The sequence below is a fragment of the Leptopilina boulardi genome, unplaced genomic scaffold (assembly GCF_019393585.1).
Source record: "Leptopilina boulardi isolate dan_hultmark-lab unplaced genomic scaffold, ZJU_Lbou_2.1 LbouV2_305, whole genome shotgun sequence".
NCBI lineage: Eukaryota > Metazoa > Arthropoda > Insecta > Hymenoptera > Figitidae > Leptopilina > Leptopilina boulardi.
This window is the reverse complement of record NW_026137869.1, coordinates 2,377,056-2,581,552: the sequence shown is the minus strand read 5'-3', so window position 1 is coordinate 2,581,552 and position 204,497 is coordinate 2,377,056. Positions and strand designations below refer to the sequence as shown.

Genomic DNA, 204,497 nt, shown 5'->3' with positions numbered 1-204,497 from the left:
GGGTGTCAATTTTTTTCTACACTTTTCGGTGTATTTTGTGCAAGAAAATGCAATAAAATCGTCTGCCTAAGAAAAATTGAATTTTTTTGGAGTGTTTTTTATGGTTTTGGATGCGTTTTTGGTCATAAAAATGGTCTTCCTCTACTCGGATCTGGGTGTCAATTTTTTTCTACACTTTTCGGTGTATTTTGTGCAAGAAAATGCAATAAAATCGTCTGCCTAAGAAAAATTGAATTTTTTTGGAGTGTTTTTTATGGTTTTGGATGCGTTTTTGGTCATAAAAATGGTCTTCCTCTACTCGGATCTGGGTGTCAATTTTTTTCTACACTTTTCGGTGTATTTTGTGCAAGAAAATGCAATAAAATCGTCTGCCTAAGAAAAATTGAATTTTTTTGGAGTGTTTTTTATGGTTTTGGATGCGTTTTTGGTCATAAAAATGGTCTTCCTCTACTCGGATCTGGGTGTCAATTTTTTTCTACACTTTTCGGTGTATTTTGTGCAAGAAAATGCAATAAAATCGTCTGCCTAAGAAAAATTGAATTTTTTTGGAGTGTTTTTTATGGTTTTGGATGCGTTTTTGGTCATAAAAATGGTCTTCCTCTACTCGGATCTGGGTGTCAATTTTTTTCTACACTTTTCGGTGTATTTTGTGCAAGAAAATGCAATAAAATCGTCTGCCTAAGAAAAATTGAATTTTTTTGGAGTGTTTTTTATGGTTTTGGATGCGTTTTTGGTCATAAAAATGGTCTTCCTCTACTCGGATCTGGGTGTCAATTTTTTTCTACACTTTTCGGTGTATTTTGTGCAAGAAAATGCAATAAAATCGTCTGCCTAAGAAAAATTGAATTTTTTTGGAGTGTTTTTTATGGTTTTGGATGCGTTTTTGGTCATAAAAATGGTCTTCCTCTACTCGGATCTGGGTGTCAATTTTTTTCTACACTTTTCGGTGTATTTTGTGCAAGAAAATGCAATAAAATCGTCTGCCTAAGAAAAATTGAATTTTTTTGGAGTGTTTTTTATGGTTTTGGATGCGTTTTTGGTCATAAAAATGGTCTTCCTCTACTCGGATCTGGGTGTCAATTTTTTTCTACACTTTTCGGTGTATTTTGTGCAAGAAAATGCAATAAAATCGTCTGCCTAAGAAAAATTGAATTTTTTTGGAGTGTTTTTTATGGTTTTGGATGCGTTTTTGGTCATAAAAATGGTCTTCCTCTACTCGGATCTGGGTGTCAATTTTTTTCTACACTTTTCGGTGTATTTTGTGCAAGAAAATGCAATAAAATCGTCTGCCTAAGAAAAATTGAATTTTTTTGGAGTGTTTTTTATGGTTTTGGATGCGTTTTTGGTCATAAAAATGGTCTTCCTCTACTCGGATCTGGGTGTCAATTTTTTTCTACACTTTTCGGTGTATTTTGTGCAAGAAAATGCAATAAAATCGTCTGCCTAAGAAAAATTGAATTTTTTTGGAGTGTTTTTTATGGTTTTGGATGCGTTTTTGGTCATAAAAATGGTCTTCCTCTACTCGGATCTGGGTGTCAATTTTTTTCTACACTTTTCGGTGTATTTTGTGCAAGAAAATGCAATAAAATCGTCTGCCTAAGAAAAATTGAATTTTTTTGGAGTGTTTTTTATGGTTTTGGATGCGTTTTTGGTCATAAAAATGGTCTTCCTCTACTCGGATCTGGGTGTCAATTTTTTTCTACACTTTTCGGTGTATTTTGTGCAAGAAAATGCAATAAAATCGTCTGCCTAAGAAAAATTGAATTTTTTTGGAGTGTTTTTTATGGTTTTGGATGCGTTTTTGGTCATAAAAATGGTCTTCCTCTACTCGGATCTGGGTGTCAATTTTTTTCTACACTTTTCGGTGTATTTTGTGCAAGAAAATGCAATAAAATCGTCTGCCTAAGAAAAATTGAATTTTTTTGGAGTGTTTTTTATGGTTTTGGATGCGTTTTTGGTCATAAAAATGGTCTTCCTCTACTCGGATCTGGGTGTCAATTTTTTTCTACACTTTTCGGTGTATTTTGTGCAAGAAAATGCAATAAAATCGTCTGCCTAAGAAAAATTGAATTTTTTTGGAGTGTTTTTTATGGTTTTGGATGCGTTTTTGGTCATAAAAATGGTCTTCCTCTACTCGGATCTGGGTGTCAATTTTTTTCTACACTTTTCGGTGTATTTTGTGCAAGAAAATGCAATAAAATCGTCTGCCTAAGAAAAATTGAATTTTTTTGGAGTGTTTTTTATGGTTTTGGATGCGTTTTTGGTCATAAAAATGGTCTTCCTCTACTCGGATCTGGGTGTCAATTTTTTTCTACACTTTTCGGTGTATTTTGTGCAAGAAAATGCAATAAAATCGTCTGCCTAAGAAAAATTGAATTTTTTTGGAGTGTTTTTTATGGTTTTGGATGCGTTTTTGGTCATAAAAATGGTCTTCCTCTACTCGGATCTGGGTGTCAATTTTTTTCTACACTTTTCGGTGTATTTTGTGCAAGAAAATGCAATAAAATCGTCTGCCTAAGAAAAATTGAATTTTTTTGGAGTGTTTTTTATGGTTTTGGATGCGTTTTTGGTCATAAAAATGGTCTTCCTCTACTCGGATCTGGGTGTCAATTTTTTTCTACACTTTTCGGTGTATTTTGTGCAAGAAAATGCAATAAAATCGTCTGCCTAAGAAAAATTGAATTTTTTTGGAGTGTTTTTTATGGTTTTGGATGCGTTTTTGGTCATAAAAATGGTCTTCCTCTACTCGGATCTGGGTGTCAATTTTTTTCTACACTTTTCGGTGTATTTTGTGCAAGAAAATGCAATAAAATCGTCTGCCTAAGAAAAATTGAATTTTTTTGGATGTTTTTTATGGTTTTGGATGCGTTTTTGGTCATAAAAATGGTCTTCCTCTACTCGGATCTGGGTGTCAATTTTTTTCTACACTTTTCGGTGTATTTTGTGCAAGAAAATGCAATAAAATCGTCTGCCTAAGAAAAATTGAATTTTTTTGGAGTGTTTTTTATGGTTTTGGATGCGTTTTTGGTCATAAAAATGGTCTTCCTCTACTCGGATCTGGGTGTCAATTTTTTTCTACACTTTTCGGTGTATTTTGTGCAAGAAAATGCAATAAAATCGTCTGCCTAAGAAAAATTGAATTTTTTTGGAGTGTTTTTTATGGTTTTGGATGCGTTTTTGGTCATAAAAATGGTCTTCCTCTACTCGGATCTGGGTGTCAATTTTTTTCTACACTTTTCGGTGTATTTTGTGCAAGAAAATGCAATAAAATCGTCTGCCTAAGAAAAATTGAATTTTTTTGGAGTGTTTTTTATGGTTTTGGATGCGTTTTTGGTCATAAAAATGGTCTTCCTCTACTCGGATCTGGGTGTCAATTTTTTTCTACACTTTTCGGTGTATTTTGTGCAAGAAAATGCAATAAAATCGTCTGCCTAAGAAAAATTGAATTTTTTTGGAGTGTTTTTTATGGTTTTGGATGCGTTTTTGGTCATAAAAATGGTCTTCCTCTACTCGGATCTGGGTGTCAATTTTTTTCTACACTTTTCGGTGTATTTTGTGCAAGAAAATGCAATAAAATCGTCTGCCTAAGAAAAATTGAATTTTTTTGGAGTGTTTTTTATGGTTTTGGATGCGTTTTTGGTCATAAAAATGGTCTTCCTCTACTCGGATCTGGGTGTCAATTTTTTTCTACACTTTTCGGTGTATTTTGTGCAAGAAAATGCAATAAAATCGTCTGCCTAAGAAAAATTGAATTTTTTTGGAGTGTTTTTTATGGTTTTGGATGCGTTTTTGGTCATAAAAATGGTCTTCCTCTACTCGGATCTGGGTGTCAATTTTTTTCTACACTTTTCGGTGTATTTTGTGCAAGAAAATGCAATAAAATCGTCTGCCTAAGAAAAATTGAATTTTTTTGGAGTGTTTTTTATGGTTTTGGATGCGTTTTTGGTCATAAAAATGGTCTTCCTCTACTCGGATCTGGGTGTCAATTTTTTTCTACACTTTTCGGTGTATTTTGTGCAAGAAAATGCAATAAAATCGTCTGCCTAAGAAAAATTGAATTTTTTTGGAGTGTTTTTTATGGTTTTGGATGCGTTTTTGGTCATAAAAATGGTCTTCCTCTACTCGGATCTGGGTGTCAATTTTTTTCTACACTTTTCGGTGTATTTTGTGCAAGAAAATGCAATAAAATCGTCTGCCTAAGAAAAATTGAATTTTTTTGGAGTGTTTTTTATGGTTTTGGATGCGTTTTTGGTCATAAAAATGGTCTTCCTCTACTCGGATCTGGGTGTCAATTTTTTTCTACACTTTTCGGTGTATTTTGTGCAAGAAAATGCAATAAAATCGTCTGCCTAAGAAAAATTGAATTTTTTTGGAGTGTTTTTTATGGTTTTGGATGCGTTTTTGGTCATAAAAATGGTCTTCCTCTACTCGGATCTGGGTGTCAATTTTTTTCTACACTTTTCGGTGTATTTTGTGCAAGAAAATGCAATAAAATCGTCTGCCTAAGAAAAATTGAATTTTTTTGGAGTGTTTTTTATGGTTTTGGATGCGTTTTTGGTCATAAAAATGGTCTTCCTCTACTCGGATCTGGGTGTCAATTTTTTTCTACACTTTTCGGTGTATTTTGTGCAAGAAAATGCAATAAAATCGTCTGCCTAAGAAAAATTGAATTTTTTTGGAGTGTTTTTTATGGTTTTGGATGCGTTTTTGGTCATAAAAATGGTCTTCCTCTACTCGGATCTGGGTGTCAATTTTTTTCTACACTTTTCGGTGTATTTTGTGCAAGAAAATGCAATAAAATCGTCTGCCTAAGAAAAATTGAATTTTTTTGGAGTGTTTTTTATGGTTTTGGATGCGTTTTTGGTCATAAAAATGGTCTTCCTCTACTCGGATCTGGGTGTCAATTTTTTTCTACACTTTTCGGTGTATTTTGTGCAAGAAAATGCAATAAAATCGTCTGCCTAAGAAAAATTGAATTTTTTTGGAGTGTTTTTTATGGTTTTGGATGCGTTTTTGGTCATAAAAATGGTCTTCCTCTACTCGGATCTGGGTGTCAATTTTTTTCTACACTTTTCGGTGTATTTTGTGCAAGAAAATGCAATAAAATCGTCTGCCTAAGAAAAATTGAATTTTTTTGGAGTGTTTTTTATGGTTTTGGATGCGTTTTTGGTCATAAAAATGGTCTTCCTCTACTCGGATCTGGGTGTCAATTTTTTTCTACACTTTTCGGTGTATTTTGTGCAAGAAAATGCAATAAAATCGTCTGCCTAAGAAAAATTGAATTTTTTTGGAGTGTTTTTTATGGTTTTGGATGCGTTTTTGGTCATAAAAATGGTCTTCCTCTACTCGGATCTGGGTGTCAATTTTTTTCTACACTTTTCGGTGTATTTTGTGCAAGAAAATGCAATAAAATCGTCTGCCTAAGAAAAATTGAATTTTTTTGGAGTGTTTTTTATGGTTTTGGATGCGTTTTTGGTCATAAAAATGGTCTTCCTCTACTCGGATCTGGGTGTCAATTTTTTTCTACACTTTTCGGTGTATTTTGTGCAAGAAAATGCAATAAAATCGTCTGCCTAAGAAAAATTGAATTTTTTTGGAGTGTTTTTTATGGTTTTGGATGCGTTTTTGGTCATAAAAATGGTCTTCCTCTACTCGGATCTGGGTGTCAATTTTTTTCTACACTTTTCGGTGTATTTTGTGCAAGAAAATGCAATAAAATCGTCTGCCTAAGAAAAATTGAATTTTTTTGGAGTGTTTTTTATGGTTTTGGATGCGTTTTTGGTCATAAAAATGGTCTTCCTCTACTCGGATCTGGGTGTCAATTTTTTTCTACACTTTTCGGTGTATTTTGTGCAAGAAAATGCAATAAAATCGTCTGCCTAAGAAAAATTGAATTTTTTTGGAGTGTTTTTTATGGTTTTGGATGCGTTTTTGGTCATAAAAATGGTCTTCCTCTACTCGGATCTGGGTGTCAATTTTTTTCTACACTTTTCGGTGTATTTTGTGCAAGAAAATGCAATAAAATCGTCTGCCTAAGAAAAATTGAATTTTTTTGGAGTGTTTTTTATGGTTTTGGATGCGTTTTTGGTCATAAAAATGGTCTTCCTCTACTCGGATCTGGGTGTCAATTTTTTTCTACACTTTTCGGTGTATTTTGTGCAAGAAAATGCAATAAAATCGTCAGCCTAAGAAAAATTGAATTTTTTTGGAGTGTTTTTTATGGTTTTGGATGCGTTTTTGGTCATAAAAATGGTCTTCCTCTACTCGGATCTGGGTGTCAATTTTTTTCTACACTTTTCGGTGTATTTTGTGCAAGAAAATGCAATAAAATCGTCTGCCTAAGAAAAATTGAATTTTTTTGGAGTGTTTTTTATGGTTTTGGATGCGTTTTTGGTCATAAAAATGGTCTTCCTCTACTCGGATCTGGGTGTCAATTTTTTTCTACACTTTTCGGTGTATTTTGTGCAAGAAAATGCAATAAAATCGTCAGCCTAAGAAAAATTGAATTTTTTTGGAGTGTTTTTTATGGTTTTGGATGCGTTTTTGGTCATAAAAATGGTCTTCCTCTACTCGGATCTGGGTGTCAATTTTTTTCTACACTTTTCGGTGTATTTTGTGCAAGAAAATGCAATAAAATCGTCTGCCTAAGAAAAATTGAATTTTTTTGGAGTGTTTTTTATGGTTTTGGATGCGTTTTTGGTCATAAAAATGGTCTTCCTCTACTCGGATCTGGGTGTCAATTTTTTTCTACACTTTTCGGTGTATTTTGTGCAAGAAAATGCAATAAAATCGTCAGCCTAAGAAAAATTGAATTTTTTTGGAGTGTTTTTTATGGTTTTGGATGCGTTTTTGGTCATAAAAATGGTCTTCCTCTACTCGGATCTGGGTGTCAATTTTTTTCTACACTTTTCGGTGTATTTTGTGCAAGAAAATGCAATAAAATCGTCAGCCTAAGAAAAATTGAATTTTTTTGGAGTGTTTTTTATGGTTTTGGATGCGTTTTTGGTCATAAAAATGGTCTTCCTCTACTCGGATCTGGGTGTCAATTTTTTTCTACACTTTTCGGTGTATTTTGTGCAAGAAAATGCAATAAAATCGTCTTGCTAAGAAAAATTGAATTTTTTTGGAGTGTTTTTTATGGTTTTGGATGCGTTTTTGGTCATAAAAATGGTCTTCCTCTACTCGGATCTGGGTGTCAATTTTTTTCTATAATTTTCGGTGTAATTTGTGCAAGAAAATGCAATAAAATCGTCTGCCTAAGAAAAATTGAATTTTTTTGGAGTGTTTTTTATGGTTTTGGATGCGTTTTTGGTCATAAAAATGGTCTTCCTCTACTCGGATCTGGGTGTCAATTTTTTTCTACACTTTTCGGTGTATTTTGTGCAAGAAAATGCAATAAAATCGTCAGCCTAAGAAAAATGGAATTTTTTTGGAGTGTTTTTTATGGTTTTGGATGCGTTTTTGGTCATAAAAATGGTCTTCCTCTACTCGGATCTGGGTGTCAATTTTTTTCTACACTTTTCGGTGTATTTTGTGCAAGAAAATGCAATAAAATCGTCTGCCTAAGAAAAATTGAATTTTTTTGGAGTGTTTTTTATGGTTTTGGATGCGTTTTTGGTCATAAAAATGGTCTTCCTCTACTCGGATCTGGGTGTCAATTTTTTTCTACACTTTTCGGTGTATTTTGTGCAAGAAAATGCAATAAAATCGTCAGCCTAAGAAAAATTGAATTTTTTTGGAGTGTTTTTTATGGTTTTGGATGCGTTTTTGGTCATAAAAATGGTCTTCCTCTACTCGGATCTGGGTGTCAATTTTTTTCTACACTTTTCGGTGTATTTTGTGCAAGAAAATGCAATAAAATCGTCTGCCTAAGAAAAATTGAATTTTTTTGGAGTGTTTTTTATGGTTTTGGATGCGTTTTTGGTCATAAAAATGGTCTTCCTCTACTCGGATCTGGGTGTCAATTTTTTTCTACACTTTTCGGTGTATTTTGTGCAAGAAAATGCAATAAAATCGTCAGCCTAAGAAAAATTGAATTTTTTTGGAGTGTTTTTTATGGTTTTGGATGCGTTTTTGGTCATAAAAATGGTCTTCCTCTACTCGGATCTGGGTGTCAATTTTTTTCTACACTTTTCGGTGTATTTTGTGCAAGAAAATGCAATAAAATCGTCTGCCTAAGAAAAATTGAATTTTTTTGGAGTGTTTTTTATGGTTTTGGATGCGTTTTTGGTCATAAAAATGGTCTTCCTCTACTCGGATCTGGGTGTCAATTTTTTTCTACACTTTTCGGTGTATTTTGTGCAAGAAAATGCAATAAAATCGTCTGCCTAAGAAAAATTGAATTTTTTTTGGATGTTTTTTACGCTTTTGGATGCGTTTTTGGTCATAAAAATAGTCTTCCTCTACTCGGATCTGGGTGTCAATTTTTTTCTACACTTTTCGGTGTATTTTGTGCAAGAAAATGCAATAAAATCGTCTGCCTAAGAAAAATTGAATTTTTTTGGAGTGTTTTTTATGGTTTTGGATGCGTTTTTGGTCATAAAAATGGTCTTCCTCTACTCGGATCTGGGTGTCAATTTTTTTCTACACTTTTCGGTGTATTTTGTGCAAGAAAATGCAATAAAATCGTCTGCCTAAGAAAAATTGAATTTTTTTTGGATGTTTTTTACGCTTTTGGATGCGTTTTTGGTCATAAAAATAGTCTTCCTCTACTCGGATCTGGGTGTCAATTTTTTTCTACACTTTTCGGTGTATTTTGTGCAAGAATATGCAATAAAATCTTCTGCCTAAGAAAAATTGTATTTTTTTGGGAACTGTTTTATGATTTTGGATGGCTTTTTGTTGGTAATAGGGGTCTTCCTCTACTCGGATCTGGGTGTCAATTTTTTTCTACACTTTTAGGTGTATTTTCTGCAAAAAATTGCATTGAAATCGTCTGCCTAAGAAAAATTGAATTTTTTTGGGGACTTTTTTATGGTGGGGGTTATTATTATTAATATTGTTATTTATGTTATTTCTATTGTTATCATTATTATTATTATTATTATCATTATTATTATCGTCATTATTATAATTATCATAATTGTTATGAGTATTATTAGTATCGTTATTCTCATAATTCTCATTATTATTATTATCATTATTGTAGATATCATTAATATAGATATTGGGTTGAGACAAACTGTTTATTATCATAATAAACAATTCTGACGACGAAAAGGAAACTTTTTTAAGTAGTGAAAATCATTTAAGTCCGACTGAATTATTTTTTCTATAAAAAAAATATGTTTAGTTAGAATAAAATCTTTTTGAAGTAGTAAAAACAAGTTTAGTCAGCTAAATATTGTCTATTACTATGAAAAGAGATCGTGGAATTAATAAAAAAATACGCTAAGTAGTAGGAGGATGGAATAGTCAGACGCATGCATTTCTTACAATAAAATTGATTTGGTTTGTAAAAAACTGTTTTAAGTAATAGAAAAACATTGAAATCAGGCAGCATTATTTTCATAACGAATTTTCTTCATGTAGAATAAAACCTTTTTTAATTAGTATAAATTAATTTAGTCAGGCAAGGAATTTTTTTTTAATATAGTGAAAATGAAAAAGTTCATTGTTCATTCATATTGCTTGACAATAATTTGAATTTAATTATAATAGTATAAGTGTATAACGTGTCAGGAATGCGTTTTTCATTTCAAAACGATTCACAGGCTATAAGTCACGTACAAAAGGCTCATTAGTTGTTGGCACTTAGTCGACTGACTGTTGGTGTTAAGCTCTTGAGTGCATGGATTATCTCTCACTCTCTCTCGCTCTCTTTCTCACTCACTCAATCTCTCACTCTCCCTCTCTCGAACATACATATTGTTTCGTCAAATCCATACATGGGCATTCTGCCACGATAAATCCATCATTTTCGTAACTCGACAACAGTTAACCCAAATTTGTCATCTCTATATTAAGTAATATTATCTATATCATTTATTTTGAATTTTTTTTTAATAAATATATATTTAAATTTCCCCGGAATTATGATATTAAACTTTGTGTCAAACTTTCAAAAAAAAAAAATATATATATATATATATATATATATATATACATTAAAGTCGGATGATTTTTATTTCTTTTTTTTCACACAATTCCAAAGTGACGTTTTATATATCCACCCCGTTAACTCGCTTGACAGTTAGTTACTTTTAATTTTGACCAAAGAATAGAGTGGATGTATTATTTATAAACGTGTATAAAAAAAGCTGAGTTTCATCACCACACACACACACATACAAAGGGTAAAAAGTGGAAAATAACAATTTGAAAGTCGAGCTTTTTTTCGCGCTACGTATTTTCTCTATAGAAAAAAAACCAAAGAGAAAATCCAAATATTTGTCAGTTTTGCAAACATAATTTTTTATCTAAAAAAAAAATTGCCTTTAATTACAACTGTTACTGCGGTGTACAGACATTTTTTTTATATGTGTATGTGTGTGTGTTGAAAAATCAAAAAAAAATTTTATTCGTTTAATATATACGTTCAAATTAGTTCAAATATTGTGTTTTATGGATATGAAAAGAATAACTAATAATTACAGCCTAGGCTTTACAAAGCTTTTTTTAAATTCTCATTATTATCCTTCTATTGCGTATATATGTCTAAAGTTCATTAAATTTTAATTTTAGCCAATTTTAATAGGAGAAAATTTACAAAGAAACTAATTTTCAATGTATTTTTATTTTTTGGGGGGCAAGAAATTATGCGAAACAATGAAAATGACTTTTCTAAATGTTTTTGCAAATATATATATATATATATATATAAACTAAAAAATATAATTAAATTATAAGAAATATAAACAAATTAAAAATATATAAAATTACCGACAAAGAAATCTACCTTACCGACTGATGATAAAACAGTGGTTTTTTGAAAAATGATAATATAAAAAATTACCAACACAGGAATCTTCCTTGCCGACTGATGGTAAAACGGTTTTTTTTTGAAAAATGAAAATGTAAAAAATTACCGACACAGAAGTCTATCTTACCGACTGATGATAAAGCAGTTTTTAAAATGCAAGCCTAAAATTGTACCGACACAGGAATTTACCTTACCATCAGTCGATAAAGTAGATTCCTGTGCCGGTAAATTTTTATGCTTGTATTTAAAAAACTGCTTTATCATCAGTCGGTAAGGTAGATTGCTGTGAAAATAAAGTAGAAAAATATAAACAAATTGAAAAAATATTTAATAAACTAAAAAAAATATAAATAAAATAATAAATACAAATAAACTAATAAATAAAAATATATACCTATATATATATATATATTTTTTTTTTATTTATGAAAATCAGAAAAACTTTTTCAAATAGTGAATAGAAAAAGCGAATCAATCACAACTAAAAGTTTGAAATTCGTTTTTCGTGTTTCTTCAATTTTTTAATACGAGAGAAATTCTCTTTCTCTTTCTCCTCGCACTAATTCAATAAAATCAATGTCTCTCTCCATCACAATGAAAGCAGATCCATTTTATTTTTCTTTCATTGCATTTAATAGTTTTTGACTAATTCAGAGAATAGAAAAAAGAGTAAAAAAAAAAAAAAAAAAATGTGTAAAAAAAAATGGAGAGTGGGTATCGCTACTCTATTCAATCACTCTCTGAGACACACTGTCACTAAAACCAAAAAACGAAAAAGTAAGGGGGTTCAAATTGAAAATCTAATCTGATATATATATAGAAAAAAAGACGTACTGCCTTCTGTATATATATATATATGTGTGTGAGAAGAAAAATAGCCTTCACTCCCATTCTCGTTAATTGTCTCGAGGAAATTAGCGAAGGGCTTTAAAAAAATTAGGAAACCCACCCCTATATATATATATATATATATATAGAGAGAGATAGATAGCTATAACAATAAGATGCGGTGTCGAGATAATCTCCCACGTCTAGTCGGGTGCTGTCTTATCTGAAACCGGCCCTGATTAAAAGTACACGAGAGTGGAAAGGGCGCACGCGAGGCGACGAAGGGGTAGACGCTATTTTCTCTTTTGTAGAAGAGGATAGGGAGGGGGGGGGAAATATTGGAAATGTATAGTATGAAGAGAAAGAGAGAGAGAGAGAGAGAGAGAAAATATTTTGTGCGCACGATCGAGAATCATGCGCAGCACGTGGTGTAGTCGTCTATGACATGAGGGGAAGAACCCAAAGGCATGCCATCAACCCCCCTGCACTTTGTGACGTAACATGAAGGGGGGTAAAATTCAGCCACTACATGCAAGAAGGGTGAATGTTAAAGCGCAGGACCGTCTACAATCTTTCTTTCGCCTCGGGCAATTTTCCCTTATACAATGCTCTCCTCTCTCAACCTATTCCCATTATTCAAAACTTTCTCACTCTCTCACACATATACATTGGAAAATTTCTCTTCCTTTCTCTTCCTACATTCACTTACTGATTCTCTCTCTCTTTCTCTTTTATCTCCCTCTTTCTCTCACTCTCTGTATCTTCTACAAAAATTCTTTCATCAAGCTCCAGTTGTAATTTCATCTCTTCCAAGATTCTCTTGAGCAGAATCCTTCATCATCAATTGTAGATAGAATCTTCTCTTGCATGTAGAATCTTTCATCGTCAATTGTATAGAAAATCCTTTCCATGCATCTTGAATTCTTTCTTACACGTATCCTATGGTGGAGAAAATTTTTTTTTTTCCTTCTATTTTTTATGATTATACTTGCTTTATATATTTTTCTACTAATGGAATTTAAATGGTTAAATTCTTTGAAGATATTTTTGTTTATTGAAACTTATTTTTTTTTTTTTTAAATTTAATTTTCTTGTTTGATAAGGAAAATAAAATTTTTAGGGATAAAAATCAAATCCAAAAGGGAGTTAATATTTAAATTAACTCCTTAAAACTGACTCCGTAGGGATAAAATTAACTTTTGAATCATTAACCCCCTTCGCTTCAACTCCAAAAGGGTGGGACTTTTATAGAATCCCTCAGGGTGTTAAAATTCAACTCCTTTTTTTTACAGTGTAGCGTCAACTCTCTTTGCTTTAACTCCAAGAGGGTGCGATTTTTATAGAATCCCATAGGGAGTTGAAATCTAACTACCCTTTTTACCCTTTTTTTTAAAGTCTTACTAATTCAAATTTAGAGAGTATAAAAGTCACATCCTTTTTGAATTAAAGCAAACGGGGATGATGCCAAGAGAGTCAATCTCAGATTAACTCACTCTTGGAGTGAATTTTTAACTTTCTTTTGGAGTTGATTTTCAGTTTTAAATTATTCCCAACTTCTGTGGCTCGAATTTTTTTCACACCCTTTTCGGAATTAAAGCAAAAGGGACTTGATACCAAGGGAGTTAATTTAAAATTTACTCACTCCTGGAGTACATTTTTAACTCTTTTGGACTTTTTAACTCACTTTTGGATTTGATTTCCAGCTTCTAAAATTTTATTCCCAACTTCTGTTGCTTCAATTTTTTCACATCCTTTCGAAATTAAAGTAAGAGGGACTTGATGCCAAGGGAGTTAATCTAAGATTAACTCACTTTCAGAGTGGATTTTTTAACTCCCGTTTGGAGTTGATTCTTAGCATCAAATTATGTCCAACTGTTGTTGCTCGAATTTTTTTTCACATCCTTTTTGGAATTAAAGCAAACGGGGATGATGCCAAGGGAGTCAATCTAAAATTAACTCACTCCTGGAGTGAATTTTTAACTTCCTTTTGGAGTTGATTTTCAGTTTTAAATTATTTCCAACTTCTGTGGCTCGAATTTTTTTCACATCCTTTTTGGAATTAAAGCAAAAGGGACTTGATGCCAAGGGAGTTAATTTAAAATTTACTCACTCTTGGAGTACATTTTTAACTCTTTTGGACTTTTTAACTCACTTGTAGATTTGATTTCCAGCTTCAAAAATTTAATTCCCATCTTCTGTTTTGCTCCAATTTTTTCACATCCTTTCGAAATTAAAGCAAGAGGGACTTGATGCCAAGGGAGTTAATCTAAGATTAACTCACTTTCAGAGTGGATTTTTAACTCTCGTTTGGAGTTAATTCTTAGCATCAAATTATGTTCAACTTTGGTTGCTCGAATTTTTTTTCACATCCTTTTTGGAATTAAAGCAAAAGGAACTTGATGCCAAGGGAGTTAATTCAAAATTAACTCACACTTAGAGTGAATTTTTAACTCCCAATTGGAGTTGATTTTCAGTTTCAACCTATTTCCAATGCTTTTTTTTCGCTTAAATAAGAAACAATCCTATTTTACCTTTTCGAGGAAAAAAAAAGAGAAATCATAATTTTTCATGGTTATAACGGACAATTTATGTATGTGGCTATTACCGACGAGTAATTGTGCAATGAATAATATGTGTAGAGAGGGGTGCCTCAAGTAGCCCTTAAATCCGTGCCTGAGCAAGACGAGGGTGAATGGCAAGCGGCCATCACACATCAAAACTATTCCCCACTAAAATTTTCCATGTCCAAGTATAAGTGTATATAGGTATATACAAATATTAGAACATATATACTATATACATTTAATATATATATATATATATATATATATATATATATATATACACTTATACATAGTTGTGACGTTCCTTGTTGGCCATGCGCTGGCACAAGGGTTTTTGCGCCGATTTCATATATACCAGTCGAAAGAGAGAGAGAAAGAGAGAGAGAAAGAGAGAGAGAGAGCACAAACTTGTGTTATCCGCATGCGGGCAGGTGGACTCGGGGAATCCCCGAGCATTGATGCCAGTCTGAATGGCTTGAGCATATCTCGCCACGCTGCTGGTGACGGCCGTGACGGCATTGGTGGAGATAGGAACGATCGGTGGGCGTTGCGTTTACGGGGGTTGTCGAGATACACTTTGCGGGAGATTTCTTCTCAGTTGTGCAGTGGCAGCCGTTCAAAACACAAGGGTATTTCTTACCCTTTCACTCTCACTAATTCTCTCTGTCTATCACTCTCTCTTTTTCAATCTATATCCTTCTTATTTCAAATTGCATTCAATTTTCCAAAAAAGAATTTTTTCTATATTCCTCTCCCCCCCCCAAAAAAAAAAACATACATTTATAATGAGGTGAAAAGAAACACTTTTTTTCGGCGAGTGTTTCCGGTAATTAAGTGCCGGTAAAGGGTGCCCGGTGTGTGTGTGTGTGTGTGATAAAGGGTTAATTATAAATCCTTTGATGTAGACATCAATGACGGGGGGTTCTTTGTGAACCTCGATTAAAGTGAAAATTCACATCAAGAAAAAAAAGAAAAAAATGACAATTTGGGAAAAATCCCACGTGACAATATCAGAATTTAAAATGATTTTTCAAAAATATTATCCTTTTCTTTTTGTTAAAAGAATAATGAAAAAAATTTTCAAGGGAGAAAATATGTGAGAATTATTACAAAAATGAGAGAACTTCATTTGATGGTGGTGTGTATTTTTTTCTTTTTACACTTACGTCACGCGTTCACCATATCATCGAGCAGTACGCCTTCAACGAAACTCCAACTTCCGGAATACTGTGCTTGGATACCGCGTATCGAGGGTGCAATAAATTGCATTTTCCATTCCCCAAGGAACCATTCCTTGAGAATGAACTTCACGCAAATCGCAAGCGACTACGTGACTTCGTTGAACATTGCCTGTGAGAAGGCGACGGACGATGAGGAGGAGGTTGAGGCAAAAGAGGAAACGGATGTCGACGAGTTTCTTCGACTTTGGAAATTACGAGCCCTAAGGATAACCGCATGTGACTTTAGTCTATGGTCGAAAAAGGCACTTATACGTTATCGTGATCTTCGAAATTTGACAATTATTAATTCATTTTATCATCAATTAGATAAAAATGCATTTAAAGCATTAACACAAATTGAAATGATTGACATTTCATTAAATCAATTAAAATTAATATCAAACGAAACATTTTGTTCGCTATCAAATCTTGTTTCTTTAAATATTTCATACAATATTCTTCAAACAATAAACGATTCATTTAATGAATGTTCACTTGATATTAAAACATTGGACATTTCAAATAATTACATTAAACAATTGACCCCATACGCCTTTTCCAAGTTGAAACGTTTGAATGTACTCGATTTATCGGAAAATGAGATAAACACAATTGTGGATAAAGCCTTCCATGGTCTTAGGTCCTTAAGGACTCTTGATCTTTCCAACAATAGAATAAGTACCCTACCCGCTCAACTGTTCAAAGAGGCTGTGAATTCATTGAAAGAATTGAAACTCAGAAATAATTCCATTATTCACATTGAAATGGAATTATTATCAAATATGAATCAACTTGTTGTACTTGATTTATCAAATAATTTATTAACAAATCAAGGTTTAGAAACAGAGGCATTCACTGGTTTAATACGTTTGGTTCTACTTGATTTATCAAATAATAAAATTTCTAAACTTGATCCAACATTATTTCGCGATCTTTATACACTTCAAATTCTTAATTTACGTTATAATGACATTGCAACAATATCAGCCGACACATTTTCACCAATGAGCAATCTACATAGTCTCGAAATCTCCCACAATCGTCTCGAGTACCTTGATGCGCATTCACTGAGTGGCTTGTTTGCATTGTCCCTCTTGAATATGGATTTCAACCTGTTGGAGGACATTCATCCAGAAGCGTTTCGCAATTGCTCAAGTATACAAGATCTTCATTTGTCGGGTAACAATTTTCCCGTTATACCAATTGCATTAAAAGACATGCGTCTTTTGCGTACACTTGATTTAGGTGAAAATTGTTTACAAACATTGGAAAAATTTGAAGGCATGTCAAATCTTTATGGTCTACGTTTAATGGGCAATGAAATAATAAACATAACACAAGACGCACTCATTGAATTACCAGCGTTACAAATTCTTAATTTGGCAAAAAATAAAATACAATATATCGATGACAATGCATTTACAACAAATCCATCATTACAGGCAATACGTCTTGATTCAAATTTATTGCAAGATATAACAAAATCCTTTGTCAATGCAACTAGTTTACTTTGGCTCAATGTTTCTGATAATTTAATCGATGTATTCGATTATAATTTTCTACCTGAGAAATTACAATGGCTTGATCTTCATAAAAATTCAATAAAACAACTTGGTTTAGCCCCAAAATTATCACGTCTACAAACATTGGATGTATCATTTAATAAATTAAAAAAAATACATGGTAATAATTTACCAAATTCATTGGAATTAATATTTTTAAATGACAATCTTATTACATTAGTTGAGCCACAAACATTTTTTGATAAGGAAAATTTAACACGCGTTGATCTTTATTCAAATCAAATTGTACGTATGGAATTATCGGCATTTCAATTGTCACAAGTAAAGGAAACGCCACCTGAATTTTACATTGGTGGTAATCCATTTATTTGCGATTGTACCACCGAATGGTTACAGAGAATAAATCAATTTAATTTACGACAACATCCAAAGGTAATGGATCTTGAATTAGTTTATTGTAAATTACCATACGATCGTCGACGTTCATTTATATCTCTATTAGAAGCAAAATCATCACAATTTTTATGTAGCTACAATACACATTGTTTTGCATTGTGTCATTGTTGTGATTTTGATGCATGCGATTGTGAAATGACATGCCCTTTGAATTGTAGTTGTTATCATGATGAATCATGGTCGGCAAATGTTGTCGATTGTTCAAATTCAGCTTATGAAATAATACCAGGACGTGTACCAATGGATGCAACTGAAGTTTATTTAGATGGTAATAATTTTGGTGAACTTAATTCACATTCTTTTATTGGAAGAAAAAATCTTGAGATATTGTATGCAAATAATAGTAATATTGAAATGATTAGTAATAATACATTTAGTGGATTAAAACGACTTGTCACTTTACATTTGGAGCATAATTGTATAAGTGCATTTTATGGAGCGATACTTGTGCCAATTGAAAATTTAAAGGAATTATATTTGCAATATAATTTATTGGAATATTTGGATGATGGAACATTTCAAACATTGAGATATTTGGAGGTGTTGCATTTAAATAATAATCGTTTGAAAAATTTTGCATTATGGCAATTGGGTAGAAATCCATATTTAGTGGATGTTATGCTATCGGGTAATTTGTGGAATTGTGATTGTTCTTATGTTGATAAGGCAGGTGGATGGATGTTTCAAAATAAAGAGAAGATTAGCGATTGGAGACAAATTACATGCTCATTGGGTATACCAATGATTACACTTGTTAATGGTTCGGTTGTCTATTGTGCCGCGTTAACTAACACATCATCAACAATCAAAGTACGTCCCTTTGGTGCGTATCTACCATTAATATTGGTGATTTGTGTACTTGCATTGATTATTATTGCCCTCATTTGTGGTGTGATGAGGCATAATCGTGTATTACGTGCGTGGAGCGCTAGTCGTTATCGATTTCGTACATGTTATAAAACGGCGGCATTTGAAGATCGACAAAAACCATTTGACGCTTGTATTTCATATTCGGCAATTGATGAGGCATTTGTGTCGGGTGTATTGGTGCCGGGTTTAGAACAATCTTATAGATTGTGTTTACATTATCGTGATTTATCAGAGGGCAATGGAATGATGAATGCAATTGCCGAAGCCGCTGAATCATCACGTCGTACAATATTAGTGTTGTCGGACAATTTTTTGCAAAGTGAATGGATCACTTGTGAATTTAAATTAGCATTGAGAGAGGCACTTAAACGTAAAGATCGTTCGGTTATTCTCCTACTTGTTGGTGAGGCATGCCCAAGGGATTTGGATAGGGATTTGAAAAAAATTATTTCAACACACACTGTTCTTGTGTGGGGTGAAAAATTATTCTGGCGTAAATTGAGGTTCGCAATGCCTGATGTCTTGACAATTCCAGCGCTTGAGAGGCCACCGTTGCTGCCAACACCGCCACCACCGCCTCAAATTCGTTGGGCATAGGGGAAAAAAGAAAGAAAAACATTTTTTCTGCAGGTAATTTTCACTTTACATGACTACATTTCTACTTGAGAGAGAGAGAAAGAGGATGAAAGAGTGAATATGCTAGCTCCCCTTTTTTAACGATGCATATTTCTGGGTTAACAAGTTTAAAAAAAAAAAAAAAACACGCAAGGCCTTTTTTCCAGACTCTTTTACTAAATTCAAATCTTGAGAATTTTCCACACGAGAAATAAGCGACGAGAATTTTTTTTTTTTAGACAAAATTTCGTTTGCAAATTAATTTTTATATTCTCTTGGGAAAATGCCATTTTCTGACAAAAATTAACATTTTTCTATAAATAAAGAGAAGAAAGAAAAAAAAATTGATGAAAATTTGTCTTCTCTCTTTTTTTTTTTTTGATTTTGTATATGAGAGATTATTTAAATTCTGTTCAGAGGTGAAAAACTACGCGGATTTGCTTCTTAAATTGCCTTTCTTGTGGAAAAAGCCAAATCCGTAAGCGGGAGTTCAAAACCCTCCCCTTTGTCCCATAAATCTTTGATGAATTTCAACGAATAACCTGGAGTATATAAACTCGTCGTTGACATGTTCAAATATTTATTTTCTTGAAACCACCAAAAATTCACACACACACACATATATACACTGAGAGAAAGAAGTCGATTTTTGTGTTCAATATCAAGTATTCAACATTGCCGCAGTAGAGAAAGAGGGAAATAACATTATCCATTTTAAATTCTGTCAAAATTATTTATTTTCACCCATTCTTATAATTCTTTATTTATTTTATTTTCTATCTTGTTAAAAAAAAAATTCATAATATTTATTTCTTAATTTATTTTTATCTCCAAAAAAAAGGAATTTAAAATTTTTAATAGTAATCAAGGGTTTATTCTTGTTTATTAAAAAAAAAAAAAAATTATCTTTTTAATTTTTAATGAATATTTTTGTTGAAAAATTTAAGTAGAATCGCTTTTCCCCAGTTAATTCTTTCAATCTTCATTTTGCCCGTAATAAATTATTCTAAGACACCGTTCTCTTGAGAGCTTGCTGAGTGACTATTTTATCAAGAAAACTTTCACAGTTAAACTTTTCAAAAACTTTTCAGCCAAAAAATTCTCATTTTATAAATAATAATTTAATAATAAATTTATAATCTTTAAAAGCTATTAATATTTGTTCCCACTTTCTCTACGTATTTATACGTGAATAAATACTAAATTCGTAAAAAAAAAAAAAAAAAAAAAATTATAAATTTCGAAAAAAATACAATAGAATATTTTGCCATTGAATATAATCGAAAATTGTTTTTAATAAGGGTCTATCAATTATTTTAAGGGTTCAAATTTTCATCAAAATAGAGATATCTTTTTTCAAATACGTTTATTTATACGAGATTTCGATATAATCCGCTTAATCAAATTCAATCAACTTCTCATTGAAATCATACGAGTTATATAATATTAGCAGTTATATATATATATATATGGAGAGATATCCGGTAAAATTTTTATGGTGAGAAAAAGTTAAATTATTCGATTAATTTATTTTATTTTAAATGAAACAAAAAGAGTTTATATTATATTTCTGTAAATTACTTGTGAAAGTATTTTTAAGAAGTTTTAAATATGGAAATAATCGGTATCGACAGTTGTACATATATATATATAATTATATACACTCATGTTTTTAATTACATTTTTTTTATGAATTTTCCAACGTTTTTATAGCTAAGGAAATTGATTTCATTTTCATTTCCCTCATTTTATTAATTTATTATTAGTTTAATATTTTTTTTACTATTTTTTATTATTTTATTATTATTATTATTATTATTATTATTATTATTATTATTATTATTATTATTATTATTATTATTATTATTATTATAAATAAATATAATAACAAAGAAAATCAAGGAAAACTTATCTTTAAAAATTTTGCAACTAAAAATAAGATTTTCTTCTTCTTTTTCACTGCATAATGATTATTATTTTAATGCGGTATACTTTAATGAATAAACGAAATTTCCGGAATGAAATTGAATTAAATACAACGATATATATATATATCATATACCTATATCTATATATATATATATATGTATATATTTAGGATATCTTTGTCAACATCAATTGTTCTATATATGGCTGTTGGGCTTAAAAGATTGAAAACGGATATTGAAGATAAAATATTTGCACAAAATGGAAATCAAATTTCTATATGTTTCGATATCTATATTTAATGTATACATTTCCTGTATAAAATCTATTTTCTAATATAACAAAAGAATATAAATAATATAGCATATATGCGCGACATTAAATATTTGATATAAATACCTATATATACTTGATATTTTTTTTCCTTGTACAAGAGAAAAAAAATTCTTTTAATAATCAAAATTTTTTTTTTAATAAATAAAATAATAATAATAATAATAATAATAATAATAAATGAAAATATAAATTAATTAAAAATTAAATAAAATTATAAATTAAATAAAAAGAAAATTAAAATGTTAAATAAAGAAATAAAATAACAAAAAAAAAACTCCCTTGAATATAAAGATTTTTCATTCGTAAAATTCACTTTTTCTGTTTTTTTTCGGGGGGGGGGAGAAAAATGGTAAAATTTTAGTAATCAATTTTCCCCCGGAGTAATAATAATTAATCCAAGCCAAACAAGAAATTGCAAAATCAACAGAAAAAAAATTTTTTTTTTTTTCCACCCCCCTATTTTTTTCCCTGAACGGATGTTATAACATCGCTTTTTCGTCTGTGGGCGCGCAATTTTTTTCACTCCGCCGACACACTGTGTGTGTTTTTTTCCCTATGAAAAGCATCGACTAAAAAAAAAAAAAGAAAAAAAAAAGTAGTGTAAATACAAGTGAGAGAATTTTCATCTGCAATAGAGTCGGCATTTTCTTTATTTTCTTTTTTGCCACTGGTAAACGCGCGGAATCTGCATTCACGATTATATACTCGGAAATAATTCGAACTTGGAACCTTGTGACCGACGCATTAATTAATGATTTTTTTTTTTTTTTTTTTTTTTAATAATATATTCTTCACGTAGCGTATAATTTCTTGATGAAAACAAAATTTTTTTTTTTATTTTTTTTTTGAAATAGATTGAAAATCGTTGATCGTCATAGTGAAGCCTTTTAATTAGAACTGAATTATTTCATGAAAAATCGAAATTAAACTTTGTTATACTTTAGCAAAAATTGTTTGGTTAAGCAATTTTGGTTCTTCTACACTAAGAAAAAAAAATTCGTTTGAAGCAACCAAATTTTGGTTAAATCAACAAAATAAATGCATTGATATACAGTTAATACCAAACATTTGGTTGCACAAACCAAACGTTTATTTAGCTCAATCAAATTTTTTCTTTCTTCAAAAAAATTTATTAAAATAAACCAAACAGTTATTTAGATTAAATAAATATTTATTTGAATTAAACAAATTTTGTTTGAACTAACCAAAAAATTGGGTAAATATAAAAAAATGGTACATTTGGTTGAAACATATCTTTTTTCTGAGTGTAGCCAAATTTTGGTTGGCTGAAACAAAGTCGTAGGGTTATCTCAACCAAACATTTGGTTAGGCCAACAAAATTATTTGGTTGAACATTTTTAAATTCCAACCAAAATTTGGTTTCGACAACAAAATAATTTGGGTAACACAACAAAATTGTTTAATCTAAAAAACCAAATGATGGTTTGTTGTCCTAACCAAAATTTGGTTGCGACAACCAAATAATTTGATTCGCTCTCAGCTCACAGCTTAAGAGAACAGTTAGTTTAAATCTTTCACAAGAATGGGTAGTCCAGTGGTTAGAGCTCCCGATTTTCAGTTTTAAAACAGAGGTTCGATCCCAGGCGGAGATGAGATTTTTCAAAGTCCTCAAAAAATTTCAATTGGATAAATATAAATTCAATGTTAAATTGATAATAAATAAATAATGAAATAAATAAAAAAGATAAAAAGAAAGGAGAAAAGGTAGAAAAATATTTTTAATTTTACAAAAAAAACCTGTTTGATCAACCAAACATTTTTGTTGACCTAACAAAAAAAAAATTTGATTGGGCTAACCAAATATTTTTGTTATGCCAACAAAAAACACTCAACCAAATTTTTTAGTTGACTCAACCAAATAGTTTGATTGCTTAAATACCAACAAAAAATTTTTTGTTGGCCCAACCAAATTTTGGTTGCTCTGACTAAACATTTTTCTCAGTGTGGTAAAAAAATTCCTTTCCTAATTGATTTTTCTGTTTTTATACTTTTTTATAAGCAATCACAAAATCGTCATGGTGAAGCCTTTATATATTTGATAATAAATTAAATAAATATTAAAATTTTCTATTAAATAAAATGTAGTTGTATTAATTTGGCATAAATTCCGTAAATACGAATCAGATCACGGTGCGCCATAAGGAGGTTTAAATAAAAATGAGTTGACACTTAAAAATTCTTTTAGATTTTGGTTCTTAAATAAATAAAAACCATTTTTCAATAGGTTTTAAAATCAACTTACGTGCCAAATTTTAAAAAAAAATTGAGTTTTAAATATATAAAAATAGTGTTTTATGAGGAACCAGAATTTATTTAATGTATACTTATATATAGATAATTTTTTTTTTGATTTGGGGTCATATAAATTTATTAAACATTGAAGTTATTTTCTTGTTTTGTTTTTATATTTATGCATTAAGAGTGTCGAACGGTATCTGAAATTCTTTAGCAAGAAGAGAGTTTTAATTATCGCTCTCAACGTGAAATAGTATTGATTTTAAAATACTTTTTTCTCGAAACACGAACAATTTTAACAAAATCAGCCAAAATCCAAAAATTTCCTAAATCCAAAAAACGGTACGAATCCATAGAAAAACATTAGTTGCAAAACAAAAAGTAGAAAAGTAATCTAATAACAGCTGCGATTTTGTGCGCCCTGCATGCTGCTGCCATCTGACGGCGGCAGGAGGTAATGAACCCCTCATTATATTATTTTTCGTTTTGCAATCGTGTTTTTGTATGGCTTCGCATAATCTTTCGGATTTAGGAAATTTATATAAGATAAGAATCTCTAGCTGCTTTTGTAAAAAAGTGTCCGTCTTTCAAGAAGAAAGTATTTTAAAATTAATGTTTATCATTTTCACCTTTAGTGCCGTTTTTATAGAGCCACATCGCCTTTTTCATTAAAACCCGTATAGGAATATGAATATTTTATCCCTCTCACCACGGATATTTATAACTTTAAAGATTATAATTTGAATTTTGTTAATTTAGAAAAAAAAAACAATAATTAAATTCTACGCTACGTGGAGAATCACCCATACAGAAGCAAAGAAGAAAGATAGAAAGAGAATGCGTGGGACCTTTTGTGTAAAGCAGGAAATTATAGTTTGGAGAAAAATCAAGAATCGCCCGACTAGATAGAAACTGGAGAGTTTTGGTCCCTGAAAGTCTCGTTCCAAAGAACTGTCTGCTATATATATATATATATATATATATGACGGGGGAAGCCGCGCGCGCGGCCGCTTTGTACTATCAAAGAACGTCCCCTGAATGTCCCTGGAATTCATCCAAAGAGATGTCTGGGGGACATTTACGGGCGCTTTGTGCTATCAGGGCATTCATCCGATGTTCGGTCGTTTCGCAATATCGATCCCTACATAGCCATTGAATGTTGCATTGGCAACATATGGCATTCATGCACGCCGATCTGGAATTCTTTTTTTTTTTTTTTTTTAAATATAATATATATATTTATTTATTTGCTTCGCCAAAAGGGTGTGTATTTTATACCATCAAATATTATTTTAAACTCCAAAAACTCCTTCTCGAGTACAAGTTGCGATAGTCAGTCACGTGTCCAATTAAAGTGTGCGACTTGTCCGATTATTTCGTAATCCCTTATTTAAACATTTACGTAACTCTCGACAACGAGATTATCTTCCTCTCTTGTTTTGTCTTTTTCAGTTCTCTCCTTCTTTTTTTTTTTTTTTCTTTTCTTTCTCTATTCGTGGTCCATTATGTGTCCGACAATGTCCGCCACTTAAAGTTAATACGCACATGTCTTTTGTAATTATCCCCCGCGCGCATATGTTATACCAAAAAAAAAAAAAAACTGAGTGTGAGAAAAAAATTATTTTTATATTAGTTCTTTGATATTTTATTATTTTTATCATTATTTTGGGTCAGATAAATTCCTCTATAATAATTTATTAATTATTAATTATTATAATTTTTAATTTATAATTTTCTGTTTTAATAGTTCATTTGTGCATTTGGAAATATTTAGAAATATTTAATTTAAAGTTCTTTTTTACTTTCAATTTCAATTCATTAATTTATTATGCTAAATAAATTAATATGTACTAAGAGAATATATATTTCTGTTTCAATGTTTTAATTTGATTTTAATGAGGAATTTAATCAAGCTATAATATATACGCGTATAAATAAAATACATAATGTGACATAATAGAAAATAAATATGTATCAAATTGACAATATATTATTTAAATTAATAAAATTATGTTCGCAAATTTAATAAACAACAAATTATAATAAAAAAACAGTTAAATAATATTGTTTAAACAATTAAAATATTATTATTAAATTATTATTATTACTTAATAATTAATAATAATTATTATTATTAATTATTAGGATTATTAATAAATATGAGCATTATAAAAAAATATATTCTTAAATTTAGAATATAATTTTTTCTATACTTTTTATTTTCAATATTTTTTTATTATTTATAGCTTCGCGGAAATATTTACAACATAATAGTTTTATAAAAAAAAAAAAAACCAAAAGAATGAGCTTTTATTGTTCCCCTTTCTTCTTTTTTTTTTATGGTTTATTTCCTTCTTTTAAAAGGCATTTTCAAAAAAAAACAAAAAAAAAAAATTGTTGCTTTCAAAACAGAGAAAACATGAAGTGTATATAGTTAAAGCGCACAAAACATTTGTGTCATGTTGATGGTAAAATCAAATGTGATAAAGTTTATTGACATTGGCGTTATATCAACAATGAAAGGTGAAAGGTTTTGTTTTGTCACCATGACAATAGAGCTATTTTTAATGACAAAAAGTTGTCGACGCAAATTATTTATTTATGTGTATGCTTTTTACAAAAGAGAGCCAAAGGGAAACGACCGTATATCACAATATTATTGTGAGTACATTTCTATTACTGTTTTTTTTTTTTTTTTGCTTGCTTACTTTATTTTTTAGGTTCGTCTATCGAAAAATTGACAATATTTTTCTTTTTTGCCTGAAAACATATTTTTATTATGTTTTTATTTTTTTATTTATTTTTTTTTTATATTTTATATTTATGTTCATTTATTTATTTATATACATTACATTGTTTAAAAAAATATTTATATTTCTATTTTCTATTTTTATTTTACGTTTATATTTTTATTAACATTAATATCAACAAAAATCAATTTAAATTTTGCGACAAAAATAAATTTGCAATACAAATTTTAATTCAATTAAAAATATTCACAAATTATTTGAAAATATTTAAATAATTTATATTGTGATAAATTTTGTACTTTTACTTTTTAGATTAAAATTTGTATTTTTTTTTTTTTAATATTTATTTACATTAGTTATTAAACAACTTTAATGTTGTTCCAACTATTACAAGTTTGCATATTTGTTCACTGGATGAAAATTAATTATTGAGGTTCTCCTAAATGCATATATACATTTCATGCATTATCAACAAAGAAGTCAATAAAAATTATTTTTCACCCCCCGGGTAAATATTTTTATAAAATTTGTAAACAAAAGCACATAAATTAAAATGAATAAATAAATAATAATCTCTTTTATTAATTTTGTAAAATAAATGTTAAAAATAAAAAAAAATTATATTTAAAAAATTTACGAATTTAATAAATATTTGAAATAAAGAAACAAAATTAAGAGAAATTAATTTTTCTTTTTGTTTAAATAAATGTAAATAAATATAAATAAATATATAAATAAATATAAATAAACAAAATAAATAAATATAAATAAAATAAATAAAGATAAATAAAAGTAAATAAATATAAATAAAATAAGTAAATAAATATAAATAAACAAAATAAATAAATATATATTTAAAAAATTTGCGAAATGAATAAATATTTGAAAAAGAAACAAATTAAGAGAAATTAATTTGTCTTTTTGTTTAAATAAATGAAATAAATATAAAAAAATATATAAATAAATATAAATAAATGTAAATAAATGTAAATAAATGTAAATAAATATAAATAAACAAAATAAATATATATAAATAAATATAAATAAATATAAATAAATGTAAATAAATATAAATGAACAAAATAAATAAATATATATTTAAAAAATTTGCGAAATTAATAAATATTTGAAAAAGAAACAAATTAAGAGAAATTAATTTGTCTTTTTGTTTAAATAAATGAAATAAATATAAATAAATGTAAATAAATATAAATAAACAAAATAAATATATATAAATAAATATAAATAAATGTAAATAAATATAAATGAACAAAATAAATATAAATATAAATAAAAATAAATAAATATTAACAAAATAAATATATATGTAAAAAATTTACGAATTTAATAAATATTTGAAAAAAGAAACAAATTAAAAGAAATTAATTTGTCTTTTTGTTTAAATAAATTAAATAAATATAAATAAATATAAATAAATATATAAATAAATATAAATAAATGTAAATAAATGTAAATAAATATAAATAAATGTAAATAAATGTAAATAAATGTAAATAAATATAAATAAACAAAATATATAACAAAATAAATAAATATAAATAAATATAAATAAAATAAACAAAATAAATAAATACATATTTAAAAAAAGAAACAAATTAAGAGAAATTTATTTCTCTTCTTGTTTAAATAATTGAAATAAATATAAATAAACAAAATAAATAAATAAATGTAAATAGATATAAATAAAATAAATATAAATAAAAATAAATAAATAAATGTGTATAAATAAATATAAATAAAAAAAATAAATTAATATAAATAAACAAAATAAATAAATATAAATAAATAAACAAAATAAATGAATTTCTAAATAAATGAATAAGCTAAAAAATAAAAAAAAGAAGAATAAAACAACAAGAATAAAAAAATATGAAAGGAAAAACGAAAAAAGAAGAAAAGGGACAAAATAATTATTATGGAAACTGAATTTTCAGTTAAAAATAAGAGGGGTTATACGTCAATAAATTAAAATAGTAAAACGAGAGTCTACATATATATATATAAAATGATATATGCGCAATTGGCCAAAAATTTAATGTACATATCTCTGGTTTCATATAATTTATCGAAATTTGATTAAATCGTTGTCGATTTACGATGATTTTATTCAACGCAATAGAACTGGTGTTGGTAGTTGCCCATATTTCTAATCGATTCTTTGTGATTTGCTCATTTTATCAGAAAAGTATCATTCTCCCCCAACACTCGATTCAGTGAATTACATTTACACTTGTGATTGAATGAGTTTGTGTGTGACTCATCTCTCTCACACTCTCTCTCTCTCTTTCTCTCTTTAGGAGAAAGTAATGGGTGCGTGAAATGCTGTGCAGGCAACATGGGCAATCGAGTAAAAGGGCAGATTTGAGGGTTGTGCCATGTTAAATTACAGGGACGAAACCACTGCAGCCCTTATTTACTTGTCGCAAAAATTATATCAAAAAAAAAGAGAAAAAAAAAAAAAAAAAAAGAGAGAGAGAGAAAGCCCCCAACAATGTTCTTTTCAACAGTGCTTGGCGCGCGCGCTAATTACTTAATTAGCATACACAGTGTAGAGAACCAGGATTTCAAACTAAGACTACAAATTACTTGATGATATTTTTAGTTGGCAGAACAACTTTTCTTTTCTGGCTTCATATAATCAACTTTACGAGTTTATAATTCTTTTTTATACACAAAAAAAAAATATTCTCTGACGATATGCAAATATTTCTTTTTTTTTTTTTTTTTAATTAGAAAAATTCTCCACACGAGAGATTTTTTTTTTAGCAAATAATTATTTAACCTAATTTTCATTTAATCGAATTTTCATTACAAAAAATATTTAGTGAAAAAAAAATTTATTTTTTGAAACTGTCAATCAACAATTTATAATATCAAAAATTAAAATTATAATTATAATGCATATTAATAAATAATAACTTGGAGTCGATCTGTATAATGATAAAAAAAAAAAAACCACACTGTAACGTCTCAAATCACTGAACTATAGAAAACGTGATTTAAATGTAAAATGAAGTTTAAAATGGAAATGTTAAACGACACGCGGGAGGTTGACGTATGAAATCTGAATATTCACGTCGAGTCGAAACCAATTTGAAAATAAAATTTATCAGAACGCGAGATTTTTTATATATATATATATATATATAGGGGGGGGGGGGAAACAAGTCACATCAAAAGCGCGACTGTGGTGTTTTGCTTTTAGTGTACTACACAGAAATGCATTCGACAGTGTTATACTATATATATATAATAACAATGTTGAAAAATTGTACCGACTCGTGTGTATTCCTCTGTTTTAAGCCCCGCTGGCTACAAGGAAAATCTCTAAAAGAACAAGTAATCTCGAAAAAATCTGGTCTCTATATCTACTTTCTTCGCGAAATGTCAAGAGAAAAAAAAAGGAGAGAAAAAAACAAATGCGTTTTAATAAAAAAAAAAAGAATTTTCAATAAATTTAATTTTTAAAAAGTAAATTTTAATTTTAATAAAAAAATACAAAAAAAAAAATTAAATTGTCATGAAAAAATTCGAATTTTTATGTTATGCTAAAAAAAATTTCTGTATACAAATTCATATTTATAAAATAAAAAAAAAATTTATGTTAAAATTTTTTAATTTACTTTATTTATATAAAAAAATTATTTTCAACTTTTTGAAATCATTAATTTTAATCGGACCAAAAAAAAAAAAATCTATCCGCAAAATATAAGAAGCCATGCTTTTTAGTTTTAAAATGAAAAAACTTTTAAATCGGATCAAGAATATATAACAAAATTACCCTTTATATATACATACACAAAAATAGGTTTTCAGCTCTACTAAAGTTTTATATATAGTTGTTTATGGCATAAAATCAACACTCTTTTTTTTGCTGCACCCAACAAAAAAATGAGGTTAATATTTTTGTTATTTATTTTCTATTTTTATTTAACAATAAGTCAATTATATAAAATTGTCTTTAAAATTCAATTAAAACATCGAATAATAATAACAATAATAAAAAAAAATTACAAAACAAACTAATTTGTAAATTTAAATTATTTTTCAAATATAATAAAATACAAAAAAAAAAAAATAAATTTACTATTATTTACAAGAAAAATCACAAATAAAAGAAAAAACAATTCAACTTTAAAACAAAAAACAATTACTAAAAAAAAAAATTACCGAATGATAAATTCCAATTTTATAAATGATAGTACAAATAATAATAAAAATAATAATAATAATAATAATTATTATTATTATTATTATTATTTTTATTATTATTATTATTAATTATAAAAAATAAAATACCGAATATGTGATAAAATAACAAAACAATAAAAAAATAAAATAAAGAAAAAACAATTCAACTTTAAAACAAAAAACAATTATTAAAAAAAAAAATTACCGAATGATAAATTTCAATTTTATAAATGATAGTACAAATAATAATAATAATTATTATTATTATTATTGTTATTATAACTATTATTATTATTATTACTATTATTATTATTATTACTATTATTATTATTATTTTTATTATTATTATTATTAATTATAAAAAATAAAATACCGAATATGTGATAAAATAACAAAACAATAAAAAAATAAAATAACGAAAAAATGTTATAAAATACTAAACAGGTGATAAAACAATAAAATATCAAACACATAAAAATAACGAAATGAAATATATATATAAAACAAATGGTAATAAAATATATAATAAAAAAAAAAACAAGTGACAGGTTAAAATTATTGTGTAAATGAGATGAGTATACGGGATGAAACAAAAAAAAAAAAAAAAAAAGAAAATAATAGAAAATTGCGAAAGAGGAAAAAAATATAATTTGCCCCGAGGTGCTTTAGAACTTTTCTCTTTCATTCTTCGTTGAAATATCATTCGTAATTCGTAATGTTTCTACAGTATAGTATAGTAGTATTCTGTTTCAATATTCTAACCGTATCCTGGACTAGAAGTTCCTTCTCTTTTTCTCTCTCTCTCGCTCTCTCTCTCTGATGTTGGAAGTAAATTCCTATGAGGAACTCATTCCAAATTCATACATAAATTCCATATCCACCATCTTTTGTGAAAATGTAAAAGAATGTGTGTAGGGATTTTAAATGAGTTCACAAAGGAAGTAGTACTTTCAACTCATATATGAAGAAAATTAAAACATATATTATTTATTCTGCCTACTTAAATGGCGCTTCACTTTTTTTCCCCTCCCCTTCTTCTTTTTTTAATACATATTTTTTCTCACTTTTAATTTTTTTTCCTTTCTCTATCTATTTAAACACTTGTTTTTTTTTATTATTAAAAAATACAACTTAAAAATTTTATATATTTCAAAAGAAATATTTTTATAAAAATTGTTTAGATACTATTTAGAAAAAAAAAGTAGAATTTCAAATCAATTTTTGCATCGCGAATTTCCAAATTCCTTTTTACTAATGAAAAAAAAATTCTCGCTTTTTCAAAAAAGAGGGGGAATAGGTATTCAGAGAATTTTTATTTGAAATGTTTCCGTGTGTCGACAAAATATAAAAAAAAAAATTCTCGTCGGGGCATTGAAAACTTTTCACAAGTGGACGGGAATATTCATTAAAAAATAATATATATATATATATAAATATAACTTCTATATTTTCGCGTGGCTGCGGGAAAAAAAAATTTTTTTTAACGTGATAATCCCAATAAGTCATCATTAAAATCTCGCCCTAAGTATTTTGTTCAATAGAAGAGCTTTTAATGCGATCGTATTACCAAGAAGGCTTTATTTGGGAAGATGAATGCCTTTTCTAAGTAATAAAGGGGCAAAAATAAAAAAAAAAAAGGAGGAGAAGGAGAATGGTTCAGTTTAGCGAACCACCTTTTATATACAATAAGCGAGTAATTTTTACTAAAAATAATTATATATTTTTCCCTTCTTTTTTCACACATTTATAAGAAAAGAAAAAAAAATTTCTTCATTCATTATTTTGTTTTAAACTTTAATTATTTATAAAACTTTAATTATTATTAACTTTAATTTAATTCAATTATTATAATTGAATATCGCGAGAGTAAAATATTATATTGATAATATTAATAAATTAGATAAATAATACCATTTTTGTGGAATATTATTGAAAAATTAAAATTTACAACACAATAATTAAATAATTAAATAATTAATTGGTTCTTGAATTTTTAATTGAAATTAAATTATTAAATTCCAAAGAATTGAATTAATTGCAAATTTTTTAATTTGGAAAATATTAATATTTTAGGAATAATTTAGCCGAGCGCGTTAAGGCATAGCTTTATTTTTATAGAGCGTTTGGCGTTCGAGTCCCGGGAAGGGTGAAAATTTTTTTCAACTATTTTTAAATGAGTTATTTATTATTATTATTATTATTATTATTTGCCTCGTAAAAAAATTAGGTATTATTATTTTTTTTTAACTAATATTATTAGTTTTCTATATTTATGTATACAATTTCGCGGAGAAAAGTTAAGAATTGTTTCTTGTGCAATTTATATAACTTTAATTTAATTCAATTATTATGATTGAATATCGCGAGAGTAAAATATTATATTAATAATATTAATAAATGATATAAATTATACCATTTTTGTGGAATATTTTTGAAAAATTAAAATTTACAACACCATAATTAAATAATTAATTGGTTGTTGAATTTTTAATTGAAATTAAATTATTAAAATCCAAAGAGTTGAATTAATTGCAAATTTTTTAATTTGGAAAATATTAATATTTTAGGAATACTTTAGCCGAGCGCGTTAAGGCATAGCTTTATTTTTATAGAGCGTTTGGCGTTCGAGTCCCGGGAAGGGTGGAAATTTTTTTCAACTATTTTTAAATGAGTTATTTATTATTATTATTATTATTATTTGCCTCGTAAAAAAATTAGGTATTATTATTTTTTTTTAACTAATATTATTAGTTTTCTATATTTATGTATACAATTCCGCGGTGGAAAGTTGAGAATTGTTCCTTGTGCAATTTTCAAGTCTCGCCACAAAGCACGTTAGCAACACTTGTGTATTAAGAAATATTATTGTCATCGTATTTTCATACGAGATAAAAGTTTTTGAAACATGAACCCCCAACAAAGTTTAAATATTCACATGCACTGCAGGTACGCGACGCTTGAAAACACGTGAGAGGCGTTCCCTTGCGGGAAGTAACAAATCTGTGCGTCAAAGAACTCAAGAACGATGATACTCCATTAAACTTTACGGGGTTATGAAAGGACAATACGGGTCGGCTAGGAGAGAAAAAAAAATAAAAAAAAAAAAAATTCTTCACCACGCAAGGCCGACAATTTATGGTACGTTTCGTCGTCGTCGTCGTCGTTTTTTTTTTTTTTATTATTCGCCAAGTGAGGAACCGAGGACACTTTTTAATATGTTCTCAAGTTTTCTAATTTTTAATCAAAAGTGAGTTTTCGATGCGACTTCTCTCTCTCTCACACACAGCTCTTTATGAACGTTATCACAATTTTATTTTCCTATTTAAAAACTTATATTTGAAAAAAAAACTTAATCTAACTCTTTTTGCGGGTAAAAAAATAAATAAAAAAAAAAAAATTTTCACATTAAACTTTTTTCTTTTAAATTAATGGTTAATTATTTCAAGAATTATAAAACGACACACTCTGATTGCTAAAATTTTCACTAATTTGCATTAGTGACGGACTTCTCGCTTTGAATTTAGTAGACTTTTAACGAATTCACGGTAAATTTGCCTTTCAGTGAAAATGTACACTTTGAAAATTTAATTATTTCATCCAAAATGACTAATTAGGGGGGATTATTTATATATATATATATTTTATTAATTTCTGTAATTGTCATTGGAAAAAAAAATTTTTTGATTCAAATAATCGATAAATAATTATTAATTCAAGTAAATAAAAAAAATTAGTTAATATTTATTTGATAAGTAACGGATTTGAATCAAATATTTTTTTTTTAGTAAAGACAATAATAAAATATATTTTACGTGTAAAAAAAAATCTTTACCTAGATCAGTGATACGTTTCACTAATGATGCGCCAGAAGGTGGTTTAAATAAAAATGAATTTGCACTTAAAAATTCTTTTTGATTATGATTCTTAGATGAATAACAAACATTTTTCAATAGTTTTTAAAATCAGTTTACGTGCACGATTTAAAAAAAAATTAGTTTTTATATAAAAAACAGTAATTTTATGGGGAATCAGAATTTATTTAATCTAATAAATACTGTAATAAATGATAAAATAATTACTTATTTTCAATTTTAATAAATTTTTTATTTTATTTTTAAATTTTATAAATAATTATATTGGTGTAGTGTTTGTGTCCGATTTTAAAAAATTAAATTATAATGTTAAAAGAACGATTTTAAGAGTGACAAAATTTATTTAAAAGAGTCGAATGATCTCTGAAATATTTTGGCAAGAAGAGACCTTTAATTATCGCTCTATAAAAACGGCACTAAACGTGAAAATGATAAACATTGATTTTAAAATACTTTCTTCTTGAAAGACGGACACTTTTTTACAAAAGCAGCTAGAGATTCTTATCTTATATAAATTTCCTAAATCCGAAAGATTATGCGAATCCATACAAAAACATGATTGCGAAACGAAAAGTAAATATAATGAGGGGTTCATTACCTCCTGCCGCCGTCAGATGGCAGCAGCATGCAGGGCGCACAAAATCGCAGCTGTTATTAGATTACTTTTCTACTTTTTGTTTTGCAACCAATGTTTTTCTATGGATTCGTACAATCTTTTGGATTTAGGAAATTTATAAGATGATGATTTTGGCTGATTTTGTTAAAAGTGTTCGTGTTTCGAGAATCTATTATCTATTATCTATACGCATATAAGTATACATTAAATAAATTCTGGTTCCTCATAAAATACTATTTTTAAATATTTAAAACTCAATTTGTTTTAAATTGGTCACGTAAGCTGATTTTAAAACCTACTGAGAAAAGTTTTTTATTCATCTTAGAACCATAATCAAAAAAGAATTTTTAAGTACCAATTCATTTTTATTTAAACCACCTTCTGGTGCACCGTGATAGCGAAATTTTTCGCTATTCTAGAGAAATATATCGCTGTTCCAAAGAAACTTATCGCTGTTCCAGATGAAGATTTTTTCTTTTTTTGCGTGTAATATGAATTTAATATGAAAAATAATAATTGAAATTTTTTTTTTGTTTCAGACGCTGTATCGTAAATCACTGCCTTCTTCCGGACAGAATCGACTCTTGAACGAATGTATAGGAATTGTTCTTTGACTCGCGAATCAAGGAAAAAGAAAAAAAAAAATTTTAAAACGGAGTTGTTGTTATACAGATATAAATATATATATATTAAAAAAAAAAAAAAAATAAATAAATAGCACTCCGTAATATTTTTGAATAAAAATACTAACGAAACGTTTTTACATTAAAAACTTTTTTGCTACTAGTATTGATCACGAATTTTCAACATTCAAGCTTTTGTCAACATTTTTACAAATTATTGTATAACAAAAAAAAAAAAAAAAAAAAACAAAGATCTTACTAATGTTTCATATGGAGTATAACTTCGAGGAAAAAAAAAATATAAATATAAATGCTCGCATTTGATAAGCAGTTTGAAATTACTGGTGTTTTTTTTCATTTATATATTTTTTTTTTTAACCAAGTACTTTTTTTTCCCCCTTGGCTTATAGCTTTTCCCTTGGATAGTAAACAACAACCGCCATTAATTTGAAGCTAGAAGATACTTTCGTAAATTTGCTCTGGAAACGGAAGCACGTATTCCGTCACGTTACAGATCAAGCACGAACCGGAGGGAGATGTTTTCAAATATAAGACACGAATTTTCTTCACTTTTATATTAATTACTTTTTTTTGAAATTAACTTTTTCTAATTGCATTTTTTTTCTTCTTTCCATAAAGGGAAACAATTTTTTTTTTAATAGAAATATATATGATATGGCAATTTTTACTATTTTTATCAATTTCGTAAATAAAGCAAAAAAGATTAAATAAGTTTTAATTGAATATCGAGTGTAATAGATAGCAAAAAAAAAAAAAAAAAGAAAGACATTTTATTTTATTTCGAGATAAAATGAAACTGTGGAATTCATTAAAAACTCGATCATTAAAGTGGCAGTAATTATTTTTACATGTATAGAACAATTTCGAGTTTAAAAATAAAATATCTCTCTTTGATACAGTTTCATAAAAAAATTTTTTTTTTATTTCACTGCATATTGACATTAATTACACTGATTTAAGGTGTTATTTATATATATATTTTTTAAATAATTAAAATAAATGAAATTTTCAATAATTATTTTCTCTGTATCTGATAATTTATTAATAATACCCCTTTGAGAGAATTTTGAATGAATTAATGTTTAATTTAATGGAATAATTCGAATTCTAATCTTCTTTAATATTGAAAATAATACAAAACAATCTTTATTTTATAATTAGAAAGAAAATTAATAAACTCGGAAGAGTTATTAAAATAATGTATTATAATAGAAAATACGTGAATAATGGCTTTTTTTTTTGTACCCCGACTCTTAAGGTAAGTGAAACAAATAATTTTTAACTATTATTATTCGCCTCTATTAAAAAGTTTTCATGTTCAATTTATTTGAGCCATAAATTTTCTATATACTGTGAAAGTTTTAAAGTCCATTATTTTAATTATAAAATAATAACAACTCGCGCAATGCTTTTGGAGTATTTCTAAATAATATATATATATTTAAAATCACACATGCATTTTTTTTTTTTTTTTTAAAGTTTCAATGTTCATTAACTCGACATCTATTTGATTAGTGAACCGATGTGAAATTTACCGTATACACACACTGACAGATCAAAGGAACTAATTATTTTTTTAATTTACGCGACTGGCAAGGCAAGTGAAATGTAAATTTGTCTACCTGCATTGGGCAAACCGATTAAAAGGCATGTGACCCACATTCCAATGAATCGTTTTAATTTACTTTCATTTTGGTTTACTCGCGCGCACACACACACTTTTTTTTTTTTTTTTTTTCTTTTTTTTTATTTCCCTTCGAAACGTTACAAATTAAAACAAACGACAAGTCGTGTGTACAAGGACAAGAAGAAAGGAAGCTCTTCCAAGTGCTCCATTCGTCTTTGCCAAAAGAAAAAAAAAAAAAAAAAAAGAAAAGGAAAAAAACATCTTTTACAAAAAAAAAATCCCAACTAAATCTCGTTTTATATCTCCTTCCCGCATTCGAAAATTGTACGAAACTTGACATTTGATTTTTTTTTTTTGAAACTTTATATTTATTTAATAAATAATAATTATTATTTATTTTTTTATTTTATTTAAAAATTTATTTATAATAAATATAATTTCTTTTTTAAACAAAATTTTTTTGAATAAAAATTATATTTATCATTTTCAAATTAATAATTATTGTTAGTTTTATTATTTAAAATTTACTCTCTTTTTAATCAGTTACAATTTTTTATTTAACTAATTTTAGTTATTGAAATTTACGCTTTTTAATTAGTAAAATTTTACTAAAAAAATATTTTTTACTATCGAATTTGTAAAATTTAATAATAATTTAATAACTTCATAATTTAAATAATAATTATACTTTCTAAATTTTAATTAGTAAAAATTGTTACCAACTTGAATTAGTGACACATTTTTTGACTTGAAATTGTAAAATTTAATTAATTTTTTTAAATAATTAAAATTAAATATATTTTTTCAAATTAATAATAATTAATAGTTTAATTATTAAAAAATTCACTTTTTTAATTTAAATTGAATTGAATTAGTAAAAATTTTAACGAATTTTAATTAGTTACTCATTAATTGCTTTTAAATTAATAAATTTTAACTAATTTGTAGTAAAAAAAAAAAAAAATTGTTTATTGTCGAATGAGTAAAATTTAACCTAATTTTTGTTATAATTGATTAAAATTAAATATATTTTTTTAAATTAATAATAATTATTTGTTTAATTTTTTAAAATTTACTCTCTAAATTTGATTTAGTAAAAATTGTAAACTAATTTGAATTAGTCACTCACTTATTGGTTTAAAATTAATAAAATTTAACTAATTAATAGTAAAAAAAAAATTGCTTACTATTGAATTAGTAAAATTTAATAATAAATTAACATAATTTAATTAATAATTATACTTCCCAAATGTAAAAATTTTAATTAATTTTTTTTTATTTTTTTTTAATTTTTTAGTTAAAATTTTAACTATTTTGAATTAGTTACTCAATTTTTGCAAATTATTAAAATTTAACTAATTTTTTTTGTTATAATTTATTAAAATTAAATATATTTTTTCCAAATTAATAATAATTAATTGTAAAAATTTTATTTTCATTAATTAGTTAAATTAGTAAAATTAGTAAAATTTAACTGAATAAAAGCAAAAACTAAGCCAGCATTTCAAAATTAGTTAAAATTTTTACTAATTAACGTTTAGAAAGTATAATTATTAATTAAATTATTTTAACAATTAATTTTAATTCATAATTTTAAAAATTACTAAATTTTGTACCTTTTTTTTTAGAGAAATAAATTTTTTAAAATCAAATTTAGAACAAAATATCGAGAGAGAGAAAGAGAGAGAGAAAGAGAGAGAGAATGCCTCTGGAGAATAAGTTTTCACGTCTCAATCTATATATTCTTTACGACGATAAAGATTCGCAAAAATAGAAGAGCAGTTGAAATTGATAAGAAAAAAAAAAAGTGATGAGTTTAATTTTTTTTTTTTTTCGTGAAAAAATAATGAAATAAAACTTTCCAGACGCGAAGCTTGTATCTCATGGAATTTTTATGACACACTGTATTATTGAAGGAAAGATAGAAGTTAGTTGGGAGAATAACTTGGGTAATGTCGCATAAAGTCTTCATATGAATCATTTTTATCGCGTTAGCAGGTACATCAGAATTTTTACTGCAGTTTAAGAAATATCAAGAAAAAGCTCTCAAAGAATATATATATATATATATATATATATATATATATATATATAAGATGGGGGGAGTAAAAGAATGTCTTTTTTTTATATATATTGAAGTGTGGCCACTGTTATATTCTATATAAATGGATAGACAATGGTTTTATATATATTCTAAATGGAGAAACAATTTAAAGAAAGAAAAATAAATTGAATAAAACCAAATAAAATGTCTTATAAAAAAAGAATCATTGAAACGCAATAGGCAAATTGAAATGAAAAACGAAATAAAATTTTAAGTAGAGAAAAATCCATTAAATCAGACATTTTTGCGATCGCGCATTGAATTGAGTGTTTACCTACATTATGCTATTTAATAATAAAAATATATTTTTAAAGCACGAATTTCTTTGATACAAAAAAAAAATTATTTGTTTCAAAAAAATTATATCTTATTGAAAAAATTTTCACTTTTAAATTTAAAAAAAAAATAAATGTAAAAATTTCTTTGTTACAAAAAGAAAAATTTATTGTAATCAAAGAAATCATCTTCTAATAAAAAAAAAACCCTGATATTAAATTCAAATAATTTTTTTTTCAGTAGTACAGTTTAGACAAATTTAATTTAATAAAATCATACCTTAATAAAAGTCATTGCTAAAACATTCATACCTGAAACAAACAAAAAAAAAATTTTCATTAGAAATAGAAATTGAAACCAAATAATTTAATTAAATAAACTGTATTTGAACCAATCATTTCTGTATTTAATACAAATATCATTCATGTCAAATAAGAATTATTTGGTACAAGTAAATATTTATTTGATAATAAAGTTCAATTATATTATAATTAATTTTTATTGCAAATATAAATTTTGCCTTTTATAATAAAAAAGAAAAGAAATTATAGAGAAGAAAATTCAAAAAAATGAAATTATAAAAAAGAAATTTATTATAGTAGAGCGTAATATTATTATATAATCATGCCAAGGGGTCGATATAAAAAAATATTAAATATATAATTTATATTTATATAGAATACGCCGCGTAATGTACACCAATCTTGTGGTTTAATCTGTCAAAATAAATGATGTGGCCCATTTAAGGTGTAGGATTACTCGTTAAGGGGTAGGGTTTGGAAACTTCAATGTCCCTTATGTTCAGGAAGCCACGAAACGCAATTCGCCACGGTTTATGCTATATCGTTGCGAAGCAAAATCTAAACTAACTGACTCGGATTTTTGCGCGTAATCCAGGCTCTAGAAGTCAGCAATATATATGGACGTTGGGAGAGAAAGAGAGAGAGAAGCAAATCCAATGTCCCTCTCAACTATCAAAACCCTTTTCTGCGTTCTCATATTATTCACAAGGAAAATTACAAACCCTCTTTTCGAATATTTACAATTGTCATTATTTTTATTATTATTATTATTATTATTATTATTATTATTATTATCATAATTTTTTTATTTTTATTATTATCATTTACTTTTATTTATTATTATTATAATTTTTTTTTTATTTTTATTAATTTTATTTTTATTATCCCTACTTTGTAAGCAAATTATTTAGATTTTATAATAAACTTTTTCTACGTACTTTTAAGTTTTTTTTTTTCATTATAAAAATGTAAATTAAATTTTCCAAAAAATAGAAAATTAGAAAAAGTAATTTAATTAAAAATAATAATTTTTTTTTTCTCAACTAGAAACAAATTTTCTAATACTTCCAATTATAATTGTTAAATTATTAATTTCTTTTTTTCTTTGACTATAATATTCTGTAGAATTTCTTTGATTTAAAGAATAAATTTTTTCGCATTTAAAGAAAATTTATTTAAATCAAAGAAATTTTTTTTGGAATAAGAAACCCTTTTTTTGTTTAAAAAAAAAAAAAAATTATTTTCGAATGAAAAAAAACAACTTCGAGAAAATGATTTCTTTAAATTAAGAAAAACTTTTTTCTTGGATGTATTATTATTATTATTATTATTATTATTATTATTATTATTATTATTATTAGTAAAAAAAATTGTATTTTGATTCAAATAATCGGTTATTTGACTTTTATCAAATAAATATTTAATTGTATTAAACTAGGGGGGATCCGCCCCCCTGCGCGCTTTGCGCGCCAACCCCCCTGTTTTAATCATTTTTTTTTAAATTTTCCATTGATCTTATTTTTCCAAATGAACCACCTATTTCAAAGAATTATTATTACAAATTCATTGAAATCTGAATAAATATTATTGAAATTAAAATTATTAAATTTTAATTAATAAATTAATTAAATTAATAATAAATAAATAATTATTAAATAAATTAAAATCGACAATAAGAAATTATTTTTAAAAATAATTTCAATGAAATTGCCTAAAAACCAATAAATTATTAAAAAGTCTTGAAACGAACATAACCTTTAAATTCAAGTCATTTTTGGCGGGAACTCCACCTCCACTTGCGGCTATATATTGAAAGTCTTGAAATTTACATAACCTCAAAATTTATGTCATTTTTGGCGGAGAAGGGGACTTGCGGCTATATTCAGAGTCTTGAAACGAACATAACCTCAAAATTTATGTCATTTCAGACGGGGGAGGGGGGGGACTTGCGTCTATATTCAGAGTCTTGAAACGAACATAACCTCAAAATTTAGGCCATTTTGTAGGAGGAGGGGAAATGAGAGGAGGGAGGGGGGACTTGCGGCCATATTCAGAGCCTTGAAACGAACATAACCTCAAAATTTAGGTCACTTCTGGCGGGGGAGGGGACTTGCGGCTATATTCAGAGTCTAGAAACGAACATAACCTTTAGTCAGACGATAAAAATAAAGTAAATAAAAATTTTAATTAAAAAACAATCAATTAATGAATTATAAGATATTTTAATAGACAAAAAATCTCATTAAAAAAATTCATTTCATTTGAAAAAGCAATATAATAAATCGCACTATATGCAAAAAAAAAAAAAAAAAATGATAGTGAAAAATATTATTTTTAAAGAAAAAAAATAATTTATTTTTATCTTTTTTGTTTATTGCGCAATATTAACGGAAGCAATATATATCAAATATTGCAGGAAATAATTTATATTATTATCATTCGAATAGAAATATAACCTCTCTTGAAAATGTAATCCCGACAAGAACTATATCGCTAAAGAAGTCGAAGGATAATAAAATAAATCAAAAAAGGCATTTAAACATATTTTCAATGGTTTTAGGTATATATATGTTTATATATATGGAATAAGGTGTATAATTTATGAGAACAATATATTAAATCACAATGTAATCCTATATTCAAGAAACACACAATGTTTTGGTAGTTCATCATATAATATATATAAAAAGAGATAAACATACGTTTATTTACAAGTGACATTTTCGTTAAACATATGTGCGCATCTACTATATCACTTTTTAAATAAAATTTATTGTAATACTAAAGATAATAGTGGTTGAAAATTTAAATATTTATAAAACACTCACGAAAATTTTATCTACAGAGTGAATTTTTACATTCCGGATCCCCTAAAAAAAATTTTTTTTTAATTACACTATTTTTTTTTTTTAAACAAAAAAAAAATTTTAGGGAGAATATAAAAAATTACCCTTTATATTTAATTATTGTTGTAGTTTGAGGAAAATACTATATATATATATATATTTATAAAAAAGAAAGGTTGCAGAAGGTTGTACGAAAAAGTGACTCTAATATCTAAAAGCTTTCCTTTATGAAAGTAAACTTTTTTACGTCTGTTAGAAAACTTTCATATCTTATGGAATTTTTTTTTTTTTTTTTATTATTATTTGTAGGAAATGGTGTGTGCCTTGCCTTATGCGGTATAGCATAAGAATTTCGAATTGAATGTCTTCTAAAAATTCAGGTTACGTTATACCCTCTTGACATTTTAAAACGTCCGTTTTTTTTCTATTTTTTGTGTACATAAATTCTTTACTTTTCAATATATATATATATATATATATATATATAAATTTTAAGAAAATTTTTTAACTTTATTTTTATGAAACATTTTTCATAAAAATTCTCAAAGGTAAAAATAAATTTTATTTCTTTACGGATAGAATTTTTAAGTTTTGCAATATATTATTTCCAAGCCAATCACTTTGTACCAGATTCTAAATTTTTACTTACAAACATTTTTTTTCCAAATCATATCGAATCAATCCATAAACATAAAATTAAAAGGCATTAAAATAATCCAGATAGCACGGAAACTTGCAGCAAGCTTGCTGCAAGCTTGTCTGAGCTAGCGAAATGTCCCACCCAGGGCAAGCTTGCCGTGAAAGCTTGCTGTAAGCTTTCCAGGAAAGGTTGCTGCAATCTTGCCACGAAATATTGCTACAAGATTGCTGCAAGCATACTAAGAATGATTGCGGCAAGTTTGCCGTGAAAGCTTGCTACGTAAGGTTGCAGGAGAATTTCAACAAGCTTCTGGAAAGGTTGCTGCAAGGTTGCTGAAATTTTTAAAAAATCCATTTTAAATTTTAAAAAAACTTATATGTTTTCTAAATTTTAAAATCCTTGTGACGTTTATTATTATTATGTTTATTCTCTGATAGTTTGTCGAGTAGGTTCTCGGTTAGGGTCTTTGGTTAGTGTCTGTCGAACCCGGGTTCAATTCCCAGTCCCCTTAAATTTGTTTCGAAAATTTTCTCGTTAAGTTTCCCAATGAAAATAAACAGAACATAATTAATAATAATAAACGTCACAAGGATTTTAAAATTTAGAAAACAAATAAATTTTTTTTAAATTTAAAATGTATTTTTTAAAAATTGCAGCAACCTTGCAGCAACCTTTCCAGAAGCTTGTTGAAATTCTCCTGCAACCTTACGTAGCAAGCTTACAGCAATCTTTCACGGCAAACTTGCCGCAATCATTCTTAGTATGCTTGCAGCAATCTTGTAGCAATCTTTCATGGCAAGATTGCAGCAACCTTTCCTTGAAAGCTTACAGCAAGCTTTCACGGCAAGCTTGCCCTGGGTGGGACATTTCGCTAGCTCAGACAAGCTTGCAGCAAGCTTGCGCGGCAAGCTTGATTAGCTTGCACTGCAAGCTTGCCGCAAGCTACCGTGCTATCTGGGAAGCAGCAACGCTTTTTATTTTAATCCATTTTGGAATTAAAATAAGCAAAATTGGATTAAAAAAATAGGCGTTGCAGCTTATTTTAATAATAATTTTCTCTGTATTCCAAAAGTAAATTTTAATTCCTATTGTTTCTTTGTCGAATCAATTCGTTTTATTCCGAAACTATTTTTCAATTCTGAAATTCTATTCCAAATTTTAATTCGAAACTATTGTCAGGGAATTTAAAAAATATTTTCAATAAAAAATAGACTAAAAAAATTTTTTTAAAAAAAAACTATAAATATTTTATATAAAAGAAGAAGAGAAAATGTATATATATTTAAAAGAATAAACAAACTGTAAATATTCTTTACAAGGACAACTGAAATGCGTAAATGTTATTATACTTGAAAGAAGTATATTCCATGTGCAATGGAATTGCTTCTGCACGTGCTACTCGAGTGTACTAGGATTACGTTGATTTATTACCCCCAGGTACTCAGATTCGATATTCAAATAACCGGATAAAACTGAAAGTCGTGAAACTCGTGCCGGCGTATATTTGTGCTGAGCAAATCTAAAACGCGGAAGGATATCAGAAGATCACGACTATGGATTTTAAGGATATGCTGAATTTTAAGTGCACTAAAATTTGCGACCCGCATTTTTTTGCCACTTTTGCACATTTTTTTTTAACAAATATATATATATCTTTATTAAAAATAATAAATTTTCTCTTTTTATATAATTATATTAATCACGTATTTCGTCTCAGAAAGCAATTGGGCGAAATTTTTTGCTATTTAATCTAAATTAGTTGAGTAAAAAATTTACTTGAGTGGTTTTTGTTGGCTTAACAAAAAACATTTGGTTAGTTCAACCAAATTTTTTTTTTATAATAGTTGGTTAAACCAATTTTTTTTTAAATTTACAAATTATTTATTATAAAAAAACAAACGATTTCTAATCTATTAAAATTTAAAGTAATTTTGTAATTAAAAAAAAAATTATTATATAAATTAGAAAACAGGTGAAAAATCGAAAAAAAAACATTTTTAATATCACAATTCTTTGTTTCGTTTTTCTCCATTCTTTTTATATTGATTATCAAAACATCATAAAGTTTTTGATTTTTATCACGATTTTCCAATTACATTGATTTATATTCAATTAAATTTAATGAAATTTTTTTTTATTGGCAATTTTTTTTTGTTTTCAAAGATTACCATTCGAATAATAACTGATATCATCTAAATTGATTAATTAATTAATTAATATAGATAGTAAATTGCAAAAGTACTTTTCGAAATAAAAAAAAAAAAAAAATTTATTTTTACAGCGCATATATAGAAATGAAATATAAATATATATTTATACAAATTTTTCGTTAAAAAAGTGAATTTTTTTTCAAGAATAAATTTACGTAGTACAAAGAAAAATCTTGAAGTGAATTTTAATTAAAAAAATATAATTTATAAAATTATACAGCAAAGAGAAAGAGAGAGAGGGAGAGAGAAAAAAAGACGTTGAATTAATTTCTTTTTGATGAGAGAAGAGAGAGGATCTAATGTTAAAGATGAACTATGCTCAGTGCTTTTCTTAAAAGCACTGACCTGTTAAAAGAGCTTAAGTTTTCCATCCGTTGCAAATTAGTTTCCTATGCTGGGTACATAAAAATGCATCTCTTTTTTTTTTGGTTTGTTTAAGTTTCTTTTTTGCTTTCTTTTTTTTTAACGAGTCGAAACTAATTTGAAGAATAAACATCAGACAGTTTCGTTTTATATATATATATATATAATACAGAAACTTTTGGTAACTCTCAACTCGAGGCGCATGTCAGTTGTCACTTGTCTGTTGTTTCCGGTATTTAACTCGCTTCAACTATTCGGAATAATTAATTACAGGGTATATAAAGCATCTCAGAGCCGGTGGCAAGAACGTTTTGGTCGGACAACTAGTCACGCGATATGCCTACCAAAGTTGAAACTTTCGCTCTGTATATATATATATACATTACTTGGTTTTCGAAGCTATAAACTAATGAAATACAAGCTGACACATCACTTTAAAGATTTATCAGCAAAAGAAAATCTTAGAAAAAACATTTTCATTTAATAGAAAAGAAAAATTGTTCTTTACTTTCATTTTTGTTACCACAGCAACCGTTACCATAACAACCGTTTTCATACACGAAAAAAAAGGAATTGCTGTCCAATGATAACTGATGTTTGCTATCGGATCTATTAAAATTAGTAACCACAGCTAAATTTTTTGCTATGACAACAAAAAAGTTTACTGTGATAAATATCAGTTTTAATTTTTTTTAAATTTACTGTCACAGCAAAACTTTTTTGACCCCACAAGCAAATTTGTTCGCTGTCTCTGTATTAGCTAACGTAATTTGATGTGACAGCAAATAATTCGCTGCTACAGGATATTTTTTTTTAAGCGTGCAACGGTTGTCAAACGATTAGTATAGAAACGATTGCTATACAGATGGAAAAAGTTTACTGTGGCAGCGAACTATTTGCTGTCTCAGCAAATTACGTTAGCGAATATAAGTACAGCAAAACTATTTTGCTGTGGGGTCAAAAAAGTTTGGTAAATTTTTAAAAATTAACACTGACATTGTTTATCATGGCAAACTTTTTCGTTTTCATAGCAAAAAATTTAACTGTGGTTACTAATTTTGATAGATCCGATAAAAAACATCAGTTATCATCTGTAAGCAATTCCTTTTTTTCCGTGTTTGGAAAAATTTTCATTTTTTTGAAACTACATTTAAATAGTAATTAATTATTCCGAATAGTTGATGCTATTAGCTAACGTAATTTGCTGTGACAGCAAATAGTTCGCTGCCACAGAAAACTTTTTTTTATCCGTGTAGCAACGGTTTCTATATTAATCGTTTGACAACCGTTGCAAGCATAGAAAAAGTTTACCGTTGCAGCGAACTGTTTGCTGTCACAGCAAATTAGGTTATCTAATATAGGGACAGCGAATAAACTTTGCTGTGGGGTCAAAAAAGTTTGCTGTGACAGTAAATTTTTGAAAAATTAACACTGATATTGTTTATCATAGCAAATTTTTTCGTTGTCATAGCAAAATATTTAGCTGTCGTTACTAATTTTGATGGATCCGATAACAAACATCAGTTATCATTTAACAGCAATTCCTTTTTTCCGTGTTTGAAAAAATTGTCATTTTTTTTGAAAATACATTATATATTATAGTAATTATTTATTCCGAATAGTTGATACTATTAGATAACGTAATTTGCTGTGACAGCAAATAGTTCGCTGCCACAGCAAAATTTTTCTATCCGAGTAGCAACCGCTTCTATATTAATCGTCTGACAACCGTTGCAATCATAGACAAAATTTGCTGTGGCAGCGAATAATTTGCTGTCGCATCAAATTACGTTAGCTAATATAGGGACAGCGAACAAATTTTGCTGTGGGGTCAAAAAAGTTTTGCTGTGACAGTAAATTTTTGAAAAATTAACACTGATAGTGTTTACTATAGCAAATGTTTTCGTTGTCATAGCAAAATATTTAGCTGTGGTTACTAATTTTGATAGATCTGATAGCAAACCTCAGTCATCATCTGTAAGCAATTCCTTTTTTTTCGTGTTTGGTAAAATTGTAATTTTTTTGAAACTACATTATATAGTATAGTAATTAATTATTCCGAACAGTTCATGCTATTAGCTAACGTAATTTGCTATGACAGCAAATAGTTCGCTGCCACAGCAAACTTTTTCTATCCGTGTAGCAACCATTTCTATAATTATCGTTTGACAACCGTTGCAAGCATAGAAAAAATTTGCTGTGGCAGCGAACTATTTGCTGTCACAGCAAATTACCTTAACTGATATAGGGACAACAAACAAATTTTGCTATGGGGTCTAAAAAGTTTGCTGTGACAGTAAATTTTTGAAAAATTAACACTGATATTGTTTATCATAGTAAATTTTTTCGTTGTCATAGCAAAATATTTAACTGTGGTTACTAATTTTGAAAGATCCAATAATTTTTTGAAATTACATTTAAAAAAACAAACGAAAACAATTTTTTGAGTACGTAATAATTTTGTTTAAGTTCATCTGCTTGAAATTACTACCCGCGATATCAAAAGGAAGTTTTTCACCGCTAATCTGAATGCAGTCGTGGGAGGATTTCTTTTGGTTTTCTTTCTCGCTATCTTTTTTTTTTTTTTTGGCCTTGTTGACCTGAATTGATCCTTTTCTTGCGACGAACCCACCTTTAGACTTTGTTTCCGCTAACTCTCGGGGAGTTATAGTTCTCGCTCTCTCTCTCTCTCTCTCTCTCTCTTAAGAGATTTTACGAAAATCGAGGCAAAGTACTTAGGACATTCTTGGGTGGGTTCGTTAATGCCGCATGATATCTACGTACTGAACATCCACGAGACAGCTCAGCTTATCTCAGCGAGTATTCCATTTGGAATAAGACTGGACTGGATTGCCCCAGTGAATAATCTTAAGATTTTCCTTCAAGATATTCTCAAGGGCTTTTCAAAAGTATATTTCGTACGTTCATTCTGCGGTTGGCAATGCTCGTGAATTTCAACCTTAAAATTAGGTTACAATTTGTGTATGCTCACTCTATTTATCATTCAATAAACTTTTAAGAGTTAAACATCCATGAAAAGGGATTTTTTTAAAAAAAAAGGAAGATTAGTTTGAAAACAAATTTCGGAACTAAAATTAGAGAATTAAAATTTAGTTTCGAACAAAAAGGAAAAAGAAAAAAAATAATTTTAATTAATTTAAATAAAACGAATCGTTTTGGAATGAAAGAAAAAACCAAAATTAACTTTTGGAATTATTTGTAATGAACTGGAAAGAATTTCTTTTTGATTCGGAAAAAAACTGATTGAACATAAATTAGTAACTTTTTTTGTCTAGAGTGAAAAAAATAATAAATGCTTCTATTTTTCAAAGTTTGCTATAATTTTTTTTCCAAATGAAAATTTATTTAATAAAATAGTCAAATAAATTTTTTTTCTCCATTATAATAATTCTCATAAATATATATAAAAATTGAAATAGAACAATATTAAAAATGGATGAATGAGACACGGTCAAAAGGGTGTTCCAGTTGATTTGAAAGTAAATTTTTATCACGAGAGTGGAAAACCAAGTTCCTCAAAAAAAAAAAAAAAAGAAAAAAAAAACAAAGTGAAACCAACCTTTTGACAATTGGAGAAAAGTTGAAAATGAAATATTATAGTTTCACCGTGGCGCGCGCGCGACAATATACTTGGGAATCACGAAGTAGGATTGCAGTTGGCATTCGAGTGACAAAAAAGGGATCGATTTCACTTGGAAGCTCGCCTCTAGAATTCCCCTCCCCCTTCACCCCTTCATCCCTTTAACTCCTTCCACCCCTTTTATTTTTATATGGCATGAGAGCGAGACCAAATGACGGTTTAGCCCCGGCTTTGGAAAAACAGTCGAATGCGCTTCCAATGCATCTCTCTCTCGTTTTAAAACTACTTAACCCCTTTCAAAACACTAAAAATAACATCGGTCTGTGAATTTATTTTTTATTTTTATTTATTCATAGGCAAGGAACAAGTTTTTTGGGCTCTTTTTTCCTTTTTTTTCAAATTTAATGAATTTATTTTTGGTCAATTGATTTTTTTTCTGTTTTTTTAAATATTTATATTGACAAAACATTTTTTTCAATTATTAAGTTGAATAATAGAATAGAAAAAAAAATAAATAGAAAATTATTTTAAAAAATTATTCACTAATTAATAAATAAATTTTAATAATAATAAAATTATAATACTAATAATTTCAATAAATTTATTAAAATTATTATTTAAAAAAAATAGAAAAGAATTAAAATTATGCTTTTGGAATGAAACGGAATTTATTCGAATTAATCAGGAAAGAATTTTTTTTTTTTAAGAGTTGCATAAAAATTTGGATTTGAAAAAAAATTTTATTTTTAAATTAATTACTATTTCCAGAGGGCAAAGTGAGAAAAATAAAATTAAATAAAATCATACCTAATAAAAGTCATTGAAGTAAGGTAAAAAAAATCCATACCTGAAACAAGAAAAAAACAAACATTTTTTAGTACAAAAATCCATCAAATAAGACAATATTAAGGCACACATAACAAATATTTAAATAAATGTGAAAAAATAAAAAAAATAATTTAAAAAAATCAAATAAATATCATTTTTAATATAGTTATTGTTTTTGTTATTATTGTTATTTAATATTGTTGTTGTTATTGTTATTGTTATTGTTATTGTTATTGTTATTGTTATTGTTATATTGTTATTAAAAAATATGTTATAAAAAAAATTATTTAATTCAAATAATCGACTATTATCAATTAAATATTTACTTGAATCAAATAATTTTTAAAACCAAATAATTGAATTAAATAAACTAATTTCTGCATTTCAAATAAATATTTATTTAATAATAATCAAGTAATCAATAAATCAAATAAAAATTTCTTTTTTTTTGTCAATGTATAATAATAATAATAATAATAATAATAATCAGTACCGTATTATTCTATACACAAAAACAAAAATCATTATGTCCCCAAAAATATAGGTCAAATATAACAATGAATTTCAATTTTCATATAAATATAAAATATGATGAATAAGCGAGAAAAAAAAATCAATTATTTATTGTCAACTTTTGTCACGCATAATTCAGGTCAATGTTTCATCTGTGGTTGACTGTTCACATTCTGCATTTGAAATAGAATTCAAAATATAAAAGCACTCGACAATTATTCTCTAGAAAATGAATGAATTGTAGTAAAAGCAAAATAAGCCCCATTATATGCTTCAACCAAAAAAAAAAGAAAGAAAGAAATACATGATTCATTGAAATCAGAAAATAAACACGAAAATTGCTATGGACTTTTATTAATAAATACATACGAATTGGAAAATCACACAAATTGCACTTTATCAAATAATTTTCCCTTATATGCAGGTATATAGAATTTCATATATATGTTAATTAAAAAAAAAAAAGATAATAATGGAAATAATTTTGTTATTAATTAAATTTCGATTAAATATAATTTTTTTAATTGGAATTTATGTGTATAGGAAAAAGAATTGATAAAAATACAATTTTAGTTGAATAAATTTTCCTTGAGTTTTTTATATTCTTGTTCCTTTTGTTGAATATATTTTTTAAATTTATTTTTCTCTTCTTCAGATTCGCGTTGTCTCAAATTTTTTATATAAAATTGTTGATCGATGAGATCCTTTTGGTAGCGTAATGCAGCCACCTTCTTACATTTTCGATCGTAATCCATCAGCTTAGCGTCGTTCTCATTCTGTTTCATGAAAACATCACGTTCACGATCGATTCGTTGCTTTTCGTTTACTTTAATTTCTTCCTTCTCCTCCAACTGTTTTCTACGTATATCAAGGACTTTTTGAAGTTCACGAGCACGAGTCTCGTCTCGTTTCTTCATTGCACGACGTCTCATCTCCTCAGCATCCTTCTCGTACTTACCAACAATTTCCTCAACCTCGGCATTTCGTCTTGTTTCCTGCTCCCGGAATTCCTGCGCATTGAAAAAAAAAGAAGAATACGATTTTTATTTACTTCCTTTTTTCAAACCCCTCTCTTGTATTTCACGTTTTATTTATTTTTTTTTTTTTTTTGTTTTTTTTATTACTCTTTGCTCTCTTCTTTCGCGCAGTTTTACTGCAATTCACACGCTTACCCGCGTACGAGGAACGATATGTGTTTTCTAAGTGGAAAAATCCTTCTATAGTCAGACAAATAAATCCAAGTAAGAATAATGTGAAATAAAAATTTTAAGTGAAAATACCATTTTATATATATATATATATACGGTTCGACAAAATAAATCCTAGTAAAGGGAGAAGATGAAAATTTCAAGTAGAAAAATTTACGCGAAACAGACGCAGTGCGGTTATATATTCTATATAGACAAACTATAATTATATATTAGAAAGAAATAAATCTATAAGGGGAACGCGAATGTAATTCTCAAGTGGAAAGATCCCATGGAATCGGGTATTAAAAAAATCAATCGAATTAAGTCAATAAAACAAGACAGAATTAGCAATTTACTAGAAGTATAGAAAATAACTAGAAAATAACTAGAAATTAACTAGAAATTAACTAGAAATAAAATATAACTAGTAATTAAATGAGAATTAACTAGAAAATAACTGGGATTTAACTAGAATTAACTAGAATTAATAAAAAACTGAAACTAGAACTAGAAAATAACTAGGAATTAACTGAAAATCAACTAGAAATTAACTAGAAATAGAAATTAACTAGAACTAGAAAATAACTAGAAATTAACTGAGAATTAACTAGAAAATAACTAGAATTAGAAAATAATTTGGATTTAACTAGGAATTAACTAGAAAGTAACTAGAATTAGTGAAAAACTAAAACTAGAACTAGAAAATAACTAGAAATTAACTGGGAGTTACCAAGAAATTAACTAGAACTTAAAAATAACTAGGAATTAACTGGCGATTAACTAGAGATTAACTAAAACCAGAAAATAACTAGGAATAAACTGTCAATTAACTAGGAATTAACTAGAAATTAACTAGAACTAGAAATTAACTAGAACTAGAAAATAATTAGGATTTAACTAGGAATTAACTAGAAAGTAACTAGAATTAGTGAAAAACTAAAACTAGAACTAGAAAATAACTAGGAATTAACTGGGAGTTACCAAGAAATTAACTAGAACTTAAAAATAACTAGGAATTAACTGGCGATTAACTAGAAATTAACTAAAACCAGAAAATAACTAGGAATAAACTGTCAATTAACTAGAAATTAACTAGAACTAGAAATTAACTAGAACTAGAAATTAACTAGAACTAGAAATTAACTAGAACTAGAAATTAACTAGAACCAGAAATTAACTAGAACTAGAAAATAATTAGGATTTAACTAGGAATTAACTAGAAAGTAACTACAATTAGTAAAAACCTAAAACTAGAACTAGAAAAGAACTAGGAATAAACTGGCAATTAACTAGAAATTAACTAGAACTTGAAAATAACTAAAAATTAACTGTGAATTAACTAGAAAATAACTAGGATTTATCTAGAAATTAACTAGAACTAGGAAATAACTAGGAATTAACTGTGAATTAACTAGAAAATAACTAGAACCAAAAAATAACTAGGAATTAACTGGAAATCAACTAGAAATTAACTAGAAATAGAAATTAACTAGAACTAGAAAATAACTAGGAATTAACTGGGAGTTACCTAGAAATTAACTAGAACTTAAAAATAACTAGGAATTAACTGTCAATTAACTATAAATTAACTAGAACTAGAAAATAACTAGAAATTAACTGAGAATTAACTAGAAAATAACTAGAATTAGAAAATAATTTGGATTTAACTAGGAATTAACTAGAAAGTAACTAGAATTAGTGAAAAACTAAAACTAGAACTAGAAAATAACTAGAAATTAACTGGGAGTTACCAAGAAATTAACTAGAACTTAAAAATAACTAGGAATTAACTGGCGATTAACTAGAGATTAACTAAAACCAGAAAATAACTAGGAATAAACTGTCAATTAACTAGGAATTAACTAGAAATTAACTAGAACTAGAAAATAACTAGAACTAGAAAATAATTAGGATTTAACTAGGAATTAACTAGAAAGTAACTAGAATTAGTGAAAAACTAAAACTAGAACTAGAAAATAACTAGGAATTAACTGGGAGTTACCAAGAAATTAACTAGAACTTAAAAATAACTAGGAATTAACTGGCGATTAACTAGAAATTAACTAAAACCAGAAAATAACTAGGAATAAACTGTCAATTAACTAGAAATTAACTAGAACTAGAAATTAACTAGAACTAGAAATTAACTAGAACCAGAAATTAACTAGAACTAGAAAATAATTAGGATTTAACTAGGAATTAACTAGAAAGTAACTACAATTAGTAAAAAACTAAAACTAGAACTAGAAAAGAACTAGGAATAAACTGGCAATTAACTAGAAATTAACTAGAACTTGAAAATAACTAAAAATTAACTGTGAATTAACTAGAAAATAACTAGGATTTATCTAGAAATTAACTAGAACTAGGAAATAACTAGGAATTAACTGTGAATTAACTAGAAAATAACTAGAACCAAAAAATAACTAGGAATAAACTAGGAATAAACTGGCAATTAACTATAAATTAACTAGAACTAGAAATTAACTGTGAATTAACTAGAAAATAACTAGGATTTATCTAGGAATTAACTAGAAAGTAACTAGATTTAGTAAAAAACTAAAACTATAACTAGAAAATAACTAGGAATTAACCGGGAATTAACTAGAAATTAACTAAAACTAGAGAATAACAAGGATTTAACTAATAATTAACTAGAAATTAACTAGAAATTAACTAGAACCAGAAAATAACTAGGAATTAACTGGGTATTAACTAGAAATTGACTTGAACTAGAAAATAACTAGACAGACAGTAGAATTATGTAAAAATAAAAATGTTTAAATTAAAAGAAAAAGCTATTAATGAAAGAATTATTTAATTTTTAAGTAGTAAACCCTCTTTTTAGTCAGACAAAAATTCACAGAAGACTAACAGAGAAAGTATAAGTGCAGAAATGTCCTTTTATATAGATTTAAGTAGAACCGCCTTGTTTTAGTCAGACAGAAAAATTATGGAGTAATGAAAAATTTTTGATTAAATAATAATCAATTAATGAAATAATATTGAAAACTCCCTTTTACAGTCAGAAAAAAAAAAATATATATATATATATATATTCAAATAAAACTAGACTATAAAAAGTTTCAATTTTTATTAACTTCTTTCTTTTTTTTCTTTTTTTTTTTTATTAATTTCTTTCAACTTCATTTTAGTTTCACTGCAATTCACACGCTCCGTAAACAAACAACAAACAACAACGCGATGTGAAAAAAAGGAGAAATCAAAAGACAGATGAAAAAAAAGAAATTGAGAAAGAATTTAAAAATAAAATCAACAGAAAGAAGAAGTTTTTTAAAAAATATATATTTCTTCTTTCAAAGAAAATTTATTATAAAAATGCAGAGAGAATTATAAATGAAAAACAATATCTCATTTAAGAAATTCATTGTTCTTGTATTTAAAAAAAATATATATATAGAAAATGTGTTTAATAAAAATTTTTGCAAAAAAAAATAACAATTCGAGCAAATAAAATTCGGTTTAGCAAAATTATATCCAATGAAAATCTAATAAACGAAAATTCTAACAATTGATTTTCAAAACTTATTTATGTTTTTGTACTACAAAAAGGGAATAAAAAAAAAAAAAAAGTTTAGAAAGACATTTTTTTCTATAAGTACCCAATAACGATTTTCTTATCTAATATATCTATAGAGAGAGAGAGGGAGAGAGAGAGATAGAGAGAAGCTGTTTCCTAAGTTTTTAATAAAATTAGACACTGCACTGTTAATTTAATCACACCGTAAAATGTATTACCGATTCTTGAAACTTGAAACTTGTCTTTCAACAAAGGTTTAGTGGGAAGTTACCTGAATGAGATCACTTTCAATTTCTCAGCCGGGTGCTGGAATTCGAAGCTTTCTGCGCCCATTAAAGTGAAGTATCAAGTTAGAATAGAAAGCGTTAGGGCGTTGAGAATTTTCAAAGAGCTTTGTTTCAAACCCAGGTGAAGAGTAATCAGCACCCTTATATTGTCTACATATATATATATAAAGAGAGAGCCAACTTTTCCTCTTTGAAAACTTTTCTATTTCATAAACTTTTTTTTTTCTATTTAATTTCACGCGACTCTAAATATATATATATTATTTCTAATTAATTCTCCATTCTATTAAATCACCGGTTGTGAAATTTTTTTTGCAAATTATTTAAAGTCGAAAAAATATTTTTCTAAATAAGAATTTAAAAAATTTTTCTACCTTGAAATTAGCGAATTATTTTCGATTTTTTATAAGTCAAAAATTTTTGGTTTTCAATTTTTTTTTGACGTGAAGTTTAAATAAATATTTTTTCTTTTACCTGAAGACTCTTTAAATACGCCAACTGTTCGTTTCGAAGATCGTTTGATAAGTGTTTTTCTTCTCTTTTCACCATTGCCAGCTCCTTTTCAATCAGATCTTGAAACGTGCGTTCCATTGCTGCCTCCTTAGAGACACGCTCAGCCTGACACATTCGTGCCATTTTCAATTGATCTTTCAGATCCCTTTTCAACTTGTCCTTTTTATTTCTCTCCCATTCGAATCGTGATGCTTCCTCTTTTTGAAGATCCTCGCAAAGCTGTCTAACATTCTCGCATTGCTCTTTCTCAACGCGTTTTCGTTCCTCGGACATCAACGCCTCTTTGCCAGCAATTTGCTTTCTCAAAGTAGCCTCTACATCGAAAATTGCGATAGCTCGCTTTTTTGCCTCCTCATCCTCACGTAATTTTATTCCTTTCATCTATCAAAAAAAAAAAAAAAATAATGGTTAAAAAAAAATAATTTTCTATTTTTTTTTTTACATAAGTATTATTATAATAATTATCATTATTATTATATAATATAAATATAAATAATTCTCACGTTATTCAACATTAAATTATGCCACATTAAATTGAGTATTTTCTCTTCATTTTTTTGTGCATTATTCTCCTCTATTTGCATTAAATTACAATGTTTGACATTTTCGATAGTTTTCTTGGCAAAATAATCTCTTACTTCTGGACACATATCGAGAAACTGCTGATGTCGCTTCGACTTTATAAAAGATAATCTAGCATTTTCTTCCTGTCTTTTAGCTTCTTCAATTCGACTTTTTAAATTCTCTTGGTAGAATTCTCTACTCTCCTCAGCAATTTTGATGATTTCTTTAGTTAAAATTTCTTCTTCATTGAGCATCAATTTTCGAAGCTTTTCTCGACGACGATTCAAATCTTCCTCATATGCATCAATACCTATTTATACATATTATATTTTTTTATTTATCATTTACAATTTTTTTTTTTTAATTCAATTTAAAACCAAAAAAAAATTATTTTATTTATTAAAAAATAATTTTATTGGCAAAAAAAAAAATTATATTTACCTATTTTTATTTTATTGTTTTAAAAAAAAAATAAAAATGTGAAAACTATTTTATTGCATGGCAGATTCATTATTATTTAAATAAAATCGTAAAGAGGAAAATTCACCTTAAATTTATATATATCATTTAAATATATGATAATTTGAAGAATTACGATATCCTACTTTCCGAATATAGTCGCGAGTAGATTAAAGTTTTGTAACTTGTGCATTTTCTTGTTCTGAGTTTCTGAGATTCAGAGACAAGACCACAATTTTCTAATTTCATGGCATGTCACATTCACTTCACGCCATCTTAATTCTCCTGTTATCCACTTTCTGTCTTATTTCTAACTTAATAAAGAAAATAAAAATGCAATTTTTATATTCAACATTAAAAATAAAATCATCGAGCACAGGAAAAATAAAATATCGATTTAAAAAAAAATTATTATTATTATTATTATCGAATTAATGCGAAATGATAATAAAAAAAAATTTATTATCAAATTAATGCAAAATGATAAAAAAAAAATCAAATTAGCGTGTAATAAACAAAAATTATCAACTTATAAAATGCTAATAAAAAATAATTATCAAATTAAAGCGAAATAATAAAATAAAAATTATTATATCAAAATAGAAATAAAAAATTTTAAAAAAGGAATTATTCTCCGTTTCATTAATTATAACTGTCAACTGCAATATTCTATTAAACTTTAACATTTATGTTCACTAGATTCTCAACAGTGGCTTTTATTGTATATCGTATAATTTAAGAGATTTGATCAACTGCGTTTATAGTGCAATTTCCTATTTTATTATATAACCATTCTCCAATTGAAGAATCACAATAGAATTCTCGATACTAAGTAAAATGTATACTAGATTTATGTGTCATAAACTAATTTTCAAAATAAACTCAAGAAAGCAACAGGTTATTCGAACAAAAAAAAAAAACCTAATCTTTTTTTTTTTCGTTAATTCTAACAATTTTTAACAAATACGAAATTCACTTTTTTCATTTTTTTATTTCGATAATTTTTTTTTTTTATCAGTATTTTTACCAGCAGAGATTTTTTTTTTAAATTCTCAGTGAAAAGTACAAAGAAAAATCTTTCTCTCTATTTTTCTCGATTGCGATGGAAAAATATATATGTATATATTTTTTTTTCCTTTTTCACTTAATAATTACAGTTTCGCGTTTCTTTTTAATTTGCACACCATTCATGCAGTAAAATTAGAACAAAGGAATTCCCCTCGTCATTTTATTTACAAGACCTATTGTCCCAGGAGCAGAATGTCTACAATTATTCTTTAGTCGTATCTTCTGCAAACAGAACGCCAACGCTATGGGGACCAAAACTATATGCTTTTACTCGTCGCCGAGTAATATAATATTTACGTGCTTCGTGAACAACGAATAGCGAATGAAGAGAGGGTGAATTTTTATACAGTGCACGTCTCGCCACGCTTGTAGTAAATTTCTTAAACTTGATAGGACGCCGAATAAAAACACAGTTTTTTTTTTGTTTTTCTTTTTTTTTTTGACAAGCAACTTCTATTGAATAGTACATGGTTGTACCCTTTCGGTATACATATACAACTTTTTCTAAATTATTCCCCCCTCGAATGCATTTTCAATGCAAAAAAAAAAAAAAAAAAAATTGGAGAACATTTTTCCTAGCCTCAAAATTTCAACTCAGAGAAAAGGTATTTATTTATAATAGTATGAAAAAAATTTTTTATTTAAAAAAAATTACCAAAAAAATGGACAAAATAAATTATATATATAAAAAATTATCGACCTAGAATTCTACCATACCGACTGATGGTAAAACAATTTTTTTCAAAAAATGAAAATATAAAAATTACTGACATAGAAATCTGCCTTACCGACTGATGGTAAACCAGTTTTTTTTCAAAAAATGAGAATATTAAAAAATTACCGGCACAGGAATCTTCTTTACCATCGGTCGGTAAGGTAGATTTCTGTGTCGGTAATTTTTATATTTTCATTTTTCAAAAAACTGTTTTGCCATCAGTCGGTAAGGTAGATTCATGTGTCGATAATTTATATATTTTTATTTTTCGAAAAAATTGTTTAACCATCAGTCGGTAAGGTAGATTTCTGTATCGGTAATTTTTTATATTTTTCACGGTTCAAATTTTTTGCCATCAGTCGTTAAGGTAGATTTCTGTATTGGTAATTCTCAATATTTTCACGGTTCAAATTTTTTACCATCAGTCGGTAAGGTAGATTTCTGTATCGGTAATTTTTTATATTTTCATTTTTCAACGAACTGTTTTACTATCAGTCGGTAAGGTAGATTTCTGTATCGGTAATTTTTTATATTTTCATTTTTCAAAGAACTGTTTTACTATCAGTCGGTAAGGTAGATTTCTGTATCGGTAATTTTTTATAATTTCACGGTTAAAATTGTTTACCATCAGTCGGCAAGGTAGATTTCTATATCGGTAATTTTTTATATTTTCATTTTTCAAAAAAAAACTGTTTTGCCATCAGTCGGTAAGGTATATTCCTGTGTCGATAATTTATATATTTTCATTTTTCAAAAAAAATTGTTTTACCATCAATCAGTAAGGTAGATTTCTGTATCGGTAATTTTTTATATTTTCACAGTTCAAATTTTTTTACCATCAGTCGGTAAGGTAGATTTCTGTATCGGTAATTTTTTATATTTTCACGGTTAAAATTGTTTACCATCAGTCGGTAAGGTAGATTTCTGTATCGGTAATTTTTAATATTTTCATTTTTTTTTGCCATCAGTCGTTAAGATAGATTTCTGTGTTTTTCTGTTTTGTCATTAAAAAAAATACATAAACTTCATGAAACTAAAAGGAAAATTATTCAATAATAATGAGTACTGAATTTTCTGGCAAAAATTGTTAAAAAAAAAGAACACGAGAAAGTAAATGAAATAAAATTTGAATAACTTTGACGTTATTGTTATATTCCCCGGTGTAAAAAAGAAACTGTAGTTCGATTACAACAGTAAATTAAAAAAATGTACCTTTTCTGATGGTCTACCATTCAATTTTGTTTTCAATGCATGTCCAATTTAATCAATGTTGAGTATTCCAGAGGCTATAGGTTCAGTCTTTATGAATATTTCTATATATATACCAAAGTTACATTTTTCCACATATATTCTGAATAAAAAAAAAAGAAATTTCCTCTACTATTTGCCAAGAAAAAAATTTGCCAATATTTTACATTTTAATATTACCTATATTTATACACACACACAAAAAAAAATAAACATTTACTGTGAGCAAAAATTTTCAATTCCAAATATATTTAATAATAAAATATTTAGTCTCGTAAAAAAAATAAATTTTTCTAAAATAAATAGAATAGAAAATGTACAAAAATAATTTTACAAAAATGCAAATTTTTGTCCGAGGGCAATTTTTTGAAATAAAGGAAAGGAAGAAGCAATTTCAAACAAAAATAACAGAAACTTTTCGAGTACTCGAAAATACATATTTTCCTATGAGAAAAAAAAATGTAACCATATAAGACTCGTTTTTATTATTATTATTTTTTTTTTTATTTTGCAATTTGGCTGGTTGAAAAGTTCCACTATAAAATCAGCATTGTAAATCCTTGCTCGCGGGCTTACATGTACTAGGAATTATATTCGCCATTAGACTTACAAGCTTGCGCACATAGGAAAGAATAATAATTTTATGTCTAATAAAGAAGAATGATCAAAAGTTGGGTGTATATAGGAGTAGAGAGAAAATCGGGAGGAGATAATACTACAACGAAGTATACAATCGCTTTTCATAATTTATCTCGATTCTGGCAAGCTTCTCTCTCTTTCTCTCTCTCTCTCACTCTTTGCGACTTCTACCCAATATATATCCCCTCCCCTCTTTTCCACCCACACTATCCTATTCCACTTTATTTGTTTCCCCAGAAACTGCAGGCGACGCGAACCCGCGAAGAACAAACTTTGCAACGCGAATGCACTATTAATTAAAAGATACGAGGCTATATTCTTCGTTTTTTTTTTTTGTTTCTTTTTGCTTCGTTCATTTCGAGTTTAAAAAAACATTATTTGGTTAACTTCAATACCATTTGCTGTAAACAAACGAGTACTTGGAAAAGCTCTTCATATAATGCAAAAATAGGCAAAAAAAAAATATCGGTTTTTATTTTTTAATTCTTTTATTTTCACTGGAAACTTTTGTTTTATCTAGTTTTCATTGAATTTTTCTATTGATAAGAAATTTAAATTATTTTTTTATATATAGGTAATCAAATCATTTAAATTATTTGGAATCAAATAATTGAAATACCGACTGATGGTAAAAAAATTGAAAATATATAAATTACCGACACAGAAATCTACCTTATCGTCGGATGGTAAACAAATTTTGAAATAATTACCGGCACAGAAATCTACTTTGCCGACTGATGGTAAAACAGTTTTCTGAAAAATGACAATAGAACGAATACCGACACAGAAATCTACCTTGCCGACTGAGGGCAATAAATACTGTACATTTAATTACTTAATAGAATAAATAAAAAAAAATTAAATAAAAATTGAATTAATAATTGAAATTAATTTTAAATTTGGAATCAATTTAAATTATTTTCAAATATTAATTTAAATCTTTTTTAAAAAATGTTCATTTGTTCAATTAAATAATTAAAAATATATTTAACTATTCAATCAAATAATTAATAATATTTTTTATAATTATAAATCAAAGAAATGCTACTCGAATGGTAAAAAAACGATTTTAGTCAAATTTAACACGATAAAAAAAATGAATTAAATCGAGCATCTTTTGTATATTCATACATATTAGTGGGGAGAAAAAACAAACATTAATATATTTCCGGGATTTTTCTTTTTTTTTATGACAGCGAGGGACTTTTATTGTATGACACTTTATTGACTCGCGAGAGTGATTGATATTAATCTTTTCAAATATCTCTGCAAAAATATTGTTCGCATTTTTTTTTTTTTTTTTTTTTTTTTTTTAATTTCATTACTTTTTAAATATTTTATAATTAGATTTCCCTTCGAAATGGAAATTCAATCTACAATATTTGTGTGTCTGATAAAATCAGATTTTATATTATGATTAAATATTTAATGTATATATCAAAAATGTATTTTCAAAATGAGAGTTTTAAAAATTTTGAAATTTTAATCAAGCATATTTAATTATTAATTATTACTACTATTACATAATAATAATAGAAATTAATTTTTTAAATAAAATTTAATTATTTCTCTCCATTAAAAATTAATATATATACCTTTTGCTTCATTTTTTTTTTTTTTTAAAGAATCAGCCCTTTTAATTTTCCTCATAAAGATAAATTATAGTTTTATTGATTTTATATTAAAATCCCTTATCTTCTTTAGAGTATGGTATATTATGCAAAAATAAATCGAAAGCGTTAGAATATAGTTTATTAATTGAAAATAAATGTAAATTAGAAATTTTATATTAAAAAAATTATATTTTTTAGTAAAAATTTAATTGTTTAATAAAAATTAAATTTTCTTTTTTTGTTATATACTGAGATTGGATGTACCTAATTTAATTTTTGCGTCGAACACATTTTTCTCGCACTTTTTCTTTGTTCTCTGAATGAAATTGATCGTATCGTGTAAGTGCTTCTCATGACGAGCATGTGCATTGGTATTGAAGATAAAATTCGATGAATTTAGTTCATCCTCGCGAATCCGGTCACTGCTGCTGTAACCAACACGATGAACCTGGTTGGAGTGAAAACCACCTTTCCCGGGTACTGGTAACCTGTAGCCACAAACGACATTAGCCGTTCCAGCTACGTTTATCGGCCTACAACGTGATTTGACTGCTTCATGCCCAGGAACGTGATTTGAACGTACCGCAATGTTCATTGTCTCTCTTTGGAGACACTAAATACAAAATAGACAGTTCGAGTGAACGAGACTCTAGTGATTATGCCAGTCGAGTACATTGTAAAACGTAATGGGCCAAATTTTATTGAGTTACACGTTTCTCCCCCTCTCTCTCTTTCTATCTATCTATCTATCTATCTATCTCTATCTATCTCTCTCTACGTGAAGTCAATTTACCCTTGGGAAAACGAAGGAAAGAGTCTGTGATCTGTTTTTTAAGTCACAAAACATTCTCTACGATACATTTTATATGAGAGCAAGTGAACTTAAAGGAAATTCTTCTATCAATTTTTTTTCTTTTATGAGCACTCAGAGCAGGGCATGCATAAACGTGGAATGTTAAGAAAAAAAAAAAATTCCAGATAAATTTCATTATTTTTTAAAAAAGGAATCATTTTTTTTTTTCAAAAAACGATTTTTTTTGCGAAAGTTAATTTTTTCGTAAATTAATAGGAAAAAAAAAACAATAATTTATAATTGTCACAATTGTAACTACCATAATTGAAAATATCATCGATTATAACAAATCATAATAATAAAACAAAAATAATTATAATTTACTGTAATTAGTTAAATAAATAATACTATATAATTAAATATATTTTATATTAATTACATTATTATATTAAATTATTATATTATTATTAAAATATACAATTACTAATAAATAAATAAATAAAAATACATTTTTTAAAAAGTTCCCTTTACTAATAATATACTGAGTTTCATATTAATTAACTAATTCAATTTAGTAAAATATTTTTGAATAATAAAGCAGATTATTTGTATAAACAGAATATATATATATATATATATATATATATATATATATATATATTTCCATCAATAAACCTCATTTTATACGATTCATTTCATACAAAATAGGTTATAAAAAATAGTGCAAAGTTACATTTTCTTTTACGAACGCATGAGAAAAATATAATACTTTATAAACTGTTTGTGGGCGCAAATATTAAAAATAATAAATGCTATATCGATATTATATATAAATTTTATGTGATTCTACAGTCCCCGGTAGCTATTTTTTTTATACATTATTATATTGAAACACAATAACCGGATGTGCTAAAATTTTAAATTCCTATATAATATTCTCTAAAATCGAGTTTTCATAAGATATATTTTGCAAATAGAAAAATAAAATTTTAAAAAATTAAAATAAAATTAAATTAAAATTGAATTATTTTAACTACATGAATGTAGAATAAAAAAAAAAAAAGTGAAAATTATTAATTAATCCATTTAAGTGAAATATTGAAACAATTAACGTTAATTAAATTGAAATAATAAATTGTTTTCTCGAAAAATATTATTTTCCCAATATTATGCAATATATATATATATATCAAAGAACGTCTCAATTTCTGTATTTATAACTGTACAACTCGCACTTCATAACGCGTTAATTAACGATTATGTAATTATTGAATAACTAGGGTAATTGGCTATAGAAGCTGTTATTAAATAAATTACTATCTAATAATTAGAAATATTTTACGAGTGAACTATAATGGTTAATATCACAATTTATATCGTTATGCGTATATGTATAACAATAATAATAAAAATTCTTTAAATGGTTTACATAAAAGTTATTAACCTATAAAACAGCTATATTGCAAAGGACTAGGTTAAATGAAAACATCTATCTATATATATATATATATATATATATATATATATACAGAGAAAATTTAACAGCTTTTACAAAATCAAAATATTAATATAATAAAACGATATTTAAATCATTTTTTTAAAATAAAAATTAAGAAAAAAAATATATTTTCTATTCAATTTAAAAGTTTTTTTTTCCTCCTCTAATGATCGTCCATGTCTGGACTTTAACAAATAAAAGAACAACGTACTAACAGTGTAAGAATTTAATTGGTTCAACTTTATAATTGACAAACAAAATCTAAAAGAAAAAATATACATATTTAATTAAAATCAGAATTTAAAATAAATTTGAAAAAAAATATATATTATAAATAAATATAAAAAAAATGTAACTTCAAAAATGTGCATAATTTAAAAAATATTTTATCTGGTTTAATTTAATTTAACGTTTAATTGCGTTTTAAAAAGTTTTTAATGAAAATTAATGAACAAAAACTAATTTTTTAGGAATTCTTTAGAAAAATATTAATTTTTAATTTAAAAAAAAAAAAATTAATTTGAAAAAAAAGAGGAAACACTGTTTAAAATTTTAAAGTTGAGATAAAATTTATATATCACTTATTTCCAGAAATTCTGTCGTAATAAAAAATTCAAACTGAAATTTTTTTTTTTTTTCATCCAACCTACAACTGTGCAATTAGATTAACAAACATATATTCATGTTTGAAATTACGTAAATTGGATTAAAAGCTTCATTTTCACCAAAAAGCAACAAATTAACAAAATATTAAAGTTTATTTAATTATTTCTTCCTCGTAATTTTCATGGTCCTTTGAATTTATGATATCTATATAATATCAACGTATTTTAATTAATTTATAATAAGAAAAAATTTCAAATTTTAAAAGAATTCTAATAAATATTAGATAATTAAATAGATTGTAAATAAAAAAAAATATATATATAATAAAAATCACAATATTTAAATTACAATCATGATAAATAATTTTTTACCCAAATTCAATAAATTAATATTAAATATAATGATAAAAATAAATTGATTCAAATAATTGGTTACTTGATTATTATCAAATAAATATTTACTTGCACCAAATAATTTTTATTTGAATTAAATAAATTATACTTCTTGAAACAATGAAAAATAAAAATATTTAAAATTACCGACACAGAAATCTACCTTACCGACTGACAGTAAGACAGATTTAAAAAATGGAAATATAGAAAATTACCGACATAGAAATCTACCTTGTCGACTGATAATAAAACATTCCTAGAGTTTCTTCAAAAAAATTACCATCAGTCGGCAAGGTAGATTTCTATGTCGGTAATTTTTTATATTTCCATTTTTTAATCTGTTTTACTATCAGTCGGTAAGATAGAATTCTAGGTCGGTAATTTTTTATATTTTTATTATTTATTTATTATTATTTGAAATTGTAGTAATATTAATAATAAAATAATTATAAATATAATTGTAATAATAAAAATAATAATAATAATAATTGAAATCGCAGGCTAAAAATCATATTCCCAAAAAGAGAAGAAAAATTTGTCCCACTTTGGCAACAATAATGGGACATTTATCTTGCTTTCAAATATAGAAAGAGAGCCAAGGAAAAATTGTAAGCTTTATTAAAATGTGCTTTCACATTATAATAAAAATAAATGAATGTAAATGCGAGAATGGAGAAATGCTTGAAATTCACAACTTTTTGGCAGCATTCCACGCAAGGAATTTTGGATTTACAAAACTTTATGTTGATGAGTGATAGAAAGAGTTTTCGCGAATGAGAAAGAGAGTAGAAATAAAGAGATAAAGTAAGAGAGAAAATCGTGAAGGTTTAAACGGTGATATTAAATATTTGAGCACAGGATAATGACCAAGAGTGGCTGTAAAAGGACTGGAGAGGTCACATTTCTTGGTAGAATTTAGTGCTTTAGTGAACCCGAGTCTGCAACAGGACTCTAACCCTATAATTTTTTTTTCTCCTTTCCTTTTTTTTTTTTTTTTGCTTTCTCTTCTTCATCCTTAGTAATAGGAGAATGGGTCTCTCCCATGGGATATACCATGGCTTGGAATTTTCAACGAGAGGTTCCCGGAGTTCAAATTCCCAGCTGCGTGCTCCCACAGGAATCCATCCCCCTTGTCACTTTGGGGGTGAAAGAGAAAGAGAGAGAGAGAGAAAGGGTCACGGCCTCAACGAGGGCGTTACTTGCTTTCGACCTTTTGATTATTCTAATATATTCTAATTGCCTGGTGTCACTCTAGAAGTCGGAAATATTGCCTTGCAAATACCCTTCTCAATATTCTTTATCAGAAAATTATACTCCCGTCTATTTAAAGAGTCTATATACACTTTGTAACCACAAACTTTTATAATGGGATATCCGTATCCAGCATATCTCTCTCTCTCTCTCTTTATTATTCGTGTGATATTAAAAAAAAAATTAATTGAAATTGAATATATTTTCAGATTATTGAAAAATAACTTTTTTAACTGTGAAATTATTTAAAGTTGCTTTCATTCTTTTTTTTTTTAATATTATTCTTTTTATTAATTTCTTTTTTGATATAGAAAATTTTTTTATTACCAATAATTTTTGTATTTGAAAGAAATAAGATTTAATTGATTTAAAAAATTATTTAGTTCGAGTAAATATTTATTTGATAATACTCAAATAATCGAGTATTTTAATTAAATAAATTTTTTTCCATTATATAATATAAGAGTTTAAAAATCAATGTAAATACCTACTAAAAGTTGTATAAATAATTTATTACAATTATAATTATTATAATATAAATAATAATAGAATAATTTTTTTTAAGCATATTTTGTGTATAGTATTTGAAGCATAAATGTAAGAAACAAAACTACAATGCATTAGTAAAATTAATTGTTATCTTATCGATAATGTAATCTTGCTTCGTGGTTAGGTTCTCGACTTGTGAGTATGTTAGGGTCGTGCGTTCAATCCCCGGCAGTGAAAGAATTTTTTTCAAGAAAGTAAATAAGCGTTAATTACATAAAAAAAATTACAAAGGGGAGCAATATATATTTAAAAAAATTGATAGCTATCTACGTTAATGATAAAAATTAATTATAATTCTAATCGATAAATTATTCTTACAATTAATGATAATTGTAATCAATATACGGTAATTTAATGTTACTTGGTGGGAAATAAATGGTAGAATTACAACCGAATCTAGTATAAAAAAAATATAGTTACAATATATGGTAGTTACAATCAATGGTAATTACAATATTAATGATACAATAGTATAAAAATAAATTTTCAAAACATGATAAAAAATACCAAAATTAAAAAATAATAAATAGAACAATAAATAAAACTTGAAAAAAAAGTTTCTGTTTCAATATCATTTCTATTCTTTATAATATAATAAAATTTACCCTCCTCAAGAAAATAACCGATTAAAAAAAGTATTTTCCAGTTTCACTTGAACTCCTCATATATATATATATATACAAAGAGTAGAACTTTATCTTTCTCCAAGGGACTAAAAAGATCCTTTAGATTATTTACAATAGAAAAACGAAAAGAAATCTTTAATCTTTAGAAGGTAAAAATATTGTTTACCTCGAGATTGGATTCTAGATGGTTTCGTAATTGTTTGACTTTCTTTTCACTAAACATCAATACAGAAATGCGAGAGATAGAGAGAAAGAGAAGAAGAAAAAAAGAGAATACTTTCCTTCTCCTTTTTTTTATATATATATAAAAGTTACCAGAAATTGAAAAAGTTATTACATGCCCGTTTGAAGAAGTATAGAATTTAAAAAAAAAAAACAAAACAAACGTTATTTTTTTTTTTTTTTTTTTTTTTTTTTAAAAAAGAGAAAATATAGGTTATATCTTACGGATAATCATCTGACAAGATATGATTGAACATGAAACTGAGCGCGAAACTATGGGGATCTGTTTGTCGTCGTCATGACGATGAATTATCGAGCGAAAGCAAACCATTGCATTGTAATAGTAGTAGTGGTAGTTCTTGTTGTTGTAGTATAGTAAAGCTTGCTGGTAACTTTATTCACTTTCCACTCGAGAAACAATTTTTCAAAAGAAAAAAAAAGAAAGAGAGAAACTGTGAAAGAATGCACAACGTGAACGCTTTTCAGAGGACGAGGAATGAATGTGTTATATGTATATACGTATATATATATATATAAACATGTTTGTGTGTTAATTTTGTCCCTTCATTAGCTGAGTGGTGGTTGAGACAGTTGCACATAGGCTCGCACCAAGAGAGAGTACATATTTCAAAAGATAAATTTACAGAGAATTCTTTTCATACGATACATATATATATATACATATATAAAAGAAATACCACAGAAAATACTGCTCACATTCTCCAGAATATTAAACTATATACATCTAGACGAAAATTTACTTGAAATATATTTCACTTATTCATGTGATGTCCGCGGGCAGATTTGAATAAAGTTTAATTTTAAATTGGAATTTAGTACACGATATATATATACATGTGTCAAGAATTTTACAAAATAATTAATTTACAAAATTATATGTTTTATAATTTAATTGTATATGTATATGTATACAATTAAATTATAAACAATATCAGAAATCAGTAAATTATATTTTTTTGAAAACAAATATTAATATGTCAAGAAATATATATATATGAAACGAATATAAATCCAAGAGAACAATAACATGTAATTATATTAAAGTTTAATTGCATCAAATGAATTTCATTTCTGTTTACATTATTATTTTTTCACGTTACATGTAACACAATTGTTTTTACTATTCAAAATTAATGAAAATTGCAAAATAAAATTTTTTTATTTTTGCTTTTGATTTTTTTTCTATTATAATATTATATTTATGTATTTATTTATTTTGTCATATAATAATAATGAAAATTCTTACAGCAAAAGGAAAAATATTTGTAAAAATTACCGACATAGAAATCTACATTACCGACTGATAGTAAAACAATATTTTTTAAAAATTAAAGATATTAAAATTACCGACCTAAAAATCTACATTACCGACTGACGGTAAAACAGATTTTTTGGAAAATGAAAATATAAAAATTTACCGAAACAGAAATCTACCTTACCGACTGATAGTAAAACAGCTTTATGGAAAATGAATATATAAAAATTACCGACACAGAAATATGCCTTATCGACTGATGGTAAAACAGATTTTTTTTAAAAACGAAAATATAAAAAATTACCGACACAGAAATCTACTTTACCGACTGATAATAAATTTTTTGAAGAAACTCTAGGAATTTTTTATTATCAGTCGGTAAGGTAGATTTCTATGTCGGTAATTTTTTATATTTCCATTTTTTAATCTGTTTTACTATCAGTCGGTAAGGTAGATTTCTATGTCGGTAATTTTTTATATTTCCATTTTTTAATCTGTTTTACTATCAGTCGGTAAGATAGATTTCTATGTCGGTAATTTTTTATATTTTCATTTTTCAACAAATCTGTTTTACCGTCAGTCGGTAAGATAGATTTCTAGATCGGTAATTTTTTATTTTTATTTTCCAAAAATTTACCAGCAGTCGGTAAGGCAGATTTCTATGTCGATAATTTTTTATATTTTCATTTTTTAAAAAATCTGTTTTACCGTCAGTCGGTAAGGTAGATTTCTAAATCGGTAATTTTTTATTTTCCAAAAATTTACCACCAGTCGGTAAGGCAGATTTCTATGTCGGTAATTTTTCATATTTTCATTTTTCAAAAAAATCTGTTTTACCGTCAGTCGGTAAGGTAGATTTCTATGTCAGTAATTTTTTATATTTTCATTTTTTCAAAAATCTGTTTTACCATCAGTCGGTAAAGTAGATTTCTAGGTCGGTAATTTTTATATTTTTATTTTTCAAAATTTTTTACCATCTACCTAAATAAATATATTTATTTAGGTAGATGGTAAAAAATTTTTACAAAAATTTTTATAATTATTAATAATTTATTTATTTATATATATATAAATAAATAAATTATTAATAATTATAAAAATTTAAAATATAAATAAATAATAAATAAATCATGTAAATTAATAATAATAATAATAATTTTTTATGCTTTTAATTTTTTATATTTCTATTATTTTTCATTTTTTATTTATTTCCATTGAAAAGAAAAAGAAAAATCGTTTTTTTTCTATCTATCTAAAGGATAGACGAAGATGCGTGTAGGTTGAAGAAAAGAATATTCGTGAGACTTGAAGAGCACAACCTCCGGAGAATATTTCCCAAAGAAGACCTAGAATTTATTTTCTCTTTCGACAAAGAATTCGTATTAGTATTCGAGTGATTTCTGATATCTATGTTATATACATAACCATCTATATATATATATATATATATATATATATATATATATATATATATATCTTACATCCTGATATCTTGACATTGTGATAAAGGTCGTGTGAAATCCCACTGAATTTCTCAAAGGGTATAAAGAGTGAGAGAGAGAGAGTGATAGAGTAAGAGAGAAAAAGAGAAAAAGAGGAAGTGAGAGATTCGAATAAAAATTTGAGGAGAAATCCTTCAAAGAAAGCCTTTCACGGTGCTTTTTCAAGTAGAAAACCGGATATTAAGTACCTAAAACGATTTTAATGAAACAGGATTCGCCCCCATTGCAAAAGACGTACAGTCAAATATGATGAGATTATTTTCCATTTTTTTTTTCAAACTATTTTCCCGCAGCGCGCACACAATTAGATTTAACACATTCATAATTTTTTCTTGGCAATTTTTTTCTTTTCTATGCATTAAAAGTACATAATTTCAAATAAAGGATTAAAAAGTTTCGAAAATAGATTAAAAACTTTTTCTAAAGAGGATAAAAAAAAACTGCTCAAAACAGTTTTATTATTAAAAGTAATCGTAGCTGCGTGGATTTGCATTCGATTCCCATTTCTATGGTGGTCTAGGGTTCGATTCTTCACGTCAGTTAAAAAAATTTTACTATCAAAAAAATGTTTATCAATTATAATTACAATTAAAAAAATTTTTTTTTTGTTAAATAAGATACGGAAAAAAAGTTTTCACTTACAACAGCGATATATTTTACTAAAAATAGGAAAAGTTTTTGCTATTGAAGAAAAATATATCGCTGTTCCAGAGAAACTTATCTTTTAGGTGAAAATTTTTTTTGCCTGAATTTAAAAATATTGAAATAATATCAGAATTTATTATATACATAAATGTAATTAGAATGAAAGGGCGCATATAGTGCATTAAGATATAATTTGCGAGTTCATATAATGTTTGACATTTCTACCCTGTTAATGACAAATAAACACCCTTTTTCATTGGAAATTATCGTCGATAATTTCAGGCGCAATTATGCATCTACAAATGTTATACCAAACACAAATCGAGTTACACAATTTCCAATGTACCCCACGAGGATTCTATTTTCCATACGTTATAGATTAAATACATACACTCCGGTAAATATTTAACATAAATTTCAATTGATATTCCTCGTATATATATATATATATATATATATATATAATAATGAGAAAGTTTATTCTGCTCGTTTTCATCAATTAATCATTAAAACGAAAAAAAAAATAAATTTTTATTTTATATACTTTTTTTTTAATTAACGATTTTAATTTTTTAACAACTTTTTTTATCATTTAAATTAAAACTGCAAATTTGTCGCAATTTAAATGTAATAATTTTCATTTGCTTTTTGTCGGATATTATTTTCTATTTAATTTGTCAGATAATTAGTAAGTAACTTTTTTATTTTTCAAATATTTTTTTTCGGAGGCTTTCAACGTTTAATTAAATATAATTTACATAATACAATTAAAATTCACTGAAAGTGTATGTGTATTTATATTATATATTATGTTACAGAAAAAACAATAAAGTATTCATTTCTTTCATTAGTGTCAAGCAAAAATTTTGAAATTACCAATAACAAGGTTATAAAAGATAAAGAATATAGCGAAGGTATATCGTGTAACACGAGAGATATAAATTTAGAAAAAACAAAGGAAAATAAAAAAGGCATCTATTGTGTGTGTTGGTCTCTCTCCAGTCATAAAAATAACCGACAAAACCTCAAACACTTTCTAAAAGAGTTTGTAAGCATTTTTTTTTTTTTTTTTTTTTTATTAAATATTTATACGCTTTTTAAAAAATAAAACAGTTTTCAAAGGGTAGTGTTAAAAAAACAAAATATTTAACTAAAAGAAAAAAAGTTTAAAAAAATGGATTTTTTAATTAAAAAAAGATTTTATTCGCGTATAAAAGTTTTTTTTAAAAAATAAATTTTTATTGAAAAGGTGTAAATATTTGATAAAAAGACTAAAGATTATTATCGATAATAATAATATAATACCGAGGAAAGTTTTAAAGAGAAATTTGTATCATAATAAAACTTTTAATTAGAATGCAATTATTGTTTTAGTAAGAGTATAATCTATAATTAAAAACACACATACACATGGAAACCCTCCCCCCCCCCCCGAATGAATATTTGACATCTTTATTATATATCGCAGAAAATGTATATATATATATATATAGTCATATACCAATTATTGTCTCCGATATATATCGTAATGACTTAAAAAGTAGAATTTTTATTATGTCCCTGCAATTATCTGCATTAATTTTTTATGTTCACATTGACAACGTTTTAATTCACGAGACAAGTACAGTCCATTATTTTTAATAGATCATAATTATTTCCGTAGAAGGATTATCTCCGGCGCTTCTAGTTAACATAGAACACCATCGAAGCGTCTGCATGAAGCAATTATCACACCCTTTTCATTCTATTTTCGAAATATATATTGCTCCAAGCATGGAATATTGCTCTCTCAATTATCAAAATTGTTAATTGTTTTTAATTTTTGTTACTTTTTTTTTTAAAAAAAAAAAGAATGGAAAAAAATTTTTTTATTAAAAAATTAAAATCAATATTTGTTAAGGTACTGATTATAATTTTTTATTTAAAAAAAAAATTTGTATATTTAATAATTAATTTGTGTGTAAATATTTATATATATTATATTCAGATATAATATACACACTCTGGAAATGAAAAAAAGCAATTCAATACAAGAAAAACAATATTATGTAAATTATTCATTGGAAAAACTGTTTCATGCAATTTTCAAAAAAAAAAAAAAAAATGCAATAACATTTTCTGGTTATTTTCATGTAAATTTCCCCTCACAATATTCCAGTTTTCTATTATTCGTGTTTAACTGTAATTTTTTCTCTCGTGTTGTATTTTCGAAAATTGTGAACTTTGGTAAATACTATAGTCATTTATTTTTATTGTCATTATCATTGAATGTAATTTTCATTTATTTATTTTTTTTATAGTAGATAGATTTTATTTCTCCATTGTGTACTTTTTACAAAGTAATTTTCATTTATTGTAAACGCCATTGTATTTGTTAATATTGCATTACAATTGCCGATTAATTGTAACAATTTTTTTTAAATTGAAACTATTATTAATTGTAACTATTTTTTTTAATTGTAACTAATTTTTTTAATTGTAACTAATTTTTTTAATTGTAACTAATTTTTTTAATTGTAACTATTTTTTTTAATTGTAAGTATATTAAAGTATTTTAGTAATTAAGTAATTATCGATTATATTGTAATTGTATTTTCAATTGTAATTATATTTTTTGGTTTTAATTTTTTTTTTTTGATTGTAATTATATTTTTGATTTTAAAATTATAATTTTGGTTGTAATTATATTTTAGGTTTTAATTATATTTTTGATTCTGATTATATTTTCGATTGTAATTATATATTTTCGATTGTAATTATATTTTCGATTGTAACTATATTTTCGATTGTAACTATATTTTCAATTGTAACTATAATCGATTATAACTATTTTTAATTTACTATCAATTTATAATCGATTAAATTTATTATTTAACCATTAGGGTTTATCAAAGAAAAAAACCTCCTGCGCCGGGAATCGAACGCACGACCCAAACACTCGGCATGTTGATACCCTAACCACTGAACCACGAACGCACACTATAAATATTTGCATAAAACTAATAATTTCTTTCAATTGACTATTTAAAAAAAATTTACAGTCTAAAACTACCAGTCTAAAAATTTCCACTTTTTTTTCAAATTAGTAATATTTTTATAAAAATACTAAATAATATAGTTAATGTAGAAATAGTTAATAGTTACTATTAACTAGTTTCTATTAACTTAATATTTACTATTAACTTAATTATATAAAAAATATTACATCCAATTAGAAAAAAATTTTAAAAACAGTTTTTTAAATTTAAAAAAAATAGTAAAGGAACTAATTACTTTGTTCGTAGGGGAAAAAAAATGTGAACTGACAATGTTTAATACATCGATCGTTTGCCTTCATAATTCGTGTCATCCTTAATTAGACTTGAAATTAGTTTTATCACTATTATCGTTATATCTGGATCGAATTATTCCCTTTATTTAGAGCCACTCTGTCTAATTTGATCCCAAGGATCGAATTGAATTCTTATATATATATATAATAAAATAATTATAAGCCGAAAAAAATGAAATCGAAGAAGATAAATTTCGAAAAATAAAATTATTTAAAAAAATAGTTCAACAATTTTAAATATAATACAAGCAATAATATATATAATAAATCTAAATAAATAATGAATAATTAAATAAATATTGTATTATTTATTTAATTTTCAGTTTATTTATATATATATAAATAAATTTTGAATTTATTTTTAAAATTTTAAATAGTTAATTTATTTTTTTAAATAATCGTGAATAAATGTTTATTGTTTTTTTTTGGGAACTTTTCGAGATAATTTCGAGTGTTATCTTGGTCTAGAAAGCCAGCAGCAAGTAGTACAAGTCGAAGGTGGGGTGTTAGGATGCGAGCGCGCAGCATCCGACTGGATCAATGAGTCCTCGGGTCTACAGCTGGTATGACTTTCGTTCGATTTCGGTATTCGGTATTTAGGTAGTTTCACGTGTTGTATTCTAGTGTCGCATATATTTTCAGCCTCATTCCTAAACGGAAATGTGACTACAAGCTTCGCTTTTGCGACTGAGCCGACTGTCGTGAATAAATTATTGTGGGGGTAAGTTGAAACCTCGAATTTACCACGTTCGCACATCTCAATTTACACTCTTTTTACAACACTTTCCCGCATACTATATACATATATATATATATATATACAAATATATATATATATATGTGTAGGTTATATGTACTACATGCATAGAAAATCGAAATTCCAAAATTGTTCACTTTGTTTTTTTTTCCTATTCTCAATTATTCGATAATTTAAATTGACATTATTTCAGTATATTCTTTCAAATATTATTTATTTAGAAATTTAATTGACCTGAGCGATAAACCGTTATTTAATTTGACCCAAATTTTCCACTGACATAAGTATTTTTTATTACGTTAAAAAAATTCTATTTTCGGTTTTCAAAAATGGAACATTATTATTTCCTTTTTTTTTTGTGTAAATTATATTAAAATATTTTTCTACTTTAAAATATTTTCTGTCAAAGCAAAGATATTGAAAAACGAATTTTATATTTTGATAATAGAATATTATGATTTTTGAAAACACACAGACGCAAAGTTGTTTTTTTTAAATTTTTCGAAGAAGGAAATAATTTGAATTGCAAAAGGAAAAAATTTTTGAAACCATTTTGAATTCTGAAAAAGAAATATAAATTTTAAAGGATAGATAAATAAAAAAAATATATCGAAAAATGGAAAAGAGAGAGAGAGAGAGAGAGAGAGAGTGAGTGAGAGAGAAAAGGAGCATCGAATTTCACGAATCTATTTGGAAAACTATTGAATTTAAAAATATATAGCAATTTGCAATGGTTTCAAATGTAAATAGAGAAAAAAATTTATTTTTTTCTGCTGAATACAATGGGAAGTGAATAGAAATATAGGAAATCGAATTTGACAAATTTTTTTCACAGTAGAAAAATTTTTAGATCACTTCAAAAGTTTTTTAAAGAGAATTAAAAATTTATAAAAGTAAATTTTTGTTACTGTTAAAATTAATTCAAAAAATTTTAATGTCTTTTTAATCATTTAAGGATAAAATTTATTATTAATTTGTTAATTATTTTTAATTTTTTTTTACTTCAAAAATTCTATTTTTTATTTATATTCAAAAACAGAATTTTCATATTTATACCATTTTTTTTATAATTAAAATAATTAAAACTGTTAATTAAAATACCAGAGTGATAAATTTTCGAAATTATATAATTAGAACTAAATTTGAATTCAAATAAATCTAAAAAAAATTAATTTTCTTTTTTTACATAAAAATAAATTTACTTCCTTTTTTTATATGCAAATAATTTTTTTTTTAAATACAAATAAATTTACTTTCTTTTTTTTTATAAACAAGATAAAATAAAAATAAATGACAATTTTTATTTACAGGTGGACAATTAAAAAAATCAACAATGGATCAACGAAAGAGAGTGGTGTCATTAATTTGTTTAATGCTTTTGCAAGATTGCTTTAATCCGGGATTCGCCGGTCGAACATTTTCGAATCCCGGTCGATTTAATATCGGTGGCGTTCTTTCTAATAAACAAAGTGAGGCACATTTCAACACCACCATTGATGTAAGTTCATAAAAAACCGAATAAAAATTAAAAAAAAATTTTTTAATTCAAATCAACTGCGGTTTTTTATTTTATATTTATTTATTAATCAAATTAATAATTAAAATAATTAAAAAAATTAAAATAATTAAAATAAATAATATTTATTATTATTTTATTTATTTAATATTTATTAAAATATAATTTACTTATTTTAATTCAAATTTTTATCCTTTTATCAATTTTAATTATTCAATTTTAAATTGAAATTTTTTTTCAAAATTGTTTAATAATAAAAAAAAAACCGAATTTTTATAATATGGATAAGAAAATAAAGGTGTTTTGTGTCGTTTTTTAGCAATGGATTTATCATCAATCAATTTGTGTCAGTAGATGCGGAAAAGTTTAGTCAGCCGGAGTCGAATGTCACTTCCAGTCAGACCATTGGCTGACCAAAACTGTCCGTAACTACTAGGAGAATTGTTTACTCCATTCTGAATCAAAGTGCTGGAAATAATTCAATTTAACGAATATCAGTGCTTTTGACAGATTCAAGGCTTATTTACAATTGTTTATATACAACTTATTTTTCTCAAAAAAATAAAAAAAATATATATATATATATATAATCGCTATGTGTCTAAAACAATTAATTTAATTGTTTAATGTTTTACTATTAAAAAAACCGTTTAAAAAGCTAAAACTATAAAAATTCACTAATAAAAGTAAATTATATACAAATAATAAATTTTTAATTAATTAAATTAAATTCTTAAAAGTACATCGAATTTTATGTAATTTGAATTTTTACTCTCTAAATCTGAATTAGTAGTTTTCTACTAATAAAAGAGTGCGGATTCGTTTACCAATTAAATTAGTAACAGTTTTGACTCTTTTTTTAGTAGAAAACTAATTGCTAGTAGAAAACTACTAATTCATGGAGTAAATTGTATTTTTTAGTATTTTAAATTAGTAAACCGATTTACTCCATGAATTAGTAGTTTTCTACTATAGCAATTAGTTTTCTACTAAAAAAAGAATCAAAACTGTTACTAATTCAATTGTTAAACGAATCGGCACTCTTTCATTACTATCCGCGAGAAAATTCAAGGCCCCTAAAAAATGATAGACTTTCACTTTGAATAATCCTTTAAAAAAAATTGCTAGGAAAAAACGGAAACAATATTTGGAAAGCTTAGAATCTCACAAGCTTGTATACTTCAGGCCGTTTCTCCAAAAAATTTTTTCTTTCTGACAGACGCAAAAATATAGTGCTGTATATATGTTGTAACTAAGGGAACAAAAATAATAATTCGTATGTTACTTATAAATGACAATTATTTTTTAATAATAATTATTATAATAAATACAAACAATAATTATTGTTAATAAATTTTTTTATAACAATTAATACTTAAAGTTTATTACACTACCAATTTTTGGGCCCTTAGTCACAACATATATACAGCACTGATAATGTTTCGTGAAAAAAATTCTGAGTCCAGGCAAAGGAGTTGGCCGGGATCTTTTTTATGGCAGGCTTAATAGTTCTATTCAAGAAAATTTTGCCTACCGCTACCCTTTTTCACCTGTTCCTAGAAAAAAAAACTGTTTACAGAAATGACCAAAATCGCGAAAAGAACGATAATTACACTTTTTCCAACAAATTGAATTAATTGTTGGGTTTAATATTTATGCACAGAAATTTGATTCATTAAAATCGGCCCAGTAGATCGAGAGATAACACTGTCTTCTTTTTTTTACAATAAAAACAATAATAATTAATATTTTTTAAAAATTCAAAAATGGCTTTATTCCGAAGGATTTAATGAATAAATGATACTTTTTTCAAATTTTTTCAATGAAGATTTTCATATAAAAGTGTCATGCAAAGTCAGGTAATTTTTAAAGTAACAAAAAATAGGGTGCATTTTGATCTATTTTTGCGTCTGTCAGAAAGAAAAAATTTTTGGGAGAAACGGCCTGAAGTATACAAGCTTGTGAGATTCTAAGCTTTCCAAATATTGTTTCCGTTTTTTCCTAGCAATTTTTTTTAAAGGATTATTCAAAGTGAAAGTCTATCATTTTTTAGGGGCCTTGAATTTTCTCGCGGATAGTAGTAGAAAACTACTAATTCAGATTTAGAGAGTAAATAAAAGAAATTCCAATTCACCAAATTTTTATTTGTACTCTCTAAATCTGAATTAGTAAAAATGTTTACTAATTTGAATTAGTTACTCACTTTTTGCTTCTGAATTAGTTAAATTTTACTAATTGTTAGTAAAAGTTACTAGTAATTAGTAAAATTTTACTAATTCAGAAGCAAAAAGTGAGTCACTAATTCAAATTAGTAAACATTTTTACTAATTCAGATTTAGAGAGTACAAATTTTTAATTAATAGAAATTTTATGATGCCGAATTTCCATTTGTCCGACATTACACTAAAAAAAAAATTTATTTCATTCAAATACTTAATTACTTGAGTATTATCAAATAAATATTTATTTGAACCAAATAATTTTTATTTGAATTAAATAAATTGTATTTGAATCAATAGTTTCTGTATTTGAAACAAATATCATTTAATTGACTCAAATAATAAATTATTTGATACAAATAAATATTTATTTGATAATAGTCAAGTAATCGAGTATTTGAACCAAATAAATTTTTTTTTTCAGTGTACAAATGGCACGAAAAAAACAATCGATTTCGGCGCAATTTTTAAAATTGCCCAATTAGAAATTATCAACAAAAAAAAATCGTAATTTGTCAATTTTATAAATTGCGCCAAAATATTTCTGTCGATTATTATTATTCATTTGTAATTGCGGATAAGTGAAAATTCTATCGTCTTAAAAATCACAGGAAATTAAAAGGCATTAAAATAAGCTGCAACGCTTATTATTTTAATCCAATTTTGCTTATTTTAATCCATTTTGATATTAAAATAAGCAAAATTGGATTAAAATGATAAGCGTTGCAGCTTATTTTAATACCTTATAATTTTCTGTGATTCTATTAATTAAAAATTCGGACAAATAAAAGTTCGATTACTAAAAATTTTGTTACATAAAAATGTTTCTAATAAAAAAAAAATTTATTTTAAAATAAAAATTTTAATTAATGATTTTTATGCGGAAAAATTCATTTGGCCTCAATTTATATATAGGAGAAAAAAAAAATTTCTTGATATATTATTCTAGCATTTGAACTTCGATTCTCAATATGTGAACAAAGGAGTAACTTACTATCACACTGTAATCGAAATGGATTCCAATCCAATCCGTACAGCCCTAAACGTCTGTAAGCGATTAATCGCTCAAAGGGTTTATGCAGTGGTAGTATCACACCCTTTGACAGGTGATCTATCACCCGCAGCGGTGTCTTACACAAGCGGTTTCTATCACATACCAGTAATTGGTATATCGTCAAGAGATTCAGCATTTTCGGACAAAGTAAGTCATTTTTCAAATTATATATATATAACATACGCAAACTAAAATTTTCAATCGCATTTTTTTTTATCCTCAAAGAAAAAATTTAAATAAATATTTTTTTTTGCAAATAATTCAATATATATTCGATCCTTAGGGATTAAAATAGACATAGGCTCTTTTCGTAAATTTCATTATAAATGGGACATTTTTTTAAAGTGTAAAAATTTACTACTGATATCTTTAAAAAAAATTTATTTGATTCAAATACTCAATTACTTAAGTATTATCAAATAAATATTTATTTGAACCAAATAATTTTTATTTGAATTAAATAAATTGTATTTGAACCAATAATTTCTGTACTTGAAACAAATACCATTTAATTGACTCAAATAATTTCTGTACTTGAAACAAATACCATTTAATTGACTCAAATAATAATTATTTGATACAAATAAATATTTATTTGATAATAGTCAAATAATCGAGTATTTGAATCAAATAAATTTTTTTTTCAGTGTAGTAAACCTTAGGTCTGACTGAAACTGTCTCTTACTACTGAAACAATGAAGAAAAATTTATTTTACTCAAATAATCGGTTATTATTTTTTTTTATTCTATTTATTATATTATAATAATTATTATATTTGTGTCAATTAAATGTCATTTGTTTCAAATACAGAAATTATTGGTTCAAATACAATTTATTTATGTAAAAAAAAATCTATTTTGTATAAAAAAATAATCTATTTCTATAAAAAAAAATTTATATATAAAAAAAATCATTTTTTTACATAAAAAAAAATTATGATCTAAAGGGCTTTTTCCAATATTTACTTTAAACAAATAAATCAATAATTTATTTATAATTTTTTTTCTTCTAAAAATTATTGAGTTCCGATAAATATTAACTTGATAATAGTAATTTTACTATTAAATAAATATTTACTAGAACCAAATAATTTTTAGATAAAAAAAAAAATTATTTTCTTATACAGAAAATTATTTTTTATAAAAATATATTATTTATTTATATAAAGTACATACGGGCAAATTATTTTTTTTTTATGTTAATAAATTACATTTTTATATATAATTTTTTTTATATTAATATTTTTTTTATATAAATAGATTATTTTTTATGTATAATTTATTTTTTTTTTATATTAAATGTAGTATTTGAACAAATAATTTTTGTATTTGAAAACAATTACCATTGACTTCAAATAATATAATTTTTTAATCCAAAAAATTTTTAGCCAAGTAATCGATTATTTGAATTAAATAAATTTTATTTTCAGTGTACTAAAATTAAAAAAAACCTTTTTTCTAACAGTAGAAAATTCAAATTTCAAATATTATATTCTACTCCTGATAATTAGTATAATAATACAGGTTAATTGATAATAGACAAGGGAAATCCTAATAGAGATTCACGACCATTTACTAAATTCTGAGATCAAACAATTACTTAACTCATCAATTAATTAATGTGTGGCATTAACATTGATGGAAATGTCGAGTTTCATAATATACCTAATCAGTCACAAGCTCTGCAATTAGTATTCATATATATATATATATATATATATATATATATAATGGTTTAAAATGCATATTATAATGAGAAATACATAAATTAAATTCTACCTTAAATATATTCTACCTTCATTAAATTAATTTAAATTATAAAATCCTTACAATAGTTAATCATATATTATAATACTGAAAAAAAAAATTTATTTCATTCAAATAATTGGTTCACTATTATCAAATAAATATTTAATTCTATCAAATAATTTTTATTTAAATAAACTATTTATTTAAATCAATAATTTATTGAAACAAATAAAATTTTTTTGTTGAGCCAAATAATTTAAATAAACTATAAATTAAATAAATTATATATTTAAACCAATAAATTCTGTATTTGAAACAAATAAAATTTTTTGTTCACTCAAATACTCTCTAAATTTGAATTAGTAAAAATGTTTACTAATTTGAATTAGTTACTCACTTTTTGTTTCTAAATTAGTTAAATTTTACTAATCGTTAGTAAAATTTACTAATAAATAGTAAAATTTTACTAATTCAGAAGCAAAAAGTGAGTCACTAATTCAAATTAGTAAACATTTTTACTAATTCAGATTAAGAGAGTAATAATTATTTAATACAAAATAAATATTTATTTGATAATAGTAACCAATTATTTGAATCAAATAAATTTTTTTCAATGTTCAATAATTAACTTTGTTTTTAAACAAAATAAAATGGAAACTTTAGTATATATATATATATTTAAAACATTTAAGTCTGACTAAAATTCAATTTTACTACTGGATAGCCTTATTAAACGAATTTAACATTACGTTCTGATCTGTACCAATTGACCTGTACTACTGATAACGGAGATAATTGAATTTAGGAATATGTCTGACTAAAATACCCTTTTTACTACTTAAAATTCCGTTTTTTAATAATTCTATCAAAAATAATAATTTGTACAAATAAAAAATTTTTAACAAATTAAAATTCAATGAATTAAAAATTCCTATATTATTTTAAAATGCGAAACAATAATAATTGAAAATTCTGCTTAAATAAAAATCGATTAAATTAGAATTTTCCTTTAAATAAAAAAAATTGTTGTAAAGAGAAATTCAGTAAAATAAAAAAAATAAATAAAAATTTTCTGCCTAAAAATTATGATAAAAATTTGTTGAAAAAAAATTCTCTTGATTCGAAAAATGAAAATTTGTGAAAAAAAAGTTCTTTAAAACAAAAATTATAATTTTTATGAAATAATCATATGCACCCCGTATTTTTTTTTTGCAACTATATATATAATAGAATAAAATTTGCATATATAATTTCACGATGAATATTATATTTGTGAAACAGAATATCCACGTTTCATTTCTACGAACTGTGCCCCCATATTCTCATCAGGCAGACGTTTGGGTAGAACTTTTGAAACATTTCAACTACATGAAAGTGATATTCATACACAGTTCAGATACAGATGGTCGAGCTTTGCTTGGTCGATTTCAAACGACGTCTCAAAGTCTTGAAGACGATGTTGAAATTAAAGTCCACGTAAGAGACTAAAATTTCGTATATATATTATAAATATACATATTAAAATGTATTTTAAAATTTAAGAATATATTCTAAATTTCAATTTCCATTTATAAAGTCTTTACTTTCTTATTTATAGTCATACCATTATTAAAGTACTTTTTTAACAAAAAAAAAAATAAGGTCACACTTTTTTATGGTTATAAAATATATTTAAATTAAAATTTTTGAAAATATATTTAAGAAAAATATTTTATAATATTATTTATAATTTTTAGACTGTGAAAAAAATTTTATTTCATTCAAATTGAAATTATTTTCTGCAAATAAATATTTATTTGAAACAAATAAATATTTATTTGAAGAAAATAATTTCTATTTATAAAAATCTATTGAATTTTTTAAATTAATTTTTTGCAATAATTATTATTAGTACAGTACACTAGAAAAAAATTTTTTTGATTCAAATAGAAATTATTTTCTGCAAATAAATATTTATTTGAAGAAAATAATTTCTATTTGAATCAAATAAAATTTTTTTCAGTGTACTGTACTAATAATAATTATTGCAAAAAATTCAATAGATTTTTAGAAATAGAAATTATTTTCTTCAAATAAATATTTATTTGTATCAAATAAATATTTATTAATTATAATAATTATTTCAAAAAATTAATTTAAAAAATTCAATAAATTTTTAGAATAATGTTTATTTTACGAAGATAATATTTTTGATTTTAAAAATAGGAACAAAGAATATATTCTTAAACTGTAAAAATACCTTTTATATAATTTATTCAGTGCAAAAATGAAAATTGATAAATCCATTTTTATCCTACATAATATCGCATTCAATTTTTTAGGTTGAATCTGTTATGGAATTTGAACCTGGTTTGGAAAGTTTTACCGATCAACTTATTTATATGAAAAATGCTCAAGCGAGAGTTTGCCTCATGTATGCAAGGTGAATTAGAAAAAAAATTAATTTTTATTTATCCCAAATCATTGATTCAATGATTATAATAATTTAATTAACTTTATTAATTTAATTAACTAAATTAATTAAATATATATTAATTAATTAACTTTATTAAATAAATTATTAAATGAATAAATTAATTAACTTTATTAAATAAATTATTAAATGAATAAATTAATAAAATTTATTAAATAAATTAATTAACTTAATTAATTAAATTAACTAAATAAATAACATTTTGAAAAAATGTTTAAAAATTCAAATTTCTTTTTTTTTCAAGAAGATTAATGTTTATGATTAATTCTCTTTAGCAAAAAGGATGCGGCGGTAATATTCAGGGATGCTGCGGCATTAAATATGACGGGAGCGGGATATGTATGGATTGTAACTGAACAAGCTTTGGAGACTCCTAATGCGCCTGAGGGTCTACTGGGACTCAAACTAATCAACGCTACTGATGAGAAGACTCATATCAAAGATAGTTTGTACGTTTTTTTTTAACATCCAACATTTTTTTTTTGTTTCTCTAATTTTTTTTACTTATTTTTATCAAAAATTTAACAAATTTGTTACGAAGTACGCAACCATTATATAAACGATTTTTAAAGAAATAATTTTTTAAAATGAAAAATTCTATAATTTTTTGCCTAAAAAATATTATTTTTATAATTTGTTGATTAATCAAAACTACAAGAAATATTGTTTAGGCAAAAAATTATAAAAATTTTCATTTTAAAAAATTATTTCTTTAAAAATTGTTTATATAAACATTGTGTACTTCAGCTTCGTAATTTGTTTTCACTACGAAAAGTTTTATTTTAATTAAAGAAATTTTATTTTTAATCAAAGAAATTATTAGAAATCAATAAATCTATAATAAAAATTAAATAGAAAAATTTATTTTTATTTTATTTAAAAAAAAAAAAAAATTTTTTTAATCGAAATTATTTGGGTTAGATACGTCCTGGTTTCAGCTTTAAGAGAAATGAATGAAACTGAAAATATAACGGAAGCACCTCATGACTGTGATAATTCTGGATCAATTTGGGAAACTGGAAAACTACTTTTTGAGTAAGATTTCTTTATTCTATATATCAAATATAATAATAATTAAAATAATTTAATTTACGTTTTTATTTATATTAAAAAAAAAACAAAAAATTAGTTACATAAGGCGTCAAGTCCTTGAAAATGGGGCAACTGGACGAGTGGCTTTTGACGATAATGGAGATAGGATTTTTGCAGAATATGACATTGTTAATATTCAGGGAAATAATCAAAAAGTTTCAGTTGGACAATATTTTTATAACGCTGTAAGTTCATGATAAAAATAATAATAAATTTCCAATTGCAAAATAATTATTATTTACATTAAAATTAATTTTTAAATAAATTTTACTAAAATAGGTAAATTAATTTTTAAATTAATTAAATGGAGATATTTTTAAATTAATTTTTTAATTAATTTTTAAATTAATTTCACTAATATTTATTTAAAAATTAATTTTATTAAAATTATAACTATTTTTATTGAAATTAATTATTACTTGTATATTTGATATAATTTATTTATTTATTGTTATAATTAATGTTAAAATTTAATAATATAAACGGAACTAAAATTATTATAAATTTTTAATATATTTTTGCTTATTTTTTTTAAATAAAATTTATTTTCTATTTAAAGAATGCAAGTAAAATGAAACTAAAATTGAACGAGTCAAATATAATTTGGCCGGGACATCTTAGAACAAAACCAGAAGGATTTATGATTCCTACACATTTAAAAGTTTTGACAATTGAAGAAAAGCCATTTGTCTATGTACGAGAAACAACTGATAAAGATTGTCAAGCTGATGAAATACCATGTCCTCATTTTAATATTGATGACACTAAAGGTGAAATTCTAATCGCAAGTAATTTTGAAAAATCAAAAAAAAAAATTTTGAAAAATAAAAAACGTTTTAAAATTTATTTCTATTCAATATCAAAAATTAGTATAAATATTAATAATAATAAATTAAATAATAATTTTTAATTAATTTTAAATTATTAATAAATATTAATAATAATAAATTAAATAATAATTTTTAATTAATTTTAAATTATTAATAAATATTATTAATAATAATAAATTAATTAATAATTAATTAATAATTAATTAATAATTTTTAAATTAATTTTTAATTAATTTTAAATTATTATAAATATTAAATAATAATATTAAATATATCTATTTATATCTATTTCAGATTATCGATTGTTTTGTTGTAAAGGATATTGTATGGATTTATTGAAAGAATTATCGAAAACAATTAATTTCACTTATAGTCTAGCTTTATCGCCCGACGGATTATTTGGCAGTTACACTGTTCGAAATAGTTCACGTAAGAGTCATAATTCAATTTTTTTTTTTTTTCATTTTTTTAATTCAATTTTAGTATATTAAGCAAATTAGTAATTAGAAATAAAGCAAATTCTATTGAATTATCAGTTGGAGGGAAAAAGGAATGGACTGGTCTCATTGGAGAAATAGTTAATGAACGTGCTGATATGATTGTGGCACCCCTAACAATTAATCCAGAACGTGCTGAATTTATTGAATTTAGTAAACCCTTCAAGTACCAAGGAATCACCATTCTCGAAAAGAAGGTATTTTCCAAATTTTAAATTATTCCAAAATAAAACAGTTTCATTAATTCGAAAAAAAAAATTCCATTCCCCTTCAATCAGAAATAAAAAAAATATATATATATATTTTAAATAAATTTTGTGGAAAATTTTATAAATTCCAAAAAAAAGTTAAATAAAAGTATAAATTTCTTCAAATTTTGAAAATGTGGATATTTAAAATTAGAAATTCCTAAAAAAAATTAATTAAAATTAATATAAATTAGGAAAATTGAAATTTTTTTAATAAAAATTAATCAATAATTAAAAGTACTTACTGTTAATTTTGTCTTTTTTTCCAACACAAAAATCACTAAAGTAACACAAGTAAAAACAAATTTTCATTATTTATGAGCAAAAAAAAAATATTCGCGCTTTTAAAAAAATTTCCTACTTTTTATACCGGAATAGAAAAAAATTTCCCCAATTAATAAAAATCTCTTATTTTTCCAACATATTTTTGAAATTTATTTAAATTAATTTAATTTTTAAAATAAAAAAAGACTCACCGATTGATGATTTTCTCCATAAGAAACGACGACGGCAGCATCACTTCTGAACCAATCTCCAAAAATCCCTTCCTCTCCATGTCCTCTCCTGTTTATTCATTCCAGGAACGATCCTATTTATTTTAATGACAATGCACTTCACATACAAACACACGCGATTCAACAATTTTCGATCACAGTGGAAATTAATCTATTTATTTTTATAAATTTATCACACGAAATTAATTTTGAAACATATTTAAAAACGAACGTCGATTTTAAAAATCGAACACTCCCGAGAAATTATATTCTTTCACAATGCATTAATGTTGAAATTAAAATAAATTTTTATTCTAATTAAACGATCGCGATTTAAAAAAAAAATTCGAGCACTCCCGAGCAAAAACTAACCTATAAATTGCAATGCACGTGTTTTTGGAAAAATTTCTCAATTTTTAATAAGCTGACAATGTTAATCACTTTTATTATTTAGAACCGTGTATTTTTGCAAAAATTCGAGCACTACCGGTGTAATAATTAATTTTTAAAGTGAGAAAAAATATTTATATACACGTGAAAAATGCCGGTTACTTAAATTATTTTTCCAACACGAAGGCACTTTTAATTATGAACAGACGCGATTAAATTTTCGTTCTTTATAACCCTCATCCTTGACGATTATTATTTTGCCCTTGAATTGTAAAATCACGAAGAACTTTTCGCAAAATTTATTGTTTTATTACCTTTCCACGAATATCGCCGACCTTTTTCATCGACTCACTTATGACACAATTAATTATCCACTGTCCTCTTTTATCACTTATTTACAAAAACACGATAAACTAGTTTAATATTTATCGACTTTTGGAATTTTTCTTATATCACTAAACTAAAACACAATTAAAAAAAAAATTTGCAGCAACGATAGTGTTAATAAAAACGTTTCACATCACGTGACAAGTGAAAATATTCTCTTTTGGCGGGAAGTTGTCTTACGTAGTAGTTGATTGATGTACAGATGGCAGCACTTCTGGCGGCAAATTTTAAAACAAAAATATAAAAACCGCGAAAATTAAAAATAATCATTAATTTTGTTTTTTGAAAAAATAAATAAAAATTATATTAAATCAATAAATAGATAAATAAATATTATATTAAACCAATAAATAGAATAATAAAATAATGAAATACATTAAATTTTATATTAAATAACAAAATTTAATTTAAATTAAATATATCTACTTTTTTCTTTATTCTAGCCATCCAGATCGTCAACTTTGGTATCTTTCTTGCAACCATTTAGCAATACACTGTGGATATTAGTGATGGTGTCTGTACATGTTGTAGCATTGGTACTTTATCTTTTAGATCGTTTTTCTCCATTTGGAAGATTTAAATTAGCCAACACAGATGGAACTGAAGAAGACGCTCTTAATTTATCCAGTGCCATTTGGTTTGCTTGGGGAGTTTTACTTAATAGTGGAATTGGAGAAGGTAAATATAATTATATAATATAAAAAAAGCAAAAAAAAAAAAAAAAAATTATCCAATTAAATTATAAATAAAAATTATTTATTTATTAATTATAATTAAATTATAAATTAATTAGAAATTAGTTTATTAATTTAAATTAAAAAATTTTCTTTTCTTAATTATATTTTTTATTTATTAATATAATTAAATAATTTATTTAAATTAAATTATCTCTATTATTATTATAAATTAAAATTTATTTGGCTTAATTTTTATTTAGATTTATTATAATAAATATAATAATTATTTTATGGAATTATTTTTTTCTTTTAATTATTTAAAATAATTTTAATTATTATTATAAAAATATATAATAATTATTTTTATAAAAATATATATTAATTATTATTATAAAAAGTAAAACTCACCTAAAATGAAAATTAGAAATAAAATAAAAATAAAAATTTTCAATTCTTTTTCCATAAAAGGTACACCACGCAGTTTCTCAGCCCGAGTTTTGGGAATGGTTTGGGCTGGATTTGCAATGATTATTGTAGCTTCGTATACTGCCAACTTGGCAGCCTTCCTCGTTTTGGAACGACCCAAAACTAAATTAAGTGGAATCAACGATGCTCGAGTGAGTTTAACGAAAAATTATTATTTTATTTTCAATTTCCATTAATACTTTTTTTTTTTTTTTTTTTTTTTATAATGTGAATTTTCCAAATTAAAACATTTTAATTTGGATATAATTTGGATTTAATTTTAATTTCAATTACAAATCCATCAAATTTCTCACATTAAAGAATTTCACCTGTTTTTCAAAAAAAAATTCTTAAATTAAATTTTTTTTTCATTTTTCTAAAGAGTAAAAAAAGAGAAAAAAAATTCCTCAATAATTCCTATTGAAAAAATTTCCCGTATCTACTTGAAATTTTTAAATTAAATTTAATTCTAAAAAAAAAGAATTTCTCGATAATTTCCTCATTGTACAAAAAAAAAAAGATTAAATATTTTTAAATCAATACTGAAATAATTTTTTCATATTCATGATATTAAATAAATATAGAACAAAATTCCAATATTTAAAAATGTATTTTTTTTTAAATTTTAGAAAAGAAAAAAAAATTTTTAATTTAAAAATAACTAGAATTGAAAATAAATAAATATCCAAAATGTATCACCGATGTAAATGACAAAATTTAAAAAACCATAATTTCTACGGATGGTCAAATATTAAAGTTCAATTTCAAATTTTGATGGCAAAAAGAAATGTGTACCCATCAGTACAAATAGATCACCGAGTGTAATTTATATTAATCAGGGAGATAAAGCCGGATTTTGGTTGTCCAGTGACCTGACCAAAATTCACATATATAGTATATATGTATATAGTATATACATATACAGAGAGAAATGTTTTATTGGTGCAACGGAGAGTTACGTACCTCCAACCAATAATTTATAGTATTTTCCGTAACACGAATTCTCATCATTTTCCATCAAAATGAAATTTATGTTTCAAAACCCCCTTTCCAATGATAATTTATCATATGGTGTTTCAACAGCTTAGAAACACGATGGAAAATTTAACATGTGCCACAGTGAAAGGATCTGCAGTGGACATGTACTTTAGAAGACAAGTGGAACTTTCAAACATGTACCGAACAATGGAAGCCAATAATTATAATACAGCCGAAGACGCTATTCAAGATGTTAAAGTTGGGTCAGTAAAAAAATTTTTTTCAATAATTTTAATTTTACTGAAACAGAAAAAAAAAAGAATTAAAATTCAAATAGAGAAATGGAATTTCTATATATGGAGAAAAATAAGTTTAAAAAAAAGAAAGAATGTCATGAAAATCAATAACAATGCAAATTTTATTGATTTCAGGAAGTTGATGGCGTTTATCTGGGACAGTTCTCGATTGGAATTTGAGGCAGCTCAGGATTGTGAATTGGTCACTGCTGGAGAATTGTTCGGAAGGTCTGGCTATGGTATTGGTTTACAAAAAGGATCTCCATGGGCAGATCATGTGACTTTAGCTATATTGGATTTTCATGAAAGTAAGAATCAATAATATAAGAAAAAAAATATTCTCAAGATTCAAATAAAAATAATTTCTTTTTTCTCAATTTTTTTTTTTCAAAAAGGACAAATTTTTTTCTATATTTTAAAGAGGAAAAGAAATATTTACCTCGATTAAATTTTTTCTTTATCTTTCAATAATCAAATTTTTGTAAAATTCCAAATAATTTCCCAGTAATTGATTTCTTTATATTATTTTTAAAAAGGCGGTTTCATGGAGAGCCTCGATTTAAAATGGATTATGCAAGGTTATCAGCAACAGTGCGATGCCCTTGAAAAAACACCAAACACTCTCGGTTTGAAAAATATGGCCGGAGTTTTTATATTGGTGGGCGCTGGTATTGTGATTGGTATAGGCCTCATTATTATTGAAATGGCTTATAAAAAGCATCAAATAAAAAAGCAGAAGAAACTCGAAATAGCCAGACACGCCGCTGATAAATGGCGAGGACAAATAGAGGTAAACCTACAAAAAAAAAAGAAAATTAAAAACATATTAAAAAAAAAAAAAATTCACTATTAAAAATTAATTGCAAAATTTTTAGAATTGAGATAAAAATTAAATAAAATGTGAATAAAATTTTTTCAGAAGAGAAAATCATTGAGGGCATCAATAGCGGCTCAACGTAGTATTCAAAGTAATGGACTAAATGATCCTGTAACTGTGAGCCTCGCAGTGGATGCAGTTTCAAGGTCCAATATTTTGCCACGAAGTCCGGGAAGAGCCTGGCCAGGTGACAACGACATTCGCCAAAGACCTCGTTCTGATGACATCAGATTATCTCCGGCAGCCTACACCCTGGATGTTTCCCATCTGGTTGTTTAAATAGAAAAAAAAAGAGAGAGAAAAAAAATCTTTTTCCAGGTTCCTACTCAGGGTGGCTCTTATTTTCCATGTTTTTGTCTGAAAAAAAGCTCTACAATCAACACACGATAATTTTTTTTAAATTCTTATATTCTCATTAGAAATTGGTAAAAAAATTAAATTTTTTTTTCAAATAAATTCTAAATTTCGTTCAAATTAATAATGAGAAAAAAATTAATTTAAAGTTTAAAATAAGAATGACATGAAATCAATTAAATATTTTTATACCTATCTGAAAAAAATGATAAATATTCTATATATATATATGTACATATTGTTTCGTCAAATATCAAGTTCCTTTATTACAAAATATTTGTCTCTGTGGTTGATAATTTAATATTTTTATAATGTTACGGAGATGTTGCAGGAGACTGATTTTTGTGAATTAGGGGGCAAAATGTTAAAAAAAAAAAAAAACTTGTAATTAAAACGACATTACATCAACAAAATGGCAAACACTGCCAAAATGGGAGACACCCTTAATCTTTTTCTTAAGAACAGAAAAATCTTTATGAATGTTTAGAAGATATTTAAAATTTAAGACGACGTTGGATGTTGGAACGAAAAATATTAGACTATAGAGCACTTGAGAAATGTTGTAATTTTACTATATAATTATAATAAATTGTTATCGGTCGAAATGAAATAAAATCTCAAAAAGATTATTTTAAAGAAAAAAAAATTATTACAAAAAAAAGTCCTTTTCGACAATATTTAAAAATTATACACTTTTTTTTTTTTGCTGAAGAGAAACCCAAATGGGTCGAATAAAAAGGGAACATTTTAAGGTGGATTGGGGCACATAGAAAAAATAGCGATAGAAAGAAGTGTCAAGAAAATATTTGAAATGAAGCCAAATGAAAAAAAAAAAAAAATTAACTGGCACAATGAAAAAAAGAGGTCTACATTTATCCAAAATTGGAATTAAACAGGAAGAGAATAAATTAAGAAATTTCTAAAGAAAAAAAAATGATAATTATAAATAATAATTACGTTATTAATTATATTAATTTAGTTAAATTATAGTAATAAACAATTTTTGTTTAAAAAAAAATATATATATCGCAAATTTTTTATAATCGTAAAAATTTCATCGATGAGAAAATTTTCGGATTTAAAAATAAAAGGAATTTTTTTTTTTTTTTGGAAACCTTCAACTCAGGAATTTAAAAATCTATTTTGGATCAATGAAAAACTGAAGCTATTTATCATGTTTGTTTTCAAGTTGACAAAATAAGTCTAGGCCAGTATAAAATAAATAAAAGAATAAAAATCGGGTCGCCTACTCCATTGATTCAGCTCTTAAGAGTTGGGTTTTACTTTTAGAAGTCGATAGCTTCGTCACTAACCCCTATTCTTAGATCATGAGCTCTTAATCACTTGCATCGAATAGCGACAATGATGGCATTTGTGAAACGAGTAGTGTACACAACTACAGAAGAACTTGTCTCATTAAATAATTTAAAGATTATTATTAACAAAACGCGAGGAAATACTTGAAGATACAAATTTTTTAAAAAGAGATTCAAATCAAAGACGGAGAACCAAAAGAAGAAGACGCAGAAGAAGAAGAAGAAGTTAAATCAGGAGATAGGAACTTTGATAGAAAATAATATTTTAAAATCATGTCATGAGAAAATGAATTCAAAAAAAGTAAATCATCCTAGAAAATTAAAAAAATCCATTGAAGATAAAGAAATACTTCCTCCTCCACGAGTGATTTCACATGAATTATATTTTCCAAGATTTGGAACAAAAAAAGACGTTACACCGCCATCGCCATTTATTCTCATTGATGGAAAATTATTGCGAAGTTCAATTTCATTTTGCAAGAAGAAAAATAATCGAAGGGTAAAATTCCCTGAAAATGATATTCTCGTCACTGCGTACTTCGAGTCCATCAATTCATGGGATTATAGTACGTTTAATTATTTAATTATTCCCTTCTTTAATCGATAGATTTTTTTTTTTATCTATTTCCTCTTTAAGAAATACTTGCGAATAATCTCAAATTTTTCTATTCATTCTCATTTTTTTTTTTTCAACGATTTTTATACTGGAAAAAAAAAGAAAACATTTTAGTAAAATTATTAATTTTCAATTGTGCAAAAATTAAAGGTGAACTTGAATTGAACCCGGAAGTTAAATCGTAATTTTATCTAGAATTCATGATACACGATATTTCATCATTTATTTTATATATGTAATAATTAGTGTCTTTTAATAGACTAAAAAAAAAATAAATTTTCTTAAATGGCGCATGTATGATATTGTTTATTAAAATAATTAATTAAATTTTTCGATTTAAAATTTAAATTCTCAAAAGTGAAAAATTATTTTCAGTTTTGGATGGAGAAAAAAATTCCGAAGAAGATAGTGAGGAAAGTGAAGAAAGTGATGTGAGCGATGAAAGTGAAGATAAAAGCGAAAATAGCAGCGACGGAAGTATTTATGAAAAAATTGAAGGAGACCATGAAAATGGTCAAAGATCTGTCTCATAATTAATTCATTAATTACATTAATTTTAAATAAAAAAAAATAATAGCTAATAAGTATATAATTATTCTTCATTTAAAAATTAAGTTTTTAAACAATTAATATCAGAAATCTCATTCTTCAAAAAAAACAAATGACATTCAAGAAAATTGTTTTACTTTTATTCTTAAAACTCAACATATTCAACAATCGCAAAACAAAAAGGTTGTTTTATCAATTACATTTTGTACATGCAACATTTATATAACTACTAAAATCTCTGCAGTCACTTAAATTCTTTTTTTTTTTTTTTTTTTTCTTTCTGTTTTTTTGCAAACACTTCGTGTAAAATGAATAGTATCTAAATGCACATTAGAGAATATAATATTAAAATTGGATTATTAAATAGGATTGTATCGCTCGATTTCTACAGTTACAGAAAAATGTTTGGCCTCTGGTGCGGAAATAAAAAATAATTATACACACTTACACGATTATTCAATAATTAATAATAAAAACTTACGTTGCTCGTTAGCAAAAGAAACAAAAAAAAAAAAACTTATTAGATTCATAGAATCCAATTAATTAGAAAAATCGACCTAAAGCCTTTTTAATCGAACCTATTTTTTCTCGCATCGATAATGGCTGATCGTTTTATTTATATATACATATATATATACATATATATATGTATATATATCGTCACGAGAGAAGGAATTTCATCTTTAGTTCAAGATCATTTTTTTTTTTTTTTTGTTTTAAAAGTAAATGAAAATCCTTCGTTTTTCATTTATCGAATACTTACACATCATACTTTTTTAGAGATGAAAAAGTTACCTCCATATTATTTCTTTTCAAAATTCTCAACTGCAATCCCTCGACTGATAAAACAAAATATAACCAGTCTCTGAACTTTTTTGTATGTCAGACGTTAATCCATAGAAATCTTCTATCGTTGACGCATCAATTTTCTAGAAAAAAAAAAAATTAATTAAATATAATTTAAAAAACTGATTTGAATTTGAAAAAATAGTAAAACTTACATCAACCATATCATCATCGAAAAGAAGCCAAAATCCATGACTTTTGACTATTGAAATGTAATGTCCTCTATTAGGGCCACTACCACAATGTATCACAACTGCCACTAAATCATATAATCGATCTGGATTAACAGCATCATCACTCTGGAAATATAAAATAATTTTTACAAAATTTATTATATAAAAATGTTACATATTTAACAAATATTAACTTACTGTATTAAAAAGTCGAAGTTCTAATGGAAATACAACTCTATGAGAAACTTTAATATGTCTATTATATTGTTCGACATATTTGAATCTCTTTAAATGCAAAGCCAGAATCATTGGCAGCTTTTTTACCCTCATTCGTTTCTACATTGGAAAATTAATTTTAAAATTGAAATTAGAACTAATTTAATTAAAAAAAATCAATCAATAATATACAAAAATCAAATAAAAATATAAAATACCTGAGCTTCTTGATAACTACTGCAGTTATCGCACTTAAATTTATTATCGCTGCAAAGTGTCTCAGTGTTTGAGAAGCATTTTAGACAATGTGTAATTGAGGTATTTTGATCCACGTCAACTTGCAAATCAAAAAAATCCTCATCTTTACTAGATACAGTCTCACAATTAAGGCAGCGTGTTTCCGATGTTAAAATTCCTTGAAAAATCTCATGAACCCATGTTGGTTCCGGTGGCGTTCCAACATCTTCGGCGCCACCTCTACCTCCAGTTGGTTTACTTTGATTTCTTTCAGCTACAATAAAAATTTTCCGAGATTAAATATTTAATAAACAGACAAAAAAAATTAAATTAATTTCTCCAAAAAAAAAACAAATATTCAACTTACCTAAAATAATTTCATTTATATGATTTATCAGAAAATTGAGAAATTCGTGAGCATCTTGTTGCATATAATTATCGAACTCCTCTATAAAAGAAAAAAATCAAAATTAATTTTGTATTAACATTCAAAAAGAAAAAAAAAACAATTTAATAAATTTAATTACCCTTCTCCTTTCTTAGTCTGGCAATGAATTTTTTAGGCGCTATTGAACCGACTTTCTTCTTTTGTGTTGCGATACTATAAAAAAGATCTGCTAAACATGTTAGCAAAGTTTCTTTGGTTCTTTTATTCCTAGCTTTATATTCTAATACTTTTTCTCTAAACGGTCGACAAAAGTATAGTGCTTGTAGTACAGAATTACTATAACAAGTGTTTCCAAACTGTAAAAATTCAAAAATTATTAATTAACAATCGATTTTACAAAAAAAAATTCAATTATTAATAAATAAATTCATACATTGACCAAACCAAAGTAGTGTTCATTTGGTGGAAATTGATCAGATCCGATATCTCGTTCTAATTGTGATATATTTGCTCCCTGAAATTTACAATAATTAATAAAAAAAAAAATTAAATGAATGAACGCTTAGCGATTATATTTCTTTGAATAAAAAAATTAAAAATCTAATTATAGAAAAAACGTGTGACATTGTAAATCTGGATAAATTAACTTCTTTACGTAACATTTTCAAGTGTAAATAAAACTGAAATTATAAGTATAGGAAATAAAAAAAAAAAAAACAATTCATATATCGTTAAGTGTCAAGATTGAGGTTATATGAACATCAGTTAAATAATTGTCAAGTAATTTAAAACAACTTACCATTTTACGATTAATTAATCGCAGCAAGTCAATAGATGTACAATTAACATTTTGATTATAAGAAAAATTTCATCCCATCACGTTAAAAATGATAAATGAATATAAGTATATATATATCCTTAAGAAATCATCTTTTGGCATCACATTTTTGCATATTTCAAATACTATCAATGAGTAATAATTATTGACAAATCAATTACAATATGCAAATTAATTTATACAAAAGTGAATTTACAATTAAAATGACACACTAATTCACTGATGAAAAAAAATCTCACAAACCCCGAGACGAAACTTTAATTCTGATGTCACTTAACCGACTTAACCTAAAACACTATACGTGGCGCTGCTACCCGTTTAGCCATTTTGCACAAAAATTGCAATCTTTTACAATATAGATATTTTTTGCATTATTAAAAAAAAAAACAATAATAATTGACTTAATAATAATTAAGTCGAATACACGTTAATTACTTTGCAAATTACTTGACGTACATATTTTACACTATTGTTTATATTCATTTCTTAGCAGGGTTGGGTCGGTAAAGAAAATATTGCGCGCGCATATACAACAAAAGTCAAATATTATTATTTCCGGAATTCAAATAAAATAACTGATGTTTTTTTTTAAAAAACTAAAATTTTTAATAAAACCACTTTATAATGTACAAATTAAAAAATGTTTTACCGAAATAAAAAGAACAAATTGAACGTTCGAAATATCGTTTTTTTTTTTATTAACGTTTTCTCAGTTACAATTTTGATTACATACATATAATGGTGGACTTTTAAACACATGTCGCTATGATACAAATTACAAGGATAAAAATTTTTTGGAAGTGCGTAAAAATGTAATTAGATGACAATTTTTCTTATTACACTATTGGTCAATGGCAATGAGCTAACTTTGAATGTATATTAATATAATATACCGAGCTGGCTCATGTCCATTAAAAAAAAAAAAAAAAGAAAAGAAAAAAAAAGGTAATTATATCCTTGCACGCAATAGTCGCACCTAATTCGCTATTATTTAATTTTTTTTTTTTTTTTTTTTATACACTATTCGTGCACATTCGTCGCTTTCCAAGACTGGTCCAGTGATTTTTTTTAGCAGTCGAACCGACACCATAATAGAAAAAAAAAAAAAAAAAAAAAATTAGGAAATTTTCAGGCGCTTAACAATGATTTAAAAAAAAAATGAGATGATAACTACATAATAAATAAATCTAACAATACCAAAATGTAGCTACAATGGGAGACTGTACACGTTAATATTATACATTTATTCCCAAGCTATTTTTTTTATACACAAGAGAAGACTTTTTACAATAATTATTTAATAGAGTATAATCATCCACATATTTATAAAAAAAAAGAGTAAAAAAAAAAATGAAAAGAAACTGAATAAATTCGTACAAAAATACAGAAAATTATTTTCAAAATGAATTTCTTTGGACGATATAATTAACAATTTTAGAAATTTCTTTCATTTCTATTTTCTTTGAATGTTTACATATAAGTCTTCTTGTCGATGCACTTGATATGAATTTTAAATATTGATTTTCGATATTTTCAGAAATTTTTCTTTTTTTTGGTCAAGATTATTTTTTTGTCCTTTTTCAAAATTGCAACAAAAATACTATATTTTATTTAAATTAAAAGAAAAATTATTTTATTTTTTTTTGTGAGTAATCAACTAATCTGAGAGACCATAAGTATCGATTATTGGAAATCGGAAGATTCCAGCTTCTGCTTATCCCTGAGGCGAGAAGATACTTAAGACCTTTCATGTATTGTGTCTACTTACATTAAAAAAAAAGAAAAATAATTATATATTTTACATAAATTTATTGATGGAAAAAAAAAATTAAATTATAAATTAGTTGCGTTGCTGCAATTTTTTTTTTTTTATAAAATCCCTGAAATTCTCAGTTTTAAAATTTCGAGTGTAAAATTTCCTATATTATGGAATTAATGTCTTATATGTTTTAAAATTAATTATTATTCACTGATTCGTCTCTCAATTCCAATGTAATTGTAAAAAATATTGCTAAAAAAGAAAGAAAAAAATTGAAAACTAATATTAAAATAATTCATGAATTTGAAAATATCATGCACTGGCTCTCGCATCAGATTATAATAAGCCTTGTTCTTTTTTTTTTTTTCTTGCATATTAAAGTTTATACAGAAAGGTACGAAAAGAACTAGAATAGTTTTGATTACATCAAATTCATAATAATGGTAATAATAAAAATAATTATTACAATAAAATAATAATGATAAAAATAAAAAAAAATAATAGACTTTAGTCAAGTATATATTTTTTTTAAAATATTGCCCCATTAAGCAATATTCATTCTATTTGCTTAATTAATAAAATTTACTTTCATTCCATTATTTTCATTAAAAAAAAAAAAATTATTAATAATATCATTTCCCAAGAGATAATTGACAATTTTTTTCACTTCATCGCTAGTTCGTTTCTTACCAATATATAATAATCAAAGTTTCACGAGGAATTGATTTTTTCTTTTTTTTTACTTTGAAATTTCTAAATCTGCATTTAATTCGTTTTTTTAGTGATAAATTCGAGAACAAGTGCAGTCAATGTTAGATACGAATTAATTTTTCAAAAAGTGCATATTCAACGGGATTTTTAATGATTGTCCTCGTGTGCTTTACAATGGGAGAGAGCTGTTTGTTTTATTGCGGAACGGATGAGAGCGAATGAAGTAAAGAAAAAAAACACAGCAACAATAATTTATACTCATTTATTTACAATAATATAGATGACGGCGCACGAAATTGTTGTTCATGATTTACAATAATTTACGAACCATCACAAGTTCCAATTATAACAACTCTTTTTTTTTGTGCAAGGCGCACGAGTCATTCTTCGACGTTGATAATGCACTTTTTTTAAATGTTTTTTTTTTTTTATAATTTTCGTTTCTGTATCTTTTTTTAAATTTTTATCATTATCTTTTATTCGTCGTAATTTTTTTTTTTTAATTTTTTTCTTTTTATTCTTTAGCTAATTTTTTTTTTCATGCTCCATCCTCCATCGATATTAACTTTTTTTTTTTCATTATTATTATTATTTTTCTTTCTTTCTTTGAGCGGATCGATTGGCTAATGCGATTTCGACCGAGTCTGTTTTAAAACGGCGACTTCGTGTGCTTTGCTAACAATTAAAAATTTCCTATTTACTTATCGTTCATGTATTTTTTGTCGTTTAAATTCAATTCACATTATTAGGGTATATTAGTTAATTATAATAGTTGTCATTATAATTGGTAATAATATACAACATTTTTTCAATAAATCATTTATCCTAAAAACCCCACTGCATGCTTGTGTTAAAGTCCGCGAGAGACTTTTTAATTTTTTTTTTTTTTTGTTTTTTGTTTTCTTCTCACACGTTATACACACGGGCAGATTCATGCATAAAACATTCTTCGCTATTCTTTCATACATTACAAACACGCGCTGTGGGACTGTACTGGCTTCACGCGTGGCTTATTGAACTAATGCTTGATTAATGTACGTGTAACTTTTGCGAGTTCCACACGTCGTGCGAACACAATACGTTCTCGCAATTTTGTTATGTTTGTGTTTCTGTAATTTTCTTTCTTTCATCTTTTTTGTATCATTACACTACATTTGTTTCCTTTTCTTTTTTTATAAATAGTGTATAATCTTTCTTTATACATAATAATTAAAAGACACTTTCCTGTACAAATCTCAATCAAAATAGTAAAAAAAAAAAAAAAAAAAAACACTAACCTCGTGACATTTTTGTAAAAAAAAATCCGAAATTGAAATTTATTCATGAATAGAAAAATTTCATAAAGAAAAAAAAAATGAAAACATTTGAAAAATAAACTGAAAACTTTCACGAAATTAAAAAAGTTCAAAAAAAAAATTGAAAATCAAGAAAAATTAAATTAAATAAAATTTCGAAATTTTATTTAAATTAATTAATCATAAAAGAAAATTCACGGCATTTTTTATTTTAAATAAAAAAAATAAAATCGTTAATAAAAATTTTTTACATCTGAAAAAATTGTCTTCAAATTAAAAATTAAGAAATTCGAAATTCATAAAAGAAAAGTATTTGAAACGTTTCAAAAATTATCGGAAAGTAATTTTTTTTTAAATTGATTTCAAACAGAAAAGTGTCTAAAAGGGCGATTAAAAAGTTCGTGATTTGAATAAGTTTGTTATCTATATATATTTTTCACGGATTCATTACTAAAGAAGAGAGAGAGATAGAGAGTAAAAAATGTGTGTATTGTTTTTTTTTTGTGTGTGTATTTCCTTTGTTTACAATATAGCGTGTAGAAAAATTTGTACACCCGCACATTCAAATGCGTGAATTGATAATTGCCTATACGAATTTATTTATTTCACATCGTTTTGCAAAAAGAGTGGCACGAAACAAGAAATATTTTCAAAAGAAACAAAAAAAAATTGCTAAATAAAAAACGAATATACCCTCAATTTATACAAAACTTTTTAATTTTAGAAATTAAATTTCATACAATAATAATACGAATATTTTACATAATTAAAAAACTAAGAAAAAAAATCTTTCAATCTTAATAAATTAAATTACTTAATTTTTAAACAAATAAATAAATATTAAAAAAGTTTTTTTTTTTTTAATAAATCCCAATTATCATTTATCTTAATTTAGTTAATTTTATTTTAAATTTAATTAATTTTATTTTTAATTCTTTTTTTTTTTATTAACTATATAATAGGCTTATTCGATTTATATGAATTTAATTCAATTTTCATTAATATAATTTTTTACTTTTCATTTTAATTAATTTCGAGTAGAAATCTTTGAAAAAAAAGGATTCATCCATTTTTCACCCTGATCATTCAAATAGAGAAATAGTTTTTAAAAAAATGCAATCTGATAAAAAAAAAAAATTCATTTGCTTGGAAAACAAAGAGATATTTTTCTTGTCATTCAATGGCAAAATTGTTGAATTTTGCCCTTGAACAAGAGAAATAGTAAAAATCTTTTTGTCTTCTTTGCAATTGTTGACATATTTTTCGACTTTTTATCTATGTATTTAATTTCAAAAATTATAAATTAAATAACAATAATTAAAAGACCGAAAAAAATGATTAAACAGTTTTTGAAAGTACTTATTATTTAAAAATTTTTTTTAAAAAAAACTTGTCAATGTAAAATTGAGAATATTTCCCTTTAATAAATTTGTTTTTTCCTTTTTTTGTAAATAATTATTTTTCAGTCTCAATTGTTAATAAAAGTAACTTTTTCATAATTTTAAATCTTCAAACTTTTCGTACTCATTAAATCAATTTTGTATAAATAAAAAGAAAAAAAAAGAACACTGTTTCCTGCCACTCTAGAGCATTTCATAAAACTGTACTTTTGTGCGTACTTGTGATAAAAAATTATGATAGTTTAACGTAAACTCACACTCGAGCACACAACCGTTTTAACTCTTGTGCTTCATTAAATATTAAAAATAAAAGAAGAAATTTTTTTTTTTTTTACACACCTCCTGAGTCTTGTGTCATCTCGATATCCATTCTTTCACACGTTTCTCGTCACTTGCATACGCTTTGCACAGTACGTACTTATAATTAAAAACTTCTTAAAGTATTATATTCATTTACTCTATTAATTATATCAATACTGTTGACGGATAGAGATTCATTCACAGATCCACGGCCGAGTGTCGATCATATATTTTTTTTTTATTATCGCGCGTGGCTTACAATCTTCCTTTATAGCGTTTCTATTTAGTGCAAGAGTTTTTGTTTTCTTCCCTACATTCGATTTATCACACGCTTGATCTCACTGTCGCGGGTTCTTTTTTCTTTTGTTTTCACTAAATCGAGTAAAATATTGCGAGTTCAAGTGGATCGAGCACTTTTTTTTTTATCTTCTGATTCCTCAGCCTTGTAAACTAGCTTATCCTGCACAAATGTATTGCCTAACTCCCAAACTCCTGTGTTTTCTTTATTTTTTTTCACCGCTTTAGTGAATTAATATATATATATTCCTTTTTCTTACATATGACCACTCTGTGTCAAAAGAAATTGGAGCTGTTGCAGCTGCGTCAAACAGACAAGTTGCTGTACCATACTCTGCAGTGGATCCTGACTTTGAGTTTGTCCTGATTGAGCTTGCTGAAGCGGCTGCGTCAAACCTCCACCAGTAGGCTGAGCAGTCGTTGACAGCATTGAGCCCGATGCTCCTGAATGATCAGCTGCTGTTAATAATTGTCGCTGCTGTTGCTGAGCCTGATGATGGGCCGCTAAGAGCTCCAATGAATCCATCCCCATGGAAGAAACATGACTCAGTTGTGCGTGATGATGCTGTTGCTGCTGCTGCTCTGGACGAAGACCAGAAAGTGCAGGTTGACAATTTAGAGGTAGAACGCCGATCTGCGACAATCGAGCAGCTGAGGAAGAAGATGATGAGCTGGCCAAATAGGAGTTGGGGAGGTTAGTATTCTCGCCCCGCTAGGGAGCCACATTTTTGGGCCTGCGCCCCCGACGCCCCCTGGTGGGGGGGCGCGGGGACTCCTGGCCTCACTGGCTCACAGCGGGGCTCTTCTTGTCTTGCTGTTGCTGACTCGTGTCCTGTGATCCCTGTATCCCTGCACCCTGTCCACCTTGAGAACCCTGGACTCCCTGAAAAAAAAAAAAATGTTTCAATGAAAAATTATCATAAATTCAAAATGTGATCAATAAAAATCCAATTTTACTAATATTTTTAATTAAATTCTATTGTTTTGATTAAATTTGTTATCAATATTATAAATTATAATATATATTCCTTTATATATCATAAACAAAATAAGATACATTTGTTTGATTGGTATCGAATAATTGGGAGTGCTTGATTAGTTAATTCTAACAGGATCATAATTTTGTCATTAGTATATATATACATAACAACGAATCAGGTTCTGCAATCATTCTCCATATATCGAGTATAACGATATTTTGAAAGTTATGTCCTTCGATAATTCGCGTACATATATATTTTATGACAAAATATCTCACGAATAATTCAAATTTCAGGATGTTCAGCAATATTTGCAAAAAAATATGTACTGTTTATTAATAATAAAAAATTATTATTTTTATATATTCTTAAATTTGTTTAAACAAATTAGTTTGCATTAAACAGTTTAAAAATTAAAAAATAATAAAAAAAATTTATGAAAATAAACAGTATTAGAAAAAAAGAAATTGAAAAAAAATTCGATAATTTCAAGATTTGCTCAACACCCTGAAAAATAAAAATGGGACTAAATATGTACCTGACTACCGGGACCTCCCTGTGGAGGACCTGGACCACGATCCGGTGGCCAAGAATTGCCAGGTGTAGGTTCAGAATGGAATTGGTGCGGATGTGGAGGTGGTCCACCCGGAGTATCGTGACTATGAGGATCTAAACTATTGGCCGCGTCATATTGTGTGTTCTCCAGCCTTGTAATTAGTCGTTCATCCTCATCGCCAAATTCACCGCCCATCAACGATGGTTCACCCACTACCATCACGTCCTAATATAAAATCAAAACACATTAATCATTATCGACAAATATAATTTTTTAAATCTAAATTTATATTTAATAAAATATAATTTTATATTTATATTATAAAATAATTATAAAATAATTATAAAATTACAAACCTGAGACGCTAGGGAGAAATTTGGACCCGGAGATCGTTTTTTACTGGGAACTGGAGGCGCATTATTTCCCGGTCCCGACGTACTACCTTTTCGCTTTCTTCTTTTACTTGCTGGTCTTTGGGACTCTGTAATTAATGAAATAGAAAAAAAAAACAAAACATTAGCAACAATATCACGTGTGCACACACCTAGGATTTTTTTTTCTAAGCGTATGCAGCTTCACTATAAATTGAATCTATTATTCACTACCCAGCTGTGGACCTTTCTCAGTATCAAAGGTCTCTAATGTATGAACGTATAAAACACGCTCATACAGGCACGCATGCAGCGACAGACAAATGCACAGATACTTTACATCTTTTCATATTTAACAAAAAAAAAAAGAATTAAATTATTTTTGCTAAAATCAATTTTAAACAAAGTTGCATAATATTTGCGCGTCACAGTTTGATTTCAAGGTTCCTCCGACCTTGCAAAAGGATATACGGAATGTAGGTACCAGCTCAACTGCGAAAGAGGAGGGAAAAATATGGTTAAAGAAACGGAAACGCGGTGTGCGCGCATAACGCACGATTGCGAAGAACGATAAGAATACACTTGGTGTGTATTCCAAAGTGTTCAACCAAGGATAACCAAGAGAAGGAGTGTAGTCGATTATACAAAGTATAACATAAATATAGGTTGCGAAACAATTTCAAGAAAAACAGTTCTTTAACTTTGTCAGCAACAACTAATCTCTTTCTTTTTAAATGGAAAAAAGAATATTTTTTTTTACAATTACTAAAATTGATTTATTTTTTAAAAAATAATTTTTTGTTTTTGGAATAAAATTATTTGCAAGGCGGAGAAACGTTGAAAATCAATTCTGTTTTCTTTAACGAATAGAAAAAAGGAGAAAAAAATTCGCGTTTTGTGAAAAAAGAAATGTAATCAATTTGATTTTATATCGAAACCGTAGCAGACCAGCTTGCTGACTGGCTCCACTGGCTGGTGGTTTTGTCTCATGTAAAGCAACTGTCCGTCTACCTCTCTTACCCGGCGGGGCAACCATCCTCTGCCACTTCTGGAACAGGGTTGTCTTCAAACAATCTCGTGGCGACAATGCGTACGCTTTGTGCCTCGACATAAGCTCCTGCATTGGTTCTAGAATCACGCATAACTGAAAAAGAAAACAAAAAAAAATTAATTGAAGAAAAAATTGAGACTATATATATATATATATATATTTAAGAGAAAGAGGAGAAAGCGTTCTGGAACCGAAAGAAGCTGTATCGTAACCCGGATTCTTTCTACTTTCGCGAAACATGAACACGACTTAGACCTAGATCAAGTGAAAGAAACTGATACTAGGTTTGAAAATTTTATTCTCATGAAATTTCCAATGATATTTTTATGAATCAAATTCTCACGTTTTGTTGTTATGAAAAAGAAATTGTTTTTTTTTCTCAAATGATATTATTAATTTCGTGAATGAATTTTTAAATTGTTTTACACTATTAGTTTACGGTAAAAAAAATTCATATGGAAAAGAAATAAAAAGGCAATAAATAAAAAAACAAATAAATCTTACCCTAAGATAATTGAGGGTGGAATTAGTTATCCCTTGCCTCGTGATGTTTTTACTAATTTGATCTAATAACGCCGGGTCCTGTTGTTGCGAATGCATTCCAACCATAGATCTAGGTACGAATTCCCGATGTGCTCTCACCGTCATATGCCACGACTTTATCCTCATGAGATCGTCATAAGTAAATTCAAGAACTAGCCTACCCTCGGTACACACCTAAAAAAACAAAAAATAGAAAAATCACCATTTGAAATAAAATCAGAAAAAGCAACAAAATAAATAATTCAAATTCTATGACTAAAGAATATTTAATTTATTTTGTACGTGATTTTTACTCTAATAAAAATTCTCAATAAAGAATAAAAAAACTAATTATAATTCTCTCTAAATTTGAATTGGAAATTTCCCCAGAAAAAAAAATGTTACTAAATAGTAATATAACAAAAATTAGGGAAAATTTCTACTAATTTGAATTAAAATAATTTCTCAATTCAAAATTTTGAGAGTAAAAAATCGAATGAAAAAAATCCATAAATAGCCAAATTAATTCGATAATAAAAATTAATATTAAAAGAAATCTCACCTTTGTGAACATTGGTTTCGCATGATGCGTGACCATAACGCAGTGATCACAGTCTAATGTTATACTTGTATTGTGAAACGATTCCTTCGGATGCTTCATATTATAGTAAAGTTCCGTCACACCACCCTCAAATATCGAACGAAAATACCTTGGTATTAATGTTCTTCCTATAGCTGAAAGTTCAAAAATAAATTTCAAATAAAACTGTCATAAAAAAAAGGGTTTTTTTTTTTTTTTCTAAAATAAATTGACTCACAGTATCTTTTCGGTCCATCCTCCAAACAAAACGCAAGAGTAAGAGTTGCATCCTCTTCAAAAAATTCAGTCGCAAATGCATCCCACCAAAGATTATCGCTCTCCTGCAACGAAAAAAATAAAATTAATTTTTTGTTTCTATTTCTATTAAAAAAATTTCAATTAAATTGGCAAAAATTTTGTTTCTTATTTAAAAAAAAAAAAAATTGGTTTAATTTAATCGAATGGGGGGAAAAAATGAGAATATCAATAATAAATCGGTGAGAGTAGGTCGAAAGTATAACAATGATGACAGGAGAGGGATGATATAAATATATATATATAGGAGAAACATGAAAATGTAGAGCGAAAGAGAGCATTGCTGACGATGAAGGACGAAAAAGGGTTTGAGAGAGCGTTGTACTCGGAGTTGAATAACGCATGACTGTCTGGCTTCAAATTATAGCATTCCACCCACCCTTTTCCCACCCCTTTTTAGAAAGAACTACCTTTTGGCGTTGTTCACCGCGTTTTCATTCAATTATGTATTTCGCTGCGAGGCCCTGTCCTCGTGTTATTTTCGCGCTCTTTCTTCTTTTTTGCGTCTTATTTTATTTTTTTATTTATTTTTTTTTTTTTGCTGACCACTTAGTAAAGGGGGTCCAAAGGTGCTTCAAGGTGGCGAGATTTGTAGGCATCATGAGTGGTAGGCATTCGCATCCTCCCGGTAGTCGTTCCCACATATATATATATATATATATATATATATATATATATATATATATATATATATATAGCCAACGTGGGGACTATAGTTAAATAACTGGTTTCGCACGTTCGGAACAGTCACGAACGAACGGGGTCCTAGTATGCTTTTATATATATATATATCTTGTATCTTGGGCCCTTGGAGCATTCATTTCATCCTGTGTCTTTCTTACTTTTTGATTCATAATTCCACTTTTATCTTTACCTGACAATTAAGCGCAACATTCACATGTTTTATTTTTTCAAAAAGTCAATTTCGAGTTTATTATGCATATTTTCTTGCGGTATATTTTTCAGAAGTTTTTTTTTTAATTTATCGGCTTTCATTTGCAATCTCGCGTAATACATCTCTAATTTTTGTGCAGAAATAAAATATTTGAAATTAAAATAAAAATTATCATTATTAACTAATTTTTTTTTTTTTAATTAAAATTAATAATTACAAATTGGAACTAACAATTAATTATAGAATTATTCTAATATTGTTAGCATACTTACAATTTGAAATCAATATTTTTAATTACAAAATTAAATATTAATAATAATATTAAAAAATTAATCGAATTTTCAATTTTTGGCGATAATTATTTTTTTTTTGCAAATTTTTTCGCAATTTAAGAGCAAAAACTCTTAAAACTTTCCCATATATCGAAAAATTGAATTTTTTTGATTTTCTAGTTAAAAATCGGTTATAATTCTTTTTCGATAAAAAAAAATGTTCCTCATTGGAAAAATGATTTCTACATTTTTTTTCCCCATCGAAAATATTCTCCTTCATTATTTTTTTGAAAAAAATATTTAGAAATATATATTTAAAGAGCAAAAAAAAAATATATATCGTAAATTATTTCACGAGGGGGGTTAAAGTTGAAATTCACGAAAAACTTTAATAAACTGTGTTGTTATTGCTCCAGTATCTTCTCAACGAAATCTTTTGCCATTCGAAATTTCTGTCACGTATGTAATGCAGAAAGACGACCATTCGAGAGATGTTGTACAGTTATTTCAGCCATGATTTTAAAGCAAAAAAAAAATGTATGTTGCACAGCTTGAATCTACATATATTTCTCTAAAAAAAATCTCTTTTCTGATTTTATACATAAAGTTTAATATTTTGATATGCAAAGTAACAGCTACTTTGTTAAATTACAGAAATTAAAATTTTTTTTCCAACTTTTTCGTAACAATAAATTTTCCAAAAAAAATAAGAAAATAAAAATATTAGGGACAAAAATTGAAAATTCGCAGTGAAAAAATTAGAAATATGAAAGCTTGTCATTAAACAGTGTCCTATACGGATTGAATTTGAAAAAAAAAAAAAAGTGAACTCTGATTCAATCTGCACTCTGTTCGATGAACGCATGATAATAGAAGGAAACGTGTTGCGCGTTGCCTTTATTACATCATTCGTACTAAAAGCGCCCCCCAATGGATTCCATAAATCGTATGGTTGTAACGTCAAGAGAACTGCTAGGAAAACGCATAATTACACCTGTATTTTCATAATAAACGTTTCTGTGACAATGTGTCAGAAAATGTAAATTCCATCCTAAACTAAAATTGCATTTGCAAAATTTTTTAATTAAAATTTTATTTTAAAAATCAAAAAGCGAATTTAAATACATATTTTTTTAATTAATAATTATTTGATTTTAATTAAAATTTTCATTTATTTTCTAACTATCTTTGTAATTAAATTCTAACTACCGTTGATTTTTTTTTTATTTATATATGAAATTTCTATAATAGATTTTTAATATTCAATAATTGTTTATCATCTTTTTTCAATTATTGAATATGACTTATTTGAACGCAAACTGAAGAATCGAAATACAAAATATAGACTCGACAAATAAAACTTTATGTCTTTACATATATACCAAATCAATAATTCACTAAAATTATCTCATTACAGTTCGAGTATACTTATACTTGATTTCTTGACCACAACTATAGATATAAATGGAATGTAAATAATTTTAATTCACCTTGTTTTCTTTAGTTTCATAATTATCACAATAATAGGCAATAAAAAAAAAATTGCCTTTATTTTTTTATTCTTTCTCAATTTTTTTTTTTAATATTCACTTCTTATAGAAAATAATTCTATAATTATTTTTCCACCAAAAATTTTTGTAATAATTTTAGAAATTTTCTTTTACAGAAGAATAAATATAATTTTTTTTTTTTAATAGAACAAAATAACTATTATTTCATGAAAAGAATCTATAAATAAATAATTTAGGAAAATTCTCTTTAAAAAAAAAAAAAAAATTAACGTTAGTTTATATACGATTTGAACTTTTTTAAAAAATTGAACAGATTTAATACAATTTTCTATCAAGTATACCAAATTAATTTCAAAAGATATTCATTTGTCATATTTCGAATTATTATTATTATTATTATTTTGATTATTCCATGGAAAAATTTACCCCTTTTTAAAAAAAAAAAAAAAAATTGTATATTCGCTTTAAAATTAACATCGAATATTTTTCAGTGAGAGAAAATCTCTTTTTTTCCCAAACGTAAATTTCAAGTAAAATTATTTTCACGGATGTTGAACAGAATCAAACGTTTATAAAAATAAAATCGTATCTCGATAAATTATTGAAACATTTTCACATTAAAAATTTAACTTTTCAAAAATATATAAAAATTAAGCTAAACTATTCTAGTATAATTAAAATAAATATAAATTTATTAATAATAAATTAGTTCTAAAATGTTAATTGTACTGACAATTATAATCATCTGATAAAAAAAAATTGAAGTATTAGAAATTTACTATAAAAACCAAAAATTAGTTAATTAAAAATTTTTTTATTGTAATTTTTTGTTTATTAACTATTTTCACTTACTGATATTATTTATTCAATGTTTGTTAGTTCGTAATTAATTTTAGTTAATTCAATCAAAAAGAAACTAAAATTTTTACGTTTTTCTCAAATTTCAGTTAACAGAACAATAATTTTGTTGACGTAACTAAAATTTTGGTAGATCAAATATAATTTGATTAAACAAATATCAGTATTATTTGACAATAACAAAATTCCTATATAATCAACATAAATAAAAAATTGAAAATATAATACAAATGCAAAAAATGTTTTAAAAAAAATTAAATTTACAATTTACAATATTCAAAATAAATACAATTTTATTTATTCCATAAAATTTATATTTAATCCAAAAATTTATTTTTATTCAATTTCCATAAAAAATCTCAAAACTCGTTTAAAAAAAAGCCGCTCATAATTTAAAAATAAAATTCATTTTCAAAAAAAAAAATATTTTTAAAAACTATATATATTCTTTCAAGGGGAAATTTTCTATAAAATATAAATTTATTTAGGAAAAAAAAAACTAAATCAACCGCATTTTTTTATCAGCTTAAAAAATGTGACAGAAAAATTTCATATTCACCCCCAAAAAATATTAACAATTAAAAAAAAGTTTCCAAATTACTTTTTTTTTCTTTGGAAAAAAAAATTCAATTTAAGAATACAAAAAAAAAAGAAAATAAATAAATAAAAAGTTTAATTTAATTTTTTTTGCTTCTTTTTTTTATAATAAAAGAAACTTTCTCCATCACCTGTACTTTGTCAAGTTGAATGATTTTTAGCTTGGACTGTACCACCCTACTGTTGTTAGGGGGAGGGGGGAGACTAGGGGTGGTATATGATCGTGTATATATGCCGTTGCGGAAGTATTGTCAGCGTGCTCCACCTCTGGGTTTTTGTTGAAAAATGTTATAAAAAATTAATGGTTTAATCAATAAATAAAAAAGTTATATGAAAATTATGAGAAAATTCATCCACATATGACCATCAATTTTTAAAAATTTCATATAAAAATTATTGTTAATATTGAAATTGTAAGATTTCCCTCTGGTCTGACTACTCAGGACAAAACTCGTTCAGTCAACTCGAGTATATACGGCCAGGGGCGGCGGTAAGAGGGGTATGAGGTGGATGGGGGGTACAATATGGGTTATCGAGGGGGCCCCACCCCCGAGGGAGGGCAGGGGTCCTCATTTTATTACCCAGACTCCCATAGAGGTTCTCAACTTCTTACAAAGTTCTTATAACACCGCGGATTATCGTGTAAACACCGGGGGAAAGAGAGAGAGAGAGAGAGAGAGAGAGAGAGAGAGAGAGAGAGAGAGAGAGGGGCGAATGGAAAGTGGTCGTGGGGACGTCACTAACCGTAGTCAACAATCCTCCTTAAAATTGGCGTTACGTAAAAAGGACCACGGGTCCAAAAAAAAAAAAAATACACTAATAAAGGGACAGCAACAATTTTTTTTCGAAAAATTCTAAATTTATTTTATTTTATTATTTTAGCTATTTTATTATTTTATTTTAGGTATTTAATTATTTTAATTATTTTAATTACTTTAATTATTTTATTCTAAATTTTATTTCATTTTTAATTAGGAAAATATTTTGGAAAATTTCTTTACAATCACTTTGCCACCGGTTTTTTTCCTGAAAGGAGAAAATAAAGTACAAAAATTAATTTAATATTTATTTTTTTTTATTTATTTTTTTTTAAATACTTATAAAAATTGTAATATATTTTTAAAAAGAATTTCTTATCTTACAAATTGTTACAAAAAATATAGTTATAAAAAAATTTTTTTTGATTTAAATCGAAAATTATCAAATCTTTCCGAAATAATATAGAAAATTAATTTTTTTTTTCCCAATAAATAGAAAAATAATTTTCTACAATTAATAATAGTAATTAATTTACTATAATAAATAATAATAATTATTTCAAATTAAAATATTCAAATTTTGTCTCGAATTTTGTTATAATTATAGCAAATCTACTGCCAAAATATTTTTTAAAAAAAAATCAGCATTATGGTTTTTACACGAGGGTTTTTACTAAACTTTGTACAATAATCTTTGACGAATGAATATCTCCTTTGTTGTAATATTCAATTGTTATCGAATTTTCAACTAGTTTATGATTTTCAATCATCGGTAGCATTTCATAGTTAGAAATTCAGTACAACTCTTGATTGTTTACAGTGAGTTGGATTGAAAATTAGGTAACTCATTAATTAGATAAGGGCCATAATATATATAATTATTGATTGAAGTTTGTTTAAACACAACTGAATATCAAATATTCAGAAATAATTTTAACAATTATACTGACTGTAATAAAAAAAAAATTATTGACTCAAATCAAAATAAAGGAAATTATTTTTCCCAAAAAAAAAAAATTAATTTCCAAAATGAAAAAAATTTTGATTCAAATAATTTTTCTTTAATAACTAATTTAACAAAATAAATATTCAAAAAATAAGTAGTGAAATTCTTTTTTGAACAGAAAATACTATTTTTTAAAGAAATTATTTTTCAAAAAAATCATTTTTTTAAACAAAATATTTCTTTTTATAAATTTTTCATGATCGACGCGACTATTGACAGTTTTTTTTTTTTTAGTAATTTGCAGGTTTTTCCTGCGACCTGTAACCTCTCTTGAAAACAACAAGAAACATTTTACGAGAAGAGTCAACAACAAGAAAGTTTAAAGAGAAAGCACGTGACAGGTTGCATCGATTCCATACGGGTCTATAAAAATACAGTATAAGGAATTTTTTTTTCGCGATAGAATTTCATAAAAGTATTCTTTTTTTACGATTGGAATATGCACGAGGTTATACTGAAGTACACATCCTGAGGTACCATTTTTTTTTTTTTTTTTACTATTTTCTTCTTTTTACTATACTTTTGCGCTACTATATACTATTTTTTTTTGTCTATTTTTCTAAAACTTTTCTATTTCTTATTTTTCTACAATTTCTATTTCTTCTTTTTCTATTCCTCTTTCCCTGGCTGTATGTCTTCCTATTCGTTTTGCCCTTATTGCCCTTCTCTTAGCTTCAGCTAGAGGCTAGAATACGTTTTCTCTCTATCTCTCTCTCTCTTTCTCTCTACCTTGGTTTTATTTGCTCACCGGACCACCTACACCCACCTCTTTCTCTCTCTCTCTCTCTCTCTCAAGCAACTAATGCTGCTCCTTGCTCATAATATCCAATGTCGAGAAAATCGTTAGTAATAAAATATTACTCTACATCAGACAGCAGCAGTCATTATTACCAGTCATACAATAATTAGAGCTCAATCAGTGCGGAATATATATATTGTGTTCAAACTGTATACAAATTATTATTATCATTATATCATAGAAAACAACTACCGTAGAACTGATCTAATTAGACTTTAAAAAATTACGATTTTTTTTCGAAAAAAAAAACAAAATTAAAATTCAAATCTATAAAAAAAAATGTTTTTTACTATTTAAATACTATTTAAAGTACTATTTAAATTTTTTTTATTTTATAAAATAATATAATTAATAAATAAATATTATTTATTTAAATTTCACAAAAATTTTTTTTATGTCATCCAAAATATTTTCTTTTGACCCAACAAAAAATATTTAGTTGAGAAGCAAAATTTGTTTTTTTATTGAAACAAAAAAAAATTGTGTTTATAATTATTGTGACAAAAACGTATGAAATTCTGATCGTTCAAATGAATGAAATCATTTCTATTGGTCTATAATTTTTTTCAAAAAATTATTACGGAGATGAAAAATAAAAAAGTACATTAAGATTATTAATTTACTTTTGGATACAGAAAGCAATATTTTATTTAAAAAAAAAAAAATTTTTTTTGGTTAAAACAGTAGAAAACATTTTTCGTTCATACATTCGGATTTTCAGGTACATAAAAACGATTGATTGTCCAAATTTAATTAATTTCTAGGCAAATCTAAAATTTTTTTAATAATATTATTAATATTAATGATTTAAATATTTTCATATTAATAATATTAATATTTTTATTATTTCTATTATTAATAATTTTAATTTTTTTCATATTAATAATTTTAATATTTTTATTTTTAATAATTTTAATATTTCTATTATTAATAATTTTAATTTTTTTCATATTAATAATTTTTATATTTTTATTTTTAATAATTTTAATATTTCTATTATTAATAAATTTAATTTTTTTAATATTAATAATTTTTATATTTTTTAATATTACACTAAAATTATAAATTTCGTAAAACTTATCAAACTATATATATATATATAAAAATTTATATATCTAAAAAATCGACTGGAATACGAAAAAAAAAATATAATTGGCGAAGAACAAAAAAAAAGAATCGATTCAATCATGAATTTAAATTACCGATAATTTGCGTTTTTCTTTCTTTTTTATATAAAAAAAAAAAAAAAATCTTTAAAAAAATTTGTGTGCGTATAATGTAAAAATTCAAGCGTTTCAGAAAGTTTTAGGTCCGAACAGTCACGCGAAGAGAAGAATGACGAGTTTATTTTTTTCAGGCCAACCTTTTTCGATAGAAACAGCCAATCCGGTTTTAGAAGGTCTAAATTCTAGATCTTTTGTATATAATATTGTCCAGCGAACACTTATACCAACTAGTATATTATAATACACACAAATGAAACAAAAAAAAATTAAAAATTAAATAAATTAAATTAAAAAAAAAATACAATTGAATCTATAAAATATATATCTGACAAATTTCCCCCCTTTTTTTTTCTTCGTAATTTTAAAGACCAATTTTTAATACGCGATAAAATGAAATTCTACAAAATTTTTTTTGATAATTTTCAAAAGTATATTTTCTTTTTATTTGATTTACTTTTTTAGTGTAATTATTATTGTTCGTTTCTCACTTTATATATTATATACATTTTATAAAATCCTTAATTCTGTATTCAATTTGCCCTTGATAATAAGACCGGTTTATATTCTTGAAGTTTTATGAAAAAAAAAAAAAAATGCAAAGTGGATGTCATTCGAAATAAATGTATGAAAATTGAAACATTTAAATAATAGAAAAAAATTAAATACATTATTGACTGAATATAAAATTATTTATTATTAATTATTTACAGTTGTTAATTTTTTACTGTTTAATTAATTATTTATTATTTAGTACAATATTTAAAATAAAAATATAAATTTATAAATATTATAAACTACCATTAATAAAATTACTATTTAATTAATAATAAATATAATAATAATAAAAAAATAATAATAAATATAATAATAAATGATAATTATAATTGCAATCAGAATTAGATAATTGAAATTATATAATTTTTATTATTTTATATTATTTTTTTTTTTTATTATTATTTTATTATTTTTATTAATTTTTATATTTTATATAAATTTTTTTCCAAAGAAGTTGTCAATATTTTTATGTACATATTTATTGTTTTCTCTTGTCAAATATTTCGTATATGAAAAATTGTCTTTAGAATATTTTACCGCAGCTTCTTTTCAAAAAAAAAAAAAAAAATTTGTTCACCAAAAAAAAAAAAGGGAAAACTCTTTCGTGAATATATATTTTTTAAAAAATCCAAAGGGTTTACATATACATGATCGATTAATTCAATCCTAAAGTTAACTGTGGAAGAAATGGCGCTGAACTTTGCACACGCACGCTGACAGCGGTCGAGATCTGACGATAGTCAGGGAGCAAAAATGATTTATTGCTGGTGGACATGCCACGTCGAGCTAACTTTGCAAAACGTTACAAAGTTGTCCAGGTCGATGCGAAAATTTCGAATGGTTATATATTGACAATGCTTTTATCTCTTTTTTTTAAAAAAAATTTTAATCTCAATCAAGTATTATTATAATTATTCAATTTTAATTAGATGAAATTTTATTTTGATGAAATTTTATATTCAGATGAAATTTAATTTAGATGAAAATTTTAATTTAGATGAAATTTTATTCAAGTGAAATTTTAATTCAGATGAAATTTTGTTTAGATGAAATTTTATTCAAGTGAAATTTTAATTAAATAAAATGTTATTCAGATGAAATTTTAATTACATAAAATTAAATTAAATAAATAAGAAAATATGTATATATGATACACGGGGGAAGAAAAAAATGAAGCAAAAGCTACTGGTCATCATACGCAAAGTGAGAAAAGGATTGATTGTCGTAGACCGTAATGCGAAAAACACGAAAGAACATTAGTCGGATGTGCCCAGCTTGTCACGTGCATTCGAACGAAGATTAATGGTGAAAGAAACATGAACGCGTTATAAAGTAGAAGAGCACACGTTAACTCCTTCATATACGCCTCTTTTTCCCCCCCTCCCCACTTATATATCTAATTAAAAATTTTCTGACCCTACAGAAAGTCCTCTTCAATCTATATTTAGTGGCACCTCAAAGCAAATTTTTTTAAAAATTTTATTAATAAACTACACTCAAACCTGTCCAAATGAGACACTGAAAATTAGTTGACTGACTAATTTCCATAAAATCTATAACTTCCATAACCGAATAATAAGAGAAAATTTGGTAAATATTTGTTTTGATAATAAATTAATATTTGAAAAAATAATTTTAGTCTCACTTAACAAGGTTTGAGTGTATGTTAAAATATTGTCTCAATTTCCTTAAGCTCTATAACTAAAAAGATAACTAAAAATTTAGCAAATATTTGTATTCATAATAAATAATTATTTAAAAGCAAATAATTTCTGTCTCACTTAACAAGGTTTGAGTGTATGCTAAAATAGGTTGATATCTCAATTTTTCTAACGCTTAATAACTAAATGTCAAAAAGAAATTTAGTAAATATTTGTTTTGATAATAACTATTTGAGGCAAACAATTTTGTCCTGTCTCAGTTAGCAAGGTTTAACTGTACTAAAATATTGTTAGACACTTGTCTCAATTTCCTAACGCTCCATAGCTAAAGGTCAAAAAGAAATTTAATAAATATTTATTTGAAGCAAATAATTTTGTCCCGTCTCACTTAGCAAGGTTTAACTGTATTAAAATATTATTAGACACTTGTCTCAATTTCCTAAAGCTCCATAGCAAAAGGTCAAACAGAAATTTATATATATTTATTTAAAGCAAATAATTTTGTCCCGTCTCACTTAGCAAGGTTTGACTGTACTAAAATATTATTAGACACTTGTCTCAATTTCCTAACGCTCCATAGCTAAATGTCAAAAAGAAATTTAGTGAATATTTGTTTTGATAATAACTATTTTAAGCAAATAATTCTGTCCCGTCTCACTTAGCAAGGTTTAACTGTACTAAAATATTATTAGACACTTGTCTCAATTTTCTAAAGCTCCATAACTAAATGTCAAAAAGAAATTTAATAAATATTTATTTGAAGCAAATAATTTTGTCCCGTCTCACTTAGCAAGGTTTAACTGTACTAAAATATTATTACACTTGTCTTAATTTACAAAATAAATAAAATAATAAGAAAATAAAGAATAAAAATATTCACGAATATTAAATTAAAATAAGTAACTAAATTAAAATAAGTAAAATAAATAAAAAAAAATAAACAAGAGCCGTAAAATATTTTCTGAATAAACGTCATATATATAAGAGTATATTTATTAACAGAGTTCATATAATTAAATTGGCAAAAATTAATCAGCGTAGAGGAAAAAGAAAAGAAAATCTCACGATAATATAAGGGTCCAAAAAAAAAAACAAAGTAAACCGGTGCCACTTTAACATTAAGTTCTTCGTGCGGTAGTCGCGGTAGTGTGTCCCCCCATAAAAGGAATCTTGTCTTATTATCAACAAGTAATGATCTGTGAAGCTACATCGGACTTATTCGTAAAAGTATAATACGACATTTTTTTTTTAAATTATCCCTCTCAACATTGTATAAATTTTTCAATTCTCTTTTCGCCTTTATTTTTTCAATTCAAGATATTTAATATTTATTGCATCGATATAAAATAAATTTTAAATTTTTAAATATTTAATTCAATATTTTATTATTCTATTAATTTACTATTTTAATATACCTATTAATTTACTATTTTAATATATTATTAATTTACCATTTAATCTATTAATTTGCTATTTAAATTTTCTTAAATTAATTTTTTTTAATGTTTGCAATTTTAATTTTTACTATTTATATTTATTAAAAATAAAGTAATTAATTTACTGTATATCAATTTATTATGTATTACTAGTTATTTTTATTATAATAGTAAATTTATTGTATTTAATAATACAATCAAACCTGATTAGGCGAGATTTTAATGACGTGGAAAATAGTTTCATTGCAATTCTGTATCAAAAACTTTCAATGATTCCATTAACGGATAAGTGAGATATCTGTTTTCGTATAGAATCAAATGAGCTTCTTTACACGCTCACTTAAACAGGTTCAACTGCATATTTATCCAAATTGGATTATTACGTTTATATTTACATTGAATATCAACCCTAAACTTTGCAAAAAAAAAAATATTACTCTAAGAAGTTAAAATTAAATATTTTTTTATAATAATATTAATAAATATTATAAATATCAAAATATAATATTCATTATTCAATTTTTCTATTTTATTATTTCTTTTATTGCTATATTATTGTTTTATTACACTATTTAATTGTTATTTTTTATTATATTGTTTTATTTATTGATTTTTATTATATTTATTTTATTATTTTTTCTTTTATTTATTTATTTTTGTATTTATAGTTATATTTGTATAATTATTTTTCCAATTATAATCGAATATGGAGAATGTAAATGATGAATAATAATAATAATAATAATAATTTATCGAGTTTACTCACCTCGGTGCGTTGCTGTAACCTCTTGTTCAGCTCATAGAGTCGGTAGTCCGGTTGGTTCATGAATGGTGTGTGCCTCCTGGGGACAGGCAACGATCTGTCAGACCAGACCGAGAGGTCATGTTAGGGTGCTGTGTACAATGTGTTTTGTGTGTGTCACGTGTATCATGCATATTTCAATAAAATTTAAATTAAAATTAACCCACAAACTTGGCTGGCAAATCTTATCACTCTATATGTATATATATATATATATATATATATATATATATATATATATATATATATATATAACTTTGAAACAAACTTTTGGACAAACTTTCTTTTATATATTATATATATATATATATACTTTTAGAGAACTCATGCAAATTCTTTTGCTGTATTTCATTCACTATTTTTTCTTTTTTCATTCATTCTTTTTCATTTCCTTTGCAAAATTAGATACAACTTCCTATTAATAATAATTTCTTGAAACTTCAATTTATATTTATATCAAAATTTTTTCATTGTCTAATTTTTTATATTGTCAAATTTTTTTACACTCAGATTAAAGAACCAAATGTACCATTTTTTTTATATTTACCCAATTTTTTGGTTAATTCAAACCAAAATTTGTTTAATTCAAATAAATATTTATTTGATCTAAATAACTTTTTGGTTTATTTTAATAAATTTTTTGAATAGAGAAAAAATTTTATTGAGCTAAATATAAACGTTTGGTTTGAAACAACCAAATTTTTGGTTAACTGTATATCATAATGCATTTATTTTATTGATTTAACCAAAAATTTTGTTGCTTCAAACGAATTTTTTTTTCTGAGTGTATATTATCAAATTTTTTATATTATCTAATTTTTTATATATAGTCAAATATATATTTATTTATAAAATTAAATAATTTTTCATTTAGAATAGAATTACATTTATTCACTGATGCTAATTTATTTTTTCATTTAGTTTTTAATTTAAATGCAAAAGAATAATTAAATTTGCCAGCCAAATGATAATGATAAATAAATTATAATTATTCTTTATGTGTATCGTCTAATAACTATACAATATTTATAATAAAATTACGACAATTATAGTTAAATAATAATAATACTAATAATAATAAAAAAAAAATAATAATATTAATAATAATAATAATAATAATATAGTAGTAAAAAAGGAACAACAAATAACACATCATGAGGAAGCAGAAACAATGTGAAAGATTCGATTTTGCGATTTCGATCATTTTCTGTAAATATATATATATTGGGAGAGATGTATGGATACCTTGAAAGAAAACGATAAATGAGAGAAATACCCTTATACCTTGTTAGCTGTTCATTCTCTCAGAAGCACAAATCCAACAATGGATTCGTCTTCTATTACGATTCAATCGTGGGAAGACTTATCTACTCTCAGACGTTAACATATATGAATGGCACTGATGTAAGTCAAATCAAAGATAACATAATCTACGAGCGATTTATCACATACGAGATAAATATTTTGTTTTAATAAATTTCATATTCAATTAAATATTAATAATTTAATTGTTAATAAATAATAAAAATTCAAAATCTGAATTAGTTAACAAATTGTTAGTAAAATACTTTTTGCTTTTAACAAATAGTAACTAATTATTAGTAAAAAAAAATTACTAATTACTAATTACTAATTACTAATTACTAAAAATCAGTCACTGCTTAACGAATATTTTTTTTTGGAGCAAAAAATGATTATTTTATTAATAATTTTTTTAATTGAGAGAAAGAGAGAGAGAGAGAGAGTTGAATAATTTTTTGGAGAATGATCTTGAACTTGGAAAAATATAAGGTATAGTATTATTCAGAGTCGCCGACCATATCATGGCGGTTAAACGCATGGTAATTAACGTCAAAATGATATTACTTAACACGCTAGTTTCCCCAAGACATGAGAGAGTGTATATATATATACATAAACATATCCGTGGCGACGCATTCAGTTTAGTTAGAGAGATATTTTGAAGACAGTGCCGGGATTTACTAAGAAGGAAATATATGTATACGTAAAGGCGAGTGCAATAAATTTTGCAAAACTGTTTAATCTTAATGAAGAGAACAAATTTTTATAGAGACAAATTCATAACTTTATGGAAAAAAATTAAATTTTTCAATTTTTTAATTCTCATTTAATAGAATTTTAAGTGCATCGAATTTTTAAACTCTACACGGAGAAAAAAAGTTATCCATATTAGCTAAAATTTAGCTATTTTAGCTAACCCTTTTTGTTATTATATGCACAGCAATTTTCATTAGCTAATACAGCTAAAAATTATCTACTACAGCTAAAATAGTTTGCTGTAACAGCTAAATATTAGCTACTGTAGCTAAAAATTAGCTATCCATATAATAGCAAACTCATTTTTCTCCGTGTAAATTTGAATTAGTGAAAAGTTACTTACTCTCTAAATCTGAATTAGTAAAAATATTTACTAATTTAAATTAGTGACTGACTTTTTGCTTTAGAATTAGTTAAATTTTACTAATTGTTAGTAAAAGTTACTAATAATTAGATTTACTAATTAAGAAGCAAAAAGTGAGTCAAATTAGTAAACTTTTTTACTAATTCAGATATAGAGAGTAATTCACAGAATTTTTACTAATTTTTTATTAAAATATTACTGATTTAGTAGTTTTAAATTTTACTAAAGTATTTTTAATAAAATTTTAGTAAAAAGTTACTAAGAATTAGTAAAAATTTCTACTAATTTAAATTAGTAGCTCACTTTTTACTAATTCAAATTAAGAGAGAATACTAGAATTTTTAATTCACGGAATTTTAATTTGTCCAAATTTTCATTTATCCGAAATTGCAAATAGCCAAATAAATATAATCGACGAAAAAATTTCACCGCTGTTTTTAAAATTTACCAATCACGATTTTTTTTTTTTTTGAATAATTTTTGATTGGTCAATTTTTTGAAAAATCGCGCCGAAATCTTTTTGGTCATTTGCAATTTCGGACAAATGAAGATTCGTATTTAAGAATTATAACAAATAATGATTCGTAAAAAATAAAAAATTAATAAGAAATTTTGGCATTTAAAAATTTGTATCACTTAAAATTCGCTTGAATGATAATTTTATGTTAAATTAAAATTCAGTTAAATTAGAATTCTTTTAAATATATAGAAAAATTTTGTAAAGTGAAATTCAGTAAAATAGAAAATTTTTTACCAAATAAAAATTTGGTTGCCTAAAAATTCATGAAAAATAAAAAATTTGTTTAAAAATAAATTCTGTTATAAAGGCATAAATTCTGTAAAATAAAAATTCGATTGAATGAGAATTCTGTTAATAATAAAAATTCTCATAAATTCGAAATTGTGCCAAACAAAAAGTTACTAGCTAAAAATTTTGTTATGAAAAAATTCGTATAAAATAAAAATTCTTCCAAATGCTAATTCGAAAAATGAAAATTTGTCAAAAAATAATTATTTACTCTCTAAATCAGAATGTTTACTAATTTAAATTAGTGGCTAACTTTTTGCTTTAGAATTAGTTAAATTTTACTAATTGTTAGTAAAAATTACTAATAATTAGTAAAATTTTACTAATTCAGAAGCAAAAACTGAGTCACTAATTCAAATTAGTAAACATTTTTACTAATTCTGCTTTAGAGTGTATAATAAAATTAGTATAAAATAAAAATTCTGCCAAATGCTAATTCGAAAAATGAAAATTTGTCAAAAAATAATTATTTACTCTCTAAATCAGAATGTTTACTAATTTAAATTAGTGGCTAACTTTTTGCTTTAGAATTAGTTAAATTTTACTAATTGTTAGTAAAAATTACTAATAATTAGTAAAATTTTACTAATTCAGAAGCAAAAACTGAGTCACTAATTCAAATTAGTAAACATTTTTACTAATTCTGCTTTAGAGTGTATAATAAAATTCGTATAAAATAAAAATTCTGCTAAATATGCTAATTCGAAAAATGAAAATTCGTCAAAAAATAATAATTTATAATAAAATTCTCTAATCTTTAAATTTGAATTAGTGAAAAGTGAGCTAAGTAATTTAAATTAGTAAGAATTTTAACTAATCTTTAGTCACTTTTTACTAAAACTTTAGTAAAAAAAAAATTGAAAACTAATTCAAATAGTAATATTTTACTAAAAATTAGTAAAAATTCTTACTAATATGAATTAATAACTCACTTTTCACTAAATCAAATTTAGAGAGTAAAATAAAAATTGTGCAAAAAAAAAAAAATTAATTCAATTATATAAAAAAAATTCAATTTACATATTTTATTAAAAAATTTTTTTAAACAACAAATAATTGCAGCTGTATTAAAAGGGAAGGGGGGGTCTAACGAAAATCAGCGTCTCTGCATTGAGCTTCAATGTGTATATATATATCAGTGCAATTTATATACGTTAGATGGGTTAGTGGTCTAGCAAGCTGGACCAGTGATAGTTATTAAGCTCGGGTTAATGGGTTTAGTTTGCAAAGCTAATGGGCGCGGATATACCATATAGTCACACGCGCCGAGCCGCGTCCGTTTTCAAGTCACGATCAGCTGACTGGACAGCTGGCAAAATGAGTTGAGAAACACTGCTTGCAGGGGTCTCAGATTGGGTTAGCAAAGGGCGCAGTTGGGGTGACGGGGGTGGTTTCCAAAGGGGGAAGGGGGGGAGAGAAAAGAGGGTGTTATTAGGGGTTGTGCTCATGGGGTGGCAGTGTGCGATCAATGCCAGGGAGTCATGCTAGCCCCCCTTTCAGTTTATATATAGAGAACTATATATATATATATATATATATATATATATATATATATAGACAACGAATTCAACCCAAACTTGTGTGTATTCGTGTGAGACTTAATGTGAGTGCCTCTGTACGTCCGTATGTCCACATGTAGTCAAAAGGGAATAGAAGCTATAAACACCGAATGTACATTTTTTTTTGTTCCTAAAAATATATCACCACTCTTTCAATTTTCATGAGCAGTCTAAACTGAATCTTATATTTAATATTGAAAATCATCAAATATTTGGGGTGGATATATATATAATTGATATTGTGAACAAATATATATATATATATATATATTTATGTATTCGAAAAATCAGCTTAATTAAAAAATGTTTTTAATATTCTACTCTCTCTTGGAATTAGTAGAAATTTTAACTAATTTGAATTAGAGAGTCGTTTTTTGATTTTGAATTAGTAAATTTTACTATAACGAATTAGTAAAATTTCACTAATTAATAGTAAAACAAAAATTTACTATCAAATTAGTAAAAAATTTAATTAACTAATAGTAGAACAAAATTTTAATATCTAATTAGTAAAATTTCACTCAGTAATAGTAAAACAAAAATTTACTATCGAATTAGTAAAAAAATTAATTAACTAATAGTAGAACAAAATTTTAATATCTAATTAGTAAAATTTCACTAATTAATAGTAAAACAAAAAATTTACTATCGAATTAGTAAAAAATTTAATTAACTAATAGTAGAATAAAATTTTTAAATCTAATTAGTAAAATTTCACTAATTATTGGTTATTTTAACATAAACTTAAAATGAATTTAACTAATAATTAGTTATTTTTTTAACTAAATAATTAGTTACTATTTGAATCAGTGACTAACTTTTTGCTTAATAGTAATAATAAACACTAATTTTAATTAGTAGTAAATTCGACTATTTTTTTCCACTGAAAATTATAGTTACTTTTTTCTTTACTAATTATCAGTTATTTTCTATACTAACTATTAGTTAGTAGAATTTCTTTTGGAATTGGTAAAAAATTAAATAAGAAAACAACTGCGTAGAAAAAAAAATTTCACCTGGAACAGCGTAAAAAAAACCTAACAATTAGTAAAAAAAAATTAATAACTAGTAAAAAAAACTAATAATTAGTAAAAAATAACTATTAATTAGTAAAAAAATAACTAATAATTAGTGATTTTTTTACTAATTATTACTAATTATATAAAATTATATATTATTACTAATAATAATACTAATAATAATATATATTATTACTAATATTACTAATAATATAATATAAAATTATATATTATTACTTATTATACTAATTATATAAAAAAATAACTAATAATTAGTTATTTTTTACTAAATATTAGTTTTTTTTTACTAATTGTTAGGTTTTTTTTACGCTGTTCCAGGTGAAAATTTTTTTTTCTACGCAGTTGTTTTCTATTTTAATTTTTTACAAATTCCAAAAGGAAAAAGTTCGCAAAAATTTTACTAATAATTACTTATTTTTTTGTTCAGATTTAAAGAGTGGGAAAAATCGAATCGAATAGTATATATTTAAAATTCACGTATATTTCGAATATTGAATATATATTTTTATGGATATGTGCGAAATGAAAACGCTGAGAAAATATTAAGTCACTCATCACTGCACGCAAACAACTATATATGCACAACTATTTTATATATATATATGTATACAGGTGTTTAGGCGTGCTGCACGCGTTCTTGTCATAATGCCGAGAAAGTGTAACGATTACCGCAATACGATGACAGCATTCCATAATTCCTTGCATGTATATATAATACTAACAAATCAAACAAGAATAATTATTTTACTAATCACCCTCTAATGATATATCAAACAAATTATAATAATTAAATGAGAGTCGAGAAAATAATAATTATTAATAATAATAATTTTTTACAGACAAATATTCTTTGCCTCAAATAATATTTTCTTTGAATCAAGTATATTTAATTTGTTTCATATAAAATTTTTCTATTTATTACAAATAAAATTTTTATTTTGAATAAAAAAACAAATTTATTTAAAATAAATATTTTTTTTGAAACAAATTTATTTAAAATAAATATTTTTTTTGAAACAAATAGCTATTTGGAAAAAAATTTTGACTTGAAACAGCGATAAAAGTTTCCCTAGAACAGCGATATGTTTCACTAAAACAGAGAAAGTTTTTGCTATTCTAGAGAAACATATCGCTGTTTAAATGATTTTTTTCCGTGTTTAAAAAAAAATATTTTTTTTGCAACAGATAACTATTTGAAACAAATATTTTTTATGAAACTATTTTTTTTTTGTTCTAAGAATAGTGTAAACTTTTTAAGCCTTGATGTTATTAATATATTGTGTGAACTGTAAAATTATTACAATGATAATTTATAACGTGCACGACATCTGACAACATGATAGGTAGGAAGATTATACTATATGGTTCGCTTATACACAACAGAACCCTCTCTCTCTCTCTCTCTCTCTTTTGATAAAAGCAACTCACCCTTATACCTCGACCGGCCCACGTGATTTAGTCCGCAGAGAGTGAGAGAGAGAGAGAGAGATTGCAATCTACCTCTGATTGATTCCCGAAACCCGCATGTAACAATGTTCATGACACGTGGCTTCACAACGCGGATACACGCAAAATCATTCATGATTATTATCATTAAAAAAAAAAAAATATTATAGAATTTATTACTTTTTATTTATTATTTTACTCGAAAATTCTATTTTTATTGAAATATTTATAATTTTAAATACAGAAAAAATTGTATATTTACAACCTTGGACGATGAACACAATTCTCATATATATATATATATATATATATACGTGAAATCAATTACATCATAACGTATGTACGTTTCATCGCAAAGTCCATATTCCTTTTAGAAAAAAAAGGGGAGAAAAAAAATTTGTTTATATATGCGAATATTATTAAATAAAAAAAAAAATACTATTGCTTCCTCATAAAATGATTTTTTATGCTATATTTTTATGGTCCATAAAAGTGCGAGAATATATTTCAGTTAATGTATAAATATATATCTTTTTTTTTTCATTTAGAGTGATGATGATGGTATTTTTTTTTTATAGAAATAAAAATTGTAACAATGTCAACGCTATTTTAATACCTCTGTTTTTCTTCATTTAAATTTAAAAGATGCTACAATAATATAAAAAAAAAGTGGCGCATAATTATTAATCCATAAAAAAAAAATTCGAATTTTCAATTTAAAGAATTTTATTATATATTTAATTATTTTTTTTTGACGAATTTTAATTTTTCAAATTATAAAAAAAAAATAATTACATCAAATCGAATTCTTTAAAATAAAAATTCTAAATTGTTTTTTATCGAATGTGCCCCATGTAAAAAGTAACATTTTTCCACTATAGGAAAAATAAAATAGTTTAAAATAAATGAGATTCATAAAAAAAATTAACTTTCTTTTCAACATTTTCATAAACATGATTTATTGTCTCGCTACTCTTATATTTATATATATATACAGTAGTTGCTGGATATTTATTCAATACCTTATGCATTATTCATAAAGTCAATTAGTGTTGCATTACAATTAAGACATTTATAACTTTCGTTTTATAACCAATACTAATTTTTTTTTTTCGTTTAAATCTTTTTGGACTTTTTTAAAACAATTTTTTGCCAATAACAAAATAGTGAAAATAAATTATTTCAATAGAAAAAACATGTTCGACATAAAAGACGAAAAACAGAGAGATAAGAGAAAGAGAGAGAGATGACCGTTGTCTGCGTGGGAGGCTGTTAATTTATTGCACATTAATGTCACTTAGTCTCTTTGACCGCCACGCACACTGCGCGTATAGTGCAAAACTATCTATATGTATATATATAACTTGCCTACTGTCTGTCTTGCTAGGGGCACGCATTATACATTCGTCATGGTGAACTTTAGTTTCACTAGAGACAAGTAAGACGTTTTCAGTATAAAGTTAAATGTATAACTACTTGTCATGTGGAATTTACTGAGACGAATTGAGTGTCATAAAATCACGCCAAATGCTTTGGTATAGCCGCACCTCTCTCAAAAAAAAAAACCCCCGAGAGAAAGAGAGAGAGAGAGAGAGTTAATAAAAAGGTTAAATAATGAAATTGTATACTTCATTTAAAAAAGCATTTATATTCTTTAAAATTATTCAATCTGAAATTCAAAATATTTTGCTTTACACCTCATTTGAATTATTAAATCTGTTCAATTTTCATTTAATTTTCAATTAACACAGTGAAAAGACGTGATTTTAGCCGATTGTCTAGTTTCACGCCGTAAAATGACGTTACTTTAACCAAATGACTATTTTTACGCCGTGAAAAGATGTTGTTTTAGCCAATTGTCAATTTTACGTTATAAAATGACGTGACTATAACCGATTGTCTACTTTCACGCCGTCAACAAGACGTGGCTTTAGTCGAAATTTACCTTAAAAGTCGTGACTTTAGCCAAATGTCTACTTTTACGCTGTGAACAGACGTAACTTTAGTCGAATTTCTACTTATGGGCCGTGACTTAAGCGAATTGTCTATTTTCACGCCGTAGAATGACGTTACTTTAACCAAATGTCTATTTTTACGCCACATAAAAATGTGTTTTTAGTCAAATTTCTACTCATGCTCCGTGACTTAAGCCAATTGTCTATTTTCACGCCGCGAAAAAATGTGTTTTTAGTCAAATTTCTACTTATGCTCCGTGACTTAAGCCAATTGTCTACTTTTACGCCGTGAACAGACGTGACTTTAGTCGAATTTCTACTTATGCGCCGTGACTGAAGCCAATTGTCTATTTTCACGCCGTAAAAATGACGTTACTTTAACCAAATGTCTTTAAAAGACGTGGCTTTAGCTACATGTCTATTTCCACGCCGTGACTTTAGCCAATTGTCTATTTTCACGTCATAAAATAACGGTGTTTTAGACAATTGTTTATGTTTACTTTATAAAATGACGTGACATTAGCCAAATGTCCTGAATAGACGTGGCTTTAGCTACATGTCTATTTCCCCGCCGTGACTTTAGCCAATTGTCTATTTTCACGGCATAAAATAACGGTCTTTTAGCCAATTGTTTATGTTTACTTTATAAAATGACGTGACATTAGCCAAATGTCCTCAACAGACGTGGCTTTAGCCAATTATCTTTAACAGACGTGGCTTTAGCTACATTTCTACTTTCACGCCATGACTTTAGCCAATTGTCTATTTTCACGTCATAGAATAACGGGGTTTTTGGTCAATTGTTTATGTTTACTTTATAAAATGACGTGACTTTAGCCAAATGTCTTGAACAGACGTGGCTTTAGTTATATGTCTACTTCCACGCCGTGACTTTAGCCAAATGTCTATTTTCACGTCATGAACAGACGTAACTTTCGACAAATTTCCACATCTACGCCGTGACTTCAGCGGATTGTCTATTTTCACGCTTGTAAAATGACGTGATTTTAGCCGATTGTCTATTTTCACGTCAAAAAAAAACATACATCTCAGATTGGTTACTCCCTTGATATTTGTAATTATTTCCAAATGGTTTTGTACGAAAAATAATCATCAACATTGTTTTGATTAAATTTTGTTAAATTATTATTACATTAAAGACATCGAAATTAGTGTTTCTCACACATTATAAATAGATGATTTTTAATTATACACACATGGAAGCGCATGTTAATAAATGCAGACGCGCACACACACAGACACACACATAAGCGTGCATTCTGTGCGAATTATTGAGTCCAACCACGTATTGCCCAAGCCCTTATAAAGATTCAATCACTCGGATCCTGATTGAGCCATTAATTGCCTTAAAGAGGACAAGGTCTCCCCGCAGCTCCAAATGCAAAGCTGCATAATCGTCGTTTATATACTCGTATATATTGCTCTCTCTCTCTCACTCTTTCACACACCTTTGAGATGGACTTGGAATAAATCGCAACTTGCCATACCGATCAGATCGTTTGCAAGTTTTTCGCGTCATTTATTGTCACTGTTAAAGCGTGTCATGAAACCTCATCATTGATGCTCTTTTTCATTATAAATATATATATAGCTATATAATGCGGGAAACGTGACTCGTTCATTTCTTCTACGAAATCTTCGCGAAACTTTGTTTTTTCCAAACATTTATATATATATATGTTTCTTGTGCAACAAAGAGTACAAAAGTTTTTTTTTTATATACTCATCATAAATGTATATATACGAGAAACGCTAAATCATTTTAAAAGAAATTAGCAATCAAAAAAATTTATTTAATTCAAATAATCGATTGACTATTATTAAATAAATATATTTACTTGAACTAAATAAATAAATTTATCTTCTAACAGATTTAATAAAACTTTTGAACTAACTTATTTCGAAATATCCGAGAAGAAATTAAGAAAAGGAAAAATACCCCCCCAAAAAACAATAAACTACTATGGTAAAAAAGAGCATGTGTCTGTATAATCAACAACAGAATAATGAAGTATATAGGAGCAAATAAAGTGAGCATGTAAATGTTCTAATTAAAAGCATGAGAATAATAGACAAGATTCAGGGGATAGTGTTAATGTTGAATTTAACATTGGTTTTGATCAAAACAGATTAGTATCAGATAAGTGTAATGAAATAAATTTGGATAAATTAACGTCAATTTATATAGATACGGAAAAATAAAGAAGGGAAAATTAAATTGAGGCAATATGGCACGCGCATGCGCATGCCTAGAATGATGTGTCACGTTGCGTAAGCATGAAAAGTCCATTGCACGCACGTGCGCGAGGACGAAATTAGCCAACCCTCTCTTCTATCGTTCTCTCTCGTTCTCTCTCTTTCTCTCTCTCTTTCTCTAACACACATAGTTCCTCATCATTACATATAACCGTGTATTCCACTCACTCCCCCAATGTTTCTAGACGCCAACGCCGCGAGAGTCTCTCCCGGCGCTATGCGTACATTATAAGCGACGAGCAGACCCTCTCTTTATCTCTCTCTCTCTTTCTCTCTAGAGAGAGTGACGCGGGTGTAAACACGAAAGGCACGAAAGCAAGGAAGCCAAGTTTAGAAGCGACTCGTTGCACCCGGTGTGGCCTCCTCACTTCTACGACTCTATTAATCGGCAGCCGGAAATTCCATAGGGTTAGCGCGAGCAGTTTTACTCCCGTGTCAAGACAACGAAAGAGATAAATCTAAAAACTGAGAGAATCATTTTTCTACTACTGTGTAGAATTTTAATTTTATCTAAAAATTATTGAGAACAAAAAATTTCTTTAAAACAACCAAATTGAATTTACCAATTACACAGGCCTACAAAATTTTGGATTTTGTCAGACCCAGAAATCGGAATAGTCATTTTCGATGTAATTTGTCACGCTGAATCCAAAAATGACAAAGAAATTACTCTATCACGTCAACATTTTGAGATATTCTAACCTAAAAGCGTGAAAAATGAAGTTTTTGGTAATATTTGACACTCTATAAAATCGACAAAAAATTTGTTTAATCATTGGTCCAAATTTCAAAAGAAAATATTATAATTCTCCTTTCAAAATTTTCTAGGTTCGATCTGATCCAATTTTTTTTCTCTGACATACAACTATTTAAGTTTTACATTACATGAACTAAAATCCCTTTTAAAAAGAAAAATAAATTGCAAAGTACTTATACAACTGAAACTTATTTCTCGGGGTTTTTTTGAGGTCGCTAATTACGAATCTGACGTCAGATTTTTGAATTTCAAAATGTCGAATCCCATATGGCGGACACTTTTTAAAAAATTTACCGAATTCGCTTGTCATTCATTACTTGGGGGTTTTTAGGGTCGCTGATTACGAATTGAATCTGATATCACATTCGTAATTAGCGATTTTAAAACCCCCTGAGTAAAAATTTTCAGTGCCATGAGTACTTCGCAATATATTTTTCTTTTTTAATGGGATTTTAGTTCATGCAATGTAAAACGCAAATGGCTGTATCTCAGAGAAAAAAAATTGAATCAGATCGAGCCAAGAAAATTTTGAAAGGGGAAATATAATACTTTCTTTTGAAATTTGGACAAATGATTAAACAAAAATTTTGTCGATTTTATAGAGTATCAAATATTGCCAAAAACGGCATTTTTTACACTTTTAGGTTAGAATATCTCAAAATGCTGACGTGATAGAGCAATTTGCTTGCAATTTTTGGATTTAGCGTGATAAATTACATCGGAAATGACTATTCCGGTTTCTGGGTCTAAAATTTGTAGGCCTGTGTTATGTGTAAATATACTCTCTAAATTTGAATAAGCGAAATCTCGCTGATTCTCATAGCTATAAGTATACCACTGATTCCAATCAGCGTATATGCACTGATAAATTAGTGAAAATACACTGATTTTTCAGCGTATATACGCTAATTATGGTAACAGTGGTATACTTATTGCTGATTCAAATTTAAAGAGTACCGTATGTACATACTGTAGACAATAAACATAATATATACACGTCCCATGCAGAAATTTTGAAAGGGCCCAGATCGGGAAGCTCCAAATTCGCATGAAGCAGGGAACCCGATTGGGGCTACAGAAGAAGCCCTATTTCAGATTAAAATCGGGACCCGACCAGAGCCTGCTTTGGCCCAGGTCGGGTTCCCTGTTTCAAACAAATCAAGGCCAGGTTGGCAAATTTCTCCACGGGGTAAACTAATTTATTTGACTCAATCAAATTCTTTCTTCGCATATGGAAAATTTATTAAAATATACCAAACGTTCATTTAAATCAAATTACACTCAGAAAAAAATTCGTTTGAATCAACCAAATTTTGGTTAAATCAACATAATAAATGCATTGATATATACAGTTAACCAAACATTTGGTTGCTTCAAACCAAACGTTTATATTTAGCTCAATCAAATTTTTTCTTTGTTCAAAAAATTTATTAAAATAAACCAAACAGTTATTTAGATCAAATAAATATTTATTTGAATTATACAAATTTTGTTTCAACTAACCAAAAAATTGGGTAAATATAAAAAAATGGTTCAAACATATCTTTTTTCTGAGTGTACAAAAATATATTATATACAGTATGTACATACTGTAGGTGTACAGTTAATCAATCTTTTGGTAGAATAAACCAAAAGTTTATTTGGCCAAATAAAATTCTTTCTACTATCGAAAAATTTATTAAAATAAATTAGATATTTATTTGATCTAATTAAACGTTTAGTTTACTTTAATAAATTTTTTCAAATAAAGAAAATAATTCATTTAACCAAAAATTTGATTACGAATAAATGCAGTATGTACCTACTGTAAATATATACATTTATTTTATAGACTCAATAAAAATTTAGTTGTTTCAAACTAATTTTTATCTACACCGAAAAAATTATAATTCTAAATTTAAAAATATCATCTTTCCACATATACTGTGGTCCATTATAAAAAAAAAAAAATTCATTTTTATCTGATATAGTGATAATAATTTTCATAATAATTTTGATAATTTAATCTATATAAATAGTGATATGTATATTATATAATATACAGATTTGCATAAACAACGGAAATAAGATTTCTTTTTATATTATTTGCAATTTCTCGTAAATGAAAATATGTAACATTTCATTTTTTTTTTCACATTTATGTGCTAATACGTTTAGACCGAATTAAAAGTGACGTCTTACACACGTAAAAAAAGTAAAAATATATATACAATAAACTGCGATTGCTGACTCTTTTGCCACGTGACCTCGACGCGTCCGTTGCATAATGATAACGACAATAAAATTGTTGTCGATAAAAAGCAAAAAGAGAGACTATATAGAAAAATGACAATAGTAAAACATGTATTACAATTTATGTAAATGATTTTGCTTTATGGTTTTGTTTCAATTTTATTTTTAATTTCAGTATAAGTAAAAATTTTTTTTTTTTTTAATAATTCAGTCAGAAAAAATTTTTGTTTCGCCAAATTTTTTATTTGTTGCAAATAAATTTTATTTGTAAAATTTTTATTTACGCCAAATAAAAAAGTTATTTGACTGTATAAGAGAATTTATTTAATTTCAAATATATTTTATTTATTTCAAATAAAATATTTTTTTCTGTCAATTTTATGACGTATTCTAAATCTCTTTAAATAATAAGACACCTGTTTTTGTATATATAGTGATACTTGGAGAGAAAAAAAATTTGTTTTAAAGATAAGTGAATGTTGCTCCGTGTGAAACGTGTATATTCACGGAAAACACGTGCCCTTGTTTTACTTCCAAGTTCTCTCGCTTCCTCTCTCTCTCTCTAAAGAACGAGCGCGAAAAGGCTTGTGTGTCTTCTTGCCTTTTGCCTTAACGGATCATGCTTCACGCTTGTCACGCTTGTAACATTGCTACTCACTCTACGGGATAATGTAAAACAGAGACGAGAGATTGGGATGAGGATGATCTGCCGAAGCTTGGCACGACTACCGATTTTTATGTCGCACTTAATCACTCGGAACATATCGCGCGTCGTTGATTCTATATATATATATGGCTATAGCCACTGAATATATCAATCACCAAATTTTATATAACACTTTGAAAAAATTTGGTTAAATCAACTAAATTTTGGTTGAATCAACCAAATAAATGTATGGCTATACAGTTACACTGAAAAAAAAAATTTATTTGATTCAAATACCGGTGTATTTGGTTATTATCAAAATAAATATTTACTTGAATCAAATATTTCTTATTTGAATCAAATATATAGTATTTGCTTCAAATACTATATATACACTCAGAGAAATGGTATATTTGTCTCCGAGCCTACTAACTCATTTATTTGTTGCAAATATATTTTATTTCATTGAAATAAAAAATTTATTTGAGGCAAAGAAAAATTTATTTCTGACAAATATGCGTTTATTTAACTCAAATATATTTTATTTGGTTCAAATAAATCATTTCTCTGCGAGTATTTGATTCAAATAAGAAATATTTGATTCAAGTAAATATTTATTTGATAATAACCAAATACACCGGTATTTGAATCAAATAAATTTTTTTTTCAGTGTAACCAAACTTTTGGTTGAATCAAATAAAGGTTCATTTGGTTTAATTAAATTCTTTCTTCAATCGAAAAATTATTATTATTTAAACGAAACATTTATTTAGATCCAAATAAATATTTAGTTGAATCAACTAAATTTTTCTCTGAGTGTATATATATATGGAATTATATATATATATATTGTATATTATATATATACTCTGTTATACAACCAGTAGGATATATGAAAATGTTAATTATATATCACGTGTACAGTAGGATAAAAAAAAAAGTCTGCTTTGTTACTCTCGCATATAAGATGCATCACTCGCTTTAAACTGAGATTTATATATATTGTTTTGCCAGCAGCGTTCCGCACGCGCTCCGACATTCAATAATTATTATCTCGATGGTTAGTTGTCTCTTTATTCATGTAAAACCTTGCGCGCTATTTGTTCTAACGTTAAATCTTGATAATTGAGCCCATATATTTTCAAACATATCCGTTAGATTGCTCACAAATGTCCATTATATATGTATATATATATATATCTATCTCCACAAAGTGATTTCTATTCATTTTGTCAATGTGATTTTATTTTCAAATGATAAAATTCGATTATTTAAGTAAAAATAAAAATAAATTTTTTGTAAATAATAAAATTCGATTATTTTTAATTAAAAATAAAAATTATAATTTTGCCAAAATAACTTAAATCTTTTTCTGTTTTGTTGGCGATATTTTTCGCTTTACTCGTAACGACACGGAAGTATGTATATATATGTATATATAATATATGTGTACAAATGTGAAAGTGAAAGGTTTCATTGTGAAAAGAAAGCAGAATCACTTTTTTATACTTGAAAAAAAAATGATCATCATAGAAGATCAATACACGTGTATATATGAAAAAAATATATACCTGAAACAGCGAAAGGTTTCTTTATAATAGCAAAGTTTTAATTAATTCAGTTAAATTTTTTAACTATATTCGAGTGAAACTTTTCGCTTTTCCAGATAATTTTTTTTTCCATTTAGTACTCTGAATAAAAATTTATTTGATTCAAATAATCGGTTACTTGACTATATATATATATATATTATCAAATAAATATTTATTTGTTCCAACAAATTTTTATTTGAATCAAATAAATTATAAAATCAAATCAATAATTTCTATATTTTGATTAACTCAACTGTATATATTATAATTATTTACATCAATAATTTCTGTATTTGAAACATAAAATTTAATTGACTCAAAAAGTTTATTTGATTCAAGAAAATATTTTACTATTATCAAAAAAAAATATTTACTTGAACAAAATAAATATTTACTTGTACAAAATAAATATTTACTTTGTAAATTCTGTATTTAAAACAAATAAAAATTTTTTGGTTCATAGTAAATATTTATTTTGTTCAAGTATAAATTTTATTTTAATTAAATAAACTGTATTTGAATCAATAATTTCTCTATTTGGTTCAAGAAAATGTTTTTTTTTTTGACAATATACACTGAAAAAAAGGTTTGGTATTAACAACCAAACAATTGGTTGGTATTTAAGCAACCAACATTGTTTTGTTGAATCAACAAAATTTTGGTTGTCCCAATCAAACTTTAGTTAGGACAACAAAAACCCTTTTTTTCTAATATTGGTTGTGTCGCAAACAAATTTTGATTGAGACAATTAAAATTTTGTTGATTTAACAAAAAAAATTTGGTTGCTTAAATACCCAACCAAACGTTTGGTTGCTTAAATACCCAACCAAACGTTTGGTTGTCAATACCAAACCCTTTTTTCAGTGTATATAGTAAAGTAACATATATATTATATTTGAATGAAATAAACTTGAATTTAAATTTTTTTTAACTATTATCAAACAAATGTTTACTTGAACCAAATAATTTTTTATTTGAATTAAATAAATTGTATTAGAATAATTATTTCTGTATTTGTAACAAATACCATCTCAAATAATAATTGATACAATTAAATATTTATTAGATAATAATCAAGTAATCTTGTATTTGAATCAAATAAATTTAGCACAGAAAACAAAATTTATACCTGAAAAAGCAAAACTTTTTACTACACTCAGAGAAATGGTATATATTTGTCTCCGAGCCTACAAACTCATTTATTTATTGCAAATATATTTTATTTCATTGAAATAAAAAATTTATTTGAGCCAAAGAAAAATTTATTTCTGACAAATAAAATTTTTATTTACGCCAAATAAATAAGTTATAGTAGGCTCTGAGACAAATATACGTTTGTTTAACTCAAATATATTTTATTTGGTTCAAATAAATCATTTCTCTGGGTGTATAGTTGGAAAAGTTTTACTTGTTTCAATTAAATCATTCGCTATTCTAGTGAAACTTTTTGCTGTTTTAGGTAAATATTTTTTTTCCATGCGAGAAGACATTTTTATTAACCCCTTGACAGTCCAGGGCCCATATGTGGCCAGAAAAAGTCGTGCCACCTTTGTGCAAGTGGCCATATATGGCCATCGCAAAAAAAATAATACTAAATTTAATTTGATTCGCCTGAAATTTGTTACTCGGGGGTTTTTGGGGTCGGCTGAATCCAAATTTGAAGTCAGATTTCAAAAAAACAAAATGGCGGACCCAAAATGGCGACCATGAAAACTTAAAATTTATCAGATTTACATGAAACTCGTTGCTCAGGGGTTTTCGGGGTCTCTGATTACGAATCTGAGGTCGGTTTTTCAAAATTCAAAATGGCCGATCCAATATGGCGGATAATTTAAAAATTAATGCGTTTTGACCACAAATTGTTACTCGGGGGTTTTCGTAGTCGCTGAATTCGAATTTGAGGTCGGTTTTTTGAAATTCAAAATAGCGGATCCAATATGGCGGACAAATTTTAAAAAAATTTTTTTTAATTTGTCCGCCATATTGGATCCGCCATTTTGAATTTTGAAAAACTGACCTCAAATTTGAATTTAGCGACCCCAAAAACCCCCGAGTAACAAATTTCAGGCAAATTAAATTGATTTTTTAAAAATTTGTCCGCCATATTGGATCCGCCATTTTGAATTTTGAAAAACTGACCTCAAATTCGAATTCAGCGACCATAAAAACCTTAAATATGATGAAGTCATATTTTTTTGGAAACTTTTTTTTCGGACCGTTTTAGGCCCACCAGCGATTTTTAATTGGACTGCGAAGGGGTTAAAGTAAAAAAAAAATCAAATTTGGAAAATTATTTTCACCTTCGAGACAAAAAGCGGAAAGAATGATAAATCAAAGGACTATATATACATATATATGTTGTACTTGTTGATTGTCTCGCGTGTATTGGTGGCGTATAGTAAAACAAAGTCGAGTGTAATGCTTGAGTGACTTGTACTAACAGGATGCATTATCATCAACATTATTTGTACACATGTTCATAAATATGTAAAGAACCTTGTTTATAGAACCTCTATTTTATAATATATATATATATATATATATATATATATATAGAGTCATAAATTGCCGACCAAAGATCGATATATATTGAATAAATTCGATTTCTTCTATACAATACAAGAAAGAGAGAGAGAGAGAAAGTAAAACGAGATCCGCAAGTTGACTTGGGTGTTCGTTTGGTGAGTCTCGCGCGCGCGGGTTTAAATCGGGAATGACGGGCCAGGAGGCCGTCATGCGGGAGACGCGATGGATATTTTTATCGAGCTAAATATAGTGAAACCTCTCCTCTTCTGTACGGATATGTGTACCGCAGCACACGTCGAGTTGAGTCGAGGGTCGATTGGTCGGGCGTGTGGGGTGTAACTACTCGTGCACCACGTTACTGCGGTACCCCGGGGTGCATGGTGACCGCAAGAGCTTCCACACAAGAGTATGAGAGAGAGAGAGAAGGGCTTTAATCTAAATTCAATGGAGGCCGCACCGCTATTCCCGACCACGTGGATAACACGATGCGGGATTCTCAAGAAAATTGTCACTTCCTCGTGGTTTCACCTGTGCTCGCAATCAACACACCTGTTTTATATATAACATCTCACTTTAATCAAAAAATATTTGTCGCCCAAAAAAGGGGATTACAAGAAATTTAATTTAAAAACAAAAAAACCTTATTAGAAAATATTTGTCTCAGAGCCAAAAAAAAAAAAATTTGAGTTCAATAAAAAAATTTTATTTGCTCTATATAAAATTTTATTTGTGCTAAACAAATTTTTATTTTGAGCTAAATAAAATTTTTTATTTGTACTAAATAAATTAGTTGAGCAAAATAAATTTTTAATTGAGCCAAATAAAATTTTACTTGTGCTAAATAAAATTTTTAATTGTACTAAATAAATTATTTGAGCAAAATAAATTTTTATTTGAGCCAAATAAAATTTTACTTGTGCTAAATAAATTATTTGAGCAAAATAAATTTTTATTTGAGCCAAATAAAATTTTACTTGTGCTAAATAAATTATTTGAGCAAAATAAATTTTTATTTGAGCCAAATAAAATTTTACTTGTGCTAAATAAAATTTTACTGGCACTAAATAAAATTTTTATTTGTACTAAATAAATTATTTGAGCAAAATATATTTTTATTTGAGCCAAATAAAATTTTACTTGTGCTAAATAAAATTTTTATTTGTGCTAAATAAAATTCTACTTGTGCTAAATAAATTATTTGAGGAAAATAAATTTTTATTTGAGCCAAATAAAATTTTACTTGTGCTAAATAAATTATTTGAGCAAAATAAATTTTTATTTGAGCCAAATAAAATTTTACTTGTGCTAAATAAAATTTTACTGGCACTAAATAAAATTTTTATTTGTACTAAATAAATTATTTGAGCAAAATATATTTTTATTTTAGCCAAATAAAATTTTACTTGTGCTAAATAAAATTTTTATTTGTGCTAAATAAAATTCTACTTGTGCTAAATAAATTATTTGAGGAAAATAAATTTTTATTTGAGCCAAATAAAATTTTACTTGTGCTAAATAAAATTTTACTTGCACTAAATAAAATTTTTATTTGTACTAAATAAATTATTTGAGCAAAATAAATTATTTGAGCCAAATAAAATTTTACTTGTGCTAAATAAAATTTTTAATTGTACTAAATAAATTATTTGAGCAAAATAAATTTTTATTTGAGCCAAATAAAATTTTACTTGTGCTAAATAAAATTCTACTTGTGCTAAATAGAATTTTACTTGCACTAAATAAAATTTTTATTTGTACTAAAAAATTATTTGAGCAAAATAAATTTTTATTTGAGCCAAATAAAATTTTACTTGTGCTAAATAAAATTCTACTTGTACTAAATAAAATTCTACTTGTGCTAAATAAAATTTTACTTGCACTAAATAAAATTTTTATTTGTACTAAACAAATTATTTGAGCAAAATAAATTTTTATTTGAGCCAAATAAAATTTTACTTGTGCTAAATAAAATTCTACTTGTGCTAAATAAAATTCTACTTGCACTAAATAAAAATTTTTTTTTAAATTTAAAATAAAAAATTCCGAAACAAATATATATTTTACTATTTGTATAATAATATAATATTTATAAATATATTACACAAAATATTGTATATAATAACGCATAAAAATACCAAAAAAAAATTTTTTAATAATTAAAATCCTCCACAAAAAAATTTGCGCGCGTAAATATTGTACAACAGAAAAAAAAATTAATTAGCAAAAACAGAAATGCAATCAACGCGGCATTCCTCGATATTTTTTTTTTTTTTTAAACTAAATTTAAATTTCCCTTTTAAATAATAATTTTATGATAACTTTCGACTCTGTATTCAAAGAGAAATATGAGATTAGGAAATGGGTGTTACCATATAGACAGGAGGCAAAGGATTAACCTAAGTCACGAGTGGTTGCTTCGGCTAATTATTCGCCTTTAAGCAATAAGAAAATTTTACAATATTTTAATTGATGGTAGTTAAAAAAAAAAGGGGGAAAAAAAAAAATTCCCCCGTCTCACAGGTAAATTGTTTTCATCAACGTTAACCGTAACGCGAATTTCATGTCGACACAAAGTATTGATTTTGTATTATTATAGATTTTTTTTTTTCACGTTACACATATAATTATGTCCATTACATTCACACACCTAGTTTTGAAAATGAAAAATCAATATCCAAGTTACAATCGATAAAAATTAGCTAATAAATTATGAATTACAACCTAATAAAATTAAAAATATTTGAAATTAAATTAAAATTAATTTGAAATTAAATTAAAATTAATTTAAAATTAAATTAATTTCGAATTTAAAAAATAGACTAATAAAAATTCAATACTTGTAAAAATACAAGAATTTATTTTTCTATATAAAAAAATATTGAAACAAAGAAACAGTGAAGGTCAAAAATGCCTGTTAATTGTAAAAGAATGGAGAAAAAAAAATATATATCCACTTTGAATTGAAACGTAAAGAGGAATTCATGTCAATTCACTTAAATATTCCAAGAATATAAACAATTGTCTATAGTAATTTTTCTAAACCGCATTTAACTTCACATGATTAATAAGTAAATGTCAGAATGTCATGTCGAAAAAATGATTGGCATTCGAATAATTTCTCTCCACTGAAGGATATTATAATTAATATGAAAATAAAGTCGAATTTTCTCATTAGAAAAAGTGATGTAAGAAAAAATATACGAAAAATTGATTGAAATCAAATAATGAAAAATTATTTAAAATAAATAAAAAATAAAATAAAATTAATCACAAAAATAAAAATTGGGAGAAATAATTCATTCATACGGCACTGACGTGAGTGGAACTTGGCGCGAAACTGCGCACAACTTTTGCCGACAAACTAAGTTCACGGATTAAAAGGGCGTAGGCGCTTTCACTCAAACTTTACTTTAATATTCCATATATACAAACAACAAAATATATAAAACTTTGCCTTTGATGAAAAGAACTTTGTAAAAAAAATTATTTAAATAATAATAATAAGAAAATATTCTTTGGTAATTAGTTTTTAAAGAAAAAATAATTCCTTTAATAAAGTAAATCCCCGATGAAATCAGATTTAATTAAATAAAAAAATAAAATATATTTTTTTTTATATATAAATAATTTGAAAGATAAATTATTGAATATGAAAAATATTGAAACAACAAATTTTATAATAAATGCAAAAAAAAAAAAAATAATAGAATTTTTTCTTAATCTTCTGTTAGATTAACCAACAAGAATCAAAATTACGAAAGTAAGACACATACGAAGACAAAGGAAGGAGAGAGAAAACTATTTTTACTTTGAATTATTTTCGTCCGTCTCCTCTGCTATGCATTTTTCGCCCACGACAAATAATCCTGAGATAAAAAAAAAAAGATATCCTAAAACTATTTTCGCTAGATAAAAAAAAAGAATTGAATTTTTTTTTCCAAAAATAGTATATCAAATTAATTTTATAAATAAATATTTTGCAATACAAATGAAAATCGATTCAACTCGAAAACAGTCTAAGGAAAGTTTAAAAAAAAAAAAAAAAAATTCTATCACTCATAAAAATAATCCTCTGTAAAATGTGATTAATCGTGGAGTGGAAAATTGCGAGGCGAGACCACAGTCAAACACACATGTGGTTATATATCAAATATTTCACGACTTCAAGGAAACGGAAAATCGCAAATACAATTGATCGTTGTCTATTATCAGATAGAGAACTGATCGTAAAACAATAATACCCACTTTCATATCTTATTAAAATCAATAAAAAAAATTCTGTCACAATATTTTCCGGTAAATATTTATTATATTTAAAAAAAAAACTGATAATTATTAATAGCAACCACTTAAATTATAATTTTATAATATACATTGACGACGATGACCCCATTGAACTTAACAACATGGAGAATAGTAATTCTCATATCAAGATTGATTGTAATGTAATTGTAATTGACAGGCAGATCATTAATCACAATTCACTGTACTATATCAATCGATTATATATATTATATATACGATTCCGCGCTATTAAACGATCAAAAAAATATCTTTTGGTTTTTTTTTAAATTTAATATTCCGAAAATATTTATAGAAACCCTTTAATTAATTTTCTATTAATGAATCAATACAATAATTAAAAGTATAAAAATAATCCATGATAAAAAAAAAAAAAATTGATTACAAATTAATTTGTGTAAATGACTATACAAATTATTGAACAATTGACAGAGTTAATCAGACATAATTAATTGTATCAATTTTTAGATCGAAAATCTTGATAAAAACTTTTTACACTTGAGTTGGTTTAAATAAAAAATCACTTGTCTCGTTATTTGTTAATTTTGCTCTTTTCCATATACCAAAATGATTTAATGAACAGGTACGAGAATATTCGTGTCAATGAACTGCAAAAGTCAAGATATATATAATAATTTTCTTTAAATTTTAGATTTAAATATTCGACTTTTTTTTTTAACTATTTATAATATTTTGATTAATTTAATATTAAATTTAAAAAAATTTTTTGAATTAGTACAAATTTTTAATTAATTTAAAAAAAGTGAATAAGTTGAAATTAAAAAAAAAAATTTTAATTCAAATTTAGAATTATATTTAATACACGAGAAAAAATATTTACCTGAAACAGCGAAAGGTTTCGCTATTCTAGTGAAAGATTTCGCTAAAATAACGAAAGATATAACTGAAACAAGCAAAGCAGCAAAACATTTTGCTATTTCAGGTAATTTTTTTTTCGTGTATTAAATATATATTTAATATTATAATATTTCTTCAAAGGGAAAAAGAATCACACTGAAACTAATTTGATTCAAAAATTCGTTTACTTGACTCAAATAAATATTTATTTTTATTAAATAATTATTATTTGCATCAAATTATGAATCAATTAAAGGGATTTTTTTTTATTTTAAATACACAGAGAAATTTTTTATTTATATCAGGGTGTCTACTAAAAATCTGAATTAAAATTCCAGGACTTTTCCAGGACAAATTTTTTTATTTTTCCAGGACATTAAATTGGATAACTTTAAGGAATAATAAAATTTTTAGTTTAACTATTGTTTTTAGAAATTATTAAAAAATTAATTAATTAAGTAAATTTTCATTTTAATTACTTAATGAATTTTTTTTAACTTGATTGACAAAATTAGAAATTTTTGAAAATTTAAAAGCAAAATATAAAAAATTCAAGGACAAAAATTAAAATTCCAGGACTTTTAAGGACATTCCAGGACATTTTTTCAAATTCCAGGTCATTTCCAGGACTTTCAGGACTAGTAGACACCCTGTTATTGCATTTTATTTAAGGCAAAATTTATTTGAATCAAATAAAAATATATTTACATCCAGAGAAATGATTTATTTGAACCAAATAAAATATATATTTGAGTTAAATAAACGTATATTTGTCTCAGCAAAAACTAGACTTTTTAATTATTGTTTTAAATAAAAATTTTATTCAACATAAATAATATATTTGAGCAAAATAAAATTTTATTTAAACCAAATAAAATTTTAATTAAACCAAATAAAATTTTAATTAAACCAAATAAAATTTATTTCAAACAAATAAAAAGTCTATAGTTGGTGTTGAGACAAATATAATTTTTTTTCTCTGGTTGTATGTCTCAGAGCCTACACCCAGAGAAATATACATGTTTTATTTGAATCAATTATAATATATAATTCAGTTAAATAAATAAATATTTATCTCAGTGCCTACTGTATTTTATTTATTTGATGTAAATAAATATTTTATTCGTCATAAATAAATTGTTTATTTAAATTAAATAAGATTTTATTTGCAACCGTCACAAAATAAATATTTATTTATTTCAAAAAATAAAAAAAAATTATATAATTTTCTAAATAAAAAAAAAAAAATGAATTTTTCGAAAAACGTCAATCTATATAAAACGTATACGCATTGAAAGAAATAGCATTGCAATGAGATATTTTCGTATCGCAAAAGTTGAAAGTGAATGATCCATGGAAACTTTTACTAAGTAAGTTCTTTTTTAGTGTCCTTCCCCCCTTTCGAACCCTCGACCTCGAGGTCGATCGCGTCCCACGTGGTTTCCGGAACATAGTCGCGAATGCCAGGGCTCTCTCAACTCTCGTGCGACTGCGCCATAACGGCGCTTATTTGTGGTCGGAAACACGTGGGAACTTGGTTGAGGATCGGCACGTTGCGTCCCGTGGGAATCCATATAGTTTATATATATATATATGTATAAGTTGAGACGCGAACGACGACGACACAAAGGCGATCTTCCCTTCGCCCGACCCGATAAATCCCACCCACTGAGACAAACCAGCCTTTCCGTATCCTTGGTAAATTGTACAGGTGATGTTATATATAGCTAAATTCTTTTGGCATTGTTCAACAACGCACTATACAACTATTTTCAAGCCTTTAAATCATATCAAGAAATTAAAATAAATTCTACTCTCTTTCTCTCTCTTTCTCTCTTAGATCGTAAAGTATAAATTTTATTTTGAATTCAAATAAATTTTATTTGTCACAATAATTATTTTTATTTGAAACAAATAAATAATTTATAATTTATTTTTATTTGAAATAAAATATATATATAAAGGGACCTTACGATAAAATAAATTTTAGGTTATGTTTAGTGATAGTTTGACTTTAATTAAATTTTTAATTATGAAACTAGAAAAAAGATTTCTTTGACAAATTTTTCTTTTAATACAAAAAAAATTTGTTTCAAATACAAATTATCTTTAATTCCAAAAAAAAATTATAGCTTCGTTTTAAAGAAATTTTTTATTTGATTCAAACAAATATGTTCACAGAAAATTATAAGGTATTAAAATAAGCTGCAACGCTTATTATTTTAATCCAATTTTGCTTATTTTAATACCAAAATGGATTAAAAGAAGCAAAATTGGATTAAAATAAACAAAATTGGATTAAAATAATAAGCGTTGCAGCTTATTTTAATGCCTTTTAATTTTCTGTGTTTCTTTGACCCTACACCCTGAAAAATGGTATATTTGTCTCAGAGACAAATAAATATTTATTTGATTTAAAAAACAAAAAAAAAAATTTTACTTACTCCAAATAAATAGGCTAGTAGATTGTGAGACAAATACACGTTTTTTTTTTAACTCAAATATATTATATTTGGTTCAAATAAAACATTTTTCTGGATGTATAAATCAATGTTAAATTTCATTTTTTTTTTTTTGATTTAATGCACAAATTTCTTTGAAACTAAAGAACTTTTTTTGTTTCAAAGAAAATTTTATTTTCGAATCAAAGAAAACAAAAATTGGTTTCTTTAAATCAAATAAATCTTTTCTCTGGGTACACAGAAAATTAAAAGGCATTAAAATAAGCTGCAACGCTTCTTATTTTAATCCAATTTTGCTTATTTTAATCCATTTTGGTATTAAAATAAGCAAAATTGGATTAAAATAAGAAGCGTTGCAGCTTATTTTAATGCCTTTTATTTTTCTGTGTATGTAAAAAAAAATTTATTGAATATGCGTTTTGATTTAAATATCAGTGAACATAATTTTTTTTTAATCAATGATAATTTGTTTGCAACAAATAAATTTTCTTTGCACTGAAAAAAAGGTTTGGTATTGACAACCAAACGTTTGGTTTGGTATTTAAGCAACCAAAATTTTTTTATTGAATCAACAAAATTTTGGTTGTCCTAATTAAACTTTAGTTATAGGACAACAAAAATCCTTTTTTTCTTATTTTGGTTGTGTCAAACAAATTTTGGTTGAGACAATTAAAATTTTGTCGATTCAACAAAAAAAATGTTGGTTCCTTAAATACCAACCAAACGTTTGGTTGTCAATACCAAACCCTTTTTTCAGTGTGTACACTCAGAGAAATGGTATATTTGTCTCCGAGCCTACTAACTCATGTATTTGTTGCAAATATATTTCATTTCATTGAAATAAAAAATTTACTTGAGCCAAAGAAAAATTTACTTCTGACAAATAAAATTTTTATTTACGCCAAATAAATAAGTTAGTAGGCTCTGAGACAAATATACGTTTATTTAACTCAAATATATTTTATTTGGTTCAAATAAATCATTTCTCTGAGTGTACCAAATAAAAATTTGTCAAAGAAATTGATTTGTTTGAATCAAAGAATTTTTGTTTTCTGATTCGAATTTGAAATTTTTACTGGATGAACCTAGTGAACTTGGGATTATTTTATATATATATATATATATATATATATATATATATATATATATATATATTTGATTGAATTGGTAACCAATAATAAATGTGAAACAGCTTCCGAGAAATATCTATGGTGTTTGGGTGCGTATCATGTGTAATCAAATTGGTTGTAACGGCAGAAGGCAAATGAAGGGTTTCAAGCCGCGTCTGAAGGTGAATCTAATTTGAAAGCAATGATTGGTTGCTGAGTGTATGTGTGTCCGCAGGTTCTGCTAATCAGAATTCGGTTTCCTTTGTACCAAAAAAAAAAGAAAAGAAATTACTATCTTTCTGACAAATTTAAGACAAATCAATTTATAAATCATTATTCGTAAATACAATGTGAAAATTTTCCATTTAAATATTTATTTAAGAGAAATTTTTTTTTCAGACACATCAAATTTAATTGAAATAAAATTTATTTGAATCAAATAAAAATATATTTGCCAAAGAGCCTAATAACTTTTTATTTGTTTTAAATAAAAACTCGAGAAATTGAATTTATTTGAACTGAACAATTTTTTAATTAAACTGAATAAAATTTGTATTTGAACTGAAAAACCCTTTTTTTATGAATCAAAATAAATATTTATTTACCTTTTGAGAATAAATATAAATTTTTTTCTTTCAATGTATACCTTTAAACATTGCAACATATTATGCAGTGTAAAGAAAAATAATTCCCACCTGATATTTATATAAAAAAACTGAATTTTTCTAAAAAAAAAAAGAAATAAAAAAAATACAGCAAAAAGTGTAACAAATTTAATCGATATTGCCTCTGATATTATTCTCTTGACGTCAATCATTTGTCAATGAACAACTCTTTATTCCGCATTGAGAATAATTATCAAAGATTTATGTAGATTTTATTATCAGAAAAACAAATAATTGTGGAATTAAAAAGCGCACTCACGACTATTTTGCTTTTTTCTTGTAATAAATGGTTATAAACATTATCAAAGTATATTCATTCATATATATATATATATATATATATATATATATATATATATATATAGTTGTGATCTATAAAGTGAATGTCAAGATGTCATACGTGTCAAGTTTCTATGTTCCTTTATAAAACTCTTTGAAAAAGATGAAAAAGAAAAATATTGTCGGATTCTGAATAAGCTGACATTTTCGGGCACACCCATTTTCATTCGTTTAGAAGATAAATATTAGAATTGAACTTTTGCTAATATTACGAAAGTGACAGTATTTTTTTTTTAAGCAGAAGAAGAATCAACCACTTTATACAAAATATAAGTTACAAAATTTTTTGGATTTATTAATTGTTAGAAAAATTTAATTAAAACAGGGTGTCTAACAAGTATTGAGAAAAAAATTCCCTGACTTTTCCATGACTTCTCCCTGACATTTTTTGATTTTTCCCTGACTTTTTAATAACCTTATTACTGCTTTCTTTGGACAAAAATATGGTTACTGACATATTTAACAATAAATTAATTTCTAATAGTAGTAACAAATGGTAATAAAAACCATTCAAGTTTTTTTAGATTAAAAAATTTTTAAATTCACAAAAAATTTTAATTTTTGTAGAAATTTACAGAAATTTCCCTAACTTTGAATGAAATTTTCTGAAATTCCCTGACTTTTCCCTGACATTTCCCTGATCAACAAAATTCCCTGATGTTTCCCTGACTTTTCCTGATCGTTAGACACCCTGAAATGGTAATAAAAACCATTCAAGTTTTTTTAGATTAAAAAATTTTTAAATTCACAAAAAATTTTAATTTTTATAGAAATTTACAGAAATTTCCCTGACTTTGAATGACATTTTTTAAAAATTCCCTGACTTTTCCCTGCTCTCTAAATCTGAATCAGTTATATTTCACTGATTAACAGTATAAATCTACCAATTGCCATAGCGAGAATTGAGCAACTGATAATTAGTAGAAATTTATTAATTGCCATAGCGAGAATTAAGCAACTGATAATTAGTAGAAATTTACTGATTCAATTAGTAAAATATCAATTACTGATTGAATATCAGTAATATGAACATATGTCAGCGGCCGCAAAATCTACTGATTTAACAGTTAATTTTAAAGGTTATGTTATATACAAATTACTGATTTACATAAGTTATTTTCTATTGCGCTTATATATACACTAATTATATTAGTAAATTTCAAAAAAAAAAATAACTGAAACTTCAGTTAAAATGAAAAGTACTGATTGAATTAGTAAAATTTCTACTGATTCAAATTTAGAGAGTGACCAACAAAATTCCTTGACTTTTCCTGACCGTTAGACACCCTGTTAAAAACCTAATTGAAATTAAAATAATTATAATTATAAAAGTATTCTTTTCCAATCAATCGACTTTAAAAAACGAAGGTCAAAACCTCAAGAATAAGAGGATGAAAAAAAATTGCAAATGTCGCGAAAAAAGCAATGAATTTTATGAAGAGTGCAAACCAATAAATAACAGTTTTTTTTACCGCAAGTTTAGTTTCGACTTCCGGTACCAGGGATAAGAATCTCAGCGTTGAAAAATCGATAGCTATCGATTTACTTGAATCGTCAAGGAGCGTGAGTTGAAGGCGAAAAATAATAATAATAATAATAATAATAATAATAACAAGAAGAAGAAAGAAAGAAAGAAAGAAGAAGAAGAAGCGCGCAGCAATCGATGAGAAGCGAGGTACATCTGAGGTGAGTTGAGGTGAGATGGAGGTGGAACCGGTGAAGATGAAGAGGAAGTGTAGGAAAAAGAGAGAGGTTGGAGGGACAAGAGAGGAGGATTCGAGGAGGCGGCCTTGAGAACACGGACCACAGAGAGACCCGCGAAGCGACCGACCAACTCCAACACGAACATCACAAGTGGTTCTCCTTTCTCTATGTATATATATATATATATATATATATATATATTGATTTTCTTCAAATATTATCAATCCAAATAATTTCCATAATACTTGTGATGATAATACTCCTTTTTTTTCCCCTCCAACCACCGCGTTAAATAAACAAGATAAGCGCGGTCAATGACAATTCAATTATTTATCAAAATCACGTAAACTCACAATATATCGTCTTATCGTAAATTATATACATTATGACGACAAAACATAATAATCATATTTATTGTTGCAAAATTATGTTTTACATTGTAGTAGAAAAGAAAATAGTTTTACCATTATAAATATTATTTACACCCCCCCAAAAAAAATTGATTTATTTAAACCAAATAATATTTGAGTTAACTAAACATTTATTTGTCTCCGTTCATTTATTTGGGGTAAATATATTTATGGTAAATAAAATTTTTTATTTAAATCAAATATTTTGCGGCAATAATTAAATAAAGTGTTAAATAACAAAAGAAATAAAGGATTATTAAAATAAATTCCTTTTGACTTAATTGAGAAAAAATTGGTCCATTTGAAACCCGTTGATAATTAAATTTGCAACTCATTTTTTTTTTAGTGTATTTTTAATTTTTATTATCAAAACCGAAAATTGTCAATCCCTAATTTTTACCTCTTTATCTTCATAGTTAACTTTTTGTAGAATTCCAAAAAAAGTTTAATTTAATTTCAATTTATTTATCTTAATTCTTAATTAATTTCAGTAAATATTATTTAAAAATTAAATACAAAAATTAAAACCACTTTGTTTTTAAATAAAATATTTTTAAAAAAAATAACTACTTCCAATATTGTGAGTGAATTAAACATATTTTTGAAATCTAAATATACATTTATTGTAAAATTCAGTTTCTTATAATTAATTAACGAAGTTACGTCTACCTTTATTCAAAATTCACAAATGTCTCAATTTAACACACGTATTTTTATTTTTACTAAAAATCTAATTTTTTCTGCTAAATTGTATAACAATTTAAAAATGCAATTTAAAATTTTTAACAATTTTTTGCAACCAATAATAATTTCAAACAATACAAATTCCAAGTGGGAAAAATTAACTGATTTCATTTTCAATAACTTCAGTGGAATTTTATCAAAATGTAATTACATTTTCCACAAAAATCATTATCAATTGAAATAACATATTTAGTGAATAAAATTGAAATCAGTGGATTTCTAATTTTCGAATAGAAAAAAATTCCACTTTTATGAAAGAATAAATTCCCATAAATGAAAAAAAAAATTACTTCTATCAAAGAGAAAATATATCCAAAAAAAAAGACTATTATTTTCATCAATTATATAAACACGAAGGAAGAATCAAAGTCTTCCCACGGTTTAACGAAAAAATTTAATTTAGAGATTCCAAAATGAACGCAAGTAAATGTTTGGGAGGCAAAAAAGAAAAAATGATTGAGCACCACTGTCGCTCCCCTACTATACAACAAGAGTGCGAGAGAGCCGCAGGTAGATCGGGTGAACCCACGACTCTCTACGGAATATACAGACACTTGGCGAGGTCTACGAGGTCACGTGCTGCATTTGGACAGGGAACACTAATTTTATTATTTACAGTTTAGACGTTTGATTTATCTATCAAAAAAAAAAAAAAATTATAAAACACAAAAGAAGAAAGAAAAACAGCTACTTGATAATAAAAATTTGAATTCAATATGAAAGTTTCACATTCACAAAAGAGAGAGAAAGAAAAAAACTGATCCCAAACTCGCGAAAGTAAAAGGCAAGAAACGGTACTCAAGAAGATTATTTACATCATTTATATTTTAGTATAATTGCGAATATTTTATTTCTATATGGTGTGATCCGACAAAACTTATATAAAATATATCTATTTATTTGGAATTTATCTAATAATTTATTTCTTATCGAAACATTTTCATCTTTAAAAGTGTAATGACTAGTAATAAGGTTTAATAACTGGTGCAATTAATTTTACTTGTAATCAAACGTAATTCAAATAATAAATGTTTCGCTGACAGGTTTGCCACTGTGGTGAATTAAGTTAATTATACAGACATAGAGAAAAGTCTCAACATTCAGGGAACCTAAATCACTATTATTAATTATGGTTAAGAAATTTATCTTGTTTTATTGACTTCGAAAAGAAAAAAAAAAAAACTGTAAACCAAAAAATATTTTTGAAAAATGACAAAAAATTTCAAAAATAAGAAAGAAAATTTGTGCACCTTAATTAAAAATACAGAATTTTTCCCACGGTAGTCAATGACACTTGTAAAAGATCCAAGTAACTTGGCTCATAAAAATTTTACGATCCAACATGAATCGCGATTCGACTGTCAATAAAATGAGAATGTAAAAAAAAAATGGAAAGTAGCCTATAAGCTGATTATGTGATGCAATATTTTTTTCGAATTAAAATTGGAACATATTAAATAATTTAATTATTTAAGAATCAAGAATATTTTGATTAGAGATGATGCTGAAGTATACATTTTCAAAAACGAAAAATTAAAATAGAATTATTTTTTCATGTCAAATTTATCTCTAATTTTGATTTGCACAAACTTTCAAGAAATTATAACTTTTATAAAAAACCAGTAACCCTTGAATAATTTTAATTTTAAACCAAAGTAATAGATATTGTCCGCAATTATTTTTTCGTTTTCGTTTATAAAAACGTTGCACTCTCTAAATCTGAATACAAAGCTGAAGTACTCTCTAAATCTGAATTAGAAAAAATGTTTACTAATTTGAATTAGTAACTCACTTTTTGCTTCTGAATTAGTAAAATTTTACTAATTATTAGTAACTTTTACTAACAATTAGTAAAATTTTACTAATTTAGAAGCAAAAAGTGAGTCACTAATTCAAATTAGTAAACATTTTTACTAATTCAGATTTAGAGAGTACCTACGCAACGTTTATGATAAACGATTTTTAAAGAAATAATTTTTTAAAATGAAAAATTCTATAATTTTTTGCCTAAAAAATATTTATTGTAGTTTTCGTTAACCAACAAATTATAAAAAAAAAAAAATATTTTTTAGGCAAAAAATTATAGAATTTTTCATTTTAAAAAATTATTTCTTTAAAAATCGTTTATATAAACGTTGAGTACTTCAGCTTCGTATCTGAATTAGTAAAAATATTTACTAATTTGAATTAGTGACTCACTTTTTGCTTCTGAATGAGTAAAATTTTACTAATTATTATTAGTAACTTTTACTAACAATTAGTAAAATTTAACTAATTCTAAAGCAAAAAGTGAGTCACTAATTTAAATTAGTAAACATTTTTACTAATTCAGATTTAGAGAGCAGACTTAAGCATCATGATTAGAGTTTATTAAATTGTCAAAATAGTCCAAACATGTTCTGGATAAATTTCTTCCTTTATAATCTGTATTTTACAAGACATACATATATATACGAAATACACATCGGGCAATTTATTTCAAAATTGTAGATGTTGAGAGGTTTAAATGTTCTATGGTTAGCGGGTCTTAAAGATGAATAATAATCAAGCCAAGCCAAGTGTATAAATTTTGCAGAAAAGCCAAGACTTTAATAATTTGGAACAACGTTTGCCAAATTACACCTGTCTACTGAGACACCTGCATCGACATTTCTAGCAAAATTTAAATCGCAAAAAAGTACATACTAACAATTCCTATTTCCTGATGAAATTAAATTTCAAAAAGAAAAAAATGTATTTATTTGATTCAAATAAAGTTATACCATTATCAAATAAATATTTACAAATAATTTTTGAGTCAATTAAATTCTATTTGTTTCAATTACAGAAATTATTTCGATCCAAGTAAATATTTGATAAAATTATTTGAATCAAATAAATTTTTTTCTTAATTTTTTGAAATAATATAGAAAATTCTCGATAAAAATAAATTTATCAAATGCATTACGCATTTGTACACTATATAAACGCACGTGCGCTTTAGTATTATCTTCCAGAAATGAACTCAAGTTTCAAGCAATGACGAAGACGATACGTGAATGCTGGTTTACGTGGCAATGTTGTATATATATATTCTTTTTACCGGTAAAACTCACGCAGGAAATAAGTAGGCAGGAAGTTTAAAAAGGAAATCTAATCCAAAGAATTGTGTTTTAAAAACAGTTTAAAAAAAGAAATAAGATACTTCATTGTCATTTAAATAATAGAATTTTTCATTAAATTACTAAATTTATTCTTTTGAAAATATTAAAATTTAAAAAAATTTTAATTTTACAAAAGTAATAAAAATTACAATTTATAAAATCAATATTTTGAATCTTGTACAATTGTTCTATATATCAAAATTATTAAAAGTGTGATCAAGGTCTTTTGTAACTTCACAAAAAAAAAACAGTGATAAGATAAGACCTGTGACTTACTTCCGATATCTTGTACTAATATTGCGAATAATCTCTAATTCTCTTTATCCCGATAATAAAAAATTTTAAAAAACTATCGCAAAATAATCTTTTTGAGAAAAACTATAATTTTACTGAAAAGCGAAAAATTATTTTTAGGACAAAATTCTAATTTTTTCTCCAACAAAACTATATTCAGGAAATCAGTAAGTTATAAGTCAGTTGCGTTTTGTTGATCCCACGAGCACCTGCGTTTAAGTTCCTCCCTCCCACCTGCGTAGCACCTGAACGAAGGAAGCTTTCGAGGACTTAAGCCGCACCTGACAAATGACCTCGAAAAGTGCAAAATAGACATGGCGCGCGTTTTCTTGAAATATTGTCACTTTTTTTTTTACTAATCAAAAACCCTCAAAGAAAAAAGAAAAACAAAATCTATCGAAAAATCTATCATACACTTTGAATTGAATAAATAAAAATCAGAATAGAAATAGAAAAACTTCCCATAAAATATAATAATTTGCAAAAATCAAACTCAACCAAGAATTTCTCATACGAACGAAAGATTCTTGAAAGTGGTTCGGGATACATGAGAGGAATTCAAAAGTTTCAGGGACAACTGCTCCAACGGTCCTTGACTCGAATAACTCGAAAGGTCGTAAGATGAGTTTATCTACTTTTTCATTTTTTGGCGAACACACAACGAATCGGTTAACTTTGTCAGAAGATTCTAGAGTTTGGATACACACACATATATATGTATAGGAATCTGGTGTGCCGCATGACTATGATAACGGATTCTCAACGTATACTGTTACCATGTGTGTACAAGAAGAAGAGGCACTTCCGAACAGTTATCTTCAAATTGAGGTAACAAAACTTTTTTCAAAGATAAAAAAAAAAATAGTATAATCCCTCACGTCATAAAATATTGAAACTGATTTTAAACAGAATTTGAAGTTTAGAAATATTTATAAATCCGTAGAAATAATGTTCTTATAATAATCTTTTAAGTAAAAATGCTTGTTAATTACAATTAAGGATGTGTATTCGATTAAATACACCGAGAAAAATATATGCTATTGAATCAACAGCATTTCTGTCAAAGGCATAACAAATTATTGATTCAAAAGCATATGCTATAAAATTTGTAAAATATTTTATAGATTCTATAGTATATGCTTTTGAATCGATAATTTTTATACCTTTCGTCAGAAATGCTATGATTCAATAGCATATTTTTTCTCAGTGTGTAACTAAAATGTTCAGTAGTGAAATCTTTATCACTGTTAATTTTTCCGATTAGTTAACATTTTACTAGGTTCCGTGTAACAGATTCGGCACTCTACTACAAGAAATTACAAAATCATTGCACAACTGAAAGACAATTTCAAAATAGAATTCTGTTTTTACCATTTAGTTGAATGTAACGTACCAATTTCTGACCATACTACAAATTAATATAGATCGTATTAATTTTCGCTATTATTTGGTTTTGGAAACAATTTTGCTTTCACAACCAGTTTCTGACCAATACTGAAAATTAGTATATAAACCCCTGTTAATTTTCCGTATTCGTCAGAAACTATGGTTCTGAATGCAAAACTGTTTCCAAAACCAATACCGAAAATTAATACAATCCATACTAATTTTCAGTATGGTCAGTAACTGTTACGTTCATTCAACTAAGTAGTGCAAAATCAGAACACCATCAAAAATTTTTGGTGCATCAGATGCTCAATAGAACTATTATATGAGTTGAGGGCAATTATTATCCTAATTTAATGCGTCTGAAGCACTGCAACAAATTTTACCCTACTTGAGGGTTTTAGCATTGAACAATTTTTTTTCTGTTGTAATAATTTTTAAAAGGAAAACTCCAATAAAAACAACCATAAAAAACCAAGATCGATAATTTCGAAACTAACAAAGTATATCTAAAAATCTAACTAACAAAGTATAAAGAACAAATCTGCTAAATTTAAAGGACCGTATTAAACCTTTCACATGGTTTCCTGCATTCCATAACAGTTTGGATAGAGAAGAGAGAATGTTGAGTGGCAAAAACCACAGAGTGAGATTTACCTGTAGAATGGCGAGCCAAACGGTGTACAGTAGAATGGATCGTTGGGCATGGGCGGTTGACCTGGAATGCCAGGTCCTTGAGGATGAGGATGTGGTCCCATTGGACCAGCGGGACCAGGTGCACACATCCCGGGTCCACCTTGTGGTTGCATACCAGGTCCCATCATACCGCCTGGACCCATATGAGGACCGGGATGATGAGGTGAACTAACCATATGAGGTCCAGGATGATGTGGATGAGGTGATGGTCCACCACCACCCATATGAGGATGTGAGGCGTGAGGTGAACTACTCATCATACCATGGGGTGGCATTGAATGGGGACTTGGTGATGCACCATTGAGATGTGGTCCACTTACACCTTGATGTGGTGTTGGAGGACCACCGTGTGTTGGTGTTGTTGCTGGTTGTGGTGGTGGTAAATTTGGTGGTCCCGTTGGTCCACTGCCTAATGGTGGTAATGGCCCATTTGCCATATTATTCAATTGTGTTAGCGATGCAGCAGCTGATGCCATCGCTTGTAATGGATTTGGTGCGTTCGTGTTTACGCCGCCTGTACCACCCCCCAGGCCCAATGGGGGGGAACCGACTGGCGTTGGTCCTCCGAGGCAACGGCCCGATGTTCCGGGTCCCACTATTGAGCCTGGCGCTACCGGTGCACCGGCGTGGATTATTCCACCTGGGGGGCGTTGCGCCACCCTCACCGGCATTACTCCCCCCTCCACGACGCCACCAGTCTCTTCAAACCCCGGGCTGTCACTAAATACACTATTTTTTGTTTTTTTTGTTTTTAAATTTCAATTTTTATATTCACAAGAAAATCTTCGAACCGTTTAAGGTTCTGAAAATTAGTTTCAAGTTTTGACCACGTGGTTTTTTTTAGACGTCACTTTTTTAAACGTAGCACCACAACACTTTAACTTTGCACTATTTATTTCCAGACACAAATGGAGAAGAAAATGCCTTAAAATCTACACGAAACATTTAATGGAAGTTAGGGGAAAGAAGACTATTCTTCCGATTAGACAAATACAAGGACGGAAGAGAGGACCTTTACAATATAGGAACGTTCGTGTCTCACTCAAAGCTATTTTTAGATTAATTATCCTATATGACTGATAAATATTCTTCTTGACGATTTTCGAATATTAAGCTACAAAAAAGCTTAACATATATACTTTTTTTTACTTATTGAGTAAACCTTCTAACAAGTGTTTATTAATTCGAAGATATTGCACTTTCTTCACTGTTTATCACAATCGATTTTTCAGGTTGTAAGTAACTATTATTGAGCTTCAACTAGCAAGTAGCAACAACCAAGTCTTGAGGGCACGTGGCTGTCACGTCGTCGTTGCGACGTATCACATCTTTTGCCCATCGTCCCTACACCCTTTCTCTCTAGAACTTGCATCGATCATTTAGGAAAAAAAAAACTCCAGTCAAAAAATCATCATCATCATTAACATTCTATTTTTAATCAGTCACCGGTTGGTGCCCGACACATAATCCACATAGAACCAATCCACATGAATCCATTTTTCGACGTAAACAACATATCTCATCACTTAAATTGTGCATTTCTTTGAAAAATTCCCCAAAAAGACCAACAAAAACACGAATCAAATGATGAAAATAAAAAAAAGATTTAATTGAAAAAATTGTGAATTTAAATTTTGTTAGTTTGTGAGATGAATTTTATTTTCTTTTCAGATGAAAAAAGAAGTTTTTTTTTTGAATGACACGAGAGAAATATTAATGAACAACAACTATCACGAAGACGACTACGCTCTTCGGAAGCGGTCGCATTACTGCGGACCAACAGAGTATAGTGGCGCTACAATCGCCCCCTCTATATAACGACTCAAAAGGGGGCTGCAGGAAAAACGACGCTGGATCATCGTTGTGGAAGGGAGGATATTCACGCACACGACGCTCTATACTGGCTTCTCTCCTTTTGGTGCTACAAGGGAAGTGGCGGAGAGAAGGAGGAATAAATATGAACAGCCGACGCGTCCACGCATCACAACTATAAACCCTAACCCCTTCGTTTTGCCTTCTTCCTCCCAAGGGGTGAAACGTTAACCTATTTCTTTTAGGCATCTACAACAACTATATATATATATATAGTTCTCCCCTTAGGGCACAAACAAAAGTGACGAGAGAAAGATATCATTCCGACATTTATATGACAACGTCTAATGTATATCCGACAAATTTTCAATAATGACGCATGTCACATATGTCTATAAAACTTAATACTATTTAATTCAAATTATATTTTAATTTATTCAAAAATTTATTTTTCGTACTAATTTTTAGCTACCGAATTTTCATTTATCCGAAATTACAAATGGCCGAACAAACAATTGACAAAAAGATTTCCGCGCAATTTTTAAAAACGACCAATTAGAAAGTATCAAGAATTGATAAATTTTGAAAATTGTGCCAAAATCTTTCTGTCGATTGTTTCTTCGGCTATTTGTAATTTCGAACAAATGAAAATTCAGTATCTTGATAGAATTTCATATGCATTGAATTTTCATTTATCCGAAATTACAAATGGCCGAACAAACAATTGACAGAAAGATTTCCGCGCAATTTTTAAAAAACGACCAATTAGAAATTATCAAGAATTGATAAATTCTGAAAAATTGTGCCAAAATCTTTCTGTCGATTGTTTCTTCGGCTATTTGTAATTTCGAACAAATAAAAATTCAGTGTCTTGATAGAATTTCATATGCATTGAATTTTCATTTGTCCGAAATTACAAATGGTCGAACAAACAATCGACAGAAAGATTTCCGCGCAATTTTTAAAAAACGACCAATTAGAAATTATCAAGAATTGATAAATTTTGAAAAATTGTGCCAAAATCTTTCTGTCGATTGTTTCTTCGGCTATTTGTAATTTCGAACAAATGAAAATTCAGTGTCTTGATAGAATTTCATTGCATTGAATTTTCATTTGTCCGAAATTGAAAATCGACAAAAAGATTTAGGCGCATTTTTTGATTTTAAAAAAAGCGCCTAAATATTTCTGTCGATTATTTGTTCGGCCATTTGTAATTAAAAAGCTATTCGAGAGTTATGAAAATAAAAATAAAACAAAAACCCTGTACTTTAATTTGCTTCAGACAAAAGTGTTTAAAAAAAAATTTAGTATTGATACAAGTAATATTAAATTCCATTATTTTTCCTTATACACGGTACTATATAAACGATAATTTTTTTAATGGTAAATTAATTTAAATTTATGGTACCGTCAAATAATAATCACAGTGCGAAATAACAGTAAATTCGAACAAAAGTTACTCCATTCTGTGTATTTTAAAAGAAAAAGATAAATGAAATTTTCACAAAATTTGAGGTTATGTTATCCCTTGATTCTAGAACAGTTTTTTTAAAACGAAAAATAGCAAACTAGTACTTTTAATTAGTTTTCTAAAAGAAAAAATATTTCGAAACAATTTTATCTGGAAGGCATAATTTGTTACTTTTAGATTCATGTACAATGGCAGAGTATAGTTTCTTTTCGCCGAACGCACAAGTAGTACAGGGGAAAGTTTCGCGTAGGTGCGGTTACGATTATCCTTTCATATATGAGACAAGAATTTCGCAATAAATATATTCTATATAAAATTTGAAAATTATGCAATTTTTCTTTTTTTTTAAGCCCAACATTTTGGAAACAGAAAAATAAATGCTTCATTAACATGATAACACAAAAAATACCTAATTCATATATTAAGTATTATAAAGAGGACTTGTTGAATAGCAAAATCTCGTTGACAAATTATATGTTTTGACACATTCAAAACAGGAATCAGGTAGGCAAACCACATTGCAACGAGTCAAGTGTAGTAGTTTTGTGTGATGGAATATAATACATTGAATGCAATCTGAATATAGACAATTTTCTCCGCCACACTCTTTTGCTTTTAAACAACTTATTTTAAGGGATTCAAACATCACCTTGGGGGGGAAGGGGAACTTTGATTTGAAACAAATTTACAGTAATATTTATACACAAAAAGTGATGACGAGACTTTAACAGCGCGAAACCAATGTTATATGAGGGGAGAAAGTAAATTCAGGTAAGTTTGGGTCTAAACTACCATTATTAGGATTAAAATAGTAAAACTCAGGTCAACGCGCAGGTAAATTTTTGAGACAAGAGCAAAATAAAAGGTATTTGCAATATTTTTTTTCCTTCTCTCTCTCTCACACACAATACACAGAAAGTTTAGAGATGGAAAAATTCCAGGTAATGCGCGGTATAAACCTTCTTGTCTGTCCCTCCCGAGAGAAAGAGAGAGAGAGAGTAAATCGATGCTGCGAAGAGAAAATTAGAGAGAGAGAGAGAGAGACTTTTCTCTGATACGTGTGTGTATAGAGTACAATTTTTTCCTTCCCCCCCTCACCCTATTCCTCATTAAATCTCCACTCGACGCCATCATTTGCTTTCAACTTCTACTTGTAAACTTATGATCCAGACTTGTATTTCGAAAGACTACATAAATTCGAGTGACTAAGATCGAAAAATCCTTATGAAATTTTCCTCTACATATAATATTTAATTATTAATTTTTTTTGTCTCATCCTTCAACCTCGATGGAGTTTTTTTTTTTTTTTTTTCACACAAAGAATATGTATTTTGAAGACCCTCACTTCTTAGGAATTTATTTCACAATGCGTTAAGGACGCCGAGTTTATTGTCCTCTTAGTACCTGAACGGAAGCAACAGATTTCAAAATTTCGCTTCTCAAATGATACTAAATTCTTTGTAGATTTTAAGTTATGTATTGAAAATACATCCGCCTTTTTTTAAATGAAATGCATAATTTTTAAAAAAAATTATGAGCTGTTTTTAACCTAATTTTTCTGTAAGCAAATTTAGAAATAAACATCCGTTTGATACTTATAATTCAAATATGATATCAATGCGAATTTAAATCAAAGAATGAAAATAATAAAGACGCGTTACTATTTCACTGCGGTGAGGAAATGAACCGCGTGTATAGTCATAGTATAGGCTACCAAGAATTCTTTGGGACCATTAATCTGGCCTCTGCGACACTTGGGGCCCTCATCGTTTCTCCCTTCTACCGAGGGCCCTGAATCCCACCACCACAAGCCACAATTCTCTCTCTCTCTTTCCCGCGCGCAGGTAGTTGTACACTCCGACCTAACCTGATCTTAAAGAAGCCAACGGCATTGTCCGAAGACGGTAATAGACCCACCTTTAAGTGGGATCTTCCCCTTACAGTGGTATTACCTAGTTATGTTCGTCGCCAAAGTGAGAAAGAGAGAGAAAGAAAAAAAGTCACACAGTGTAAATTAGAATGAGTACGACAAATCGTCGTGATTTTTAGGCTGATGTATTCTTTTTTTCTTTACTGCCCACCTGTTTGGTTAAGACTTTTTGCGCAAAATTATGAATATGTAACCTATTGGTGCGTCAGTTTCTCTTAATATGTACAAATATCACGCAATCTGTTTAGAATGAAATGAAATAGAGAGGGCGTAGTAGAATTGACGTACCAAATTCTGACCATACTGAAAATTAGTGGATGTTATCAATTTTCGGTATTATTTGGTTAGAAACTAGAACACTAGTTTTACTTACAAAATTTACCAGTTTCTGACCAAATAATACAGGAAATAAATATGGTACATACTAATTTTAAGTATTGGTCAGAAACTGCTACGTTCTGAAAAGGGAAACTAGTTTCCAAACCAAATACAAATACCAGAAAATTAATACAATCCATACTAATTTTCAGTATGCTTTCTAAATTTGAATCAGCTAAAATTCGCTGATGGACAGCTGCGAATCAGCGACTAACAACTATTTAAATCAGCGGAATACTCCATTTTAAAAATAAATTTATCTTCCGACGAAAATGACCGACGTTCGCCGATTTGTGTTTCGCTATTTTATTAGCTGTATCCACTGATTTGCAGTGAAAACTTTATTCGCTGATTCAAACAGTGAAATTTTAGCTAATTCAAATTTAGAGAGTGGTCAGAAACTAATACGTTCGTTCAACTAAATATGTTACATTTTGAAATATTAATTTTTGGAACTAAAGTCTTTCATCGTACACCCAACTATAAATGGACGTGGTATATTTTACTAAACAGTTGGCTCTACCATCGAAATGCTTTTACTAAACTAGTAACTCTTCACTCCATAAACAAAACATTATCTTTCTAATGAAGTTTTACAACTACAGATCAATTATTTCTATTACACCTGTATCGTATCAGAATCTGAATCAGTACTGAATCACTATACAGATTTAGATATGGATCAGTATGATCTAGATTCGAATAAATTCGTTTCGTAATCGTTTCTCCGAGTGAACGACAGAAAAGAAAGAAAAAGAGAGAGAGAGAAGGGGGGGATTATGAAAAATGCAAGTGAAAGTTGGATGGTACGACCTGTATATCCACGCTACTCGAACTTTCGACGGATGATCTCGCGTCCAGGAGTCGTTGGACATACCATCATCATCATCATCAACGAGGAACAATTAGAAGCCAAATAAAGACGAAGCAAAGTCACAGTCGAGCGGGTTGCAACGAGCGTGTGTGTGATTTCGGTCACGCCGTGCGCCTGTACATTGACCCCCAGAGAGAGCATTTACTCACTGTTCGTTCTCTGCTTCAAAGAGAGAAGGAGTAAGAACGAGAGAGAGAGGAAGAAAAAAAAGGAGAAAGAAGAAGCCTAACTTCGAGCTTCTCAACTCTGTTGCGTATTGTGGCACTATTCTTCTCGTGTGCGTGTATGTACACGAGAAAGAGAGAAAAAGAAACAGAGGCAGAGAGAAAATGAGAGAAGGATGGACAAAGATGAGAAAGAGAAGAAGAGTCGCAGGGTTGAGAACTCACGGACCAAGATCCTTGAAAACATCCTACCCCCTCTAAAAAAGAAAGTCTGATATCAATATTTTCCATTTCGACATCAAGAACTTGGCAAAATTTCTCGTAAGAGAAAATTTTTTGAAAAACACCAATTACACGAAAGAAAAACTTATGCCTCGGGGAATGTTTTTTTTTAATTTTAAGATTATTAGTCAAGACGCGTATAACAGAGCTGAATTATCCGTTTTTTGAAATTCTTGCAATGACAATTCAAATGAGATGCATTTTTTTTCTGCTTTATTTGAACATTCTTATGCGCTTAAAGAAGATTTTGACGAGTCTTGAAAATTTTGACAAAATTTCGAGAGACAGAGGGAGAGAGAAATAAAAATTCATCAACCACGCGTAACGTGAACAGACAAATACGGTTGATTTATCGAAAGTTAAGAGAGCACTCTTTGAAAGTGCCACACACTCTTTTAAGTAGACTGTCCTGTCACTGGCGATACGTAATCTTGTACGAAAGAACAGGAATACAAGACTACTTTAAAAAGCTACCGAATATGAATCAGATTTATGAGCTCACACGAATATGAGAAAAATCTATTTTTCACCATTCTCTATCAAAGAAAAATTAATATTTATAATACAGAAAAAAAATAAAACTTTTACTACTTTTAAAGTAAAACCGGAATTGCCGGCAGATTCTGTGCATTTCTGGCAATTTTTACTCCAGAAATAGTAAAATTTACTATTTCTGGAGTAAATTTTACTATTTCTGAAGTAAAAATTGCCAGAAATTGTCAGAAACTGCAAACAGTTTAGAATTTACATCAAAAATAGTAAAAATTAAATTTTTTTCAGTGAAGCAAAAAACAATTTAACATTAATTGTTAAATTACCTTAATTAGAATACCAACTAGCAATATATCTATAACGCTGTTAAAAATTAAACATTTATTTTTCAGCAATTTTCAGGGAGTTAGTATACACACACACACACACTATTTAAACGCAAGGGGGGATAAGTTTGATAAAACAAAACGCGGGGGATGTGGGTTTTAATAGCCCCGCGTGGGATGTTTGGCGAACACGGCAAAAGGGGTTTATATATATATATATATATAAAAAACTTGGTTAATTAATTGGCTTGTAATTAAAACCATCGACGACACTACGGGGTTTCTTGTACCTTATCTAACCCGCGCCATAAGTGTCTATTTCACCAAAGGGAAATTGATAACAACGAGTTAACACAGTTCTTCCGAGTTATCGGGTTAATTTACAAGAGAGTCTATATAGCCTTCAATCTCTCATTTCCTGATCATAAAAGAGACTGTCATAATACAATGTTAATTTCGCTTTTATATCAAAGAGAATAATAAATACATATATATATTTAATATTCTTTTCGTGATTCTATTTTAATATACATATATTTCATTTCCAATCGAATTCTTTTTTTTCCCCCTTCCGTATATATAATCCTGAGGTATAGAAAGTTATCTTTCATATAAGTTGAGATTTATTATATATATATACGTTAAGTTTTTGAAGCGTCGAAAATAAAATCTCGAATAAGAAGACAAGTCGATAGACCACCTCTGAGAGAGATGGTGAACGTGGATAAAAATAAAGTGACGACAATATCATCTTGACCGATGATTATAAATGTGCGCGATGGAAAAATAAAGATGTAAAAAATAATAAATAGTCTAAGTTAATAAATTATTTGTTTTAAAAAAATATGCGAAAATAGTGTCAATTATTTATGTTCCAAAACATAATTAATCTATTATTAATCTTTTATTATTATTATTATTTTTAATTAATATTAATTAGAAAATTCATGTAATTTAGAGAGAGAGAGAGAAAAAAATTGCACATGTAATATTGACATTTACATTGTATTTTATTAAATAAATGAAACGATTTAAATCTGATACTGTCCGAATTGATGTCAATGAAATAAAATTTATTTAACTGATTAACGGCATAAAATCGTTCAATGACGTGAAACGACAAGCTAGGAGAAATTATTCAATATTATATATATACACAGCGAATGAAAAGTAACGTAAGTTTTATGTATGTGAAGCGCGTACAGGTATGCTGGGTATGTATGTACCTTCAGTGTCCGCTTTTTACGCGCACGTGCGACCACAATCGTAAAAATTTCCCGGTAAACATTGATTTTTCAGTTCTTTATCAGAATACATATATATATGAATCACATTAATCCAGTATGACTGGAAACGGCATTTTAGATCAACTAAAAAGTCGTGAATCTCTTAATTTTTATTATTATTATTATTATTATTATTATTATTATTATTATTATTAATTAATTAATAATAACTATTTTTTTAGGAAAATTAAATAAATTATTATTATTATTATTATTATTATTATTAATTAATAATCAATAATAAAAAATACAAATTTTTTCTTGATATAAATATCGATTATCAGAATTTAATATGACACTATTTGAAAATTTATTAGAAATTTTATTTAATTGAAAAAAAAAAATATTATTTACGAGCAAGTGCAAAATCTGTCATATATATTATGTCAACTAATCATTATTGTTATTATTATATACATGGGATTTTATTATATAGAAACGATATCTTTATCTGTCGACAATATGATTGTCCCAGTGTGTAATTATAGTTCACAAGATTATAAACAGGTGAATACAATTGTACATAATTATATTATATCCAGTCGACACGTGCGCAATTCCATATTGTTCGTCTATATATATATATATATATATATATATAGGTGAGCAGGGCAAATGTAGATAAAGTGTGTTGTCTGTCACGGATTTGTTGGATGTCAAATTGATCACTCGCAAAGACAAATCTGACGCAGACGATTCAAAAACTTTAGCAAACTACGAAACATCGTGGAAAATTTTTCGCATGACGAAATCAGAAATATATTTTTAATAACAATAACAATAACAATAACAATAACAATAACAATAACAATAACAATAACAATAACAATAATAATAATAAAATAATACTAATAATAATAAAATAATACTAATAGTAATAAATCAAAAACCAACGAAATCTTTTCGAAAAACTAGGAAAACGATTTGAAAAGAAAATAACTTCATAGAGAAACAAAATAAATTAATGAAACGATTTTGAAAACAATTTACAAACTGAGAGAAAAGATTGGTTGGGGGTTACCATTTTTAGTTAGTAAACTATGCTGCTAATTTATTAGTTATTATTTTTATTGGCGTAACTATTTTATTAGTTGGTTGTAACTAATTCGTCTGTTTGAATAACTATATTTAATTACCTTACTAACCAAATGATTAGGCTGACTAATTAAATGGTAACATATAAATTAGCAAAAATATACTCTTACTAACGAATTGGTAATCCCAACCTTCTCTCAGTGCAGCAATTTTTTTTTTTTTTGCATATACAAAAATAATATTTAATCACTATAAATAATTCTTTAAAATTTATTCTACCAAATATATAATTCGACAAATGATAAAAAATGATTCTTGTAATAGCGGCGATAAAATATATATATAATTTTACACAATAGTTATATTTAAAATAAAAAATATTGATGTCAATGACTCATATTGACTAACGTTTTATCATACATACACATACACACTTTAAGAGAGTGATGGTTGGTTTGTATTTGTGTGCGTGCGTATAAATGTAAATTGTAAGATTGAAAAAAAAAATGATTCTCGGAATGAGAATCACTGGCTGCGCTCGGCCGGGCTAGAGAGGGGGTGTGGAATGGGGAGGAGTTGGTGCCAGGGTAGGTTTTGATCAATATCTCGCCCCCACCCCACACCACCCTTCCTGGTACACCATACCCCCACCCCAGAACCCCATCACCCGACCACCATGAATAACCAAGACCATACATAGCCGCGTGTGCAGATTAAATACATCGAGAGGAACTGTGCGATCAAATTTACCCCTTATGAACCGAAACTTGTGTGTGCATCGAAAAAGAAAAATGAATATACATATATATATATATATACTATATTAGTTGTAATACACGATGTACTTGCAATGATAGTAACAAAGGAAGAAATTCCAATTCTGACTTTCCCGCATTCCAATCTTATAGTTCTCTTAAGGATGTGAGGGAGATAAAGAGAAAGAGAGAGAGAGAGAGAGAGAGAGAGAGAACAGGACAATGCCCCTTTAAGTCTTTCGGCTATTTCGTCATTCATTTCTTTAAATATTAGTATTAAATCTCGATTTTTGATAAGATATTGCCTTTATTCTTTCATTAGTAAATTATAAAAATTATTTCAAGTTATTTACATATTTTAATATTTATGTAAATTTGAAAATTTTCGTCACTAATATTAAAGCGAGAATCCTCAATTTTTCCCCTTTTTAATTGAATTCTTAATTTTTGGAATTTAATTAAAACTCGCAAAAAATTTTTCAAACAAAATCAACATTTATAATTTAAAAAGAAGAAAATTTATAAAAATAGATTCGATTTATTTAAAATCGATATTAATATTATAATTTAATTACAAAGTCAGATTTATAAATTTTAATTTATTTTATATATGAAATTGATAATATTTATATTTAACGGCGAATTAGTTATATCTCCAAAATATCTCTCTAATCTTAATCTTTAAAATTCTCTGATAGATGCGCGTGTTCAATACGTATATATTCATCTCATCAGTCAAAACAATGATGAATCAAATAATTTACTTCTCCACAATGACTATTTATTAATATTTTTATTTATTTTAGTTATTTATTATATTTATTTATTAATTACATTTATTAATTATAATTAAATTTTTTAAAAAATATTTAATTTTTATCCAAATTTAAAAATTAATAAAACAAAGGGAAAATTTAAAGATTAATTCTTTACGAAACTCAAATATGCGACGTTTATGATAAACGATTTTTAAAGAAATAATTTTTTACCTAAAAAATATTTTTTTATAATTTGTTGATTAATGAAAACTATAAGAAATATTTTTTTGGGTAAAAAATTATATAATTTTCCATTTTAAAAAATTATTTCTTTAAAAATCGTTTATCATAAACGTACTTCAGCTTCGTAATTCTTTAGTTAAATTCGAAAATTCTTTGAAATGGCAAATTATTTCTTTTAAATGCCCCTAAAATCCCCTTCACACTTGTACAACATCTACGAGTTTCCGGAAGCTGCCCGCGGCTTCCGGAAGATCCGTTGATGGCAATACAGAAATCACGGCCAATTGGAAACTTCGAGAGATGTTAAAAGTATTCGAGAATTATTTTTCGACAATCAACAAAGAAACAAAAGAGAGAGAAAAAAACAACAAATATCTTTAAAAATGCAGATTTTTATCAAAAACTCCGGTCAACAATCACGCATCAGTGAAGAATATAAAGAAAAATGTTACCTACTTTTTACAGTATGTGATGCATTGCAGAAACTTTCTATGCAATAAATTTCAAGATCATCCTGAAAAACGTACATTTGCAAAAAAACAAAAAAAAATTTTCTCCACTTATAACAAATTTTATTTTTTTTTCTAACAACTCTAATTATTCTTTAAAACGAAAGATATTAATTTAATACCAACTTCAGGTACTAAATTGTCATTTGGTTCTATTTTGATACCTAAAATCGGTACTGTTTTAATACTTTCTTTTTACAGTGATTGCAAAAAAATTCTATTATTTTAAAATTAAAAAAGAAAATTAATTTTCACCTCAGAACTATATAATTTGTTTAAATAAAAAAAAAAATATATTTGCCACAGCCGAAAACTCTGCGATTACAACGAATGTCTTCGACGCTACTCTCCATTCACATGCTTTAAAACCATTAAAACTTTCCTACTCCAAAAACATTCTACTTTCATTCCACCTCATTCAAAAAGTTCGAAAAATTGCTGAAACATTTCGGAAACTCAAATAAGAAACAAAAACCACCAAATTAGGACAATCTTTAACCAAAAAAAAAAAAGATCCATTTTTTTATGAATGAAGGTTAAGTTTGGCAATTCTTTTTTTTCTCTCGAGGTTAGTGTCCACACATTGATATCAAAGCATAGAGGGAAGAAGAAGTAGTAGAAGAAGAAGAAGCATGGATCTTTTCACGAAACAGTGATCTATCACTTTAAGCTTGGCTACGCCGTTGCTACTCAGGATTCCAGTTCTTCCCTTCCACCCGCAATTCCCTCCGCACCCAAACCCCTCTCGCACTTTTCTCCTCCCCACCAAACCCACCCACCACTGGCAGGAACCTGTTCCACCCTTCCCTCTTTCCCCTTCACAACCCGAAGTCTCCATTTCTCCGGCCGGTACCTCTCGAGCTACATATTTCTCTACCCAGTGTGCGCACAAGTGAGAGGGACAAATAAAACGACAGAAATAGAGAGAAAAAGAGAGAGAGAGATGCAAAGAGTTGAGGGACCAAACAAGAAAGAGAGAAACGAGAAAAAGGGGTGAAAGAGGGGAAACACCAGAGAGTCTGTGCACGCGCTGCCATTGTTTGCCGCGTGTGTCTCTCTAGCGTCTCTCTTCTCCACAGGTTCGCTCTCTTATACACTTTTTTTTGGTTTAGTGTTTTCGCTCTCTTCGCCTCACCGAAAATGTTTCTTGTTTTTTTTTCCCACCCCTTTTTCCTTTTGGTTATATATAATTTTTGCCTAAGGCTTTCATGGTGAGGACTTGGAAGTAACTCGTCTCCCTTAGCGACTTTGGCCGATCGAGAGGACGAACTACAAGTTGGAAAGAGATGATGATGGTGGTGGTGGTGGAGGAGGAGGACGATGGAAGGTTGCTTGGCGAAGAAGGACGTAACTGGGGCGATGATCTTCGAGCCTCCTGACCCGTCTTCCAAGTCTGTAATTTTTCTCCAAGAGAAAGAGTATGAAAGAGAGAGAGAAAGAGAAAGAGATCTTGGTACACCTTGGCAAGGCTGTATACACACGTTTAAATTGCGCATGCCTTCAAGCATGTTGCATTTTCCACAACTTTGTATCATCGCGATTTTAGTAACTGATACTTTTGTATGTACACTAATTGCCTCTTGTTCAACAAATAACCATATATTCTAACCAAATAAAGAAATTGAATCACACATTTATATATAGAAGACAAGATTTAGATTCTGTTGATGAATCAGAATCACTAAAAAAACTATTGATACAGCGAGAAAAAACAAAGATTTTGCCTTGGATTGGGAAAAAAAATTCTGTTGCTGAATCAGAAACCTTTTGCTACTTATCACTAAAAGTGTTTTGACAAACCCAAAAGAAGATTTAACGTCGGATTTTGCAGATTTTTAGGATTCTGAATCAGAAATCTATGCTAATTGCAAAAAAAAAATGATTTTCGCAGACCCGAAAAAAGATTCAGCCTTGAATTTAGAAGAAAATTATGTTGCTGAAGCAAAACCCTTTGTTGCCTGTCACTAAAGAAGTGTTCTAACAAACCCAAAAGAAGATTTAGCCTCGGATTTAAAACAAAATTCTGCAACTGAATCAAAAACCTTTGCTACTTGTCACTGAAGATGCGTTTTGAAAAACCTAAATGATTAGGATTTAATCAGCCTTGGATTTAGTAGAAAATTATGTTGCTGAATCAAAAAACTTTGTTGCCTATCACTAAACAAGTGTTTTCAAAGACCCAGCAGAAGATTTAGCTTCCGATTTAGTAAAAAATTTTGTTGATGAATCAGAAACTTATGCTAATTACAAAAAAATAGTTTTGACAAACCCAAAAGAAGATTTAGCCTCGGATTTAAAACAAAATTCTGTAACTGAATCAAAAATCTTTGCTACTTATCACTGAAGATGCGTTTTGAAAACCCTAAATGATTAGGATTTAATCAGCTTTGGATTTAGTAGAAAATTATGTTGCCGAATCAAAAAACTTTGTTGCCTGTCACTAAAGAAGTGTTTTGACAGATCCATGAGAAGATTTAGCTTCGGATTTAGTAAAAAATTTTGTTACCGAATCAGAAACCTATGCTAATCATAAAAAAATAGTTTTGACACACCCAAATGTTGATTTAGCCTCCGATTTAACAGAAAATTATGTTGCTGAATGAAAAACATTTGTCATTTGTAAAAATGTGTACTAACAAACCCAAAAGAAGATTTAGCCTCGGATGTTGCGGAATAAGAAACCTTTGCTATACTTGTCACTGAAGATGCGTTTTGAAAAACCTAAATGATTAGGATTTAATCAGCCGTAGATTTAGTAGAAAATTATGTTGCCGAATCAAAAAACTTTGTTGCCTGTCACTAAAGAAGTGTTTTGACAGACCCAACAGAAGATTTAGCTTCGGATTTAGTAAAAAAAATTTGTTACTGTATCAGAAACCTATGCTAATTGTAAAGAAATGGTTCTGACAGACCCAAATGATGATTTAGCCTTGGATTTAACAGAAAATTATGTTGCTGAATCAAAAACCTTTGTCATTTGTAACTAAGTATCTGTTCCAAAAAACCCAAAAGAAGATTTAGCCTCGGATGTTGCAGAAAATTTCGTTGCGGAATAAGAAACCTTTGCTACTTATTAAAACTATTTTGACAGATCCAAAAGAAGGATTAGTCGCAGATTTACCCGAAAATTCTGTTTCTGAATCAAAAACTTTTTGTTGCCTGTCACTAAACAAGTGTTTTGAAAGACCCAGCAGAAGATTTAGCTTCGGATTTAGTAACAAAATTTTCTTGCTGAATCAAAAACTTATACTAATCATAAAAAAATAGTTTTGACACACTCAAATCATGATTTAGCCTCGGATTTAACAGAAAATTATGTTTCTGAATCAAAATTCCTTGTCATTTGTAACTAAGAATCTGTTCCAAAAAACCTAAAAGAAGATTTAGCCTCGGATTCAGCAGAAAATTCTGTTTCTGAACCAGAAATCTTTGCTAATCCTTTCTAAAAGTGACAGAAAATTCTATATTCTCCAAAACCAACAAAAATTTCCAATACAGAAATTTTCTGCTTCAATCTTATTTTAGCACAAATAAAAAGAATTGAACTGGCACTTTTTATTTTTAATAAAGAAGTGTTAAACAAATCATCTTTTTTCAAACAATTAATAATTAATCCTAACCAACACACATACATTGTAGATTGATGGAACAAGCTTTTGTGAAAGCGAGCAATTATTTTATTTTAATGGGCGTTTTTATAAATACAATTTCTGCGATGTTGGACATATAACAGTAGCAAATTTCACTTTGCTACTGGAGCGAAAACGTTTTTTTTTCTTTTTCCTCTTTTTTTTTCTTCTTCAAACGACTTTTAATATACCTATAGGAGAAAGAAAGATATGTAACACCAAGGGAGAGGACGAAACTTGACTGGATGATCCAGACCGTCATTACTTTTCGAAAGTTCTCGTTTTAATAGTTCATGCACAGGAGACGTCATGAGAGAAGACATTGTTGAGGCAGATTTCTACTTTCTCGTGACGTTGAAGATTGGTAGCGCGCGCACCTTTATATCGTAACAATGTCAATCGTAAAATAAAAATTATTTTTATTACCAAAAAAAAAAAACAAAAATTAGTCTCCTCTACTTTCTGAAATAACAAAAAAAAAACAAAAGAAGCAACAAAAAAAATTGTGGATAAAAAAGAGATTTTCGATAATATTTCAAAGTGACTGTCAACTTTTGCGATGCAAAAATTATCAGGATAGAACAGAGAAAAGTTGTCTCGGGTATATGTGTATCTTTAAGCAGGCGCTTGTTTGGCGCCAATGGGCGCAGAAGTGCAGAGAGAGAGAGGAGAGAACTGTGTGAGAGAGTGTAGAAGGGGTTGTGAATTCGCTCGAGTGGGGTGTCGGTGGAGTGAGTCGCAGAGTTTGAGACGAAGAAGGAGAAAAAGGTGCTGGAGAAGGATGGGAGAATGAAGATGAGGAGAAGAGAAGGGAGAAAGAGGTGGCAGGCCTACATTTCAAATACACTGCCTCCCTCGCCACCTTTATTTCTTTTTTTTCAGCCTCCACCATCCCCTCAGCTCTTCTACCGTTTTTTTTTCATCCTCTTCTCTTCCACCTTTCCTTTCCTTTTTTTGCTCCTCTTTCAGTTGCACTCTTTTCACCAGTGTCGTTCTACAATTCGTTCGACAGCCCAGCAAACAAACATATATTCCCGTATTAATGATGATCACACTGTTAGATTATCCATAATCTCAAAACCAACATCTACGTCATATCAATATGAATATCTAATTCTTTTTCTGTTTAACCAAGATTAGATAAAGATTATAAAGAAGGAAACTAGCTCTTTAAATTAAAAAAAAAATTAAAATTATTCGAAACTATAAAGAATAATTTTTCATATTTAATAACAAAGTGCAGACCTAAGTGAAAACAGATTTGGGTTTTTCTTTTCTAAAATCGTGTTATGCAGAGCGGCTCCAACGGCTGAGAAATGCTGATTGGCTTTGCTTTTGCTACGTCAGCAATAAGAGCTTATACACTGGATGTGCACCGAAAATAGTTGGCGAGAATCCAAATACCATTTTCTTGCAGGATTGCCTAAACCTAAGAGGAGGTCATTGTAGAAAGAATTAGTTATAATCGAAACAAAATTTTCTATACCCAAAAAAAGAGTACTAATTTTTCGATAACTGATATAGTAAATTACTTCACTATATATGCAAGTGTATAAATTTAAGCGACTATACTTTATCAACGAGCATTGCTCTTATCAGGAAACCTTGACGAGACGAAAGAGGTGGAGGAGGAAGAGAAAGGGAAGAGGGAGAGAGAGAGAGGGGGGGCAACTTTGAACGAGCGATAAGATACGGTTCGCTGTTGTGTGCCATTTATGTGTTACTCAAAATTCAACTCTAATAAATTTTGCCTTCATGAAATCTGAATATGTGATCTCAAAATATAGAATTATAAATATTTTTTGAATAGATCCAAAAAAAAACACTTTTGGATTAACAATATTGAATAGAAAAAAAAAAGAGTCGGAAATAAATAATAAATTGATATCGTGAGTTTTGTCTGAAAAAAGAGATCTTTAAGTCGCATGTTCCATTCATCTTTTTTCCGTGAGAAAAAAAAACGAATAGTGTAAAAGATCCGGGGTTACTGGTAATTTTGTAACCTCTTCCTCCCTTTTTGAGAAGCTCTTTCTCACTCTGTTCATATCTCCCTTTAACCACTACCACCACCATAACGATTGAAGCACGACATCCCCTTTAACTGGCGGATTGAATTTTTCCCCGTCGTGGAGTAAGAGAGAGAGAGAGAGAGACTAGCATACAGGGTGCGCACGACTCCGACACAACCCCCTCTCACACTTCGAGCATAGCCACCCTTTCTAACCCCCTTTTGCCATCCACCTCCAACTACAAGCTCCCTCTCCCTCACTCTCCCTCTTTATCTCTATCTCTATCTCTCTTTCCCTCTCTCACATTCTGCTTTACCAGAGGACAATAGTTTCACCCTCGTTGGCAGGGTTGCCCGTGGCAACTCCAAGTTACGACGGAAGCTCGTCGACCTCGTTGAAGCAATGGAATTGTCATCGGGGTTGCCAGAGAAAAAAAGCGGGAAAAAAAAGAAAGTAAAAAAAAAAAAAAAAAAAAAAAAAAAAAAAAACAAGAAAAAGAGAATGAAAGAAAGTCAGGGGTGGAAAAATGAGGGAGGATGAGAAAGAGCGAGAGAAAATGAGTAAGTGAGAGGGAAAAATATACGAGAAAGAGCGAGAGAGAGAGAGAAAATGAGAGAGGGAAAGAGAGGATATGGCGGGGTAATGTACGAGCGAACGGCCGGGAATTTCGCCTATCTTCCGCACGGTCTCCGGGTTTAATCCTCCGGGGTTGGTAGCGGTCTCCCATCGGGAGATCCTACGGGAATCTCGGCTACGAACAGGTGGAGGTTTCGGTACCTTTCCAGGCATCCACAGAAATCATTAAAACTCAATGAATGCATTTAATTAGTCAATAAAATATAATAAATTCACAAAAATTAATTGAAAATTAATTTTTGTAATTATTTTCGAGATGGAAAAAAAAATTTACAATTAAAATACTAAATATGAACTAAATTTAATTTTTCCATTTGGATTATTTAAAGAATTTGATATTTAATTTGTGAGGTTTTTTCGAAAAAGAAAGTTTTCCTCCCTCTAATAATTACTGCTGCAGAGAACATAACCTCTAATACAAATATCCAGAAAGAACCGAATTTTCCTCCACTTAATGGAATTTCTATTTAGCCAAACTTTTATTACAAATTTTCTACTTTATACAGTAAATTTAAATTGAATCAGTAGTTTGAAATAAAAATTCAATTAGTAATTTTTATATTGGTGCAAAATAAGAAAAATGATGGCAAAAAAATTATTTTTGATATACAAAAAATAAAATTGAAATATACTCAACAACCATTCATAAAGAAGAAATATTTATATATCATTTTGAAAGATCCTCATGTCAACAATTATGACTGATAGGATTAGGTAGTTCATTTTTCTCTCATCAAGATTTACATCTGAGTCTTCGATTATGTAATATGGTTTTAGCCAAACTTGTTTGCATGAAGATTTAGAATATAAACTTTAATCCAATTATTCGAATCATTATACGATTATTATTCAAATCAATTTAACATCACAATATTTTCACACTGAGAGAAACGATTCGTTACGATTACCATTTCGTTAGTAAAAGTATATTTTTGCTAAATATTAGTTATTGTTACCATTTAATTAGTCAGCCTATTTAATTAGTAAGGTAACTAATTAAATAGTTGTTTCAACAAAATAATTAAACTAATAAAATAATTATGCCAACCAATAAAAATAGTAACCACAACTAATAAATTATCAGCAATATAGTTTACTAATTAAAAATGGTCACCCCAACCAATCTTTTCTATCAGTGCATCAAAGTAAATAAATTGACGATAGATTAAATGATAAGAATATTATTAAACTTTACAGAAACTAAATTCCGTTATTTAAAGAAGGTTAAATAAAAATTCTATAAAACCCACAAGAAAAAACTATTCGATCCATTGAAAATCCGAATTAATCAATATTAGGAGGAATAACATTTTCTTATTTTATTCACAATATTGAAAGTTTTTAGAAAAATAAAAAAATTGTTTTCAACTTTTATAATCAGTTAAATTTAGAAAAAAAAGAAGACGACGAAGAAAATATGCATCAGAATAGCTTGCAGACAGGGAGAGGCAGATCGAATGATCAGCCATAAGCTGAGTCAGCGACGATAGTGCCGCCGCCGGTTACCACAACCTTCACCACCTTCAATGGTTTTCTCGACCTTTTGACGATATTTTGCTCTCTTCGCGTAAGAATTTATATGTGAAGAAAACAAGAAAAATAAAAAAAAAACGAAACGAAAGAAGAGACGCAAAAATCATATATTGAAAAAAAAAATTTGTCTGCCAATGTGCACTATTGAAGAAAGAGATATATATGTCAACACATTTGACTCTTTTACATTTGCTGATTCCCTTGTCCCTTGCTCCGATTGTCCTTTAGGATGCTGCGCGCGGTTTATACGCGAGGCATTTTAGATGAGAAAAGGGAATAGGTTAGATTCTTGTTGGCGCCTGACAGACCAGCGCGACCCACGCTCCTTTACAAGTTCAAACGCAATATGTACACACGCACGTACCATCACACTTTTTTTGTGCTTGTAAACAACGAGGTTATAGGTTAACTTCTCCTTCATTTGACTCTTGACATGAGTTTATTCCGACAGACGTATTTTATCAATTCTCTAGTATTTAATTTTATCATTATATTATATATATATTTAATTTTCATATCTCTTGTCTCTTTTCTGATTCTATTTAATTATGTCTAATTAGTTGATATTGAATTACCTAACACTGTTCATTTCAAAGTAGTTACTATTTTCAAATAGCTAATTTGCCTTGAATATTTTATAGAAAGACATATTTAAACTATAAACATTCACTGAATACCTCTAATCGATGCAACTCCAATCGAGTGCAGAATCCTTTAAATTCGATTACACTAAAAAAAAAAACTAATTTGATTCAAATAATCGGTAATTTTACTATTATTAAATAAATATAATTATTTGTATCAAGCAAATATAATTATTCGTATTAAATAAATTTCTATTCGTACACTATGAAAAAAAATTTATTTGGTTCAAATAATCAATTATACACAGAAAATTAAAAGGCATTAAAATAAGCTGCAACGCTTATTATTTTAATCCAATTTTGCTTATTTTAATACCAAAATGGATTAAAATAATAAGCGTTGCAGCTTATTTTAATGCCTTTTAATTTTCTGTGATACTTGACTATTAGCAAATAAATATTTATTTGTATTAAATATATAATTATTATTTGAGTTAATTAAATAACCTTTGTTTCAAATACAGAAATTATTGGTCCAAATACTATCACAGAAAATTAAAAGGCATTAAAATAAGCTGCAACACTTCTTATTTTAATACATTTTGGTATTAAAATAAGCAAAATTGGATTAAAATAAGATGCGTTGCAGCTTATTTTAATGCCTTTTAATTTTCTGTGATTTATTTAAATCAAATAAAAATTATTTTATTCAAATAGGTATTTATTTTATAATAGTCAAATATTTCCTTAAACCAAATAATTTGAGTCAATAAAATTTTATTTATTCATTTAAAGAAAAATAAAGATTTTTATTTTGCAACTACTAAAAATAATAAATTCGATTCAGGAAAAAATATATTCCTGCGAAGTGAAAAACCGAGGGAAAAATTAAAATTTTAAAAGAAGATCAAGTCAACCATTTCAAATGTCGAAGGAGCTAAATAAATTTTTAATGAGAACGAAGAAAACTCTAAACAAATACAATAATAGACCTTTTATCATAATAAATAATTTATCATTTTTTTTTTTTTGGTCATATATTTAGCCAAAAACCTGTCACACTGGGTTAAGTGAGTGAATAAATGATAATAGTAAATAAATAAAAATATTTCCTAAGATTATACGCGACAAGATTTCGAATTTTCGCAAAGAAATTTTAAATAATTAACTTTTGATGTCATTGTTTGATGGGAAAATATACGGAAGATAGACAGCCTTAGGGGGAGGGGAGGCCTGTGGATCATGCATGAAAGCACGTAGCTTTTGAGACGTAAGTGGATCTTTGGTGAGCAGGAAGGCCTCTGCCTCAGGGCTGTTGAAAGCGCAACAGGCGGTCTACCAACGTTTCAACAAAAAAGAATTTTTTTTTTTTTTTTTTTTATTGATATGGATTAAAAATCACTGTCATATTTCAAGACAATGGCAAAACAGTCAAATTGCTCAACAGTAAATCCGCGGATAATATATCAATTCAAGCTCGAAGAGGTCTTATCAAAATTTGATCCCCATTTATATTATATATACAAAATCACAATTATATTTATTCATATTATTTAATATAAAATAAAATTAACCAAGATTACTGAAAATTAATAAAATAAAAAAAAAAAATAATTTAGATCAAAATATCCGCGCAACATATATATAAAAAATTTTTCACTGTCTTTTTTAAAATGTAAGATAAGAATTCATCGCGATTATGTATTGAGCTTTCACATATCAAGTTTTACGTCATAGGTGCTGACATCACGTAGAAAATAAATGCGATTTTATATAGAGAGCAAGATAATATATAATATTATATTATTATATTAAAAAAGAAAATTGCACCATTTCTATAAAGGGAAATTAATTTTTTTTTTTTTTTTTTTTAAACTAATGATTTAATTTATCGAGAAGACTTCTGTATCTCTTAATTCTGACAAGTAAAACAAACGTTCACGTATATATTTGAGGCAAACTAAGATCACCAACCTTGCGTTATCTTGGGAAAACTTGCCGAAAATACTCTCTAGTTGGCAACGTTGATCGAATTATTTCCCCGGGCACATTGCCAATGCTGACGTCGCGACCACTGTCAACATTAACTTATGATTCATGATGGAATGCTGATATCGAATTATTATTTGTCATCACTTGCAAAAAAAAAAAAAGAAAAAAAAAATCTGGATCGGATATATAATACTAATATTATCTGAAGACGTGCAAAAACTTTCCACTAGTCTCTAAATTTGAATTTTAGTTAAAAATAACTATTTTTATAGTAAAAAATCTGTCGCTGATTTAAATAGTGATTTATTTAATCTTTTAGTTAAAAATAACTAATTAGTTATTAACTACCTTAACAAATCTGAATTAGTCACTTTTGACTAATTCAACTGCGGCGATTCATTAAATTAATTATAGTAACCGCTTTGCTCTCTAAATCTGAATTAGTAAAAATGTTTACTCATTTGAATTAGTGATTCACTTTTTGCTTCTGAATTAGTAAAATTTTACTAATTATTAGTAACTTTTACTAACAATTAGTAAAATGTTACTAATTTTAAAGTAAAAAGTGAGTCACTAATTTAAATTAGTAAACATTTTTACTAATTAGTAAAATTTAACTCATTCAACAGCAAAAGGTGAGTCACTAATTTAAATTAGTTTATATTTTTTCTATGACAATAATTGGTTCATTAAATGAATTAGTAAATGTTTTGACTAATTTTTAGTCAAAAATACTGTAGAAAATTACTAATTGTAACAGTAGCCTCACTAATTGAAATAGCTTTCCTAAATTAGTAATTTTCTACTAACAATTAATTATTTTTGAACTAAAAATTAGTCACTCTCTAAATCTGAATTAGTAAAAATGTTTACTAATTTGAATTAGTGATTCACTTTTTATTCTGAATTAGTAAAATTTTACTAATTATTAGTAACTTTTACTAACAATTAGTAAAATTTTACTAATTCAGAATAAAAAGTGAATCACTAATTCAAATTAGTATCAAATAGTAACTTTTACTAACAATTAGTAAAATTTTACTAATTCAGAATAAAAAGTGAATCACTAATTCAAATTAGTAAACATTTTTACTAATTCAGATTTAGAGAGTGACTAATTTTTAGTTCAAAAGTAATTAATTGTTAGTAGAAAATTACTAATTTAGGAAAGCTATTTCAATTAGTGAGGCTACTGTTACAATTATTAGTAATTTTCTACAGTATTTTTGACTAAAAATTAGTCAAAACATTTACTATTTCATTTAATGAACCAATTTTCATAGTAAAAATATAAACTAATTTAAATTAGTGACTCACCTTTTGCTTTTAAATGAGTTAAATTTTACTAATAGCAAAAAAATTAGTATAAATACTAAAAAAAAAAATTACCAGCTTAGTAAAATTTAACAAATTCAAAAGCAAACAGTCCAATCTAATTTTTCTTTTAAATATATTTTTCACAGAAAAAAACTAAACTCAGAATGTGCAACAAAAATGAACCAAGTTGGTGGCGCCACTGTCTATGTCGTTTAGCATTGGCTCATTTTGATTTGCAACAAAAAATGACACTAAGTTTTTTTCTGTGTTGCAAATACAACAATTTGGTTAATTTAACCATATAGTACGAATTTATTTTTTTAAATTTTTATTTAATTTCCTAAATTTTATCAAAGGCAACAAGGCCGAAAAATAAAAGACGATAAAAAACAATCCTAAAATTCAGAGGTGTCAACAGACCTTCGTCACACAGTGAGACATGTTCACGACAGGGTTAACCGTGTGGCGGCTCGCGTGTATATATATATACCTGGTAAATATTTATTCGTCTCGAGATCGCGTAAAATTGAAAATCTTCATAATGCAGGGCCACCGTGGCGCATACTAAACCCGATATTAGCATATATCGTTTAAATCTTGATTCGAGTTTATGGAAGACTTGATAGTAGGTTTTGAGGGGAGAGGGTGGTTCATATATATATATATATATATATATATATATATATATATATATAAGGATGCTGAGAAACACTGTCGAGCGCGAGGAGATCACGGACAAATGCACCTGTACGTGAGTGTGGGCGTACATATATATATATGTATATACAATTTACATTAACGTTCGTGTGCAAGCTCATGAGTGCGAAACTCCGTTTCTTGTGTGTCCCTTTTGCATTTGTGTGTGTTACAGACGCCAACAATCTCTCCTATAGTCCTCTCCTTCGTCTCTCACTCTCTCTCTATCTCTCTCTTTCTCTCTTTACTATCCCTCCCACAAAACCCTCTAACACCACCTTATATACGCAAATGGTTATGTACAACTATCTTCTGCGCTATACATAAATATATATTACATCAGGGTTGAATCTATAAGGGTTATATAATTTAAAAAAAAATTATATTATTCTTTCTTTTAATGTGTATTTTTTTTTTAAAAGATTTAATTTTAAAACTATTTCCATTTCACTGAATCATTCGAATTTTGTATTTGGTTCAACAAATACCCAACTTATAGGGAAAATTTAAAAATTAATAATATACTCTCTAAATTTGTCAAAATTCGTTACATTAATTCAAATTAAACTGAAAAAAATTTATTTGATTCAAATAATCGATTACTTGGCTATTATCAAATAAATATTTACTTGAATCAAGTGATTTTTGATATCAAAATTAAATAAACTACATTTAAATAAATAATTTCTTCATTTGAAAGAAATACAATTTAATTGAATCAAATAAAATTTATTTTAAAATACAATTTAATTGATTCTAATAAAATTTATTAAATTCAAGTAAATATTTATTTAATAATCAAGCAACCGATTATTTGGATTAAATAAATTTTTTTTCAGTGTAAAAATTTTCACTAATCTTTAATAAAATGTTACTATTTGATTACAGTGTAAAAAGAAAGGTATTAATTTAAAACTGACTTCAAGTACTAAATTATCATTTGGTTCTATTTTGATACCTAAAATCGGTATTGTTTTAGTACTTTTCGGTACTGTTTTCACAGAAAATTAAAAGGCATTAAAATAAGCTGCAACGCTTATTATTTTAATCCAATTTTGCTTATTTTAATACCAAAATGGATTTAAATAAGAAAAATTGGATTAAAATAATAAGCGTTGCAGCTTATTTTAATGCCTTTTAATTTTCTGTGTATGCACTTTCTTTTTACAGTGTAAGTAATAGTTTTTCTAAACTTTTAGTGAAAAATAACTAAAAGATTTGTAGAAGTTTTCAATTTAGGAAACAAATTCTCACACGAAGAAAATAAAGTTATCTATCAGATATAATATTTTATAGCTACTTTAAATCGAATTCTTTTTATAATTAGTTAAAAAATTTTACTAATCCAGATTTAGAGTGTAAAAATTAATTAAAATATAATAATACTACTAATAACATAATATACTACTAAAAATTAGTCAAGTAAAAAATTACTATAATGAACTCGACGAGTGAAAATAAAGAGTAAAAAAACTCTAAACTACTCTAATGAAAGAAACAGGGAAATGAAATCAAAAATTATATTTGTACTACAAAACAAAGAAGACTAGAATATGTTGACAGTCAAATTAAAGACTTGGATCATACACAATGTAAATCTCTCATTCATTTAGAATGGTAATAGTAACAAATGCAGTTATATCTATATATACTTCTCTCTCACACATATACACACAAAAACTCATATATTCCTCAGCATAAATATTCAAGCCTCTAGTCGAGTATATAGTCAGACGATTCACTTATTATTACGTTGATTTATGATGCATATGGGATACGCGATGTGGTGAAAACGTTATATATATATATACCTATACGCCAAAACTTCAACATATCATTTCATTCATAAATCGACGGCAATCGATAGTTATGGATAAATCGTTGACGCGTTACGATTTCGTGCAAACATGTCGTTGGATAAACGAGCATATATATATATATATATATATATATATCGAGTTAAGAATGCTTTTATATAGTAGCCAACCAGTTATATGGTGCGATAATATGTTAGAAAATAGTATTATGTTGCACTATTTACTATGTCTCATCTCAAGTGAATTTTCCCATGAAAGATAAATATTTAATTCTTTTAATTTAAATTACTGAGAGTTAGTTCATTAATTTAAATTAGTATGGAAAGTTTTACTAATTTTTAAATTATGATTTATTAAAAATTTGGTAAAACAAAAATAATACTATTCTCTAAATTTAAATTATCAAAAAACTACACGGAGAGAAATCTGCTGCGATTTGCGCATGAGCAAGTCCATAGGAATATAGCATGGACACTTCCAAGCAAAAACCATAAGATTCCATCTGAATATCAGGTGAGACTCATACAATAATACCTCGCTCACTTAGGATTTTTGCTTGAAAGCGTCTGTTACTATATTCCTAAGGACATGCTCATGCGTAAATCGCACCAGATTTCTCTCCGTGTAAATAATTTACTTTTTGCTAAAAAATACCGACACAGAAATCTACCTTACCGACGGATGGTAAAATATTGAAAAATTAAAATATATAAATTACAAACATAGAAATCTTTCTTATTGACTGATGGCAAAATAGTTTTTCCCTCGAAAATGAAACAAATAAAAAATTACCTACCTAGAAATGTACCTTACCGACTGATGGTAAAAAAATTCTTAGAATTTTCTTTTTAAAAAATTACCAACAGTCGGTAAGGTAGATTTCTATGTCGGTAATTTACATATTTTTCAAAAAAATTACCATCAGTCGGTAAGGTAGATTCCTATGTCGGTAATTTACATATTTTTCAAAAAAAATTACCATCAGTCGGTAAGGTAGATTTCTAGGTCGGTAATTTTTTATATCTTCATTTTTCAGAATTTTTACCATCATAATAATTCAGGTTTCGAGAGTAACAAAGTCGAATTGAATTAGTTTATGAAGGTGTTATAAAGAAGAATTTGAAAAATTATTTTTTTCGATACATGAAATAACGGATCTTTGATCAACGTAAGTTGAATTTTTGTTAGCTGACCGATAATTTTTTTTTGTCTCAACGTAGCAACGACGCGCGCTTATTTTCTATACCACCGTGTACATCCAAGGTGAGTACGATGCCAGATACACCAGATATAATGTGAGTATATATATATATAAAACAGAGAGAAAACACCAATACACATATGTGATATAAACACAGGTACACATCTCAACGTTTGCATGCGTATAGAGAGATGGAAGCTGGTGTAAGGGGTAGGGACGAGAGAGGAACAAGATGGAAACGAGAAGGACGAAAAGTTGCAGTGAAAGTATTGTCCATCGAGCTATGAAACTGATGTGAAATCTATTGGCGACGAATCGCTTTGACCCGAGAAACAAGACAAAAGCCACGCGAAGAGTTGCGATATCAAACTTCTTCTATGTAAAAAAAGAAAGGAAAAAATTTTCCTTATCAATATCAACGAAAATTGCGATCTATTTTGCATTTCCACATTAAACGAGAAGTTTTACGAAAAGTAATTTTCAGAGAAAAAAGAACTAAATTACAGATAACATGTGATTAATAAGTAAAAATAATTGTTCCAATATAAAAAACTGATTAGTTTATTGGCTTACTATATAGCAAAGTTTCCTATACTGTCATGTAAGCATTACTCGATACGTTAAAATAATCTAGTTCATTTTGCCACAGTACATGAAAAAAATTTACTATACTACTATTATAATGAATTTATATCGTTTTAGCTATGCAGAGAAAGGAATAAATAAAAACTATTTCACAAACTAAAATACACTTTTAAATAAATAAAAATCAAAGAAAATAGAAAAATTACTATATAGAGAAAAATAATACAGTAATTATATATTCCCGACGAGAAGAACACGAAACGTGTGTCAGTGGGAATATGAAAAGAAATATATATATATTTTTTTTAATTATTTTCATTTTGCATTTAGTTGTGCAAGTGCAGCCAGGATGGTCGGACCCGAGAACGTGCAATCTCCCATCGTTGGATGGTCCTTTGCAATGGTAAAAGCTAACCAACGATCGTACAAACGAACAAACAGGACAAACCGGAGTGTGCGAAGAACCGAGAGAGAGAAAGAGAGAGGAGGGAGAAAAAACAAGGAAGAAACGGCAAAGAGGGAGGAAAAGAGAAAGAGAAAATTTATAAAAAAAAAAAAAGAGAAACGAGGGGGAGGGAGAGGACAGGACAACAGTTGTTCAACCAACGACTCCCTGAAGTGTTATACAAGAATGGACAATAATATTTCTGCAAGTGACTGTTAGTCGCGCCTTGCGGACCAAGTTTCGACCCTGTTTACATCGGGATCGAGCCCTCCTAAGTTTCGTCTCCGCCTAGTGGCTTCCGAGAAGAACTCATCTACATCTACGATAGACAGAGAGAAGTAAAAGACAGTGCTGAAGAAAAAGAAAGGATACGAGAGGAGAGAAAAAGAAGAAATCACAAGGAGGGGAAACCGGACGAATTTTTATTATATTCCACAGCTCGTGACTATGGAATATTCACTATACATACAAAGAGAGCGAGAGAGAGAGAGATGAAAATAAAATGTGAGTCCTCATCACCATTTTTGTACCAATTACCGTCTGGGTGACTCTCACTGATTTCGTTTCCTCTTTTATATAGAAAAACTAAAAAATTTCCTATATACTAAAAACAACAATATAAATCATCATTTTTATGATCATCATAAGCTGCAAAAAAAAAAATTCAAATTCTATATATTTTCACGTAAATTATAAAGAATATAAATTTTTTTTCTAGAATAAAGGAATTAACCGAAAAATCGTCATAGAATATTTTTTATCAGATAAGAAAAATTAAAATTCGAAAAATATGAGAGACAAGTGATTAAAAAGAAAAGCAGAATGTTATTTCGCTCTTGTCAATTAATTTTTGTTTTACTTCTGTTTAATCGCGAGAGGAAGGTCAACGAATTTGCAACTACAATGGTTCGGACTTGAGGCAAGTCATCTACAATTTCAAAGATACACGATACCGTGACACTCCCTTGAAATCGATCCTCTCTCGCGAGAGAGAAAGAGAGAGAGAGAGAGAGACCAAAGGAAAAAGATATTCCGGGTTGATGTCGTGGGAGGAGTCGCAGAGTCTGAAGGACAACGATCTCAACTTTTGTCAAAAAAAAAAGAAAAAAAACATTCTAATTTATTCGTTCGTGAATATATGTCCTTTTAAAGATAGAAGGTCAATTCACGGGGGCAACAGGTGAAAACTACTACTATATTTATTTCACATCAATACAATTAATTCACATCAACTGGTATTTTGTATACCAAAATTATTGAAAATCAAATCTATAAATTTAATCATATTTCTAAAAAATTTATATACACTGAATTTTGTATACCAAAATTATTGAAAATCAAATCTATAAATTCAATCATATTTCTAAAAATTTATATACACTGTAAAAAATTTATTTGATACAAATAATTGATTATTTCAGTAATAGCAAACAGATATTTATTTGTATATGAAATAAATATTTATTTGAACCAAATAAACTGTATTTAAAGCAATTTCTCTATATTTAAAATAAAATTTAATTGACTGAAATAAAAATTATTTACTTCTAGAAAATATTTATTCGATAATAGAGATTATTTGAATCAAATAAATTGAAAAAAGCAAATCAAATTTTTATAAAAATTTATATAAAATTATAAACTAAAAAAAATAAATAAATTCTTTTGTAAAAATTGAAATTTCCAATTATTTTCAAAAAATTAAAATCAAAATTGAGGAATGATAAAAAAAATTCCAAGGTCCTTGAAATCAAACTTCTCGCATTTGGTTGATCCCCGCAAATTGCGCCCACGTGTAACGGAAGTTAACTTAATTACGATCAATTAAGGGGCAATTAACCGAGTGACATCGCGGTGCGCCCGGTGACGTATGCGGAATCATCCGTTCATCCAACCGTCAGTCTGTCTAATAAATTAACGAGGCACTAACAACCCTATCCTCGGTGTGTAAAATCAGAACATTTCACTTTGGACTCCGCTAATATCTTTCATGGAGAAAAAAAAAAGTAATAAAATTCCCATATAAATGAAATAAATACCGCTAAAGTGAAAAAAAAAATTTATTTGATTCAAATAATTGTTTACTATTAGCAAATAAATATTTATCAAATAATTTTTGAAACAAAATAATTCAACTGCAATTTGGAGCAATAATTTCTGTATTAAAAAAGAAGAAATAACTTTTTATCCTAAAAAAATTTTTTTTCTTAGAACATGTGTTATCGAGCAAATCACACCATGAAATTTTAGTGATCTGCCATGAAGACACACGACACTAATATATATATATATAGGAGGGACAAGCTCTGCACTATAATTAATGATTCACAAGGTGTGTTGCAGCAAAGTAGCGGACGAGTGACAAAAAGCCAACTACTTCGCGGTCGCGCGCCTCCGACTAATGGAGATGAAATACGGATAGTCTTTCGGAAGCAAAAGAGAGAGAACACCACACTATAATAAAATACAAAAAAAACTCAAAGATGATATTTATAATTTTTTCCCCTACGAAAAATTTTCTATTTTTTCAATAAAAAAATAAAACCTATTATTTTAATCAGAGAATTATAATTTGATCTCTACCTTAAAAAAAAAGGTCAGGGCGCGAAAACCGCAATTCGTCAGGGTGTCGCCCTTTACGATCACGATATCGTTCTAATTTGCTGCGCGGAAATCGATTTTGCGGTTGTGCAATTTTTAAACTTCGTGATATGGTTACTTAGAAGTATATATATATATACATTTAATGATCGCACATAGATTGTACCCTGTCAAACGAATTATATAGTTTAATCAATCTAATTTATTTTATGACTCTCAATCTTTGTGCGCGCAAGAAAGAAAACTTTTTTTTCACTTTTAATTGCACTCGATTTTTTAGGTAAAAAAAAGAAGATAAAATGTATGACACAAAGAATATATATATATATATATATATTCTTAAGTACCTAGTAAAATCAAAAACTTCTTTCGGACGCGTGTGCTATGGCTAATCGAGCGAGACCAAAAGAAATGAATCGAAAGACAGTAGGAAAGAAATAAAGAAAGAGGAATAAAGAGAGTAGCATGAAAAGTGGTCGCACGACGAAACTTAACGACTCGACAATGGATCGCTAACCAGGCTGTCGTCGTCAACTTTGAAACACATACATGAATGGATCGTAGAAAGAAAAATATTGCACCAAGAATAAATATTGTCAACTCAGTGAAAAAAAAAGTTCATTCAGAAAACAGAAAAATAATTTGAAATTTATCTGTTCTACATTATGGGCAACTCCACGAAACTTTTAACTTTTGTGATTTTCAAATCGAACACTTAAAAATCTGAATTATTTTTAGTTAAAACTTTGGGTACCATTTTTTGTGCTAAATTATATACACAAAGGAACATTTATGTACAATATTAGAACAAATTATTTATTTGACAATTAGTTTTATAAGTTAAAAAGTGAAAAAATACTTCAATTTCATTTGAATTTCTTGAAAAAGTTAACGTTTTTATTTTTTCTGTTTATATTAATTTATTTAATTTTAATTTCTGAACGGATTGTTATAACAAATTTTAATTTCGACTAGTTGTTATGTAATATGACTTTATAAATATTCAGGTATTATTGTTGTTTGGTTTATGTTAATTTTGATTAATTTGTGCTGTGTATTTATTAATTTTGGTGTTTTTTTCAAATAAATTAGCCTGAAGAAGATAGCAAACCAAGCTATCGAAACGTAGCAACTTAACATGACATAGACTTGATTTATGTTTCTTTTACCTTCCTTTGGATCGAATTTACCTTTTACACATATATACACTTGGAAGGGAATTATATTTCTTGATTATTAAAAATACGAAGGTTTGATTGAGTGATAGCACTTTTTAAAAAAATTCAATTGAACGTCTTCTTATGAAAATATCTATTACGGCGTTGGATAAAAATAAAAGTTCAATGCATTTCTTAAAAGGTGATGAAAAAACAAAACTTTTAAGACCTTTTTCAATGATGTGCCTCTAATTGTATTCCTGTGGCAACAATTTAAAGATGATAATAAAAATCGTGATTTCATTTAAATTTATACATTTTTGAAAGGCACAACTGCATTTTTGCTTTAAACAGATCAATCTATGGTGTGATCGAAACATTTTCATACATATATTTGAATACAAAAACGCCGCTTAAGATGAGCCAAAAGTTCTGAACGTTCAAATGAACAAAATATTTTTTTTAATCTATAAATTATTAAAAATTATAATTTAAATATTAAATAAAACAGTAAATTAAACAAATATTAAATTAATAACTTCTTTTAGGATATTTAAAATAATATTTTGTAATAAAATTCGTACTTAAAGAAGTTGTAAAAAAAAATTTTGTTCATTTGAACGTTCAAAACTTTTGGCTCATCGCTTAAGGATTTTAAGTGAAATAAATTTTATTAAGTTAAGAATATGTTGAAAAAACTTTTTTGGAGTCTTTACCCTCTCTTTTCTCAAAATTCTGAAATTCTCAAAAAAAAATTGAATTTTTCAATTTTATATGTAATTTATTAACATTAAAGAGTTTAAAGAGTTAAACATTGACGGCGTGAGCTAAAAATGAATCACGCATATGAATTTGTAGTGCTAAAATGTACTTAAACGTGTATATACAAAGTGACATCAATGTGCCTGCAAATTAAAAAAAGAAATTTTTTTTTTCATGAAAGTTAAAAGTTTCGTATGGATTTGCCCATATAAAGATTTTTTTAAAAATACATTTAAAAACCAATAAATTTTGAAATTATTTTTTCTATATATTTGAAATAGGAATTTTTTTCGACCTATTATGAATTTCCTAAGCTACCAAGACTCTACTCTTCCACAGGTGGTCGGGTCACGAACTGACCCCACCACTCGCGAGTACTACTTGACCCTTTATGCGTTAGGTTACGTTAAGTAGAAGAACTTAGATAAGTTTGTTGCAAAAAACGGACAGTTTAGATTAATTTCAATCCTGTTTACAAAAAAAAAAATTAAAATTCAGATTCATTTTTTTTTTTCTTTCTTTCTTTAAACTTATAATCTTTTACAACTGCAATTTTCAATATACCTTGACAAGTTGAACGACTTTCCTGAGAAATATCACGACATTTACGCAACTGTAATTGTCCTGACCTAATTTCCGTATCTTCGAGATAGTGGTTATCTAAGAAGAAATCCTCATCATGCATTTATATATATATAAAAAAGAAACCTTCAACAAGTCGTGACGAACTAGAAAAAAAAATTGTGTTTTAAATCCACGTATTTTTTCCTAATTATTTACTAACAAAGTTTCAGTATCTAAAAATTATCAATTCCTAAAATTTGTTAAAATAAAATATTTTTCAAATTTTGAATTCGTTTTTATTAAAATACAATAAATTAAAGTAATTAAAATTTTAATAATTTCTAAATTATTTTCTATACTGCTTGAAAAATGGACCTTTTTCCTCTAAAAAAAAATAATTTTTACGAATTTTAATCACATTTTTAAATCTAATTTTAAAAATTAATTAACGCCCTCTACTATACTGAATATATAATATAGCGCTGGAGGAGAATTTATTAAAATGCGAGAATGGTAGAGAGAGAGAGAGAGAGAGAGAAAGAAGAAAATCGAAAAATTTATTTCTAAAAATAGAAATAAATTCTAACAATTATTAATAATTAAATTAATCTAATTTTATAGTTAAGATACTCATTAAATACTGATTAGATGAAAGAGAATAGATACAAGTAATGTAGATTTGATTCCAGCAACCCTTTCAGACTGGTTCGAGGGTGTTCGAGGTACGAGACGAGTCGCTCAGTTGGTTCGTCTGTAGAAGACCGCGGTTGCTATGGTAACCCACCACCACTACCACTACCACAGCCCGATGTAATTATTTGAAAAACGCCCGCCGCAGCTCCACAACCCCCCTTTTCCACCCACCTCACCATCGGGATAGTTGCGATGGTACACAGCGATTCAAAAGCTGCTGGGCTCATTTCTCGAAAAAGAAGTCAAAGACATTTTTTACACAATTCATAAAAAATAAAAAAAAATAATAATAATACAAAAAAATCTTTCATTAATTTTGCAATTTTTTCTACACTTGTAATATTTTTCAAAAATTATTTTCTTTCTTAAATAAAAAATAATTTTTCTATTTTTTTAATAACAAAATATGAAATATAAAATATTGCCAATAGAAAAAAAAATAATCTTTCGATTTTTAAAATTTTGAATTAGAAAAAAATTTACCCTCTTGGGAACTTTATTGATATGAAAAAGTTCTCTTCGATTAAAAGAAACTTTTTTAAAATTGTTAATTTGAATTTAAAATATCTAAATTATAATTAAAAAATGGAGAAATAATAAACCAATTAATTTTCTTAATTTAGGACAATTATTTAAATTTATAAACACCCCCCCCCCCCAGTTAAGGAATTATATACAGTGGAACCTCGATTATCCGAACCGAAAAACATTTTATCCGAACTATTTTTTGGTCTCCCGAATTTTAAATTTTATTTTCTCTATTTATTTTATCATTCAAAGCAAAATAACCAAATTAATGCCAAAAAAATCTTAAAAATTTCCGAATTTTTTGAGTTTTTAATATATTATTAATTAATATATATTTACATATATGTATATACTTATGTATATTTAAAAACATATGTACTGTACATTTTTTTACTTTAATTATTAAAAAAAATTAAAATCTCTATTATCCGAATTTTCGATTATCCGAACCCGGCCTTGCCTAGATTAGTTCGGATAATCGAGGTTCCACTGTAACTAAAAATTCTAGATTTAAATAAATTTATTTCAAATGAGAACGAAATTGAATAATTATATTGTTTCTGACTTCTTTCTCTAACAATTTTCTACCCTTGCGGTTTAATTTAATTATATAAAAATCTTTAAAAAATCGAAAGTAAATTGATTAATACCTACGAAAAAATTTATTTGATTCAAATAATCAGTTACTTTATTATCAAATAAATATTTTTAATAATTTTTATTTGAGCCAATTAAATGGTATATATTTCAATTACAGAAATTATTTTACTTGTTTCAAATAAAAATTATTTTATACAGTAGAAAAAAATAGTATTGAAACAAGGAAACAAATTGTCCGTATTTAATAATTTTTTTTTTGATCCAAGAAAATTTTACTAGTTTCAAGTAAATTTTCTTGAATTAAGAAAATAGTAACAAATAAGGATAAGGAGAGTGTGTGAGAGAGAGAGTCTGGTTGCAAGTAGAAGGATAATTTTCCTGAATTAATGATACTTTTTTTCAATTTACAAATAAATATTTATTTGAAATAGTCAAGTATCCGATTATATTTAAATCAAATAATTTTTTTTTTCAGTATAGTTAAAAATCATAAACAAAATCAGAAATCAACATTCCATTTATATTTAACATAAGAAGAATAAAATAATTTCTTTCAGAATTGATCAAAATTACTAAGGGTCGAAAGAAATTTCGTTTTTTCAAAAAGCAAACAAGTACAAAAAGGACAAAAATCAAAAAAAAGTACAAAAAGTAAAATCATGGAGAACATGTTATACAAGTAACAAACGAACTCAAAAGAAGAAATATATATATATAACTTTGAAAGAGTTTGAATCCACGTGACTTGGAACTTTCTTAAATCGGTATTTATATAATTTCCACGTGGTTCCTATCATCACGTCTTGGACAACGCGTTTACGCAGAGGGGATGGAGAGAGTGAGAGAGAGAGAGAGAGTCTGGTTGCAAGTAGAAGGGTAAGAGAGGGCTTTAAGAAGAAGGGGAGGGGAGGGGGGGTTGTGGCGATACTCACTTGTTGCTTGCTCGACTAATTGCCAAGTAATTGGCCCCGTACCCTCGGCCGTATAAAGTTTGCTTCATTGTCTTTAATAACGCCCTGACCTGCGCTAATGGTCTCACGTCTCATTCGTCTTCCTCTCTCTCACTAACACACACACACACACAAACTCTCTCTCTCTCTCTTTAATGTATCAGAGAGAGCACATCACGTTTTCGAGGGTTTCAATCCTACATATCTTAAATAAGTGATCCTTATTTCAAACCATCATCCCCTAATCTTTCCCCAAATCTCTCTCTCTCTCTCAAAAAAAAATGACCCAAAAAAAAGCGAACCTAACCTAGACAATATTAAAAAATTAATTAATTAAGAGAAATTTAGTCAAGCATTAAAAAAAAAAACTCTCAAATTAGACAAATCCTGTTAATTATTTTGCCAGCATCATTTATCATTGTGACCAATTATCTTGCGTGGCTTTATTCCCATAAGTCTTTTTCCACGGCACCATGAGCTCGCAAGTAGTCTCAAGAGTGTTATAATACAGATGAAAAAAAAAAGAAGAAGAAGAAGAAAAGTGAAAATTTGAGATAAAAGGAAAAAAAAATCCTATTTTATTGGCACAAAGCCATAGATAAGCCTCGAAAAAAATAAATAAATACAAATAGTCAATAATAAAACAAAAAACTCATTAGAATTATATACCAAATATAAACTATATACACAAAAATACTTTTATAATAAAAAACCATTCAAATATTGGGACGCATGATTATGTTCTAAATATCATTAGTCATAATTTACATTTTATCGAATTTTATTTGTCCTAATTAGTTTTGAGCCGAATTTTAATTTGTTCGAAATAGCATTTGGCATAATTTTCATCAATCCGATTTTCTATATGGCAGAATTTTTTAATAACGGAAAATTCAACTCACAGAATTTTTATTTCTTCGAATTTTTATTTGTCAGAATTTTTATTTGCTCGAATTTTCATTTAACATAATCGGCATTTTAAAGAATTTTTATTGGGTAGAATTTCATTGAATAGAATTTTCATTTGTTGGAATTATTATTTGATATAATTTCCATATAATCGATTTTTCATACTACAGAATTTTTACTTAACCGACAAATCATTTAATAGAATTTCTAATTGATAGAATTTTCATTTGTCCGAATTTTCAAATGTCCGAACAAACAATCGACAGAAAGATTTCGGCGCGATTTTTAAAATCAACCAATCACAATTTTATGAATAATTTTTGATTGGTTGATTTTAAAAATCGCGCCGAAATCTTTCTGTCGATTGTTTGTTCGGACATTTGAAAATTCGGACAAATGAAAATTATTTAAAATGCCGATTATGTTAAATGAAAATTCGAGCAAATAAAAATTCTGACAAATAAAAATTCGAAGAAATAAAAATTCTGTGAGTTGAATTTTTCGTTATAAAAAAATTCTGCCATATAGAAAATCGGATTGATGAAAATTATGCCAAATGCTATTTCGAACAAATTAAAATTCGGCTCAAAACTATGATTAGGACAAATAAAATTCGATAAAATGTAAATTATGACTAATGATTTGATAATCATGCGTCCCGAAATATTTTTCAGTATTATAACAATAATCTAAAATTTCGGAGAAAACAAAAAATCATGTGGTTTTTGTTATCTTGTATATATATAGGTAAACAACGTAACTAAAAAGTATATTATTGTGGGCAATTATTATATCCCAAGGACTGGGGAATTATCAGAGAGGAAGAATGTGGTTCATTATCCGATAGTAGAGAAGTTATTTTAATCTTTTTTTCGTATTTTCTCGCACAAATGTGTCATGAATGATGAAGATAAGCGAAAGACGAAAAAAAATGTATATATGGTGGGGGAAATGGGGGGGGGTAAAAAAAAGAAGTCTTTAAGAGCTAGGCGATTCCGAAGAAATGCACCTTGGTGAAGTCACCAATTAGTGGATACCGCAGAAAATTTCCGTGCAAAAGACCCCTTTAATCTGACACTAAAGAGACTGATGCCGCTCTACTATATATATATATATATAGTATACGCGAAAACTGGTCCCCTTTTTATTCTAACTGTTAGACTGTGGTTTACGATTACATTTATTACGCGCACTAATTGTTGGTTTTACTATTCAATATCTATTATTAATATATTATTTCCACAAAGTATATTCCCCCTCCCCTTTTTAAAATTTTCATACACACATTTGTTTTGATCACGGAAAAAAAATATATTTGCAACAACGAGAGATTTCACTAGATTAACAAAAGTTTTAATTCGTTTTAGCTAAATCTTTTTCTATTCTATACTAAAACCTTTCGCTAGCAGATGAATTTTTCTATATAAAATTTTCAAATTCCGAATTATTTATAACACCCAGAAAAATGTTTTATTTCAATCAAATATAATATAATTGAGTTAAATAAACGTATTTTTGTCTCAGCACCAAACAGACATTTTATTTTGTTTTAACACTGAAAAAAAATTCTGGTTATTCCAACTAGAATTCTGGTTAGGGTATATTTAACATTTTGATTCTAGTTAGGTTAACCAGAATTCTGGTTATTTTAACGAGAATTTAGTTAATGCAACTAGAATTCTGGTTAATTTAACTAGAAAGTAATGTTAAATATAGCCTAATCAGAATTTTTTTTAAATAAAAATTTTATTCGACATAAATAAATAAAATATATTTAAGCCAAAAAAAATTTTATTTCAAACAAATAAAAAGTCTATCTGGTGCTACGACAAATATATAATTTCTCTGGGTGTAATAACTATAAAAAAATATATTTACATAAATAAATAATTTTTTAAATAAATATATTTTTTTGCGAATAAATATTTTATATAATATAAATATCAATATTAAAATTGTCGAAAAAAAAATATTAACGTAATAACTGCATGGAAATTATCCTATACAATATTAAGAAGAAGAAGAAGAAGAAAAAGAAGGGGTAAAAAAGAGTCAAGTTCAAGAATTTGCGCTTATATTAAAAGTGTATGAGCATCTTAGTTCTGAGAATATAATATTGGCTGAAGAGGAAAATGACTGGTAAATTCTGTAGGAAATGACGACCACCCCGATGTGAAATGGCCGTCTTTGAAACATTTTTACTTCCCATTAGAAGACATTTGATTTACGCGCCGTTAATAATGAACATGCGCACAGTAGACATTTTAGACGATAGAGGCCTTACGTATACTAACAACTTTTTGCACACTATGTGTTCTCTCAGTCTATATATGTATATATATACACACACACACACTCTTGTGTAAAACTTCTCTGGGAATTTCATCGTAAAACCGTCTTTCTCTCTCTTTCTCGATATATTACACTACAATTTACGCAGCGACACGCAAAATAATCCCGTTTTTAAATGATGGATATTAAATATTTTTAATTTTATAATAAAATATTTTATAATAATTTTTTTTTGGTTTTATTTTCCCTAATTTTTTTAAATTCTCAATAAAAATTTATAAATATTATATACTACTAATATTTTTTATTAATAACATAATTAATACTTAATTAATAACATAATTAATATTTAATTAATAAAATAATAATTATTTATTTAATAAAAATAATTAATATTTAATTAATATTCATTTAATAAAATAATTAATATTTAATTAATATAGAAAAAAATTTATTTGATTCAAATAATCGGTTACTTGAACTAAATAATTTTTTATTTTAATTATATTTGAAGCAATAATTTGTGTATTTGAAACAAATACGATTTAATTAACGAAATTAATAATTATTATTTCATAAAAATATTTATTTGTTAATAAAGTAAGGGGACATTCATTAATTACGTAAGGACGATTTTGGCTAATTTTGACCCCCCCCCTCTTTCCATGTAAGGATACATTAGATTTTTCGGACCCCCCCTCCTCCTTCTTACGTAAGTTTTTAACAATATTAATGTATAATTAAAAAATTAATTACTACTATACAAATGAAAAATACTTGGCAAAATCTTACATACACTGAAAAAAAATTTATTTGATTCAAATACCGGTGTATTTGGTTATTATCAAATAAATATTTACTTGAATCAAATATTTCAGTATTTAAAGCAAATATCATTTATTTGATTCAAATAAAAAATATTTGATTCAAGTAAATATTTATTTGATAATAACCAAATACACCGGTATTTGAATCAAATAAATTTTTTTTTCAGTGTAAGAGTGGCTTCTGCCCCCTCCACCCCCCAACGTAAGACAATGTAGAGATTTTATAAACCCACCCTCCCCCTGTAGACCCTTACGTAATTAATGAATGATCCCCAACCGATTATTAGAATCAAATTTTTTTTGTAATAATTAAATAGAAATATTTTACGAGAAAATTTTATTTCAGAAATTGATTTAAAAAAAAAAATTTGAATTTAAAAAAAGCGAAAAAAAATGAATTTACACAAAGACAATGAAATTATTTTCGACAGAACCTACACGAATGAAACAATATAGAAATTAGATTTTCAAACACGTGGGTCCATAACGAATATTTTACTATCGTTTAAGTAACATTTCTCTCGTTTAGTTTACCTTTATGGTCAAGGTGTTAAATGCATCTTATCCGCGGGTTAAAACTTGTTAAGACTCCCTCGAGACATTAAGGTTAAACTGTTTATGGTGTGTATATATATATAAATATACATAGTCTGATATATTCTTCGTTAAGATACAATAATAACAAGAGCCATGAAAAGCTCGAGCTTTAATTCATTAACTCTACCTACAGTTTCACATTCTATAATTTATAAAGTATGCTAATAAAATTAATAAGAATTCAATTATAAATTAAATCGATTAAATATATAAAATATAATAATAATAATAATAAAATATAATTGAATCGATTTTGTTTCCAAAATTTTTGTTTCAATAAAAAAAAAATTTCCTACCCAAATATTTTTTCCTAAATATATATTTCAAAGAATTAAAAAAAATATATATATACGCATTTCCGTTTGTAGTTTATTTGAAAAATGACGTAAGCGAAAAATATGTAGTAGTAGTAGTAGTGATGGTGGTGGGAAGCTTCACAGAGAGAAGAATGAAAAATAAAGCAAAGGAAGAAGAAAAAAAAATAAGGGAGGGGAAGAGAGACGCGACGAAACAAGGACGAAGAGATAAGGGGACTAAGGTAGTAGCTTGAGCGCGAGAGAAGTAAGAGAAAATATAGAGGGTAGGAGGAAACGCGCCGCGCCGACTAGACGGCATCGTAAACTTTCTCGAAGAACTTTTGAATTTTAGTATATAAGGAGCACACGGGTTGCTAGTCTCGCTCCTATAAATTAAATGTTCCTTCCTTTCCTTCCTACTACTTTTTGGAAAAGGGGGAATAGAGGGGGGAGGGAGGGGAGCTTTATTTCTCCGAAGTGGAGGTTCCTTGCCCGATTAGCGATCCGTGATAATATCTCGCGCGCGTAAAAGAATTGCCAAGGTAGTGTATACCAAATATATATATATATATAAATATATACTAACAGTTTCATAAAGCAACGAATGATGTCGCCACTGTAAAAAAGCCCCCACGGGTTTGTGTCTTTGCTAAACCCAAAAAAAAAAAATATTTTAAACCCAAATTAATTTTTAAAATTATATCCCTACGAGAAAGAAAAGGATACAAAATATTTTTAATTTAAACTAAAAGTAATAATTTTTAAAAACGCTAATTAATAATTATTAAAAATTCGAAACTTATATAAAAATTAATTCAATATTAAAAAAATTGTTTAACTTTTTTTTTTGTTGTTAAACTTTCCTTTTTTCTGATTTGCCCAAACAGCATTAATTTATATGATGATAATAATTAGTTGTTGGAGAGTGATAAAGAATCTTTTCAAGTAAATGTCCTGTCATGAGTCACTTATTCAGATTTATTTCTTACAGGTCTTTGGGATCCTGCGTTATAGTCATATAGTGATAGGGTGGTCGAAGTCAGGAGACAACGGGGGCAGAAAGGGCAAGGGGGGAGGGGGTGGGGAGGAAAAAGGAAGGAGTCAGGGTTGGGTAAGAGGGGATAATTCCACGGTTAAATATCGGTAAAAATCAATACTATCTCTTTCCTCAGCGCACAGCCACCAACGGTTAATAATGCAAGAGAGAAATTATATAGGCGCAAAGACGCATATATCATCATAATATATTTTAAAAAATTAATTTCACATTTACTTATGAATTATATCAAAAGACATTGCCTATATCTATAAGTGAAATTCATTCTATATTTGATATAATCATTAATGTTGGAAAGAAATTCTATTTTGAAAATTCAAAAACTATTTTGTTAATAAAGAATATTTATGAAGAAGAAAACAATTTTTTTTAATTGGAATGACAAATAATTGAATATTAATTTTTATGGTGAAATAATATTAATTTTTATATTATTTATAATAGTATTAATTTTTGTATGAAAGAAAATTAATTTTTCGATTTTTGTATGAAAGAAATAAAATTTTTTTATTTTATCTTTAAATATTGTTCTAATGTCGATATTTGACAAGAAACAAAGAAGAAGAAGGCGATTCATTGGCCCCTAGAATAATCTAACCTAGTTTGTTTGATGATGCGTGACAGAGAGTGAACAACACTACTTCTCCAGAACTCAGAAACGAGACCTCTTCGACATCGACAAACTACGCGCACGCGCTCTCCTTTCTTTATCAATAAGAAAAAAATGTACAAAAGTTGGAAACTTTTTTTAAATTGCAAAAAAAAACAAATCTTAACAAATGAAATTTTCTCCAAAAATCACAATCACCGAATTTAAATTAGTGGCAAAAATCAACAGATAAACTTTACATTCAGATATCAAAAAGAAAATTTATTTTTTATATAAATTAAAATTTCTATAAATTTTAGGGGGGTTTTTTTTGTCTAGATTTTGGTGGGCTAATTTAGAAATTTCCCTCTAAATCCCTGGCTAATTTAAACTTTTTTTAATTTTTCTATAGATTTTCGCTTTGTAACGAGATTGAAATATAACAAATCCTGATTATTTATTCCATTTTTTTCTTTACTTTGTTCGACAACTAATTTTCTACAAAAGGATCTTTTTTTTCCTCTCATTATACTAAATAAATATTCATTTTCATCGTCTAAAATATTTTCTAATTTTATAAAAGTCCAAATTATATGTATTTTAAAAGACTCTTAATTTTTTCAATAATTGAAAATTGTCATAATTTTCAAATTATTTCTGCTTCCTTTTTCATCGCAAAGTTATTGTATCTCCATAAATAGGAGAATTATATAGAAATTATAATACACAGAACATGTTCCTGCTATTCTAAACGTTCAAAAGTAAATAAAATTTTTAATTCAATTTTATTTATAAAAAAATTATCACACCTTTTTTTTCGGAAAATATTTAGAAGAAGAACATTATTTTATTTTGAACGTTTAGAAATTAAGAACAAAGAAAAAAATTTTTTGGCCTTTTTTTGGTGACTCACCCTTGATCAATTCTGTCAACTCCACCTCCAGGGCCCATCATCGCCGGATGACCGGGTCCCATCGGACCGCCCATCGGATGTCCTCCAGGACCGTAAGGGCTACCAGGTGGCATTCCATATTGAGGACCACCAAATGGTTGACCAGGTGATGGAAAATGTGGATTTCCACCGCCAGGAGGAACAAAAGGAGGTCCCGATGATCCAGGTCGACTGACAAATTGCGGTGCTCCCGTTGGTGAACCAAATGGATTTGGACCACCGGGTCCATTAAATGGTGGTCCAGAATTATTGGGCGGCGGTGGAAAACCACCTGAATTTGGCGGTGGTCCTGGCCCCGGTGTCGATGATCCACTTGGTGCTGGCGATACAGTATATTGTGGTGTTGCCGATCCTGGCGGAGGACCTTGATAAGGAGGCGCACCTGCAGGACTTCCAGCTCCGCCGGCAAAAGGACTCGGTCCTTGAAAACCTCCTGCATTATTTTGTGGTCCTCCTGAATTATTATATGGGCCTGGCGTTGGTCCTCCGCCAGCGTTGGGAGTATAGGGTGATGCCTCCGAGCCAGGCGGTGGGCCCTTCCAAGAGGCAGGGGTTCCTGGGTCCTCCAGCGTGGTGGTAGCGGCCAGAGGCGGGTTCAGGCGGTTACAACCTGCAAAGGAAAAAAAAAATTTATTAATTCATTTCACCTCATTAAATAAATACCAATGTAAGCACTTTCTGTTACTTAAATTAAGGTCACACATCAATGAATGAAATATTTTTTCTGCTTATAAAATTTCAATTTTTTCCAGGTAAACAAAATTCAAACAAATACTTTAATAATTAATAAAAATAATAATAACATTTTTCACCAACGTTTAGAAATCTTAATGATTTTTTCAAAAAGTCGAATTAAAAATAATAATTAAATACAACGATATAAAAATTCAAATACCAAAGAATTATAAATATATTTAAACAAATCGGAAACTAGAAAATTTTTTTTTTCACAAGGAATTTGTTATTTTCTAATATTATATTTATTAATTTAAATTTTCTTAAGTCTTAAAAAGCTTATTTTATCGTATCAGCAGAAAAAAAAATACTAAACGAATCTAAACTGTTTGGTATCAAATTACAACTGACATAAGCAAAGGTTATGTCACCCCCAATGAACACATACAAAGTACAACTCAACCAGATGGTAAAATTTTGATAAATTCACGACAAATTAAACGAATTTAGAAGATTTTTTTTTTTAACAATATATAAATCAATTCACTAATCACCATTGTTTGTCCCATTCGCCTTCATCTCGTCTTCCACGAAATCATTCCAATTCTCGGGTCACCATCCGTTTTTTTCTTTTTTTTTTTAAAAAAAAAAATCACATACGGACAAACAATTTTCAATTTACTTTTCCAATACACATGAAATTTTCAAAATTTAACAATAAATTTTTTCTGTTTTGCCACACGAATTGAGGTTATGTACCGGCGACATAACCTATAATTAATCACGCGATTCACAGGGTTTTCGGAGTTATTTCACTGTAATTTATTATTCACATTAGTTTGAGATAATTTCCCACGTATCTTCACAATCCTTTGAATGTTATTCGCTATGCGAAAACGTCAATTTTTTTTTTCAACACATACAACAACGACGACGAGAGACTGCTTCCCCCCCGCGAAAGACGCGTTACCGGCTAATCTCACACGAATTTCACCGTTTTCTAGCAAATTCTCATCTCTATAAAAGGAAAATTCAAACGCGCATTCACATCCAAATACAAGCACCACACTAACATTGCATCAATTTAATGCATTTCGACGTCACATTGAAAAAAATTTCACCAATTTCACGACATCCCAAACACACGAGTGAATGGAGTGAGAGAGACGAAGGCAAGCGCGAATAAACACCACTGAAGTCGACACAACGTCCAGTCATCAGGACCGTAACAAGGCTCAATTTTTCCATAACCACCAAAAGAAAAAAAAAAAAAAAAAACTTTCTACATAAATACGAAAAACTTCAATTTCACCGGAATTTTGTAATTAATTTTCATCAACAATTTTATGTTTCTAATCGAAACAATGGAATGAGAATAATAATTAAATTAGAAGAAAAAAAGGTGCAACCATTTACCTTTTGTCTTGAATAATCCAGTGGGACACACTTTTTCTTTTGAAAATAAATTTCTCTTCTTTGATTGTGTGGGAGGGGCAAATTTTTTTTTTTTTTAAATAAATATTTGTCTCTTTAATTATAAGTCTTGATCACTAATAATCGGCAGCGAAAGGTCGCTCATTGTGACACATACACACACACACATATACACACGCGGGACTAATATATAAAACTCTTTAGTCGTTTTTGCGATGCGATTCAACTCTTTTTATTTTCTGTCCCTTTTTTTCACACACAATTTTCACTCACACGCACTCGTCACGCGACTCGGGAATAACACACGTACACACGTGCGCCAGGAGCGTAAAATGGGCGCCAACGACCCCACAACCCGTTAACATTGTCGAGAATCTCAAATTTCCAGACA

General features: G+C 27.0%; 6 protein-coding genes across 10 annotated transcripts; 3 read left to right on the top strand and 3 right to left on the bottom strand.

Annotated features, from left to right (window-relative positions):
* The first annotated feature begins 14,723 nt into the window (after positions 1-14,723).
* On the top strand, positions 14,724-36,477 carry LOC127283036 (toll-like receptor 6). Its single transcript, XM_051307688.1, has 2 exons — positions 14,724-19,012; positions 35,505-36,477. Exon 1 carries the CDS (start codon positions 15,428-15,430, stop codon positions 18,977-18,979), a length of 3,552 nt encoding a protein of 1,183 aa, XP_051163645.1. The 5' UTR covers positions 14,724-15,427; the 3' UTR covers positions 18,980-19,012; positions 35,505-36,477.
* A 14,709-nt stretch (positions 36,478-51,186) lies between these two features.
* LOC127283084 (calponin homology domain-containing protein DDB_G0272472-like) lies at positions 51,187-68,807 on the bottom strand. The gene is made up of 5 exons (XM_051307750.1): positions 68,638-68,807; positions 63,021-63,369; positions 56,954-57,324; positions 56,412-56,831; positions 51,187-51,929 (listed from the first exon to the last, which is right to left on the bottom strand). Exons 1-5 carry the CDS (start codon positions 68,692-68,694, stop codon positions 51,489-51,491), a joined length of 1,638 nt encoding a protein of 545 aa, XP_051163707.1. The 5' UTR covers positions 68,695-68,807; the 3' UTR covers positions 51,187-51,488.
* Positions 68,808-75,976: 7,169 nt separating this feature from the next.
* Positions 75,977-93,429, top strand: LOC127283083 (glutamate [NMDA] receptor subunit 1). Its single transcript, XM_051307749.1, has 17 exons — positions 75,977-76,168; positions 77,515-77,702; positions 80,889-81,140; positions 84,024-84,218; positions 85,064-85,164; positions 85,491-85,664; positions 86,137-86,250; positions 86,345-86,492; positions 86,867-87,077; positions 87,432-87,566; positions 87,674-87,831; positions 89,597-89,831; positions 90,299-90,447; positions 91,379-91,536; positions 91,705-91,877; positions 92,106-92,359; positions 92,489-93,429. The coding sequence occupies exons 2-17, from the start codon at positions 77,538-77,540 to the stop codon at positions 92,723-92,725; spliced, it is 2,859 nt and encodes a 952-aa protein (XP_051163706.1). The 5' UTR covers positions 75,977-76,168; positions 77,515-77,537; the 3' UTR covers positions 92,726-93,429.
* Positions 93,430-93,960: 531 nt separating this feature from the next.
* LOC127283082 (uncharacterized) lies at positions 93,961-95,724 on the top strand. Its single transcript, XM_051307748.1, has 2 exons — positions 93,961-94,682; positions 95,108-95,724. Exons 1-2 carry the CDS (start codon positions 94,403-94,405, stop codon positions 95,263-95,265), a joined length of 438 nt encoding a protein of 145 aa, XP_051163705.1. The 5' UTR covers positions 93,961-94,402; the 3' UTR covers positions 95,266-95,724.
* LOC127283081 (ubiquitin carboxyl-terminal hydrolase 46) lies at positions 95,400-98,489 on the bottom strand. The gene is made up of 8 exons (XM_051307747.1): positions 97,941-98,489; positions 97,575-97,655; positions 97,281-97,497; positions 97,121-97,201; positions 96,735-97,027; positions 96,499-96,636; positions 96,283-96,426; positions 95,400-96,210 (listed from the first exon to the last, which is right to left on the bottom strand). The coding sequence occupies exons 1-8, from the start codon at positions 97,941-97,943 to the stop codon at positions 96,103-96,105; spliced, it is 1,065 nt and encodes a 354-aa protein (XP_051163704.1). The 5' UTR covers positions 97,944-98,489; the 3' UTR covers positions 95,400-96,102.
* A 2,206-nt stretch (positions 98,490-100,695) lies between these two features.
* LOC127283080 (LIM domain-binding protein 2) lies at positions 100,696-203,868 on the bottom strand. Of its 5 annotated transcripts, none has more exons than XM_051307746.1 (10): positions 203,227-203,868; positions 201,959-202,607; positions 120,457-120,532; positions 108,040-108,142; positions 107,784-107,956; positions 107,204-107,416; positions 106,660-106,792; positions 105,634-105,758; positions 105,260-105,502; positions 100,696-104,624 (listed from the first exon to the last, which is right to left on the bottom strand). In XM_051307746.1, the coding sequence occupies exons 1-10, from the start codon at positions 203,249-203,251 to the stop codon at positions 104,523-104,525; spliced, it is 1,842 nt and encodes a 613-aa protein (XP_051163703.1). In that variant the 5' UTR covers positions 203,252-203,868; the 3' UTR covers positions 100,696-104,522. The 5 variants fall into 5 exon arrangements, with proteins under 5 accessions (XP_051163703.1, XP_051163702.1, XP_051163698.1 ...); XM_051307745.1 differs by having other exon boundaries at positions 120,457-120,550; positions 203,227-203,867; XM_051307741.1 differs by lacking the exons at positions 201,959-202,607; positions 203,227-203,868 and adding an exon at positions 157,826-159,638 and having other exon boundaries at positions 120,457-120,550.
* Positions 203,869-204,497: the final 629 nt, after the last annotated feature.

Bases quoted from the DNA above. Each gene is read 5' to 3' on its own strand.
- LOC127283036 (XM_051307688.1), top strand. From the start codon at position 15,428: ATGAGAGAACTTCATTTGATGGTGGTGTGTATTTTTTTCTTTTTACAC.
- LOC127283084 (XM_051307750.1), bottom strand. From the start codon at position 68,694: ATGTTTAGTGAAAAGAAAGTCAAACAATTACGAAACCATCTAGAATCC. The intron at 57,325-63,020 runs GTACATCCAATC...ATGTATAAATAG, and splicing joins CGACGCAAAAATTAAATTAG to GTATTGATGCATATGAGGAA. The intron at 56,832-56,953 runs GTGAGAATTATT...TTTTTTTGATAG, and splicing joins ATAATTTAATGTTGAATAAC to ATGAAAGGAATAAAATTACG.
- LOC127283083 (XM_051307749.1), top strand. From the start codon at position 77,538: ATGGATCAACGAAAGAGAGTGGTGTCATTAATTTGTTTAATGCTTTTG. The intron at 87,078-87,431 runs GTGAAATTCTAA...TATCTATTTCAG, and splicing joins TAATATTGATGACACTAAAG to ATTATCGATTGTTTTGTTGT. The intron at 91,878-92,105 runs GTAAGAATCAAT...ATTTTTAAAAAG, and splicing joins TATATTGGATTTTCATGAAA to GCGGTTTCATGGAGAGCCTC.
- LOC127283082 (XM_051307748.1), top strand. From the start codon at position 94,403: ATGAATTCAAAAAAAGTAAATCATCCTAGAAAATTAAAAAAATCCATT. The intron at 94,683-95,107 runs GTACGTTTAATT...AATTATTTTCAG, and splicing joins CATCAATTCATGGGATTATA to TTTTGGATGGAGAAAAAAAT.
- LOC127283081 (XM_051307747.1), bottom strand. The intron at 97,202-97,280 runs GTAATTAAATTT...TTTCTTTTATAG, and splicing joins CAGACTAAGAAAGGAGAAGG to AGGAGTTCGATAATTATATG. The intron at 96,637-96,734 runs GTATTTTATATT...TTTCCAATGTAG, and splicing joins GTAGTTATCAAGAAGCTCAG to AAACGAATGAGGGTAAAAAA.
- LOC127283080 (XM_051307741.1), bottom strand. From the start codon at position 158,535: ATGCCGGTGAGGGTGGCGCAACGCCCCCCAGGTGGAATAATCCACGCC. The intron at 108,143-120,456 runs GTGAGTAAACTC...TTTTCGTTGCAG, and splicing joins GGTTACAGCAACGCACCGAG to GAGAGCGATAATCTTTGGTG. The intron at 107,417-107,783 runs GTGAGATTTCTT...TTGTTTTTTTAG, and splicing joins CGAAACCAATGTTCACAAAG to GTGTGTACCGAGGGTAGGCT.